General features: G+C 39.6%; 2 protein-coding genes across 7 annotated transcripts; one reads left to right on the top strand and one right to left on the bottom strand.

The window, feature by feature from the left end:
• The first annotated feature begins 41,765 nt into the window (after positions 1–41,765).
• Positions 41,766–234,806, top strand: TBL1X (transducin beta like 1 X-linked). Of its 6 annotated transcripts, none has more exons than XM_048328885.1 (17): positions 42,035–42,118; positions 96,980–97,052; positions 146,648–146,755; positions 180,543–180,650; positions 197,521–197,666; positions 200,438–200,687; positions 207,273–207,405; positions 214,244–214,385; positions 217,253–217,316; positions 217,416–217,513; positions 219,046–219,106; positions 223,506–223,627; positions 225,113–225,187; positions 227,100–227,227; positions 228,369–228,534; positions 229,270–229,371; positions 230,459–234,806. In XM_048328885.1, the coding sequence occupies exons 4-17, from the start codon at positions 180,593–180,595 to the stop codon at positions 230,483–230,485; spliced, it is 1,572 nt and encodes a 523-aa protein (XP_048184842.1). In that variant the 5' UTR covers positions 42,035–42,118; positions 96,980–97,052; positions 146,648–146,755; positions 180,543–180,592; the 3' UTR covers positions 230,486–234,806. The 6 variants fall into 6 exon arrangements, with proteins under 6 accessions (XP_048184870.1, XP_048184842.1, XP_048184834.1 ...); XM_048328877.1 differs by lacking the exon at positions 42,035–42,118 and adding an exon at positions 42,700–42,742; XM_048328905.1 differs by lacking the exons at positions 42,035–42,118; positions 146,648–146,755 and adding an exon at positions 42,700–42,742.
• An 11,812-nt stretch (positions 234,807–246,618) lies between these two features.
• GPR143 (G protein-coupled receptor 143) lies at positions 246,619–259,774 on the bottom strand. The gene is made up of 8 exons (XM_048328946.1): positions 259,368–259,774; positions 257,553–257,662; positions 254,551–254,645; positions 253,129–253,221; positions 252,532–252,641; positions 251,129–251,237; positions 248,770–248,887; positions 246,619–247,301 (listed from the first exon to the last, which is right to left on the bottom strand). The coding sequence occupies exons 1-8, from the start codon at positions 259,609–259,611 to the stop codon at positions 247,002–247,004; spliced, it is 1,179 nt and encodes a 392-aa protein (XP_048184903.1). The 5' UTR covers positions 259,612–259,774; the 3' UTR covers positions 246,619–247,001.
• Positions 259,775–272,599: the final 12,825 nt, after the last annotated feature.

The raw sequence follows: 272,599 nt of genomic DNA on the forward strand, positions 1-272,599 counted from the left end.
ACTGGACACTGTGAATTTTCTGTCTGATCTTGTCTGCCTGTTTCTATGTTCTCTTGAATCCTCTGTTTTTAAATGAGAGAGACTGCTTGGCAATCCACCTATGAGCGAGAACTGCAATGCCTCTGCAGGGAGATAGTGCTCTTCTGGAGTCCTCATTCCTTGTGCTCACAAGGGGTAGATTGCTTTTGTAGGGAAGCACTCTTTAGTTAGTCCAGGTTTGCCTTAGAATTTGTTCACAAGTTGTCAGAACTACAGGCAGCTCAAAACACTAATAAAAGGAGTCTCTGTTACCAAAAAATGAAGAACATTTTGAATTTTTGCAGTACTTCACAGTCTCCTCAGATAGTCACAGTAGAGAGGCACTTGCAGTGGTATAGCTACATTAATTAAACTTTCAGAACAGTATTTCACACTGAGTGTACAATTTTTTCTTCTACGTCTATTCTTCATCTTTTATGGAAAGTAATGCTTTCTCACACTGCACAGACCCTGCAACTAGGAGTGATTTTAGTCATAGAATCATGGAATGGATTGGGTTGGAAGGGACTTAAAAATCCTCTAGTTCCAATGCCCCTGCCATGGGCAGGAACACCTTCCACCAGACCAGGTTGCTCAAAGCCCTATCCAACCTGGCCTTCAGATCATTAATGAGATCATTTCTTAACTCTTAGCTGAGTCAGGACATTTGGTTAGTAGAACTTTTTCCAGATAGTGCTTTTCTTGTCTAAGACAAATTTTGTCCCAGTCCTTAAAGCACCTTGGTTGCTCTACCTCTTAGATAATTTGATTTACTAAGTCTCACACTTTCCTATGTTTTACTTTTTCCCTCTTGCCTTGTTTGAGCCTTTATTCTTTTATATTGTGTTAGTGAAAGCACAGAGCCAAAACCTGACCTGAAGATTAAACAGAGAAACTTCAAAACTTGTTGAGTCTGACTGTGGAAAGTCTCCTGTGCAGGTCTATACTGCAGCAAGGAAATTCTTCAAGGTGTGTTCTGTTTTCACTCTCCTCTAGTGCTGAGTGTTAAACATTTCTTTTTTCTCTTTTATTTTTTTTCCTTTCACTGTGCTGTGTCATTATTGCCAGCTCTGTTTGATCCATGAGGAGAGCAAATTTCCTGCTTCTGCCTACAATGCACTTGAGAACTTTTTCACTAGGGCCGGTAAGAATGCTCTTGCACTAAGGAGGAAAAAGAAAAGCCAGAGTAAGAATGCTATTTGTTTCTACTCAGCCTTTTCATATATAAAATGCATCAAGCCAAAGCTGTACACATACCAAGAGGTGTCACACCAAATTCCTCTCACTGTGTTTCCCCAGAGGCCACAGCTCAGAGTTGAGAGCTATGCAGAACCAAATGCTAAAATTCTGCTGCTGCCCTGTGTGAGCTGGTCTTGCAAACTGGTCCCTCTGAAGCTGGTCCATCTGTGATGGTGATATAAAGGACAGCTTGTATTTTGTCTCTGTTAAGAACTGCTGTTGATTTCCTGCAAAAAAGAGGAGACACTGGCATTGCAGATGTGTTCTTTGATTGCAGGATGTAATTCTTCAGCATTTTGGGGGCTCCTATGAAGTGTATCCGTGATATCTGAACACTCAAATATTGCAGCTGATATCTCGCATGGTGTTCCCTCAGCACAGTTTCATGATTCCTGTGTGTTTGCAGAGATGAGACATCTTCTGGTTTGAACCACTACATTGTGGATGGAAGGTGTAGGTCGACCTCTTTTCACTTTAGGTGTCTACACCTGAGCTAGTCACTGTGACCTTCCTTTAAAGTCAATTAAAGAATAGAACCAGGTCTAGACTGATGTTGATATCTACAGTAGGATGAGATGACTCACACTTTAGAAATTATTTCTCACTGACCATAAAAGAAATCCATACAGCAGCTCCATCATAAATACATGCACTTGGTCACATAAACCTCGCCTACAGTGTTCTGAGTCTATACAACATAGTGTTCACACAGAAACGATTTATAGTTGAGTAAAAGCTTTTTGGTTTCGAGGACTCATAACATCAGGAAGCAAGGAGTGTAAGTCCAGGCAGTTTTGCTTCTGCCATCAAAACCTAGTCTGAGGTATCTCAACTTACCTCTATACCACTGCATTGGGCAGCACCAGCATCCCTTTTATTGCAGGACATGCACAGAAGTAATGCGCCATTTCATGTGTTAAGATATTTTCATTTGTTAACATTTTTGCAAAAACACTAGTTGAACTTCATTTCAGTTGAATTTTCTTGGAAAGTTTCACCTAACAAAACTTCTCCTTTCCCAAAGATGAAATATGAAGCAATCTCTTTATTTTTTTGATATTAAATACGTTTTGACCTCTGTTTCATTGAAAACTGTTGCACTTCTGTGCTGTGAAGTGACTTAAAAATGTTTCATGGACACAGGTGGCTGTGACATCTCTGATTGTTCCAATAAAAATGCTGATCTAGGTGGATCCATAAAAATTCGCAAACCTTCACCATAGAATATGTGTTACAGAGGAGAGTAGCATTAAGTACCTTCCCAAAAATGAATTTTTTTTAGCTGTCAACAGCTACTACCACTACTGTGATGCTTAAAGTTGAAACTAAGAGTATGAGTTGTCTGTTGTGCTTATCAGACCTCTCTGCTTCTGGCAGGTGACTCAGTGGAGGGAGGTGGTGACTTGATTAAATGCAGAGGGTGAGAAACACAGAGAGTTAAGAACAAAGAAAAAGAATGATGTGGGGCAATAAGAAAAGAATTTCTGAAGTGGCATCAGGAACAGAAATAGGCAGATAACAAGAGGAGAGTTAATAGAAGGGTGGGTTGTTGGTTGCACAAACCATATCAAAATGGGGGAGGTGGGGGGGAAGTGAAAAATGAAGGGCAGGTCTATGTAGTAGGCTAAGGCAGGAGGCAGGAAAGAAAAGAAAGCAGGAGTGGCAGGTCCTAAGGAGAAAAGAGAGGGAAGCATCTCAGGTTTCTAGATCCACAGAACTTTGGCATGTGCTGGCCACCAAGCATTTAGGCACAACCCTAACATTTTTATAAGGGGTGATTCAGGTTCTTAATAAGATCTCATCAATTAATACCATTCACCTAAACTTGGTTATCTTAGGCTAACATTGCAATTTCAAGTTATTTGTGACTAAGTAGTTCACATATAAATCACTCAGATTTCATTTTCCTGGAGTGTTACTTGATACAGGAGAATGCAGCCACCAAAAGGCTCATCAGCACACAGAACAAGAGCAAACAGGTTTTATGTGCATATAAAAGCATAGAACTGAGACAAATTCACATATACTGGATGGAAAAGAGGTATAGAAACCTGCAAATGGAAACTGAGATCACATTGAAAGTGTGAAACTAAAGATTATTTTATATATTAAGAAGAAATAGAGGAGCTACAAAAGTTTTATCTTTCATTCTCCTTGTGAAGTTCCAGTGTTGCCCTTCACAAGTCTCACTTGAATATTTCATTCAAGTGAAAGTAAATTCAGCTTTATTTCACCAGACTATGATGTCTTTGAAAACTCTAAGTCTTTCCATATGAAGAGTACATCACCAACAGACCCAAACTCTTAATAATATATTGCATGACTCCAGACAAAGCATCTATCTTTGATCAAAAAAAAAATGTATAATGGCACTCACTAGCTGAGCTCTACTCAAAAATAGAAAACAGCATTTTCTTTCTTATGTGGAAGGTATCTTTTCAGCTTTATACCGGCTAGCGCTTGTATTTCAATGCCTTAGAAAGCCTCGAGCAGCCTTGAGAGGTAGCACGGGCGATCTAGCACTTTAGTAGCTCTAAAATCGGTACCTGAATCAGCTGCAGAGCAAATACCATCAGCAGAAGCAAAGAGGGAGAAATATAGCTCCCTGCTCGCTCAATTCCCTGCAGTTAGAAGCCTTCAAATGAGACAGACGACCAGAGATGTTTACAGGAAGGTAGCTGAGCTGAGAGAGGGCGTTTGCCTCCCCTCGACCATCTTTTATTCGGAGAAGGGGAAAGGGGATGACTGGGGGCGGACCCGGGGTGAGTGGCCAATCAGACACTGCTGAAGAGTCTGAGTTACATTTGGCTTTGCCCGCGCTTGGAACAAAGGAACTCGGAGCACATGTCTTTGGGAGGGGGGATGGGAAGCTCAAAACAGGCAGCAACATTCTTCTAGTGCAGTTTCAATGGATCCTGAATGTTTTCTTGTTCCAATACAGCTTCTTCTGTTTTCTGGAATAAATTCTGAAAAAAAAATAGCAACCTGACCTTTCACCTTTCTCCAGCATTCAAACAAAAACACTACAAAGCTCTCCTCTCACCCAGATGAAAGCTTAGCCACCTACTTTAGCGCCTATATTTCCATTTCCTTCTCCCACCATAAAAGATACCCCTCTTGCCTTCCTCCTTTACACACCTCGCAGCTGAGCTCTAAATGAGCCTTAGATGCATGAGTTCAGTAACATGTTTCTCCTAACCTAAAGGCTTGCTGGGAGAAATGGATTATGTTTCCTAACTGATCATCACTGTGGTACTGTCCGGAGAATTCCCTGTCACTAGAACAAGTTCTACAGAACTGCTCTGATTTTACAGAAATCTGCTTGTAGGAAAACAGTGTATCCACAGCTTGTGCACCACGGTCACAAGTGCAGCCTGCAGACTCTCCTAAGGGGCTTGAACTGTGCAGGGTATATTTTGCAGAAGGGTAGAATACATGACATATCTGGAATCTTGGCAAGGTCTAAAGAAACTGTTTAGAGTCTGGATACAGACTGGTCTTTCCTAATTTAAGAGTAGTCACATGATTGCATGCCCTAGTTAGTAGGGTTGATGCTGAGCAGTCCAAGGTAGTATCTCAATAGTGTTTGAAATGTGTTGCTAGAGAGATGCCAGGAGTATAATTTAGTAGGCCATTTTTCCACTTAAGCTACTATCCATCTTCAGCTCAGTTCGTGTGTGAGTTGACATGCAGAGACTGTTAAGTGTGTCCAGATTTCGGAGTTGAGGATATCAGGCCTTAAAATTAGTGCCTTTCCTCTTGAAAGTACGCAGTGTGGAAATGACCCCAGGAGCATGTAAGCTCGTGGCAGAGCTATAGATCAGGCTGGGGTGGGACATGGCTTTTGGTGCACGCCCTCATGGTGCCCCATGGAGGGGCGGGATGCCTCGGAATGCTCACAAGTCAAGCTGAAACATGGCCTCTTTAAGTGGAGCTGGGGCTGGCGGGTGTCACCTCTTGACCACTCAGCCTCCTGCCTGCCAGGGCCACTAGCTGACATGTCTGTGATGGCAGTGGGGTGTCCAGGCCACCTGGAAGTCCCAGAGCCTGCAGCGTTGCCCCATGGAAAGTGCCCAGGAAATTGAACACAGGAAGAGCCATATACCCTGGCATCTGCAAGGGGAACATCCATTAAGAGGGGGTTGGGAAGGAGGGTTGGTGAGAGGGGAAAATATCTTTATTTCAAAAATGTTTAGTATTGTTGTTTCTTTGTTCACTGCTCCTTCTCAACTGTTTGAGCTCTACTCTTGAAGGGGAATTTATTGCACGAACATGTATTTTAGTCATGATCTGTCTCAGGTTGCCAAGGCGGAGGAGGTAAACTCACAAGTCCTCCATGTTATTCATGGGATAACTCTTAACTAAAATTTCACATCTACCACAAGTATTTGTAAATGGGATCAATGCATGTTCAGCAGGAAAAATGAAAGCATGCCCCCTTTGGTCTGAGTGAGTCCACCTTCAGGAGTAAAACATTTGTCAGGTAAAGGAGTATTACACAAATCAACTGAATTTCATACTAAGTTTAAAGGGGCTGAGGAGGTTGATGTAGGAAGCCTCTGTCTGTCAGTAGGACTCAGAGGGGACCTTTCAGCAGATGAGCTGAGGAAAACCAATGTACAGCAAGATGGACAAGTATTTGTGCTTTAAACTCTTGAATCTTACAGCTTCCCCTGCTTTCCTTGCAAGTTTTCCCTATATCTTAATAATTACAGAGGTGACAAAAGCTTTGCTTAATACCACCTTTGACTGATATATATTAAGGGAAATAAATTCAGTCCCAATTCACCTCTGGTCTGCTGCATGTCTTTATTTATTATTGTGCTGTTTCCAAGCTAATAAGTCTTATAAACTAAATCTGATTTTTTTAAAATAACCCATGAAGCTTAAGATTCAATTGGAAGCTTTTGAAACTTTACAGCATATAACTGGAGCTGATCTTCTCTTCTTTATTCTTCAACCTGCAGGTCAAGCAATTATTACTTTCTGTCTGTTACTCTAATTGTGTGTCAGTCTATTTTAGCTTGCCAACTGTCCTGTTGGTGGATTGAGCTTTTCTATAGTTCTACATAATGCATTTGTAGCTCAAAGAGTAAAGCATTTTAAAATTAAAATGCAGTATTTTCTAAGAAAGCTATTAATAGAAATATCAGTATTTTCCAATTAAATTTAATAAAGCTGTAGTCCTGTCTGATGCTGGTTTCTACCAGTCCAGCTAGACCTAAAATTAAAGACAATGTTCTGTTGGCTTTAAATCAAAGATCCAGAAATTGAATTAATTTTCTCTGTAAACAGGTTCCTAAATTTTTTTTCAAGACCAGAATAAATAATTACCTTTTCATGATTAAATTAAATAAATGTGCTATAAATGTGGTCACTTGCATGAAGATGGGTAATTTAATACATCTGGCAGTCAAAGAAATAGGTTTCCGTGCTGAAGCTGCAAGGACTTTTAGTAGGGGAAGGACTGGATTAACAGGGATAAATTATTTTTATTGTTTTGTAATCTGTTTTTGTTGCCTGATTTACTGGACAACATCTTGGTAAGAAAGTGGTGAGAAGTAACATGGGGAAGGTTGTCTCACCCTCTCTTTTCATGTGATGGCTCCCACCTTTTACCCAGCAGGTCCTTTGTTGTGCTGGGTGGATGCTGTGGTCTGAAACAGAGTAAGTGGCTGTATCTCTGTGTCAAGTGCCTGACAGGCACCAACCTTTCTGTTTTGCACCTCCCAGCCTTCTTCTGTGTGTGTGTGTGTGTGTGTGTGTGTATAGGCACAAGCATCTGTCCTCACCTACCTATACATACGTGTATACAAAACATGCTTATGTACTCTGAATGCGTGTAGGGCTCTGCAAGCAGCATTTCAAATTGCCAGAACAGAACACAGAGATGTTTTGTGACCAGTATTAGAAAAGTAGCCTCTGCTATGAAAAGTAGAGAGGAAAGATTAGCAAAAATTAATGGGTTAGTGGTGACAAAAAAAAGAAGATGATATAATCACTAGGTGGGAATAGAAGGCAACATGGTATTACTTTTCAGCTTGCTCTCATTTATACTGATCTGTAAGTTACACAGTGCCTGGAGCTATGCCAGGACTCTGTAAACACTTTCTGCAAAGCGTATACAAAACATAAAGACATTGCATAACCAATAGGATTTGCACTGAAGGTATGGTGAAGTAAAAATAATAACAACAAGGCTCAAGCATAGCTCAAGATTTTTGCTTGAAGCAAAATCTCTTCAGGATAGTGCATGAAATAAGACATTGAAGAGAAAAATGCCTGTGAAAGAGGAAGCTGGGTAGGAGTAAGGGATGAACACAAGCGTCCACAGCATAGAAATGGAGATAATGAGTAGACAGACAACTGGAATTACATGAAAACACATCCAGCAAATTGTGGTGAAATCCAAACTGACAAAAGGAAAGATTTGTAACCAATCTAGTGGCAAAGACAGAATGGTGCTGGGATGGACCATGGGGCAGAGAACCTTTTTTGCTGTGGGGCTCTGTTGTTTCCCACGTGAGTTACTACACTGAATTAAAGGACTCCCTGGCTTTAGCTAGACAGGTTGACTAAGCCAATTCATGAAGCTTCACTTATTTTTAAGACAAAGGAGAACATAGTGACTGTGGAGTACGAAGTATGTGATAGAGAACTGAACAAAAGGCAGGAATGAAGTTGCTAAAATTAGGAGATAAGTGGGAAATAATTTTAAGTGGTGAAATAGGCAGTGGTCTAAATGGAAGAATAGGGGAGAAGGTTTAAAAAAAAAGTAGTAAGTTCACTGGTGAGGTTTTTATATGTATTGTAATGCATGCAGTGGGACAAAGAAAATAGGAGAAATAAAAATACATAAATCCAGAAAGAATCTGAACATCACATCGCAACTGATAAGATTTGACCAAAGCACACTGAAGACACAAAATGTAGCTGCTAAATGTAAAGGCTAACACTTTCAAACACACATAAGTAGGTGGAAAGGGGGGGAGAGAAATGAACTTGCCTTGTAAAGGGAATTCTGTGAATCTCCATGGTACAAGCTGTATGTTGCTCAGACTGTTTTAAAATGTATTAGCCAGATGCATATGGAATTTCACACTCTTTACATCATCCCTGCTAAATAAAAGGATAAGAAGGCAGACAGATCTCCGTAACAAAAGATTCCCCATCCTAATGAGGCCACTGTATTTGCCCAAAGCTAGTTATCCCATATTCACTAGCCTGTTGGACACAAAGATGCTCATTAATAGGTACAGCCAAAGCACATGGTACTTGATCCACTCCCAGCCACCTGATTTTTCCCCATGGATGATTTCAGCCCAGGTGCAAATTAGAGCTTCCAAAGAACAGTAGAGTCCCAGAAGAGCAGGTGGGCTTTATGTGTCTAGAAGGGCAAAAAAAAGCTGTTAATATAACACATCTGTGTTTCTATCAAGTAGAAGACAATGAGGAAAGCCTTAATCTGTCTTTCAAAGGTAATCAGGATCAAGCCTTGGTAAAAGATCTAAGCAACTCCAGATATTCATGTGCAGAAAGTAAACAGAAAAAGATGATATTTATCTGATAATTTGGAGGAAATTAAGTTTAAGGTACTGATGAGATGTTTTTAGATTTATGCAAATTTTACTTCCACTTGAATCACTGGGAAGGTTTTATTGCCTGAAAGGGGATTTAGAATATTAAAAACCAACAGTTAGATCATGAAGACATAAAAGTCAGAAGTACAACTTTTCAAACATAACATGAAATGTTAATCCTGGGAATACAGGAGATGTTTCTCTGACTTGGGTTTCAAAAAGCTGTTGGAGAACCAATTCTGAAATTGTATTTATCCAAATACTTTATTTTCTAATTTTTCTGTAGTTATCAGTCTCCTCAGAACTGAAGTAAAAGTCTTTTGCTAGAGCTTCCAGGACTGTTCTTAGATCTTTTCATCTGTCAGATCTGAACTGTGCTTTCTGAAACCACATAGCAAGTTTTTCTGGCCTTTTTTTGGCATGCAAGCTCTTTTCAGTACCAGTTCAACAAAACATGAGCTAGATGCTGTTTCCAATATTGTAGTGCAAAACCATCAGCTCAAGTAAGAGCAAGTCTTCTGTAATAGAAGATAAAACTTGAATAGATTTAAAGCACATTTGAAAATATTGCAGCCTTGGATTTTGCCATTGCACTACTTCTTGGGGGCAAGCAAGGACAACCAGTCCCTACTTATTTCTTTTACCTTCTCTGAGTACCATCTAACTGATAGCTACATATTATTATAAAGTCCTTGAAAAAAGGTGAACACTAAGTATTGTTAGAGGAAACAAGTAGCTGTTGTATTTAGTTTTGGCAGAAACACAAATGCATTTTTAATATCTTTTTGTTTCATCTAAACCCATTTAGAGAGCTTTTCCTTTTCTGCCTACACAAAGTGCAGTCTGCATTTCGTGTCATGATAACACAAACTCTACAGAAACTTCACAATTAGTGTACTTTAGCATTGCTGCAAAATCCTTCAGGAGCTGATGGTTCTCTTGCTTTGTGGTGATGGGTGGCTAAGCAACTCAAAACACAAGGGCTCTTAAATCTAAAAATTAAACCTTCAATCAACATAAAACAAAGTTAGTGCCTTAAGATAAAATGTAACCAAACCCTTAACATTTTCCCAGGTTTTTTTCTTGGTTTTCTGATGTAGCAAGGGGCTGCCACCTGGCAGAAGCAGGCTGCAGAGGTTACCGTTCTCACTTCACATTCCAGGTGCACCGACTGCAGAAAGCTCCCTTTGTTCCTTCCTCATATGTGAATAAACAGTAGCAGCTTTTATAGCCCTGACACAGAGTGTGAGCCACAACAAGAGAAAGCATGAAATGCCTGTGTACTCTCAGGCAAAATTATGCCTTGCAAGGAGATACACATCTTAAAAATATACATGTAATTTTAAAACTAAGAAGAGTTTTAAATTAAAAAAATCAAAGTCCCTGTAAACTCAGACTCGCTAGATAAAGGGAAAGAAGTTTACAGATTGGGAAAGAATCTTACAGATTTTGAGAGAAGTTTACAGATTGGGAAAGAAGGAAGACAAGACAGGATTAAAAAATAAAACAATCATTTAATTTTAAAAAAAAATTGTATAGATACACTTTCTGTACTCCTGCACCCTTTAGGATGCTGAGCTTCTCAATTCATATAGTCACCAGCTCCTACCTTGTAGTCTAAACCAATTACCTGCCTTAAAAATGCCAGGCCAAATCCCATGCTCCACGTGCTGGCACTGCACTCCTGGCACCAGTGGCACCGGGCCAGCAACGCCATGAGAAGATCCAGCTGAGCGGCAGCGTCCAAGTGCATCAGCTTGAGGCTGGCACCATGCTCATGCAGCCACACCTCTTCCTCCCAGAGCCAGTGCCCAGGAACAGCACCTTGTTCTGCAAGGAGGGTGTGAATCAGAGACAGGGAAGCAGTAGCCTCAGATTTCTTGTACTCTTTGTCCATCCCCACAAGTTTTTGGGTGCCTACTCTTGTTGTGAATGCTGGATAATGCGAAGTATGTATGTGCAGCGTGCTGAGGTCTATTCATCTCTTACCAAATAATTTCGCCACACCTGTCAACCTACTCTAAAGGAGAGACCAAATTTTACAACACCTTTTGTCTGCTTTCCCTGGTCATTACTAGGTTTTAATAAATTGTATTATTATGTTGAATACTGTAAAAAGGGAAATATAATTAAAAAAAGCATGACATGCCAAAGACTTCACAACTGAGCTTTTCTTTCAGACAGTGCTGCAGGTGCATGTATTCATTGAGTAAGGCAATAGAACTTCTGATGCAAAGTAGAGTGAGAGTGTCACAGGCCTCTTTAAAAATAACTGAGGAATGGCAAATAGACCAAAGGTATCCATGTGACTGGCAGAGCTAAGGACCAGCCAGGACTGTTGCTTCTCCTCCCTCACCAGGAGCCATGACCACTGCAGGTTTCGCAGTCACAATCAGAGCTCAGGAATCTCAAGAGTTCCAGAACTGGTTCATCACAACTTCATAATGAACTCCTCCAAAACCGGAAGGTAGAACCATCATCCACAACCATGGAGTGGTTTTTTAAGTATGGTTCTAATGATGAGTTTTTTCAGCACTGACACCACCCAGTCCTTCCTAAGGAGTTCAGAGTCGTGTACATGAGTGGCACATCTCTGCTGGCTTTCCCTAGTGAACTCCTACGTGAGTTCAACACAGTAGTAGTCATGCACTTGCCCAGAGCCTAAGGCAACCATGCCAAGCATTCTTTTTTTATAAATTTCGGCTTTTTAAAGTGGCACATGTATGCTTCTGATTTTTGTTTCTGAGCCTCAAATATTTTTGCATTCTTCCCTTCTCTTCCCTTCTAATTCCATATACCACCTTGAATATCACTTTGCAGTTACAGAATCATCTAGAGCAGATTATATTTCATCATTGAGATTTTTAAACAAACATTTACCACATTTTCATTTTTAGATTTTGCTTTTCGTTTGAAGTATAAGTGCTAGTAGATTTCTTCAATATTGTTTTCATCAGAAGCCAAAAAAAAAGGGGCAATGCAGAACTCCTACACTGAGAGAAGGGAGGGTGAGTGAGAGCGAGAAATGATGAAGAAAAGAAAATTAGAAAAAGAGTGAATTTACTCTCCAGAGCTTGAAACTGACAAATAGTTTGTAGCAATTTTAATTTCAACCCAATCTGATTCAAATTATATGCTTTTTCATTACATGACTGCTTTGCAATCAAGTGTTTGTCTCTGTACCCCTATGTTTTGTATACATGCTGCAGATGAAGCTTTATTCCAATCTTAGCCATCATTGGATTAAGAGGTGGGGGAAGGAAGAGTGAAGATGCTTACAGTCAGTATGTTTTGATGACTCATTTTACACTGAAAAGCTGCCAGATATGCATCATTTCCACTCGCTGAGAAAAGCTGTTTCAGTCAACTGAAATAGTTTTTGATCTAGGGTGGGGGTCTTCAACCTACAAGCAAATGGAGACCACATGGTAATTATCCACATGTTGATGCCAAAGCCAAAAATGCTGCTGTTTTAAAAAGCAGCACCAAAAGAAGAGAGGCTGTGCAGTTAGAAAGGTAACTTGGGTATCTGGGAAACTGCGGAGCTTTCTGGTTTGGGAGGAATACATGGGTTTTACATAACCTCATTCTTCCCTCTATATTAGAGAGGAAGATTAGATAGTTGTCAGAGATCTGATTACAAAGAATTTCTGAGGTATCTTTATTTCACTACTATTTAAAGAGGTAGAATTGCTAGTGGTTTTATAATGGAAACATTTGCTATTTACAGGCTTTAATTCAATTGCTTAATTGCTGCTTCAGAATGAAAAGGACTGGAACTTGAGCCAAGAGTCATTTTTCCCAAAGAAAATATTTATTGAAAATAAAAGCAAACTTCAGCCATACTATGCAAGCTGTAAATTGAAGCAGATGTGGTAGAAAGAAATCTCAGCCATTTTCTACCTCTTCAGGAATGTCCATTAATAGAGACTTTAAGTTCCTTAGGGAAAACATATTTTCTCCTATTGATTAAGAACGGGTCAGGGAAAAGACAGTGCTGCCTAAGGTACGTACATGCTTAGAGAAATTCAGAAAGAAATCTAAATGGCTGCTGTGCCTAACTTCTTTTGACATGGTGCCTTGCCTATTAAAAACACATACCCAAATACACAGGTAATTTCAGCACGTGATTGCAGTAATATTCTGATGGTCATGAGCTAACAAAAACCCTCATATAAATCAGTTTCTCAGTGCCAGATAATAATTTCCAAGGCACAAATAGTCATTGTCTAAAAAAAGTCTCTTCTGTTCAGATTCCTAGTTTGACAGCTTACATCTGCCTCTACATTTTAGAGATAACAGGAGGAAAAAATAGGTGTATGGAAATCAGACATGTTGTAGAGTTAGAGCTATCATATTTCACAGGGCTACCTCACTAGATGATCCTTTCTTGGCTCACATCTTGTATGACACACATCCAGCCATAAAGGACTTGATTTTGAATTCCTGGCATCCTCAGCTGGCATTGAGCTGAAGAATACAGGTGATTCCAAAGAGGTCATTCATTGCTTCTCTTCTTTGGAGACCTTCATTTTCAAAGACTTATGGAAGGTTTATCTTCAAGCATGGGGAGCAGAGGCAGTGTGTTCACTTAATATTAAATAAGCATTTAACGCACCAATACAAAGTGTTTTCTGATAATATATTAAGGACTACCCTGGACATTTTTGCTATAATAGGTTCAGGGAAAGAACAAACTGACATTTGAAAAGCCTAGTGGGTCATCTAACCCATCCATGGGATATGCAGAATTAATAACTATGAGCCCTTGGATATCATCCTGAAAATAAGCTCAGGAACAATAAATAATTTATTGTTTATTGTATATAATAATATATAAATAATTATTTATATATTATTAATATATAAATAATTATAGTCCATTTGTAGTTGCAAGTCTTTCGTTCTTACAGATACATTTGGAACTGGAGCAGAATTTAATAGTGCAAGAAGCACAATAAGAACAGTGGCAAAAAGCTCCTCCTCAGTGTTGTCTTTGGACACAGTTGTCTACATCTAGTTCTGCATAACTCAGCCAATTCTCCCTCTTGCACATTCAGACATGAAGTTTAAATTCTCAATAGACCACTATAAGCTCTCACTCAAGCTGGTGTAAATCCAGACTAGCTCCTATGATGTCAGAGAATAAAGTTACTCTGAATTTACTGCTGTGTAACTGGGAGTGGATACTGATCTCATCCACTTTACTTTTTCTGTAAATTACTATGCCAAGTCCTGATGGCCTCACGCAGGCAAGAACTCCTGTTTGTCATCAACACAAATTCTAAATGAGCAAACAGTGCTAGGTTGCCCTTTAATCTCTTCTTGGTTTCATAGCTTAGCCACGCACTCCCTGTGTTGGCTGGTCACTCCTTTTGGAGACTGTGGCAACAAGGACTGAGGATGTAGACACTGCATAAAATTATTAAAGTAATTTTCTAGCTGTGTTTCCACCAAAACAGCAGGGTTGCTTGATAGGTCAATGTCTGCTATGTCACCATTCCACACCTCCCCTAAAGAGCTGGGAAATTTTCTGTTTAATATCAGATCTGTCCCCACCTCAAAAGAAAAATCACCCTTCTTTGGCAACCTAAAACTCAATTTCTCCAACAGAGCTTATCTGCAGAAAGCTGACAGACTGCTGAGCTCCAACAAGCAACCTGACCCTTGGCATCAGTAGCATGTCACGTAGCTGCATCCCTCCAAAGCCTTTTTCTCTGGGCAGCAAGCTCTAAACTGCAGTACCTCTGAAATGAAATAACAGACTCCTTGGGCTTATACTCCGAAGTGCTATTATGAGTGTAGGTACTGCAAAATACTTGTTTGATATATTAAAATAATTCTTTTCATGAGAGTTTATGTTGATTTCTTCCACTTCATTGCTATATACAGAAGGATCCCTTTTCATTAGTTTTATAACAATAGCTTTATTACTCCATGGTTTTTATTACCTGTAAAATTGTTGTAAAATGAAAGATGTTTACAGTTTCAAGATACAGGAAATAGACAGGAAATCTTGAAATTAACACAAAGAAATGTTATGAAATCTAGCTAGTTACTGTCTGTAAAACCTGTAGGTTTGCAACAAGAAAGTAGTGCAGGAAAAAAGTGAATCATGAAGGCAAAGCATAGCTAGATTTAATGCATGCAGCATTATAATTATCTGAAAAACACTTGAACCAAGGACATTAACAATTTGCCCCAATAATTTGTTTTTCAGAAGCACTGAAAACAAAATTTAACTTAAAGAAAGAAAAATAAATCTTCCTAAAGATGGGCCTGAAACTCTGGTCAGATTCTCACAACATGCTTAAATTAATCTACTGGCCGTAACACAAACCACTGTGACTAGAGATTTACAGAAACATGGCATAGTTGCTCTTTTTCCTTGCCTAAATTGTGATAATTTGGTGTTGAAAAAATGCCTCTCACTGGGTCTTGAAGCCCATTGCTATGATGATTGATGATTGCAAAATTGTTGATTGCAACATCTTGAATGTTTTATGTTTAGTTTTAAATGTCTCTGAACTAAAGGGCAAAAGAAAGTTTTCTATGATCTCATGCACTCATTACTTAGATCTGTGGCAAGATGGTCCCAGACTCTTACACAAATGAACTTGCACAATGCTGGAGACAGGACAGCCTGGAGAGGAATCCCACGTGTCAGGGTGCACCCAGGCTATCGGAAGCATGTGGCCTTTGTCAATGGCGCTGGCACCAAAACATTTGGGGAGGTGCCATTTCTGTGCAAACATCTGTGATTGTATTAGGATCAAGTGGTGCTCACAGTGTTGCACACAGCAGTTGATTGGCCATGGCTGTGGCCACCCCTGTGCTTTTCCAGCTGTGCCTGGGGGTGTAGATCACAATGCCGGCTGAATTCTGAGCGAGAAAAGCGGCCTCAAAGAGCCCAAAGCCTCACGGTTTGTCACAAGGACAAATGCACTCTCTGGAATGCCTCTGATGCTGTTTAAGTGTTGCTTAATCAAAAAGAAACTATTCCTAAGTTTAAAAAACTTTTGCCATTTTCTCTTTGCCCTTGAAGATTCAGATGGAGATGATTTTGTTCAACTATCTTCATCAATTATGTAGTGAGACAGAGGGAAAATAAGTCTAGGAGGGACTTGCTGAATTATTTCTTTGTCTTCCTACTGAGGAAAACCCTTTCCCACACAGTACGTAGAGGATTGCCCTGCTATTTAAATTGTTTTGCAATGTCAGGCCTAAGCTGGTATCAACAGCAGACAACAACAGCCATCCCAAAACCCCCTTGTGTTTCCTTTACAAACTCCTCACTTCTGGAAGAAGATTTAAGATCTGCAATTCAACTAGAATGTTACTTAACCTATCTAAGTGACTTATGTGGTGTCAGAGGTGCTGCGTTTACAATGGCAGCTTCATAACAATTGAGTTTTGCAAAGCAGAGATAAAAAAGCTGATGCTTGTCTGAAAGTTTTGGATGTTTTTTATTACTTTACATATGAATCTAATAATTTTTTATAAACTCTGGGTGACAGAAGAGACATAGCTGGCTTTTTAATACCAACACTGAAAGAATACACTGCAGGATTATGGTCTAATTTTATTTCTTGACATCCGTTTTATTTAGGGAATGATATATATCTAGCACACTCAGCACCTGCTGTCTTCAGACACAGCAGACATTTATGTCACTTATTTAGGGTTCCCCCTTAGGCTCTGAAGAGCTGTTCTTCCACTTCAGAATCCCCTTCTGCCATCATTCAGTTTTTATCAGATTCTCACCTAAAACTCCTACCACAGCCGGTTGTGCTGGAGAGGTAAAGAAATAAGGAACAGGTTTCTGTTTCATGTTCTAAGGAACATGCTTTCTGTGCTGGTGAGATACCCCAGGGAGCTCTAGCTCTGGAATTCAGGCTCTGCAAATGCATCATTCCTTTCGTTTTGTCACGTTGCTGTTTGTTTGGTGAAATGTTCAAAATTCAGTGGCACCAGCACACCAACTGGCTTTCCTATATTATAATCTTTGTGAAGGTCTTCACAAACTTGCACACAAAGTCTTTGGAAGTCAAGTTCAAAACAAAACAAGGACCATATCTTTTTCCTTTATGGAATTTTAGGAGGAAAATCTTCCAATTTTAAACTGAAAAGTACTTTACACAAAATGTTTCAATTAATAAAGCAGTAGCTATTCCTTGCAACTACAATTTAATAAGAATAGCTTTTGCGAAGGACTTGGGTGATGCTGGTGGATTCATTAAGAGCCACAGGAACTGAGAATGTTTCCTGCTTCTCTGCCATGATGCTGCCAGCTCCCAGCTCCCGGCTCTACAAACTACCTACAGCCACAGCTACGGGTTTGGGTCACAAACTCTTCCTGTGAGCTCGTGCTGCAGACGTGCAGCTTCAGGGCTGAGTGCAGCCAGTGGCCTCAGTTCCTCGTTCTGCTTTAGCGTGGCGCTAGTAAGTGGTACATGCCTGGGCTCAGGGGACAACAGCAGCACGCACGCACACTTCAGGGCACAGATTTCTATCCTGAACCATGGGAATAACACAAAGCAGTGCTGTTGTGACTACAGGCAACTTAAGAACACAATTTCAGGTTCTTCACAAAGTTGCAAATACTGGTAATTGCTTTCAAAATGATTCCTAAAAAAGATATTTCTCTGAAAATGGTATCTTTATCACTACTACTCTACTTGTATAAAAAAAAATGGCTGTGATCTGCATCAGAGAAGTACTAAGGGCAGATCTGCATCAACTCCCTGTGACTGTTCTTCTCAGCAGGCATGTACAGCTGCTGGTCCTCAACTGGCTCAGGGTTCTTCTAGCATATTTTTAGATGAGCAGGATGCATAACTTCAAAAAGAAAACATTTGCCAGACCACACATCATTTCATTTTTGCAGCCCTTGTTTTTAATAAACTATTACTTCTTCCACAACACTGCAATCTTTTCCACAACACCACTTTTCCAAAGCGTTGTCCAAGCCTCCTCTGGGCTCTGCAGCAGCCAGGACTGAAATTCTCACATGATTTATTTTCCCAGGCACCTTTGGTTCTCTTGTGGATATTAAAAGAAAGAGTTTTAAATATACCCATATATAAAAGAAAGTATTTATTGACAATTACAGGAAAGTCCTACTATTTGTATTTCTTACATGTGATTCATGATCTTTATTTTAGTTTGAAGATAATGTAATATATTCTGTGTTTCCTCACACAAGAATATGTCCCTTTTGCCTTTGATTTCCTACTGAATCCATTCTACAGTGGGTTTTCAAACAATGATGATACAAAAACCTGAATTTGATTGGGTTTCTGGGAAGATCTGCCCATCAAAGAATGACTATACTGTGTTACTTCTTTTCTTCTATTCTGTGAGTAGAAGGATACACAAAGCAAAAATGGAAATACAGATTCTGAAAGTACTATACTGGTTCGGCTATTTGAAATGTAAACTTTTATTTTATATATTTTTGTATCTGTAGTTATAGACAGGAAAACTTACTTCTTGTTTCCAACAAAGCATTAAAAATAAATTTAATGTTAAAAACTTTAAAAGAGTGTCAGGTATGGCACTTCAAAGTAAAATTTTTTGTAAGTTTAATGTCCAGAAATAGACTTTTTTTTTCTTTAAATCTTTTCCAGAGTTTATAAAAACCTGTATCCACCATTCATTTCAGGTATGTCTGAAATTTTCAAACACTGCATAAGGAAGCTCCACATAAGTTTGGAGGATACTGCCAACATTTTGTCACCAAAATCTGAATTATCTTACTCGGGAACGTCCTGTAAAGTCTTAATTATGTAAGACTAACTTCTACTCATGGAGGTTATGAGTAACAAAGAAGCACTTCAGTGACTGTACTCAGGTTTGGTGACGGGGGATGTATATATTTTAAGCAATGCTCACAGATGCATAAAAATGTTGGTCACAAAGAACCTCTGGAGGCTGAGCCCTCCCTCCCACTCAGAGCCAGCAAGTTGCTGCCTTACCCATGACTGTGTTTGATGAAGACAATACAGCACTTCCTCTCAGAAAAGACATGAACACCTGAAGTTTCGGCTGGGGTGCTTCTCCGTGTCATGGGCTGAGATCAGCTTCTCTGTGTGAGTTCAACAAGGCACCACAAACCAGGACATGAGATGGTTCCAGTAGGCTGGGCTGGGGGAACAGACTGATTGCAGTGCTCAGCCACTGGCCACAGTCTGTACAGTTGTCAGTTTTATTTCAAAGAAATATTTGTACATTTTTAAGGCCAAGAGACCATTCCATAGAAAGATCAGACTGTCAGCATAGATTCTTACTGTAAGCTGATAGTCCAAGGCAAGATAGATATTTTGGAGAACACACCAAGTTCTTAAGGCTCAACTGCACTTTATTAGGTAGTTTCAGTGGTTAATTAACCTCATTACACAAACTGTGCCTCTAATTTTTATTCTAAATTCTTCTGGCTCTATCTCTTCGACACTGCATTTTGCTAAAAATGTGTTAGCCGAGGCAATTCAACATAAGAATTTCATGTTTATGCCCTGATAGTACCAGATAGCAAGATTGCATTTTATGTGCTTTATCTTATGGTCAAAATCCTATTTAAAGTAGAGATTTGTCTGATTGTGGCTTGTTAGATAAACGTCCCTCTATCAGAAATGTTATCACATAGATCCCCTGCAATTTCAAGAGCACACACATGTGCACGTGCATACAGTCACAAATGCACAAGTATTTGGTTTCTTGGAATGATTTATAACTTTCAAGAAAGATTTTTATCATTTTGCAATTTGCAAATTTCATCTTTTATCATTCGCAAAATACAGACAATCAAACCACAGTAATGGAACAGCCAGCGATCACACAGGAGCACTTTTTAAAAAAAAAGTTATCTTTTATCTTTTCTGGCCCCATGCACAATTATAGAGCAGTTTTCATGGTGTTGACTCAAGTAATTTGCATCTTAGAAGTCAGGTTAATACCCAAATAATTTAAATTAGTATTTTGCTGAAGGAAGGATCAACCAACTTGTCCATTTCTCACTAAACGTGCTCAATGGAGATTTTAATTTCAAAACCAGGAGTTTTAGGTCTATGTGTATCTTACATCTCCCATAAGGAGCAGTTACAATATGGACACAGGGGAGCTGGGTGGCAAATGGGAATGTAATCCACAAGCTGCATCACCAGCAAAGCCTACTCTCTATGTCATTACTGCTAAATCTGCTTCCTTCAACAGTTTCTTCCTTGTATCAAAAATTGTGTGGCCAGCAGGACCAGGTCAGTGATTGTCTGCCCGTACTTGGCACTGGTGAGGCCACACCTCCAGTCCTGTGTCCATTCCTGGGCCCCTCAGGACAAGAAAGACACTGAGGTACTGGAGAGTATCCAGAGAAGGGCAGCAAAACTGGTGAAGGCTCTGGAGCACAAGTCCTGTAAGGAGAAACTGAGGGAGCTGGGGGTGTTCAGCCTGAAGAAGAGGAGGCTCAGAGAAGACCTTACCACTCTCTACAACTGCCTGAAAGGAGGGTGTTGCCAGGTGGGGGTCAGCCTCTTCTCCCTGGTGACCAGTCACTGTATGAGAGGAAATGGCCACATACTGCTCCAGCGGAGATTCAGGCTGGACATCAGGAGGAATTTCTTCACTGAAAGGGTGGTTAAACATTGGAACAGGTTGCCCAGGGAGTTGGAGGAATCACCACCTCTGGAGGTGTTTAAGAAATTACTGGATGTGGCACTGGACCATGAGGACCATGGCCTGGTTAACATGGTGATGATGGGTCAAAGGCTGGATTCCATGACCTTGGGGGTCTTTTCCAGCCTTAACAATTCTATGACTTTATTATTCTATTCAATGATATTTCCCAGACATGAATGAAATATCACATAATCTTCATACCTTTTATTTAGATGCATGCAGATTCTAAGGAATAAGTTGGATATGATAACATACATCTTAATAACATAATAATAATAACAAATGATCCCTTATTGTCTCAACCTTTCTGTAATGATTGCTCTGCTGAAAGGGAAGGTGGCCTGCTAGCTGGGTCATACTTTATAAAAAATTCTCACACACTTCTACAAAAGTTATATTACAAGGGTGAACCCATCCTTAACATATTTCTAAGGAGGGTTTTTTTTAGGAATTTTAACCTAAATTAGAAGTCTAACTCCAAGATTTATTTTAACAGGAGGAAACAAAGACTCCTAACAATGTGGAAAATTTCATCTGCAGTAGTGAGTAAGGTGTTCATGAAACTCTGTGTATTTCCTTAAAGGGTAAAAGACAAACAGATCTTATAGGAAGGTAAAAAAATAGTGGACATAATATGCCTGGTGTTCTGAAGAAAACAGTTGACGGATTGAGTTGAGGTGTGAAAATACACTCTCACACAAAGAAAGCCAAAATATATTCAAACAGTTCTTGCGGTTGGATATTCCTGTAAAAGAGTGTTTTTGTTTGGATGAGTAATGGATTTGTAATAGGATGTTATTGTAGGCTTCATTTGTGTTTAGTTTTAGGCTTCTTTATGGCATAGAGAGTAATGCTTTGATTCTTGCAATTGTGTGATCCTTTGCATTATCTGCTTGTCATGATCATTAGCATAAAATCACCAAGTAGATAAGGACCAAGGCAGTTTAAATAATGCAGAGGTAGTTCTTAGCTAGTCTTGTTTGCTTCTTTGTCTTTTTTTAATCAGCACATGCAGATTTTCTTTCATAAGTTAAAATCAAATCTGAAATTGTGGCTGGACATAAATTTCTCATAATTTCTTGAGATGCAAAACCATGATGGCAGAATGGGGCATCCAGTAGAAAGATGATCCCAGGAGTTAATCATCTTAATTACATTTTATTCTCCTGTTCCATTTCTCAAACTCCACTTTCCGGTGATTAGATTTTATTATGCCTTTATGGAAAGGTCAAAAACCTCACAGCCCCAAATAGCTGCTCAGTGTTTAAATCTCTATCCATGGTAATCTTCTCTTCTAAACTTGTGAATTTAATTCCTTACATATAATGGGACTTGCCTTGTAGTTTTTACTCCATTTTATTGTATTTTTATCTTTTTCTCAAAATTCCATTTTCCTTCTGAAATGTAACTTTTACACTTTGACATAATGTTTTACACTCAGCATTACAAGTATAGGCGCCGACACTTCTCTGCCATGTTTCTTATCTCCAAGATGTTTGCAAATGCCTGTGGGAGATTTGCTTTCTTGTCATTGGAGCTCCTCTGAGCATTCACCTCGAGGCAATTACCACAGATTACTAAATATGCCTCTGTGCGACTGCTTGCCAAGACAGTCTCCCATCCTCAAAGGAGAGCTTGCAATTTTTGCTCCCTGTGTATTATTTTCTATTTAGTTTCATTAAAATACATTGTGTTCATCATGACAACCTAATTAAGCCATTCAGCTCGCACAACACAGGCAACTTTTCTACCTTATTCACTACCCTGGCCAATTTCTCTGTCACCTGCACACATGATTAACACAGATGCAGTGTCAGTGTCTAGAATGATCTTTCATCAGATGGAACCACTCTGTAGTGCAGACTAAAATAGGCCAGCCTTTTTTCCTATGTTCCTAATTTTAACAACTGCATTTTGTATCTATGAGTGACCCAGGCTTCAATCCTTTCCATATTAATTCCCTGTAGTACGAGCTTTTCAAATAAATCATGATGTGGTTCTAAGTTAGTATTGCAAGTTTCAGACAAAACCCAGCCTTCTGGGAAATAAACTTTCCTGTAAATGGTGTGCAGATGGGAACAAATGGGGATTGATGTCATCTTATTCAGGTTCCTCCTTTACTTCCAACTAGAAAGGTCCAAGAGGAGTGTCCTGGCTCAGCAGTGGGTCAAGTGTTTGCCATTTTCATTTCTTCATGCTGAAGAATGTGCCCTGTCTGTAGTGACCAAGCTCAGAATTAATTAGTTCAGAGGGTTGTCTGTACCTCCTTCCTCAATTGTACTGTTCTGGCAGCATTCAAAAACTCATATAGTTCCAGTCATTTACTAGAATTTAGTTTTACATCCTAATTAGATATTGCTTTAAAATGTGGCAAGAAGTATTAGATCTGCACATGTGTTGTATTGTATTATTTGAGCAGTGAAAACTGATAAATACTGCAGCTGCAGAGCCAGGCCTGAGCATGCTAGGTGTTAAACAAATGCAAATAGAAGTAGTAGTCTTCATCCAAGGGATTTATGTAGCCCCAAAACATAGGTATCTGTCCTTTTGCTCCATATATCCTTTCTAGTACTCTCAGCTCTTCATAATATTTCTCATTAGTAATCTTGCACTTTAATGCATCAGGCTCATTACATGTGAAGCTATCCAACAAAATGCAAGAAATCGACCTCACAGAAGATAAACACAAAGGATCTCATCTTCTGTAGTGCAAAACATGCTCTGGCCAATTCTGAAAGCCTCTGAGGTGCTTTGTTGCAGTGTCTACTCAGGACTTTCAGCATCTCTGAAGAAGTCCTTGAACCCTGCCAGGTGGGGTTCAATAAATAGCTAGCTGTATATTAATTAAAGCACCCTGAGAGTGAGAAAGTCTTGGCACAACATGAACATAAAAGAGCCAAGTACTCACCTAAGGTAAATGGCTATGTTCCCATCAAAAACAGTGATGCCAATTTATACCAGTTCAAGATCTATCGATAAATGTTCCTACATCTGTACAGCTGTAGAGATGTATCCACCCTGAGCAGTGCAGTCAGACACAGACATCCAAGGCAGTTTGACTGCAGCAGTAGCAGCAGAGAGCATCCCCCCTGCAGCAGCTGCTGTCTCCAGCTCTGTGAGGGGATCTGCAGGACACCCCACCGTGGCAGCCAGGGACACACCTCTACTGCTTTCAGGTACATCACTGTGATTTCCAAGAGTTTTCAGGCAGACTTGGGTAACAGAGAAATAGAGTTTAAATGGCCACTTGTAATTTTGTTTTCTACATCATATTAAGGGAGCAGAGTTACGCTGTCAATTGAAACAGTCAGAAGGTCTGCCAGCCTTACAGAAACCATCCAGCTGAAGTATCTGAGTGCTGCCTTCTTCTTGGCCCAGCACAGCTATAAAAACTTAATATTCATGGTGGGAGAAAGATCTTAATAAAAATATTTGGCATTAAGTCTTAAACAGCAGTAGCTTTTCCTGAGGTCCTTACTTCCTTAAATGCTGTCAAACCTCATAGATTAATTGGGAAAAAATGTAGTGGAGCAGGCAAGGTTATCTTAAAGCAACATCAGAGAGGGAAATTAGAGATTTATGCTAGCTGTTACCTTCGACTTGGAGGACAAATTAGGTGACCTAAGCTGTTAGAACATTTTTCAGAGGTAACTGTCAAGTGGTCTTTTAAACTACACACCTGTCCTGTTAAATACAGAAATCTTTCATGTTGTGGGTAATATGGCTCAGCAATGTAGCTAACAAAGGGAAACTGATACATTTAAAATTGTGCTGCTTTCTGGCTCTTTTAATGTGTTTTTACACTGACAGCTCTGGCAGTAGAGGGGGTGTGGGTATGGGCCTCAGCATCAGCTGAGTGTGCTTCAAGGGCTAATGAGGCTGGTGGAGAATCCAGGCTTTGGGCTGATGTTCTAGAATAAATGTAGCACAATGGCATGTATAATGTAGTGTAAGGGCTTCAGTGGGTCGGGGAAATATGATCCATGAGTAGTCTGCCCTTCACTTACCTTGTCGAATCGAGCTTCTCCTTCAGCGTGGGCTATAAGCAGCCCTGCTGCCTGTGGCTCTTTGCTAACCCCACGCTGTTTGTGTTTAGTCAGCTGTGAAAAGGGACCGAGAGAATAGTTCCTGCAGTGCAAGGTGTTAATATCAGTCTCCCACACACATCCACTTTGAGACAGAACCAAATTTCCTTTTAAAGGCTCTTCAACTTAAAGGTGAGCAATGTGAATCACTGTTTCACCCAGAGTAGGTGTAATTTCTTTTCACTTGACTTACATGACAGCAACCAAACTCAGATATCACTAATATCTTCTTACTCTTCTTTCTATTCAAGTTTAAAAGTTTTATGAAGGCTTTGCTGTAAGTTTGAAGCAAGAAGCTGATCTATGAAAGCATTTTGCTAGTTTCCCTTCAACTGCTATAGCTAACAAAACCCGAATATAGCTAGAGTTGTTCAAGCAAAATGCATGTCTTTCATCAACATGTCTTGGTTTGGGGAGATGGTTTAAATCTACTGGAAAGAGAACTCTTGCTGTGGTACAAGAAAAAGCCTCCAGCAGAAAGGTTTGTGATTGTAATTTCAGAGGCATGTCTCTTCAGGTACAGCCTAAGTTCTACTAGCCATTAAGGTTTAATGATAAAATTAATACACCCTATAACATCTGTGTTCAAGTTTTATTAGAGGCTGTCAGTGTAAGCAGTAATTTAAGTGCTGTTAAAAAATTAATGTTATTATGTTTCAATAGACAGTTTAAAAAGGAAAAGCACTCATATAGACAGACAAAGGCAAGAGTTTAAAAGGTCAGGGTTTCAACTAATATAAGTACCACTGCTCCATGTACTACAGCAGAGTGATAGCAACAGACACTTGTTGAAAATCTGGCCTTATTTTAAAATTAAAGAATCCATTCAATGGGTATGTCATTAGGTGGGACATCAGGAAGAATTTCTTTACTGAAGGGGTTGTTAAACATTTGAACAGGCTGCCCAGAGAGGTGGCCAAGTCACCATCCCTGAAACTGTTCCGGAAACAACTGGGTGTGGCACTTAGAGCTGTGGTTTAGTTGACAAGGTGGAGATCAGTCAAAGGCTAGACTAGGTCATGTTGTAGTCCTTTCCAACCCAAATGATCTGTGATTCTGTGATCATGAGACTCAAGAGGCAGTGGTGTAAGGGGTGAGGCAACCGACAGATCTTTTTTCTTCCCTCCACTTCCAATCTACCTTAGATCTCACCACTCCCAACAAGAATTACTTTGTTTTTCTTATAACGAAAGAGATTATTTTTTTTCTTCCCTTCCCCCCACCCTGGTAAAACCCTCAAGTAAACAAATCTTTATTGGTTTTATCCTAAAATGCTTGTATGATATCACCTCTTGCTGTAAAGTTCAGTGCTAGCCTTGAGGTACAGGATAGTAAAAACTCTGTTTGACACTACTGGCATTTTAGAGCGGGACAATAATGCATCCTGGTTCCCCTGCTTTAAAACAGATGTCTTTTTGGTAGTAGAGATATACCACAGTCTGTGTCCCTGCTGAAAGCAAATCCCTCAGCAAATGGACCTCTTGTTATGGCCTGTGACAATGTATAGCACTTCCTAATCTGGGGAAGAAAGTAATAAAAAGATGGGTGAATGCCCATCCAATTCTCTGTTTGTTCGAAAAATCTAGATAAGAATGTTTTAAAAGATGAACTCTTAATTGCCACGTTTCTCAATAATTTAAGAAGGTTAAATGCATGATAAAATGTTTAAGAGGATGGATTTTCTTCCGTTTTTTTTTACCTTTAAGCTACCAGGAAGGCTGATTTTCTTATAACTTTGCTCGAGGAGCCATTGGAGACCTCACATGTTCACTTTGAACCTTTTCTGCCCTGAAGAAAGACAGAGAGATAAATTTTCTCCTGAGTATTTTTCAGTAATTGAGTTAAAAGTCAAAATCAAACAGTGCAAAACTCACCTTCCCTCTCATTACTGAGGATTTATTTGCATAGATTTTTCTGCTGTCATAATTCCCTCCTCTTCTCTGTCCAGAAGTCTGGAGACTCGGAGGAGTCACGTAGGAAAGGGTGATAAGAGATGAATTGTCACTACGGCACAAATGCATAGATCCAGAAATAAATATGTCATCTGATCTTTACACTTTCAGCCAAGGAAAAAGAACATAAACCAAACCTTCACCTCCTCCTTTCATAATGCATTATTAGTAACAGTACCTTTTATTCTGTAGGGTTCTTACATGTGCCCTTCATTATTCTGAAAGAATAGCACAAGATTAGCTTGATTCGTCATTTATGTTGTTCCCTGGCCTTAAAAAAATGTTGTCTTTTAATCTACCCCACTGAAAAAAAAAAGTTGAATGAAGTTCTAAATGAAATAGTTGCCATAGCCTCAAGGCAGCAACAATGTAAATGCTAACAAGTTATTCTGGTTTTACAAGTCTGTTCACCTTTATATAGATTCTACCACTTCTGCATCTCATACTGCATGTGTTAATGCTTGGGAAGTTCTTTTGGGCCCTATAAAAAATCCCTTAATACTCTTGAATGTAAACTGAAATACTTTCCTCTAATTCTCTGATGCCTATTTAATAAGCATACTCTTGCTCTGCACATTTATGCAGTGCCCAGTTTTGCCACCCATACACAGTCTCCCATTTCATAACCTTTTTTTTTTCTTAATTCAGTACAATAGCTTGGATTGTGACAATTGCTTACTCAGTTTTAGAGAAAGTTAAAACACAATATCCTTCTGTAAGACCAGCCCACATCTTGAATCCGTATGTTTGAGTGTGTAAGAAAATTGGATCTGATGCCCCCACCATGAACAAATTAAGGCAAGAAAGGGTGACGGTGGTGATAGGAAGAGCAAGGAGCAATCCAGGGTATAACTGTACCTTTTAGAGTGGCTTAATCAATGCAAAACTCAGAGAAAAGATGCTATGTTTCATTATGACCTGATGCATAGTACATTTCCCTCTTTTCCAGTTCAAGTCAGAATATTCTTACTTAGGGCTGACAAATAAATTAACAATCCAGGCCATTTAGTTCACAACCTGTCAGAGTAAGAAACCTCCCAGAAGTAAGAAAAGCTTTCTTTCAGCTGAAGTAAATTTTCATCAAAGCCTCTGGATCCAAACTGGTTCTTACTGAAGTAAAAGCCACAACATCTGCTGCGGTCAGCACCCAAAGGTTTCACCCAGAAGTGAGAACCAGCTGCTTGCCACAGCCAAACCCCTTCATGCCCAACACCAGAGCACCCTGAGGACTTCCGCCAGAGCCACCCAGCTCCAGGCAGGCTTCGGCTGTCCAGAGCATCTATGGCAGTGCTATCAAAATATTCTCAAATTTTTTCAGAGGCTAATTAAGTAACAAGCAGACTACAAATTCTTCTGGTGTGAAGGGCTGCAGAGAACAGCAACACCAGGATCTTCCTGTCAGTCATGGTAGCTGCCTGCAAGCTACCAGGGGATCTAAGCTGTTGCAGCTTGCACACAGGTGAGGACAGGCTGGAAAAGGGACACTTAAAAGTTCAACCAAATGACATATTCGTCCAGGCAGCTGTGGCCATGACCAGATATCTCCACAGGACCCACTTGTTAATGATCTCACACTAGATTTTAGCATGGGAAGAGACAGATTGCAATTAGAAACATTGAACCTGTTCTTGATCTCTCTCCTGCAAAGCAAGAAAGCAGTTCAAGGGTTGCAATGGCTGGAGAGGGAGGAGCTGGCACTGGGAGAGGTGGCTGGACCCAACCAAGGTTTCATAGGCTCAGGAATGAAAAATAACAAGGGAAAGAACAGGTTTCATGTTAACAGAGCAGCTGGACTTAAAGCCTGAAAAATTTCAGGGCTTATTTTTCCTTCTGTTTATACAAAATTTACAATGCTAACACAACTGTATTTTTGTATGTCGTGCCTCTCAGCTCTATTTATAATTTGACCATCATTTTCAATCCTGGCTGATTAATATTAGGCCGTTAAAATCATGCTCAGATGTCTAAAGAAACATTCTCTTTCTTTATTGTTGGAAGTGGTGAACTCTTGCCTTCCCCTATGGCATGTGTAGGATGGTTTTGCCTTTCAGCAGACTCTTAAGGCAAAGTAAAACACTTTCCCATCACATAAGAGTCTCAGAAATAAGGCTCTTGAGGATATCCTGTTGGAATAGAGGTGCTGCTCTTGCCCTGTTTCAGTGCTCCACAAAAATCAGCCTGTTAGCTTGGAATCATGGACTCCCATCAGTTTGGGTGGAAAGGGGATCATCTGCCCCAGCCCTTGCGCAGAATGCGGCCAGTTGCAAAGCTGGGACAATGCTTCCTCCCTCTTCTCCCACCAGGTATTTGCAGGGAGCCACAGGGTCTCTCCTTCTCCAGGCTGAACCAATGCTGTGCCCCCATCCTCTCCTCAGACAGGGTGGGCTCCAGTCCCTGCAATGCACCTGTGGGACCTGCTCCCATCCCATCCACTCTCTCCTGTCCATGGCTTCTGCCGCAGGGGCTTTGTCCAGCCCTGGAACAGCAGCTGCCCACTGGCACATTGACCATCACTCCATTCCTACCCACTTCATCCCACAGCAGCTCAATTTCCTTGCCTGTTCCACATGCAGGGAATAGGAAGTGCCACTAAAATCCAAATCATCTTTGCTGAGGACTAAAAGATCCCATCTACATGAGTGATCTGAGTCTATGCTTCTATAACTTGTTCCCAAATGTTTGCTCATGCCGTCTGCTTCCACAGTGACTGCCTACAGACTCACCACACATACCCTGCTTTCATCTGAGTGATTCACCATCAAAATGTCCTGATCAAGATCATGTTCTAACAATGGTCAGGAAAACATTGTTTTATGCATTTGTCACTTTCTCTGTAAGATAACACCCTCTCCTTAGTTCAGCTGGATCAGAAGGATGAATGAATTATTAATCTGGGAAGCGTTCAGATCTGGGGGAGGGGAGAAGCACTGACATTAATGAATTATCTTATGAATACAATATAAATTATTCAGCAGCTATACATCCTTCTCACAAAGGAAATCAAATATTTTTGGCTCTAGTAGGCTTGCAGATTCCTAAACAGAGAGGGAAAGAAATATAAATCCTAAAACATAAATGCAAACAAAAAATGTAAGTAACAGTGATTTTAAAGACCTCATTGGCAAAGGTTGCCCATGTCACATTTTACTGTAACTGTGATTTTGTCCACCATTTTAGGGGAAAAAAAAGTGTTCCTTTTCTTAAGATAGACACTTGTGCAGCTCCAGTTTTACTTGGGTAAGTTCATTTCATTGTATTTGTTTATTGCCTTTTGTGTGTATGTGTGTGTGTGTGTAATGAAATCTCATGCATTCTATAAAATGCCAACTTTCATTAATTAGAACAAAACACCTTTAAGATTAAAATTGTATTCCTGCCTGTGGTAATTTTACCATGAGGCTAATAAAGCCAGAACTCAACCCTAAAATTTCAGAAACTGGGGGAATGCCTATACACAGAATTTTGAACCCACTGGACTTACTGTTTTCTTTTTCGAGCTCACGCTCTTTCACAGCTGTAAAGGCTTGTAGTTTAAAACAGAAGGGCAGCTTGTGTAAGTTAGGCAAGTGAGGTCTTTCTGACTGAATCGAAGATTTTTTTTCTTTCTTTATAAACCCTAGGGGAAAAAAAAATCCCCAAACATTTCTTCCTACTTTATTTTGTTAGCTACCATATCTCCCACTCATTGGTGTACTTCTGCAAGGAAATTGTTCTGCCAAATGCAAGTGAAGTGTACTGAAAGTACTTAACTGATCTGTTGATGGATCATGTAAGTATTCCCTTTAAAGGGGTACTAACTGTAGAGATGATTATAAGCATTTTAAGGGACTCTCTTTTTATTGACAGCATTGCTCAATATTAGCAACCCATTTTACGAGCAATACAATCATGCAAATGAAATGCTTACATTCACTGCAAAACAAAAAAGTTCGAAATTCAGTTTAGAGTGTGAAAAAACAAATTAGGTATCACCTACAAGATGCCCTTTTCTCTCTCAGTCACTCTTTCATACTCTGGGACCACCTCCAGGCAGAACATCATGCCTGAAACCTGGCCTCAGCTTCATAATAAAGACCTGAAATTTGCTTTGCATGTTATTCTGCAGAAAGAAAACAGGGACAAGCCCTTTGGCTTCTGTAAATGGAGACAGCTACATTGGCTGTAGCAGGCCTCTGCTGCACTGCACTCCTTCTGGAAATGCTTCCTACTGTTTGAAGCATTTCTGATGCAACGGAAAAGGGAGGGGAGAGCCTGGGACATTATTTGGGTACCTTTTCTCTTCGCTGTCTCCCAGAAGTCACTTCGGATTGATCCACCTTAGGAAAAATACATTGCTTTAATTACATTCATTAGTAATGTGATGTTTTAACCTCTTTTATACCATCATAAATTCTTGTACCTTACCCAAACTCTGTTTATTTTATCCCTTGTTTAAGAGAAGGCATACTGCTGCAACTACCTCTACACGATTAAAGTTTCATTTTAAATGATTCTTAATAAGAAAACTAAACCTGCAACCATTCTAGTTCACCATTCTAGTTAGTTCTAGGCAAGGCCCCTGTTTACCTTTGCTTGGGCATACCTTTGAGGGGTGAGTAGGATAGCACTTTATCTGAGAAGGATGTTGTGTTGTTGCATGAGCTCGGCCCTCGATGGCTGGTTGCAAACACCTCCATGGGTGACCTCACGCTGACCTGCAGAGTAGGGCAGGGGTGAGACCTGGGCATACAGTGTTCCACGACAGCAACCCAGGAGACTTGCCCTGTCTTACTCCAGCACACCTACCCAGCTGCAGGATTTGTTCTACCACTTGATCCTCCATGACAGGATCCTTGAGGAAGCACATCCTTCTCTCAGGCAAATGTGTCTGCACACACATGTGCACCAGCTCCCCACAGTCTTCTCCAGGTTCAGAAACAAAATGATGTAGTCAGAGATGCTAAAGTACAGATTGAGTGTGTAGCTACATTTCAAGTTGTTTTGGGTTTGATTAAGTTTTTGTTGTTTTGTTTTAATAATGTAACCTGATGACAGTGTGAGGGGTTTAGTTTTAGAATCATAGAACCAATAGAATCAAAAGGTGGGAAAAGACCTCCAAGGTCATCAAGTCCAACCTTTGACTGATCACCACCTTGTCAGCCAGACCATGGCACTGAGTGCCACGTCCAGTCCTTTCTTGAACACCTCCACAGATGGTGACTCCACCACTTCCCTGGGCAGCCCATTCCAATGATTAACAACTCTTTCTGTGAAGAAATTCTTCCTGATATCCAGCCTGAAAATCCCCTGTCACTGCTTAAGGCCATTTCCTCTTGTCCTGTTGCTAGTTGCCTTTATCTTAGAAATAAGAAGAGGAAATTTCTTCTCTACAATTCTGTCACTACAATGTCTTCCAAGAAAAAACAGAAACCTCAAGATAAAGCTCATTTGCTACTCTCAAAAAGAAAGAAAAGCATCAAGAAATCATTGTTGCTCTGTTCTTAGGTTTGGTAAGCCAGGGACTGAACACAGATTAATCCCAACCTTTGCGTTCTGATTACTACTGAGAAGTAAAGAGTACGTGGCCACAACTGGATGGGTGTTAATAAGGTGTCGCACTAAACAAAGACATCTTGCAATGCATCTGGAACAAATCTGTTCTATTTGAATTGACAGGATGAAGTAAAGGACTGTTGGCACCTTGGTCCTGATTATTTCAGTGGAATCTTTGTGAGGGAAAAGGCTAACGTGAGGTCCAGGGCATTTGGCTTAAAATGAAGCATGTTTGTACATTGTGTCTGTGTGTTTGTTGGCATGTGCAAATACATAACAAAAAAATGCACTTATGGTTGTGAGCCCTCAAACACTACTGAAAAGTAAGTAATTTCATGGGCTCGTTTTGGCTGATAAATCTGGTGACAGCTTTGTTGGTTTACAGCAATTTGTAGACTTAGTAAGAGAAGATAACACCAAAGTTAATCACCCCACCAGAAAGATTCAGGCAATTGGTGCCTCTGCAAGCCATCAGGAAGCTTCCATGGAAGCTCATCCTTACAGAACACAAGCTGGTTATCTTCTCCTGGCACTGGGCAAATGAAAGAGATAGAAAGTAACTATACTCTTTTCAGTGACCACAAATGCTCACATGGCTCTGGCTTGCAGATAAATCTTTCTAGCTGGACTACTCATTATTCTCACAAAAGTAAACACAAACACTGATGAGTGCAAACATAGACTGTTATGGAAATTCTGTGATATCTGAAAATCTTGCAGCTGCTTGTACTCCCCATTAAGTCCAAGTTCATCTGGAGGGACTAGAATTTGTAGAACTGAGAGTCCAAAAGACTTTTTAAAAGCCCCCAAGTCAGTGTTTTCTCTATCTGGACAGTAACAGAGCAATCAGCTTGAAAAATTACAGGGTCTCTCACCTAATCTTGAAGCTGATTCTGTGAACACTTAGTACTGAAATTAGATGTCATTTTAGGTGGTATCTTTTTAACCTGATGGGACCCCTCTCTTGCAAAAATCCTTTGCATATTGGTTTAAGTATTTTTGCTTCAGGGTAATTTCAGTATCCTGCCCCTTTATGTTCTAATAGGGAAGCAAGTGAACAAACATGCAACTATGCCATGGTAAGTATGTAAAGACACTGCTCCTACTCTTACCACAGAGGGATTGATCTAAATTTGTTAACATAGAGACATGGAAAACATTGCAATTAGCATTACACTAGAACTCTAAAAAAAATACTGGTTTTCCACATAACCTTTCTTTCAAAAGCATTTAATTTTTGATAATGTATATATGTTTATATTCAATTCAAAGTTTTTCTTAAAAAAAAAAAAGAAACATAGTAAATTTAATAACTATAAACCCAAGTGTACTTTCAGTTCCACTTCTTTTATATTTATGAAAATTCTGGGCTCACCTTGCATATCTCAGTCATGTTTTCTCCAGTCTTTCATGGCTGACAGAGTTAGAGATTTATTTTAGGTAAGTTAGATAGCATTAAATGGTTAGCAACCTTAAAAATTTTTTTTAGAAACCACCCCAAAACAAGTAAAAGCTTAGGGATGACATGTTAATTCTATTCTATGGGTAAACAAAGAAATATTTTACAGTGAGGAATTTTATGTAAATGATTCAAAATATTGCAAGTTGACTCACAGTTTTGCATCCTTCATTACAAAATTTTAATTTAATTAAAATAAAATATTTCTTGAAAAGTAAAGAACAAAAGATCCTAGTACAGAAAACACAAAGCAATGTAATCAGTTATGTTCTTTTAATATTAGTCAAGAAAAAAGAAATAAAAAAATCCAGCAGCCTACACAGAGCCAATTACACAGAAAAATCATAAGCAACTGCAGCCTGTGAAATATTGCCAGTCACAAATTTACCATGACACAATGCAGAGGAAGCTATAGTTTGAAGCCCAAGCTGTCAAACCTGATTTTGGAAGTCTCAAAATATGTAGTTAAACTTTGTGACATTAGGAAGATATTCAAGGGAGATGGCCAAGAGGCACACAGGAATTGCCTCATTCCTATTATCTCCCCTAACTTGTGTTTCTAATACAAACATTAAAGGAAATGCTGAAGTCAATGAGAAAAAACCCAGCACTGTAGGATTCAGTTAAAAGAAGGAACCGTGGCATATGTGTGATGTGATTTGGGGAGGGAGGGAGGGAGGGAGGGAGGAAGGAAGGAAGGAAGGAAGGAAGGAAGGAAGGAAGGAAGTTAGTTCTCACTTAGATGAAGTTGGAATAGTTGATTGGAGAATAAGGACAGTTGTCCTGGTAAAGAATGAAAGAATAGTTTTGGTTGTAATGAAGGTTTGTACTGATTTATTGAACCTGTGTCTCCCTCACTGCTTAGTCTTCCAAATCACTTTCTGTGTTACCTAGGAACTGCAGTAGTAAAAAAAAAAAAAAAAAAAAAAAAAAAAATTACTCATTAAGGGTGCATTCATCCCTACTGCATAGAGTGTTTTTCCAGTAGTTATAAGGTATTGAAAATTAAGGGTCTTATTATATTCCCAAGGATAAAAGTGGGCAAACCCACTTTTGGTTTCAAGAGGAACAAGACAGAAACAAAACTTGATTTTGTACCTGAATCTCTTAAATATCCAGTTTTTACAAGCAGTTGACCAAAACATGGAATTAAGAAGTATATTTTCAATCTTTAAATATTAATTTTAATTTCATTTTGAATACCATAATACTGTCTTTCAAAAATTTACTAGTACTGTATTTTTAATTTAATCATCAAAAATGAACCAAGTCTCTTCTCCCCCTAGTGCATTTTTATTTGTGTCCATGTAGAGCACTGGACCCAAAGAAGGGAGGCTCTAAACTGTACCAGGTCAACTACAGCCATATGGAAATTAGGACTGAAAGGCAAGCCTGATTCTTTGTAATAGTTTGGTTTACTGCTAGAGCAAAGGGTTTGGTTATCCTTGGTTTCCTCTCTTTCTTGAATAAGGCTCTAGGGAAAACTTCTGGAATATAAGAAAAACCCCATAATTCTAAAACTTCGGAGAAAGTGTTTGTTTTATACAAAGCTATTCCTGTTAAAAATAGAAATACAGTTCACTTCACACACACCTGCAGAAATAAAGCAGGTGCAAATTGGGAAGGCAAAGAAAAACCTTTGTTGTCAGGGTATTAACAACATGTTTCATGAAAATTTGTATCAAATAACCAATATGTAAACATTTAGCCAATCACACTTTGACTTCTCAGAGGTCTGTGCTTGAAGGTTTGCTAGAAAGCACCGTTGTGATAGTTTGCTCTAAGCATATCATGTCATAACGTGGGGCTTAGGACTTCTTGCTGCCTTTTGAAGCTCAGTTGTCATACTTGGTTTAAGATTCCAGTCAAAGGACATCCCCACCACTGGTTAATTTCACTGGTTAATTTCCTTAAAAACCTGCTACTTGCCTGTAACTTTGAGCCATAGATCTCCCTATGTTTGCGTGATAGATTGAGGAGTCCTCTGATAGCTCTTTTCCCTCATGCTCATTCTTCCAGAGGGTTGAGTTACTTCATTGGTAAGTTAAATGGATCACTGCCTTTAAAATAAACCTTTTCCCAATCCTTTTGTCATTATCAGTACTCTTCTCTGTAGTTCCTCCATCATCCTTCTTGAAGTGCAGATAATTGAATGGGACTACTTTAGCAGACATGACACCACTAGTGCTGAGCAGAGATCATTCAGCCTCTGTCCTCCTCCCTGACACATCCATTTCTGTGTACCCAGTATTACAGCATGGCTCTTTTGGCCATGGCACCACATGAGGTTAATTTTCTTCCAGCATTAGCATCACATATATGAGTTTCTTCAGAATCCTTCTCCCCTCTATTCATTCTTCCCCAAAAATGGCAGCTTGCTTCTAGAAATGATACAGCATACCTTGTGTGCTTCAGTAGCCATAGAGATTGTGTAAAGAAAAACTATTTTAGAATTCTTGAACCAAAAATTTTGCATTTGGCAAGGGAAGCAATCCATATGTCTTACATTTTGCAACAGTGAATCATGCTTTAAATCCTGAGTAATCCCAGTGAATTAAGTGGAACGTTTTAAAGTGTAAAATATTATACAATGCAATGTCAATATAAACAGGGAACTGTCGCAGACTGCATCTACACCACTCTCAATCTAAATCAGGAGTGTGCTTCTGAAACTAACCTCCTTACTCTCTCTGTGCTGAGCTCTGGAACATAGACCAGAGCAGTTTCTGAGCACGAGAACTGCTTTCCCTTTGGGTGAAACTAAGCCAACCACTGCACCTCAAGAGCAGGCAGCCTGCAGGACCAGCCTGGGACTAGACATCCCCAGCCCCAGGAGGCACCTGGATGTCAGTGTTGGTGCAGTGCAGACATTTGGTCCTTACATCCCTGTTTCATGCTGCCCACAGACAAGTCTGTGTCTGCATGCACACTCCTCATGAGATGGACTGGGCTCTCCCTGGGGCTTGTCCCAATAAAGTCCCCACTGGGGACCAAAGATCAGTATTAACAAGAATTCTTCAGGAAGATTGGGCCTTCCCCAAGGTAGACTCCTGGTTCCCACCTCACTTTAGCCACTTTGGGAAGTGTGTGAGCTGGGCTGCTCGTGCCACTGGCCCCAGAGGGTAAGATAATCCTCACAGGACCAGGGGAGACATCTGACAGCACTAGCACAATGCTCAGGATTCACACACCTCCAGAAAACCTGAGCAGCTAGGGGTGATGATGCATAGTTAACATCTCTCACATCCATAGCACAACCTCCTGCTAAGTCTGGCTTCTCTGCAGGAGAACTGATCCTGTTCACTCTCTAGGTGCTTCACTCTCTGCAGACAGCTCCTAGGTAGAGCTACTTTCTCTTCTACAATCTTTCATGGGAGGAAAAAGAGTTTTGAAATGATAAACTGTCCCAGACATTAATTCAGCACAGCTGGGACCATGCAACAGTACATGGATGAGGAAAGACAAGAAAAGAGATGATCACCCCTCTCTTCTTTCTATTCCAGACTGGCAGGAGGCCAAACTGTCTCTAAGAGTGAATTAGAGCAACATAAAAAATCTCTGTTCCATCTGAGGATCCTAAGGGACCCATACTGCTAGCTCAGCCCTTCGTGTCAGCCCTCTAAATAGATCAGAGGAGTGTAGATTACATACATCAAAGTTCCTGATTTATTTTACCTTAAGTAACAACAAGTACGTGTTCCACATACTAAAGAGTATCTTCCATAAAGTATGCAGGAGTGTTGCCCTAACTTATGTAGATTTTTGGAAGAATCACCAAATCTGTTCTTATGATCTTATACAAAGAAGCAAAACCACCAGTGTGATGCCTACCTAATACACAGTGTCCCTGAGCAGCAGATGTGCATTGATTCTGTAATGGCACAGGGAAGGAACTATGAATAGTGCATCCCTCTTTGCAACTTCTGAAGCAGAGTAACAGCATCAAAGTTCTTATCAGAAGTTATTAGATTAGATTGAATTCCTGCTAAAGCCTGAGGAATCTAGATCTTCACATCTCAAAATGGTGGATGAAAAATTATCACTAGAAAGTGCAGGTATTACAGGCCACATGAATCAAACTATAGTGAGAAATAAGATAGAAAAAGGATCAGATAGAAAAAGGATGCTTGCTTTGCAAAATCAAAAAATTTTTGACAGTTTTGTCTTCCAGAAACTTTGAAACAAGGTCTTCAACTTTACTTTTTTATTTCTGATAATATCATTTTACTCAAGAGGTCTACTTGCACAAGGGGTCATGAATTAAGCAAAAGCTTTTAGTCTAATCCAAAGATATCAATAAAGTAATATGTGAAGAAAAAAAAACAGTCTCGATTCCTGAAAATATCTTTGTCAATCAGAATTTCCTTCTAAAATTGAAACTCTTGGTATTAACAAGTGGCTAAATGAGAAAACGTTTTCTGATGCTGCGAAGCAGTTGCTCACATGAGTGACTCCATCAGAACACTCACCCAAAGTACATCGAATACTGTAAAGATTCTCACAAAATAGAAGTCAAACCTTGCTGCTACAAAAGTGCTAAATAGTAATAATAATGCACTAAAAGTCTTTACTTTCCCTCCACAAATAGTTTGGCAGGACACCTCATAATAGGAGAGTTAGGGATTTAACATATTTGTAAGTATGACAGAGCAGGGGCCTACCATGTCACATTTCCATGTATAGAATATCTACGTACTGCAACAGGAGAGTGACATAGAGCCCCTCTGCCCCAGTAGTGTGGGATATCTCTTCAAGCTAAAACACCAGTTCAGTTTTCAGTATTGTATCAAAAGTTTGTCTATGCATTTGTCTTAAAAACTTAATTAGCAGATACTCTTTTTTTACAGTCTGTAACAGGAGTAAATAATTAATCTGTATTTCAGGTGCCTTTTTTTTTTTTTTTTTTTTGTGGGAAGATTTAACTAAAGTAATGTAAAAGTAGAAGCAATTATTTATCTTTTAATTATTCACTTTTTCAAGAGAACTTACTTTTATTTAGGGAATGGAAAACATGGGGGGGGGGGAGGGGGGACATAGAAACAGTTACCAATACAATACAAGATGATGAAGCACTAGAAAAATAACAATGGGTTTCATCTTGTAAAATACAAAATATTTTGCCTTATGATCCCATTATCTCCCCAGTAGGCCAACCCTGCTGATCCCTGACTTTGATTGTTTCAGGTTTGGGTTGCCATTTTAATGAGGGTAAGAAACCTCAGCTCTGACTCCTTTCATTTGGAGCTGAGGGCTGTGGCACTGCTGCTGATCACCATTGCAGCTGTCATGAGTTACAAAACTGAAAAAACAAGGCTCTTAAAAAATGGTGATTTCTTTTATACATGGTCACTTTGGGGTCTTCTGTCACACAAAGGCCGAAATTATTGCAATGGCCAGAGTAGTGATTCACTCTTCTATCTTTTACTCTACCGTCACTTTATAGTTGGGGATTTTTTTTGCATTTTAATTGGAAAATTCCCAAGTTTTTATCATGGGTCTGAGCACCTCCTCTTAGCCAAGCATGGCCTGAAAAAAGGGCCTGCCTTGATAGCTCTCATTTGAAGTTCTCGGCAAGCATTACATCAATATTTAACCCCATCTCTCCGGGGGAGGCTGCAGGCTGCCTGGCTTCCCGGCGCGGCCAGGACCGTGGCGGCCCCCGGACACAGCTGTACACAAACAAGGGATTCGGACTGGCCACAGCACCCGTACAGAAAGTGAGGGGCAGGCGGATGCAGCCCTCCAGACCTGCCCTCTCCTGCTTGTCCTGCTCCCTGAAGGACTGACTTAAACTCCACCAAAAATAGACAGCGGGGGCTGCGCCCAGTTAGAAAAGAGGAAAAGTCCCTTCCTCGTATCCGTATGACGTTGCAATTTAATTTCCTTGCCATCACAATGCCTTCAGTTCCCCACCAAGATTTCCTTGCCTACCTCAGTGTCCCTGCCCGCTCAGCAGAGCATGTGGCCGGGCCTGGCCAGGCTGGGACCAGCTGTCCGATGCCTGGCTGGGACACGGTGGCTTTCTCAGCTGGAGGTTGGAACACTGCGGTAGGTCCATGGCCAGGCAGCGTAGGATGAGCGTGTGCTGCTCCTCGGCAGTGAGAACCCCAACACACGGCTGGGAAGGCTGCCAGGACAGACCTGCAGGGTCACCGCTCACCGGAGCCGGCCGCTCAGGGCATCCCGGTGTCCCGGTGCCTCCTCGGCACTCAGCCCTCCTGGCTCCTCCCTGCCGCAGCGCTGGTCTTGCTGAGCCACCTCCTCAGTGTGGGGACAAGGACGGGACCCAACACAGCGGTGACAGCTCCATCGCACTCCCCGGAGCGCACAAGGAGTGGGAACGGTCTCAGCTTCCTTGCTGGGCGACCGCGCCTTGGAAGCTCTGCAAGTCTTGACTTAGGACCATTTTCGGATGAGTTTACCTCATTTGTAAGCCCACAGCACTTTAAAAAAAAAGCAAACAAACGAAAAAGCACAGGAGCTAAAAATTCTGGGCCACCTCGCTATGAATCTGGAGGGTATTTTTTGTTTGTTTACATTGCCGGGTAATAAAAACGTAATGTACGTTTTGAATCTGGAGAAAAATAAGGCGAATGGGAGCTTACTTAGAAGGGGAGCCACGTGTCTCCCTGTCTGTCTGAGAGCTGATGGCCTTGTACTGCAAGTCTCGAGGCTCTGAATATGAAAATGAATCACATCAGCCCACAACGTTCCCCAGTGTTTCGAGAGTTCTGCTTTCAACACACATGTAGCAATGATCTTTGTTGTCCTGACCTGGGTGATGTCATATTTTTCCATAAGAACACTGGGTGACAGCACATTTGTAGGCTTTGGCCTAAATGTATAACGACCATGAAATTCCCTTTAATGTCAAAATAAGACCAAAAGAGAAAAAAGAGCGGAAAGGTCATATGGAAAAAAACCTCCAATAATAAATATGAATTTTGGGGCTGAGCGAGTCTGGCTGTCACCGGGATGAGCCCACCGAGGCAGACACCCCGGCAACATCCCGATAATCTTATTATTTGCATGACATTAGCCATGAGGCCGGGGAGTGGGGAGGGGTGGGGGAGGGGAAAGAGGAAGAAGGCCTCCAAAAGCATCCCGGCGGCCCCGAAAGACCGGCCAGGCCCCTCCCGGTCGTGCCGGGGGTGCGGTCGCAGCCGGGCGGGGGTGGGCGGGCAGCGGCCCCGCCGCGCTGGGCCGGGGGCTGGGCGCGGGGCGGATTGGCGTGCGCAGCTACTCGCGGCGGTGCGGTAGCGGCGCGCGGGGCCCTGCGGAGCGCGGTAATGATGTCAACTTGTTATTTACTTTCCAGCGCCGGGTGACGGCGCAGCGCGAAAGGAGAATCAATCAGCCGCCGTGTGACCCGCCAGGCGCAAAAAATCCGGGAGCCGGGCGGGGGAGGGGAAGCACATGGAGCCGCGTTGCATCATCCGCCCGGGGGTGGGGGGGGACACGGACGGGACACGGGGACACGCGTGGGGCGGGCGCGCTGGAGGCTAAAGAGTCGCAGCGCTGCTGCCCGCGGGTGTCGCGCCCCAGCGAGAAGCAATAAAACCCGTTTGTGCTGATTCACAGCCCACCCGCCCCCCGCGGCGCTGACTGGGCACCGCCGCCCGCCCCGGGCCGGGGCAACGGCGGCGGCGCGGGGAGCGCTCCCGCAGCGCCGCCCGGGCTGTCCCTCATGTCGCTGCGCGCGACGAGCGGCCGCGTCCCGGGCGCCGGAGCGCGCCCCGCGGTGCCCTGCGCGGGCAGCACCGGCCGCAGCCGCCCCAGCGGCCCGAGCGGGGCCGGGTCGGACGCGGGGGCCGAACGTGAGGGGGGGGACAGAGAGCGGCCGCGAGCCCCGCGCGCCCCCCCCGCGCCGGGCCGGCACCAGGGAACGCGGCGCTGCCCGGCGGGCGGGGGAGGGGAGAGCGGGGCTGCCCTCCGTGTGTGTGCCTGGTGTGTCACCGGGTTTCAGTTGCGGGGGGGTGTCAAACACAACATAACCGCAGGCGGGGCGAGGGCCAGCGGCACCCCGGGGCACCCCCGGGGGCGTTGGCGGCGGCGCCTCCTCGAGTTGCGCGTCCCGGCGTGCGGGACCGACCCAGGTGGGGGAGGGCGCGGCCGGTTCGCCCCCCACCCACCCCGGCCCTCCCGGTGCGCCCCCTCCCCCGCCGTCCCCTCCCTCGCTCCCGCCCGGTGGCGGCGGCGGCGGCCCCGGGCGCGGCTGTGGCTCCCCCTCGGCGCTGCTCCCGCCGCCGCCGCGCGCCCGCAGCGGCCCCGCTAGCCCCCCCTCACCGCCATTCCGCCCCAAAACTTTCCGTTTCCCCCTTCCCACTCTCCGGGACTTCCTTGTGCCGCCCGTGCGCGCGGAGGGGGGGGGGGAGGAGGCGTGTGCGGCGGCGGCGGCGGCGAGGGGGGATTCGCAGCCTCCTGGCAGGCTTGCCGGGACCCCGGGGGAAGAGGAGTTGCACCATGCGCGGCAAGTGAGGGAAAGTCTCCGCCAGCAGCAGCGCCGCCGCCCCCCGCAGAAGTTGGGGCTCTCCCCGCCCGCGGGAGCGGGAGCTGTGCCTTTAACGCCCGCTGCGCCGCGAGGTGAGTTCTCGAGGCGGATTATTCATCCCGGGGACCCTGTTGTGGTTTCTTCCCCCCCCCCCCCCCCCGTCTTTTTTTTTTTTTTTTTTTTTTTTTTTAATTTCCCCTTTTCTTACGCTCGTCCTTCCCGGCGCAGCCCCCCGAGCCCAGCCCAGCCCGGGGCCCGCTACCCCCCGGCGCCCCCTCTGCAGCCTGACCCGCCCGGGGGGGAGGGGGTCGCTCAGCCGCCGCTTGTTATGACGAAGTTTTTTGAACCCTGACGTTTTGGGGTCTGTGTGGGGGTTTTGGGGGTGTTTTCCTTGAGCCGAGGTGATGTGTGTGTGTTGGGCTGCCGTGCCCGTGGCGGGTGTTTTGCAGCTGCCCCCGAGCAGAGCGACCCCGGGGCGTGGGGGAGGGGGGCAGTTTCTCCCTACTTCTGAGACAGTATTTTAATGTATGGGGGGGGGGGGGGGGTTATTAAAAAAAAAAATGCTCGGGGAGGGGGGAGAGAAATGCGAGGTATTCACGCTCCAGTGTGGAGTTTGCAGAGCCTGAGTGGGGGAGGGGATCCCATTCATCGCCAGGGCTTGAATCAGCAGCGGGCGGAGGGGCCGGTCGCTCCCCTACATCGAAGTTTACTTCCAAGTAGGTAAACAAGTTCGCCCCTCGCCCCCCACCCCGTGCCCAGTCCCCCGGAGCCGAGCTGCCCCCGGCCCCGCTCCCAGCGCTGCGGCCGCCGGCGGGGCGGGGGTGCGGGGGAGCCCCTCGGGGCCGGAGCTGCGGGGCCGCCGACCTGTTGCACGTCCCGGGCCGGCGTGCCCAGCCCCGGCGCGGCGGGGCCGGGGCGTCCTGCCCCCGGCGCTGTCACCGGGCCGGGCAGGGTCCCCATTTTGTGGTGCGCGTGCAATCTCGGCGGTGGGGCTGATAGATGGGCTCGGTGCGCGGCTGAATATTGGTGTGGTGTGATGTAAAGCGAATGACCCTTGACCTATTTAATGATATGTTGTTGGGTTCTGGGGCAGGCATCCTGCACGGCGCAACAAGGGGCAAAAACACCAAGCCACACCCTAAAAGTTCGGCTCACATATTAATTCCTCAAAGTCGGCGTTTAGAGGGAATAAAGGCTTCCCTTTATGTGTTGCCTTAACATGCCTCTTTGCTGTTCTCCACGAGGATTCGTACGGCGTTTCTCCCTTCCTGACGCACGAGCCTTGGAGTGTGGATGTGGATGTGTGCGATGGGGGAGGGGAGGCGGGCTGTTCGGCGCGGCTCACCCACCGCCTCCTCCAAAAAAAGAAAATATTGCAGCATAATGTTGCAGAAACCTAAAATATTCCATTGAAAAGAGTGGTGATTTGAAGTAAAATGGAGTGTAAAATTAAAATTTCAAGACTAATAGTATGAAAATAAACGTTGTGCCAGAGGGAGATTTGATTGTAGGTAATAAATACAAGGTCTTTACCCTTGACAAATAGGATGTTATATCTTTATTCCTTACCCCATTTATTAGTGGTCTTTTAACCAGGACTGCTCGTGTGGCATGTATAAGGTTTAGCATCATATGCCTTGTGTACCATGTGACTGCACATACTGGGTTTAGGCCTCTCCCTGTCCTGCAGTCAGTGTTCTGTCATGTACAGAGACACTGGGCAGGTTTTAAATTAAATATATTCATTCTGTGATAGCAGATGTTGTTGGCAAAGAGAGACGGATTTGTCCTAGTGTGTGTTTTGGCGTTGTTTTTTTTTGTTTGGCTTTTTTTTCAAACAATTACAGATAATAATTGCAACATCTCAACGACAGCAATAGTAAAACAGGGAAGCTTTCCCACAGAAGATTTGTAAATGGGGTGGGAGGAAAAAGGAAAGCAAGAGGGGGAGGATGCTATCACATTAAAAATGCTTTAAATCTCTCTTGTGCTACATGTAATAATGGTAAAAACAGTGGAGAATTTGAGCAGAGCTGCTGTTGTCATGTCAGTGTTTAACACCTTCAGTGAGCCATGCAACAGCCAGGGGCAGGGCAACCCTGGATGTACAGACTGGGGAATGAGAGGTTGGAAAGCAGTGCCCAGAAAGGGACCTGGGGGTCCTGGTCAATGGAAAGTTGAACATGAGTCAGCAGTGCCCTGGCAGCCAGGAGGGCCAACCGTGTCCTGGGGGGCATCAGGCACAGCAGCACCAGCCGGACAAGGGAGGGGATTGTCCTGCTCTGCTCTGCACTGGGCAGGTGGCCTCACCTCGGGTGCTGGGGGCACTTTTGGACACTGCAATGTAAGAAAGACATTCAGCTGTTACAGGGTGTCCAAAGGAGAACCATGGAGGTGTGAAGGGTCTTGAGAGGAAGCTGTATGAGGAGTGGCTGAGGTCCCTTGGCTTGTTCAGGTTAGAGAAGACTGAGGGGAGACCTTTATTGCAGTCTACGGCTTCCTCACGAGGGGAAGCAGAAGGGCAGGCACTGATCTCTTCTCTCTGGTGACCAGTGACAGGACCTGAGGGAATGTCCTGAAGCTGTGTCTGGGCAGTTTTGGGTTGGATGTTAAGAAAAGACTCTCCACTCAGAGGGTGGTTGAGCACTGGAACAGGCTCCCCAGGGATCACAGTACCAAGGCTGACAGGATTCAAGAAGCATTTGGACAGTGGTCTTGGGCACATGGTGTGATTTTTGGGATGTCCTGTGCAGGGCTACGAGTTGGACTCAATGATCCTTGTGGGCCCCTTCCAACTCAGTATATTCTATGATTTGAAGATTTTTTTTTTTTTTCTCCCCTAAGATGAAAAAGCCTGTCTCAGAAGCAAAGAGGATTAAAAAATTCACATACTTGTAAACACTGGCAACTACACAACTGTCCAGGTCTCTTAGGACATAAAAAAACCCTCTGCAGATAAGTTGTCATATGAATACATCCTCTGCCCTTCCCCCATCCAGTTGAGTAAGATGACTCCCGTGTTCTCTGCTATGTCACTGCTGTGAGTTATGCTACTGCTCTTTTTTAAATGATTGCAGATATTCTCCACAATAAGTAGCTAAAGAGCAAAAATAAGTTAGATCCTTGCTAGGGAAGGGGCACCTGGAATTGTCAGATTTCTGCTCCACCAGTTTGCCCAGTTTTCACTGAATCCTAGAATATGCTGAGTTAGAAGGGACCCACCAGGGTTGAGTCCAACTCCTGATCCTGTGCAGGACAGCCCCAAGAATCCCACCATGTTTTGAACTCTTGTCAGGCTTGGTGCTGTGATCTCTTCCCTGGGGGAGCCTGTTCCAGTGCACAGCACCGTCGGGGTGAAAAACCTTTGCCTGGTATCTAACCTAAACCTCCCCTGATTCAATTTCACGCTATTTTGGTCCTGTCATTGATTGTCGGATGGGCTTTTCTCATTTTTGTGATGACGGGGGCCAGAAGTAGATGTGCTGTTCATTTGATATGTCTAATGTGCCATGGCTCCTGGAAGAGCTTCCTGAATGGAAAGTCCTCCTCTGGCAGCAGCAGCTGTTAAAGGCCTGTCATCCCTTTGCTTGGAATGAGTAGAGAAGAATGTCTCTCAGTGTGGATGAGATCTTATTTCTCAGTAGCTGAGATAAGTCAGCAGTGCAATACGCTTAGGATTTAGCAACGTGCTGAATTTGGTTCATTGTGGAGATGAGGCTGGAAAAGCCATCCCGGGTTTTAGGTTTAGGTTGTTGAGCGATTGCCACAGGTAGCGGGGTTGGTGCGTGCTTCAGTGCCGCTGGCCCTTGCGCTTTGCTGCTGCTAAGAGTCCAGGGTTAGAATTCGTGCTGTATTAAACTGACACTGTTTGTATTTTAGTAGTGCTGAGGGGCCCCCATTCAAATCAGGGCCATTTGGGGAATATTGTAGACAGTGGTTCTCACCCTAAACAGGTTGTAATGTAAGTGAGGGAAACAAAAAGCCAGGCGGGTAAATGCTGGTAAAAACTGACTCAGGGGAGCAGCAGCTGATTGTAGTGCCTTATCTGCTCGACCACGGTGAGATCTCAGCTAGTGGGAGAGAGGAGAGTTGTTAACACCTGGCAGCACGGCTGCTGGTAAATCCGTCCGCTCTGCCCAAAGAGAGGTGGGCGTCATAACGTGATCCATATCCTGGATTCGCTTTACTACTGCTCTTTTAATTCCTAGCATTCTAGATTATGTACACCAGCCTGCCTATAAAGTGATCCAGGTTTTATAACTCTTGGGACAGCTTCTTTTTTTCATAGTCTTCATTATGAGGCAAGATGGAAGTAATTTTGTAAACTCTTTTTTCAGCTGCTAAATTAAAACTCCACTCCCTCTTCCCCTCCCTCATCTTGCCTATTTTTAGTTAGGAGGAAATAGCTGACCTCTTTACAGCAAGAACCCAGACCCCCTGGGTGCCATTTATAGGTTTCTACCAAATGGCCTACTTGGACAAGTTGGTTGAAATTAAACAAAAACATTGGGACTGCAGCTCTACATAGGAATAGCAGCCTTCCTGTCAGTACAAAATCTGTCATTTTAATGATACTGAAACAAGCACACAAATGTGAAAAATGGGGTTTAGGTTATTTTTCTTTTCTTCAGTAGACAATATTTTAAAAGCTTTTTTTTTTTTTTTGTTGCTCTCTGATCATTAATATAATGGAATTGCATTAAGGATGACTGAAAGTATTTTGTTTTACAATTACAGGAAGTCCCCCAAAGTTAGGGCAGTGTAAAAGCTAGAAGCAGTCAAAGAAGGGTGTTCATTAAGAAAACATCATTGTTTCTGACCAGTGTTCTTCATGTGTAGAGATTTTGTCCTAGACACAGATTTATAAATTATAGTTACTAATGTTTAGTAATTCTGTAGAAATACAGAATTGCTTCTGCTAGCTTAACTTAAAGCAAGTTTAACTCCACAATGGGTATGTGACAGTTTTTGAAGGTAAAGGTGCGCAGGCCTTTCATGCTGCTTTTCTTGAGCCACTTTTCCTGTGCATATTTGTATTTATTTAAGTGATACTAAAAATACTGGGCTGTAGCAATAGTTGTTGCATTTCTTCATTTGTTGTTTGAGAAGAGTATATTGCCTCTGTTCTGTTCAGGTCCCAGCCACCAGTCCCTTGCTGTACTTTGGGTTACGAGCATGACTGCAACTTGGGGTTGGGTACATCTGATGGTGTGGCTTCCATCTTTATAATCCTGTTTACTTTATGCAGTTAAAGGGGCGTCATGATGTTTAGCCCCATTTCTTGACCACCTCTATTGGTATTATGGGCAATTAATAGGTGTCTGCTTGTCCTGTTTAAACTAGAGTGCATGTAAAGAGTCATAAGGTTATGTGAAGTTACAATGGAAATTTCTGCCAAGAACCCTGTGGTGTTCATGCAGTACAAAATCATGATGATAGTACTGTAGTATGAAGAAACAATTATTTTAATATTTTAGCTAAGTGCATTGCATAACTACATTTTGGCTTGGATGTTGAATCTTACTCATTTGCTAGGCGAGGTTACACAGCACACTGACCATGTGGACGAACAGTGCCTTGATGCTTAGATGATATGACTTGTGGCCTGTTTCTGAACAGATGAGTAGTACTAATAATGTCTAATAATTATATATATATATATGCTCATCAAAATGCTCTAGTCTAATTAAGTAGTGAGTTTTATTGACCCTTTGCTATTGGAAGGTGAAACAAGGCTTTTTGAAGACCAGTGTTCTCCATTAGTATGTAACAGTTGCTCTATGTATCACACCAGTGCCGTTTGAAATGTGATTGCATTTACTGACCTAAGTTTCATTTAAGCTGCTAATTCTTAGTTACAGTTTAACCTCTTACCACTGAGTAGAGGCATTAGAATACGTTGTTACATAAAATAATACTTTTATTAAATGAAAAAATATAGAGACATTAATTATGATTTTATGGGTGTTTTCCTGTTTAAACACAACTTTCCCATACCTCAGATAAATCACCAATAGAGCAAAAAAGCAACATTTTTCCCTTAGGCATTAAAATTACTTGGAAAATATGTTTTGACATTGTCTTCAAGAAAACAAAGAGGATTTTACTTCGGTGGATAGATTCCCTTTGTCATTCTGCAGCATAATGCATTTGTTGTACTCCTTTTTGAAGGCAGCAAACTTCAATGGATGTGCAGTGGCAAACTTTGGCTTCTGCTGTATTTTGCTGTGTAGCACCATCAGCTCTTCATTAATCCTCTGCCATTGAATGGAGACTCTGCAGAATATTCTCTAGTTCAAGAGAGAAGCTAACTATTTGTGATTTATATTTCTGAATCAAATAGTCATATTACAGAGGCCCTGCTGGAAGGGAGCAGTTGCACTGTTGTGATTAACACGTATACAGCTGTTGTTGTGTTTCATGCTTAGAAGTGTCCACTGCCGAGTTTGTGTTAATTTGAGCACTAACCTGTAGCCTACAGCAAGATAATTGGAAAGATGTTCTTTCAAAAGAATTGACCTTCACAGTGTGCAGTTAATAAAAACATGAGATTTTTATGAAGTGAAGTAAAAATATGGATTTTTTTTTTTTTTTGTAAAGTCATTTGTGTTGGTAACAGAATGAGGAATTGTTATAACAAGATGATGGTTTCAGTGTCATTTAGCAGCTATGAGTTGCTTGTTCACTGTACCACTGGGTTTAGTCTGGTTGCTACTGGCAGAGGATATGTGTGTGTCCAGAGACCCATTAGTATTAAGACTTGTGTTAGCAGATAGTCTCAGCTGGGATTGCAGAACAGGAATCAGTTTCACAAATATTAATTGTTTAAAGTGAACTACACTAATTGCCATGTGTGAATGCATGCATGTGCACGTATATACACGTACATGGATAGCCTTAAGGTAGTCCAAAAAGTAGTTTTGGAGAAAAAAAGGTGTCACCCTGAGGTTGGAGAGTGATGCCAGTGTGCAGTGGCTTGACTTTCACATCCTTCCTGAACTAGGATTTGCTCAGGTCAGCAGCACCTGAGGTGCTGCAGAGCCAGTGAAATGACTGTAGACTGGGCCGGGCTGGATGTCAAGTTTTGGGAGAAGACAGAGGTGCAGCACCCTTTAATTACGTGCTTGTTGAGATGTGGCAAGGTCAGGAGTGCATACTGTGCTTGTACATCTGACTGAGCCTGGTGAGACCAGGAGGCGACAGCTGGGGCTGGATATGCATTTAAACTTCAGAATTATGTTCATTTTTTCATCCTTTTTTTTTTTTTTTTTTTTTTTTTTTTTGACGTTGTTTAGTTTTTTGTTTCTCTTAGAAGTAAAATTTAAACCCTGATCTTGACAGAGAGATTGAGGTAAAATTGCCCTCCTCCATAGCATTCTCCACAGATAGGGTTGAGCTTTGCTGATGAGTTAGGACTGGGAATCCAAGCACAGACCGTGCTGGTTCATACTGTGTGGATTAGTTTCCAAGGATATTTATCTGTTGCTTTTTACAGTCACAGAACAAACTTAACCCTTTTCGTGCCTATTTTACATGCACACGTGAGTTAGACCTCTAGGAATTTAGATATAGAATTGGTTGAAACACATGAAATATTTTCTAAATGTTTCAGAAAGTATTGGTAATGCTGCTAAATAGGTGGACTCAAATCTCTCTCCTTGCAGCTTAACTTTCCTTTTTTTTTTTTTACTTTTTGGCTTTAGTTTTGTCCTTTTTTAATGTGAGAGCTTCTGTAGTTTGTATAGTTTACTTTTTCAGTTGTTGACTTTTAAACTAAAATACTGTAATCTGGGAGGTACAGATAAAAGGCATGCCTGAGGATTATTCTAATGAGAAAAACACCTTCCTTCCTATGCCAATTTTCAAAAAAATGGAAGTGAGGAGCAGAAGCAAGTACATTTTTAGTAACATTGCATGGTGTTCCCAAGACAGATTTTATATCATTCTGTGAAAACTATTCAAGGTTTCTTTATTTTCATTTTGACTACTACTGGGTTTGTTTGGGTTGCTGGTGTTGTAACTCAATAACAATGCTAATTTGCATTTGGAGGAATCTGATTTTGTACTAAAAAACCCAAACACTCTGAGCTCTAATACTTCTGCTAGTATCAATAAGTGTTACATAATCAGTTAATTTAAATGAGCCAATTAGTTTAAAATTAGTGCATGACAGTGTATCATAAAAATTCATCCAGCTTCATTCTCACAGGATTTTAAGTGCTTGGAAAAAAAGAACCCTGAAGCTGAAAGGGTGGCCCAAAACGCAGTGTTAGAGTGGAAGGAAAGAACCTATTTATTACACACAGCTGAAATCTACTAAAGCATTAACATAATGGTTTCCCTCACTACTGATGAATGAAAATTACTTTCCTGGGAGACCACCATCCTGTCTTTACTACCTAGTCTGGTAGTGCTGAGTAGAGGTTAGGTAAAAAGTGGAATGTAGCTTAAGCCCTCCTGGGCAGTTTACAAGGAGGGGGAAGGTGAGTGGGAATGGACTGCCTCGAAAGTGAGGATTCACTGCTTTTAACCTGCTGACCATCAAGTGGACAAAGAAATTCTTTTAGGAATTTTCTGAACTGTGTTTGTTTTTTTTTTCTTGGCTAAGATGTCATGTCTTCAAAACACTTATTCCTGTGTGTTTCTTCAGTATTATAATGGTAGTATGTGTGATATGCAGGTAGTTTATAATACCTTATTTTGTGGTTACAGCAATGGCTTTTTTTGTGTGTCTGGTTTTTCTAATGTTTTACGTATTCGTATGCATATGTGCCTCACTGTGGATTAAATCTTTTATTTTAAATTTTGCTTAGGCTAAACAGTAAATTCTTCATGGTATCTACGATGTTACCAGCAGCATATATTTTCAGTTTAAAAACCACTTGAAACATGGAAGGGTTCTGTGTTCCCTAATGACAACATGTTTCATGCAATTATACATTGTCAGTTTGATCATGTGCGCTGAATGGTGGCTTTGTAGATAAGATTTGTTGTGCACAACAGATGTTTATGTACATGGAGTCCAGCGTGAAAGAAATTTAATTTCCTCTTACTAAAAATAATATCGTGACCTGTATCTTCTACCTATTTAAAAAGTGCTCAGATAATTGCAGTGAATGATTTTGTAGTTGCTTTCTCCTGTATTCATTTTGCCATGAGCTTTTAAAGTACAATATATTTCCCTTTTCTTAATGTAAATTTGAATACATATCTATGAAAAGAAAGAAAAAATCTGTTCCTTTAACAACCTCAGAAGGCAATTGATAGGGCACACCTTTCCACACCTGGGTAGATAATTTACATTCAACTTACAGTGGAATGTTATCTGCCTACCATCCTACAGAACTACTGTGAAGACTTAATTAATGACTGCTTTTGAAGAATTTTAAACAGCAAAACACATTGTCAGTTTATTTTGTTGCTAATTTATTCAAACATGAATGTAAAGCTCTACTTACTAAGGTAAAATCTCATTTTTCCATCAGCTTATCCATTAGGATAGCAAAGTATCAAAAGAAAATTATGAAACAAAAAGTTTTTTGTCCCTTTCAGTGTTCCGTTTAGAGTTAGAAATAATGATTGCTTTAATTTGTTAATCTTCTATTAATCTGTAAGTTAGTTTCCTGGCTAACAGAGTTGGATTTAGGATATTAGTTTGCCTCAGAACAAGCTTTTGTTGCTTTGTCCTTCAAACTTTTTGTAATTGCTTTTAAACCTTTTATTTTAATTACCTCCCCCCACAGCAAAAAACCTATTGGGGTTTGCAGTGGAGTTTAAGAGGTTTCATTTTAATGGCTATTTTGTGTGCTCCATAGTTTTTCTTTTCTGACAGCTCCATGATACCTGGGTAACTCCAGCAAGGACAGAGTTGGTGATACATTTGTGATCTGAGCATTCAACAAATCCTGTTATAGCTATGGCCTGATGTTGCAAAAATGTGTTTGGCTTGTGCAGGAGATTTCTAGGATCAGGCCTTATATGATGGCAGCACAGATTCTTGACTGATTAAGTAAACATTTCTGAGCCTTTTTTATAGCAACAGATGATGTGCATGATTTTAGCTTCAATCCTGACAGGCAGTGTTCCTGTAATGAAGTGGAGATTGTGGTGTCCCTCTCCTTTCCCCTAGCCCACATTAGTAGGTTTTTTTTGTATGGCAAAACTTCCACAGTCTATTTTGAATAATATTCTTATCTGAATCTTCTCCATGTTCTTGGAAGTTTCTGTAGATGACAAATATGAAGTTGAGTTTTAGAGCCTGGTTTCTTCAAAATGTGCAGGAGCTGTGTTGGCTGTGTTGAAATCCACTGAGCTTAATATTTTGCAGTATAAAGTGTAAGACTTGGTTGCAAACACATACATTGAAAAGCGACCAGCACAGGTGGATGGTTGGAAGTGATGAACTTTTTCAGTCAAGTGCCCTTAGTTTTTCAGTCACGTGCCCTTAGTTTTTCAGGCAAGGCCACATCATGAGGTTTAACAAACTCTAGCAGTGGCAGGATGGTCTCATTGCCTGTCTGAATCATGGTTAGTCTCAAAACTGTTCTGCCAAGCGTGACCTACCACATACAGAGCCCAGCACCTTGGAACTGGCACTGGATGCTTGTCTTGTGTAAGGGCTGCAAGCACCATAGCCTCTGTGGAGAGGATATATCAACCTTTTTTATTTTAATTTACTTTATTCTCTGGGGTGGTTGCTGTGTGTTTGACTGCAGTAGGTAAGGAAAATTACACAGAAGGATCATGACATTTATTTTTTTCACCTTAAATATAAATTTTCTGATTTTTTTTGTTTGATGACTCAAATGTCCTACGAATAGTTGTCTTAAATAAATATTTAGCTCCTTATGTGATTAGCACTGTCTTAATTTTTATTTTTGTTGTTGGAAGTACATATGGTACATTCTGGTGTCTCAAGTGGAGCCAATGTCTTGCCAGCCTATTTAACGTGTTAACGTATGTGAGAAAGTGTGCCCTGTGGCCTGAAGCATCATTGATGTATTTGCAGTTGCCTCAGTCTTTTAATTTCTGTTTGTATGCGTTGCATTTGCTTAGATTGAATTTATTATTGATTTCAGCTGTTTGCAAATAGTCTAGTGACAGAGCATTTGCTGGTGTCTCCTTTGAGCCAGCATTTTACCCTCATTAGTCTATGGATGTGTTCTTTTGAATGTTCGCCAAATGCATTCATAAAACCGGTAAAATTAATAGAAGGAAAAGTGGGAGAGCTGTGTGATCTGTTATTTGTAAACAACATTATGAGACTGCCTTTCAGTGTTTGACCATACTTTACTGCATTTATTTTTTTTCCCCAAGTTTTCCCTTTTTTATTCATTTGGGTTTTACGAGCTTCCCGTCATATACAGCCATTTACTCAGCAGTTTTAATTGCCTTTTTTTCTGTGATACATTTTGGTTTGATTTGGTTTTGAAGACTAAAGCTACTAGGTAAATAACAACAGTAATATTTATCGGTTCTGTAATTCTGTAGTTTCAAATCATGGCTTGCAAGCTAGTAGAGTACACAGGATTGTTTTTATAGAGAGCTGTGAGGTTAAAAAAAAAAAGAAGGAAGTCTGTTGTCATTGTTCAGTTTTACTGTGCAAGGTATCTTTATTGCTCCACAAATTTAAAGAGTTTTAAAAAATGGTCTAATTATATTGTAAACTTCTTTAGGATGTGATGATACCTATTTTTATGACTTTACTGCTTTGTGGGTGTATATATCATCATGCAAGTAGTAATCTTGTTTTCACAAAAGGTAATTTATACCAACATTAGATTTTGGCATCAGTTTGGTTACATTGTGCAGATATTTATGAAAATATCCTTTCTCTTATATAGGACTGTGAACTGTATTTTCTCTGATAGAATACAGATCTGGCTGATCCTTAATTGCGCAAAGAATAATCTGTAGAGAAGCATTTGGATTCCCTTAGTTTGTGTTTACCAGGTCTGTCATATAGGAAGCCTGCTCAACTGATTTTTCTTTTCTTTTTTTCAGCGTCTTATGCAGTACTGGTTTTGGTTTTGGACTACAGCTATTTATATGGCATCATCTTATTTCAGTAAATCCAAATTCTTGCATGTTAAAATGTTAAGACTTTTGTTACTTGATGTTACCACATTTGTGTTCTCTCCTTTGCTTGAGAGCAGCACTCCTTGCTAATGTTAGGAGGGCTGAGGTAGAGGAGGTGTGTATGGTGGGAGTGGGGTTGGGAAGTAAAGCAGGCTCTGGCTGTTTACACATTCCAGGGAACCATAGATCTGCTCTCTTTGAGGCCTGAAATATTTTCCTTTTCACTATCAGTCTTGCAGATCTGGGGTATTTGGGCACACTGCCAATAAAAGTAAATAGCAATGTGTTAATCTCTTAGATTGAAATGTAATAAACTGTATTTTACCTTTTTTTGTGTGTGCATAAGAAGAAAAGATTAACTGCACTTTATAATTAGTATATGACATTTCTAGAAATACTGAAAGTTAGGACTCTTGCTATAATTTCTTCAGGAGTTGCCTATAAAAGGATAAAGTATATTTGACTCTTTCCTTCTTGCTAGTTTATTCCAGAGGGAAAGTTACATAATGAAATATTTTTGATAAAAATATTTTTGATAACTAGATTTTCTGTTTTCAGCATGATAACCATTGGCTCAAGGAGCTGAGGATGACTCCCTCTTTCTCATTTCCATGTAATGCGTGTATATACATGCATTTTTTTCATTTATTTTGTGGTAGGCTTAATCTGTCTTGTAGTCTTCAATTGGATCATTCTGGCTTCCAGCACTTACATTTCAGAGTTCTGATGAAATCAGATACAGAAAGCCATCACCTGCATGTCTTGTTTGTTTGTTGTTGGTTTTTTTCCCCAATATTGGAAGTTATTTCCTGCAGCCTGCACTAAAATAGACTGAGCAGGCAAGCAGATGAATAATGATTTCTTCCAGGTTCTGCTGGAAGAAATTCTGTTCTATGTAATGAACAGACCTTCTGTTTATTATTATTTATTATCAATATTTGTATACATGCCATTTCCTTTCCCTGAAGCTTGCTTTCTTGGGCTTTTTAAAGCTGTATGTTATGTATGAAATTATTGTTTTATTCCAAGTGGTGCAGTTATGCCACTTTGTCATTCCAGCAACTTGCTTTGTCACTAGGACTTGACATGGCTTAACTTTTTGTCGTAAACACTTTCTGAACAAAACGTGTTGTCCTCCAGAAATATTACCATATAATTATGACACACACAAAAAAGACAGTCTCACTGTGATAGCAGCTGTTACCTTCCGTCTTAGGACCATTGTAATACATACAGTGCAAAAGGTAATTCAGACCATACAGTTGGGGTTTTTTTCCAAAGGCAGCCAGTTGCTTAAAACTCCCTTGCATAGCTGTGACTGCCATCTGATCTGCATTTAGAGGGATTAAACTGCTTTTGGAAAAGCTGTGGGCTTCTTCAGCTAGACCACCAGCAAATTGGATAAACTTGTAAGGTCTCTCTTGACTATGTTTTTAAGAAAAAGTGCTGCTCTCATCCTGTAGCGACCTGAATATAAAGCCAGAGGTTTTTTGGGGTTGCTGTTAGGCAATATCAGACTGTTGAGTTTAACCTAAATGGAAGTAAACATGAACATTACCTGCACCTCATTATTTCTGTGCTTTTATGACAGACACTCAAGCTTGTTTGTATAGTGGCTATGGCTCATGTTGATTATGTTGTTAATAATTTGTATCTGTAGTGTGTGCACTGGCTGGGTGCTTTAGAAGCCTACGTTTTTGAATATAGATAGCTAAGTAAGTGGCTTGTTTATGAGAAGCCTTGGGTGGGTACAGCTCCAGTTGAAGTCAGAGGAATTGGTGGCTGCTTAGTGCCTGGATAAATGATTTGTGTTAGTACAGGGATGCATCGTAACATTGGCAACAAAAGATCACCTCCATCTTTTTACCCTAAATTAAATAAAGCATTATGTTAAAAAATATTTTAAAGAAAATGATCGTACCAAGTGGCTACTACCGGTCTGTATAGAGATGGGTGGATTTTTTCCCATGTGCATAAGTTTCATGAAAGGGAAGAATTTGACACTGATTCTCAGCAGCAGCTTCTCACATTTGATATTCAGGTGACTGTGCAGGTTGTATATGGTTTATGTAGAGGTTGGAGGGTCTCTGTTGTAAATTAGTACCAAGTTTGTTTACCATATGTGCTTAGTTACATGTAATGTAACATTTGAGGTAGTGAGGAGATGTACTATTACTGTAGTAGTGATTCTGTTTACTATTTGTTACAAATATTTCTGAACTAAAAAACCATGAGAACTTGTCTTGTGGTTGAAATAATAGGAACTGGGAATTTTATTCTTCTTTAAACAAACAGAAACACTAAAAAACAATATGGGGTATAGTGACCTAATGCAAAAAAAAAAAAAAAAAAAGACCCAGATGCTCCTTAAAATTAGATAGATTTACTTATTAATTATATGTATAAATATCTAGAAATTAGCAGTATCAAATGTTGAACTGTACTGTGTAATAATTACATGCAAATTGCATTGGCTTGGAGGTTTCTTTTCTCTGTAGCTTAGTAGTGTCATCAAGCTGTTTGGGAACTTTGTGTAAGGTATTTTTTGGAAGAAGTTTGATGTGAAGAACAGCTGTTCTGTATTGTTCCTGTCCACAGAGGAGTTTAGGACCTCTAACATAGTAGCTTAGACTTCTCATTTTTGTCTCTTTTTGTTTAGGTTGAAAATATTGGCCTGTAAGAAGCATACTGTAGGCTGTTTAAATATTGACCATTAATTTCGAGCCACAGAAACTATGAAATGAAAATTTAGACGTGCTTTTAAAGTTTTGATTTTCATCCTTTGTTGCTAGTAGCAAGTACTTTCACAGCCAAAATCCACATAAAAAATTTGCATTGTTGACCTAGCAAAACAGTTGGGTTAATTGTTCAACACTACAGATACCTAATAGCTTTCCTTAGAATTATTATTTAGTACTTTTTTTTTTGATCCACAAAATTTCTGAGAAATCTTAGTTATGTGTCTGGCTGATGCAGTGAAAAACTGTCAGTCACAGGGGCATGCAGCTCATAATGGAAAGAGCTGTTAATAGTACTTAATTTGTTTCTTCAGCTCTAGTGATTGGAAACATAAGAACACTTCTAGTACATCAGCAAGCTACTGTTTCAAGAGACCTTCATAGGGAAATGATAAGAAGTAAAGGATAGTAACTTAGAGATAAGGAGGACAATCTGGGCCTTGCAGGAGGAACCCTCACCCATCCGGCAGATTTTTGTTGGTCTTATGCAATTACTGTTTCCAAAAGGTTTCTCTCACAATTGGTTTCACAGTTTTTGAACCTGATAATTTCAAAGCCTATTCTCGACTAGCCTGCTTCCTGTGAAAAGTGGTGTTTGGTGAGGTGTTCATGTGTGCCACATCATGCTACTGAGAAATAAATTGTTTTGATCCTGCAACTCTTGCTTCACTTATTACATTTAATGTTCCTTTTGGGGGAGAGGGAGCGAGAGAGAGAGTGAAGGAAACAACAGTGCTGATATGATGTGGTTTATTGGAGAGAGTGGCACGCACGCCAGCTTTCCCCCACGTTCGATCTTCTCCCTGATTCTTATCCATGGTAGGTCTGGTTGAAGCTGGTAGCAAAACAGTAGCTTAAAGAGACTGATCCCTTGGAGGTAAGAATTTACACAGCACCAGTTTCAGCCTTTAATTGAGAATTGGCCTTTCTGAAAGAGAAAATTGGTTCTGCAAGTGTTAATATATTGCTACAAATTGTTCTGTTGATGAATCTTTAAAAAAAAACTCATGAAAGTAAACCAGAACAAAACAAAATTAAAAAACAAAACAAAAATAAACCCCAAAAGAAACCCAACCAACCAACCCCCCCACCCCAAGACCCCCAAACAAACAAAAAACCCAACCAGCAACATCCCTCACCAAAACAAAATTAAGCAAATGACAGACTTGTTAACTGAGCACTTATAGTTTGCCTTAGGACGTAGGTGCTTACATTTTGAATTGATTTTTAATTGTCATCTTGATGTGTGTGGGAGGTAAAGTGAACTTTTAATGAAAAACATTCTCATAAGAACAGTTGGTATTTGTGGTTCTTCTGGTACACTTAGGTGTATGTTTGGGAGTAAGGGAAATGACATATTAGTATTTTCACGTCTTCTAAATCAAAGAGTTGCCTCACTTATCTTAAGCAACGCAGTCTTTAGATTATATCCAGTTGTTTGTCTGCTGCACAGATATACTTAATTTTCCAGTAAAAAAAAGGTTTCTTATTTTAAAAAACTGTAATTTTTTTTATAACATTATAATTGCAAGCACATTAATTAAAATGCTGGTGATAAAAAGGGTATTTGTATAAGGGAGCTGATTATGCCTGATGGTACAAGATCAGAATTAGGCTAAAATTTTGATATTATCTATCATGCTTCCTTGCATATATGCCTTTATTCCAGTTGTTTCTGCAATAGTTTGCAGACTATTTTGCCTGTTGTATGATTGCCAGTACTGCACAGGTTGACACGGATCTAAAAAGGAGCTGTGTTTGTAGCTGAGAAGTGATCTTTTTGCCTGTTACAAATACGTCTTTTTCCTTCTTGAACTTAGTTCAGTGTAGAAGTTAACTTAATAAAGCCATTTCCCCCTTAATATTTAGACTTTCAGTTCTTAAACATTAAAACCAAAGTGCTGTTAGCTGTATTTTGATGAATAGAAGTGTTCAAGGCTGGGGTGAATGGGGCTCTGAGCAACCTGGTCTAGTGGGAAGTGTGTCCCTGCCCATGGCAGGGGGGTTGGTATGAGGTGATCTTTAAGGTCCCTTCCAACCCAAACCATTTTATGATTCTATGAATATGCTGAAGTTGAATTTTAAATAGTTTGACTTCAAACAAACAAACAAACAAAAAAAAAAAACCAGAAAAGGAGACCTCTTACAAATGTGTTTATGTACTTAATATTTCTGTGAAATATGTTTTTATTGTAGGCCAGACGTTTCCTTCATATAGATGTGGCTGTAGGTGTTCAATATTTATGTCTGTGCTTAACTGCATACACAATAATTTTACAGGAATAAACAGCAGCAGTTGTGTGCAGAAAGCTTAGTGTGTGTGTGGTGTGTGTGGTGTGTGTATGTTTAGGACTTGACCTTAATTGCTAGTTTATCATTCCTAAGAATTTCCTGTCTGGAGTTGAAATGTTTTAAAATCCATCTTACTTCTACTTTGTAGATTTAAAAAACAGTACCTGGTAACTAAGAGCTTTCAATGGGCAGTGAACACTACTTGTTGGGCCTTCTGGTTTGTCTTTGTGGTTCATGTTTAATCTTTGGGTACCTCCAGCCACCTCTCAGTGAAGGCTGGGTGGAGGAATGTTTGACTGCTGCCCACAATGCACTTAGAGAAGAACAGGTCTGTGAGGCTTCTATGTAAATAGCACAGCATTTAGTAATGAGAAAGTTAGCAACTCTCTTAATTGCTCATGAGACATACCTGTGTAGAATTGTGCTTTGAAATTTTCTTTCAAGTCATCTCCGTATGTTCAGTCTGAATTTTCTATCCACCAGCAATGCAGACTCATTCTGCAACTAAAAGAAAAAAGTGTACATTTCAAACATTGTCTAGTCATGGTTAGTTCCTCCTGTTAGGATCCTTAGAGAAGTTAATGCTCTCTTTTGAGATGAAGGAGGCCTGTCACCAAAGGAATTTAATAAATTGCAGTGGTATTCAGAGGGCAGAATGAAAAGACAGGCGTGGGGATCGCAGGTGAAGATTTAGTCACATGAAGGAAACAGTTGTAAATATGCAGTCTGGTTCATAATGTAGGAAAAAGGGAACTCATGGAGTTCCCAGGCAGTGTACATGCAGAGTTTGGGTAGTTTATAAATGTTTGAGGTGGTTTTTCCCTCTTGCAAGAAACAGGATTTTTCAAAGGCTTTCTGTATAAGGCAGGCACTGGGCTTCATTTATCCAGCCATTTTGAGAAACAATGTGGATGTCTTTTGTATTGTTGAAGGACATGGTTTGCCATATTCTCCAGAATTGCTGTGAGGTCAGCCTGTGGGGCTGTGTCTGCCATGTGTGCCCAGTGCTGCAGACCAGCATGCTGCCCCAGCAGGATCTGCTCTCGGGCTATCGGTCGGGCATCGCAGGCGCTGCTCGGTGCCATGCCTGGCTCCTTGGGCATGTTGCTGCTCACCATTCTCCCCTGACCCACATAAAGCATCCTCTGGGACAGTGGAACAGGTTTGATGGAGCCTCTGTGCCTCTCCCCGGGGAACATGAGAAAGAGAACTTTGCCACGGGTGTCTATTGTGGCAGAACGCGTTGGCTGGCAGATGCTCTGGGAAGCCAGGAAGGAGGTGAACAGCAGCAGTGTGAGGCAGCAAGGCCGAACTTGCCTGGCACAGCCATATGGCTGTTGAAATACTACTGAATTGCTTCTTGTTGGTGGGCAAGAGGGCTGGGGTCGGAGGAGCTGGGGAAGAGGGATGGACGATAGCCGTTCCTCAGTGCTAGGGGCTGTAGGATGTGCACTCCTCCTCTCCTGCCCACTGGCAAGAGCTGTCCATCATCTGCGGCTATTGTTTGATGCAATTAGTGTTTATTGACCAAGACGACCTTAATAGGTTTCATTTATGTACCTTGGTTTTATTGCAGTTTAGCCCTCTAAATACCCATGAGGCTCCTAAAATAACAAAGATACTATTAATTAGAAGCTAAGGATCGTAAGCTTTAAAGCAGTATGTACTTCCCTCATTTTTAAACACCTGTATGTATTTAAAAATACACTTTCACTAGAAATGTTTTGATAAGTGATAGCTGATTACGATAGAAATCTCTGAAATTTCCTTTTTTTTCTTCCCTTTTTGTCTCTTGCTTATTTGAGACACTGTTGTCACATTCAATGTCATTGTAGTCCTCCAAGGTCACTGTTTTTCCCGTCTAGTCTGTTGGATGTTTTACCCCATAGTGAGGGTATTTTTTAAGTAGTAAGAATAACGTGAAATCATTTTCAAATCCGTAAAAGTAAACATAAGAATTACAACTGATTTAACCTGTGAAGCTATTCTATTCCACTTGTTTGAAATTGAGCAGATTTCACGCTCATGGTATCTCTTAAAATGGAAGGAAACGGAGAGAAAAGAAGTAGCAATAGCTAAATGAAAGGCCTTAGAACTAAAAGCCTAATGTGTAATAGAGTACTTTTAAGCCATTTTGCAGTCAACAACAAAATAAAGCAAGTACGTTTGACTAGAAGCTGAAGTCTTCTACTGTGAAATGGAAATTTATCTGGTATATTGTACTTTTAAAAATATATTGTTTGTTTTTCTGCTAATGAATGCATGCCAGATTATTGTTCACCAGTTACTGTTCTAGTCCAGATCAGAACTGAAGTTGGCAGAACATAAAGGAAATTTCAAGACAGCTAAATATCATCATCCGGAGCTTCATTTACTGTATATTTTTGTAACTTCAAAAGTACGATAGATTGAGGAACAGGCATATTAGTCACCAGCACGATTCACAGTTCAAATAACTTGTTATTTTTATGAATTTGTGCTATTTAAGAATTGATTAAAATCTCAGTATTACTGCCTTGAAAATTAAAAAGCCAGTTGGCTGTTAAGAATACAGCTGCTTAGACTGGAACACCAGTACTTCTCTTTAACTAGGAAGTGCACATAAAGCACCATGCTTTCCCTTGTGAAGTGGCTTGCCTGGCTGTGGTGCTGTGCAGTGTTATGTTACTTAGATGTTTTGCTCTGCTGACAAGGAGAGCCATTTCACTGGATGTTAACTTGCACTGCTTGAATGCAAGAGTATGAAAAGGTTGAGAGGAAAAAGAAACTGAAATAATCAGTTTGTGTACCGTGGGCACATTAACAGCTACAGCTAGAGTGACTTCTGCCTGATTACAGCATTTGCCACCAGAAGCCAGAGTTTGTATGGTAAAAACTAAAAGGTGGCTCAGCCCACAAACTGTGCTTGAGTAGCATGAACTACGTGGGAGCTCAGGCATCTTGAGTACGTCCCCTGTGTGAGCATTAGTGAGGTTTTCCTACGAAACAAAATCTGTAGTTTGCATTCATAAAATCATAGAATATCTGAATATAGAAGTGTGAAGGGGCCCAGAAGGGTCATCAAGTCTAACTCCCTGCTCCTCACAGGGCTGCCTAAAACTAAACTGCAGGATTAAGAGTGTCATCCAAGATGCCTCCTCCAGCAGGCTTGGTGCTGTGACCATTTGCCTGGGGAGCCGGTTCCAGTGCCCAGCTACACTCCAGGTGAAGAAGCTTTTTCCTAATGTGCAGTTTGGAATTGTCTGTCACTCCATTCCTCCCAGAATAGAACACTTGGTTCTGTTAAACATCAGCCACAGTTCCTCAGTGTTAATGTGCTCAAAGATAAGGAATTCCTCCAGGTGTTGTAAGGATTAGGGGCTGAGGGGGTAAAGGAGACCAAAGTCATGCCACTCCCTCGCAAAATGGGAAGAGCTCTTGGGTAGTTTGTGGTTCATTCCATGGCATAGCGCTGACTGGCCAGGCAGCACATGGTGTAATCATCTGGATAGTAGCAGGAGTTTGTGAGGCTCTTCGACAGGCCTGGTCTATGAAAGTGTCAGAACCCAGATTTCTTTCTGCTGCTTATAGAACAATATATTTATTCGTTATGCAAGCTGCAGTCTGATATGAACTTAATTCAAAGCCTGTTGCAAATGCCTATTTGCGGAAGTGGCATGAACTTACTCTTTTTAAAATATGCTTTTGAGTGTAATTGCGAAATGCAGATAAAGTTATAAATCCATCAGCAAACTGACTATTTTAAGGCCATCTAGTCATGTTTCCAGAGATTAGATTTTTACAAATGTGATATTTTTAGATAGATGAAAGTGAGCATATACCGCATGCTGGAGGTATGAAGCAGCTTTGTAAGCTGTAAGTTTAAAACCTTCTGTTTACAATATGATGTTTTTAAATGTAATGGTGTACAGTATTTGTTAAATGGTATATCACTGTAGTGTAGCACAATTCTAAATGTCTGCAGAATCATCATATAAATTTATTGTTTATCAAGCAACTGGAGAATTTATGCTGATAATTAAGACTTCTTACATAGTTAATATCTGTAACACTTGCACAAGGACTTTTTGTTACTATGCTATGTAGAAAAGCATGTATAAATTTCTTTTGAGATAGATACTGGGGTGTAATGTGCAATACATAAAGGCTAACTTATTTTTAGAGCACATTTTCACCCTAACCTACAATAGGAATGTGGATTTTCATTACATTTTAATATTGGTTATTTCTGATTATGGCCCAGCTGACATTTCAAAACATAGCTTATATGTAACAAAATGCCTACCTCTGTCAGTATGTACATTTCTTGAAATTACTTGTGGTACAGTTCTCATCCAGGCTAGTCCTAGGAGGGCAAGCTGCACCTAGGAGTGCATCAAACAGCATCACCAGCCACTCAGAAGAGGTGATTTGCCCCCTGTATTCAGCATTGGTTCAGCTTTACCTTGAGCACTGCGTGCTTCTCTGGGCCCAAAATTTAACAAGGATGCAAAGGAGCTCGAATTTGTCCAGAGGAGGGCAACAAATATGGTGAAAAGGGCTGGAAGGCATGTCCTGAGAGGCGCAGCTGAGGACTTAGGGCTTGTCTCCTTGGAGAGAGGGAGACCAGGAAGCAACCTCATTGCTCTTGACAGCTTACTAAGGAGGGAGAGTGGAGAGGGAGGTGCTGGTCTCTTCTCCCTGGAATCCAGTGAAAGGATGTGTGGGAATGTCTCAGAGCTGCACCAGGCTAAGTTTAGACTGGGCATTAGGAAGCATTAATTTACCAAGGGGGTGGTTAGATGCCGGAACAGGCTTCCTAGAGTGGTGGTCAACACCCCAAGGCTGACATTGCTTTAAGAGGCGTTTGGACAGTGCCCTTACTATACACTTTAACTCTTGGCCAGCCCTGAACTGGTCAGGTGGTTGGGACTAGTGAGAGTTGTAGGTCCCTTCCAACTAAAATCTATTCTATTCTATTCTTTAGCTGCGAAGCTCCTCTTATTTTTGTTACTAGACCTGCAGAGCTTAGTATCTCACAGATCAGGCTGAACATACATCCTGTAACCATGCAAAACAGAAGGAAAAACAAAAAGTACCCAGGCATTCCTTTACATTTGGACTTGATAGAAAGCTTGCTCTGAGTGTGGGTTCTGGTGTTTTGGAACTTCCACTTTGGAGAGTCAAGTAAAAGAATTTGTTACAATCTGTTCTCGATACTGTTTTCCAGGCATAAGAAGCTTATTCTCCAGTAATGGTGTCAGTGTAAAACCAGGGTGATAACCCAGTATCACCTGTGTAGGTGGAGCTATTCTGCTAAAAGTGCTGCCATGTTTTTTTGGGATATTTTTTATAATTTTGTTGTAACCTGTCTAAACCTTAGTCCATTTATCTATCCCCTTGCTGTAACCCAGCAAGTATCAAGTGGTTTTAATCATATTATATTAGATTATAAAACCCTTCTGTGATAATGAGGTGCTTATGCTTAGCAGTGGTTACAGAAAATGTAGTAGATATAAATACGACTTTATGGAAAACAGGGAGAAAGGACTCGTGAAATGGCGGTAGAGTGGACAACCGAGCTGCTATGTATGTTCTGTTTTGGGTATAATTGGCAGAGCATTCTGAAAGCATGCAGATTTTCTATCAGAATTTGCCAATTTTTTATTCTGGAGGAAAGAGATTATACTGGTAACTGGAAGACAGCTCAAGAGAAAAATGGGTTGTTCAGGGTTAAGCTCACCATGTCTGATGATGATTTTTCCTGGACTGACACATCCAGGGTGTGATCAGTGCTTGCTTTTGTTTTCTCATTATGCTCAGATTTAATTACCTGTATTTAGCATGAAATCCCATGAGACTGGAAACCATTTACATTACTTTGCACCATTTTTGAAATGCTACACCCAGAATAAGTCATTTCTCTCCTGCTAGTTGTAGCTGTAAAGAAGTGGTGCTTTGAGGGAGGGGCCTCACTATGTAGTTGGATGGGATGAGGTACATGGATGGAATGGTTAAAACTTGAAAGCCTCCCTTCACCTGCTTTTGCTCTATCCATTCTACTGAGAAATTATTAACAGGTGCTGAAGGCACGAGTGCTGCCTGCCCTGAGCTCTCAATGCACAAAGAAAAAATCAAACATAGTCTTTTTTTTTTTTAAATAAAAGGAAACCATTGGAGTTGGAATTTGTTGTGAGTGAGGACTAATACAATAGTATACTTACTGACTTACTGAATTTTCAGTGACAGTGAAATATAACTGTTAATATCCACATCAACTGTTGTTTTTCAATCTGTTTTTCATGTCCTACCACAGGGAGGACACTAGCAGAATGAGCAGGGATCAAGAAACTATTTTAATCAAACGTTAAAACACTATTGAGAGAGGTATGGCTGGGGCTGCTACGCTCAGAAAGAGATACATACACCCTTCTAAAATAAGTAAGATTATTTTTCCCCTCCTTCTTTGCTTCATATCAGTGCTCATCCCATCCTCCACATCGTGTTTGTTAGCCTGTAGATTTTGAAAAGATAACATTTGCTTTCTCTCCATATCAAGATCTCAATCCCATTTGCGTTGACATTTTAGCTTTATGAGGGAGAATGCATTATGTAAAGTATCCATTAGCCTGCAAAATATTAAATTAAGTGTTGAAAACATGAGTTGTTTGTGGCGAGTGAAGCAGAGCAAGCTATGGAGATGATTTGTACTCGTCAAAATTAGATAAAGTTGTTGGTTTGTTTTTTTTTTTTAGGTTAGACAGAGAATCTAGCCTACCAGTCACTTTCCTTCTTGTCTTTCTACCTTTGTTTAGAAAATTAAATAGGCGGAACAAAGGCCAAGTTCTTAATAACACAGGTGAAAGCATAACTATGATTTGTAGTTGGAAATACTGTGAGTAGCATTTGTGGCCATACATTCCTTTGGCAAGATGTTACTGACATTCTTCTTGAACATATAATTATGTATCATTGCTTAATAAGGAGAGAACTTCTTTGTCAAACATTTCTCTGTACTGTTAAGCTTTCAAACTGCATGTTGTAATAGAATGTTTTGGAAAGTATCAGAAGATTCAACTGCTGCATTTTTTTTCCTGGTGGGAGATAACACTGCTACAGCATTAACTGTAGTCTAAAATGGGTAAAAGTGTAATATGCAGTGGTATATTTGTGCATAAATAGTACAGGAATATAAATGAAATCTGTCTCAACATGCACTCATGATAACATTCTTCCAGTTTGTTTACAAAATGAAAGAATATCTGTCTCTGGTAGAAAGTTCTGTGTTTAAAGCAGTGTCTCACTATCCTTTGAAGTGTTAAATCCTCCTGGGTTTCATTTTTTTTGGCACAAGAGTAGTGGATGTTTAAAAAGCCAACAACATTAGCTTGCACAGGAGCATTCCTGTCTTATTTTTGTTTCTAGGTCTGTTTCCTGTGTTGGGGGAAGGGGGATGAGAGCACAGCTGCTCCCAAAGTTCAAGATGAAGCTGCTTCTTTAGTGTGTTTTAAGCCTTGGTCACAGTTTCTTACTGGAAGTCTTTAAATGAGCTTTAGTCTGATCTTCAATTGCGCTTTTATAGGCATGAAATCTCCCTTCTTTCCCCCTCTCTTCCCTGACCCCCCATCCCCCAGCAACAAAACCCACTCACTAATGAAACAAAACTGATTATCTGCAACATAAATATCGAAGAGGACCCTCAAAAGCAGAGCATTTTGATGTTCCTTGAGTTCAGCATCAGCTTGACAGAGCAATTGATCAATATTTGTTCTGAGAATTTTTTTTCCTTAATTTTTAAAATGTTGATGCAAGCCAACACAAAAGAATGGCTACTTTGGATACCAAAGCTGCTACATTTGAACCTTTATTTCTCAGATAAGCTGAAACATCACAGAGAATAGGAGATGAATTTTCTGCCTGTTTTTTTATGGTACCTCTAGTAATTCACATGGAAAAGTAACAGCTTACTCTTTTTCATTGCCTTATACGTATTTTAAACAAAGTCTGCCATCTGAATTCTGACATACATTCCTTGAGCAGAAACATTTCTAGCTTTTCATAGTTCTACAAACATATTAAAACACCTCTTTCTTCCATTTGTCCAGTTAACATTTTTATTGTCCTGTGTTGCAATCATATGTCTATAAAAGGAACAAACCAAGCCTGCAGTGGGAAGAATGTCATTGTTGCAGTTAGTCTCTTTCATGCAGCGGTAGGATGTTCTTTTGAGGTGCCTTTGCTTATGTAGACTGCTTAGGTGAGAAGGAAAGTCGCATATTGTTGATTGTATATGAGTTTCCTGCTTGAGAGCAGATTGATGGTTGGATAGGAAGGGTGTGTTTTGTTTAAAATTCAGAATAATGTGGAAAAAAAAATTTGTTGTCTCCCAGAGGCATAGAGTCTGGGACAGCAGGTACTTAGATGTAAGTTCAGTTTTCAGCATGGCTGTTTCAGTCTGAAGATAGTTTTATCCAAACAGAGCTGACAGAGAAGTTAATGTTGGACTCTCGCTGTTGATTTACAGAAGTTTTGGCATATTAGGAGGATAGGAGAAACTTGGCTGAGCACCAGTATAGAAGACTAGATAACTGAGGTAGTTACAAGCTCAGATTATGCTCTAGGTAAAATGGTGGAGTAAGTAGTGGAGGGCTTGGTAAATAAAGTACAGAGCATGTTGCTAATGCTTGTCAGCATGAGTTTGTTAAAAATAGGCCCTGTAACACTACTACTACTCTTGCTATATTTTTGAGCTGCTTATATACATTGGGCTGTTGACAAGGAAGTAGTGTGAAAATACATATTTTCCATAAGTTTACTCCGTTGGTGCTGTTTGGCATTTTTGTGAAGAGTCAAGAATGGTGCACAGTGAGAAGGACACACAGTAGGTGAATTAGACCTAAAGGAAGATTTTGGTGGTCCTTGAGTATTTGTGTGTACCAGTGGACTGCCAGTCCTCCACACTTGAACATTTTCTTTTTTATCTGCCCATGTTAAAGTAATCACTTAAAAAGTTTATAGAGTATTCAAAGATCAAGAAAATAATAAAGAATAGAGCAAATGAACGGGTGATTGTCAAACTGGGCAAAACAAGATCTTTGCTTTAGCACAGCAAATATACATGAAGGGACAAAGACATAGAGCTTCTTTTAGAGCAATAGACTCCATCCTGTGTAAAACATCTACGGCAGAAGGGCTGATGTGAGCGCTGGGTATGTAAGCTAGAAAAGTGTGGGAATGGGAAGGGAGATGGTACTCTGGCTCTGGGAGGTCTAGGACTGGATTGTTTTCTCTAGTTCTAGTCATCACAAGTAAAGGAGAAAATAGATGAAGGTTCAAAGAAGAGTTGCAAGATTAAATGGTGGAAAGAAGCCTTGAGTGTAAAGGTTCTTTGAGTTTGAGGTATTGAGCTTAACAAAAAGCTAAAATGTATTCTCTTTGAGCCTTCTTAATGTATAAATCTCTGAACTTCTGTGTTTATTTCTAACTGGGAGAATAATGGAGCCCCTCTATTCTGATTCCAGTTCTGTCATGTCCTGACAGTTTTAAAAGCTTCACAAATTTTATATATAATAAGGGCTTAAGAGTATTCAGTGAAGTAGTTAAATATAATTACCTGATTTTATAGATGGAGAAACTGAAATAAAGTCGCATGCTTTAGTTCTGCCTCTGGATTTTTTATGAAGTACATTTACAAAAATCTCAAGGTAGGGCTATTTTGTAATTGTACTGTCCATTGTAGTGGTTCTGTGAGCTTTCCAAATTCAGGATAATGAAATTTTTTTAAAAGACAATTTACATTTGTTACCTGAGCTCTGATCTTGAGGAATTGTGTTAGTACCTGCAATCCTAAAACTGAAGTTCAGTGGAAACTAAGACAGAAAGTTAGGGGATTTGTTAATTATCTTATAACTGCAAAAAGGAAACAGTAGCATAATGAAAAATAAACTAAGTACTTTATTTATTTAATCCAATGAAACATATGTGTATTAGTTTATGGGCTACTCAGAAAAATCAAACAGGTGAGACTGGTATGAGCTGTAGCACATTCTGGAGAAAGACTGAAGTCAAGAAATGTGTGATAGAGTGAAACATACTGGAAATAGACTCAAGGAAGAGCAAGTAGTCTTGCTCTTCACTTTTGAAAATGCATCAACTCACTTATCATGGAATCAGTATATTACCCTATGTGTATATATATATAAATACACGTGTGTGTGTGTATATACGTTTGTTATTTCTGTGGAAATTAAAATATATTTTTCTGTATTAAGAAGTGCCATATGCTGATGCTGGAGAAAAGTTTTCGTGCCATTTCTTACAATTAAAATATATATTAAAGAAGTAATGCAACCTCTAAATTATTATTGCATATTTTGCATAAATGTTCATTATGCACTGTCTTTTCCTATATTAGTAGCAGGAGGCAAATAGTGAACTAAATAATGAATACAGTACACAATATAGTGTTTTCAAGCAAAGTGCTTATAGTTAAACAAAGCAGTAAAAGCATACAAGCAATACAGAAATGTGGAAAGACTGAAACCGAAGGAATAAGGCATGGAAATAGGATCTGAAAGCAGTTTTCATATTACTGTATAAATAAATATACATATTTATCTAAACAGAGTTCGACTAATCCTTCTCGATTTGAATTTTCTCAAGGATAGCTGCATACTTGCTATCCTATATCAAATGAATTATTTTTCAGGTATAAACTTGTCAGCAGATGTTCCAAGGTTCTAGTCTGCTTCCACCCTCATGATATGATGGGGCGTGGTGCTACAAAACTTGGCTACTCTATGGCTGGGAAGAGTGGTTCAGCTTTAATTAGGTCAGTCTTTTAATGTCAAAAACCGTCAAGCCTTCCACTGTCCCAACAGATCCATCACAAAAAATTGAACCCACAAATCTCGGTGCTGTGTGTGTATACATGAACTCTTGGAACTTCAGTGCTGTGAGAGCTGTAAAACCAGAATTGTTTATGCTACCAACAAACAAGTAACACCAGGTCTTGCCTTCAGCCTGTTCTGAAGCCTTAATAATGACGCAAAAATATTCCAAGTGGATTATGAATGGCGGTAGTCTTGCAAATTATAAGAATATTGAGATTGTTTGTTTATAGAAAGTTTTAGGCAGATGTTCGGAGTCAGTGCTGAAGGGCTCAGCCCTGCAGCCAGACACAGAAACTGTGGCTGATTAAACCTGAACTGACTCAGCTACCATGTCAGAATTGTGCCATTACTCAGAGCCTTTTTAACTCATCGCAGGTGAAACAAGGCTCCATTTTTCTTCTCTAACCATTGTTACTTTAGAGAACAAACCCAAAATATGAATGATACATTAATATTGTTGTCTGATGTGATCAGCAGGGAAGGTTTTCCTCACATGTGTACTCATGTATAGATGGTGGATGTTTGTGTGTGTGTGTTTTTAGGATTTGGCTGAATTTTCCTCTAAACACTGTGTATATTATGCACTTGTCACAACACTCAGTGTTCATTAGTGTTACAGGTAATAGAGGTGGAACATGTAAATACATTTGTAGCCATGGTTGCACAAGTCTGTTCTAAAATGTCATATTCATTTGTGTAATACTTCTGAATTAATATGACTTCTTTTTTTCCACTCAGGAGTATTTTTTTACATCTGAACAATATAAGCAAAAAACCCACAGATTTTTAAATTGAATGTTACCAGAGAGGTTCCTTAGAGTCTGTATCAGTTTTTGAAGGGAAAGGGAGGGAAAGAAAAAAATCCAGAAAGAAATCAGCTTTTTCTCCTTTTTTTTTTTTTTTTTTTTTTTTTTGGTGTACTCAGACCTGCAGAGTTTTGTATGTAAATAATACATTTGGTGGTGTATTTATTTTGAAACAAAACTTCTCACGTGCAGGTGTATTTTAATGTTGGCAGCTATGTTTCTCTCCCACCTCAGTTCAGCACTAGCCTGTCTCAGTCTGCATCCTTCTGGGAGATGCGTGCCTGGGTGAAGGGAGAGTGATGTTCGCAACTCTCTCGTGATTTATAGCAGTATGTGAAGAAAAGGGCAAGACCCAATGTTACTGCGTCATATGTAATTATTGTTGTCCTTCCTCTTGGCATAGTTGCTCTTCCATTTTTACTCTTGGTGTTTTCTGGGTCAGAATTCAGGTGTTAAGTCCAATTCTGCCTCTGTCATCTGGCTGTCCTCACAGATAAAATGAATCTCATTTTTAACCACACTGTTTTCTTGAAGACTCTATCCTAAATTTCAATGTGTTTGGATTAAATTATTTTTACAAGAGCATGTAGTGACAGAACAAGGGGGAACAGGTTCAAATTGGAAGAGAGTAGGTTTAGATTAGATATAAGGAAAAAATTCTTTGCTGTGAGGGTGATGAGGCATGGGAATGAGTGGCCTGGGGAAGTTGTGGTGGATTTCCCATTCCTGGAGATGTTCAAGGCCAGGTTGGATGGAGCTCTGAGCAGCCTGGTCTAGTGGAAGGTGTCCCTCCCCGTGGGAGGGGGTTGGAACAAGATGATCTTCAAGGTCCCCTTCCAACCCAAACCATCCTATGAGCTGGGATGGGGCCAAGGATTGTAATGCCCTGCTCCCAGCCTATATTTTAAAATGCAAGCATGGAATGCTAACCTTTTATGCTGGTTTTTTTTCTTTTATTATTATGAATTGAAATGTAAAGATGATAGATATTTTAAAATTCAGTACTAAAAAGGAGACAACCAAAATGCTTCATTTTCAATCAAGCAGTCTCAGTTATGTTGATTACTTTGCTTGGACCATTTCTGCAATATTAAGCATGTATGATACTAAGTTAAATGAAATTATTAAAAGTATAATATGTTTTTTAACATAAATTTCAACTTGATTTCTATTGTACATCTTTGTAAATATTTCTGTATTTCTTCCATCGCATTTCTGCAGGATATATTCCAAATCTGTTTAGCCTATGTATTTATGGAAAATGTTCTTCCATCAAATTTATTAATCAGATGTACTTACAGTTGTTTTAAAAACAAAATTATTTTTCATTTTATGGATATTTTAATAACTACTTTGCGTTGATACCAGGAGTAATAATAATAAAAGAAATATTCCTGGCAGCAAAAGATACCACACACTATCCATCTTTATACCTTTTCCTAAAACCTATCTGTTGCCATTATGGACTGAGAAGCCATGGAACCTCTTGATATGTTTGAGTGATATAGATCAGTCTTCACAAAAAATATAAAGCTGCCCTGTGATTTCCATTGTTCCACATGTTAAAATGCATTACAGAGAAAAACAGACAGTTTTGTGTTATGTGGCTGGCTTTCACAGAACTGTGGATCTTATTGCTGTGGGTGGCACTTGAAAAAGTCTGGCTTCTGATTTTGTCTCATCTTACACACTCTATTCTCTGTGCCCGGTGGATTGAACAGTGAACCATATGAATTTTGGAAGTGACTTTGGGCCATTCATCCTTGCTGGTTTTGTAGGTGTTGTTCAGTTATCAGTAGTCACTTGGATAATTATTCCTGCTTTTTCACAAATTTGTCAGCTCCTTCTGGCAGGTACTCCTGTTAAAGCACAGAGAGCTAATGTAACAGAACTTGCTAAAAAGTAATATAGTGTGGCAACAGTAAAGCATTTTAAGCTTCCAGTTGCTAATTTTGTGTCTTCTAAGTCCAAAATAAAGTCTCTCCCTTAGTCCAGAATATACCAGTGTTTTCCAACTGAATACAAAGTTATATCCTGTAATGTTTTGGCTGAATCCTCAAGAAGTTGTTTGACTTAAAATCATAAATATCTCTATGATCATACCAACATGTAAAAATTTCATAGTTATGACATGCAAAGCTCATTTTTAAACTTGGAGGTATCATGAAGTGTTGCATAACACAGGCCACCAGAGCCTGGCTATTACAGAAACCTAAAGCTTCCTGTACTCACGATCCATTCATCACAAAATGGGGAATAACGTGCCTTACATTCATCCTTGCATAGCAGCAAAAAGGAGCTGAACTGCAGTGCTTTCAGCACCGTGGCATCCTCTGAGCGCTGAAGAAAACTGTCACTGCAGAACAGGTTTAAAGGCTCATGAAGAACTTGATCTTTCCAGTCTTTTACTGCACGTGGTCATGTGCACTTACTTGGGAGGTCCTTTTGCCATTTTTTTGCAGTCCTTTCACAAATGGATTTTTGAGTGAAGTTGTACTACCATACTAAAAAAGAAATATGCTTATATCAAGTTGTTTTCCATCTATGAATACCGAAATGAGTTGAGTAGAACGCTTAACTCACTAAAGCGTGCATGGACATTAGTATTACCCTCTTGGTGAACTATCAGGTGTTGCTTCTTTGCAGAAGCTTGCAATATTGCCGTAATTCAAGAATAGGCTTCCTATTAATTTTGGCCATTCTTAGAGATGGAGGAAGAACAATAAAGGTGCCTCTCTGATTTAGCTATTATGTCACATTTGTTCACAGACTAAAAGGAGAATAGCTGATCTAAGCTGCTTCAGAAAATGGTGTTCTTAGTCTTTATGTCATAGGAAAAATAAATATCTTCTTTTCTGCTCCACTCTCCTTTCCCCATCTGATCCTTGCTTCCTCAGGCCTGATTGCAGGTGTAGGAGGGTAATTGAAGCCTTGGACTTGTGTTATGCCTCACCTCCATCTTTCACATCTAGAAAGGAGAAGTTGACCTTATTTCATCTCTCCTTGATTGGAAAAAAGGGGACTTGGATAGGCTTTGCCTTAGCAGGAGGAACAGAAATGATCTGAGGGGCGAGAGGTCCATGTGGGTACAGTTAGCAGCCAATCTGGGCTACCGGCAGCTGTAAGGCTGGCAAAACAGATACCTAGTGAGAAATTTGGAGAGTTATAGGGAGCTCTGCTGCCCTTCTGGGTAGCCACAGTACAGCTGCAGCAGGAAGCAAGGTTACTGCACTCTGTAAAATGGCAGCCCTGCAGGTGCTCCGTGTGTTACAGATGTGTGGGAAGAGTTCAGAAATTAAAGAAGTCTAGAAAAAAACTGAGTGAATTCATAAAAAAAAAAGGCTAATTTTTAAGTCAGTTATTTCTGGTCTTTGAATAGTTAGTACTGCAAGGAAAAGATTTGTGCACATGCTTAATGGTGAGCAAATGGTTCAGTGTTTTAACAAACATGATTGTTTTACATACGGTTGGATTGCTCACTGCTGATGAGAATTGTGATTCCCTTTGGTTAAGGTGGAAAAGATACTAGATTTGCTTAGGTGACATCATGCTATTATGATTTGCTCTTTCTACCTTTGGCATGGTCACTTAGTTGTAGTTTTGATTAAGATGGGAACACATCACCACTACGGTGGGGTTTTCAGTTCTGGGCAAATCAAGATAAAAACATGTGATGACTTAGGAAAACCTGGGAAAAAAACAGCTAATACTATTTGTGTCTTGATCTTTGAAAGTCTTTGAAAGTTTTTTTGTTTTCATTTATTTTAAAGAAAAGCCTTTCAGCAGCAGGATACTCAGAACATTTATTGGAAATTTTATACACATTTTCCAAAATACTCTATAGCAGTGCTACCTAAATTTTCTAGGCATTGGTGTTGGCTATTTTGGCCAAATACATTTAAGTTCATATAAGTTGATGACATTTAGAAAATTTGTCAGTCTAATAGAAATACCTCATTGACAAAAAATAAGATCATTTGATAAATCAAATCTTGTTTGTAGTCCAACCTGATCTTACAGAATTTTGAGGGCCCTTCCAGCTTCTCCCAGGTAGTTTTTCATTGCAAAAAATATAATTCCGTGAGAGACCATGTATGGAAAAGTCAGTGGAAAAAGGAAATATTTAGGGCCTAAATTGCAACAATGAAGGCCTGTATAGTGAGGGAAAGGATTTTTGCAGCAGCAAAAATACAGTAGTGGTAATATCCTAATACATGGATAACGTTCACAAGTCACTTAAAAATATTTGTATGAGAATATGTTTTACGACTGCCAGTGCTATTCTGTGATCTTAACAGTTATGCAAATACTAGTGTGAAAAATAAAACCAAAAATTACCACAGATTTTTTTTCACCTGTGTAGAACGAGCAGAACTCGTGTGCTCAGTGGCCCAAGTGCCGTGGAAGTGCAGCGCGTGCCCTCGCAGCGCTGCGGGTAGCGGTGTGTGGAGACACGTGTTGCCAGGGACCTACAGCACCTGCCCTAACGCTCACACAGGGTGAGTTGGCTGTTGGGAAACCCACATGCCTGTTTCTGGAATGGCAGGAACCATGTCCGTGACCTTGGGAGGTACAGGCTTCATTAGAATATTCTGCGTCATGTTTTGTAAATCCTGTTTAAACGTTGGCATGATGTGAGTCTACAAACTTGTATGGCACAATATTACCACAACTAAATGATAAATCGCTATCTTAAAAAAAACGAACACCACAACTTATAACTATCTCTGCTGGATGTGGAGCTGTGTTTTGCTAGGGAGTCCATTTTGAACTTCCCAGTTCCAGTAAAATTTGAGGTGGTAAACCTTCCTCCTATCTCTAGAAAAGATACAAATCACATTTTAATAAAAAAAAATAGGATGATTCACAGAAACTATTTTCCTGCATCTTTTGGAGGCCATTAACTGTTGCTAAGCTCTAGCTATATGCCAGCTATATCAGCTGTTTGACTCCATTTTCCCTTTTTTTGGTGGATAATGTAGCAACAAGATATATTCCAGTGAAAATAGGACCAAAAATCTCATTGAAAATAGCAATGAAGACATTTCACAATTATTACAATGATCGTGATTCTTGCTAAGACCACAAAGGGTTTGGTTTTTTTAACACTCTCCTTCAATAGGAAGGGCTGTATGAGGTCAGGCAGTTTTTGTAACACAATTTGTTTCAGAGCTCTACTCATTCTGTAAAGTTTCTCTCATGCTGTTAACAGAGCAGGTTTGCAGGTGTGGATGAATATATGAACAGTATAAATTTACTCCCTTGCTACTCTAAAACATAATGCCTCTCACTTCCATAGTTAGAAACTTTTTATCCAGGAAAAAATGCTCTATCAACTTCCTGGAAGATAAAACAGAAATAGGCCCAGTTGCAATTCTCTGCTTTGAAGTGAATCCAAGAAGGTTTCTCATACGAGTCACTAGTAGACATCTTAGAAGAATTCAGGAATAATACTTTCGTTGACCAGTTTGGGTTTGGGCTGCTAGCTGGAAGCACTCTCCAGTGTATTTCCTCAGGGTGAGTCATTTTAGTTTGGACAGTCTTCCTGTGCTGCTCCTCAGCTTTCATCTCTATCCTATGCTGTGGGCTTCCCCTGGGAACTGTAGAGTGGTGCTGCAGGTGTCTGCCTACAGCTCTCTGGGTGACCTCACCAGCAGCTCCTTGACTCCCTTGGTAAATCTTTTTCCTCTGCAAAAAGCCATGAGAGGAAATGGTGGGAAAGGTCAGACAGCCTTCCCCCAAAGTCCCAAGGCAAAAGGCTGGGCTGTGTGTCTAATACCTCTCATTAATAATGCTTCAAATCTATTATTTATTTTTCTAGGATCTTTTAAGTAAACTCTAATGTGAATATTTGCTGTACTGTGTTAGTCTGAATTTTGTCAAATATAGAAGTTCTGTATTTTTGCCAAATGTGCTGTGAATACTTAAAATTTGTTTTTCCCCCTCTGCTTTTTTATTGCATTAGGGAGAGTAGGAAGACACAAGTTCATACTTTTCTATAGTGTTTTTAAGTCTCTATTTCTTGTTCTTTGAAGTATGTATCGGAGAGAATGCAAGGTACTTTATTTTTGCTGCAAGCTGTTTTAAGTGACTGGTCAGAGATGTTTTCTGTACACACACAAACACATGTACACATGTACGTGCATGCACACACACACACATAAATATATAAAAGCACCCTAGACCGAACTCTTTAAGGAACTGTTTTTCTTCTGTATTCTCTTTCTGCTTTGCTTTTTAAAATGTAGTAGCTTCAAAGATTTTAGCTGGTTTTCTGCATTCTCATCAAATACAGTATTTGGCTAAGTGTTAAGGTGTCAGCCTGCCCTATTTCCTCTTCACAGAAGCATTCTTCACACCTGCAGCTTTCTTCTGTTCTTGATACCAGAAATACTTGCATCAGTCTTAAACCTTTGCCAAGTCACTGCTGACATGTATTTCTGTAGCTCTTTATTTACAGTGTGGTTCTCTTTCTTGCTACGAAATGTCAGCATCTGTACTGGACAGGTTAATTTATTTGGAGAAGGTCATGACATCACTTAAAGAAAAGCTAGGCCTTCAGCTGAGAAAAAGGTTTAACTTAATCCTTACCTGTTATGATTATGCTGGAAGCAAGCATGTTGTAATGAAAACAGTATGTCAAACTGAATTAAAGATTATCTCTGGTATGGGGAGGAATCTCACCACATAAAAAAATTGGCACATGATTTTTTTTTTTTTCTCTCTTCTGAGACAGAAATAAATATTGCAATAATCAGAAGACTGTTGTTTCAAATAGTAAATTGGGGTAGTTGAGTAGGAGTGCATTAACTCTTTATGTGACACATTGACGTTTCAGTAGATCTGCTAATGCTATTGTAGTTTTTGGCCTTTTAAATATATGATAAATAATACTTACACTTAGTGCTGCTTTACATCACCTGATCATACTGAAATCAGTTTTGTGCAAAGAAACTCATAAATGGGTCTTCCACTTGAAGAGTAGTTGAAGAAACTGTCCAATACAGAGGTGCTTGTTTTGGTCTGGCAAAGCTCATGGACTACATAGTGCTGTCCTAATTAGTCCCTCTGGTGTGCTGGAGTGCTGAGCTTGTAATACCTCCTTGCTTGTAACAAACCCATGGTGTTTAGGAGGAGGTAGAAAATGCTCAATGTATAATCTTTATTTATAATTACATTGGGTATATCAACATAAACATTCAGGTTTTCACTCTTTTTTGCATGCCTTGATGGTTTTCCCCTTTTGTCAAATAGTTGTTAATGAGCCTTTCTTAAATTCCCTTCATCTCCCTTGATCATCAGGCTGTATTGACAGAAACTGGTTTTATCTCAGGCATTATAGGGTGACAATATGAGGTAGTAAACGTGATAGCCACTGCCTTCTAATCCTTATGATGGTTAAGCATATTACAAGAAAAACCACCTTGAATTTCAGTAATTTGTTGGTAACTTCCTTGTTCTTTCACGTTTTGCACTCTTGCTCTCTGAGTCATGGAGGAACAGTTATTTACACTGCATGTGTGAGAGGCAGGGAGGACTGGCTGAGGTGAGCTACTGCCTGTGTAGGCCCAATGGGAAAAGGGGTGCCTGGAGGATGTTCATTGCCATGGTCTTCAGACAATGCAAAAACACCTGTTTGGCAACCCCTGGCAGCAGCAGCTGTCCAAGATTCTCTGACCTTGTTGCTCTCCCAAAAAGGAAAAAAAAGGTGCAACAGGCTCACAAATACTTTCATTAACAATTAATTTCTATATTACTTCTGATTTGCATAGTACTTCTGACACATAAAATATTACCCTTACTTGATAAGGCAGAGGTACCTTATTTTGAGGTGCAGGGAGACTGTATCATCCCTTGTCAGAAATTAAGTTTGTGTTCACAGCAAGTTATGCATTCACTTATTGAATGTTATGTAAGGTCTCCTTTGAACTTGCTATGTGTGATATTTCTCAGGAGCACAACAATAGTGTTACTTTTCAGAATGCACCATCAGACAATGCAAATACTGTCAGTTCTCAAGATCCCAGTTTATAGGAACATAATATTTTCTGAAATATGTTATTGTAGAAATTACGATGAAGTGATGACAAAAATCAGTAAAGCTAGGGGATTTTCAAAGCAGAGACAAGTCTGAAACATCTCTGCTTCGTTCTTCCTGTTGTGCACTGGTACTAGCTTCTGCTCAAACCTTAGTTTAGTGTCAGTTCTAATTCTTCTGAATTTATCTGACAGATTTATCTCTGTCAACCACAGGATTTGTATGCCATCTCATACTGTAGTTTCTGATGCCTGTACTTAACTGATTTGTTTCCTATCTGCCTCGTCCATCTTTTCATTTTTGGCAAACTGGATTTATCTTGTTTTTATGATTAAATGGAAGGAGTTGCTAAGGAATGAGATTTGGATCCTTTATTATATTTTAGCATTGTTCCTTGGAAACCTGATTATATCTTGCAAATTAGAGCAACATTTCAAAGGTAATAAATCCTGCATAGCTTGTTAAATATCTCATTTTTTACTTATAGATTCTTACTGAAGCAGAATAATATTATTTCAAACTTTGCCAAGTGTGAAGTGTTCTGCTGTTGTTCTGTGTTCTCTAGTAACTAAGCATTTGCCATGCTAGGACAGAATTACGTTGTCTCAATGACTTTACATTCAGAGTATGACTTCATAACTGTCAGTTAAATAATGGCTTTTTGCTAATGATATTTAAATATTTATCACTTCTCAAACAGTTGTGATAAAGCAAGGGAAGTACTTTTCTAGGCAAATTCAAATCCATGTGTGTTAAGCCTCTGTTTATCTTCCATTTTCAACTATATGGCTGATACCTGGCTTTTGTTATTTGATGGGCTTTAAAATTCTGGTTTGTGTCTGATGCATTGAAAATGTGCAGCATATACATATATTTTGTTACTGCTGAGAACTGGATTAGAGTTTTGCCAGTCATATTTGCTTTTAAGAGTTTATGGTATAGATCCATTTGCATCTATGAAATTATTTTAATTGGTGTTTCTAACTGAAAAGTGTTCACAGTATGTGTGTGTCTTTTCTCCTCCTATTCTGGCATCTGAATACCTTATAACTTTACTCATGTGAGCAGCTTTCATTCATAAAGAATTCTCTGACAGTCTCTGCTCTGAGATGTTTCTTGACTTTTCTCAATATTTTTCTCTGATGAAAATCTTGTTGCTGCTGGCAATGAGACACTGAAATGGAGACAGTGCAGAGAGCTAATTGACCTAGTATCAGATGCCCCTGGACACAATGCATTTTCAGTCATCTCTAGATGAATACCTTAAAAACAAGTGTGCTGAGTTTTCTCTTCTAAAAAAATTCCCCCGCCTCCCCATTGCAGATTTTGGCTTCTTATCATCAGTAATGATGCAACTGATCATTTTTGGAAGGTAAATATATTATGTGATTGCATCTGACAGGACTTTCAGTGACTGAAAAGGACAGTTTCTTCAGCAAATCAAATGTTCAGTGATGCCTACTTGAAATTTGTGCCTTTGGTGGAAGCTAAAAACAGTGATCAGGAGTAATTGCACCTGTAGGCAAGAAACAGGAAACCAAAGTGATGGACTAAAGGATGTGATTAGGAAGCTAGACCAAAAAAAGGAAGTGTATTTAGGGAGAAAACAGGAGTGAAACTATGAGTAAATAGAGCACTTAAACATTTCCTATAAAGGAAATTCCTGCAATGATGCAGTGCACCCAGGAGTACTTCCAAGCCGTGAGATAGTAGCTGGGTTCATATACCTCCTGACCTGTATTAGATGGGAATTTCACAGGCATCAGCTCTTTCACCTTAATTTCCACAGCAGGGACACCCTGGAGAAAGTGCTGGAGCTTTTGCGAGTGCAGTTGGCCCCCACCATTATGACATATGGACAATCACATTCTGCTGCTTGCTCACAGAAATATGGGAACGCTTAATGTAACCTCTCCCTCTGGAGCTGTAGGGAGATCGTGGTTTCTGGCATGCCTGGGCACAGCAGTTGCTGCTGAGCTGCTGCAGTCCCTCCTCTGGGTTGTTGGTCCAAAGGGGAGCTACTTGTGGTGTAGGAACCAGAATGTGACTCCAGTATAAAACATCCCTGTGCTGGGCCAGCATTAGCAAATGGAAAATTGGCAAAGTTCAAAGAAGCAAGTAAACAAAAAATTATTTTTGGTCCACTGAGGGACCTAAGATAGTTGCTCTCTGTACACAAGCAAGCTTCCATCAGTTACTAAACCCAGATCTGACAGCAGCATTTTTACAACTAAATCAGGACTTCCCAGTGTCATGTAGTGAAACTAAAAATTAAAATTGGGGGACATGCTACTTTTTCACTTGTTGGCCTTCTAAAAAGAAACGTGGTTTTATTACCTTTATTTTTAATGTAAACTTCACTCGTTTGAGTACAGATTTTTCAAATTAGTTGTAGTTCATAATAAGTGTCGTTCTTTCAATTATTGTAAAATGAGTGTGATTGATGTAAGGCATTGTCCTGCCACTGAGGCATACCTAGCTGGAGCAGCAGACATACCATGTGGATAGTCAGAACTCTAGGCAGCAAACTCCTCTTGTGCAGTGTCTTTAAAACTGTAACTCATGGTGGCCTAAGGTTTGCTTTAATTTATAGATGTAGGATATGTTTCTTAGACAGGGCCATGTAGTGAAAGATTGGTACCACCGGGGCTCTCTGCTCTGGCTTCCACGTATTTCCATCCCCACTCCTGGAGAATGCTGGAGCAGGAGAAGGCTACCTTGTCAGTTTGTTAAAGGTGAGTGTTCCTGGACTTTAGCAGGGTCATCTTGCAGGTAGAATAGTTTCCAGCTGCCTACTTTGCCTGAAAAATCTGTCTGTTATATGTTATTTGAACTCAGGATAAGATCGTACTTTGTTTCAGCCCTGAAGGGCTGACCATTTCAGTATCCCTCCTTCACTTCAGGGAATCATGTATATATTCTGTAGGCTCTCACTGTTCTCAAATTGTGTGCTGTTGGTCTATAGATAGTTGCTAATTAGAGAAGTTAGGTGGAGAAACCTCAAGTGTGTGTTTCAGTTTCCAAGATTCCCTGAACCCTTGGCATATACTTCATTTCCAAAACAATTGAGAGCCTGCCCTTAGAATGATGGGATAGCATTATACTGGCTTTGTCAAGGCTTGTACTAGGAAAAGAAAGAAAAAAGGATTAAATTATTAAAAGAGGAAAGCTTATTTCCTCCCCTTCTCTGCTAAGGCTTCTTTTGGGTTATTTTTATGCTAAGGTCGAGAAAATCACTCTTTTACAGACAATATTTACCTGCTTCTTTTTAACCTCTACTGCGTAAGATGGCTAAATACAGGAATGCACATGCAATATTTATGTTGCTGTGAGACAAAGATACGCTCTTAACTTGGCCTGATCTGAAAATAGAAGCTCTTTTGGTCAGAATCACTATTGCTTTTATGAAGTCTATAATGATTATGCTATAGCCTGTAGTGTTAATGATGTTTACAAGTATCTCCCATTTCCCTTTCCATTTGGGATTAAACTGGTTCCATATAAACATATACCATGTCTTGATCAACAATGTCACTGAAATATGTAAAGCAGTGCTCATTTCATGTATAATGTTAAAAATATCACTTCTTTTTCTGTGAGTTGCCTTTCTTGGTAAACTTTTGATTCTTAATTCATGACCATTGTGACTGAATCTGCATTTTCTCTCCAGGTACTTTCCTGAGCTGTACTTCTGTTGTTCTGAAGAGCTGCTAGGTAATGAATGGCAGTTAATTCAGTGTTGTGCAGGGCTCAACCACCTGCTGCCAGAGTAGGTCAGAGGATAAACTGTGGCTCATTGCAAGAGAGTTCGCCTTAGCTGGTAGCCACGGTGAGACCTGAAGTCAGTGGAGTTCTGCAGCAGCTCTGGGGTGGGATTTAGCTGACAAAGGCTTTATGCAGTACTGACAAAAATATGTGGAAAGCTTAAGCATAAGAGATCATGGGGAATTCTCCATTTCTGTTTGCCCAGTAAGATCTTAACCACGATGAAAGCACGTTCTTTGAGGTGAAGAAGATCACCTTGTTATTTCAAAACTGGTTATACTTTCCCATCTTTGGTTTGATTTTTGCAGGCATAGTTAAGAGTCTTGACTTCTGTGTTGCACAGAAGTCAACTCATCCCTTCTTTCCTTCAAACTGCACAGGGTCAACATGACTGTTAGATTGCAAATATTTTGAGAAGGGTTGTTTTGACAATATGCAAAAATACTTGCTGCAAAGAGTAAAATGGCTGAAGATAGAAAAAAATATTTAATTTCCTTGAACTTAAAGAGGAAGACCTTTGATTTAAATTTCTGTCTTACCCTTTTTCTAAGAACTTTCCTTACTTCCTTTGTCTTTGAAAGGAGGGAACTTAAAAGATGAGCATCCAGAGCTGGGAAAAAAAAGTATTAAAAGTAGTGTTCTAAAATATTTAAAAGTTTTGAAAGAAGTAATTTAAATAGAAAAACCATCATCTCATTGGTGACTGCTTTTACTTCAATAAATTTCCCTTCAAAAATTCCAGTGTTCTGTGTATGTTGAAATGAGTGGGTATCCTGCTGTAATTCGGAGTGGAGTCTTTCTGCTCTCTCATATTTGCCTTTCCCAGTCTCAACAGGATGTACCCCAAAACAATACATTGACTCATTTTCTTACTGTCTTTTGCTACTGCAATACACTGACCGTGACTTAGTATTGGATTGGGTGGAATTGACTCAGAGCAGTGTTTGGCTGCTAGTCACTGGTACAGGTGATGTTTCAGGGAAATTTGAAGGCTCTCCTTTTTTATGCTTCCTGTGGGTAAGTATCTTGAGTTATTTACCCACATTTTCAGTGAACTTTATACCTGTAAGAAATGTTTTACTGTTAATTGCATGGAGTCATAGCTCTTTGAGATAAAATGGGTAGTTTTATTGTTATATTGATATTTAGGATAATTGGAATGTGAACTTTCATTAGCATGCTTGGTCATCAGGAAGGCATAGAGGTCTTTAAGTAAGTATTAGTATCTTGCATCCTTTTTCTGTTGCTCTAAGTAGATAACGTAATCTTTCCTGGCCATTTTTTTTGTTTTTTTTTTTAAATAGATATTTGACTCATATGTCAGGTAGCTGCAAACCAAAAACCTAATCCTGCAAACACCAAAGCATGCATGAAATTTTCTCAGATAAGGATTTTTACTGACATGGAGATTGCTGAGGTGAACAGTGGTTCAACTGCATGTAGTAAGAAACCCTTGCGTGGAATCATTGGCTCTTAGAAGTGTGAAGGTGTCTGACAATTAGCTTTAAAATATTTTTTATCTTTATGTAAAGAATTGCTTCAGTGAAAGCACTCCCATGTGCCTTATCAGAAAAAATAAGATTTCTCCAAAGTGTTTCTTTAAAAAGCCTTTCTCAGAAGTCTTACTATGCAGAATACTCCACCTCTTGTATCTAGACCAATTTTCAGAGGCTTTGATGAGGCAGTTTAGTCTGATATGCACCATAGGAGTCTATTAAATAAAATATACATAGATTAAAATTCCTGTGGTACTACCTTTTTTCAAAAAAAAATAATTTCTTCATCAGTAGGTCGGGCAGGAGTAATATAAAATTGAATTGCAATAATGTTTTTTCTTCCACACATATACTTTTTGCTTTTAATGACATTAGCCTGGTTCAATACTCAGCACCATTTGGCTCAGTGACTGTATCAGGTATTTAGGTCCATCCAATGCATATTAGGAGTTACTCAGTTTCTAAGTAATGCAAATATTTCAACAGATCGTTCAACAAAGCTGTAACTTTGTATCTCAACAACTAGCTTCGTGTGCTAAATATGCGGTACTCCGTGGAGAATTCCCTGAACTTCCAGCATATTTCCTTGTACTCAGCAAGTGTTTCTAAGAGCAGTGTGATTCTAAGAGACTGAGTGCTTGGTGTAGAGGTTCAGCATGGTTTGGTTTCAAACTCTGTACGTGGGCAACCTTGCCAGGTGTCATCTGCCATAAACTGGAACCAGTGGTGCCTCCCTGTAATTAGCAGTGTCCCACAAGGTTCAGTGTTGTTTAACTTGTTCATCAATGCCTGGATGAAGGGGAAGATGCCTCCTCGGCAAGTTCAGTGACAACACAAAGCTGTGAGGAGAGGCTGATATCCCCGAGTGCTGTGCAGCCCTTCAGAAGGGCCTCGACAGGCTGGAGAGATGGGCAGAGAAGAACTGCCTGAAATTCAGCAAAGGCAAATGCAGGGTACTGCAGAGGGGAAGAACAACCCTCTGCACCAGTACAGGGTGGGGGCTGATCTGCTGGAAAGCAGCTCTGTGGAGAAGGACCTGGAGGTCCTGGTGGACAATAAGCTGTCTATGAGCCATCAGTGTGTCCCTGTGGCCAGGAAGGCCGATGGGATCCTGGGGAGCATTAGGAAGAGCGTTGCCAGCAGGTCAAGGGAGGTGACCCTGCCCCTCTGCTCAGCCCTGGTGAGGCCACATCAGGAGTGCAGTGTCCAGTTCTGGGCTCCTCAGGACAAGAGAGACGTGGAGCCCCTGGAGCAGGTCCAATGGAGGGCAACAAAAATGATTAAGGGACTGGAGCATCTCTCTTATGAGGAAAACCTGAGAGAGTTGGGCCTATTCGGCCTCTAGGAGAGGCAATTGACAGGGGACCTCATCAATGTCTATCTGTATCTGCAGGGAGGGTGTCAAGAGGACAGAGGCAGGCTCTGCTCTGTGGTGCCAAGCAGTAGAACAAGAGGCAATGGGCAGAAACTGAGGCGCAGGAAGTTCCACCTGAATATTAGAAAGAGCTTCTTTACTGTGTGAGTGACCGCACACTGAAACGTTGGCCAGAGAGCTTGTGGAGTCTCTCTCACAGGAGATATTCAAGAACCATCTGGACACAATCCTGTTGGACGAGATGTCCCTACCAGTGGTCCCTTCCAACCTTACCTATTCTGTGATTAATTTACTTGATAACACCGAATAATTCCACTAGGATGTCAGGAATATCCTAAAAATAAGGGGAGATTTAGTTTATAGTCCACTGCTCAGTGTCTTAAGTGGCCAGCTGGTTACTCTGTATGGAGGACTTCAGTGTCTCTTTGTGGAATGAGTAGTATTTGGAAATCTTAATTGCTCTGCTGCTGCTTTGATGTAAAATACAAGCAAGTAAACTGAAGGAAGTAATTTTGGTCTTGTGTGTTTTGCTTTTGATCTTCTGAATAAATTTAAGTTTACTGTAAATTTATCAAAGTTAGGAAACTCAAACCAAAAGCACTACTGAAGTCATGCCCTTAGCAAACCTGGTAAAATACCACTCATAAAATTTTTGAATGCTCGTCCTGTAGTTTCTTTCTTCCTTTCTATGGCCATTAACAACACTGTATTGTTTCTGGTTTGCAGGTTATTATTCCACCTGACATGTGCATATGCTGAGACCTTATCCTGTGTCAGATGTATACTTTCATATTATACATATATATGCACATTGCGTTCACAAAATACATTCAATCACAAAATACTCTTCAGTATTAGAAATGAGTGTGCTGTAGATAATGACACATTTAAGAGATTAGATTCCCTGAACTTGAAGAGCATTAGGCTTGTTAACGTAGACATAAGCTCTGTGTTGGGCTTATGCTTTATTTTTCTCTTGCTCTGATAGTTTCGATATAAAAATTAAAAAGTAAAGTTGCAAGGTTAGTCAGAAGGAATGAGTGGGACCTAGTGACTAGAAATGGAAGTATTGATGAGAATTTGTCCAAGTGTGTTGTGGTTTGAAAAACCTTTCTTTCATGCTAACATCAAAAACACTGCTCAGATACAGACAATTCAGTATTCTTGAGACATTAATTAAAAGATCAAGCACCGTAAGGCAGCAGTGCACACTTCCTTAATTTAGTCTCATAACTGTGTATCATCCCTGGCCAGTAAGGGTAGTTTACTGTAAATCACTGTGATTCTTGTCCTTCCTAATAACACCATATCACATTGTCAGTTTGAAACACTGCCTGCTCATTTTTACTTGCAAACTGCAGTGCTTCTTTTTTGTACGTATACATAAAGATTTCAGTATCTGTTTGTATACATGCAAACCATATGCCTTATTTGCAAATATATCTTGACAAATGTATTTTCCAGCTAGGAATATGAGTGAATTCTACTGGTGAGACTTTATAAGAGGTACATACATTTGTATTCAAATAGAAGTAAATTTTGAATTCTTCTGGATATTCTGCTAGTTTTCTGCATGAAGATTCCATATTAGAAGTAAAAAGTACATTTCTGTTGTGTGGACACTGAAATTTTGATATAAAATTATAATGTACATAGATCCCAACTGCAAACACCAGGAAATAGTTGTCCTGGTTTTCAGGTTCCTTACTTTTTGTCAGTGTAAGCCAAGCATGCACTCAGTCAAAAGTATGTGTGTTTTATATTCCAGATGTCACAGACCAGGAACCTAACCAGAATTGTGCCTGATATTTATCTGCAGTTTCAGGGAAGCATAATGTTTTCCATCATCAAAGACCAAAGGGCCAGATTGATACATTCCCATCTTGCTAATGAGCACAGAGAACAGAAAACCATCTTTGCAAGCTGGGACAAATTACACTACTGCAGTTTAACAAAATGCTGAGTGGTACTGTAGCTTTGTATGAGATGGGTCATCATCAGCCTTGGGAGAACTGGCTGTAGGATGGATTTTCATCCCTTCCATTGTAAAGTAAAAGACCTACACTTAAGCCAGCATGGACAGGTTTTCCATCCCACTGCTGGGCAGTGAGATAGCTGTGAAGAGTATCTACCTCTTCCTGTATCTGACTCAGCTCAGCTGGCCAGCAGTAACGTGCTGGGTCATGCCAATTCAGTTGTTTCTGGTCCATATCTTCCTTTAGTGATGCATGAAAGTGCTCTGAAAATATAAATACTTATTTTATCTGTGGAAGTGATGTAGTGAGTTGTCTACCGTTTCTCTAAGGTAGTGCTTGAGGCTTTGCACAGCTGCAGTATTTCATTTTATGAACATTGAATTCTACACCATGGGCTATTAGCAGAAGTTATCCTGTCTGCCTTAGCTATTTGTGAGCTTTTTCCAGTACCAGTAGTGGCTTAATCTGTGAAGTTGGATCTAAACAGGAAAAGGTTAAGGTATATATGTGATAATGAGTAAAAAAGAGAAACCAAGTTCAAGTGTAGCTAGGATATTTATTTTCTGACAAGATAGTGTTCTGCTTGACTAGAATGCTTACTTTATTTATAGAAAAAAACTCCCATGTCCTTAGCTCACAGGACAGTTCTGGCTCTGCTAGTTGCTTGGTAGAAAAAGTACTTTTTGGAATGCAACTGCAAAACATTCATGGCATTTCTTGGCAATTAAGAGATCCTGAGCATTAAGGGAAAGTAGTTCTTGTTTTGTCTAGTTCTAATAATGTTCATGTTTTGAGCAAACTTTCCACAAAGACAGATTTTTGTTAGGACTATTTGTAATAATGAAACTAACGCTATGATGTGAGTAGCTACAACGTACTGACCTGTGTAGGAACCACTAAGCTGTTTGGTACCAGTCAGCCCCTTTGTCCATCATGATTCTTTGAATTTGTGATCCTGCATTTTTAGATATTTTGTGCCTTTTTCTTGTGAAACCAGGAGAATATCACTTCCAGTATGATCTAAATTTTTGAACAAAAAGAGCGTTCAAATTATAAACTCAGAATCCTGAAAACATTTTCTGGGAGAATATATCAGTGTTGATGTGAGCTTCTGTAGAAGTGGTTATCACTGAGCAGCTTTTGCTCTGGCAGTTAAGAGCAAGTGTGCATGAGAGGAGGTGGCCTAGCACCTAGCAACTTGTCTGGATGGAATTGCCACAAAAAGGCACTTTCAGTGCTGGCTGAGGACATGGAGACAAAGTGGGTGGAGGTTTGGCCTTTCTGGGTATCTTCTGTGTGGTCCCTCAGCAGGCTGATGTATTACATGGTAGACAAGTGGCCATCTAGAACCATCCATTTAGAAATGACTTGAGTGCAGGCACAGGCATTTGGTGTGGAGTGTCAGGAGTATTTGTTACTGTGCACTGTGTAGTTCATCTGCTTGCTGCTGGAGTTCAGAGGTGTATATTTAGTATTAATAATCTGAAAGTCTCAGTTGCTAATTCAGCTCTGCAAGCCCTCAGTGCCCGTCTCAGACAGGTCACACTTATCTTTATCTCAATATGCAAATATCTAAAATGAGAAGAACATCTGTTAGCATCATAGGAGGTTGTGTAGATGACTCTAATGGTTGTAGCAGTCTGAATTAGGGAAAGTGTTGTGATAATGCCACTAAGATGGCTCTAAGCCACCAGTATGATGCTGCTGTGAAAGAGTCTAATGTGCTTCTGCGATGCATTAGACATGGTATTTTTGTAGAGAGAGAGAGAAATGCTAATAGCATTTTGTAAAGCCTTCCTGAGACCTCATCTGGAATATTGTGTCCGATGATTTTCCTTTGCAGTGAACAGAAAGGTGAACTTAAATTGGAGCAGGTGCAAAGACAGTTTAATAAGCTGCACAGGAGATTTATTCTGGAATGACAGTAGAAAGTTAAGTTATGAGATGAGTCTTTGGATTTGAAGTATAGAGATCTCCAAGGGGTCTGAAGGGAGACTGAAACTGCTTGTTTTGATTATATTTATTTGGCACTAACAACATGCTTCAGTATTTCCAGTGGTTGCTAGTGGATAACACAAGCATGCTTTTTTGCTCTTCTCCCAAACCCTTTAATAACAATTTAATTTTACTTGTCCTCTGTTCTAGGCCCCACCTTCTAACATTCATCATGGAACCAATTACTAGATCTGGGGTCAGGAATGAATGGGTCCCCTCAGGAAAGAGAACATACAATAGATATTCCTTTTTTGTTGTGTTAAACACGCTCCACTTAACTGTGATCATTTAGGAGAAGTTACTACTTAGCAATTATTAAAAACATGCAGCAATTGCAAAAGACATAGAAAATAGCCAGTAGTAAAGCTGTAGTATAATTACAGCCTTTCCTATAGCTATTTTGCCTTTTGTATGGTATTGAGAAGCATTTTATGGGGTTTAGGACACATGGAGCAGATATACAATGGAAACTGCAGAACTGAACATTCATCGTGTAGTTGCCTGCAGTTGCACGTTCATCCTGAAAGAATCATCCCGTGTCTCTGAACTGTGCTGAGGCACAGTGAAATGCTGGGTTGGTGATCCAGAGGAGGTGTAGCGTTCTTTCTGCTATTCAAACTTTACTGTTTGGTGCAGAGAAGTTTCTCAGTCATTTGTCATCTCCTGTAGCCCAGAAGAATTGCTCTCAGTAAGTGATGTCTTGCAGTTCGGTTATCACTCTGCCTTTGCATTTTTGGTGTTTCTGTGAGAAAGTAGACTTCAGAGAAATCAGCATATCATCAGTGACCTCAGTCAGACCTTCCTCCCCCAGGGGGGGAACTACAGAAGCAAAATGAGATGTGAAATTCTTTCAAAAGCTCTACCTTTGGTATTGAATTCAGTAACCAGAATGTGGGCAGGAAGCAGAGGATGATAAAAAGAAGTGCTTCCTTTAGGTTATCTTGTTTTTTCAGAAAGCTGTGCAACCTGAGAGGGGCATAGTGTGTATAACATATTCATGGCATAGCTGCTTCCTGGTAAGTGTGCAATAGGAGGAAGTGTTGTTCTTAAATTAGTAAGTGAAAAAGCGGCTGATAAAGGATGGGCTACAGCTTTCTAGATTTTATTCCAGACAGGATTTAAAGAGAAAGTTTCTTTCAAGTGTTTAATTGGAGGGCCAGATTAAAAAGTAAGCTATAACTTCCTGGTGTTGATAGGCTGAGGCCATATTGTACCACCAAACATTCAGTTGGCTGTGAAAAAGGCTTTATGCTTTAGGTGACTATTGTCATTAAAAAAAAAAAAAAAAGTTCTAGGGAATGGCTGTAATGAAAACCTGGATATTTGTAAAATACCTTGTTAGGCAGTGGTGCACTCTCAAGGAAGAGAACTAGTTAAGAGTACTAGTTAAGTACTGTTCCTGTTTCTGCCAGTAACTTGCCATGTGGTTTTACACATATTTCAAAAGGTGACAGGTAACTTTGAGTAGATCATGAATGTTGTAATTGAGGCCAGTTGAATGTCACTTTTATTTTTTACCATAAAAAGGCAGTAGCTCCCATTCAGGATGAATTCTGTTTCAAAAATGAATTGAGTACAGAAGACTTTACTTTTACTTGGCTTATTAAATGTAATAACAAATCTTCTAAAAATTCTGGCCATAACATTTATATTAAACTGTTAAAATGGATCTGATTTATAATTTACTTTGAAATCAAACACAAAAAAATGTACTAGGGATTATGTTTTAGTGGAAGGGACTTATACTGTGGTAAATTTCTTTCCTGTTCAACACCTAACAGATCATCAGTCTGGGTGGAGAAATGGACTGAAGCCTTTCATGGACAATTGTGTGACAGCAACTGCACTGTTTATATTTAAACATCTCTGTTACTTTCTAGCAATGCCTTTCATGGTGAATTCCTGTAATTAGTGGTTCCTGAAAGTATCAGCACCTCCTCTCTCCCTCAGCTCTCTGAAGTGCGAAACTCAAGAATCAAAGAAGTGTTAACTATATTGGCTTTAGGCTGTATAAACTATAATCCCAGATCACTTGTTTGCTGGAATGTCCCAGGACTTACCTGTGTGACTAGTTAACCACGTTAACTAGCACCAGCCAGACTACAACAACTATAGTGATGATGCTAAAATCCCCTTGTTCTAGTAAGAGAGATGTTTTGACATGAGTTGGAATTCTTTTGGATGAAGGTTGTTAAGCAAAAAACTTTTTATTGCCAAACCTTCCCCACCAGACCCTTCCATGGAAGATTTAAAATAATTCATTGTATGATTCTGTCACCATTACTCTGGTAAATTTTCCATGTCAGGAAACTATTGGATGGTAAGAATCATTATTTTCCTTCCATCTTGCAGGCTTTGGGGAGGCACAGGCACTTTTTATTGTGACAAAGCAGGGAAAGGGTTGATTCTTGTCTTCATACTTGTGATTTTGGGGGGAAAATGATGGACCTTCATTTGTAAATTATTCTCTTGACCTTTCTGGCAAGGACATATGTGTGGGTGAAGTAAGTGTCTTTTTCATGTTGCTGGTGATGAAAACTAGAATATAAACCTTGTGGTACAAGGGGTGCCAGGAACTTGTGGGGAAGGGAAAAAAAACAGAGTACAAAGATTTCCTAAAATAAAAGGAGACAAATACTTACAGTCATTTTATGGCTTTTTGATCAGTTTACCAGTGGGTTTTTTTGTATTTTGGGGGGTTTCATGTGTATATGTGTTGGGTTTTTTTGGTTTTTATTCAATTCAGAATCAATCCACTACTAATAGCTATGTTATTAATTTCCTGTTATCCTAGCTAGCAAACCCATGTGAATATACTGATTAATAGGAGACCTCAGAGTGCCAACTTTTGAGAAATGCCTCGGATCACAAGTGATAATTGGCTTCTGCATGAGTTGTAGTCATTGCATTAGTTAGGTTTTGAAGTCTAGTTCCCAGAGCATGATTCATATTGACTGTCCTCCTTTCTCCATGGGAAGTGACAGTGATGAATTTCCTGGGTAAGGCAATCCTGGGGATGGGAGTCAGGATAACTAAATCTCTTTCTGCCTTCAACACCATCAGGAAATACAAGAAGTGGAAGAACAAGAAGTTGTATGAATTAAATATATTCATGTGACTGTTTGAGACCTCTTCAGAAGAAATATGAATAAATGCCATCTTACATTATCATAACACATACCTTTCAATGTTGAGTGCTTATCAGCAAGATCCTAGTATTTCGAACATTTTTATTTCCCTGTTGCATTTGGGATCAAATAAAGATAATTAGATACCACTTTCAGCATTAAAGTGTACTTAACTCAGTGTGGCTCAACAGAGGAATGAGTGATTTATTTGTAAATACTGTGTTCATTAGTGATATTGCATTTATACTTAATTTTTATATGTTGGACTCACAAAAAGGTTGTTGAAAGGTTGTGGTGTTGTAGTGTACCTAAATATTTTCAATAATTTGCTATTTGAATATAAAAAAGTAACCATTCTATTGGATTTTTGTGGTTAAATCAGGGAGTTATTTTTTCTTTTTAGAGTCAATATTGGATGAATCATTCATCTGTACTCATTAAGTAAAGTATGCTCTTACTAAATGGCCACAGTAGCAGTAATACAGCAGTAACATCGGAGGGATCTGTCCGTAATCCAGGAGTGCAGCACAGGCTGGGCTCTTCCCACCTGAGAAGCAGCTCTATGGAAAGGGATGTGGGCATTCTGGTGGACAGCAAGTTCAGTATGGAAGAACAATGTGCTGCTGTGGCAAGGAAAGCCAGCAGGATGCTGGGCTGCATCAACAAGGGTATCATCAACAGAAAAAAAAGTCATTGTCCCACTCAGTGCTTGCCAGGCCAGACCTGGAGTGCTGTGTTCAGTTTTGGTCCCTGGTGTGCAAAAATGTGTGGACAGGCTGGAGAGGGTCCAGAGAATGGCTGCAAAGATGATCAAAGGTCTGGGAACCTGCCATGTGAGGAAAGGCTGAGAGAATGGAGTTTGTTCAGCCTCGTGAAAAGAAGGCTTAGGGGAAACCTTATCACCGTGTTCCAGTCTTTGAAGGGAGGCTGCAAAGATGTTGGAGACTCCCTTTTTGCAAGGAGTCCCATGGAAAAGATGAGGGGTAGGGGGAACAATCAGCCATTGGAATAATATCCCCAGGGAAGTTGTGGATTCCTCAGCATTGGACTGTTTCAAGATGTGGCTGGACAGTGTGCTGGGCTAGCTTACCTAGACTGTGCTTTTGCCATGGAAGGTTGGACCAGATGATTCATGAGGTCGCTTCCAAGCTGGTATTCTGTGATTCTGTGATTTTATAAAATCACCCTAAATTCAGCCTAAGCGCTCTTAACCCACCTAACACACCAAAGGCAAAGAAGTTTGAGACAGGATAGGAAGATGTCTTTGGTTAGCTCGTACTTTCTGGCAAAAATAGATGAAAGTATGCTACAATCTGATTATATCCTGACCATGGTCAAAAGTAAGGCTGAAATTGCTATTTAAGGAGACTGGTTACACAGGTTGTGTCATATCAGACAAAGATATGTAGAACAAAGATAAGAACACTTATCCTTGGTAAACAGTGCCAATTTAATTAAAAACCCTTCTTCCCTCCCCCACAGTACTTAATATATTTGACTGAATCAAGGGCTGTTTCATCTTCAGAAAAAATGGTTTAAAAAAGTATTAGTAATTTGCTGTTAACTGAGATGTAGATTGAGTTTAGGTTGAGATTTAGACTCTAAGTAACTTTATTTTGGTTCCTTGTAAAATTTTGTGGTTTTAAATTTAAAAGAGCGGATGGTGTTAATCTAACATCAAGACAGAAGTAGCTGCAGTCCACAAAGCCTTCATACAGCTGCCTTGACATCTAAATATATAGGTGTCTGTAGTCAGGTATTTAAATGCCTAAAATTCTACTTCTCCACTGCTGGTTTGGCTTTTCTTCTGCCCCAGTTCTTCTGGGATCCTGAAATTAAGTGTTCCTGCTCATTAGCCCTTGTACAGATCTCTTTAACACCCATCATTAGATGTGAGTTCAGCACAAAGTGTAGCAGCCATGGCTATGGCATGCTAATCACAAAAGCTGTGTAGAAACCAGGACAACACATGGAGTTAGTTGTTGAGAAGAAATTTGGAAATTGCCAGGGCAAGAGCCAAGCACGGGAAGTGAGTGGGAGAGTAAAGAAGTGGGAAAAACATTTGAAGATGAAAAGCGGTATGGAAAACCCAACAGATCTGTGAAGTGTGCAGAAAGCTGAGAGATTAAAAGGAATGCTAGTATAGGAGAGCTGGAAGCTAACAGGACTCTGGTTGCTGGGTGGGAGCAATAGGTCGTATAATGAAGTTGTTGAGAATGAAGTAATCACTGAAAAAGGGGCAGGGAGGCAGAACTGGGATCACAAATAGGAAACTGAGCCTAAAGACAAGAGTGGATGGAGGCAGTGGCACGTGTCCACAGGACTGGCAATAATAGAACTTGGATGAGAAGTGGCCAAGTTTTGAGGGAGACTGAGTGCCTGTATTGAGCAAGATGGAGCTTCTCCGTTCCAAGGGCTACTGTCTTAAAAATTAAACCAAGCTCAGAAAGCTGCCTTGAGTAAAGATCAAGTGCTGCAAAGCTGGGAAGGTGAAGAATTAAGGTTGTCTAAAATATGTTAACTGACCTCCCCTGGGCATTTGCATTATGATACAGTTTTAAAATCTATGATCTCAGAATTGTATGGTCTTTCCAAGTGGAACATATGTTTATGAAGACTGCAGCAAAGTAGGACAAGTCTCTGAAAACATGCTATTATTTTTTGTAGAAACCCTAAGACAGATAGTGAATGGAGCAGTGCACAAGTGAGGGAAGATGTGTCATCTTAATTAGGCAACTAGATGGATATGGCTTCTCCAGTTTAAGGTATTATAGAAACCTAAATACTCTGAAAAATTAGTTTTAGGAACCTGGTTGAACACTGAAGTTTGTAATGGTCCTGATTCAGAAGTTTCTTTCTTGTCTGCAGGATCATATGATGCCCCTCGCAGGGGGCTGTAGTGTGGTCTGTTGTTACCTGACAGGACCAAAGAGGAGCTCTGTCCAAGAACTGGCATTTCTGTCCTCAGAGTGCTGTTGTGGAACAGGGCAGGATAACCTGGAGCAGACAATGTGTAGAGCTGTGCTGTGACCATATGGAATGCAGCCGCTGGGTAGACTTTCACTACTCCTTTCTAGCTACTATGTTCACTGAATGAGGTTGGGGTCTGTGGAAAAAAAATTGTGCATTGTCACCTAATAGAAAGTCAGTCAAACTAGACTTAAACAAGGGTGCCCAATTTACTGCAAATCCTTAAAAAAAAAAAGAAAAAAAAACTTCTGAGGAGCTTACCTTAAAAATTTGTTAGTTTCCACGTCATTGGATGCCTATCTTGTATTAAGATTTTAGGCTTATGTAGGATGTTGATGCTTGTATATAGCCTGTTGACTTCTTTTTCTTTCAAAGGGAGGCTTTTCTATACATTTATTCTGGGAAAATATGTGCAAAAAACCTGTAAAATCTAGGAAGCTTGGTTACAGTCAGTTTTTTAATTTCCGTTGACTTCTGGTGAAGTCTTCTTTGAAAAATTGCACCTTGCCTAATTTTCTAATTATATATTTACTTGCATGATGGAGAAGAAGAAAAATTATTTTCTTTTGATCTGATGTAATTGGGCGCAGTATTTTAGGGGAGCTAATTCAATCTTATCTGATTATATCCTGACCATGGTCAAAAGTAAGGCTGAAATTGCTATTTAAGGAGACTGGTTACAGAGGTTGTGTCATATCAAATACATTGCTTTTCTACTCTGTTACTGTTAGATGAGCTGCTCTAAATTAGATGGTCTAATTCTGGAAAATTTGAATATGTGCAGGTGGACTTTTGTGTCAGCAAAAGCCACACTTATTTAATTGGAGCTCCATATGTCTGCAAAAATTGATTCCATATGGTTGAATGGCACCTTTTGAAAATGTTTCTTTAATTCATACTAGTGCCAGGAGAAAGAACAACTCTATTTTTTGAGCTCCCTAACAAAGTGACAGTGCACCTGTACACGAACCTTCTTTCAGTTTCTAAAGCAGTAATTGAGTATGTAGGATTTGCTTGTCACATGTTAACAGCCCAAATATGTGGCTAACAAAGGCTTAACTGTGTGCTCTCTGCTGGTACTCCTGAAAACAAGTGATGAAATATACCTAAATCATGCAGTCCCACCTTCTATTAGGTTGAATTTACATGAGTTTCCTTACAGAAAAAACTTTAATTGAGGGTCATGGTAAATCTAAAAAGGAAAAAAAAAAATATATATAATGGTCAAATAAGACCCAGTTTTTTACATGAGGAAAACAGCTTTGAGTTTGCTTCTGGTTAACCACATTGATGGGAAATAATCCTGTGAGAAAAGCTGGCGATCTGAGTTTTTAAATTGGGGCCATGAAAGTTGATATAATCAAGAGATGAACTATGAGAAGTAATGTAAATTATTTTTTTCTTTGTATTTTTTATTGTGCACAGGTACCCAAGGATAAAACTGGCCTGAAGGGAAAATCTGGGGGAAACTGGGGACCTTGACTGTTCTTGCACCTGAGTAAGTGCATGCTTAGTGGAAATCAGCTTTACAAAATGTTAAAACTGTGAAATAATTGTAAGCACCTCCATGCCTAGTTGCAGTTGTAACTTGAGACAATACTTTGGCTTTTGAATTGACAGACCAGAAGTAGTAGTGGTACCTACAGGGAGGGAATGTGGTATAGAGCCTTCAGTGCTTTTTGGTAGGTTTTCTTCTTACTGCTACCCTGGAAGTCTCTCTCCATAGAATGAAACATAGCTTATAAGTAGGATTTCTTGGTATTTTCATGTTTTGCCTTTTCAGTTATTTATCTTTAGAATAATTTCTGAGTTTCTTAAAGCTTAACTTGATGTTGCTGGTTTGTAACCATAGTAAGGCACAGAGACTCAGCAGAACTGAAGGTCAGGCCAGGTTAAATATGAGATCATCAGAGGGTGAAGGCTGAGAAGATGACCCTCTTGGAAGGTTGTCTTGGAAAGGATAAATGCTCATTTCATGAGGGTGGTTTTTTTTGAGACAAAAACCATTGTCTTGGTTGGGTTTGCTTCCACTAAAACAGGACAGGGACAGCTTTTCTCAATCAGCTTGGATGGGCCATGTGGTAGACATTCCTTGGCATCTGGAGGCCCCCAGTCCCAAACCCAGCCTACACAGTTTTCTGAGAAGGCAGGAAGACTATTTTCCATTTATTCACATAGCTTTCTTTCCTGGCAATCCAAGCATTATTCTCGTTGCAAAAAGTTATTTTACATGTTGAAAAGGTATGTTGATGCATTACTTATTATTTAATGCATTTTTTAGTCATACATATTCATATATGAAATGTATGTAATATTAATAAGCAGATAAATTTTTTATAGCACGAAACTTCTTTCTACTGGTAACATATTTTTAAAAATGGACAAGTTAATTGAGTTTTCTGAAACAATTGCTAGAGCTGGAGCCTTTCTTCCTGGTGGCATTTCTCATGCTAAAAGAATTATCTTTGGTTTTAGAAAGCTTTACTATCTTTACTATAGCCTTACTGGTATCTACATTAAATTTTGAAAACAATACTTACCAGGTGAAAGTCTCTCAATTTAATCTGGTCTAAACTTGTTACCAATGGTGTTTATTCCAAATCTGTGCCATGGTTTATTCATATTCTTGTACTTAATGCATGAACTTATAAATTGATATCCATCACATCACCGCACAAAAAAATGAATTTAATTTTTCTAGATTATTTACTGTGTTTATCTTTGCAATAGAGTAGTAGACAAAAATGTCTCTCATTGCTTTCAATATTAAAGAGAATTAAATATATAACTTAAAAATATGCCAGGCTTTGTGAGCTATACACACCTAAGACTTTTAATTCTCTCAGAAATACATCATGGCAGCATTTAGCATTATCATTCTTTACAAATAATGCCTGAGACTGTATTATAAGTAATTGGTTGCTTTCCTGTGCATTAGCAGTCCTCATTAAAGTTCTGGTTCCTTGTCTTGCACTCGCTGTGTATGGTTTTAGGAATTAGGTCTCTGGACTAGTGAACAGGTGTAAGGTTTATTAAAGAAGAGAAGTTCGGTGTTCTTAAATGATAGTGGCATGTTTTGAAATCACAGTTGGCTCAAGAGCTCTGTTTTAAATCCAGCAGGGACCTTTGAGAGAGGTTTTTGCCTTGTTTCTTTTAACTTCTATACTAACATGCAGCAAATGTTTTCATTTATTTCCTGTGTTATCAGTCCTACTCTGCATATTTTAGTCTACTGCTTTTGACAGTGATGAAAGGCAGCTATTTCCCAACCTTTAGTATTTTGGGTGCTACATAAGCTCAGCTGTTCATTTTGGGAATATTTTCTTCTCCTGCTTTGTTCCTGTTTCCTCATTTGAAAGGCAGCACTAGAAATTCCACGTACAATCGCAATCTTCTTGGAATTATGATTTAGATTTTGTGCCTGTGTACGTGAGACAGGAGCTTGCCCATACAAAAGAAAGGCAGTCGTTCTGCTGGACTGGAGGACTTGTAGGTTTAGTGACAAAGATGCCGTGCCTTGACAAAGATACCGTGTCAGTGTTATGTTACTTTGTACCTGAAAATCATCCTTAATTGTTGTCTAATAAGGTAGAAGTCAAGAACTAGTGAACTAAGAAATGGGGATAATCCAATTAAATTGTGTAGTCTGTTCCTTCATGAATATAGGATTGATCTCTAGGTGTTTTACCCAGTTTATTATTTGCCAGTTACTGTAGTTACCGCATCACCTACAGATTTTCTCATTCAGACTTGAAATTGTGTGCCCTGGGGCAAGATTTTCTCTGTTAAGCATGAAAATGAACTGGCCTTGGTTTGGAGAGAGCATCCTGTGTGTAGCAGTTCTTGTGCCTGCTGTTCTGGAAAGATCAACGGGTTTTGTGCAAATCTGTATCTGGGCGTGAAGCAAGAGAAATGTATCTGTGATGTAACCCTCCTCCTGCTGCATTTTGTTCTTTTCCAGGGATTGCTAGGTATTAGTCCATACTGTGTTTGGAGGCTGAAGTGAAGCCAACTGGTACTGTTGCTGTAGCCTGTTGATACTGTAGGATGAAGCTCTTCAAGTTCTTTTAGCAGTTAATTTCACAAAGATTGTTCTTATTTTTGTAAATTACAGTGTATGGTTTCTGACAGCTTTTAAAGATGTCATATGCTCTGCTGTTTATAGTGTAGGGGATTTAAAACTCTTTCTCTACAGTATCTCTCTTGCAGAGATCAGTTAAGTTTCTAATTAAAGTTTTATCAACCTAGCATCTATTGAAATCCTAAAAATGTTGATGTTTGTTGAGATAAATACAGGAGGATTTTTAATCCCATGAGAAAATTTTTGTTGAGGATCATTGGGGGTTTTTTATATTTTTGAGAGTGTTTCTTTGTTGTTCACAAAGTGGTGTTTGAATAATGGAAAGCTTTAGTAGCTGAAATTTTTAATGAGAAGGAGCCAAACAAATTTATTTGAACAATTTTATTTATTTAAATAGCTTGTTCTCAGCTAACAAAAATGTAGTTGTAATCCTTCCCCATTCTCTTTTTCTTTGAAAGACTACTTCTTTTGATCAGATTTTAAAATCTTGATGAAATTATATCTCTTTGTTTCACCTGAAGCCTTTCATTGGTGTTTGGAAAGTTGTATATCACTACATTTGAAAGGTACCAAAGTCCTGTGGTTGGCCTCAGCACTAAAATATATAGACACTTCTGCTTTATAAGGCTGTAAACCAGATAATTCATCACTACTGACGATCTGGAAGTAGATGTGGGCTTTTAAAGAACAATGTCTTATATTACAAATTCCTTGGGAGGGGGAGTGCTTGTTTTTAGGGATTCCTGGAGAGTGGAAGCCTATTAGGGTGGTATTGTACTTGTAATAAATCATGTACTTGGCCTAGGTTGGGGTTTTTTCTTTTTTTTTTTTTAAGGTCTAAGACCATTTAAACATTCTGTCATAATCATAATAATAGCTGGTATCCTCTCTGCAAACACAGAAGAGAGGGGACAACATTTTTTTATTTTTGCAGTGTAATATTCTCACTGTCTATGTAAATAAATAATGGTGTGTGGCACGGTTCACATGAACAGCAGTGCAGCTGTATTGCTCCTGCCTGCCCAAATAACAAGAATTGAGAGGGAAAGAGGGGGTGGCAGGGGGATATGGATCGGAGAGGGGCATTGTGGTATGAATAAATTGACACTGTGGTTTAACTGGGCAGGGGGACACTCATTACAGGAGGCTTCATCTGTTTGCTGCTTTCCCATATTTAGAAAGCATCTTTAGTGATCCTTTTTGCAAACAGCTCATGCAGTAACTGGCAAAACAGAAGCAATTAGTGGTGTAATCTCAAAGGGAATCTCAAGCTTCACTTTAAGTGCAATGATTAAATCCACTAAAATGATAACCATTGCTGCCAAGAACTCCTGTAATTGGTCACTAATGTATTTTGTTGTAGCAGTCGATAACTACTGCGTTTCATGCACATAATTAGTAATGCATACACGTTTGGTCAGTAAAATTGAAAATCCTGATAACCGAGGGTGGAAGGGGTGGAAGGAGCACAGAGCTGGAGAACTGAAATACTGCTCTGTTGATAGTACCTAACTAGAGCTGTGTGCTTCAACAAAACAAGTGTCCTACTGTGCTGGAATACAAATGGGCTGTCTGTGGCAGGATATAGCAAAGACATTTGGCAGAGAGGGATTTGAAGGCTTCTGGCATAATGTAATTGAATTGGCCATTTCTTTAAAGATACAGCAAATTGTTTGCTGCAGCATTCATCATCTTAAGGAAGGTCAGACAGCTTGCCAAACATATGATAGTCATAATAAAAAGTAAAACGGTGACGCTTATATTTAAACACAAATCACAGTATCATGTTTGTAAAAGCTGGAGAAATGAATGGGAATATTTTTGGTGGTGCTGAGCATTAGTAATCTAAGTAAGATTGTAGTCCAAGAGGGGGACAGCTTATAGGCAGAGAAAAGACCCACAGGGAAATTCAGCTACTGAGCAACATATGATCCCCCTGATTTCAGAGGGTAGTAGGTGTTTTGGCAGAATAATTGCTGACTCTCTCTTCTGATCACTTAAGGGAAGATAAGCTTGTATGATCCTATTTTTTGCCTTTTAAGAAAACAAAGGGAAAAAATAACAAAGAAGAAGGACTCGAGTCTTTAAAAAGAGACAAAATTTGAACAAAGCGTTGCCGGGGGTTTTTTTGTTAGTCAGTTATGCTGTGACAAAATAAGATGATGCAACAACCTGTAGCATATCTGAAATGTTACATGAAATGCTCTGTATTGGTACGCTGGGAAACCCCTCTTGAGTCACATCCAGAACACTGAACGTAAATTGCCTGGTGACAGGGGCTTTGGGCCATGCAGTGATGCCTCTGCAAATGAGTAGCTGTTAGCTTTTAGGTTCTAACACATTCAGGAGACTGGCATTTTGATTTCTTGCACCACTGCACCACTGATAGGGTTGGAAATGGGAATCAAAATAATTAGATTGGATATATAGATCCCAGCAAACCAGCCAAGAAAGCGGCTGGGTTGGGGAAGGCTGCTCTGAATTCTAAAATGTGCCAGTGCTGTTTTTATGAGAGCGTGAGGATGGAAGGAGTAAACTAGAGTGCAGATGCTCACCATTTATATTCAAAGCATGTAATAAAATAATTGAATGTGTGCTTCCTCTTATTAAAGCCTGTTAAAATCAGTAATAAAGTACATTACTGTTGTATTAAAAAGGGAGCACAAATTTTCAGGTAATATATCTTAGTTGTTTGCTTAGTGTACAGATAAGCAGACTGGGAAGTGGTCTTTTATAGTATCCAAGGCATTCCTCCTTCTGATACAGGACTGTTCCCATCAGTGCATTTTCCATTACTTAGTCCAGCAGTAGCTTTGCAGTATTCCCTCTGGCAGTTTTTTACAGGGCAACAGTTGTTCCCCTCCGAAAAGCCTTTCCTTCTAGTCCCTCAATATTTGTTATGTAAAAAACCCCAGCAAAAACAAACCACCAACCCCCCCCCGCCCACTTTCCATGTACTCCTTGACTTTTCGTAGCTGTTAGAAAATATAATCTTTTCTCTGCTATGCATGCTCTTCCTTTAGATATTTGCAAACTATTACCCCACTATCTCTTTGCCCCACTTTACCATTTTTCATCTGTAAAAAATATATCTCTTTCTTTACTCAAATGTCAGTTCTTCACCTTTCTGCTTTTGAGAAACCCACCATAATTTAATCAGGAAATTCTGGAGTCCAGGTTCTCCTAAATCTGTAGAGAATATATTTTTTATGTTAGCATGATTCCTGATGCTTTTCTTTTTAAAAATTCTACTCTCTAGATTGACTGCCCGTACTACCTCCTTCATTTATGTCTCAGTGCACTCTCTCCCTTCCTTCCCTACCTTCCTTATTACTGATCTGAATTTTTTCATACCAAACATGTTTTATCTTGCATTTTCCCAAGCCACATCTTGCTTTCCATTTGTATTTCTGTTTTTGCTTTTCATTGCATTAAATCCCAAGACCTTGTGTCTGCAACTTCTAATCTATCAAGTCAGTGTTAAGCATCCATCCAAAATAGCCTACTGGTTTGTGTGCACACCTGCCATAAGGAAGGCAGTGGCTGCAGTACTTCCTCTGCTTTGAAGCCAGATGCACAGGGCTGTGTCTCTGGTAATACTATATAATAATAACACATGTGAAGTAGTTGCCTACTTTTGCAGAAGCCTGTCCTGATGCTGTCCCTAAAATACTGACTGAATCCCTAAGCAAATACAGCAGTTACTGGCTCCAGTTGTAGTCACTGGAAAAAGCTACGTTGAGCTGTTTCTGAACTAAATATCAGCATTTTTTCCCTGATTCCCTATTTTGGATCTCCAGGAGGTCTTAGGGTTAGTTTTCTTATTTTCTTATTGTGCTCTTACTCTGATCATTATTTCACATTGCCCTACTCAGTTGTAAAGATAGTGATGAGGAATAGCAAAGTGATATCTTCTTGTTTTAATCTGTGCAAGCCCATAATAGCTAAAGCTCCTTCAGAAGCTGTCATTCATGTATCCTGAAGGTGCACTGTGGCCATACTGTACAGCTTGCATGTAAGTCTCCCATTCAGTGATACAATGTTTTCATTTAAGATTGCAAGACTAACAAATAAAAAAATGTATTTGCTGTCCATATGGAATGGATGATATTTAGCTAGTCCGGGGGTGCAGTGTGGATGAGCAGGACTCATACCAGGAGCTCTAAGAATTTGGATTTACTGCAGAGATAGTTTGGTGATTCTGCAGGAGCTAATCTTTCTAGTAGAAAACATAAAATCCAATTTGTTTTGTTAAAAGAAGACTGAAATTACGAGTTGGCCATCATCTGGTAATAACCATGTGAAGATTTATGATATGAGAAGGCTCTTTTGTTTGGCTGTTATGGAAATAAAAAGATGCACTAGAAATAAGAAAAAGATAGAAGAATTCAAACAGGAAACAGATTTTCTTATTCCCCCGATATTCATAGCCCTTTTAAAGTTGGCAAAACTGTTGAAGTTGAGACAAGGAATTAGCTGAAATTTTTACATCCAGCTCAGATGAATTTCTGAAATACAGATTTTCAGTGTTTGAACTTCACATTTAATGCAAGAATTGCATGTTTGAGTTTCAAAACTTGTGTTTTCGAGGAAACCCAGTAGAGGTAGTAGGTAACTTGTGTTTCTTGTTGGATTCGTGCTTATTAAGGCCTTCAGTTAGGGTCTGGGCTTTCATACATGCAGGTTATTTAGTTCAGACGATGGTCACAAATTTCTGGAGGGCGGTTGCAACACAGTAGTTGCTGTGCAAGAAATAGTTCAGCTCCAAAGGTTAGCTCTTAAAACACACAGCTCACTTACAAGCCCATTAGGGATTGACCTATGTTGAGAGTTTATTTAAGTGCTTGGCGCTGTTCTTTTATATAGGGAGTTTGGAAAAAAAATGTTATTTTGTTTTTTAATAAATTTTTCCTTGACCTTTATCTGCAGCAAAATTGCCTGGCAGTATCATAGCAGGTCTAAATGCTACATTTTATTTATGGCATTAGTTTTATAGAAGAACAAACGGAGTTTGGAGAAAAGAAAAATGAAAGAATCCTTAGCTTTTTTAGATTAATAACTTGTTGAATGTGAATGAATACAAATGCCACTGATTTGTTCAAATTAAATACCTTGGGCAGGTTCCACAATGTCTATTTAAGGGGACTGTAACTCTTGATCCCCATGTTCTGACTACTGCCATTGAGACAAGAGTATAGCAGTGTATTGCACAGGTAACATTTTCTGCACCTTTTAGGGTGTTAACTGCTATTAAATATTTCCTGTTCCAATGTATAAATAACCTTCTATGATATGAATTCTAGATAATGGAAACACCTTACATATTTCAGCACCACAGTACAGCATTTGTTTTATTTAGGACACCTGTATATATATTTAATCTTCTATTGTAGATTCATTAAAATCATATGATATAAAAACATCAGAATGTGTCATACAACTAACTTGAATGTGCTGTAACTCAGGATAAACTGGGCTGTTTTTTCCTTGCCTAGAAGACTTTTTTGTGCTTGTTGTCATCTTATCCTTGGTTATTGGAACTGAGTTTATGCCCTTCTACAGTAATTTTCAGAACTAAGTATGTTCAGTGAATATCTTACCCCTTGCAACTTTTCACTGATAATGCACATTTTATGGGATGATTTCTTTTGCTGTACAACTAATAACTCAGCTTGTTATTCTGTGTTGTCTTGGCTTTTGAAGGCCATCTGAAAAATATGTAAAAGAATATTCAAATTACTTTCCTTTTTCTGATCTCTTAGGCCAACGCTTAGAAACATGGTGAATGGTCACATCTTGTGTGATAGTATATAATTAAGAAAATTTTTAGATTCTTTCTGAACTGGTAGAGCAGTTTAATTTACACACTAACTTAGCTGTAAAGGGATTCATATATTTAGTTATTTTTAAAAATAAGTATTGTGGCTGTGTAGGACTGAATTACACCAAAGTATGTGGAAAATATTTTTCTATATTTGAGAAAAGAAAAAACCCACATTATCTTTATGTGTTTTTAGGGGGGAATATGGTTTGAATCTTGCTTTGTTACGGTAGCAAGTTTTTTAGATTTTCAAAGCATTAATCATTAAATGAATAACACCCTTCTGCCACCCATGTATTGTTTGGGAAAATTAAATTTGTTTAGGAAATGATAAAGTGACAACACTGATATCTTAGCTCCTTATCTTGGGGAAGTGCTCCCCTTATTTTCCTTTTCCATGCCCCTCTCCAAGAACAAAAGCAACGCAAGAATGCAGATGTTGAAAGGCACGAAAATGTGCTTAAAGTATTTTCCTTCTGTCTTGGAACAATGGTTGCTGACAGCAGAAGGCTTGCTTGCTTGTTAAAATTAGATTTGAATCATCAGTGTAATAGTGGTAGGAAATTGTAGGATGGAAAGGTGCCAGGAAGCCTGTCTATATCTGCCCTTTCAGAGCAGGGGGGGCCTGCAATGACTTGAGCTGTCTCCTCAGTTGAGTGAGCTTGCCCTAAATGACAACCACTGCTTTAAGCATCCTTAAAACAAAATTGTCCTTGGGCAGAAGCCATTGAGGGTGGATACCAAGAACAGACACAAGCACAACAGTGCAAGACAGCTGTTACAACTTAGGCTTCTGAAGAGTGTGTTTCTCGTTGGTTCCTTACGTCGCATTTAATTGGGCCCACTTTCATTACCTCCTGCCATTTTCCTGCAGTAGGATTAATAAAATCTGTGTTTTGGGGCTTGGTTTTTTGGATTATATGGTTGTAAAAACACTGGGAAGTTTTCATAAGCTAGTTGTGAGTAAATTAGAGGGTGATGCTTGCTCTGAAGCTGCATCAGAGTCAGCATAATTCTGTCTTGTTCTGTTTCTCTTCAGTTGTTTTAAGGCAGTCCAGTGCCCAGTTACTTCTTTTATGTAGTTATTATCTGTTGGCTTTGCAGTAACCCAATCTATGAAACACAGTGACCTCTCTATGCACCTTAAAACCGTTCACAGAAATGGCTGTAATTCTGCTGATGCAGAATGCAGCTGCCCATTTAAATCTCTTTTTCTTACAGAGGGGATGGTTATGTCTCTGCTGTGTACTGGCTTCTGTTTAATTTCTAGTGCAGTTTTTACACTACTTCCATAAGCAGCTTAGTTCTTGATTTCTTCAGGGAATGCTTTGCGTGACACAACAGTAATTGATATCAGCTGAAGTGCTAAATCTACCAGTCCCCCAATTTAAATTAGTGCCAGTTGGAGATGGGAGTCCGCAAAGCAGGACTGTGCCTGGGAGAGGACTCTGCTTTTGGAAGTTATTTAGTTTGCTCTCATAACAGAGTATGAATTTTCTGACCTTCTGGTTATGAGGTTATTCTTGTCCTGGGGTGGCAAAATAAAATTAAAGTGGTTGTGAAGGGACGATCAAGGAGGAATTTTAGTTTAAGTGTTTAATGATATTTAGTGCATTACTGTTGTCTTCATCAGTGCTATGGATGCAATCAGACATATTTTAAAATAAATCTACATAAATAACTGGGTTATAATAAATTCAGCATTGGTTTATATATTTTTTTATCATTTGTTTACATTTACTCCATTTAACACTGTTGTATGTACATATGTATCCATCTATCTGTATATATCTGGAGTTTTTATATATAATGTTTATTTATTTTGTGGAGAAATAAGCAATTCTACAGCTGGGCTGTATTGTTTATAGGTATTATTTAATTGTTGGCAAATATTTAGAAGGCACGGGACCACCATAGTTTCATGAGACTGCTGTAGCGAATTTGATGGTATGCAAGAGAAAATTGAAAGCATTCCCTGAGCATGAGTGGCCATCTTGACCTGCTTGTGTGTCCAGCGTTTAGACTGCAATCCCTACTCCTGCACATGTACCAACTGGGAGAGCAGTGGGTTATGTGGGAGATTTTGCTGGAAGTTGCTGGTGTAATTGTGATTGAAAAAGTGGATAGGGTTTGATCTACCTTTTTCCTCCCCAGAGTCCTTACAGGATGGTAGAGTGATGTTAGGTAGGCTTCAGGTTGCTCAGATGATGGTGGTTTGTACTTGTTCTTTTCTGTAAAATGAGTCAATTGGTTTTTGTTATGTGTGTCCTGTGGTCCTCTATCGTACTTGTAGACAGTTATTTGCCAGTTTCTCAAGATGGCAACAAGAGCCGTTCCCTTAAATAGCCCAGATACTTGTGTTGTATAGAACTTTTTGTAAGTGTTCTTCATATCTGTCTTGTGTCTATAAAAGCATGTAAATCTAATCTACAATATTAAGGGGTTTATGGCCTTAGTACTTACATTTCAGTTCCATGCAGTGCATTGTGAGATTGTATGTCCTCTTAATCATATTGTTAGCCATTATCATCTTTAAGTATATTCCATGTCCCTTGGGTGTCCACCTACCATCTGTTACTCTATCCCATTAGATTTCCACCCGATTTCACATTTTTTCTCCAGCATACTGTGCTGAAAAAACCCTCCTTATAGTTTCCCTCATTGATCTCCCAGTTTAGTCTTAATTACACAGCTAATCAGATTATGCTAACTCTCTTTATTTCTTACCTCCCTGTGCTTTCCAGTGTGACCAAAAGCATGTACTTCATTTCTGCACACAGGTATTTACATGTGTGCAGGATGACTATACAAGATTCTTCTAAGCAGTGCTTTCTGTTCCACTCACTTTGCATGGAGGGTATAAAGACGCCTAATTCTTCACAACTTCATCAGTTGCTTGGCTTCCACTTCCTCCTGTGGGCCAAGGCAATCCAACTCTTAGCAGTTGACCTGAGCCGATTCAAAAGCAGCGTCCTGCCCTCCTTCCCCTTCTTCTTGAGCTGTGATCCCATTCCAGGGTACTGTCAGCCCTGTGATGCTGCTGCCCTGTGCTGAAAGACGCACGATGAGCTTCCAGCCAGCTCGACAGCCTGTCCCCGACACATGGCAACCATAGGCTCTTAAATAAGCTTAGACTGGCTATTAATACACAGTGCTGAGTCATGCTGAAATGCTTTACTTTTGCTGGGCACCTTTTTAAAGCAAACCATGGCCAGATCAGGTCTGCCTAGGCTGGGCTATACTTCACTGTCCCGAGCTATTGACCAATGAGTGACTCAGCCATTTGTGTGGAGAGGCGAGGAAGGCATCTGTGGAGGATCGCCTCTGCAGGTGTCTGCAGCCACCCTGCTCTGCTTGAGCATCACTGCTTAAACTAAAACCTGGGAAAATACTCTCCAAGCGGAGAAAGCAGCTTTCTGTTTTCTTTAAAACCTGTGAGAAATGTAGTATTCTGGGAAGATGCATGAGAAGTATTTACAAACCTTGTGGCAATTCCAAACAACTTAGAGAGCATGTTTACTGTTAACTGGCATTAACTGACATTCCTGCATGGGGAACCATTGTTTTATAGGGCAGGAAGGGTTCATCCATTCACTGCTCATTTTTTGTATTGCTGGACAAAAGCTTGCCTGATAAAACAGCATGTTTTCATGGCTAATGAGCTCAGCCAGTCCTTGGTTTCTATCCATGTACTACAGGAAATAAACCGTATGGAATATTACTGTGGAATATTTAGGTTCATTTATAAATACAAAGATTCATGTGTACAAATTGGCTTCACTCTTAATTGATTTAGAATACTTGATTAGACAGCACAGCTGAGCCAATGTAACTCTTGCTGCCACTGAGAGGTGGTTCAGCCCTCACTTTTCTCTTCCTGTCCCTTCTAGCCATATGGTGCTTGTCTGACTCCTCAATCCAGTGCCGAACTCCTTCCTTCCTGGAAGAGATTGAGCCATTTTATCTGGTTTGATGGTATGAAACAGGTGTAGGGAACTGTGTGCTTCATTTCTGGAAACAATGTTTCAGCATGAGGGTTGCAGGTCTAGTGAGAAGCCTCCAGTGCCAAGAGGTGTATGAGCTAGATCAGCATGGGTTCATTTCTACTTACTGTTTCGATCAAGAAAATGAGTTGCCTGGTTTTACATATATCTTCTGTGATACATTTTTAGATGTTACCACCTGCACATGATAGAATAGTCTTGTGAAAAAAAAAAAAAAAAGAAAAAAAGAATGGCATTTTTAGCACAGATGGCATGATTGATAGAGCTGTGGTTTTACATACTTTGAATTTCAGTGGAGTGAAGAGACTTTCTGCTCTAAAACTTAAGCTATCCTGCCTTTCAAAATAAAAGATATTAAAAAATGCCTTGGTGCCTGAATACTTGGCAGAAAAATAAGACACATTACTTTACCCAGTAAAAGTCAATGGCCACAGAACAAACACATTCTTCACCAGCTAATCATGTAGAACAGGGCTATGTTTCAGTAGTTTTGATGGCTGATGAGGACATCACACATTTTAAGTACTGATGCTCTACTTGTGTTTATTCTGACTTTTTGTCTTACAAAGCTGGCCAGAATTATCTCTGGTGTGCAGCCGTCCTTTACATTAGGCTCATTGCAAAGCCATGTAGTAATTTCGGGAAACAGTTACAGAGTTTGCAGCATTAGGAATGATGTGTTTGGAACCATTTTGATCTAACAACCTTAGTGAGCATGTATGAAAGTGCAAATGCAAGGTTTTCAAGGGCAAACTTAATGCTTATGCTCGAGAGCTGGAGCAGGTACTGAGGCAAGAAATATCTTGTTAGTGTTGCTGAGTTCAGATGCTGCTGTTTGCCCAGCCTGGGAGCAGCAGCACGTGGTGGTGGGAGCTGCTGATGGCCCTGGGAGGCAGGTGATAGGAAGGGCGAGGTCAAAGCAAGATGGTGCTTCTGTCTGGAAAAAGCGAAGCAGAGGCAGTGTCTTAGGTTTTGACAGCTCAGGTGTGCTTTTCTCACATTTAGCTTTTCTACAGTCTTAATAGCATTTTCATCTGTGTGTCATCTCCTTGGCTGTTCTTCTGTTTTCTGTAGAGAAAGGAAATTTCCTAGATGTAGTGCCAAAAACACATAGTATTGACAGCACTCCTAGTTTTGGTATTCCTGGCCACTGATACCCTGTGACAAAATTGCCTAAAGCTGACCAAAATTATGACCTTAGGTAACGGGATTGTGCTGCTATCTCTTGTGGACCAGCCACTGGAAAGACATGTCTGAGTTGGATGTAATGAATTAAATGTGCCTTTGCACCAGCAGAGCCAAGCCAGCCATGTACGCCAGACCCTGTGTGGGTTGAACTGAGCCTGAGGCTTGGGGACTTTGATGGCTTCAGGGAATCACCTTCTGTTTGTGAAGCCTCCATCCAGATGGAGGGAGCCCAGTGCAGCACAATCAGGCCAGCCAAGCAGAAGCCGTTGGAAGTGGCCAAATGGGGACTTATACCCCACTTCCTGGACTTCCTTTGGGCCTGGCTGAGTGACCTGGCCTGCCTGCTGGGGTCTGGCTAGATAGCCTGCCTTTGTGTTGAAAAGAAGAGCCAGGGCTGAGCAGGCAGCATGAAGAGGGTAGTAGGGGACTTCAGCAGATGGATTTTAGTAGTCTCTGTTGATGTAACTTAAGTGGGAATTTCTTTTTTTTCCATCAGTTTTGAGCACAGCTAAGTCTGAACGCATTTTGCTGAGACTGAAAAAGCATCTCCCAGGATTTCTTGCTGCCCAATTTCAAAACGCTCCTGTAAAATTGGGAGATTCACAAAAATGACAAGAAACTGGATTATAATAGAAGACAGATGTAAACTTAAGTATAGGTGCCATGACTTCTTGCTTTACATCAAGAGCCAGACCTTTCTATTCTTAAGCTATTCTGTTCAATATCCTGATCTGTACACTGTACAGAGTTGAGGTGCTCACTGGTTTTGACAGTCTAGTTCCCAGAAAAGTTATTTGAGGTTACCTACATGTGAGTGAGGTTACTTACAGCCACATTGCCTGTGAAAGTTGTGTCATATAGGTGTGTGCATACAGGTGCACGCGTACCTGTGCCAAATGCAATTAAAATCACTCTTCCATAAGGACCACAAGGTTTGGAGGCTTTTTCCACACAGGGCAGTATCTCAGACACACAGGTTCTGCAAAAGCCAAGCGTTTTCTCACAGTGGCAATTTATTTTTGGAAACACAAAACCATGAGCAAGCAGCACTATTCCGCACATCCGTAAGGTTTTGCACAGATGAAGCTAGGAATATGGATATGTTCACATCCAGGCCTCTCCTTCTTCCCTCCCTCCTTCCCTCCCTTCCTGGCCCCCTCCATGCCTGTTCAGGCTCACAGCAGGAGCGCAGAGATGGCTCTGGTTGTACCTGTTTGTGGGTGATGGGTTGTTTTTCCCCTCGATCGCTGCAGGAAGAGAACAGCAGCTTATCGAGCACTTCAATCTGGTTTGCTGAGTGTAACAGCTTATGAGAAAATGGCTGCCTTGTTTTCCAGCCGTGTCCCGGGGATGGCCATGCAGGAGAAAATGAGGATCCGAGCTTGAAGAATCTCTCAGCAGTTTCCCCTGCCATTTAACATTTATAAATATGCTATGAAGGATCTTTTTTCTTTCCAGGTAGCTGCCTCACATTAGTCCTTGCAGCACAGCGGGAGGAGGAGCGGGAAGGAGCCTTTCCAGACCCTCAGCAGCGCTCCTAGGGAAACGTTCCCAGACAGGGGTACACGCACACATATCTCTCCATATATATGCATATAAATGCACATATATATCTAAGGTGTGACTTTAGGCTTCAAATTTGTCTTCTGAGGTAATCTAATCACTTGCTTTCTAGTGATTATATTAATGAAGTGTTGTTTCCTTAAGTATTTAGTGCTTCTAAAAATTACTTTCTTCATTTTCTCACGGTTTGAGTGACACAGCATTGCATTATGAGCAGACATTATGTGCCGTGAAATAGAAACGCATACAGCCCTTACATTGAAGTAACTCGAGGTCAGAAAGATTTTAATACTAATACAGAAATGATCTGCACAAAACAATTCCCCCTGAATAACCCACTAGAAAATTCTCTGCTGTTCAAGTGTATTGTCCCATTATTAAGTGGGATAATGAAAACAATTTTTAGCAAATTGTTCTAGCTTTTTGCAGCAGTTTGTTTCCTTCAATTCTTCAAATGATGTTTTAATGAATTCATTCTCTCAGTATCCTGTTGAAAAAGGCAGAAGTGGCATAAGGAATTATAAACTCTTAAGAGAGTAAGAAAGCCACTTACTTAGAATATAATGGGAAGTCTTTTAAAAGGAGTGATTAGCTTCTTTGGTATTTGGACCTTTAAGATAAACTACTGTCTCATAAACTCTGGTAGATTTAGCTGTGCTGGTTTAAGATGTGACAATTACCCGTTGTACTCATCTGCTGGGCTTAATCCTTCATCAGCTGCTCAAGAAAATGCAATCCAGCCTGTGAAGCCCTGTGGAAGCAGTGGCCTGAGATCATGTAACCCCTTCTGCCTGGTGGGTCCTGCCTGGGGACTCTCTGGGCTGAAACTGCCAGAGCTCTTCACAGCTAGGCTCTTAATCATCTGCATCTGTTTATGGTAATAAGGGAGAGGAAAAAAAAGTAGGGAAAAAACCCCCAAACAAAAATTCCAATCAGAGCCAGGCACATTGCCTTTAGCTGAGGGCTTTCCTACCAGTTTCCAAGTAGTGTTTCCAAAGTGTTGTTTTCAGGTAGCTGTATATCAGTTTTGTGGAACTGATGTACATAGGTTTCTTATATTTCCTTGAGTAGGCTTTTCCTCTTCTTCCCTGACATCCCTTTAAAATAATAGTGCAATAAGCTTTTTTTTGCAGGACCGGTGTTGCTTTAGAGCGTAATCACAACTTACACAGTCCACATTAGTGCTAAAGGCAAAAGATAGTGTACTCTCTGCATTTTGCAATAAAATCATAGGATGTTAAAGGGTTGGAAGAGACCCTAAAGGTGAGCTAGTCCCAATCCCCACTGCCATGAGCAGGGACAACTCTTGTCCAGCCTGTCCTTGAACACTGCCAGGGTTGGGGCTCCCTTTTTCTCAGTTAAACAAAGCACTGTGAGACCTGTGTTGGAACAGCTCTGTTTCTGTGGCTGCTACGTTGCACATTGGTTGGAAACATGAGAGTGCCCATGTAGCTATTTCCCTCTTCCAGAGGTCAGCTGTGCTGCTTTGGTGTCACTGCAAGCCCACAGAAAACACTTCACACTGCAGCTGTAGCAATATCAAACAAAAGATGTGTTCTTGTGAATCAAACTCTTACTGTCTTCCCTTTGTATTTTCTAGAGCTGTCCAGATAGCCTTTTTTTTGTATTGGTGAAAAAAAGGCTTTTTCAAAGAGCTACACATTCAAAATGTGGGTGTACCAAAGGAATAGGAGAAATACTATTTGTAGGAGATACTACAGTTGCTTCACATTTATTCTTCTGCCGCTTCTCTCATTTCTTTTTTAACAACTGGAGCAGAAGAAACTGAAAATGGAACTGGAAAGACAACTGCAGGTTTTGTTTTTAAAAAGTGTTTGGAAAGAATATCTGTTTCATACTGCTGTGCCAGCATGGAACAAGCAAGGCTCCACTGTAGTGCTTTTTGGAGCAGGCTTGTTACCTGACTTCTTGCTTTCATTATGTCCCTTGTTTTGGATGATCCCACAAGGTCTGTGACAACATGAATGTGGGGAGAGTGCAACAGCCTGATCAGATACTCTAGGAGGTATCTGCTTTAAAACAAAGAACAATAAATTATTGCATTGAAAATGCTGAGCAATGTTTGTTTATTGGCTGTAACAGCACTGCACAGTGGGGGGCTTTGTACAGAAGCCCAAGTTAGCATGGTTAACAAAACAGTGCAGCTTCTTTAGGGCAATTCTTTACCTGGGCCAGTCATACTTTACTAAAGGAAAAATTGTGGAACACAGCATGTCCTGCAGTACTCAAACTACTGTGGGTATGTCCTCTGCATTGTGGCCTGGAAACACGTTCATCCTGTATCTCTGATTTTATTCTTAAATTATAACTTCTGGGGACAAGAACTATCTTGCCTCTTTTTCATTTGGATTTTTCTAAATTTTAATATAATCTTGCCTGTAAGATTCACAATTAGCATTTCTAAGCAGTAGTTTAATACAAATAATGATACTTCATTATTGATCAAGGCTTTGTGTCTCCTGTTAAATCTTGAAAACAGCTGGCTGGATTCGATGCTTGTGAGCTTCTTTATACTGATGTTCGCTGGCTTGTAATTCTGAGGAGAAGAATAAATAATTCACATGAGGCTGGGAGTTTTTGTTTATCTTTTTAAAAAATGTTGCAGCAAAGTGGTTTGAGTGTTAGGCCATATAATGCAATTCCAAATATTTTAAAAATAGAAAACGTATGAGATAATGTTATTGATTCTATCTTGCCAAATAAATATTTCAGTGGACTGATAATGTGGAGCTGCTTTGGAGGGATTTCTGCTGACATTTTTGTTACACAGTGTGATTGCTATGCTGCCGATGTTAGGCACCAAACCTGACCCACTGTAAAATGTTTATAGTTTTGCATTCTCTGTGTTCCAAAAATGGAGCAGCTTTCACAGTCTTTTATTCTCATATAACTTCTCCCTTTCCACGCAATCATACCTAGAAATCAGCAGCTTGCTTTGCTGGGCTGACATGCACGCTACTTTATTTTTCAATTTCATCAGTAATAGGCTTTTCCTTGCTTGTAATGCTGCTCCACTGACACACTGATGTTTATTCCTTATTCACACAAAAAAAAATCAAGTGAAGTCTCTCTACAGACTTCAGTCTTTATGGTGGGGTTATTAAAATTATTAAAATTATTCAGATTAATAGCTTTAATTTTTCAGCACTTTATTTTTTTCTTGAAATAGAGTATACATTTGCAATACTACTCTAGGATGTATGGCGTCTGATATATATCTCCTCTGGCTTCTGTGTTAGCTAGGCTTTGAGGGGATAGTATACTGTGTGCATTCAGACTTCCATAGGTGGGGGAAGAGGAAAACAAAACTCTCTTCAGGACTAGTAAACCCTCTTCTGAAGTATCAGGGCCAGAAAAAATGTCACCAGAGGCCATGTCTGCCAAACCGTGGTTGCTTCTGCCTTTCTACCTGGTGGTATTTGGGAAGACAGTAGGTCTGTGATGGTGAAGCAACGCTTTCTACTTGTATGCTGGGCCAGAAGCAGCTTTCTAATGGACACAGGTCCTCAGATCTGAAGGCCAGACCTGCTTAAACTCTGGCCACCTGACTAAGCTGAAGTGGGTATGTTATTTGCCCTTACCTGTCTGTTTTACTAGTGAGGTACCATCTGTCTCCATCATTTGCTTTGGTGGCAACTACTTTGCGCAACTGATAACTCTCTAAGGCTCTTGAAACCTTTTGGCCCCGGTGGCATATCCACATGTACCTTGTGCTGTTAGCAGCAGATAGCTGAAGGCTTTTTGATTTGTATGGTTGTAGTTTCAGACAGGACTAGGTGTTATGATATTGTTTGTGTACAAGTTCCAAAACCTTCATTTCAAGAGGCAGCATAAATCTAAGTAAAAATAGGTCACTTTTCTTATAATGTAGCTACTCAGGGTACTTTATTGATGCATGCTCTTGGGAAAGGTTTTGTTGGTTGGTACTTCTGTTAGTTCTGAATCCATGAGGAAATAAAACTGAACTGGTTTTTTTCTGGGGCATAGAGTTTTAAACTGAGGACTGTGATGTCCCACCATTAGGAAGGAACACCTAAGAAGGGAGCGCTAAATAGGTGCTTGGTGGTCGAAAGGAATGACAGAAGTCAGAGGCTCCGCAAAAACTTATAAAGTTTATTAGTAAATTATACACCTGGCATAGAAACTGGTCTTCATTAGTCCGTTATCTCCTGGTAAAAGCATGTGGCAGTGAGTAGGGATAAAGGGGTAGGGCACAAGGGAAGAGAGAGACAGAGATGAATTAAAGAGGGGGAGAGAGAAACATGGGATGTAAAGAGGGAATAGAAAGGTCACCAGTCCTAGTTACAGCATTGATCCAGCTGATGGGGGTGGCCAGGATCCCGGGCTGCATGTGTGCCCAGGCTTTGTTGGGTGCCTTTTTAATAATCGGATTCCCCACTCTGGAGATAACTTTCTCATTTTCTATGCAAGTTAGCTATCATGTGCAATCCATTCTTCTGGACCTTTCTGGAAATGTGTCAGAGGGCTTCAGAGGTCTTTGGCAGTCTTGATGCCCCGCTACAGTCCATGCCGCCTTCTCAACCTCATCCCTGTGCTTGCACTGTACTATGTTGTGCTTATCTCTCCCGAAGCCAGATCAAGGACATTTGTCCCAGGAAAAGTGCTGCCCTGCCTCTGTATGGCCCCCTTCTCCAGCCTCATCCTGTTCATTCTCACAGTGTTATTACCAACAATCCTTGGTTGTTATCACCACCAATCCTTGGCTGGCTCCACAGCTATCACGGTCTGAGACATACAATACACGTCAGCCCCTTGTTTTCTACAGGAACATGTGAGCAAATTATTCAGGGCTAAGAAGTTATTTCATGTTGAGGAAAGAGTGCTGAGTTAATTTGTCCTACTTTTTATGTGCTATGAGCTTAGAATATCTGCATAAACACACCTCTCTCTTTTTACAAGTAGTAAGTTACAGAACCTCAGTTACTAAGCCTTAAAATGCAGTTCTGTCTTGGGATCCAACATAGGGAGCCATACTGCTGTTAGTGATAATCACAATTGTACCCATGCACTAAAGGTAAAAACCCTTATGATTTCCCAGTTGTGATAGGGAGCAGGATGAAATACTGTGTCACAGATGTTCTGAGGAAAGCTATCAGCCTGGCTTTCTGATAAAGTTGGCAGTTTAAAAGTTGTTTTTATTGTTAAATTGGACAAATTTGATCTGGAAATAGCAGAACACAGAAAGCAACAGACACAATAATGTCACTAGAATCAGTTTTCACATTAAGACTCACAGACATGGGTTTGGACCTCAGATTCGACAGTGAAAATCTGGAGTAGCTTAATTTGTAATTCATTTGAGTCTCTCCAGACGTACTTTGCTAGAATTGAGTGCAGCCTCAGCCAACCCACTCCAGGCTAAATTGTTCACCTGTTTATTCACCTATGAACGTGTTCATCTACTCACCCACTGACACAGTTTCCTATGAAGCCAAAAGACAGGGGCACATTTTATACAAGCATGGAAATCTTGAAATTCATAACTTTTGACAGTCATGACAAATAAGAGCCGTATCCATTACCAGTCCCCAGAGTTATCTAGTATCCTTTCTTTATGTAATTTCTTACAGCACTTCTTTTTTTTTACATCAGTCTTCTTTTCATTTATTTATTATTCATAGCATTAATAAGAGTTCACTACTTGGCTTTTATTTTCATTGGTGTCTTGCATATTTTAACACACTAACTGTGCTTGCTTTGTTTCATTGCTGTGGATTTTTTCGTGCTTTTTTTCACCTTGTGTTTTCTAGTTTTATCATCTGGAAATATTATTAAAGACATTATATACCTTTTCATCCAAAGACGTGGTGCATCTGTTGACCTTCAGGGTATATTGCCAGGGCCATCTGGTTTTCCAGGGAAGTGGGGGTTGGCAAGGAATGGGGAAGGATTTAAGGCAGAAGGAGATATTAGGTTACTTACTTATTATTTGATTAAGGTTTTGCTTTGTTGAAGGGTAAGACTGATTGGTACTTTGTTACAGTGTTTGTCATTTTATAGTCTTTGTTTTTTCATGTGGTTTTTTGTCATCATCGTTGTTGTTTTGAAGTGCTGCTGGGCTGGGGAAGCTCTTGTGTGCATGTGCTTGTCTTTACTAAAATAAACAAAACAATATGGCCCCAAACTGGTGTGAGGTGTTAACCAAAACTGCTGTTGTGGTCTACTAGTACCAGGATTAAATGGCACCATTTCAGACATTGTTCCCGGCCTGTGCTCATCTCTCAGTTGAAACAAGTGTTAGTGACCAGTGAGGAATTAACAGGACAAAGTACCAACCCCATTTCAACCTGAGAACAACTGTATTTAGAATAAGTTTGGGTTCTCGAAAACCACTTTTCCCCCAGTTTTTCAGAAGGAGCCTAATAGTCTTTTTTCAGTGAATTCACACAAGGTAGATAAGAGATACCATGTAACTTCTACTCTTACATTCCAGAAAAAAGGAGTCTGACATGTGTGTGCAGGTTTTACTGGGGCTGGAGACAGAGCAGGAAAATAAGGAATTTTATCAGCTCTGGGTGTTCCCCATTTCAATATGGCCGCAGCAATTGCTGTTCAGTAGTTTTGATACACCTTTGCTTTATTATCTTTTTCTCTTAGTACCATTAAGCAACCACTGGTTGGCAATATAGAATATAAATTGGTAATTTTTCTTACATTTTGTAAATGTTTGTCATATATCATATTATGAAATACACTGCAGTGCATAAAAAGCTTTGATGTTCATGTGCTAAAAGCTGTTACAATTCAGTTACCCAAAGTCTTATACATGAACTGGAAATATGGTGCATACTTTCTTAGGAGAGGAAAGAAAATTCTTTTATGTAAAGTTACAGAATAAGGTATTCATTTTAACTGAAAATAAGAAACAGCCTGGTTCTAAGAGAAAAGTTTGAGTTCACATGTTAGAAATCATCTTCTCTAAATTAAGAAGGGGCTAATTTCAATTAAAGCAGAATTTCCCACATTAAGTTATTGTGTCTTCGTATGTGTAAGTTCTGAGTGATCTGTTTAAAACCCAGAACAAGGATCCCAGGAGGAGGGGGAATGTGTTTGTGTGTGCGTGTGTCCCAGTGCTTCTCCTCACTGTGTAATCTCCATAACTGACCTGCAGTAAAACAAAATCTCCCCCCCACCCCAAGACCTCCTGCCCATGCACAAGCCTTCTCATAACCTGTAGCAAAACAATTGTCTGGGTTACAATTAGGACAATATGATGGTCTTGTCATATGCTTTTGTATTTAGTAATATCCACAACACTTATTAATTATTCAGTTTATTGTCAGTCTTTATTTCTCCATCTTGACCATGGTATTTTAGGAAGACATATGCCAGTTGAGTTACACACTTACCTTACAAATGCACCAGTATGTATGATGAAGAAAGAGTAGAGGAAATAATGCACCTTTGTAGTGTTTAATCATTTTTGCTTGAATTTGGAGAAGTAGACAAATAGGGGAGGAAAAAACTCCTAACTCCTGTGAGGAAAGAAAAAAGTAAGTAACTTCATTAGGAAAGTCTGCTTAATCCATTGTGATTTGGGGGATATTTCATGTTTAAGTGTATTATCTGAGGTGTCGTTCCAATCTTGCTCTTAGCTTTTTCTCCAATTTTTTTAAAATAAGCGGTAAAGTTGAGAGTAAGGCAAAAGAGCTTATAGAAGCATAGTTAAAAGCTTGCTTTGATGTTTTCCTTGTGACCTAATAAAACCATTGCAGAGGCTTACCTAATAAAGCTCTGATAGGGACCTGATTCCCTGTCCTTTTCTGGTTTGTTTGTTTGGGGTTTTTTATTTTGTTTTTCGGATGAGGATTGGTTAGCTGATCTTAATTTTGAGGAACAGCAGAGGACAAAAAGACTGGCTATTGTCTTTTCCACTGGCCGTGATCAAAAGCCTTTCTCACAAAGTCGCATATGGGTTTTTAGAAATTCTACCCAAGGCTCGTAGCTGCCTGAGTTAGAAGGCTTTCAAGACTGTGTAGCTTTTCTTAGGAAAACATGTAAAAACATGAAACATCTGTCAGAAGAACTTTTTGTTTGGAGAGCTTCATGAAGCACACCTTGGAATTCCTTCCTTGGTGGTAGTGAGTTTGTGTAAATGTGAAATAACCAAGAGTAGTGTAACCTGAATTCAGCAGCTCAGGGGATGTGAAGGTGTTTGAGAGGCTAGGCCTTCAAAGAGATTCATGGTGCCAAAGAACATAAAACTTTTATATAATTACAGGGTTTGCTTTTTTAACAACATACAGTAAAATCAGGCACAGTAAGAACATGAATCATGTTGTGTTCAGGTGAGCAAGCAGTACAAAAAGTTAAAGACTGAAGATTTTATTTTACGTAACTGAAAGCCTATACTCTGGATTAATTTGTTCATATCTTATCCTGAGGATCATATCCCCACTTTCTTTATATTTTAATGCAGAGTTCCTGTCTACTGTTTTTTATTCATGCAGAGGTGCTTACGGAATTGTAAATTAAATTATTTTCTGGATCAGACAGCAATTAGATCATTAATTAAATTCCAAGTGTAGAGCCAAACTATATCCTGCCTCTGTAATGTTGATGGAATTAAAACAGGTGTGGTGACAAAAATTTTTATGTGGAAAATCATGATTACTTTGCATAGCCATAACAGAGTAAGTCTGTTTGACTTTCAAATCCAGAATGAATTTGCAGGATGTGAATCTGGAATAACACTGGTAGGCTAAACAGATCCAGTATCAAGTGACTGGAATCCCTTAACTATAGCCGTTCTTCCCATTCATTTTTGAAGGCATACCTGAAGGAATAAAACATCTCAAAGTTCTGTTTGAATTTAAGAAGTGATTTTTTTCTCATTAGAATAGCATGTTTTCGTTCTCTTACCAAAGCAATATTTTTAATAGAAAACTTTCATCTTTTCTAAAGTTCTGAAGAATGTGAAGTAGCTTGATGGATGTTTATAGGAAACATTTTCCCAATAGAAGAGAAATAATGAAAAGAATGTGCAGATTTACTGTTTGGAAATGTAGTAAGTAAGCAAGGGCATTAACATGGAAATAAATTAAAGAAGATTGAGAAGGACTATGAAAGACTTAAAAAAAAAAAAAAAAAAGAAAAAAAAAATAGATGCTGGAACAGGTCTAGAGAAGCTGTGGATGCCTGATGGCCTGAAACTGTGCAAGGCCCGGTTGGGTAAGGCCTTGAGCAACCTGGTCTAGTGGGAAGTGTCCCTGTCCATGGCAGGGGGTTTGGAACAAGATGGTCTTGAAGGTCGCCTCCAACCCAAGGCATTCTATGATTCTATAGAAAAATAAAATTGTTACATGAATTTGGAGATTTTTCCAAATGTATAAGTTAAGGTAATGTTATCAGTGGTTGCAGGTCTGTGTGACAAACAGAATGAGTGTGAGGTTGACAGTGCTTAAGAATAGCAGTAGTGTAGCAAGAAGGGCTGCAGAGCAAAGGGAGAAAGAGTGTTCAGAATTATTCTGGAGAATAATCACATTAAAAATGGATCAGGATTCTGGTCTTCAGTATGGAAGAGGCAAGTCTGGAGCACAGAGTATCTATTCATAAGTGATATTAAAATCAGTTTTGAATGAGATTCCCTTGTGCATGGAGAATAAGAGAGTCAAGGACAGAGCTCCATGGATTCCCCAAATGAGGTGTAAAATGCAATTAACAGTGAAGAGAAACATCCAAAACAAAAAGTACTTCCATATACTGTAAGAAGAAATGTAAGAAATTAGCAATTTATTTTTCAGTTGAAGCCATACTTCTATGCAACATTCACATTTCAGTCAGTGGTTTCTTTTGGTTTCTTTACTGTAGAATTGAATGCAAAAGTAGAAAAAACAGTATACTAGAGTACTTGAGGAAGTGCTAGATGTTGAGTGAAAAACCCTGCCATCTTCTGATAGACGTTTTACATCTGCAGTTTCTGTGGATTGTAGAAGAAAAACCTGTCATTTTACCATTTATTGAGTGATACACTGGATGGAATTAAATCTGTTGAACAGGAAGAAATTTTGAACAAATCATTATATTTTTATGAAAAGTATTTATATTTATATGAAAAATTACATCAAAGCCCATAGGTAGATGAACTGTATAAACATGGAAGATGAATTCGGATTTTCAGGACAATGCTGCCTAACTCCATTTCTTTGGAAAAAAACCCAATAAAACACACACAAACACATTTACATACATACACGGGGAAGAAAAGTAGAAGACTGTATTTCTAGTCTGGAACATAGGTTCTTTTGGGTGGGATCATCTCACCTAACTTTGTAGGTTACAGAGATGTCAGGTAACAGAGGTGTCTGTCTGCCTTGAAGCCGTCCCTGATGCAGTCTTAGGTGCTCCCAGCACGTGACCTGTCTCCTCGTGGGGCAGAGTGTCTCCCATCAGGTGTATCACACTCCAGAAGTGTCTGTCTCCTGACATGGAGAGGAGCCACCCTTGGGCACATGTCTGTATTGTGCCTGTCACAAAGACCCAGCTATTAGCTTCTGCTGCATTTCACTAACCTAAATAATTACTCCTTTCCGTCCCTCAAATACTTAGTTTAAAATATAGGTGACCTTGCATTCATTGTATATGTATTTTTAATCAGCTATGCCTGCTGGCCAAGGTTTTTATTTGTCATAATTGATATCTGATATTATGATCTTTCTGAAATTAAAATAACTTGCTATAAAGTACTTGCTAAGAGAAGAAAACTAAGGTAAAATTTTTAAAGCAGAGAGAAGACACATAAATAAGAATATGGGCTCACTGTTAAAGATGTGCCAAAGCAAACAGTGCTCGAAGGGTATTGAGTGAGGTCACTAGGGAGGAGCTGAGTAGCTCCAGGCATGTGTATAACTAATTTTTGAAATACTACAAGTGTAACTAACATTATAAATAACCATATGTTTATTAAGTTACTGAAGAAGGAAAATCTGGGAAAAGTTTGTCCAGACATTTATAACTTCTTTAAGGGCAGTTGATTTTTTCCATATGATTTTCATCTCTTGAGACTGCTCATTGTTGAGAGCCGCAGTGAAGGAAAAGAGCAAAGTTATCATCCAAGCTTAAATGCAAAACATGGAAGCATTTGGGATTTAAGCTGATTGTTGGTTGCTTGATATAGCTTTTACTTTATAGCAGAGGTCTATAGCAAATCTTCACCAAAAACTTAGTTTAGCTTTATTTCCTGAAGTCCAAAGTGGTGATTGAATGCCTGAACTGTGAGGGAAGAATATGCCTTCTGCCTATCAAAATGAAGATGAATTGTTCAGTACATATTTTGCAATTCATCCTCATCATAATTTCATATTCAGCCATAATATAATTATACAAAAAAGGAAAACCTTTATATGGTGAGTGTACGAAGAAAGTGAATTTACAAACTGAGAGCAAGGGCAGTTCATAGTGAAAAAAACTGGAATAAAGACAGGTTACTCTGCAGACACTATTGTAAATGTCAAGTAGAGTTTGACAGCTGGTAAGTTGGAGACATAATTAAAAAAACCTTCCATACGTGTACAGACCGCCTTTTAAGAATTGGCATACAGTGAAATGAGGTGAGTAGCATATGGGGGATTAAGGCAGCTGAGTTCTAGTGGAGTCTGGAGGCAAACAAATAGACCTTCAAGACAAAGACAACTATAGTGGTCACACTGGTGTTATGTATTTGTTGACTTGTGGCATAGCAATCTACCCAAATTAAAGTTCATCTCATGCAGTTTTCCATCCCAGATAGAGCCTCTGTAACACAGAAAAGAGGAAGGTGTTAGAGGAAAACTTGTCTAGAGGGACGAAGATTTCTCTTTGACAGACTGGTCTCTGTGGCAGTCTGTTTTGATGGAAGCTCTTTCTACACACAGCTAAATTGTTAGACCTTATGGTCAGTTGGGTTAAATAAAGACATTTAGGGGAGATGCAAATTTAAGCAAGAATTGGTATTTCTGTTAAACATAGTTTCCAAAAATTGCTTTGGAGTTAGACATCTCTTAAAGTCTTCACAGAAAATCAATTACATATTTACTTGTGCACTTTAAATTTTATTTCTGTATATATTTATTTTTGGCTTCAGTTTAGATTACAAATAGAATGACACTTGGCTGTGACCCTACAGAGGGAGAGATTAGTTTGGTAATGCAAACTATACCAGGAACTGAGCTATACATTTATTTCTGTATCTTTGTCTTTAGTCTTTTGCTTGGATTTCTCTGCATGCTTTCTTTATAGTTGAGCTTACTCTATGTTTTAAGACATGCCTTTTAATCAATGTTCTGCTAGTCTAGCAGTACTGCCGGACACAGGGCTTTCACTCCATGCACTTGCTGCATCAGGAGATTATGCTGAATCACAACTCAATATGAATAGCTTAAAAAGAAAATATTTGAATGTTTGGTAGAAAATGAACAGATTTGGTTTTTTTTAATTTAATACGAAATACAAAATCATGACATATAAGTCCTAAATAAAATTGGGACCTACTATCTAATGAATTATTATTTGCATTAATCTAACAAAAATACTAAGTATTGCTGCTGGAGTTTTAGAGAAAGTCATCAGCTCAATTGTGAGAAGACTTAACTGTGTACCTGGATCTGGCCAAGGTAGTAAACCCACATCTGGCTAATGTAGCCTTTCCAGCAGGTGAAAGGCTTTTCTTAATTTCTGTGTATCGATTTAGTGAATAGCTTAAAGATGAGAAACTGCTTGGGAGATGACTAGTCAGGAAAGCCCCTGCTTTCTCCCAATTAGTAATTTCTTTAGAAAACCAAGAAAGAGAGGCTGAGATCTGTTGGTTTTTAAATCTTGAAGGGCATAGGGACCAGAAATACTCAGTTTCTCTATCTATAGATAATTTCTTTTGTATGTATTAAATTGGTTCAAAATGTAGAACTGTATACAGGGTCATGCATGTTTTACATAAACCTTTATTAACTGGTAAAACACTGTTTGAAAAGATCCTATTGTGTTTAAAACATGGATTTTTCCTTTTTTTTTTTTTTCCCCCCATTTTAATTGAAGTTTAATTCCCATTTAAAAAAAATTATGGCCCTGTATGTAAGAGGGGGTCATTCATTATTTTCCAGCTAAGTGGTGTGTAAGAACAGTATGTATAGGTTAGCACACATTATTCCTTAGGTATTATGTGACTCAGCTTCATAGTAAGCAAGTTGCAGTATTGACCTGGTGTAAAGATTGTATTTCATTATAGAGTAATCACTGTGTACTAAGAAACACTGAAAAAAATAACAAAAATATCAGTGTTGTAAATGGCTGTGCAGCTCCAGGGTATTTTGGCCAAGATCCACAAAACATGTAGGGTGTTGGCTGAATCGAAGTGGGCGAGCTCTGGGAGGGGGAGATAAGAGCAGGAAGGCACTGTTTGCACCCTTCAGAAGGGGTGGGTGGCACTGGGCATTCAGCTGAAGCCGTGGCCATCCCTCTGCCGAGGGGTGCCCTGTCCCTCCTGCTGCTGCCTTCCACGACTGGCTCAGCAGCAGGGCTCTGGCACTCCAGCATCGCTTCCCCTGGGAACCAGAGGCTGGCCAGCCTTCCTTGAGGCTAAGCAGTTCCAGGGAAGGGTCTGGAGAAGCTGAAAAAGTCCAGGTTGGTTGGAAGTTGTTTTGCTGTTCTTTCTGTGATTCATGAGTGTGGACTGCGTGGAATATGTTTTCTGGATTGTTTTGAGGGAGGTGCTAACTGAAGCACACTTTCTTAAGCTTGAAGCAAACCTTCGTGTGACAGAAAAAAATTGAAATAAGTAATAAATTAGATCTAAAACATGCAGGTTCTTTTTCCTGTTACTAATAGGATTGGAGGGAAAATACTGTTCTGGCTTTTTGCAAAGTTGGATTTCAGCTAAATGCTTCAGAAAGTACAGTATCAAGAATAATCAGTTACTTTGTAAGCTTTTTCCATTTGAATTGCTGACTATTCCTCATTACTCAGTGTTTTTTACAATGTGCGTGGGTTAAAGTTGAATTAGTGTATTTGATAAATACCAGGTCTTTAAACACAAAATATCGAGGCCGCCCATAGCAGAGGAGTGTAAAGAGTACACGAAGTCTTCCACCTCTATATCAATGGCTTGATAGTGTGTCATCATCACAATTTATTTATTTAACCACCTGAAATTCACCTGTTTGACTTTTGAGGTCATTTCTTGGCCTGGTAGGAAGTTGGAGGTGTTTCTAAATTCAATACTGGCACACTTCATCAGAAAGGAAGAGTTTTTGAAGAGAGTTGGGAACTGTGTCCCCTTTTCTCTGGGAAGATCTGAGCATCAAGTGGGGCAGCACGGGGAAAATCTGCACCTCTTCATGTAAATCTTTCATTTGTTGGTACTCTCAGCCTAAAGTTGATCTTAATAACCTATTGTTTCATTGCAGAGCAAGAAAATAATGAAAAAATATATAACTTGTGGACAGTTTTTAGAGATTTTAGAAAAATTCCTCAAACTGATGGAAACATAAGTCTTCCTAAATATTTTGTACCGAGCAGAACAGAGATAGTATTTATTAAATGCCTTTTGTTTATTTTTTCTGTTTGCCGTCTTCAGGTGAAATTCTCAGAACTGGTACCATGTAGTCAAATTCTCCCTATAAACTGAGTACTTTAAATATGTTGATGCTGAGAGTTTTTTTCAATCCCAAAAACATGTGAAGAAGAGAGTTTAGGAAAGAATGGAAAAAGGGACTGTTGATTGCTGTTATGGTGTAACAAATCTCTGAGATTAATTTGGAATCCCCCACATCTGTATATGTATTTTCTGTTCTCAAGTCTGTGTGCACATTTGATGTAGGGCGTGTAGTAAAATACAGAAAATTAGTCTTCTGTGTGAAAGAGGAGATCTCTCTTCATCTTGTCTTATCCATCCTGCCTTATGCAACAGTTGCCTAAGCCTAATTCCCTTTTATGTGATATTGATTAACAGCCATGCTGAGTCTAGGACTGTCACAAAGACTAAAGAGTGTTTAATTATTTAGCTGTGATAAAGTGGAAGGCAGCACAGCAGCAGCAGCAGCTGTAACATAAGTCATTGGTACTTCATCTCCAAAATATAAGAATTGTTCAGTAATAACACAGCAATTCTGTCTTCCTGGCTTGAAGGAAATTCATAGAAATCTAAAGGCTGAATATTTGGAGAATGTGTGAGTGATGGGCTTGTCTTCAAGATCACTCCATTCTTTGGGTATGTTCTTAGGCACAATGCCAAGTGATTGTACTCTCATGAAAAGAACACCATTTTACCAGAGGCACAATATTCCTAAAGTCATATTTTCAGAAAGGAAGACATGTAAGAACATTTTTCTCATTATTTGTTTATAGGTCTGTCATGTGTACATGTACATGAAGATTTCACATTTGTTGTGAAAATCCCTGGTTCTCACTAATAGCTTCAATGTGCACATTTATTGTGGAAGTACTTACATGTTTGTATGGTTTTGGATTTGGGCTGGGTTCAAAAGAAGGAGTTAATGGAATTGTTTTCATACTTGGAACAAGACACAGAAAAATTAAGTACCCTGTTGTATTCAAGAAAGAGAGCTGAGATAGCTAAAATCACAGGTATTTTGTGCCATAATGTGCCAAGGAAGCCTGCCACAAATTTACAGCATTATTATGCAGTAGTGTTCCACTAAAACATGTGCTGGTGTATCTCAGTACTGGAACCACAAGGAGGTCCCAGAGCTGTAGGCTGTTGGGGCTGGGAGAATACCGCTGTGCCTGTGCTTCATTCATACATTCTTCATTAGATAGCTATTTTTGTCATGGTTAAAGAATAGATACTGGACAAAGAGGATGTTTGACTTGATGTAGCAAGTCTGTTTAATTTTAAATTTGTATTTTAAATAATTTGAAATATTGTATATATTATGCAAAATTGCGTTTTGTGAGAAATACATAATATTTAAAATGTTTAATAAGATGTGTAAAATTGGAACATAAATAACACATCTTCTAATATGAGATTGTGAGTTACATTTTGTCTGAACTGAACTGTAAGAAACATCTTAATAGAATGTGATTTCTTAAATCAGAAAGTAACAGTAGCCATGTTTGGATTTTTGGTAACATGTTGTAGTTCAGCATTGGGAGCAATGGCAGCCTGTCCCAGAGCAGTATGCTTCTGTCTTTGACACACAAGAGCTTGGATGTGATACTATTCATTGCTAATGAACGCAAAAAACACACCAGTGTGCTGATGTTTAAAGGGTTTTGGGCTTATTTCTGTTCATATTCAGTTCTCAATTATGGATGGATTTTTTTCCCTTGTTTGGGGGAAGTAGGGTAGAAAAGACGGGAAAAAGGAATCCAGTAGCTAGTTCTCAGGTTTTAAAATTACTATCTTCATCTTTAAAAATAGTTCCTCCTTACAGATTAAGATTCATTGGAGCAGAATGAAGATGTCAGAAAGAAGCAAGTGCTATGCTTTCTTGTAAAATAGTTTATTGCCCAGTCTTTCCACTTCATTAGTAGATCTTCACATCTTTTATTCTCAGTTGTGTTAATTCTTCAGCAGTTTTAGGAATGTGGATGGAAGGCAGCTCTCTGCACCAGGGTTAAATTGGATCAGTCTGTGTAGTCACAAGGCTGAGTGAAAAGAGTGAGTTTATGGGAAAAATCAATCGTTGGTATGCTGAGTACAAATTAAAGCCAGCTTGCCTCACTGTTTATTTAAGAGATGCACTTTACTGTGACTGGTGGATGGACCAGGAACCTAAATAATGTCATTGTTTTACTCATTAAAGCTGGAGCAGTGAAATAAACAGTGTTCCAGTAGCACTGCCCATGCCTGTGCATGGTCTCTTCAGAGTGAGATGATGTAGTGCTGTTAGAAAAAACAAATTTTTTAAAATTAATTCTTTGTTGCTTTCACAGCTAGACCTTAATTAATTGGTACATGATCAGGATAGTACAGACCGGTTGCTAAATCTCTAGAGTGGCTGATTTTCTGTCCTGCCCTGTGCTGCTGCATCCTTTAATATTTATACATGTCTGCATGGATATTTTTAAACTGATACTGGACCTCCAGTCCAGGGTGTAATTTTGTATTTCACAAGCTTTGTCTGGTTGTAGAACAATGTTTATAAACCTCTACATTTCATTTGTATTGGATAGTATTTTCAGAACAACGGTTAGAAAAAGTTTCTCAATGGTATCATTTATTTGATAACAGTCGCTAAGTGCACAGACGCACTTGGTCCTGTGTATAAATTCCATATTGTAGTAGAAATATGTCTCTCAGTGCTGTGCATTCAGTTTGATTATTATTGCATTTACTGAATGGCTGGGGTTGTTCAGCCTTTGGCCTTGAGCCGTTGGCATGCCTCAGGTGGTAAGCAAATTGCATACAAATGCACTGCTTGTCATGTCTTGCTGCTTAATTTGTTCTTTGGAATAAGTTAGTCTCATAATAGGCAGACACATCACAAAGCAAAAAAGCATTGGACAGAGATGAAATATTGGCTTTGCAAAGCCCTTCCCAATATTGAGTCACTTATCTTTCATGGAAAGTAATAAATATTGAAATTAATGGCATGCTTCTTCTTTACAGAATTTGGAAGAATGTTTTCATCTGTCAGCAGACTCCTAATAAAGTGCCCCTTCACTAGCCCTGTGGTGGGTGTGCATTTTCATCTGATGATAATATTTAAGCACCCTTTTCACAGGAAGGAAGTGAAATGCATTAGTGGAAGAATGCCTGTACCCAAAAAACTGATCGCCCGTTAATTAGGACAGATTCGTCGCCTTTAATGGTAGTGACAATCTAGAGTACATTTTTGGGGTCACAGAGTCAATACAATGATATTTTTATGATGGTTTATTTTTAATGTGGTGTTTCTGAAAAGTCACACTAGTGCCTCCTTTGGAACAAAGAGTTACATAATTCTGAATAGCTCAGCAGCTCACAAAAATAATAAAGGACAAACAACAAGATCATGTAACTTTTAGGTAATGAAAAACTTTGTTCTTCCAGAGTATTCACTGCAGTGCAGAGCATACATTGGAATGCACACAACAGAGAAATTACTCAGATATCGACCATGGTGTATGTTGCTAGAACCTCATAATAGTATTATTTAATGATAGATACCTTGATATGTTGCTCTGCTTGTATCAGTTTTTATTATGTTACAGTGTATCTCACAATTGTTTGGCACATGACATCAGGTTTTAGAAAGAATTGTCATTTTGGATGGTTCAGTATTTATCTGTTGGCTTTTAATCAGACTATGTGCTATTATATCTTGCTACATTCAATAAACCCAAAATGTAATTGTAGGTCTGTGTACCTGGCAATTTCTATGGATGATGGATTCAATCTTATTAGACAGTCACTTTGATTTCTTTGATAAATTTTTAATACTTTATGCCCAGAATGGCAAAGTGTAGTTCTCACTATCTTTTGATGACCAAGCCTGGACCACTAGAACATGCAGTCTAAATAAATAAGGCAGTATCAAGACTCTACAACCCTAGTATAAAATCTTTTCAATTTGGTGATGAACTGGAACATTTTTCCGAGTTCATCATGCTTTTGAGTATTCCTTATATCATAGCATCAAAGCTTGGACAAGTTTTTATCTTGTAAAATGTGAGTCAGGAGGATCTGAACCCAAGAGAGTTTATAGACTAATTTCCTGCCTTAAAATGTGACAAATATAATGGAGTATTTTAGTTGTTCCATTTGCAGTATTCTATCACAAGTCCATCCTGTCTGCATTTTGTACAAACTGTGTATTCAGGCTAGCCTGTGAGAATAAAGAGAAAGGATTTGTCACTTGCAGTCCTCTTTGTTTGAGATTCACAACATGTTTTAAGGACACCCATTGGGTGTATGTGGAGTGGTGGCTTTCATATTTCATATTGTGACCATTAGCAACCACAGATAAATTTAATCATACCACTCAAAGAGTATGGAAAGCTGAACAGAATACTAATAATGTGAGTCATGAATTTTTAATCTCTCAGAGGATGCTCTAAAAAGAAATTGATTAATCACTGTGCTAAAATAGTATAACACCTCGGAATAGACTTTTACTTGGGCGAACATCATAAGATAGTGGTTTAGTGTCAATACTGGATGGCAGTAGTCTCCATAAAGCAGTTCTGGCTCAGTAATGAGTTTGCAGTTATGTTAATTAGTTCAAAATCACTTAGGATTTCTCTTATGTTCATCTTCTGCTTAACTTGGTTCACCTACCCCTGTCTACACACTCAGCACATGAAGCCCTTCCCTGAATTTGATGGAATTTCTGTTAGTTCATTCATCTGTGGCAAGACAACAAAACCTTCTCTGCTCAGTAAGGAAAGTTGGTGTTGAGACATTTCTCCAGATCTTACCACAGTTTTCTACCTAGGGGGCAAAGAGTAGTATTTCACACATCGGTACAAAAGGGTTGTGTGGAGTTTTAGTATGTTACAGCACTAAGACCCATGGCATATCCCTCCAGAAATCCTGGCACTGCAGCCAGCGGGCCCAGAAACACAAGCATGGTTTTGTAGTACAGCCTCTGTCATGAAAGCTGCTCCTTTTCTCAAGTAAATCCTGAAAAACTGTCCATGTATTGATTTTTCTATTTCTCCCTTTTTATTTTACATTTTCACCCTGCAAAAAATGTGCTCTAGGGAAAGTGGTAGCAAACCAATTGGTAATTCTTTATGACAAATTGTGTAGAAGCAGCAGGATGCACTAGATGCTTACTAGAACTACAGTTTAAAAATAAACATCATATGTGAACATAATATTTAAGACTCCAAAACAGGTTAACATAATAAGTGGCACTAAACATATTTAAAGAAGGAAAGGCCAAAAGTAAAATAAATATTGCAGCATCTTAATCAAAATTAGATTTCACAGAGTGTAGTGGGTTAGAACTGTGAAGTCTGAGAGATTGGTTCCATTTGATGTTAATGTTCAGCTCTCATGCACTGGGTTTTCTGCCCTGAAAGAAAAATATGAGTTCTCTAGAATAATCCAGCTTTTCATTCTATTTTGCAGCCTTGTCTAAGCAGATAAATCTGATCATTCCTTAAATGGGAAATTTGCCAGCTGAGAGAAACCTAGAGGGCAACAAATGGGCAGTGATGACAGAGTGTCTTGAATGCTGAGAATGTTGTTTTGATTCCACACTGTTTAAAAATATATTTGTCTAGTGGACGGTAAAATGTTGCACAGATAACACAGGAGATTTCCTAGGCATTACACACATACATACACACATGCACACACAGTATTTGTTTGGATTATTTTTTTTTCTGTAGGCTTAATCCAGATAAATTAAACTACAAAAGCTCTCAAAAAAACCCCCAAAAACTGAGGGGGTGAGGGGAGGCAGGGCACAAAGCAGTGAAATCAAAGCAACTCTGCCTTAAGGCTGCAGAGATTTCCTTATCTTATACTGCTGTTTCTAGGTATTGCAAAACATATGGCTCACCTTTAGGGGCAGTCCCCAAACAGTGGGAGATGTTACATCCCATCTGTGCTGCAGCAACTGGAGGTGCAATAACAAGGTGACTTGAGGACACTAAGATGACTGTGTTTAAACTCATTGCTGGTTTACTGAGGTGGTGTTGGGGGGAAGGTGGTGGGGCACATTTAGTTTGGGTGGGGTTTTTTAGCTACCATGTGGATGTGCCTTACAAGTCTGAACACAGGTTCTGCTGGAGGAAAATTGTTTTGAGGAAACTTGGTAGCCTGAATCAGGACTAAAAATTTCAGGATCCTAAATATTGGGGAAAGCAAAGAAGGGAAGAAAAGCTAAGAGCAAAGGCATTTCTCTGTCTCCCACATTTTATTCTGGCAGCAGCAGCTGAACTGGCTGAATCCTGTCCCCCACTTTTTGAAACTGTTTGGTGTTGCTCCCACGAGATGTAGTTGATCATGTAGTCACTCTCTAACCTGATTCATTCACTATAATCTAGCTTAGTTTGAATGCTTTTTAATGCTAACTCTCTGAACTCTTTAATAAGAATCATTTGGACATGAGCAGTTATTCCACAGATACTGAGGGGCAGCCGTGTTCAGCAGGAATGTAAGGGAAGAGTGATTATGAGGAACAAGGGAATAATGCTACACTAGTGAAGCTTCACTCAGAACAAGAAGCATAATGACAGACTGAAACTGCACACTGCAGTGGATAGAATGGACAATATAGGTAGACTTACCCTGATGAAAATTAACTTCTTAATACCTGTCCCCAAAAATTTCTCAGCCAAGCTTCTAAGCCTTTAAGCTTATGCCTCAGAATTTTCCTAAATAATTTCAAAGGCCAGGGCAACAAATGACTTAACACCTTGCATCTCTCTAAAACACTTTAATGTAAACAAAATCTGTTAACTGTGGTGCAAAAGGTCTCTTAATGATCCTTTTCTTTTTTGCTTCTATCGTTGTTAAAATTACTCTTTTACTTCAATGAGTCTTTTGCTATTAGGTCTTTCTTTTCCTGCTAATGTAATACAAGAAAACCACTTACGATAATGAAGACTGAATATTCATATCCAGCTTTAGGCATCAGCATCCATATACATAAATTGGAATCAAAGTTAAGTGGCATGAACATCCCTGACATGTTCTGTCATGATATAAAAAAAGATCTTTTAAATTTAATATAGCAAATAAAACTAGCTATCTTCTTGTGCAAGTAGTTTTCTCAATTTGCAGAAGGAGAGTTTAGATTGCAACATGAAAAGACTGACGGGTTTCCAGAACTGCAGGCCACTTCCCTTTTGTTTTGAAGTCAAGGGTAATTGTACTTCTGACACCCTGGGAAAAATCACCTTTAATGCTGACTAAAAGTAACATCACATACTGTCTGCATAAGACTCAGTGACATAAAATGTACATGAAGGTGTAGTGCTGTATTGGGGCATGCACGTGTATGTACAAATATAAACAGTCTGCATTGCAATTTGAAATATTGTCCTGATCTGTATGACTTTCAGGTGTTCTTAATTTATTAGTTAGCATTTCAAAAAACAGACTTACTATTCATTGAGCAGACCTAGATGTATTTATTTAATAAAATTAATGAACAGGTAACCATTAAATGCTGCAGGACACTTCACATGGATGGAAGTAATAGAAGCTTTGCCCCCTTTCAACTTTTAAGCTTCCTGTCCTTGCAAGTTTCCAAGAAAGAATGTTTGCAGCAACAGAATCAGTGCCTTCGGACTCTAATGCTGGAATAGCAAAGCTGAGGAAGCTTCAGCAAGAAGGCAGGCAACTTAACTTTGCAGTTTTCTGCATTTCAAAAGTCCTCCCTCCTCAACAAGTTTAAGTAATTAGTTGAATTTTCAGAATTTGGTGTGGCTTTGCATTTGTTTTGTTTTGTTCTGTGATTTGCTTTTATTGTAGTTTTGACACTTGATTCAGGTTTTTTTGTAATGGCTTTGGAAAATACTTTAGGAACTTTACTATATGTGAACATACTCTGAAGTAGAACCATGTACTGACTGAATTGCTTGGGTAACCATTTGCTAATGCTAAGATACTGAGTACGCTTTGTGTGTGTCCCTTCAATTAAGTAGTCTAAAGACTCATTATAAATCTGTGAGCTCCATTAGCTAAATACCTCTTGAAGCAGATAGAAAATTGAAATAAAAGATACCAAAGATGGTTAGATCATAGCATTTATGGTATCAGAATTGCATTAAAGCACAGAATATATCTATATTGAGATATAATCCTTTATTGAATTCATTAAAGGAATTTATCCTAATCCTATTACAGAAATAAGCTTTTCTAACATATATACTGGTCAAAATTGTCATATATGCTATCAAAAGAGGTGAATTTTGTCTCAGTGTAGAGGTGTGGATACCCATTTACTCCTACAAGGCATATAATGATGAGACAGCCACTATCAACCATCTGGTTAATCAGATTAATGAATCAACAGGACCAAAATTTATAGAAGTTACTTCCTATAACATGCAGATGGTAATTTTGAAGGGTTTTTTCCCTGAAATTTTGCTTCTGCTGCTGACTCTTAAAATATTTTATTAAAAAGTTCCAATGTGTTGAAATTACCGGTGTTACTGACCAACTCAAGGAACTGGCTTCCTGAGGCCAAGAAGGCAGCAGTGCTCTTTACCACCAAGTCTGTGTGATGTTCATTGGCAGGTTATTTCATCCATGTGTTTTGAAATGCTCAGGTTTTTCACGGCCTGTATACTGCAGATGATTTCATGTTCCTGCTCATGTTTGTCATTTAGTGTATTTCTTAGCCAGTGTTCTCAGTTGCATTTTTCATATCCAGACAGTATAACCTGTTAATCTGTCCTGCATTTTAATTGGGGGTAGATTAAAATTCACATAGTTAAACTGTAATTTAATTGAAGATAAATAGTTTTTACTCCTGTATCTCTACAATGATTTAGGTAAAAGTAAAATGTAATGTTGAAAGATAGTCTGCAGTGTAACAAAAGCATTCTGTATCTTTAATTATCAGTCTTAGCTTTGTTATAGTTGCTTAACCAGCATAAGCTTTATATGATCAGAAGGAATGCCTCATGTTTGGTATCTTTAAGACCTTGAATCTGTTTGGATTCAATATGCAAGTTTGTGCCCTGGTGTTTTTTATTAAATTCCCTATTTTCTATGTAAATAGCACAACAAGCATATGTAATTTTAGTATGGAGAGATTCTTACTGTAGGATGCTCTGATAATTCAGGACTTTAGAAGGTCTGACACCCAGCTCAAAGCACTGCCAGCTTTGGGGTTAGCTACGGCTATTCTGGGTTCCATCTAGTCAGGATCCAAAAATGGATCTGCACAGAAAACTTCTGCACAGAAGTTGTCTTGCAAGAAAATTCATTATCTTTCTAATGCTGAAGACAGTACTTACTGAATATAAAAATCTAATTTCCAAATGCGTATTACAAATGGTGCTCGTTTTGTAGATCAATGTGTTAGGTCACTTCTGCCATTCTTTTTAAAACAAACATTTATTTGCACTCCTAAAACCCTTTGCATTTTTGCATTTGACTGCTTAACATGCCATGTCCTTCCAAGTGTACACTTCCTACCATACAAAGTATGGAAGTTAGTGGACTGTGGCTCCAGCTGTTTTATTCTTAGATATAAAGCTGCTCTACATTTGCGCCCGATTTACAGGGAGGAGTCTGTACATATAATAACTTTGATAGTGCTTTAAAGAGATACTATTTGCCTCAAGAATTAAAATATTGTTTCAGAGTTAGTACCCAGGAAATTCAGGTTCACTGACAATGTAGCAAGCTTCCTCCTCATAAAGCACTCAAATGAAGGCAATGTTGCATTCTTTGCCTGGCAAAGGTCGTTTCCTAGTTAGGAAATTCAGGACCATAAACTGTTTTATTAGAGATGACTAAAAACAGGAGAAGATTTTTTTGACATTTTTTACTGCAGAATGTTCTTTTGATTAGATCTGATGTTTGTTCTGCTCAGTACCACTGCATTTCAAAGGAGTATGTGTTAACAGGAGTATGAAATTCTGCATTTCATGTGAAAGTGTGTCTGACAAGTGTTGAGGTTCATATGGTTTGGGGCAACCCTTGCTCAGGATACTGTCTGCCCTTTGTGGGAGCAGAAAATACACTAAATGGAGAAGATGAGGCTGGTAAGGAAGAGGTTGTCTTTGAACGACAACAAGTTGACTGGCTGATGTGCAAGCGTCAGTGTCTCTGGGATGAGTTTTCCAGTTTCAGGCCGGAGGGAAAGAGTGGGTGGAGAGTGCATTGAAACTGAGATTTCTGCTCTGGGGTTCACATGAAGAAATCTCAAACAGCTCAGTGTTTAATAACCTGCTCAGTACTTTACAGGGTGGTGTAAAGACCTGTGATTGCATTTTTGAAAATCAAGTAATGTCCAAGTAGCTGCTGTTCTTTGCCCTTGTTCTGAGGTGATTGGTGCTGCTCCCAAGAACTGCTGGCTGTACCTCATCCTGCTGCTGCTGCTTGATTCACCAGCTAAGTCAGTTTACATCATTGTATATATTTTACTTATCTATTTCGTTGTTAAATGTTCAAGTATAGCTTTTGTATTCACTCTTTGAATTCATACTGATGGCCACAAGTTAACTTCATGGTACACTTTTAAGAGAATTTCTGAGTGTTGAGTGTTGGCTTTACTACAAGCATATTGTTTAGGCTTGCGTGGAGTACAAGAAGGCTTTCCTTGTTTTACTGTTTTTCAACATCAATATTTTCTGTGTCCATGATGAGAACATCCAGAGGAAATAAACAGATGAAACAATGCTACTACTCTAGCTGGATCCTGTGATTCCAAGCCAGAATGTGGATTAATGACCACAATGTAATGGATCTAGAAAAAGGGTGCCTTTTAAAACCCCTCTTTCTTACTGGTCATTACCAGCTTTGTCCCTTTTTGTTTCCTGTCCCACAACTCCTTAGAAAGGAAGCATAAGCATATAACATCCTAAAGTAATTTTTTTCATCATTTAAAAGAATTTGATGAGACTTTAGCATTTTTACAATTACTTCATTTCCACAGTGTGACACATTTTGGAAGACCTTGGCTCCCCATAATTTCAGCCTCTGGAGAGGTCTGCTTATTGAAACCTGTCTGGAAATAAAGTCACAGGGATAAAATGGGTTTCATTACAACATTAGAAAATTCTGCCCAAGAAATTAAATAAATGTTTTTTGTACTTTTATGAGATTTCTTTAGCAGTTTGCAAAGTGCATAGTTTGTGGCAGCATTGATGGTCAGTTCATGTCTATTCAATATAATTCAGACAGCTTTAAAATTTCTTTTGTCACCTCTTGTTCAGAAAGATGTACAAGTAAGTAGTATGAAGAAATTTTAGCTTGGCAGCTCTAGTCAGGCCATCTTCAGGGAGGATATGCTGAAAATCATCCTCTTATGCAAACTTCTCTTGAAACTTCTGAATGGCTGGAAAACTTCCAAAAGTCTTTTCAGTGTTTGTGTGTTTCCCTATTATTTTTGGCATTGTATAGTTCCATAATGCATACATCTAATTTTCATTTTCTGCCTGATAGCTCCAGCATTTTATAATTAGTGGGCTAATCAAACAAAAAACATTGGTCAGTACTGGGAGGAGATGAATGAGTTACGTTTGGTTCTCTCCCCACTCTTAACACCGGTTTCTCCTTTGCAAAAATGTACCCAATAAAGTACAAACCAAAATGTGGGCTTGAGAAGTATTATTAGTAGAATGGGTCCATAGCACCAGTGATTCAGTCATCTGTCAGCCTGATAAATGGATTAGTGTAAGAGGTGTTCCAGTGGGGAAATGAAGCCCATAGGGCTTCCAGCTAATTATATTTAAGTTGTTTAGTACTGCTGGGAAGCAGCATCCAGGCAATTACTGAAAGCTTTGATGCAGTGTGCACTATTAGAGTGTGGCTTCAGAAACTCATTACCCTTTTGTGCTTGTATTGGATGGATTCTAGGAAGCTGACATGAAACAGAGAGCAGGAATCAATAACTAGAAAGGCATTTTAGTTAGCTTCTGATCCATTTCCTGATTCAGCAGCTTCTCGCCTAGAGCATTTCATACAATTGCTATAATGTAAGGGGAAAAATGTGGCTTAAATATATTAATTATCCATATATATACATCTTGTTACAGTGATGTGTAGCTGAGGTTCCACCCAAGACAAAGTTTCAAAAGGTCCTTTAGGGACAAGCTGCTCCTCCAATCCCATGTCACATGTCCAAAGCGCCTGCCATCTCTGCTCCTCTGAAGTTGATTGTAGCCTGCCCTTGCAGCATTTATTGATGCCTCCACAACATCAAGGTTATATTACCACAGTGCCCATCGTATCCCACCTTCAAAATCTCTTGGAAACTACAGCTAATCTAAAATGAAACTGATGAGACTGGCTACACATATTAAACCTTGTTTAGGAGAATTGTACTGGCTCTGTCTTTGCCGCGGGCTGCGATTCACATTACTGATACACCTTGAGAAAACTCTACAGATTTTGGGTCATTCAGATGTGGGAAACAGCAAATCCTTTCACTGTAGGGCTCTGCAGTTGTGCACCTCCGTGCGTGCTGAAAGTAATGCAGTATTTGCACAACTGGGAGCCAAAGACTTGGAAGTTCATTTCTTAGGTTAGACTGACAGATCTACTCGGGAAAAGTTACATGAATTAATCAAAATTGTGTGGTTTTCTTTTTAAGCTTGCGCTCACTTTTAAATCTGGTAATGGTGTCTGTTAGGGCAGCGCAGAGAAGGCTGCATTTCTTCCTTCCTGTTTCTTCCTCTGTGCTTATGCCTGAGGTAGAGCTAAATGGACAAATGAGAGGATTACAGTGCAATGCTGAAAGGGATAATTCTTTTCCACCTACTTGCACTATCGCAGAATTAATAATTATACTCCTTTCTTTATGTTTCCATCACAGCAGTCCTAGACATGCTGTGGGTTTTGTTTCATGTTTTATGAAGTTCAGCAGAAATCTCATGAGTTCCTGTCAAGAGAGAAGTTGGGGGGTTTGAGTTTTTTTGAAATCTGGACTTGTTAATTAGAAAAATGGCATTTGGTTTGCCTGAGGGTTGGTAAAATAAATGTTGTGCTAGTTGATACTCCCATATCTTTCTGATAAAAAAGTATTAGAATTGCTGTGTCGTAGGCCACAGCCCCCATGAATCCATCCACATACTGCAAAAAATCTTACAGTAGTAAGCATTTCCAGTCTTAGTACCTGGTTTGGTTACTGACAGCTAAGCTTTTCATAAATCCATTATTATCACTGAAATTTCTGTCCTATTAAATAATGGTAGATAACTCGTGTATCTCATGTCTCTGAAACTATTACACATGGTAGAGAGAATGTCTGCTACACTCAAATACACAGCTGAAGCAGAAAAAAGCTAAAGCTGTTGAAGTGTCTGTGCAGGCAAAGTGCTGACAGTGGTAAATGATTTTGAGAATTGATGCTGTCAGTTCCAGTCTGGCTCTAAGATTGGTTGGATTGAGTCACTGCTTGGGCTGCTACGAGTTAATTTATCTTGGGAGGAGCGTGCATAAAAGGAGTAGCGTAATATAGCCAAGTTAGGAAGGCAGTGCTTCTGAAATTCTAAGTTTCATGATGTCCACTAGCTTTGACAGAGTTAGTTAAGATGAAACATGAGAAGAGTTTCCACCTGCAGTTTTGTTTTCCCTTGAGACACTTGCTTCAGAGGGGCAGCCCAGGCTCTGTGAGTTGCACCTGAGGAAAGGCTTTCAAGTCTTTAGTATTTTAAATTTTTGTGGGAAGACGTGGGTTATTTCTGAGGGTATTTTTGTTGCTTTGGCTTAGATATTACCATGGGGAGGTTTTTTGTACTAGTACTATAATGAAGATTTATTTCAACATTGATTTTCTAATTTTTAACTGACTCCTGACTTTGTTTACTTCAAATCTGGGCATTCATCTATGGTATATTTACAATAAAAATGTCTCATAGCTTCCTTTAGAGGAAGCAGCTGTGGGGCAATAATAAATACATAAGTGTCTAGAGTGGGAATTTTTTATCATAGCAAGCCATTAACTGGTGTTTATTTACTGTATAAGACCTTAGGGAAAATTCATTAATATTCAGAGATTGTGTGGGGTTTTCTGAACAGAGATTGCAGTTCCAGTGCATAGGTACTCATTGGAAACATGATAGAGAAACCCAGCATGTTGTGTTGTGTTTGTTGTGCTGAAAATGATGGTCCTGGTTTCTACTCCATGTGTCTGCAGTGTTATCCATGATCCTTGTACAGATTAATTGCTGGTCATGCCCCAGGGGAGACACTGCTGTGTTTATATTTATACATTATGTTAATCCACAAAGAAACTAAAACCCCGGCACATCAGCAGGAGTTTGGCAAATGTTGGAATGTTGTCTTCACTGATTTGTACACTTTTTAGGAATTGCTTTAGAAGGTGCATTTTAGGTTATTTTTTGCAAAAGGGTGGCATAATTATTGATGTCCTTTTAGAATCTTCTGTATAGTCATGGTATACTTCTGTATAGTATAGTATAGTCTAGTCCACAAGGGGTAGTTAGAAAATATTGAAGCTGTTTATCAGTTTGAAAGAAAGCAAAATACTGTGCACTAGGTATCCTGCATTTCTTTCCCATAAATATAATGAAATCTCTGTTTTTGTAATTCAGTGTCTATTGAAGATGGCCTTTTTAGCATAAACTTTCCTGTGCCTTTAAAAGCCAGAAGGGAGTAGGATAATAAATTAGTTACCCAATTAATGTTATTTTTTTTTCATTATGAAATAGTTAAGAGAAATATGCTGAGACAGGATAGTAATGGCACTGGTTTGGTTTCTCCTCATCTATATTGTTTAGTAAAAAGAAAATTATTTAGCTGAAACTTTGCAGAAGTAGTACTTAAACAGAAATCAGATTGGAAAAATATTTAAGCGGCTAAATGTATTTAAAGGAATTGAGTAGAATTCACTAAAACATGTTCCAGAATGATGTGACTGATTACTCCAAGTTTAAATCAAGAGTAAAACTGTGGTACTATTTAGGTGCCTTTACCCCAGCCACCTGCCCAGCTGGTAATTTCAAGTGCCTCCTATAAATCTGGCCCCCAGTTTCAGTTTCCTGAAGTTGCTCAGGTACCTGTAAAAAGAAATCTACATATGAAGCAGAGGATAAATGCACTGTTTTGTCTGTGGCCAACTAAGGGCAACACCAAATTCAGCCCTCCTTTGAGGAACATCCCATCATTGAGTTCTCAGTGCAAATGGTGCCGTGCAGTTTGTCCCTGACAAAGGACTTGTCCTCTGCCCTGCCCTGGCTGGCACTGCAGGGATGGGGTGGAAAGGCCTTGTTGCTTTTCTTTAGTTAACGTGGCACTGGGGACAGTCACAGGGGGCTGATGACTTACTTCATTCATCAGTTGCCTGCATGGGAAGTGGTGCCAGGGTTTCCCATGGTTTTGCATCACAGAGATTGTGTTCAGTGGAGGAGCTCAGATATAAGGAGATTGATGAATGTATTTGCATAAGTTGACTTTCGTGTTTTCAAACATAGTGCAAATCCAAAGTCAAACCTTGTGTACCAGATTTACAATTAGTAAAAATGAAAGGATTTTTTTAAACTTTTATTTTTGGTTGATATTTAAACTTGGCTACATTTCTTGACAACTTAGCAGCCCAAGGCATAGATTAGCCACAGCACCAATGCTAGCTAAGTTAACCCATTCAATAACTTTCCTATTCTTTGCTAAAGGGGTGAAATTTTTATGCTTGCTCACTGTGACACCAACGTAACATTTCGGCCATTACTTGTTTTTATTTCCTTTTCTTCTTCCATTGTCCTTTTGCAAGAAGCCTGTGTTACTTGTGTGCCCTGAGTGAGACTGCTATTGCAGGGAGGGAGCTGGAAGCAAACTGCTGTGGGGCCACAGCAGCTCCTGGATTTTAACTGGGGTGGGGAACTGCTTGGCTAACCCACTGAAATACCCCAATAAGAAGGTTTTCCTGCCTGGAAAGCTTACTGGCCACAAGGACAGGACTGGCAAGTAGTTAATAACGTGAAGCAGTGTTATTTATTGCTCCATGACAGATTCAGAGAGCATCATTTGTATTGCCTGCCTTCTGACTGATGCCCTAAATGACCCTTGTGAAGTGAGGTCCTGCTACCACTCTCTTGTGACTGAGTCCTTTTGGCTCATGGAGGACAGAGTAAGCTTCCTAAATTGGAAGTCAGAGTATTATTCCAGCAGAATTTAGTCCACCTGTCTCTGGAAGGATGTCTATAGTTGTCTGACTCCACATGGCCTGAACACACACTCCCTCTCTCACTATATGTGTGTATATATGCACATCTATGTCACTAAGTGTTTGCTTGCACCAGCAGCTCAGCATGCACAGTGCTCATTGCCACCCAGTGCTTTAGTTACAAAACCAGACAATTGGTTTTGATCATAATATATTTAATTCATGAGCAGGAAAGAATGACTACATCACCTAATCTCCCTTTCTCTGTATTGCAGACTTTGTTTATCTATATGAAACACAGCAACTTTTGTATGACTACAGGATACCTTGTGTTTTCACAAAAATTCATCTTCTGGGAAAGTTCCACTAAAGCTTGGCATGAACAAATGGAGAATCTCTGCATTCTCCTTCCGATAGTTGCACTAATGGTTAGTCACAGGTGATGAAAAACACGTGCTTTATTTCTCATTTTAATTTCTTGTCAGCTTCCAGATGCTGATTTGTTCTGTGTGAACCCTTTACTAGATTAACAAGCAAGCTGGTATTTAGTATATTGTCCCAGTGAAATACTGAGGTGCTGTAATTAGGTCATCCATCTTTTTTTTTTTTTTGTAATAAACTATACCAGTGGAACTCTCTAGACATTTCATATTAAAGTACTTTCTACACTGTCGTAATCACTTTTGCAGCTGTATTGTGTGATCTCTGGTGATGGATTTTTTTTCAATTTCTTTGTAGATTATGACGGCCTTATCCTATTGTAAGTAATGATAGGTTGCAATGCTAATATTACAAATGAAAGTTTAAAAGAGCATTTTTGTCTTTGCGTACTGTTTATTTCAAAGCTCATATTATTTACTTCTGTATGAAATCAGATTTGAAGAAACTCTTGTTGTTGAGTAAAACATTATTGGTAGGGGCATATGATAGCATATGATTGTTGCAATCATCAATACATGTATGCTCTCACCCAATCATAAGGGTGATAAAACTTCATCGACACTTGTAGGTAATAAAATAATAATAATAATAATAATAATAATAATAATAATAATAATATCTTTTAACCTCTAATACTTCTCTTTCACTTTTTCAGTAGAGAGCTAGTACTTGCCAAAAAGTTGTCTTGCAAGGTAACCAAAGCTGGTCTAACCAAAGGATGTAATTAGCTCTTCCAGCCTGTGTTACCAGTGCTGCCTGCACTGATGCCTCCTGCCTGTGTACCATTGTTGCAAGATGAATAGCCTTTAAGTGATCCTGTCACTGATAGAAACCACCAATGATCTAGTTTATAAGATTTGTAAACAGAACAAATGAAAACATGACCCAACCAGTTTATGAGTATAATTATGACAGAAAGCATTAATAGAATTTCTTCAATAACCCTGATTCATCCACAGTGCTACAGTATGAGTATCTGGTATTCTACAGTGTCCTTTAAACTCCATGAACCTTGCAGAAGCCTTCAGCCCAGATGCACCAGTTAGTTCCCTGGTATTTGACATGAGAGCAGCCTCAGTATGTGTTAGTTACTGTTGCATAGCATAATGCCAGAGTATTGAATAGAGATGATTTTAGTATAATAATACTCTGAACAATTTTCCCATAAGACGTGGGAAATCCTCTAATTGTTGCCTGGAATTTCAGATTGTATATTTACACAGTTGTGCTTCTTGAGTATATTGTATTTTGCATAAACACAACATGCATAGAAAAAATGAGATGGGAGGCATGTTGTCAATGCTGCAACCCTGGCAGCGTTCAAGGCCAGGTTGGATCGGGCTTTGAGCAACCTGGTCTAGTGGGATGTGTCCCTGCCAATGGCAGGCGGTTGGAACGAGAGCATCTTTAAGATCCCTTCCAACCCAAACCAGTCAATGATTCTATAATTAAAAAAAAAAAAAAAAGATGAGATGAGGTGGAGAGATGAGAACAGTCAACTCAGAATGCCATCTGAGAATTAGACAGGTAATTAGATATGTAGCCACATAGATGAAGATTTATATGCATTCAGTAGACTAACTCAGAAAAACTGTGGATGTCCAGCTGATGTATTGCTAATAGTTTGTGATGCTTCAATAGGCAAATGTTGTCCCTTGTGTAGTCGTTCACCTCCAATTAGGATAGATGTAACTCTTTCTGAAGTGAGTAGTTGTATTTGGTTAGGTGGTGTACTTACCTCACAGTGAAGTGAATGAGGACATGCAATAGTACTGCAGACTGAGAATTGGAACTGGAGTTATGAAAGCATTTCCTGATGATGTGTTTAAATATGTTATCTGTTAAATCGATTATTTCTTAAAATGATTCTTAATGTATAGTTGTTGTGGTTTAACTTCAGCTGGTAAGTACCACATGGCCACTTGATCCATCCCCCTACCCAACCCAATGGGATGGGAAGGAGAATTGGAAAAAAGTAAAACCCATATGTTAAGATGAGTTTAATAATGGAAAAAAGTAATTAATAAGTAAAATGTAATAATAATTATAGTATTAATAAAGATGATAATGATTTAAAGGGAGATAAGAAAACAAGAGAGAGAAATAAAACCCAAAAAGGACAAGTGGTGCGCAATACAATTGCTCACCACCTGCTGACTGATGCCCAGCCCATCCCCTAGCGGTCAACAGCCCCTCCCAGCCAGCTCCCCCCAGTTCATATACTGGGCATGACATTGTATGGCATGGATTGGCCAGAGCAGGTCAGCTGTCCTGGCCATGCTCCCACCAGCTTCTTGTGCACCTGCTCACTGAAAAGTCCTGACTCAGCATAAGCACAGCTCGGCAACAACTTAAACATCACTGTGTTATCAACATCACTCTCATACTGAATGCAAAACACAGCACTGTACCAGCTACTAGGAAGAAAATGAACTCTATCCCAGAGAAAACCAGGACAATAGTTTTAAAAGCTGTCAGACATTTGTGTGGAAGAGGATAATTAATTTTAAAAGTCTCCAATGAATATCTCATTTTGCTTTAAATCATTTAATTATTAAATTATGTAGACAAAAATGGAGCATAGGACTTAAGGATTGAAATGGAAGAATAGGAAACTAGTTAATATATGTGGTGCTCAAATGGCAGAGGAAATACAAAATAAGGCTTTACGCATCATGCTTTTTGGCAGGTGTGGAAAAGTCTGCAAATAGGTTTATTATTGCAGAAGAATGCCAGGCTGTCTTTCATGTTCGATTTTCATAAATGCTTGCTTTCAGCCTTGCTCCAAAAACATTCAAGAAGGTAATTTCTTTTGCCTACTTATTTCTTGCACAGAGGTGATGCTCAATCAGTTCCCACTAGAAGCTTTCTGAGAGAGCACTTTGTGTGTCCCACCGTTTTGAGGCAGCGCACTGGCATTTCAGTCCTGTGCTCAGCAGTGGTTCTGGGTGAATTGCTTGCTGCTGTTATACTTGACCAGAGAGGCTGAAAATTGTTGAGCCAAGCTGATGGTATATTAGGATCCTTCCAGCTCCTGAAAAAGTGCATGGCTTTGCAAAGTGCTCAAACGCTGTGTGTCACTGGGGATTGCCCTCACCTCTCTAATTCTTTTGGTGATGGATGTTGGGTTTTTTCCCCTTACAGTTTAGCCAAACTCCTAATCTGGGAACTCAGACCTTGCTGAATGACAAAAGCAGAAGGAGTCAGGTGCTTGTGTTTTGATGAGGTGATGGACTTGAGGACTGGCTTGATGGGTACCTCTGTCTCTCATTGCAGCCCTCTCAGCTGTCAGATGCAGTGATCTCCATGGTAACTCAAACCCCCAGACTCTTGACAGCAGCCTGCGAGGAGCAGCATTCAGCAGCTCAAGGGTCTCACGACCAGGTAAGCCACAAGGAATCGCCAAATAAGAGCTCACCTCCAGCATGCCATTCCCTGTCCTGTCAGGTTTTTCCTTGGTGAAGTCACCCAGGCAGTCAGGTCCTGTGCACATATGTGATGATGGATTTCTACTAGTGTTGTCACTTAAGGCTATAGCAGTCCAGCTCTCTCAAACCGAGGCATTTGACAAAAAGTCTGCATTGTTCAGGGTTGGTTTTTAAGCTGCAGATTGAAGAAGCAAAACTAAGAAGTACTGTGCAATTCTTTAAGTGGCTTTGGTCTTAAGTAATTGCTGTGGCAGGAAATAACCCCAAAACATGTCAGCAGTAAGATCTGTCTTGCCGCTGTACCTACACCACCATCATTACTGCCTGGGCTCTAACTTTAGGCCTGAGCAATCTTATTCTCCTGCAGTGTATCAGAGACCGTTTCTGTGTTCATGTAACGTTCATTGGTTCTCTGCAGCATTTTCAAATTGCTGCTGTGCTCTTTCCACACGAGTTTCTGTGCTAATAGCAGCATATGGGGTGTTCTGGGTAACATCTTAAGAAGGTACAGAATTCTTCCCCTTTTTTGTTGAATTATGGAGAAAGAACAAGATCTTTGCCATTTTGGGAAAACAATGCAGGGACTATATAGCTACTATTCCAGTACCACTGATGCTGTGAACTAAAGTAGTACCTCTGGTCTTATGCGCTTACATGCGTGGGACGTTTATTATTCCCTTTTACTGTCAGGCTTCACCATCATTTGTACCGAGTTGTTTCTATGCCATTAAGATTGTATGTATTTTCCAAGTGTTTTCTGGGTATTACCTGCATTGTTTCTTTCTTGCTTGTTGCATAAGTCCACTTGGCTCTACTTGGTTCTTACTTTTGTATCATTGATGATACTCTTAAATAGTGTTGAGTGAGTACTGGATGATTTTATTGGAGGAATGTAGAACACTTTTTCGATTATTATTTCCTGTTAACAGCTACTTTTTCATATCTATATCTTAATCACATTTGATGATACTGATAATAATTTCTTACTCTGAGTTTTGTGTGGCGGTAAGGTAAATGCCGTTTGAAAGTCTGTGTGTTTCATTTATGGAATAACGTCTGCTGACCGTAGTTTGTAACTTTATCAGATGATTAAATAAAATTCTCTGTTTTATTTAGCAAGTTTCTGTAAAATGGTGTTGACTGGCATTAGTTTTGTTCATGTAATTTCCCAGTGAATTTATCCTTTATCAGTTTGGTGGTTATTTTGCCTGAGATTAGTGATGACATAGAGCTCTATAATTACTGAGATCATACTGCTTACCATCCTCAAGTATTGGCAGAAAATGCTAGCAGTCTTACTGAATTTCTCTGGTGCTCCAAAATGTATTGAAAATTAGCATCATTGAAATGATCCTCTCACAAACACTTTTAAGACTCTTAAGGCACAAATTATTGCAGTGTACTAATTTAAAGTTGTCTTTTAAGATTCATTTTCGTTACTAATGGCCTCCTTATCTCTAAAAATGCTTTTCTTCTACTTAGAAGAAAATATATGTTGATTGTTTGGGGTTTTTTGTGTAGCATGTTTGTATTCCTTTAAAACATGAACCCCAAGCTGGAGATCTTGTGCTGTTTCAATTACCCAGATTTTCCTATTAGAATTAATTTCATTGGGTTTTAAAGTGTAATCTATATTTCAAGCTAATTACACCTTAACCCAGACTGGGAGTATCATTTTTTTGCCACAGGTTGCCTTTTTTTGGACTATTTAATCATTACCTTTGGTCCCTGGTGGCAATGGGGTAGGGAAAGTTCTCCACATTTTTACCCTTGTACTTTCTCCCAAATGCAAAATTTGTCCCTAGTTTACTGGGCTAATGAACTTCCATGCTTGCTATTAACTAAACTGTTTCAAATACCAAAATGACAATTACACTCTGGGCCTGTGCATTCAATATGTATTCTGGCAGTGAAATTTGGGAGTGCCTGATGAGTTACTACTGACTGCGTGGCATTTCTAGCTTACTTCTCTCACATGAACATCCTTCATAGTTCTTTTCATGTTTTACAAGTACATACTTAAGCAGATCATTCAGTTCTCTGATATGGTTTGGTGGTTTGCTTTATCTCAAATTGCCAATAATATATCCTTCTGGGATCCGCTAGCATGTTGCCTGCATGAGTTCAAGATCTTGACATCCTGAATTATCAGTAATTTTGAGAAATAATGGTGCTAGTAGTGTAAAGTACCATCTTCTATATCCTTTGTCTGGCTCTTAGTGGAGATCTCCCCAGCAGTTAGAGTGATAACTATTGATAACTGTTATTGGTATGATAGGTGTGACAATGATAAGAGGTCAGCTTTATCAGGATCGTGTGTGATATGTTGTATGAATGCACATTATAGTCTTTTGACTAAAAAACCTTGTAAAAAGCAAGATGAGACGAAATTAGATGTCAAAAATTGAAAGGCTGGGGAAGTTCAGTTTGAAAAAGTAGGAAAAGTAAGTGTATGCACATGATACCTAGGAAGAAACAGGTCACCTTTTTCTAGTTTTATGTTTCTTGTATGAATTAGTTACTTTGAATTTAAGAACAAGATGGATAGGATGTAGTGGAAGATACTTCAAATGCATCAGCATATCAGCAGATTTCAGTTGTTCAAAGAGCTTGGAATAGGTGCAGTTTAGGAATGTCACAAATGAAATGTGGTAGTGCAAGTTGTGGCTGTTGACAGAAGTGCAGAGGCACAAATTAATATAAGAAAACATTTATTATTTTATTAAAAGTTTCCAGAACAGTATTTTTTCAAAAGTATTCATTTGGTGTGATTGAGAAGAATGTTCCATTATACGTAAGTTAACACTAAGGTATTTTATTTTGAGAAAATACATCTTCTTTTGCATAAGAACACTGCATTTTATACAAAGAAAGTAAGAGAAACTATAATCAAAAAGTTTGCTTGCCAATGCATGATTCTGAAAAGTACCATAATACACCCATGCATACTGTTCCATAACAGCTTTTATGATTTTTTTACGATTACTAGTTTTTAATTATTTGTTTCGGTTTATTTAGAACTTTATAAGTGATATTGCACAGGCATAGGGTGCAGGGACTTTGTATGTTAACAAAAGTTACTGTTGGCACCTGATCCCACCAAATAATTTTATTGGTCAGTTAGATTTATGGGCTAGAAAATTGATCTGCTTTTAAGCAATATTCTTTATAATTCTCAGGTTTAATAATAAACTCTGTATTGATTTTTTTTAACATTGTTTTTCAAGTGTTGTCATCAAATAATATTGCACCTGTGGGTGTACACATGGGCTATTCCCCTTGACTACTCAGCATTCAGTGTTCATAGAGTGGTTATTCTTAAAAGTCTCATGGTATCATATCTGTTCACTGAAAAACAGTGAACTGTTGTAATAATATTTTTTTGAATAAGCATATTTTAGAATAACATGAATAGTCTTTAAATTTGCAGCTGTTTCATGGCTCAAGTAGAGCTTCGTTTATATAATCCCTGGTACTTCTCTTGCTACTTGGTGAATCATGTTTAACTGAACTCTGATTTTATTCATGAAATATTAATTAGTACTTTTTGGGCTATCGACCAAGTCAGAAAAAAGTATATGTAGCTAGGACATGAACTTGTGTATTTTACATTGTGGTGGAGAGATGAAACAACTATTCCAGTCATGGCTAACTTCTGAGAGACTTGCTTTGAGCCTTTCTCTTACACAGTATGGTTTTAAAATACTGACAGTGGAATAAAATTATTGTGCTTTTTTTAAAAAATCTTTTTTCTTTAACACGGCTAAGGTTTCAAGGAAGGTTTTTGATGATGGTAAAGAGGATGCTAGCATTCAAAATGAGGTGGCAAAATGCCTTATCCTTTTTAAACTAAGCTGGTGATTATTTAAGGCATAGCTCAGACCTTGTAGGACTCAACTGTGATAATCCCATACTCTATTTGATTTGTAGAGCACATTATGATACCACATTCACTGTGCCAGTCACTTGAAAGTGCTAATAATACATATGCAAAGTGGGAAAAGGCAATTTTTGTTGTAGTCATTAATAAGTATATATTTAGTTCACCTGGAGTGCCAGCTGAAGTGAAAGGTTCATACCTTCATGAGTAAACACCATGCCACAAGGAGGGGGAAGTGGAGCTCTGCCTTGCCCAAAACTGCTCCTCTGAGTTTGCCCAGCAAAGACTTCACACAGGTCAAGAGTGCTTTTTCATCCACGCAAAGTCTGTTTAACTTGTCTGGGCAGCACTGCAGGAATAAGCCCAGGTCAGTGAATTCGGCTCAGGCTGCAGCACTCTTGGTGTTTCCTTGGACAGGTACCGTGCACACACTGTGTGTAGCACATTCCAGAGACAGTGCCTTCTGCAACCTGTCTGTATCGAAGGACTGTGTATGTGCAGTAAATCAGCTGCTTCCCAAACAGAGCTAGGACAGTTTTCCTCTGAAGACAAATAGGATTTTCCGCTTTTTAAAGGTTGATTCAAACAAAGCTTTTATTTTAAACTGAATTATTTTACCACATTATGGTGTAGAAATGGAATTACTACAGGCAGTCTAGTTAAACATGCTCCTGAATAATCTGAATGTCTCATGTAGCCATCCCACACAGAAACAGGACAGGTAATAGAATTGGTTTTTTAATAAGTTGTTAATTAAGCCTTGGAGATATACAGGATTCTGTATTTCCATTTACATTTTTGTATGACCTTGTTCCTAATTGAACTGCTTTGATTTAATGAAACAGGAATATAACTTATGGATAAACATACTGTTATATAGATAGTACATGCTAAAAATTTGTGCCCAATATACAGCTCAACATCAGTTAATTTCAGAAGAAATTCCATCTTCAAGCAGCCTGTAAACATTTCCTCCTGGTATTTTACTGTCTAGTCTAAATGCCGTAAATGAAAAGAAACAAAATTATTTTTTTTTCTCAAAAGTTTGTGTAATGCAGAGGTCAGAGTTAAGGTGTAGTTCTTTGGTGTCAACTGGAGATATTGCAGGTATAATTAATCAAAATGGATTTGCAAACATGTCGTCACTGATACTATGTTTTTACTTACACAATGAGGTCACAGGTTCACACTTGGCTTTGTAATCAAGGACCTTGGTCCAAGCTTGTTTTTTTTCGCAAAGGTGAGTACAGTGATTAGGAAAATTGTTGTAATGGCATATTTGGAGAGTGAGTGATCACCACAGAAAAAGCTGAGGTGATTTAAGGTATTGCAGATCCCATACCTGAGCTGCAAAAGCAGAGCACTTGAGTCCCTGAACTGTTTTAGTGCAAAGTCCATTCCCAGCCAGCTCCTGCTGAAGTCTCTAAAAACGACCAGGATGTTGTAGCTTTAAAGAATGCAATGAGAGACCAGTCAGTCTTTAGCTCTTGTTCAGCTGTCAGGGACAGTAAACTCCAGGTAAGGAGCAAACAGCTGCAGCACACCTGGTTTTTTACACTGGTGCCACCATTTGTGCAGTATGTCTCAAAATAGTCTTTTATTGACTTGCCCATAGCTTTTGATTAATCTCTGCTGTGTTCAGACCTTCACATGTGAGATGGCTACCCAGAGTTGTATGGTGCTGTATCTCCTCCTAATAAATGGCTCTGGAGGTTGGGTTAATGCAGATGGCACCTACTCAGAAAAAATTGGGGGAACAGGGAAGGCACTCTCCCAAACACCTCTGTTGTAATAGAACAAAGTGGGTTTGCAATTTTTGTTTTATCTGAAATGGTTAACATTTTTGTATTGGTTGCTCTCTGAGCTACAATGTGATTTAGCAAGCATCCCAAATGTCTGTAACATGAATTGTGTTTATCGTCAACCTAAATCAGTTTAAATAAGCTTAGTTCAACTGATGCATGCACAAATTAATTTCTCTTTTATCTAACCAGCTTGCAGTCCTAATAAACAGAATAATCAATCATAGCTGCCTTCATCTATAGCATGATTGTATATCTCTGATCAAGGAAATGTAGAATAATTTCTCTCTAGTTCCTACTTAGTTCCCCCTGTAATCAAGGTTTCTGGCTATAATGATTCACCTTAATCATTTTTACATTCCTTGATAGATGAAAAAAATATTTTTTTTTAGCTTGTATGTTTAAAGGATGATTACATTCAACATTGTAAAACTAATTTTAAAAGTATAAGACATTTTTGTTTCTCTGCAACACAGAAAAAAATGCCAGTCTGATTCAGAGAACTCTGTAAACACGATGGCAATGACACCGTGCTTTGAACAGTTTGTACTGTATACTCATCGTTTTTAGTAATAGCTGGTTTGAGGCCTCTGGCATCTTTCTTACTGATTGAAGTGAGTCCAGGACTCTGCTAGACATTTTCTCTCTTCCTTGAATTATAAAGTGCCAAGCAAAACCTGAGGTTAGCTTTGTGTAAGATGCTAGAAAAAGCCCAAACAATTAAAACTTCCCTTTAGGTCACTGGCCTTCAAATAATTCTTTAACTTTTATGCTGAACTGTTTACACTGTATATCAGGTATCTTTAGTCTTTTAATTTTCTACATATGTAGTATATCACACATTTAGTAATGCATTTGTCTAGATAGACAGTTATGAAAAACTTATAACACGTAAAATATGAACTCAAAACTTATTTACAGTTGCATTTTACAGCTTCTTAGTGTACTTTTGCCACCAAGCAAAGGTACTGTAGCAACCAGTTCTGCCTCTTGCAACTGCAAAATGCATCAAGGAAACCTTATGTTCTCGGTGGTTTATCTCAAAATGTGTGTTTAGAATATGTGCCCTTAAGTGTAGTTGACAATATTAGGAAAACAGCAGCCTGTATGAAGAAATATTCCTACCATAGTAGTTATTGGCAGTTTCTGGACTGCTAGTTCAGAAATACTGTTCCAGACCAAGGTACAGCAAGGAGCTGACTTTGAGATTAATCTTTTCCTCTATATTAAAAATAGAGCATCATTATGCAAAAATTATTTTACTGGCACAAAAGAAAGGTGCAGTGCACCTTTTTGAATAAAGATTGTAATATGGCCTTAAACAACAGTGTGTCTTCTTGCTCCTCACGTGATTCCATTCCATGAACACAGATATTAAATATCTGTGGTCATTTAAGGCTCAGTAATTTGCTTCAAACTTTGACTTCAAATGTAAATTAATCTCATATTTAAAAATAAATTACTTCAGGTTTTGGAACAATAATCTCATTTCGCACTTCTAGTTTCATTACTTTTTTTTGCAAATTCTTTATTTTTTGAGTTAAAAATTCAGCTGTGTTAAAATATGACTAAGTTTAAACTTGGTATCTGAAATGACATGAGGTTTTCACAAAACATTGCCTCAAGCATTTCCAGATAAATTATTTCATTCCAATATTTTATTCATTTCTTTCTTTTAAAGAGCTTTAAATAGCTTTTATGTCAAGCTATTAATCATAGTTGGATGACTCTGTTTTAAACTATTTGAGTTGATAAATCATTGTTCAGTAGTAAACTGGAGATGCTGGTTTTCCTTGTGATGTATGCATGTGTTTGATTTCTCTCTAGATACTGATAGATCTTTGCAAATTATCTGCTTATGAGTAAGCCCAAATCTTCTGAATTTAACCTAATCAGATAATGTTTTGGAAGTCTGTTAATATATACAGTGTTTGCAAGCTCAAAAAGTGAAAATTCTCCCCATAAGTAGGTGTTTAAAATTATGCAAAGATCATTAAAAAAAAAGTAAGGTAACAATTCCTATATTGGTTTTTAAAATAATAACCCTAGGCCGGAGCTGCAAAAGTCAAGGAAGCAAAGCTATTTGTGGTACCATCAATCTGAAAATTGTGCTCCAAGGAATGATATCAGTAGATGCACTTGGGTCAGGGAAGTTAAGTCAAAGAGGAGGAGGGAGTGGTCTGACAACCCTGACTGGGAGGCCTAATCCTGGGAATCCCCTGAATTTCTCTTCTCCAGAGATGTTTGATTAGCTAGTATAGCCAAAACCGAAAAATGAGGGAAAAAAGCCTCTTCTCCCTATTTTTTTCCCCATACACTAACCATCTTTCTCTATATTAACTTTTTTCATCAAAATTGTGTTTTGAGAATTTGCAAAATCCCCTTACACAGAGTTTCCATTTATCTTGTGGGTATTATTTCAATCATTCCCCAAAGTTTTCGTGGTGCCATGCCTCTCAGAGCTCTCTTCTTGCTTTGGTCAGCTGTCCTGTAATCAGTGCATGTTCTTGCCTTTCATACAGCAACTTGGATAAAGAGTATGTCAGTTTTGTTAGAGTCCAGCCTCTTGGAATGTGTTTTCTCTTAAGTCAGGTTTGGTTTAGGATTTCACTGGAGAGTGAGCATTTAGAACTCACTGATAGGTAATGCTCTGCATCATTATATTATGTTTTGTGTTGCTGATATTTTGACATAAGAATATTGGAGACAAATGAGATTGCGTTTGTGTTGATTTAAACCATTGTTGCTATGCAGCAGAAGAATTGTATGTCCCTTTGAAAGAGAGAGCAAAATAAGAGTGGCCTTGTTTTTACAGGGATGGAGGAAATACAGTTTCTGGTACTGTGGCAGGTCTCTTACTCCTGGAGTAGATTTGTTGATGAAATCTTTCAGGTGTATGGCTTTTGCTGTGGCTTTGTCCCAGTTGCTCAGGTTAACTACTAAAGTCAGCCCCAGGGCTTGTTTACATAATTTTAATTATACTTTTCAGTGGCTTTGGAGAGAGTTTACGCAGCAGATTTTATTCATTGTGTGATTTCTTAGTGTTCTAGAAACTTGCATCATTCTCTTTATAAAACTTTTTTTTTGTCTTGGGAAGATACTAGAAGCTTAAAATGAGTGATTTTCCTAAAAGCCTTGCAAATACAGCAGATCTCAGTCTCCCTCCTATGAAGGTGTCACCTCAGAAGGCAGGTGCAGAGCTGTTTACCACAGTCAGACGTGATCTTGCCATTCTAAATTAAATCTACCCGTGATGGTTAGCAGGGAGCTAATCAAATCACTTGCACCATTTGATCTGCTCCCATCGCCTTTCATTATCAAAGCTCATTTAAACTGCTTTAAACTAGAACTGAACTGATGAAACAGATAAATTCATACATCTGTGATCATGTTTTCCTGCTGTTGTATTTTGTATTATCTGAGCCTAAAAACTAGGCATAAAACTGCCTAAAACCAATGACAATTTGTCGTATACTGTACCTTGTCATCTAAACAGTTCTATTAACTTAGCCACTCTTAGTTTGGTTTTGAACAATGCAGAATAGCTTTTCATTACCATGTAGTATTTTTAACCAATATAGCACATAAAAATTAACATTCTGCTCTTAGAATTACCTCATTTCCTTCTGGATAATAGACAATATAGAAGAAGTTGTTGCAGCATTGCTTTAAAAGCACGGTTACTCTTTTCCCATAGTAATCAAACACTCGAAAACAAGAGTCATTTCCTGCGGATGGTGTGTAATCTCACATAATTAATGGGCTTTTCAGCCCAGTATTGGAATAAAACCAACTGATACTGTGTTCCCCCATCCCCAGTTGTATTACACCAGATCAGTACAGTGAATGTCAACTAAACAGACCTGGAAGCAGAAAAGAACTGGGCTATTAGAAGAATTCTTATGAACCTCTTGCTTCCCCTGCACATTTGAAAAGCTGTCCTTTTTAGTTTTGCTTTACTCATCAGTGGCATTCAATTGTCAATAATCCATCCTCACGTTTGAGTTCTGCTGTTGAGTCTGTGCCCTCTGCAATACCTTTGATCTGGCAGCAACGGAAATTAGGTGATTGAAGGTGCAGTAGTCACTGGGACTTGATTCCTGATTAGTTTTGCAGGCATTTTTAATGCTTTTTCATCTAATTAGTAAATCATTACTTAAATTAGGCCCACCAAGCTGAAACAGAGGTAAAAGGATGAGGTCAAGACTTAAAGCAAAAGTTGCTTACTGTATGTAGTAAGATAGGGCTGGATTTTGCAGAAGGCTGGGGCTTGAGAAACGGTTGACAGGGTGCATCTTTTTTCCAAGTGAAATTACTTACCTCTTGGAGCTGGCAGGACAGTAGAAGTATTTCTGAATACATAAAGAATTGGGAGGAAGGGGAGCAATTGCAAAACGGTTTTCCGTGTGCTGTGCTTAATGGTGAACTATTTTTTGAAAGATTTGAGATTAATGTTAAGCCTATTGAAACAAACTATTACTCCCCTCATGTTTAAAGGGTATTTGATTACGTTAAAGGCTAAATTATGGCTTTGAATTTGCATACAGATTTTGGAAAGTAAGAGCATAGCTTCTAGCTCAGGTATCTTTCATATATGAGTATCTGCCCCAAATGCTGGTGCTGGTACACATGGTAACAAGGGGGTGTTTGCTGCATTTTTGACTATTAGCCATAGCCCATGCTGATAAGAGACAGTCAGGTCTAACTCACCTTCCCTGTGAAACAGACAAACGTTTGAATAAATTTTGGTCAGATACAGCTGGTCGTATCTACGGCAACAACACTGCAAAAAGGGGTATTGAAGCAACGTCCCTGCAAATTAAAGCTAATTTCACTTTGACACAATTTCTTATTAGCAGTAACGTGCAAGAAAAAAAACTGCAACAGATTGACCTTTGGTTTCCTAAAGTCAATTTTATTCCCACAGACTATGGGAATAATACAATGAAGAGCAACATAAAATCCCAAGTCCATAATACCATTTGTTCAAATGGCTTTGCAGGCCTTACAGCAAGAAGTGCAAAACCTGGCCAGCAAGGCCGCAGTGCTATATAAATCTGCCCAGCCACAGTTGAGCTCCCCACAGTGGAGTTCTACCCTTCCATAAGTGTCCTGCAGCCTCCTGGGGTCACCTGCACTGTGGTGACAGCTGGGACACCCCAGGCTTCCAGCTTCTGGCTGTCAGGTGTCCACAGGGGTTTCAGCAAGGAACAAATTGCAAGGTGTATGAATACCATTATTGTACTTCATGTATTGGACTTCATGATCTTAAAGGTCTTTTCAAATCTAAATCATTATTTTATTTCACATACTGCTTTTAGCTCCAGCTCTTCTATTACCTACATAACCTGTAAAAATGGAGTATGAATTTTTGTATGTATTTTTTATGCTACAAATATTTTCAGATTTAACCATTCACTCTTTCAATGGTAGCAGTAAAAAGTGACTGGTATCAAAAGTAGGCAGATGACAGTGATCATCATATCTTTTCATTTTTTTTCTCTTTTTTCTTTTGTTTTACTGTCAGTTATCTAATTAGTGCTACTTGGGATAGAGGAAGTCAGGTATTGATTTCAGCAGATACTGTAAATGTTGCCAGGTTTAGTCAAATGTCTTGGAAATAGAAAGCTGCAAAGTTTCAGCCGCCCCAGCATAAAGATAATACCCCCAACCCTAAGGAGCAATAAGGAAGTTTTAAAACATAACAAAGAAATGAGAAAAGGCAAAAATAATTGTGGGATGTGACACAAGAAAGAGCGAGCTTAGAAAGTGGATAAACCAATTTTTTGTGCACTTACATGTAGCCCCCTGCATCCCTCCTCTTCTTCCTTGTAAACTGTGCCTTCCTTAGAGCTGAAAGCAGTGAGGTTCTCTGAGTGCCTCAGGATCACTGTCATGCCCCTGCTTCACTTGAGAGTCATAAAGTCTCACCCTTTACTTTAATAGCTCCAGTGGGTTTAGTCAAGAGCTTTAACTGAAAGTTCTTGGGGAAAGAGGCTTTGGCTTTACATGTCCTGTCAGAGGGACTTGCCATATTGTGCAGCAGTTAAAAAGTTACTGCTAATACCAGCAGTGAAAACAAGGAGAGCAAAAAAGGCAAGACTATGTGTTTCTGCAGTTGCTGGAAAATGGATTATACTTCCAGCACTTTATTCTCGTCTACTAAGACAGTGCTTCTGCTCTTATTTTATTGCTTTTCTGGAAGATGAACAGAGGGAATATGGAGATAAGCAATTGTAAAGGGAATTTTTGGTTGTCTACACACATGCACGGATTAGATTTCCCCTCCCCTGCTTCTTCTGGCTATCTGCCAATTAATAATTTGAATTAGCAGGATCTGGAAGGTTGGGACTGTGACGAAATTCAATCAACCTTGAATTCAAAGTCAAGGCTGGGTTTTTTATTGTGAAGATGAAGTATCTTGAAGAGAACTTTGAAAGTGAAGATACGTGTAGTTTATATCCTTTTATAAGGTTTGCTTTATCATTTTGGGATTTTGTTTCATTTTTTCTGTGTATTTTGTCCAGCTAATTACCACGAAACACTGGTGAGATGGATGAATCCTAAGTGAACTATTATAAAGCACTTTACAGTGAGATCCAAGTAAAAAGATTAAGTTGTATTTCCCACGATTGCAGAGTTGGACTTGAGAATCAAATGTAATCTTTGGGAATCAGTCTTCAGCCTAAACTGCATCCTTTTTTTCATTATTTTGAATTACAAAACATACTTCATTAGGACAATATGAAACAAGCTTGAAATATTTTCTCTTCATTTCAGTGCTCAAATGACAGTCTTATTTACAGTATTCAGTACTGCAGGTGGTTCTTTCTCTAGCACAAAAATGGCTTAGGTTGTACAAAACCAAACATAAGACTTGGTAGAAAAGGACGATATCTCTGGATAAGACTGTTTTTCTCTCCGGGTGCTGGTGGCTTGTTACGAAATTTTGTTATATTCCAGGCTTTTAGAGCAAGATGAATTGTGTAGGACATGAAAACAAATATGTTTCTTTTCAACACATTTTTAAGCTCATATAAATAGACTTTAACAAGTAATTGCACTCTGGATTTACTGTGAATTTCATTTGCTGCCCAACTCAGTCATGTGATCAAACTACATTATTTAAGGTGATAGCTTAAGAGTGATTGTAAAAACCCTAGTGATTTTTTTTTTTCTGAAAAAGGACTTCTCTTTACTTAAGTACAGAAAAATAATTGGGTGTGTATAGCTCTCTTAATATATCCCTGTTTTTTTCTTTAATTATTAGATACAATTTACACCTGCATTGCTGCCTGTGCATCATATTCACACTTGAGCAGAGACATTTTCAGTGGCAGGAGCAGTGCTGTAGTGGACAAAGCCATGGCAGGAGTCCTCAGGGCTGCCAGATGACACTTGCCTGTCATCTTTCACCAACCAGAGCCAGCTTACCTAGAGCTGACTGAAGCTGATAAAACACACCTTTCCAGATGTAAATCCAGGTTACAAAACAAATCTGCAGTTGAACCAGACTTCAGAATCAGACATCCTGATTTTTATCCATTTGGTTTTGTCCGTTGGTGCTGTTTACAGTAAGGTAGCACCTAATGTAGTGCTCAGACTTAGCAGCTGAGGAGTGACACCAGGGGCCCCTGGGGATGCCAGTCCCCAGCCAGAATGGACTGAAGGCTTGGCACAGCCTGCTTCCACACACCAGCATCCTTCCCTGTCCAAAGCTGAGGAGAAGGGCCAAAGTTTTGCTCTGAACTTTGAGTGAGACCCACATCTCCTACCAGGTTGTAAGCCAGGGTGTGCCGAGCGAGTACGTACCTGGGGACTTCATTCTGCCTTCAGTCCTGGTCTCTGTAGCTAAGCCAACCGAACAGGAATGTGTCTGTGGTTCCAGTAATAGTTTACAGGCACAGTTCAGCTATCTAGGAGTAGCATTTTCTCTTTAATATGTTATGGGGCGTTTGTTTTCCTTGATTTTGAGGTCAGAGGGATTAATGCATGACTGTATCAAGTACCAGATATGCTTTTAAAACTGTAGGGTTTTGAACACAGTGAAGGAAAATGTCAATTCTCTGTCAAAATATAGACCAAGGAGTTTAATACTGGAAGATGTAATTTGAACTTCAGACAGAGCAGTTTTCCCATGAGTCCCTAATAGAGACAGAAAACAATGTTCTTTAGTGAATTTTGCAACAGCACTGTACTAAAGTTATAAAGTTGTTCCAAGTAAGAGAAAAAAGGCATGTTGCATCTTTTTTTTTGTGTCCCATGGCTTGATGCGTACTGTCACTTTTTGGTTATGTTTCAAGCTCCATAAAATGTTTCTCATCTTCCATATATAAAAGTATTTGAAACGAGCATGCCATTCATCATCATCATCATCGACAACAAATTCTCTTTAAGTTGTTGTAAGTTGATGTAATGCCCAGAACAGGAGCAGAATATGGAAACCAGTCTAGCAAGTTCCTGGAATAGCTGTTTTACAGAAGTTGCTATTTGCTGCCTAAGTTACAAGTCCAAGTCCCTAGGCGTTTTCTGTCATGTGTCACTGCCCCTCGTTGATGTGTAGTTTGGTTTCAGTTATGGCCTGGAGCTACACAGTAATGAGCCAAACAGGGCAGCTGAAGTGCCAGGGACACCTCAGGTTCTTTCCCAATGTGATATTCTTGGGTGGATAAACTCTTTACTTCTGTACCATGGGCTTCACCTTCTCTTGGTTTCCCAAACTACAGCTGTGTTTTGCTGTACTTTACTGTGGAAGGAGCCTTCAGAGGCTACAAGCATCTTGGTGGTGTCAAAATTGCTTTTATTATATCTACTAACACCATGTATGTCCACTTACAGGAATTGCTGTACAATGTGTAAGTTACCCATTTTGCTAAGCAGCAACCTATATCAATAGCTGGTTATCCTCAAAAAGGAATATAATTCATGTTTTTTATTGGCTTATCTAGAGGTACTTGATTGTAATGTTTCAGTCAGGTAGTTTTAATAATGCTGAGGTCAAATATTTGAGTGTGGACTTTTTTCTCACTACTTCCAGGACTATGTGAAGACAGCCTCAAGGGAATTTTTTGGAAGAGTTTATTCAGATGCTGACTGTCAATAGTATCTCCAATATAATTTCAGAAATGAGTGATAATGGCTGAGTGTTTGCTGTCAAAATAGAGCTGGGGTCAAAAGTACTGTTCGACTCCTGAATGCAAATGCCTTGTCACATTTCCCTTTGGAAGCAGCAGATAACTAGATTGAACTGAAACTGGAGACAGTGTGTTTTTTATGACACAAATTGAACTCCTGCCAATGACAAATTTCAAGGTACATTGTGAAAATGAAATGATGCAGTGCTAGCTGAAGTGCATGACATAGCTATGAATAGATGTACCCATGTGTACGACACAGCTCCTACCTTTCTTTACTTGGAGAAAACAGTTTCACATGCACCAAGGTCGACAGAGTGGTTGTATCCTGCGAAGCTCATGTCATGCATGAAAGTACATAAAGACCATCTGGGAGCGATAAAAATAGCCTGTCCTGACTGGATGATTTGTGTGGTGGCCAAGGACTGATACACTCATTCAGGAAACAGCAAAACAATGTCAAACTTGTTGGGAAATAACCAGGCTTATTTTCATCCTTGGGAATGGCCTGGTATCTCATGGAATGAAATCCACAAGGAGACTTTCAACCACACAGTTTCTGAATACCCTGTAGGAGTCTGTGTGAACTGGTTTGGTGCAGGAAGTGGAAATGTTAAGATTATTCTTAATATTTAAGATTTCAGGTTTGGTATATCTGAAAAAGACTAAGAGAAATAGTAGAGTATAACTCATATCTAATTTTTTTTTTTTTTTCACTTTTAAAAGGGTTTTTTTAAAGTTTTTAGATGAGGTTATGTCAATTTATCAGACAGAAAAAAGCTGACCACGTGCTGGCCAGCCTTATTCAGCTATCTCCAAATGGTTTATGTAATGATCTTGTGTGAAGGTGGTTTATAAAGCAGGACTGAATTTTTTTAATTGAGCTACAGGAAGGCAGGACATACAACTTAAATCTGGGCAACATTGGTCAGGGTTTTTTTTTTCAGCTCAATCTAGAAAGAATGATTCTGAAACCACAGACATATCTATAAACAATGAAACTCAATTTCAGCCTTTCTATGCAGCAGAAGAAATAGAGATATTAATGATGACTGGTTTCTTTACAAGTGTTTAATGTGTCATGGGTGTCACAATAGCAGCTTCTGAGCACAGTTCAAGTGAGGTTATCGTACCTAAATGACTTCTGTAGAAGCCCTCAACCTGAACACTGTAACCTGTGACAAGTCTGTCTCTGGTTTTTATTGTTAATGGATATGAAAGATAAAGCTGTGTTCTCCAGCCACATCAGGCAGTCCAGGCACTATTTTAAATGCTGTTAGGAAGCCTGGGAGACACTATTAAGAGAATAGCTGTAATCCACCTCCCTGGTCTGGTTTAACACTGAGCATCTAATTATTGCCATACATTTCTGACCTCAAAACTGCCATTTTATCTTGAAGACTAATACATTGTCTGAATGACCTGGATGCTATTCTGTTAAATAGATTGTGAGTCCTCCAATGGCTTGTTCTGTCACTTGTGTTACCTACCAGCAGAATGGTGTGTACAGACGGAATTCTGCTGTGCCCCATTATTTGAGCAAAACCTACCTACACCTGTGTTTTCCTTCACACTTTTGGCTAAACTTGGATCAAGATTGGAGATTTGAAAGAGCCATGTCATTGTGTCCCCAGTGCCTGCACTAGCAAATTTTGTTTACTTATGCCAGACTCAGCCAAAATTTAATCTGATCTTTGAGAAATAGGAACAGCTGGAGACTTCAGAGGGAGTTTGATTTCTGAATTAACACAAGATTTGGATGTGCTCACAGCTCTTTGGTCTCCTGTTTGGTTCTTTTTTTATTAAAATTGTATAAAGAGGAATGAAGCACTTCTTTTGAATGTGGAAGAATATACAGGATATACTCACTACCATGAGAAACTTGGATTTTTTCTATTTTTCAAGAGGTATAAGAGGATTTAGTATGGAAGAATCTGTTCTTTCTTCGTACAAGGATACTTTGATGTTCTATCTGAATGAAGGCAAAATCTTCAGAATAGTGTTTTCATATTTAATATTAGTTATGTTTCAGATCTTGTCTTGCGAATACTTACACAGTAGTTTTTCATTCTTCTCTGTGTAATCCCTTACTTCTGAAAGTGACATGAGTGAGTATTCTGCTTATACCTAAAGAATATGGATGATTTCTTGAATGACAAAAATGTCATTTTATGTAAGAGGTATAGTTACAGGCAGCAGTTCCACTGGTGAAAAAAAGGTAACATATTTATTCCACTTGCTGAATACAAGTCTTCGTTCATGTGTGATCTTGGGGGGGAAGGGGAAATCGAAGCTGGGTTTTTTCCCAGGTTTTTTGAGCTCCATTGAGTGGTTTCAAGTGAGAGAATGTAGTGTGGGTGTTCCAGGACTTGTGAAATCTTCAGAATACCGACTTGAAGCAGAAGCAATTGTGCAACTTTCCTGTTTTATAACCTCACCTGTAATCAAAGTAAATGGTGTTTCCTAAATACCATTAGAGGGTGCAATTAAACAGCAGGAATTAAGTAGGAAAGCATTTCTTTGCTCTCAGAATGGAGCCTCTCTTCAGCTGGCATTCTCATCCACCACTGTTTCACTGGGCTGCATCCCACAGCCTGGCAGCCTCTTCCTTCTTGGCTGCGCCTGCATCCTTGCCCTGTCATTGAAGTTCTTCCATGTCCCCAGGATGCACATCCATGTGCTCAGTCCTGCCCATCAGCTCTCTCACCATGCAATTTGCCATCAATCTCCTGAATTTAAGCCCCACAGTTCAAGCTTGCCTCAGACCTTGCCCCATGTGCAAGTTCACAATGTCTCGTCTCAGGTGCAGCTGGTTGGTTCCAGGGAGCAGCTCAGGGAATGGGTTTTGCCTTTGCAGGAGAGAAAGTGACTCCAGCAACAGGTGGCAGGAGAGGCCATACTGGTTTTGTAGCCTTTGCAACTTTAATTTTAACATTCCCACTGTAAGGTACTTGATGATGTGTTATGTCTCTGTGGTAATTTGTGTTATATGGTTCTGTGTCCTATGGATTAGTGAATGTAGGCATCAAGGGTAAATGGTTTACCCCTCCAGCTTCACTTCAGAGGCATTTTAGCAACTGGCTTTTAAATAACTTCATATAAGCACAAAATTTAAATAAAGGTGTCTTTATAAGCAAAAAGGATCCTTGTAAAATATTAAATAAAAGTTATAACTTCACTTTAGATAAGCCAATTGCCCCAATTTAGAAATTAACCTGCTGCAACAGAGTATTTGCTTAGAAAAGTGATTATAAGAGTTGAGACATGATATTGTTCTCTGACTGGTTAGCTCACATGAATTAATTTTAAGCATTTCATTTGATAATAATAGATATCCATTGCATCCTAGTGACTTTATGCGTTTTACAGAATATTTTGCAAATTTAATAATATGAAGAACTGGACCATACTTAGTGATGAAGTAACAACAACACTGTGCATGCATTCGTAGTGCTATTGGATTCATAATAACTCATTTTAAGTCAGTGATTTGTTTGTTATTTACTTCTACCTCCATGCTCAAAGAATTCATTTAACTTTGACAGGCTTTTCTTTCCTGCACTTCTCCTTTATTTTTATAGTAAAAAGTATGCAACTCAGCCAAGAGGTCAGGCATCTGAAGATGACTGAGCACTTGAACCATCACTATGAGCATGTCAGCCACCATCTGCACGAATTAAGAGGTGCTTTGTGGAAGTTCAGTAGAGAGGATGGATGCAGCTCTGCTGATTGCTGCTGCTGTAACCGAGACAGAACCAGGATGAGCTGAAAGCTCAGTTAAAGCAGGATTGAGGGGGCAAGTGAGCAGCTGACACATGGGTGAATGTTTCTGATCTTTTTTCAATACGTTGTGTCAGAAGCATTAAGAGCCGTTCTTACACACTGGCATTATTAGGCAGGTGAGCCTAGAAAGGCTGTTGTTAGTTTTGCTTTTTGAGGAACAGTAGAAATTATTTTGTTCTTGTTACTAACAGTTGAAATGATCAGAGAGGCTTGAGATGTGAATTTGTGAAACACGCTTTATATTTATATTCACATTATGTCACAAATGCAGTGTGGTCCTTCACTTTGAAAGGGAATGGATGTGGTGCCTTATGACCATAATGGTTCGACTGTTGATGACACATCCTGAGAGCCTCTGTGTAACACCAGAACCTACATAGAAACATTTAAGACATATTTGTTAATATTTTAAGAGTTCTTTGAAAATACAGAACAATAAAAAGTCACTAATGATGACACTGTTAACTCCTGAGGTGGGAGATTAATCTCTTAATGTGAAAATTGGCATTTGAGTGTGCATAAAACTATACTTTTCTTAGACTATGGTTATCATTACTGATTTTATACAAATACCCCCTATTGTTTTATTTTATTTTGCTACATTTTATATTGTAACCCTTCCAAAAGGAATGTAAATTTTATTACTAATTATAAGCAGTTTTCTTTGTCAGTGAGATGTGCCTAAATTATTACCCCTGCCCTCCCCCAAAAATATCTTAAGTTGCTTGATCTGGGTTTTTTATAAGTGCTGTATCGGAGTGTCCATGTCAGGTTTTAAAATAAGAAAGCTGAGAGTTTAATTTTAAAACAGATATGCTATAATTCTCTTACTAGCTAACTCACATAAAGTAAAACAATTTAAAGCTGTTTGTTTAACAGGTCTCCATTGCATTTTAATAACTACATGTCTTACAGGGTATTTTGCAGTTTCAGTAATCATGGAAGGCTTGTGCATAGGTTAGGGCTTAAAGTGTCAGCGGCTAAAAAGGAAAATTTCTTTAGGAAGTATCTGTGGTAGTATTTTCCTTTTTTCTTTTTTCCAGTATTTTTTCCTTTTCCTGAAGAGAACAAAAAGCTATTACCCAATCAGGTAACAGTGATGTATTAGTATGAAATGTAGAATAGGTGAAAACTTCTCTGTTTTTAAGATTGCTTTCACAAGGTTTTTGATTGGAAGGAGGATCATCTTCATCAGCGTTTGGTGCAGTCCTCTGGACCTAAGGAATTGTAAACATTCATAAACATCAGGTTAAATTTTGAGGCATCATTAAAAGAAGAGAAAGAAATAAATTCTTGCATCATTGTGAGTCTTATGGTTTTCTTTGCAGGCATTAGGGTTTAGAATATCCCTTTTCTCAAGCTCCTGGTCAGCACTACAGGTTGGTAGTCAGTAAAAACTTAAGTGATAGCTCTTTGCTGATGGATTTTATTTGAGGGCCTTTTTCTAGTTTATAGTACCAAAATATTGCTCACTGACAGCAGAGCCATGTTAAAAGTGGCATTGGCAAGGACAAGTTTTGTTTCTTTTCTGTCTTTGAATGCACTCCCTGAGAATAAGTATGCATTGAACAGTGTTTGTGTGCATTTCTTATGGTTGAAGGACTTGACTAAATATTAGCAGTTTATTAAGAGCTAAAAATTTCAGCAATTTTCAAATTAAATTTGATCCAAGTAAAATATAGGTCCTTATAAGCAAACAGCTATGCTATTAAAGTCTGTGCTTAACTGAGAAAAAACAAATGGGAGAGGGGAAAAAAATCTTACTCTGTTTTTTAAATTATACTTTTCAATTTTTAAAAAAATAATTCCCTAAACTAGCTAAGTCTTATAAACAAGTGCTTAGGAGGAAAATCCTTGACTCATAAAAATAATAAAAGTAAGATCTAAATAAATAGAGCTACAGGGCATTAAAGATCATCCAGTCTAGATCTGCAGGAATAAATGACTGATAAAAATTAGCTTGAAGAGCAGCAGAGAAATTTAAAAATCATATTTCGATTATAATATTTTTTCCTCTGAAATACTTGTTGGGAAGAAAGAATTCTCTGCTATCTGGAGTGAGATGAGACACCTGAGACTACCATCTCAGCTGTCCACAAGCCTGTAGCCATGATGCCCTTCCCAGTCCTTGTCCCATCCCTCACCCTTTCCTGTGCATCAGCCTGTGTCTGCTTTCCCTTGTGTAAAAAGACTCTGATCCCTTGTCAGAGATAGGAGCCTTTGTCAGAGACAGCACTGCCTTCCTGAGTAGGAAGCAAAGTTAATACAAGGAAAATATTTTGATAATTGAATTACAGCCTCTAACAAACCTGTGCAACGCGTATACAAGTAGTATTTTCAGAAGGCTTTATTTTAGTCAAATTTTCACAGATTTTCAGTGTGACAACAAAGGCTCTTTGCCATGAGAGCAGCCTCTCTGCCAGACGTCAAGTCCCTGCAAATACAGAGGCACTGGAGATTCTCATTGAAACACTGAAACTGTATAAATATTGGCAAAATTGGGTTTTCCCCCCCTTCACTCTGAAACGACGGAACTATTTTGGCTTATGCCTCCCAGAAAAAAAAAAAACTTGCCTGAGGCAGACTCACTGTGGAGCTTTACAGTCCAAATAGTTAAAATGGAGTCAAATTATAAATTATAATACAAGCTTATAATATGTCATGCTTAAATATAGATGTTGATGTCTGCTCCTTGCATAATACTACAAAGGCCCTTGAGTTTCTGTAGAAATAAGAAGAGACCAATTTTATCTTCTCTTAATAAGGAAATGTAAAACATATGAAAAAAAGAGTGCTGAAGAGTGGAAAAAAATGAAAGAAAATTTATCTTTGGACAAATGCTCATTCTTGAATTAATTTTTCATTGATGCTGAAAAATATTGAAATGTGTATGGTTCATGATTCAGCAACCAGATACTTGCAATAAACACGTGGTTTATTAATTAAGAGCAGTAACAGATCCTTGCTGCTTTTCCCATTCCTTGCAAGTCTCTCATTTTTTGCTCCATAGTGGTTTTGTTTCAGCAACCTGTAACCAGGTGTAAAGTGTGCTCTTCTGGGAGCTGGAAAATGCAAGTTTGAACCTGCTAATTCTTAAGTGAATACTTTAATCTTCAGTCTCTTAAATCTGTTTTACCACTTCCACATTTCTCCTTTTTTTTTTTTTTTTTCAAATAAAAATTCTGAGTCAATTCTCCACAGCCAAAAATACAAATTGGAGCCTGGATTTGGAGCGGAAATTTGAAGCAATGAATCCCAGTCTCAGACAAGTGTCTAATCCACGTCTACAGGAAAACACATAAATCTTTGAAACAGGCACATAACTCTCCCCATTCCTTGCAGAGGGAATTTCATAGCTAACTAGTCTTTGAGAATTATGTTCCAGGAGCTGGATGACTGAAATACCCACTTGGTTACAGTATCCTTAGAAGATCTAATAGGCATGACAGTATGGAGTGTTACCCTATCTACCTTCCTGCATGTCTTTTCCAAATAAAATTTCTTTTTCCAAATAAAATTAGTAAAGAGGACAATGAGTAAGGTTGTTCCAGTTTGGAAAAATTGCTTCCCTTGAATTCATGCTGGTACTGGTGGTCATTTTAAAGCCATATGGAGGTTTTGCCTCTTTATAATCCTGGTGTCATTTCTTTTTGTCTGAACTAGAAGAAACAAATAATCTGGGCAGTGTGAGTGGGAGTGCAGCCAGGTGATCAAGGGAAGGGATTGTCCCTGTCTGTGTGACTCTCATCAGACCACATTCAGATACTGTGTCTGATTTTGTCACCTGACACAGGAAAGATGTGGACAAGCTGGAAGGTGCTTGGGAGGACCCAAGGCAGTGGGGCTGGAGCACTCGCAGTGTGAGGAGGGAGTGGGGGAGAAGGGCAGCCTGGAGAAGGGATGGCTTTGGAGGCACCTGGCAGCCTCTGAGCACCCACAGGAAGTCCTTGAGGAGATGGAGCCGGGCCCGTCACAGTGGCGCAGGCTGGGAGGGCAAGAGACAAGAAGTACAAGTTGCAACAGGTTTAGACTGGGTTTAAGGAGAAGCTTTTTCTGAGGTGTTCCCATGGGGAGTGAGGTCCCCCCAAGATTCTTTGCCATCCCTGTCTGAGGAGAGTTTCAAACTCTGAAGGCTGCAAGCCATGAGCAGCCTGATCTGGCCTCAGAGCTGGCCCTTCTTTGAGCAGGGGGTAGGACTAGAGACCTCCTGAGATCCCCTCCAGCCTGTGACCTTCAAGCCTGTAGGTACCCAAAATCCTACTGGTGTTCAGCAGCTTTCATAGTATTTCTGTAATAGCAAGCCTATGATTGACATCAACTTCAACCCTTCTGATCACCCCTAGCTTCCCTAGAGTCCTTCTTAGAGGGAAGGTCAAAAATGTAGAATCATTTTATTCTCTGATAAAGTGATTCTTGTCTAGAGATTAAAACCTTTAAAAGCTTCTCAAACTCTGTATGTATGGGTTTAAGGCTTCAGTTCTCTGTATCTTGATTTTTTTTAAAGCAGGGGAGTGCTTTTTTTATTTAATCTGAGCTAACTAATAGCTGTGTCCTAATATATTAAAATCCTTCCTGAGAAGTATTTAACTGAATTTTTTTTTTGAAAACCTTAGATTATGTCATGTCTGTCTCTGACTCCCCAAGGATTTTTTAGTTCATCTTAGTTTCTAGGCTGTTTAGCTTTTTCAAAAAATAGGTTAAAAAGCTTTCCTCTTAGCATTGCCTTTTAATCTATAGACTTTGCTATTTATATTAGGGCTGTGTAGGACTTCATGTTGCTGCCACCAGAAATGTGATTCTCTGTCTTTTTGTGTTGTTCATTCTTCACCCACGGAAAGCCAGGAAAGTCTGAAATGGTGAAGAAACCGCCTCACCCCTCTTGGCCAATTACAGCATGTAAAGGAGGGAGGATGGATGAAAAGGCAGATAATATGTATGATAGTGTTGTACAACTTGGATTGCATTACTGGATACGCTGTGTGTGAATTTTTCTTTGCTATTTAAATCCTGGATATAGAACGTCGAGAGGAAAAGTTGAAAGAAAGATAAATCAGTATCTGAAGTTGGCGGTTGAGGTAGTTTTTATAAGACAGAAATTTCTCACCCTTAATTCTTTCTATTGATTTTTAATGCAAAGTTTCTCTATAAAATATTTGGCAGTGTGAATGCAGAAGAATAACCTAGAAATAAGCTTTTACTTTAGTGGTTGCTTAGAAGTTTCTGCAGGCATTCTTCAAAAGCAAATTATTTCCCTCCATCCTTCTTCCTTCCCTCTACACCTTCCAACAAGGAAAGTAGTCCTATACCTTTTGTAAAATGGAGACATTTAATAACCCTTCTCTAGAGCTCAAACCAATATAAGGCAGATAGTTATGTTAAAAAAAAAAAGATGAACACACACGTACAAAAAACCACTGCAACAGATTTCCACTAAGATCTAAATACACAGCAGTGAAATACCCTGAATTTATGTATATATTTTTCTGTTGTGTTGCACCACCCTATGTAATCTTTGTCCTTACAGCTTTTAACATTGACGTTCTCTTAGGATTATTCAAGGGAAAACATGAAGTATTTATAGCCATAGTTAAAATCTTTATAAATAGTTTATAATAGGAACTGCTATAATAAAAGTTTGAAATAGTTTCCATTATAGTTCTTTGTTTTTATATATTCTAAAATTTACAAAATACTTGTTTTGGGGGCTGAAATTTTCCATGCTGTGAGTCTGAAAAGTATTTTTCTTCATTAATTTGGAGTATAATCCTTTCACCTATTTTGGAATTACAGACACGTGGGGAAAGTTCTTTTTCCCTTTGTACAGTAATAGTAATAAAAATAAAGAAAATCTTCAGATACATTTTTAACAATACTACAGGGGAAACAAGTGAAGGTTGAAATGTGTGGGAAGATCTACTCCCTTTACTTGCTGAGGGGGAAAAAAACATTGAAAATGATGGAAAAATAACATCAAACTGTTTCCAGTAACATCTGCTAAGCTTATTAGCAGAAACTAATAAAAACACACCCCCTTAATGACATTGCTGCACATTCCCTTTGCCTGAGGCCATCCAGACATGAACTAGCTGAGCTGCTGCAGCTCCCTGCTGCTCTCTAGACCTTTGTGGCTGTCACTCGCTCGGCACATCTCAGATTGTGAGGTGTCAGAGATGAGACCATCTCCACCTCCCACATGTGATGGACAATGCTGGTCCATCTCCTGTCCACTGCTTCTAGGAACCTGCAGCTGTGTGGGGCCAGCCTGCATGGGTAGAAGACTGTAAGTTGGTTAGCCTAGCACAGATTTGTGCTGGTTTATCTCAAGTAGAGCTTTGCCAAGCCCGAGAGTAGACTTTATCACGCAGGTTACCAGTGTTGTCATGAGACAGTACCAGAATGGTCTTCACTCTTTAGTTTTTCTCCAACTGTACTTGTGTCAAGCTGTCCTGAAAGATACTAAACCAGGTTGAAATTGATACGTGCATGGAGTTGAAACAGGTTTTACTGGATGTCTGGGTCCTATGGGAGGGATGTAGCACACAAACCGGCAGGTATGTGGACAAACAGGCCCTCCTGCATGGCGGTGGTGCTGTGTCTGTGCTGCCAGTTGCCTGGAGAGCTTTGGGGGTGCCCCACAGCTCTGGGACAAAGGGACAAGATACAGGACCAAGTCTCAAAGCCCTTTGCGCTCACTCCTCTGCCTGCCATTTCCATGGTCTGGTGGTGCTCAGGCGACCTGTCTGTAGCATGTTGGGTACTGGAAGTACCAACAACTGTACTGGGCACTGACACTACTGCAGCCAGTAAGGTGGTAGTGGTCTGGCTTTTATAACAAGGATTTACCCTCAGGGTGGTGTAGGAAACAGTTTGTGTAAGGAACATGGTAAAAAACCACACATGGATGTTTTATCCTAACCTCGCTCTTCAAAAATAAGGTGCACAATCAAGACACAACCCAGTTCTGCAGTTAAGCACTCAGATGTGTTTGGAAAAATCAGGATTTTGGCCCCAGCTACCAGTTTTGCCATTTTTGGCAGCAAAGATAAAAATCAGAAATGATCAAAAAAGCCTTGTTCAGATATTCTGTCTTTTGGACAAGGCCTTCAGACTGTCTCTCATTTGTCCTTCCAGGCCCATCGCTCTTGTGTTCCTTGCCCTGCAATTGCCACATTTAAAATGAGTGCCATGGCTGGTAATCCCCACTGCCCATATAGCAGACGGCTCTGAGCCTTTTGGAAGTTTCTGGAAGCTCCTTTTGTGTCCCAGCCACACAATGTCACCTCAAAGCCAGTGTTTTCTCTACTAGACCATGGCCTGTCTCATCACGGTGCCTGCCTGTGCCTGTTCTTACAGACCAGCTCAGGACTCAAGATACTTCACATTTATTTTAGCGTATACTTACTATTAAGTATCAACTGAAAAAGAAACTACACTTTATTCTAGATTTTTGGGGGGAATGTTCATTCTAAAAGTTCTGCTGTGTTATTTTACTTGCATATGAATCAGGTACAACCAGTTCTGGTGGGAACTCATGTCATCACATTCATTTCACCTTGAAACTCTGAAGGTGAAGTACAGATGAAAAATTTAAATGCTAATGTTTTGTTTTGTCGAGGTTCAAATCCAGGTATATTAAGTGAAAAGTTAAATTTTAGGTAGTATTAATACATTTGCCCTCTTGCCAAAATTAAAGAAAATCGAATATCACTAGAGCAATTGTGCCATCTTTTTAAAGTTGCAATCTTCCTTAACATTTTTCAGCACATAGCATTACTTGTAAGATTTAAAGCACATTTTTGTTGCATGACGTGCATGGAAACGCACGTGCACACAGACAGTCAGTTACTGCACCATCAGACAATCATGTATTTTGGCCTAATTGGTTTGAAATGAGTGGTCACATACCATTGTCCTTTGGTTTGTCCTAATTGCCATTTTGTGCTCATGTAAGGAAGAAAATCCTTGGTTCTGTTTGGTGGCAGCATTCCCAATTGACTTCAGTTGTTCCAAGAGTGATGAGGTATCTTGGTTCTCAAACTAAATCCAATCGTGTTTTGATTTCTCAAGCCTCTGTAATTCCTTCCTTTTTTATTTTAAAACAATTATTTTCATTTCATTTGTAAGCTCTAGGTCTACTGTCAATCGTTGCTTTCCCATTAGTCTATTTTTGGCTTTCCAGAGCTTTCCATATAATATATTAGTGTAAACAATATTTCTGTTTATTAAAAAAATCGAAGGTGCCTCTTCTTAGAATGAACCTGTAAAAGAGGTATAGCACAATTGCACTAATTATGAAGAGCAGTTGTGGGGTTTTTTCCTTTTTTTGCCCCTAGCAAAGAGACAAAAAAGGAAAAATCAATACTGGAAAACCCGTTTCATTCTGCAGCAAAGGCAGTTGGAAAAGATCCACTTGAACTCTTAGAGTGAAATGCTGAAAGCTGATGTAATTAAGTAAACCAGCTGAGAACTGAACCACCTGATCAAACTAAGGGATTATAAGTATGAAAGATCTGATGCACAGTTCAGAATCTTTTGATAGAGGAAGTGAAGTTTGCTGGGAATTTGGTGATTAAAGGCTTGTCTTTTGTTGATGATTAGTTATTTTGCTCAGGGAATTGTTGATTAATTGAAAAATGTTTGAATAGCACTTACGAATTGTTGGAATATCTCTCGTTGCCCTTTCTTTAAATAAATTGATGTGGGTTTGGTTCCAAATGGCTCTTCAGTTTGAAAGGTAATTTATAATTTAATGAAAAGTAGTATTCATGCAGAAATGAAATTTTCTGCAATAATGTCCACCAGAGTGTTTAACTGGCCAAATTATTTTTTATAAATATCTTTGTGATACTTTTTTTTCCTTGATTTTATTTTTTGATAGTTTACTGGATGATGTGTTATTTTGTTAACGTTTTTTCCAAGACTGGACAACCATTTTGATAATCCATTGCAGATTTTTAAAATAATAAATACAGTAGGAACAGTTATGATTTAAAGATTCAGTTTTTCAAAGGCACCTCTTTATAGATATTGCATGGTAAACCAACCTTCTGTCTGAATAACGTTTTGATTTTATTTAAATGAAAACCTCATTTTTGCGAGGTTTGTCCGTACGGCATTTGATTCATCAAGAGTGACCTTTTGAAGGCAGAATTGCAGGTTAATTGATCACTACCACATGTGTATAGGTGGTATTCCTCCTTTTTCTCTGATTGGCACCAGATTTGGAACACTGATATGGTTGAGCTCACTAGCTAATAGTATGAGATACCCTAATGTGTCAGGATCCAAGCTAGGCTTTTATTATATCCATGCCATTTTTTCTGAAGTTCTCAGGTACAGATGCAGTTGTTGCAACTTTTCATTGGAGTGTGGTCTTACAGGCAGCAGTGAGAATGGGAATGAGCTGTGGCTCCCCAGGTTTGTTTAGGTTTAGTGTGGTCTTTTAAAAATCAGCAGAAGGTCTCTGTAAATAAATAGACTTAAAAACAAAATAAGAGCCAGGCTTAACATTTGGCAGTGCAGGATTTCTGACAAGCCAATTACTTTGTTCCTGAGGTCCCTGTCCTTACTGATGTGCTCTAAACATGGGTGACAGACGTCTAAGTGAGACAGTGCATACTGTACAACTCAATAACCATTCCTAAAGGAGATCATTCTGTTCTGGGGAGTCTCAGCTTTTGTTTTCCCCAAAACAACAAATTTGCTACTGCTCTTGTAAAGAAAGCTTCAAAATATTGACAGTATAAATGATGCAAAGACATCTGTAAGCATCTGTAACAAGTGTAGAACAGTAGATCTGAGATATTTGAATTGCCTCATTTTTGTCACTACGTGGTTTGGGTGACATGTGGTAATCATTTACACAGTGAAGATAATTAACATACTTGTATCCTCATTAAGAAAGGCCAGGGAAATACGGTGCAGCTCTTACTGTGAGCACATCTTTATTTGCTTTCTTAAGTGCAAGATCTCTAGAAGGGCCAACTGTTTAGATTTAGTTTTTTTGAAGCAAGGTGTCTTGATCAAGCCTTACAAGGAGGAGTCAGGAAGTCATGCTTGCACAAGCTGCATTTTGAACAGGGCTCACTGTTAATTTGGTCACTGACATGAGTGGAGTTTGGAAAGAACCATTCTTCCCTGTTTCATACATTGTAATCAGGAGTGTGATGGTCTCAATTCCCGTGTAAGGATACTTGTAAAAAAAAGATGTTCTACTGTTTAGTTTCATGAAATGGCAGGAGAGACTGTGAGGGGAGAAGAAGCAGAGTGTGCTCTTTTCCTCTCCCAGAAGTCTGGTTTGGCATTTTGAGAAAGCAGCATACTGGAGTTTCTCCACAAGAAGAGGCAGCTGTGATAAAAGCCAAGACTGAGGAATGCTTTGCTGAGGGCCAAGCAGAGCTTGTTAGCCTTTGGGGAAGAGCTGCTGGCTACTGACTCTGTTCTGGCTCTATGGTAAGACACATCTGAGAAATACAGAAGTGTAGGGCTCATTGAAAGTTTCTGATGAAAGTATTTTTCAACAGAAAACACAGAGATTGCCTAAATGACTCATTTTGTGAGAAGTGGCTTCTGGCTTTGGGAAATGTTTTTCATTAAACTACAGAGCATATACAAAACAGTAACACATTGATTTGGCTGTGCTGTCACGGTGCCTTCCTAGAGTCTGTTTTAGTAATTATGTTCACATTCTCTTCTCTGAGATGGGGAGACCATATTGGGTCCTGAGAGATGCACTTTGGTGCATAGATCCATCTTGGGTGAGAAACTGGGAGCACAAGTGTGTGTACTCTGGTTCCCATGCAGCAGGGCATCAAGTCAACACTAAATGTTAGAACTTTCTGGAATGTTTTCATTTTTATGGAACCTCTGCTTTTTGCCTTTTTTTCCCCAAAGCAAATACACAATTTCTCTACATACCTCCCTATCATTTTAATGACAATGTTGTTGTTGTCATTAAGATTTCAGTTGTGAAAAGACATTTTGGCCTCTGCAGGAAATAAATGAAAATTTGTGTGTTTCAGCTGGGGTTTGGAGGCAAGGGGGGTTGTGAGGGGAGAAGGGGACAGTGTTTATTTTACCATAATGACCACAAAAAAACCCTCCCCAAAAGTTGACAGCTGCTCAGCACTCAGTTAATGCAGACTGGAACTTGCAGAATTTTTCAAGGTTTAAGATGAGGGTCAGACCAGCCATCTGATAAATTTCTGTCAGCAGGGCTGGATGCACAAATGGGAAGTGCCTGAGTTCCTATTTAGGTTTCAGGTTTAGGTTTTAGTTTGGGTGTTTTCCCTAAGTGTCTGACCTGTTTCCACCTTCCGAGGGGAAGATTGACTGGTAATTCCCAGTCTCTATGGATGGCATGCTGCTTCAAGTAGCAAATGTAAACTAATTTCCTGAAATAACTTCGGCCGTCCCCTGCCCTGGGGTTGGCCTGGAGGGCAAGACACAGCCCTGGAGGACCCTGTGAGCATGATTTAGAAAAGAGGCGGAGGAGCTGTCTTTAGATGTTATTTCAAAATTGAAAAGGTTATTTTTCCTTGATTCTTCAGCCAGATCTCCCTTATTTATGGCAGCAGTGCTAAAATATGCCTGGCAAAGGAAGAGCAACCCTTGAGTAAGGGGATGATGGATGTAAATAAACTATTCTTAGCTGACCTGGCTATCACTGTGCTAAACCATGGCTATACATGAGGCTGCCTTCTCTAGAGCCACTTGCATGGCCCATTAGCAGGATTCCCAGTGCTGCAGGAAGGTTTAACTTGAGAACAGTGGTTTGTTGGTGCACAGAGCCAAATCAGGTCGTGTGGTTACTCCAGGAAGCAGGCTATCCTGGCTGCCCAGAGCACAGGGAAGCATGCTGCAGTTTTAGCTTCACTGGAGGCAGCTCAACGCCAGGTGAACCACTTGATTCAGCAAAAGACAAGCAGCCCTAGAAGCACAATTGTGGTATTTGAGATAATGTCCCAGATTTTTGCCCCTATATGGGAAGCATTTCTGCAAACCTATCCTGGTAGAACTAAGAGCTGAGTGTTTGTTTAAAGTAATTAAATTTTGCATGATCTTGACAACCCATCCATCCACTGATGGAGTTTGTATGTTTTGCATCCATTATACTTTGGGAAGTCTTAATCAGCTCAGGTCACATGTTTGGGCACTCTTAAATATCTACAGGATCACAACCCAAATTCTTAAAGCAAGGTTGAAGTGAATAGAACTTCCCATTATGTGTAATTGGGTGCAGGAAAAAGTGTTTCAAGTAAAGAAAGTTCAAACATGTTTGAATGCTTTTTGTTAGTCCTCTTGACATTTTGAAGAATTAAGATGTTATTTCTTATAAAAAACTATTAATCTAGGTAATACCACTTGTCAGTAACAAAAGGAGACCATCAATTAGCAGAAATAAATCTATCACAGTGGTAACTGAAAGTTTCTGTGATTTCCTACAGAAGTTTACATTTCTACAATTAAAAAATGTATTGAGGGGGAGGCTAGTTGTTTGTTCCTTATGAATCAATCTTGGAGATACACAAAACATTAGGATGTTCCTCTTCTCCCCACCATGTCTTTTTTATCTACTTTATTTGAACTGTTTATTTGCAGAGAAGAAGGGAATCAGAAAGAGCATTAATGAAATTGAGCATGGTCAGCCAAATTTCTAATGAATAGATTTCTCTGGGTAAAAGCCAAAATCTGTGTCTTGCTTTGGACTGGTAAAAGCTTTACAGTTGTGTATCTGATTGCTACACTGGCATCTGTGGGAGGGAAGAAACCTTAAATGTATTAGTGGAGATCATCTGGTTATTTGTGGCATGGTAACAATATGTGTATAAAGATATGATCTGACACATATGTCAAAGTAATTCCTTTTGACTGACTTCAGGGAAAATGCATTGTAAATCCAACTATTACTTGGTGTGTTTTGGATTCTGATACAAAGGTAGCTGCTATAGAGTGGTTTTTTTCTGGAGCTGGGAGACAATTTATTTTGCAATCATGCTCATTTTCTCTGATTTTAATTAATTTAAGAAAAGTCATCTTTAGAAAAATAAACAAAACCCAGCATTCTTCCTTTCCCTTTCCCAAAGTAAACCTCTGTATGTGGGAAATACCATGTTAATGTCTTAAATTGGCAGTATGCACCCAGAAATGGCATTTGTAATTTTTTTTTTTTTTTAAACAAAGTTCATCTTACCACAGAGTACGTCATTGCTGAAGCTGAATTTTTGTAAGAGGTTTCATCTTTACCGACTTTCCTACCACCAAACTCTGAAACAGCTATTTATAAAACGCTTTTAAAAGTGGGGGGGGGTTTTTCAACCCACAGCTATCAAATCTCTTGATTTATTACTATCATGGCCATAGCAATGATACAGATACATTTTAAGCACTTGGAGAAGAAAATGGCCTTAACTGTTGCCGTGAATGTCTGTCTTGTTCTTAATTGTACAGTGATGATTATGCAAAAAGGTCACAGGGGGTTATTAATTATTCAGGTACAAGTCTGTTTATCTGGAAGAAGTGTGTATAAAGTTATACTGGAAGTGGTGCTTTCACTGCCTGCAGTTGCCAGCCTTGGCAACTTAAGTCCTTACCACTATCAGTGCTTCCAGTCTCCTCATCATGTGCCGGAGATGTTTGAGCCCATTTTACAGATGAGGTATTGAGGAGAAAAGAGAATGAGTGGCTTCCCAGGGCAATACGTGGCATGTGTGACGGGAATGGATGTTGGGTACAGCTGATGCTGTCCTCAGCCAGAATCTTAGCAGAAAGTGTTCATCCTTTCCAAAGGAGATGAAATTTTCCTTACAGAGACTGAATGATTTTCAGTACTTTGTTTCTTCCTGTTTTCCATGAAATGCAAACTGTAACAATTAAGACTCAAGTATTTGAGGAAGATGTCTGCCAAATTAGCAAGCTATGGTTTCATATGGAAAACCAGCATCCGAGCTATTGATGAAATACAGCGTGGGATAATAAAAGGCTTACCAGGGTTCGAAAGACCTCTATTTACATAAATATGCAAAGACATCTGTTACAGTCATGAGTGACCTGCTGGTTTAGACCATCAGCAGGGGAAACATCGTAGATCAGCATCACCTGCAGTAGCAGGTGCTACTTTAGGCAGCAGGAATTACTGAAGAGGTTTTCGATGAACAAAGACAACCTTTCCTCTTGCCAAGAAGAGACATGTGGGAAATCAAAACACCCGGCACACGCCTACGGTCTTTCATTTGTAGTGCGCGGTGAGAGCCCAGTGTGTGCCTCTGCGGCCAAAGCTGTACGTGATCACTTATAGGTATGGTGTGGCTGACACAGCTGCAAAGTTTATGTCTGAGAAGTACTTCGGTCTTTTAAAACCACACTACTTAAGTCAGATTCCCAAACAGAAATGAATCATCAAGATTTAATGGAAAACGTTCAAAACAAATTTATCATCTAAACCCAGTGTTTTTATTGCCAGAGTATATGCCCAAAATAGTAATGTAAAACCGTCATCCTAAAGGTTGCGATTACTTAAATGAAAAATTGGAGTGTAATTCTTGCTCACCATTAATCAACAGAGACATTATAACATTACAGCTTTATATAATGCAAGGATATTTGTCTTCCTTGTTGGCTCAAGGTATATGGTGTTCTCTCTCTTTCTCTTCCCCTCTGCCCCATTCATTGTGTAACATGGTTTTCTGAGGAAAGAATCTGTCTTTAGTGGATGAACGACTGGACAAAAAACTGGATTACAAATTCAGGGCTGCAAAAACCTTATAATTTGGTGTGTTATACGTGACTGTAATTGCCATCAGTTCTGAGAAGAAAATGCTCACACAGTAAAGAGAAGTCTCCAAAGAACCTGTAGTAAAGCCACGCAAGTACAAGAGTTGACATTAGAAAAGTCTTCCAATATTTAAAATGTTCCCTCTGACTCTCATATATGTTAAATACTGTTCCTGTGTTGTAAGAGAAGGTGCAGTACAGCCTGCATACTTGATTCACAATTTTTAATGGATGCCTCACACTGGGATGTTACAGCTCTAATAACTGTATGACATCTTTAAATACCTTAACAATTCCCACCTCTGTTTTGATAACACATTTCATAGTAAATTAAGGTAAAACAAACCTGTTCTTTTCTCTCCCTTTGAACAGAGCGTGGATCACACTTCTCGTAAACCTCATCATATTGAGGTTGGGCTAAGATGAGCATAACCAGTGACGAAGTGAATTTCTTGGTGTATCGCTATCTCCAGGAATCGGGTAAATTCCTTGTCATCATAACTTCTTCATAACTTCTGGTCATAAATGAAATGGGAAAATTGCCTTTTTGCATGATATTGCTCTAGCAATGTTGCCTTGAGTGTTTCAGACTGATATACTCAGACTGAATACCCATGTTTCTTTGAAATCATGGTCTAGAACATAATAAAAGTGCAAACATGCACAGGTACAAAATAAACATTGCAGTTAAGCAAAACAAGGAGGTAAATAACATTATGTTAACAAATGTTTTGGTAGTTATATCGTGTCTACCAAAGTCATTTTTGGCAGCAGAGGCAAAAAGCATGTGTATGTTGTATCTTTTTTCTGCTTAGCTACTTGAAATTGTTTACATTGGGTTTATGTTGGCTATAAACAGAAATTTGGGTGCAAGTTTCTGATGTTTTAGACCACTTTTAGGGTTGCTATGTATGTAAACTGATCTGAACAGTGTCAGCATGGCTCTGTCTCAGTAGCACTTCCACCTCTATCTGTTTTCAAATTGGAAAATACCATGGGGCTTTAAAATGTTTTTAAAAAATGAAATTGAAGCTTACATTTTGGGTTTGTTTCCATAATCTTCTTTCCACTCTTTGACTGCAAGAAGTAGAAAATCTCTTAGCTAATGGAAAATGTTCTGTTACTGTAGAGATGATAGGGGAGCTGAGAAACATTGACAAAGGATTTATAACCAACATTACAACCCTTTGTTGGTAAAAGTAGAATTTGCTAAAAATATTTCATGTTTCACATACTGAAACAAACAAACAAACAAATCTGTGGAAAATAGATGTTATCCTGTCAGAAGACTTGAAGCCAGTTTTAGAATAAACCCTCAAGACCTGAGGGATGTCTTGTACAAAGAATCAAAATTCCAGCAGGTAGAAGATATGGCCTTAGCCTGCTTCTGTTGGTCACAGTAACTAGTATTCATTAGATACATTATTTTGAGTTGTTTCTTCTACTTTCAAGACTACTTCAGTCCCAGGAAACCAAATACCTATGCGAAGAATCTCCACTGAAGTTAAGGTTAATCATCCTTTTTAGGGTTTGGTCTTTTAAAACAGTTCTTTGAGAGTCCACTTGTGGCCTGTGTTAGATCTTGTCTCACACTCTATTCTAATGGAGCTTATAAAAAGTTGTCTAGATCTGTGCAAACAGATGAAAGAAAAACAGGAACTAACAAAACTAAAACTTCATCCAGACAAAGTTTATTTTTAAAAATAAGCCATTGTGTACCGGACTGGAAAGAGCTTTTAGACATTAGAGCAGTGCACCAATGGATGTAATCAAAGCATAAAGAATCCTGAAATTACTTTGTGTTATGTTTGGGTTGTAGAAGATTCTACATAACAGTGTATTAATACAGTTGCTTTTCCTGATGTGAAAAAAGAAACCAGCCTTTTAAATTCCTTTTGATACATCAGGAGGTGAGTTAGTGTTGTGTAGCCAAATGTCAGGAAAAAGCTACTGTAGGTAACATCTCCCACAAGCAAGCAATCACTTTTGCCATTTTACAGAGAACTTTACATGCAAATGTGTATGTTAATGGCAAGTTGTACTGCTCTTACCTTCTTATCTAGAGGGTCAAAAGGTTTTCTTATTTAATCCACACATACTGAAGGCATTCATAGAAACATTGTATTTCCACTGTTCTGTTGTATTTTACACATATAAGAGAGAGGAAGTTGAGGTTAAATATTTGAAGAAATATTCAAATATGCTTCAAACTGGTATGGACGTAGTAGATATACCTGGCAGTTTGTTAGGAATTCCATTCAGCAAACAAGAGCTATAACCAGTGATGAATTCACTGAACTGCTACAAGAGCTTCTTACGTTTAATTTTTTCCTACTGTCATTGTTTTTTCCAAGGAGATTTTTATATCTGTATTTTCAGATGAAGTAAGACAATAAGATGGAAACTGTTATACAGCCTTTTGCCTTTCCGCCTGCTACTATAAATGATGTAAGATGTGACAGCAGACAAAAGATATTTAATCCATAGCTTCAGAAATAATGTGTGCCAGATTTAAAGGGCTAGTGTTTAAATACAGTCTGAGTTCAAACCCCCCTGCAGTTTAAGGAGTTTGCAAAAAACAGGGATTTTACATTGATTATTTGTTAACATTAGCTGAACCCAAAGCTTCTAAAAATTTTCATAGACACAACTATGAATGTGGCTTACAAGACCATATAGAAGTTCACTTCTTTTTTTTCAGGTATCTGTCCTTTAATCTTATCATGGAAAACTTCAAGACTTTCCCATAAAATGTAGGCAAATGGTGGGAGGAAGAGAGAAATAGCAAAGGAGATACATATGGCAGAATAAGTATATAAAAAGCAAAATGTCCCTGTAATATTTCATCTATTTTGCATCTGCGAGGTACATAAACGCTTGAGATTCTTTGAAGCATTGTAGCAAAGATGCTGAAGGGGGCTATACACTTCATTATGAGAATACTGGCACGTGATTCTAGTTGTTCATCTCTTGTATATATTTCCTCAATTTTCTGTCAGACCAGAAACCTTGCACAAGAGAGTATTAATAGAGTTGAACTGTCTAAGCCATTATTGTTGCTTTTTAACAAATCTTGGCATACTAAAGGGAGTTTCAGTGAACTGGAAAAAGCAAATGTTGTGTCAGAATTTTTAAAGGTTAAACAAGATGATCCAGGTAACAGTAGATCAAGGGCAGTCATTGGAAGGCTGAGACTAAGTATCTCCAACAAAGATTAAGAGATGACATCATGCCAAATGCCAGCCAGCAAGTTTTTATGGGTAATAGATCTTGTCAAACATACTTGATGCTGCTTTTTCCGAGATCAGAAATGAAGTTGACAGAGATAGCTGTGCTGACATTAATACACTTAGACTACTTTATGACATTTATTTAGTCTTGTTGACACTGTGTTTAAAATGAAGTAACAGTGAGTAAAATCTGTGTAATCCAGAATTACCAAATGGATTAAAAATGGGATAACAGAAACATCTTGAAAAGCAATTATAGTTGGGGCTAATTCATCTCAAGGGTTACTTCTAGTGGGAACTCACAGGAATCTGTTCTTGGCACAATGCTGCTCAAGTGCTTTATCGGTTACCTGGAAGGAAATATAAAATGATTACCAAGTACATCTGCAGATGGAATGAAATGGTAAGTTGTGGCATTTGGGGAGTTATACTGACTGATCGTGGGTTTAACAGAAACAAATACAGCCAGGAAGACTGCTTTGAGCTGCCTGCTGCTGGAGGAGCAGGCTGGAGAAGATGCTTGGTCCAGGCACAATGCAGTCAAATCCCTCCTGTACAACACAGGACTTGGACAAGTTAAGGCTCTAAATGTTTAGCTGTATTAAAGTAAGCTTGTAAATAGTTGCCTCTTCACATAGGTGACTGTCTCAGCGCTTATCTATGCCCAGAAAATCAAAGCAGTCCATCATAATGTCCATTTATGCTCTATGGCTTCATGCCATGGGAACTCCACTACTAAGGTCACTAGGTGTTGTCGCTTCCACAGTAAGACCATGAATGCCCCCTTCTTGAGATACAAAGAGAACACGTGTTTATTTTCAGTTCAAGGTTATCTCTTCTATCCAAAGTCAGGTCTTGCAATGTCTAGTTTTCGCCTTTTTTTATTATGAACTTTTTAAGTGCACAATTTAAAGTGATCATTCTTAAAAGTGCTGAGGTCTATCAAGCATTGTTTATCTCAGGAGTCAAACTTCTTAAAGTCAGGTTATATTTATGTGTAGGTGTCTTGATACAAAGTCTACCTTTAAATTAAATGTTGGCCCCAGTTACTAAAATCAGGCTTAGGTACATCTATACTGAGTGTACAGCCAGTGTGGAGACAGGAGCACTCAAAATACTCCTGTGGTGGACGCAGTTATATCAACAAAGCAGGTACATTGATGAAAGTGAAAGAAGCTATACCAAGTAGCCACAGTTCTGGTATCCAAATTATGTTTATTAATTATAACTAATAGTATATAATATATAATATTAATATAATATTGATATAATAATATTAATTGTATTAACTTGTACCTCTTCAAGCACCTGAGAAGCATACTTTTGCTAGCAGCCATCTTCATTGCTGATATAGACCTTCTGTTGGGTTTCTTCAGTTTCTGAGAAAAAATATAGAATTCATAATATAGAGTTTTCCTATTCTGTTTTTTCCAAAAGAAAAACAGACAATTATTTGTCTTTTGGAATGAAGGTCAAAGCAGTACAGTGCAATGAGGAGTAATAAGGATCCAAAGGAAATTTCTAAGAGTTGAGGGAGGACGGCAAAACCAAGGGAAATCAAATCTCTCTCATACTTTTCAATCTAAAATGTGTTGCCATCTGTTGTGAGTGACAAATCCTATCATCAGTCCAAATTCTGCAATAAATTTCCTTCCCTACCCAGCCCAATATTATCGATTTAGTTATTAAAGCTTTTTCAAATTGGGTATTTTGGATGCATTAATCATTTATCAGTGTTCCTTTCTAGCATTTATATGCATGTTGCAGTCTAGAATTCTTGTCTGAAAATCAGTTCCCCAGTTGCCTGTGGCTTACACTCTTCTCTAGTAGAACATTTATTGTAATGAATGTCTTGCAATGACTGGTTAGCGTTAAGATTGTGTGAGTTTCCATTTTCACTCAAATTTTTACTTTTTGGTTTGAATTTTTCCATGTTTTATGACACATACTTGATAACTGTTCCCCAGTGTATAATCTGCACCATGTACAATCTGTACCACGTCTAAGACAATAAAAACAGTAGCTAGATGTTTTTGCTAAAAAGATGTCAATGACATTTTTAGATGCTGACTTGGGACAATTTACCATTTTACTTTAGAATTTTCATTTGTTTTCTTCCCAACCATAAAAATGAAGACAGCTAATAAAAAAGGTTTTTCCCTTCTGTAAATTCAGGGTTATACCAGCACATTGGTCTGCCTGGTTCATAGTTTTTCCTTGTTCTCCTAGAAAAAAAGATTTTCTCTCAGGTTTTAAGCATATATTCAAGGGCATAGAGCAAAGGGTTTCTGTGAATCACAAAATCCATTGTAGTTAAGCGTGTGCAAATATGGGGCTTTCCTGTTAACCACATCCAAGGCATTTTGCTGTCATTTTGCCTTTGGAAATTATGAGAGAATCCAAAATGTTGATATTACAATGTTTCTGTGATTTCATCCTTGTGATGAAACTAAATACTAATAGTTGGAATAGTACTAAATTACAATTTTTTCCCAATGACATCTGCAATTTTTTGAAAAGAAAGTAACAAAGTTTGAAGGAAACTACTTTTTTATAGAATAATTCTCTTCTTCAACAAAGAAATTTTACAGAAAATGTAAATATCACAGTTTGCTTGTGTAAGTTCTCAGGCAGTAGGGAATGACTGAAGATCAGTATTCTGTTCTTTTGAATTGGTTCCTGATCAACAGTCTTTACTTACATAAGCCTGTGTAATTTTTCTCTGAAGTCCATACTTTGCCTGCATGAGGTATGTTTAGAGTATTTTTTGAACAACTGTGTATGGCACAGAGTCCCTGAGTCATAGACGAGAGACGTGCACGTTGAAAATAATTCAGATTAAGCAAAGCATGAAAGATTGGCATATATAGGTCAGCTAAATTTGCTTCAAAGCTGCTTCCTTTGTGTAGGAAGACTGCTTCTAGGTAGAAGGAGAATGTACAGTGCATGTTTTTTTCTTAAATTATTAAAATCTATACCTTGAGGAGTAATTTATTAGAAGAATTAATCACTTGGTCAATAAAAGCACTTGTCCAGTGTGACAGTAAAAGTAATAATGTGCACTGAATGGCAGAGTCAGTGGATAATGATTTTTCTTTTGCCTTTTTTTATGTTTTCTTGCAATTTGGCTCATTAGGATCATAGGAGAGCTCAGTCTGGATGGTAGATGAGATGACAGAATCAGAGAATAGTTCAGGTTGGCAGGGGCCTTTGGAGATCAACTAATCCCTCTCCCCTGCTCACAGCAGGGTCAGCTGTAGTAGGTTGCCCAGCGCTGTGTCTGGTTGGGATTTGAGTATCTCCCAAGGATCGAGAGACTCCACAACCTCACTGGACAGCCAGTTCCAATACTTATATCACCCCCGCAGTAAAAAATGGTTTATTTTGTTTCAGTGGAATTTCATGTGGTTCAGTTTGTGTGCATTGCCTCCTGTCACTGGGCACCACTGGAAAAGGTGTCCATCCTCTTTGCACCTCCCTCAGGTATTTTTGCACATGGATAAGGTCCTCTGTGAGCCTTCTCTTCTCCAGGCTGAGCAGTCCCAGCTCTCTCAGCCTCTCCTTGTATGGCAGATGCTCCAGTCTATTGATTATCTTTGTGGTCTTTCACTGGTCTCTCTCCAGTATATCCCTGTCTCTCTTGTACTGGGGAGCCCAGACTTGGATGCAGTGCTCCAGGCCTGTCTCACCAGTGCTGAGTAGAGGGCAAGGATCCCCTCCACTGACCTTCTGGCAGTGCTTTTTGTAGTACAGCTCAGGATGCTCTTGGCTTTTCTTGCTGCAAGGGCACACTGCTGGCTCATGTTCATGTAGTCCAACCTTCTGCTCAATGCTGGAGAGCCTCAAAGATCCTTTAAACAACCTGTACTTAAAGGTCTGCAGGGCAGTCACTGCAATGTTCCCAAGGCTCTGTACATAGATGTGTTCTAAAGGCAGGGATGATGGAGACCTTTTGTTTGCTGAGGGAAAAGTGCACCCTTGAAATGACAGCCTGCCAGCCAAAGATAAAACAAACATTTTAGTGTTGTTTCAGTGACAAATCTGTGGCTGCATTATTTGTCTCTACATTCATGTTACCACAGCCCCTTGGGCCTCATGTGTCCAGCCTGCAGCACAGAGTGACTGTAGCTCACAGACCAACCTCAGCTGCACCCGCATAAAGACACTTCTGACCTTCTTTTTGCACAGGTACTTCTGTGCTGGTGTAACTGGGTGCTGACCAGGTATTACTGAATAAATAAAGTGATACATTTTTCAAGGGCATACATAAAAACAGAGTGTTTATATCTGGCCCTAAAGTTTCTGTCCCTCACTTTTCCTGTTTGAAAGCAAAGTTATACTATGAACAGTACCTCAAAGCAGATGTTGAAAGTTTATAGTCCTAAAATGTGTTGAAATCCTCTGAGTAAAGAGTATTACGTGGGTGCTGGGACATATTTAACATTCTTTTTCAATTATTTCAGAGTACTGTTTATGAATTTATGGGTGAATATATATCTCTAAATGCAGGATGAATGAGATGCTAACTGTATTTTTCAGGAACTGGTGTTAAGACTGAAGGCAGGGGTTCTTTCACCTTTTCAGTTGTACAATAGTAAGGCTTTAGAGCAAAACAAACTCTACTTTTAATTCTCATGGTTTAGCACAGACCTGATTTGTGGGCATGCAGTCCTATTTATATGATGCATTATCCTTTTTAGGGCCAGCCTACTCAATTAAAATAAAATAACTTAAGGTTTTGATCCAAATCTGTTGATTTATGGGAAGTTGGCTATAGAATCAGCCAAGAACCATAGGACCAAAAGTCACAAGAGTTTTCATTAATTATTTTAGATCAATAAGGCCACAGTGTTGTTCTAGGAGTGCAATACGTGTTAAAGTGACTGTTGGATAAGAAGACTTAAGAAATTTGACCCAAAAAATGGTTTAAATCAAAGTGTTTCATAAAAGTCACCTCAGAATGAATGTAGCTATGTAACATGAAGCCATCTGTAACTCCACATACTGCATGTAATATAGTATATATGTAATGCCTCCAGCATAATTTTTTTGTAGTAAAATGGTGTATTATCAAAAGGGTATATAAGGGATTTTAATAAACCATGACTCCTTTTTTTTATATCTCCTCTACTTTCCTATATTTCTTCTAAACTGGGAAGGTAGTGACTGTATGATTCCAGAAACAGTGGGACTGACTCTGAATTGACATTATAGTTCATTGTTTGAGAATGGATTATGCTGAAAAGACAAATTGATTTCTAAAATAAGAACTGTATTATTATGCATAGTTTCTGTCTCTCCTAGTAAAGATTTATTCTCTTTGTAAACAATAAATACATTTTAAGAAAATCAGGGTCAGCATTAGAAGGCAGCAAGCCTTGTTGGGCTGCAGTTCCCAAAGCATTTTTGTTTAAAATTAACAAAGCTACAGATCTTGGGAAGGATGAAGCTGAGCACTTGTGCAAGTCAAAACCAAACTGGACACTTTTTTGGTAGAGCATTGAGTACATACTAGCTGTATTTGATGGTTGGCTTCACAAAATCCAACTTCTGTGATGGTTAGGAAAAAGTATTTTTACAGGTAAAGAGGTTATTGGTTTTGTCCTACTTTGTTCTGGTAAATTTTTAAAAGAATGTTAGAGACTGTATGAGACCCATTTTTATGGTTTTATATGCACAGAATTATGACTTTTGTGACCAGATATCTCTTTACATACAAATGTATAAACCATCGTTTCAAATGTTTTGTGGTGCAGTTCAAGAGGTCCGTTTGAAAATTTCTTTCTATTTACCCTGTTTCATAATTGGTGCAGAATTTTTACGTTCGTGTGAAGGAAAGAAATACACTGAGTATTTTGGGGGTTTGCCATTTGCAAAAGCCTGCTTACTTCATATTTCCTTCTAGGTCTCTTCACAGTTTTCTAAACATGGCTGTTTCAATTTTTCTTTGGCCTGAAAGTTGCCATACAGTGTTGGACCTTGGAGACAGAGCAAACACAGTGATTTTTAAGTTACACAAACATAAACAATTACACCTTTACAAATTTATTCCATGGCACACATTTTGGTTCTGATCACTTCACATCCTGTTTTTTAAAGCTTGCATGAATACAGTATTTTTAGGCTATTAAGAAAATAGCATATTGGGTAGAAGACAGGTGTCTAAAGGTCAAAATGGCTTTGCTGGTAAAACCAGTGCAGTGCTACACATTTCTCACTTTACTGCTTTTCAGTCTGAGTCTCCAGGCCCGGTGGAGCTTTGCAAGTTTTACTAATAACCTCTATGCTGAGAATGTTCTGCCTGCAGAGCAGTGAAACTTACAGACCACCCCTCCTCACACCCATCCTGTGTTAGGGCTCCATTTGTAGTTATCACCCACAGTAACCATCCTGGTGTTAGGTTCCTGAATGTCCACTGAGTGTCACCTGTGGTGTTCTACTTGCCACCACTTTGAGGTGCATGTTAGAACAGAGAGAAGAACATAGCTTAAGGAAAGTCTATACAACTGTGAGAGCCTCTTCTATAAACATGATCCTTAAAATGATGCACGTCTCTCTCTTTGGATGTTTGGTTGCACAGACAGGGCTAAAAGATAACACCATCCCATTAATTTAGAAGAAAAATATTATTTTCGTCCTTGTGGCCTTTGTAAGCTGTTTCAAACTTTGCTCATAGTTGCAGTAAATTGCTGGATCTGTATTGATATTTATTTGCAATTGTCATTCTCATTTACACAGAGTGAGTGAAAAAGAGGATTATTTCAGACCTTGTTTTCAAGAGATTTTTATAAGTTCCTCTTTCCATTGCTTGTGCTGTTTTCTGTCTATATCGTATTTCTCTTTTTGTTAATTTGCAGCCCTCAGAAAGGCTTAAACAGTGAGTGCCAAGTACCACTCGTCAAAAGATCATTTCCAAGTTGTATTAATCTTTTCCAACATATTTTCCTGCATGAAAAAGAAAAAAAAATACCTGCCAAAAACATTCTTTGGCACATAATAAAATAATTTTGGGTAGCAGACATTTACTCTGAATTCTTGGCAGAAGGTGAACAGGTCCAATATCCTAGAAAAAAAGGGTGTAACATTTAATATTAGTGAATAATCACTTCTACAAAACTTTAGGTAACTAGACATACTGTAATTTTACCTACAGCTAGGAATCCTTTTTTTATACTTGCCAGTGACTGTGAAAGAGCTTGTAATACAGGACACGTTTCCCAGGGTTCTGGAAATAATTTTAATCGTTTAGCAATCCTAATCTTGAAACAAATGTGCAAGCCCTATTGTTCAGCTGATTTTTCTAAAAATATACTTTAACTGCAGTTCTCTATTTTAAATTGCTAATGTGTGTCCTTGTTAAGCCCTTTATGTAATTGCAAAGGTAAGTCTTCAAAATAAGCAGGCACTGCCAAAACCAGAGGGGCCCTCTAGGATGTATTACTGAGAAACAGAAACCTCAACTAAGAGAAGAATCTCAGTCTGCTGTGAACAACAAACAAGATCTGGTGTAGGATTCTTGTCCACCGTTATTTTTTGTAACTGTTAGTAGGATCTTATCAGTGGCTTAAGGCACCAGACACTTACTGTGACCAAACATATTTCAAAGAAACTGGTTGTTCTTTTTGTGAAGCCTCTGCATATAATTTTTACAGATACATAATTCAGTTTAGACAAAAATCTGAGCAGAAGCAAGGATGGGGATCTGTGTTACATTCTCAGCTCTCACTCAATGCATCATATAGAAGAGAAAATGCTAGGCTAAGATGGCAGCAGCAGTGAAGTATGGTGAAGAGCGTCATTGTATCCTCTTGGACAAGAAATTACATCACTTGCCTCAAGAACTAGATTAGCATGTGCTAGACCCCAAATTAAGAAAATACAGTTGTTCTAACTAAAGTTGTTTGCTTCTGGTTTTGCATACATAAATTGCATTCAAATCTGCCCTTAGGGATACATGTACCTTGCTTCTCTATATTGATAAATCTAGACCTACAAAAGTCTTCATTTGACATTAACTGTGTTGTTTGTACATCATTCGTTTTTGGAGGAAATTATTGTGTTCATGGTAGTATTTCATGGGGGGGGGGGGGGGGGTGTGGACTTTGTTTTAACTGCTGTGATGGGGCTCTAATTTATTTCAGAACACCACATTGCACCACTCTGCCCTCCTTGCCTTCCTGCTTACATGGCACTCCCAGGACCCAAACGTCAAACTCGGGATGAATGTTTTTCCACTGCTTGCATTTGGTTTCTTTGGCAAGCAGTTGTCTGGGCAGCTTTGGAGTTACTTGGGTTTGGTAACATGGTAAAGCAGCTGATGGGGTTGTGTGTGAACGTCTGCTCCTCCAGCACATGATTTTCTTTTGACTCATAATATGGTGGAATGTTTCTGCTTGATGTCTCTGAATCTCCCAGGAATTTTGCCCATATACCCATTTATGGTCATAAAGATGACTTTCCTTTGCCCCTCGCAACATTTTTTTTTTTTTTTTTTTTTTTGCCATGCAGCCTGTATAGCTGTAGTCAGCTCTAACATGACTTCCATTCTTGCATGAATTGTTCTTTGGTCAAAGTCTCAGCACTAGTGCCAGGTACAAGACTTACCTTAAAGAAAACAGGCACTTGGGCAGCCAGAAAACTTGAGATTGCTGGTGGATCCCATTATAGCAGCTGCAGGTTGATTCTGCTGAGCCAGAAGTTTTAAAAATTTTAAAGCCTTCCTCATTTTTGTCTCCTCTACTTGCCAAATACTTTGAAGGGGAACACTGTGTTACTTCAGAGGTGAGGATTAGAGGAGCTCATATTGGAAATTTCCACAAAGAAAGACAACACAATGTCCGAGAAATCAATTAAACAAGAAGTGCTGGTTATTTCCATGTGGAGATGGTTAAATTTTTAGAGAAAAAAAAGGGGTTGTCAAATAGTTTATGCCTTTTGTTTTTCTTCTCTCTTTTTTTAAAGTAATAACATACTAATCTAGTGATTTCCAGAAATTGAACTTAAGATCTCTGTATTTGCAAATCTCAGTCTGCACTGCTTGAATTAAAGAAATAGGAAAATTTATTGAAGGAAATGACACAGCTCTCCAAATGAAATCTCACTATTTTCCAGAAGAGAAGGCCACACAGGGCATTAGTTATACAAAGATTTGTAGGAATGGCTTGTTACTTGTACTCAGTCTTGGGATAGAGGCTTCATCAAGATACCCAAGGTGTGTGTAAAAGGCAACTTGATGTTCATAATTCTTTATTCTCTGCTTCGTTCTACAGTAGTAAATGTTTCAGCGAAGGATCCTATAGTGTAATTGAACCAAGTAATTTGCAAATAACTGAAAAACACGTGGGTTTTAAAAATTATTTGAACAGCAAGCTATTTAGATTAACTAGAGAAAATTAAGTCCACGTAGCTCACAAACAGAAAACTTTGTTCAACAGATCACTTAACTATGGCTCATCAGGGCATCCCCAAGGTAACTCCCAAGTAACCAGCAAAGACTGAAACAGTTCAAAAGTTGTTGCTTCCACAGACCCCTCTTTGTCATTCCCCTCACCCGTACAAACACAGAAGTAGGTACTGTAGCTGCTACAACTCAAGGTTTCAGTTTTCCAAAAACATGCTTTTTGTGGTGCTAAAGAGATTGGGAAATGAGCACTTGGTGGATGTCAATTTTATCTGGAGCTGTGAGTGCCCGATGAGCCAGCCTGGGGAATACTCAACATCACCCCAGTTGCGAGCCTAAAAGGAGGAATGCTTTGCTCCCAGAGGATGTGAGACACATCTCTGGAGAAGAAAAGTCATTCGCAGGCTATGTGGCTGCCCAGTTGCCTTTGCTATACCTAGATTTGACAGGCATTGCTGATGTGAGCCAGGTATATCGCAAACAATTAAAACTATGTAGCCTGCAGATCAAACAAGCATGCAACAAGCATCCTTGTGTTCATTAAATAAAACGTAGTCATTTTATGATCAATGACAAATCTAGCTTCAAAGGGAAGCCATTTTTAACTGAAAAAGGAGCAGCCAAGGGAAAAACCCTCCATCATCTCCATTTTTGCAGTTATAGCAAAACCTATCAGTGAAATTTTGCAAAACGCAGTCCTACATATGCATTTTTTGGCACTGCCTAGGGCAAGAATTCCCAAATGGCTTTGTATGTACCACTGAGAGTATATACAGACACCTCAGTGTGGGAAAAGATACAGCACAGAACCGGGACCTGTTACCACTGTCAGTACAAAAAAAAGTGTGGGAATCTCTCAATTAGGAATTTCAGTCAGTTTTCAAGTCTATTTTTGACTTGGCATAACAATTTTTTAGGTATGGGGGGTCATTTAAGTAGTTGTTTTCTGCATTCATTATTTCCTCTCTGCTTTTATGCTCTGTAAGATGTTTCAAGTCCAACTATTCCACAGTTAAGTCACCTCCATTCATACCAAGATCATCCCAAGATGTGCACTGTTCATTTGGGTTTATTTTTCATACATGATAATGTATTTACAGATTATGCATAGCTTGATGGTTTCTGTTTTCCCATCTTTTTTGAGGCAGAAGAAACCTGGAAGCCATTCTCTCAAGTCTGCTGAAAGATGCCATTTAGGGCACTGGTCATGTCACAGCAAAAGCGACTGGTTCACTGCTATGAAACCTGTTCAGTGTGTTTTGTGTTCATGCTTTTAACCTTAAAAGCTCATAGTCTCACTGCATATGTCTTCAAAGGGTTTATTGCACTAAGATTTTGTCTACTGGTGCTATTTGAATAGAAATTACTGTTTTATGGAGTGATTATTGCAGTCACCAGAGTGACAGAATTTATGAGAAAGAATGCATACGGACACGGATTTGCAACTTTCATTCATTTCACTGCTGCCACGGCATTTTCAGTTTGTGTCTGCTGTAATTTCACATCATCCCTACCACATCCTTTCTTCAGATCCCCACTTGCAGAGCACCTTCTGTCTGCTCATGCTCCCCAACTGCCTTGACAGACTGGAAGTGGGGGTGGTGCTTGTGTCTTGGCTTTGCATCCCCAGTGTAATTTCATGATCTTAGATGGAGGGCCAAGTTAAGAAGCTAACGTTTTTCAAAAATTGCCTTTGTTTAATAGAAATCACCTTTTTGTAATACTGAACTATAGAGCTGCAACTTTGCTGTGTAATTCAGTGTACTTGAATGCAGAGCCCTGAAGAGAACTGATGACATCTGGTAACTGTAAAAATAAAGCTCAGGTGATTCTTCAGTGTTATCAGAAACCTGATGTAGGTACAGCTTCATTGAGGATTTTGTTGACTGTGTGAGGTACTTCTAAAACCAGTCCACTTTCATATGAGCCTTATATAACTGTGGTAATACAAGAAATCAGGAGGGAATCAGCTATCTGTTGGAGGACTGGTTGGCATGTTTCTGTTGTTTTTCTTTTAACTACAGTTGTATGGGAGGACTTTTTCAAGAGGGGTGAGGAGCACCATGTCCAGCAGCACCCATTCAAACAGTTTTGCTCCATTGATTTTTGCTATCCGATCTTGTCAAATAAAATCTTAGGAAAGTTTCTCACAACTGCTGGAGGTGTGTGAGTGAGATTGTTCCTCAGTAACAGTGTACCAGGAGTTTTGTGTTTCCTCATCTAACTGGTAATGTTTCGTAATAGTTTCTCAGCATAGAGAGAAACAGAAAGATAACAAGTTTCTTTGCAAAAACACAAGTTTTGCACTGAGAAGTTTCTTCTTTCACATGCTATGAGGTGAGATGTTTTGCTCTCTGGGGATCAGGACTGAACAAAGAGGTTTAGCTGTGTGCACAATCATCTGTGTCCTGGCAAAGATGGGGCTTGAGATATGCCAGAAGCCAACTAAAAAGTCTGCAAGATACAAAATGGAATAATGAGGTGTAAAACATCATACTTAAAATTATGCCTGCCCCAGATCCACAGTCATGGTTTTCCACTTTTTTATTTTTTCCATCCATGTTAGTTGGTTGCCATTTTTATGCCATCCACCTGTTGTTTTAATCAGAGACCATGTTACAATTTTCTGAGCTGTTGACCTGCAAACCAGCTGCTGGGTTTTTTAGCAGTCACCTTTAGTGCTCTTGGACAACAGCTTAATTTTCTCATTCTTATGTACATTTGCCAATTTATTTGTCATGCATTTTTAAGTCGTTCTGTTTTAAGAAAGATTTGTTGCCACTGTTGATTAATTCAAATACACAAAAATATAAATTAAGAGGGATCTGATCCGCTAATTCTGGTTAGTTGTATGCCATGCATTTATAGATACACATAGAGACTTCAGTGTTCGGTGATCAGGCCCTAGATCTCTCAGGTGCAGGCTGTGTATGCTCAGTGCTTGATTTCTTCCTCGTTGTGATGCCCAGTAATGGGCTTAGATGTCCTACAAAACTAATAACAAGGGAAAAACACTGCCCTGCAGATCTTACAGTCTTATTTTGCAGCAGGAGGTCCAGCAGCTCATAAACTAGACCAGGACATAAAGAGCAGTACAAAGTAAGAATTGGACATGGGATTACATAAATGATACTGCAGTTTTTCACTTTGGGTTTATATCTGTGCTATTTTTATGCCTTGTAATCCTATGGAATTCTGTTCATAGGTGGACCTGCCATTTCCTAAGAAGTGTCCAAAGCATCCCAAGCATCCCCCAAAACTGGGAGAGTGCCAGGAAGGAAAATTAGGGTTGGGAAGGGAGAGGATGGAGGCTGTTACCAGGAAAAGAGAAAAGTAGCAGCAAAATAAAATGTGTAGGGGGAAGGGGAGAATCGGAGAAATACATACTTTGGTTTCAAATGTGGGAGGCATTCTGTTTCTCAGCTTGTTTTTGCTAGCTATCTATGTTAATAATTGAGCTAGCTGGAAAAATATCTTGAAAAGAGAGAAAGAAAGCAGTACTGTAGAGTGAGCCCAAAATCACATCCCCAGCCTGCACACAATTGGACATTGCAGTGATATGGGGGAAATCCCTTAACGGACAAAACTATAAATGAAACTAGTGTTGACAAGGGGAAGAGGCACAGCTATATTTAACTGAAGTATTTTCATTTGAAAGCTGCTTTCTTTTTCTTTTTGGGGGGGGTTTGTTGTTTGCTTTTTTTCTTGTCTAGTTGGTGGAGACTGTGAGGGCTCTTCCTGTTTGAGACAGTGCATGGGTGGTTTCTCCAAGGCTTTTAATGTTAGATTAATGCTCTGGAGACAGTGTGATGATAAATGGATTCCTACAGTTATATCTACATCCTGTTCCCCCTCCCCCCCTCCCGCAGCTGCCCCTCCATACAGTCGCTCTGCAGCGCCTGCCTCCATACCCAGCAACAGTTCTGAGCAGCTTCAGCCACAATTTAAGGCAGCACTCTTTAAAGTTTGTCTGCTGAAATTCTTTACTTTTCAGTGCTGTCACCTTCACTGCCACTTACTTAGACAATAACAAAAATGAAAGAGGGAAGAGAAAGACTTTTGGCTGAAGTACGGGCCACCTCACTGGCTTGTCATCTGCTGTGTGGCAGATCCCAATTAATTACTTTTGCTATTGCTATTCACATACAGAAAATAGGTTTACAGGAATGGCCTTCTTGTAGTTTCACATTTTAACGGCAGTGCTCTGCCCATCATATTGTACTAAGCAATAAATGAGCAGAGGATTTGAAATCTCTTCCCTAGTATGAGGGAATGGCTCCCCTGTGTCAGCTGCATCTACACCTTGATTTTGTACAACTTGCATGCTGCTAGGGATTTAAGTGCACAGCTTCAGCAAACACCCAACACTGAAATTCAGCAAGGGAAATGGAGATTTGAGGCACTTTTTTTTAGCTGGACCTGCCCTTGTGGCGATTGCTGGTGTCTACGTGTTTTGGGGGGTTTTGTTTCAGTTAGTGCAGTTATTTTTCTCTGCATGTGTTTCCATTTCTATATGGCTTCCCCTATATGTGCAGGGGAGGGGGATGGGTGGTCAGGGTGGCTCTGGTTGACCCCCCTGGCTCCGAGCAGCCAGCCCACATCGTTCTGCTTACACGGCAGCATCTCCCAGATATCAGGACAGAATTATTTTTAGACCGTGAAGGTGTATCTGACTGGTGCATTTAGATTTCATGTCATGGCTTCCTTTTCCTGCTCTCAGGTTTCTCCCACTCGGCCTTTACCTTCGGTATCGAGAGCCACATCAGCCAGTCCAATATCAACGGAACACTAGTGCCACCTGCCGCACTCATCTCCATCCTCCAGAAGGGGCTCCAGTATGTGGAGGCTGAGATCAGCATCAATGAAGTAAGTACCACCCCTGCCACTGCCGCGCGCTGGGATGTGCCGAGCAGCACACCCCAGCAGCCCCGACACGAGCCACTCCCCAGTTTCTCCTCATCTGGGTTAATTTTATTCCTCGTACTTTGCCCCATCCCAGCAGAGAGCCAGAAAGCTGTGAGAGAGAGAGACACATTTCAGTTTTTTAGCTGTGGCATTGAGGCATTCTCTGCGCTGCTTAGATGGATATTAGTGGTGTTTCTGCTACCCCAGCCAACAAATCCAGGGTTCGCAGGTTCTTGCAGCAAACAAGAAAAGGTGCCAGTGTTTACAGTCTTGCGTTTTCAAGGTTATAGCAGAATTTGGCAGGAAAAACCTGAAGCATAGGTTAAAGCTTCACTCCCTGACACTTCCTAGCAGGCAGCACTGAGAACACGCAAGCCATGAGAAGCCTGATCAAAAATCCGCAAAGGTCACTGGAGAGTGATTTCAGTGACTTTGGCTCAGATCATATGAGATGAGGCATGAGGCATGGTGAAACAGGTGCGTGTAAATTCTGACTGTGGCTGGGGTGCAGGTTTTCTGTAGGGATTGTATGAGCAGCCACAAACTGCCTCTGTTCTCCTTGAACTGCCAGGGGAAACAAAGAAGGGATGTGGGAAAAGCCAGGGGTTTTGCCCTGCCATCCTTAAAGACATGGTGCTTTGAGAGGGAGTGAAGCATGACAGATAAGCAAGTACTGCATTACAAGATTTTTATGATAGATATTTGTGATTGACAAACATCTGTAATAAATATTAATACAAAGAAGCTATTGCTTTTTCCTATATACCTGAATGTAGCATGTGAACAGCATGGGTGAGAACAAAGGAGTATAAAATAGAGAAAAGCCGTTTGCAATGTGTAGTTTGGAAACTGATTTTATTCAAACATTCTGTATGGTTTTTCTTCTTATGCCTCGATACTGTATGTAAGATTTGTGTATGTGTTATTTTCTAACTGGGGCAATGACATTTGACATTCACGCCAAGCTGCACTTTGATGCAGTTGTAATAACAAACCAGTGTTAGGAAGCTGTCTCAATTTGCTGTTACTTAACATTTTGCCTCATGCCTGAAATTGGAGCTACCCAATTAGAAACTTCCAGCTCTGAACAGCACCTATAGCGGGTCAGGTTGTAGGGGCCTGCTCTTACCCAGCTTCAAGACTTTCCCTAAAATGAGAGAATAATCTGAAAATATGCCTGTTGTCACCAGTAAGATTTATGTTGCTCTCATCATGGTTTGATTCAGGTTGAACAGAGCCCTGAGCAACCTGGTCTAGTGGAAGGTGTCTTTGCTCGCGACAGGGACCTTGGAACTGTATGACCTTTAAGCTCCTTTCCAACCCAAGCCATTCAATGATTCTGTTCAAATACGTACTGTTAAATATGTTACAGCAAAGCAAAGGCCATTCTTGCTACATCTGAATCCCAGTAAGCGCTACATAAATGCTTCTCTGTGTGTTTCTTTTCTACGTGTATTACTTAAGAGTGGCAAGTAATCAGTAAGACTATAAACTAGTGTGTATAAAATTATTGTTTCTGATCTGTTGAAAGGCAGTCATGTAAATAGTCCAGTGAGCACATTTACATATGAAAATGTAAGATGTCAGGATCTGTTGGCAAACATTTTGTTTATTGTGCAGCAAGAATTTGAGTCAAGATTCAAATAAATTTTGGCAGAGACGTAAAAAAACGTTGAGGAGAAAGAGAGATTATGTTTTCTTCTCTAATGACTGTCTCCCTCCTTTTTCTTCCCCATGAGGAAACAAGTATGTATTATCTTAATATTATAATTATAAGGGGTAATTCAACAACTAGTTAAGCAGAAACATACCAGTCAGGCAAGCAACTATTTTTCTTTATTAATTGTTCTTACCTGTTTAAGATTATATTGTTTACCATCTACATTATCTATCCATTTCCAGTTCTTACTTGCTCTTTCTCAAGAACAAAGCTTTCACCACTGGATCATTATTATTTCAAAGAATTGAAGGGAGTTTGCAGAAGATTGGCAAAAAGGCACTTTATAAAGACTACTAAAATCTTTCCCCTATATTTAAGATAATAAGAAAGTGAAAGCGAAGAAAAGCTAAGTCAGTATAGTCTGTATTAAGTCTTAAACAGCGCTTAAAAGTTTACTCAATTGGTCATGGAAGCTGAAGCCTAATTTGCAGAAACCAAAATGAAAGTCATAACTCTTATGAATAAAAGTAGTGGAATAAAAGAAAAATAATGGTAAGGCTGTCTTGTATGATCAGCTACAACTGGTGGTGCTGGGCTGAAAAACACTGTGTAAGAAACCACTGAATTTGTGCATGCATCATGTTTTGGCTGAGGTTCATTATGCATCATCCGCTTCTGTTCCATTCCTATGTTCCTGCAAATGTAGGAAAACAAACAGTTTAACCAAAGTCTGTTTGCGTTTGTCATGGTTTTAGCCATGACTCTCTTTTTTCAAACAGAAAACAAAGTGAAACTTTCTGACACAGCTTAACTTCTTTTGCATCTATAAAGCATTTTATATGGTTAAACTTTCTGTAAAATTCCAATAAATTACTTTTCCAGTGATCAGATTCCTGAGTGGACCATGAGTACCACTGTCACAGATCTGAGAGAGAGGCAGTCCATAGTCCTGTGGCACTATTCATTAAGTCAAAGTGTAGTATCTTCACACAGCCTCGTTTTGTGACTCTTTGCCAACCTGAGAGGCAAAATCCTAAACTTGGGGTTTCCCTTCTGCTTGTTTTCCCTGCAGGATGGTACAGTATTTGATGGCAGGCCAATAGAGTCCCTGTCTCTGATAGACGCGGTGATGCCTGATGTCGTTCAGACCCGACAGCAAGCGTTCAGAGAGAAGCTAGCGCAGCAACAAGCCAGCGCTGCAGCAGCGGCAGCAGCCACGGCAGCCACAGCGGGAGCTACGACAACTGCTGTTTCCCAGCAGAACACACCAAAGAACGGAGAAGCCACTGTGAATGGAGAGGAGAATGGGGCACATGCAATAAGTAAGCCAACATGCAGCTGCCCTGCCACTGCTGGGCAGTTTGTGTTTCAGTAGTATTCTTGTACTTAGTTGCAAGGTGGGTGCAAAGTGTGTTTTCTGCTAGGTAGTAGAGCTAAGGGCATTCCAGGAGGGTGCGGCATTTCTAGAAGGGCTGCTGAGTAAAACTGATATTTCACATCACAGTGCTGTGTTTTACCTGTCTCTGAGAATCTGAAAACTTCAGATATCTTCAGAATTTCAAGTTGAAGACAGGTTCAAAAAGTGGAGCTATATGCTCTCTCCTTGGAGCAGGCTTACCAGACTTTTATTATCAGCCTTCTAGATGCTTTTAGATATTGGATAAAAACTGGGCTGTAGCCAAAGCTTGTCATTTTGGCCAGGCTAGGAGATGGGTTGAGAGTCTGGGACCTTGTCTTGGTTTGAAAGACAGGTGTCTGCCAAGGGAGGCAGGAACCTCCTTTGAAACAGAGAATATGACCCCCTTCCCTCTGAATTATTATAACTTTGAAATTAAGGGGCTTTCAGGCAAAGATATGGGAAAAGGAGTAACAGTGCTTTACTAGTATGCATATGGATAACAAGGCAAACAAACAACAATAATAGCAGCAGCAAGAACAAACAGAACCAGAACCCAGTGCCAGCCTTCTCTCGACTGTTGGGCCCTTTCCCCGTCAGTGCACTTCCGCTCACAGCCGGCAGGGGCGCTGGTGGCTCCTGGCCGGGCAGGTGCAATGGCTCCCCCGCGGCTGCAGGGGGCGCTGTGGCGAGAGCGCGACCACCTCTCCACGTGGTGATGGCGGCTCAGCCGGCAGAAGGGATGGAGAAGGGGCTTGCTTTACAAGCCCACAGGAGCAGTCAGTCCCAGTGGCCCTCTGGAGAGCGAAATGAGCTGTAACAGGAACCTCGGAAGCAGCAAGGGTAGGAGAAGACAGCAGCACAGAGCCTTGCAGTGGTGGTGAATTCTCCCCGCAGTGGCCGCAGCCTGTTTTCCCTCCAATGCTAACAAGCAAGAGAGACCTAGGAGCTGTGCCCACCCCTTCCCCCAGCCCAAACCTTGAGGTATCTCTGCCCCTCCAAGAGAAACCCCTCAGCTAAGAAAGCAGCCAGCCACACCCTTCCCCTGAACCACGGCAACTACTTTTGTCTCTCTTAAATACTGGTTGTTATTGTCACTTAGCAACATATGGGAGAAAACTCCCTGAGAGAAAGAAAACAGAAGAAGCAATCCTAACCTCCAACAGATCTACAAGCCCTGTCTGTGTAATTGTTGTGTGACCAGTGCATAGCCTTGTGTGATCAGTGCATAGCCTAGTAGCTGTCTTGTGATCATCCATAGCCTTGGCATGGTCCTTGGCCCAGTGGTCCTTGGAACAGCTTCTGTTCATGTATGGTGTGGCCAAGCACCAGCGTATCCATAGTCTTATTGTCATGGTCATTAGCCCAGTTTGGACTCTACCAACTGTCCATTCCCGAACAGCATTGCTGAGCACATGTGCCAAGGACCATTCCCAGCAAACAGCTTAGATGCAGCCAACCTGTCTTGAAGGCACAGAGGAAAATTGTTCCTTGGCCTTTTACTTAATAGCACATACTTAGTCATACAGTCCACTGCAAGTATCCAATTGAGGGTCCTACCTTCCTGAGATTTCCTTAGTCTTTGGGAATAGTTGGTTCTCAAGAGCACTGAATTCACCTTTGTTCATGGTGACTTAAGGGAGACTGCGCTCATGTATTAGTCTTCCAAAGCCAAACATATCCAGCATGGAGTGGGACCTACCTCCTTGGGTAACTAGATTCTGATGACTGTGCTAACACTGTGGGACAGAGGGGATTACCAGTTCTGGTTTCTGTGTGCAAGGTCCATTGCCTACTGGCTGACTTCTGAAACCAGCCCTTACTGCCCAGTTGTCTTCCAAGAAAATTCTAGAGGAACATGCATGGCACATTTTGTAGGCAGTCTTAAGAGCTCTTTGGCTTGGAAAAGGTGAGGACTATAGTTAGGTAACAGATTTTATTAGTTCTGCAGTGTAGATGCCTTTATCAGTCTCCACCTTCTCTTTGATCTGAATAGATTCCTCTATGGGTCAGTGAGAAAAATGCTTTCAAAACCAGGCTTTCCTTCAGAGAATTCCAGTTAGACGAGTTAGTTCCTCCAGTAAAAATGCAATTATTTAAATAACATTTTTTATTTGAGAAAGCAAACGCAAAAAAGATCTGAACATTTTAAAAATATTGATCTGTTCTTAGACTATGGGTTGCTTATGTTTGACTTTCAACTAACCCTCTGCTTTGAAACTGAACTAATTTCATATGTGAAGGGGTACAAACAAATTAAAGTACTGGTAAATGTATCAAATGCTGGAATTTTGTTTGTTGACAGGTCTTCAGCTGACGTGAAAATTTTAGGGGAATGTTTCGCTGTCTCAGGGCCAGAAAAAACCAAATTCTTAAGGTGGAAAACTGATCATCAGTTCATCACTAAAAGAGAACCTCTCACACTTATTCCCTTCTGATCCAAAAGAATATATGTACTATTGTATTAACAAAAGGAAGGCCTTAAAGATCAGTTCATGTTTATAGCCACACTGTAAGCCTTGATGTCTCAAATCTGACATTTTCTAATTAAAAAAATAATAATTCTCATAGCTATTTTTAACAGCAGGATTTTCACAAAGAGTTACAGACCTTTTCTTGGAATGTTGAGAAGGACTTTTCCTGGGAGAAAAAAAAATCATGGGAGACCTACTGAGTAGAAAAGACTGCTGATATGAAAGCTGCAAGAAACTTCCCAAACCCTAATTTTTACCACTGTTATATTCCATAGACCTGGCATATATTGGGACAGATTTAAATAATGTGCTAGTCCTTAGTCATAACCTGGAAGTCACCCAAATATCAGCCTGTCATAAAAAGGCAGGATGAGTGGAGCAGGAAAAAGAGATGTCTCTAAGAAATCAACTAGTTTGCATTTATTCTGGTATGGAGTTCTCCCTGACACTCTTAAGTCTTTCCAAAAAGGTTTTAAAATACTTAGTATAATATGATATATTTTTGTATGTGGCATTACCAATATAATATGATAGATTTAAGAAAGAGAGGAGACAGAAAACAATAACAGCAGTTTGAGGTGCAGATACAAATACTAAATTAAAAAAGTCACTGCCTTGTCTTGTTGCATCCCAAGTAATGTTCTCAGTTTTAAGTCACTTTAAGTGTTACAGGAAAAAATAAAAGTCAGCATGTAGAAATGGAGCCAAACTTTGGATTGTTTTCCAACTCAGATATTTTTAGTGTCATTTGTTTCATTATATTTGCAAGGATTGGCTTGAGTTTAAGAAAAATAAAGCTCTGGAAAGAGGACCAAGCCCTGTTCCTTTATTAAAACTACAGCTATAAAGAACAACTTCAGTGAAAGGCCTCTCAAAGATGTAAGTAAAAAACAAAACCAAAAGGTATTTCCTGAGTAAAGACAGGGTTAGCACTCATAAGATCTTAAAACTATGGTTTTTTCCTTTGGAGGAAATAGTTAATATTACTCACCAATGTGTTAGAATTTTTATTTTTACATTAAAAGAAAACCCTCAATTGTAATACTTTGGGATAATATGACTTCTAATTTCCAGTCATTTGGGATTTTTAATACATTTGAGGAAAAGAATTATAATATAATGTAGACTATAACCAAGGATCCCCTGGCCTTTAGAAAGTGTTTTGTGTTAACATTTGGACAGAGTCCTTCCCTGTGTGACCCAAAGACTTAAGTTTTTCACCTGAGGCTCAGCTGCACTTGGTAGAAATGCCTTCTCTTTCAGAGAACCCCCCAGGGCAATTCTGTGCAAAAAGATCTTAACTGAAGAAAACGTTCTGCTTGGAAGGTACTTTAAAACAAAAGAAGCCTGTTCTTGATGGTTACTGCATCTCACTTACCTATTTATTCTCATTCCCCATGCACACATTGTAGCTGCATCCATAGGAAAGCCAAATTCTCAGGTGAGACCAGGGCTCCCAAGAGCTCGTGCTGCATAAGGAACTTGTCGCTCTTATGAGGGTGCCGGTTTGTGCTCAGGGGTTTCTGCAGTTTTTTGTTGTTACCATAATCATATCAGTCATATATTGCTAGTGTCTATCTGAATCTGGTAAGAGCCTGAGGCAGTATCACAGAGGCATGAACTGTCCTGTTTGTTCAGTGGGGCGTTTTAAGTTTTGTGCTGAACAGTAACACTCTAAATATGAATGTTCCTGACTACTGATGCAAATAGGAAGAAAACACATAAAATGTGAACATTTGCAAATTATTTATGAAAGACTTCTCATCCTTCCCTCTCTTTTCTCCTGAACCAACAAAGCTGTACTGTAAAAATCATTACTGGAAGATACAATACAAAATAATTCTGCAGGTATTTCATTTCTCCCAGAGGCCAGTTGGTCTTGCATGTACTAATGCAGGTATCAGCTAATCAAGGTTCCTTTTTCACAGCATGACTATTCGTGGGGGGTTTTTCAGAGCAATTAATAACATTCAAAGTGTGTGTCTAGGTTTCTCCATGTGGACATGTACAAACAAAAAATATTCCTGAGTATCAGATGGCTTTGCTCTGATAGCACTTCTTGACTCTGGGCCTTGGAGTAATGCTGCTTCCCAGCTGTCGTTTGGTTTTAATCGAGAGCGAAAAGCAGCCCTGCCTTTAGAGGCAGGCAGGTAACAGCAGGATCTGATGTCGTAAGAGTAGCATCTCATTTAAATTTTTCAAATTAAGGTGCTTGAAATATCTTCTTGATTTACCCCCAGCTTCTCGCTCACACTGTGAACAGGACACAGATGAATGCATAGCCATTGTCATGCTGCTGTTTTTCTCATTAAAATATGCTTAAGCATAGTGAATCTGTGCTGTCCTGAGAAATAGAGGATTGTGAGTTCTAGGCTTTTATTTTCTGGTGAGTTTTAATAGTGCTTCACTCTGCAATGCCTGACTGCTCGGAATATCAAAGATCCCAGCTGCTGGTGTCAGGCTAAATCTTGAGTACTGGTACATCTCAACAGTATTAATTTTAGCAGTGATACACATAGGGAATTATCAAGGACAATGCTTAACACAGGGACCCAGCATAGGTACAGATTTTACAAATAGGCATTTCTAATGTTTATGCAACAAGTCCATAGGTAATAAGTGTAGTCAAAAATACAGATCTTTTTAATTAGAAATAAGCTGTGAAACTACTGTTAGTTGTTTTCTGATTTTAATACTTGATTCTAAGTAACTCATGTAGATTCCATTCCGTCTGTGGCATAGATGTGGCACAGACATAGTTTTAGGGTGCTAACCAAGTACGCAGTGAGAAGTGCTACTTGTGTGACTCAGCAGAAGTTAGGCAGAGCCAAACCAGGTATGTGAAAGCCCAGGTTAGGGTAGAAATCTGTAGATCTTCCTCCCGATGGCAGTTGTGCAATGTCACAGTCTGTTTCACCAGTTGATGGGCAATAGCTTAGCAAAGCTGGAGTATCAGGACAGATGGCTGATTTTAAATGCCATAAACATGCAGCAATAAGGGAGCATAATTATTCTACTTGTGAACCTATGGATCTCCATATGTGATTAAAGAATGACTAACTGAAAGACTTAACCCAGAAAGAGAACTTGCATTTTGATCAGTCAGAGCAGATCAGCTGGCCAAGGCATTGGTTAGGTAACAGGAGGCTGCCAGCTACTTGCTCTTGGATGTGCTTTCTGCAAAATGGGCCACACTTGTGTGTGTAGCATCTGCTGTCTGCTGTTTCAGTGTGTCACCTGTCCTTGGTTGGTGTCTTGTTTGCAGAGGATAATAATCTTGTGTTGCTGCCAGGAAGTGTAGCTAGAGCTTAATGAGGAAGATTTATACAGAAGCAGGGGAAGTCTGGAGTAAAAACATGGATCATGATGCAAGTTGGAATGAATTGTTGTTACTAAGAGAAATCCATCATTTTAAATTCGCTTTTTTTTGCTCAAGGCAGTAAAAGAACTTTATACAAACAAAGTTATTTAGATTGCAGTCTAAAGAACTACAGAGTTACAGCATGGAGATTAAGTATATCTATGACTCATTTAGTACCTTTGTGTGTATTTATGATATCCTTGAGAAGATGATCACTCACCATTTCTCTGATGTGCTCCAGGAATGAAGCCCCTACTCAGTATATTTTTTTTGTCTGTGAGTAGCATAGATATTACTTACAGGAGACTGTGTAAGAAAATATAAGTACTTTATGTTATTTTTTAAAATTATTTTAATAAATCTGTAAGTAATTTTTAATTAAACCAGCTTCAAAAGAAAAACTACACTGAAATGAATGCTGAGTATTTGGGGGAAGAAAAGCTTTGTAGATTTATACAAAATATTTTGGAAAGCTCTACATTTTGAGGAAATGACATAAATTTGAATCACCAGAGAAAAACAAATAGAGTAATATTGTCAGTGACACAACACAGAATATATTAATAATTATGGTGTATATGCTGCTGTAAGCTTTAGGCTTTGGATAGCTAGCAGGTTTTTAAAGCACACCTAACTGCATCTTGTAAACTATTTATTCTGATATATCTCCTTACAGATAATCATTCAAAGCCAATGGAAATTGACGGGGATGTTGAAATTCCTCCTAACAAAGCAACAGTCCTTCGGGGCCATGAATCAGAGGTGTTCATCTGTGCCTGGAACCCTGTCAGTGACCTGCTAGCATCTGGGTAAGACAGTGACTGAAACCAGCTGCTGCAATTAGAGAAGATTTAGAGATGCAAGAACTTGCAGGTGCATTTGGGACGTGAATGAGTATTCTCTGGGCTGTTTTATCAGCACGCAGCAGTGGGTTTTTTTCAGCAGTACCGTACCTGTATAACAGCCAAGTAATATAAGGTGATGCCGAATATGAAGGATTTGTACACTGAAGATGTAAATTCTGTGGTCCTGAATACACAAAAATTTTTAGAAATATTTTTAAAATAATTTGGATTATTCTCAGAATATTTGAAGTTCATGTAATCTACTGCTCTTAGTTATTGGTTCACACTGGGGTCTCAGAAAGTCATTGGTATCTGCCAGGTTTTTTCAAAAGTATGGAGATGAGGGGGCTTCAGACTGGACGAAAGTTTGTTCAGTGAGCTGAACAGTACACAGTGGTTTAAGGGAATGTTGTGCTTTAGTGGCACTGGAGTCCAGTTTATCCTCTGCAGGATTGCTCTGCAATGACCACCACAGCATCCTAAGTGGGATGATCAGGAGACTGACTTACAAAAGCACTTTTGATCCAAACAAAAGCACAATTATAAATGTACTCTGAGAGCTGTATGCAAGCACTGGTGGAATCTGTGTTCATGCTTAAACTTTAACATGAAGACTAAATTTAAGAAGTCTTAACTGGCAACATAGAGTAAACTGATCTAAGTTAGAGGAGGTAAATCACTCAGAGTTACTTAGCAGTATTAGAATATTTTCCTCACAAGGAAGAGGAGAGTCCTTATTTTATTTCTAGCTTTTTTGCACGATTATCAGAATAGTCTTCTAACCTTTGTTCACTTAGTACATGAAAACAAGGAATTACAGTATAAATAGGAAAGAAAAATAAAATAAATTCCATGTTGGATGAACAGCAGAGATCTACAAGAGAGTGAAGATAGAAATTTTAAAAAAATAATTTCAGACAACAAAATGGGCTTTTAGAAACCAGAATCCTGCTGAATATGCTTTGTTTCTGGAATGTCCAGGTCCAATAGTACTTTTAGCATCTGTAGTACTAAGTATCTCCATTTATCAATTTTAAGCAAGTCAGTGCTTACCATAGTGGACTGCTTCCCTAGAATCCATGGTGCACAGTACTAGTGTGCATAGTTTAAGTGGTGGAGCATTTAATAAACCAGAATATGTGCTGCAGTGTGCATTTAACTTTGCCTTGGGGTGCTAAGCACTGGTAGATGGATCCCTGGACAGTGGTGTCTTACACGGCTTCAGGTAAACCTGGAGGATGATAATCAGACCCATTAGTCAGATATCCGAGCCAGAGGAATACCCTCTCACTAGCCATTCAATTAAGCTTTACCCTTCAGTGTGATAGGTCTTTCTTAATGAGCTTTGCTAGTGACCATGGAAGCACATAAGTACACATGTAGTTACAAAGTACAGTCATGTGCTTTAGTCACACTAATAGCAGTGCAATGACAATGCAAATAATTTAGATCTATGTGCATCTTGGTCAGATTTTAGCCTGCTTGTAAGAAACAAGGTAGGGATGCAGTTGGAATTCGAATAACACAGCAGCCAGTGCATGGCAAAGCTTAGTGCCTGAAATGGCAGAGAATGCACAGAAGAAAGTGAAACTGAAGGAAGAGAGCTGACTGAATAATTATGCCACTGTACAAAGAAGCCTTTGAGATGTCTGGTATAATAACAGTGCAAGCTTTTATCTACAGGTAAACTCCATGTTTCAGCGCCAGTTAAACAAGAGAGAGAAATTCCCCGAGATCTACAGTATGCTGCAGTTCTGTTCGCCCTTTACAAAGTAATGATTGAAAAAACAAGACTGCAGTTAGTCTGATGCATGAATGTCAAATTGTTACATTCTATAACAGCCATATTGTGCTGCCCAGTTAGTACTTTCCTTTGGGTTTACCATCTGCTTGATTGTACCCATCTTAAAAAATACGTTTCAAAACCTAGATATTAAATAGAGGAAATAAGAACATATTTGTTTTGTTTATAAAGTGACTAATCAAATCTCAATTCATGACAAAGTATTTTCTTCAAGCTTTGTTATACAGGCAATAAATTTTTCTAACAACCAGCAGCAGCAGTTTAGACAGCAACCTGATATAATCGTCAAAGAACTAAAACAATAATGCAGGTTCAGAACCTAATCTGAAGCAAGCTGTTTAAAAGAAATGTAGAATTAATTATCCAAAACTAGAGCATTGGTTTCCAGATTTAGTGACTATCCCACTGAGAGAAAGGGTTTTTGATATTTAATGTCACATCTACTCAGTTGCTGCTTTTCTAGTGTGTGAAGACTAGCATGGTAATACATACTCTCTGGGCTTTGCAAAGACCTATTTCAAAATATAACAGAGAGACAGGAATTTCTCTGATCAAATAGCTAGAAAAATATATTCTGCATCTGCTCTTCTTCCTCCACCACACACATAACCCTTAAAGCTGAGGATGGGAGAGACTAGAAATACCAGTAAAGGCTATCAAAGGCCTGACTATCACCAGATGCCTGTGAGAAGAATGCTTAGATGTTATGAACAGAAGCATTATAATAGTACAGTGAAGTGCATGCATACAGCCATGTAAGATGGTTATTGTAAGATACACTTCATGAAGGAACTCAACATTCCAAAGCAAATAATTGCATAGAGTGTTTTGGACAGGTGAAAAAATACCGAAAAAAGAGGTGCTCTGTTAAATCTGAAGATTTGGCCATTCCCAGCCATAAGCCCAAAGACTGGTTTGTACCACTAGTTATCTTTCAATATCTAAGTTTTAATTTCATGACACACTTAAATTGTTGCAGATGGTTATGTTCCCTGGGTAGTGCAGAAGCCCATTACAGCTGCATCCACATTAGTAAACTAACCATGCCTGGGAATATTCCTAGGCACTGAGGCCAGCTGGCGCAGAATGGCTGGTGTCTGTGCTAGCACACTGCCCTGGCTGCCAAACAGACTGCACATTGGGAATCATCTCTGGACATTGTAACCACCAAGCCATGCCCAGGAGTTATTCAGAGAGAACATCAGAGCCCCGAGCAAGAGTGCTAATTAAAACAAGCCAAACTCTGGCCAGGGAATAACCTGTCAGTTTGCTTGCACAGGTCATTGTGGTCCGATGACACAGTGTTCTGAACGTGCTTGACTTTCCCAGTGTGGAAGTGGATGGACTGTGAATGTCAAGGCTGCTAGAGCCTTGAACTCCAAAACCTTTTCCAGTTGAATTTAGGATGTTTCTGTCATCATGTTCCACTGCTGCTTCCAACACTGTGTTCTTTTCTATGACATCCAGCCATGCCCTTCAAGTAATTCACATAGCTGTGAAGCAGAAGGACCTGGCCTCAGTCCCAAAATCAGCAGTGGGTTTCTTTGCTTATCAGCTAATTTATGCCAGCCTCTCTCACACAGAGAGGCTGTGACTTGTCTCTTCCAAACCACTCCATGCGCCTTTTGCTCTCCCTAGTCAGCAAAGTAATTATCCATAAAAGCTGCTGTCCAAGATCTTTCAGTTCTGGATGTGTCTCTCAGAAGCAAGAAAAGATGTTTCTAGGCCATCTGCTGTTATTGTTTCTGCATATATACAGTACTTCAGGTTACTGTACTCCTCATATCTGTGGTTTAGGATCCACTGTAAATTACCTTTCAGAATAATCCTTTTGAATTGCCAGGTTGAGGGTGTTGATTTCAGACACCACCCCTCTATGTCAGTGCCAGATATTAATTCTGCTAACTCTAGGTGTTTATTCGTTAGCAGGGGACTACTGGGACTGGTTTCCTCAGTGCATCAAATCCATTATTGCAAAGTGATTAGCTATTAGGGGAGGTCAACTTGAGTAACCTGTAACAGGGAGCAATGTTGTAGAATCAGTGGGGCAGAGATGTTAATCAGGACACCTATGAGGCACTTCCCTCTACTGACTGCCTAGGAAGAGTAAGCACTTAGTTTGAGAGACCTGCTTTATTAAGGAAAGGTTAGTTGTCATAAAAAATATGAGGAATTTCCTTCCCTTAATGCTTTTAATAATATCTCTTAAAATAAAATAATAGAGACTCTGACCTGTTGGAGCCAGAAGTAGTAAATACACGTTAGTGATACTGCATCTCCAAAGAGCAGCGATTTTAAGACTTGCAGGTGAAGATTAGAAATATCAAGGTTCAACAACCATCTTGCAAAATTCTTTACCCAACTGCAGCACTTTCAGCCTCTGTGCTGCCAGTTACAGAATGGTGATTTTATATGTCACAAATTAAATTCCACAAATATTTGTCCACCTTGATTATCCTGGGGCAGGAGAGCATGAAATAAAATCCTTTCAGAACTAGCCTTCCTAAAATTTGGCAGTACTCTACCACAGTGCAGAGGAGTATTCCTATTACTCAAGTATTCATGACTTGCATGTTGGAATGAGCTGCTTTATCATGTAGATAGAAATGCTTCTGTGGGCTAAGGAGATTAAATATCTTTCTGAATTGTGCTTGAACTGTGGTCCTCTAATAAGGCAGGGTTCACTGAATCATTCAACAGAAATCAGAATACTTTCCAGAGCAGAGAATACTCTTTTTTTTTTTCCCCAGCAGCAAAAGGGAAGACACACAAATACCCTTGCTGCACACTGGTAGGCTTATAAAGCCTCTCTGCAGGGACACATAATAGCTTATGTAGCCTTAGGAAGAAGAAAAGGGAAAAACAAAATTAAAATACTGGAAAATAAGATTGCCTAGGCCTTGCCAGAAAACTGACTAAATAAAACTGTTGAAAAACAAAACATAACCCTTTTAGAACTAGCAAGTAGGAGATTGTATTTGATAGCCAAGTGACTGAGTACATTATTCACGGGGTCCAATAACAAACTGGATTATTGCAATGAGGGCAGGACTGTCCTGGAGTCTTACATAGCAGAGAAGACAGCTCTGAAGGAATTTCCTACTTAGCATCTGACCCAATGAAGCAGTTCTTTAAAGACTTGTTTCCATTATTGTTAATTATCACAGTTAAAAATGTTCCTTAACTTCTGAGCCTCATCATTAACTTCATTAATTTTCTAGCCAACATATGCAAAATTGTCAGTTTTCCAGACCTCTGAAGAAGTAAGGATGTATATTACAGTCACAGCTGTGTAGTGGCAAAAATTACCCTGATCTGAATTATTTCTTAATTACTAATGTGAAAGATATGTCTCAAAAGTTAAAGAATGGCTGTACAGGAGTACCTGGGTTCAAAACCTTGGCCAGCCATCACATCTCAGCTTGGCACAAAAGGTTCACAGGAGATGGGGCACATTCCTCAGGCATGCCATGACCCAGAAGAGCTCAGAGCTACTTATACAGGCAGAGAGATATTTGCTTTTACAGTTGAATTATTTGTGTAAAATTAGGCTAAATTATTGGTAAAATAATACACAGAGATCAATGGAGTTCGATAATTGCTTGGTCAATATTTGCACTTGAAGACATGTCAAGTGTTGAAAATTTGCCTGGTATTCTTAGTATAAATAATTAAATTGTTTCACTAGTGCCAGAAGAAAAGTTAATACTCTCTTGTGATGGATTTCTTTTTCAGTAAAACATGGCTTATCAAAGCGAAAATAGATCTCAGGATTTTAGGCTTTGAAGAAAGACTTTTTCTCCTTGATAGTGTATAGGAAAGAAAGTTTTGGTTATTACTTAAAAAAAAAGGAAAAGCTAACACATCAGGTATTTCAACAATGAAATTTCATCTGGACTGTATGAATTCTTGCAAGTGTAAGAGAGATGCTAACTCTGACCCAAGTTTCTACTTACTGCATGTAAATGAAAATTGCTTTCTGGACAAAACAAGCAATCCAGGGTTCTTTGTTTTGGTTGGTGTTGTTGTTTTAAAAAATGGAGGAGAGGAAGTGAGAAAAAAATTCCAGTAAACTTTTAAAGTGTAATATCTTCCACTCCATCGCAAATTGATTTCTGAACCTCAGAGATGTTTTTCAGTAGAATAAAGATTTATGCAAAGTCAAAATAAATACATTATTTACAGGTAGGTAATGATAAACTCTTCCTCCTCAAAACTTTTTCTAAGCAAATCAAGGTTTCAGCCTGCATTAGAAACAGCTCTCTAGAAAATAATAAGTCTATAAAATACATCAAAATCCTGATGCTGCCTCTGTCTTGCTCCATTATGTCAGTACTTATTTTGCCACTTTTTCAGACGGCATGATGTAAGCAGGCAAGCTACAGACAGTTACTGTAAGTTGCCCCAGACTATCTCAGTTATGGTAATGCCAGTTTTAGGTATGTAGTGCAAAATGTAGACGGCGAGTGTATGTATTTTAAGTAAAACTACTCTGAAGAAACCAATTTATTGTGACAGGTATAATTTACATATGTGTTAGCATTTTTTAAAAAATACAGAGAGCACAGAAAGAGTTGGAAAGAAAAAATTACTTTTTAAAGGTTTTTAATGCCCTGGTCTGTTCAGTGGATTTAGGGAAATGTGGTTGGATGTACTCTGGGCAGTGCACAGGAGAAACAACAAAATTCTCAGGAGGTTCAAAGCAACTTTTACTTGAGAAATTTGGAACATTTCAGTAGAATAGGGCCCTCCCCCAGGTGAGCTTTTGCTAATTTCAGCACCGAAGTCACACACCTGCGTTTTACACAGAGCCAGAACGTTCCCAGCGGCCCCATGCAGTCAGATGCTCCCTTTACACTACAGGCCAGCGGCTCTTGTTCCTCCGGTCTCCTGCAAGGCTGTAATGTTGTCTCAATGAAAACAGAAATACAGGCTTTTACACTGTTTGCTGGGTCATCATGAGGAGATTTCAACTTACTTGCATAATTGCTTTTATAGATCTGGAGACTCAACGGCCAGGATATGGAATCTCAATGAAAACAGCAACAGCGGTTCCACTCAACTAGTTTTGAGGCACTGTATAAGAGAAGGAGGGCATGATGTCCCCAGCAATAAGGATGTGACTTCATTGGACTGGAATGTAAGCTAACTTCTAAGACTGTGTATGGTTTTTAACTGTTTATATTTAATTCCAAGGCAATTACAGCTGCTGCTCCATATCTTTCATATCTGAGGTGACCAGAAGCTCTGTCCTAACCTACTGACCTCTTGTTTCAAATACTCATAATAGGCTGAACTTTCCCCTACATGCTGTAATTTTCCAGGACTGGTGCCATCTTCAAGCTTAACAATGATATATTTATATCTCTGTTTTAGGAGCATGGCTAAAAATAAACTTTGCCAGCTTTAAGAACAAAGATTAAACAAGCAGTCTATGTAATAATGAAGCCTCATTAATAATGTATTTGCATCTCATAGTTACTTTATTTTGGCACATAAGGAGATAAAAGCACCAGTGAAGCTTTTTCTGAGGTTGAACTCTCAAGATCCTCTCTCATTTGAATTATGCTGTGCACAGCAAAACGTGTTCACATTATTTTCTTTATCTTGGTCGGAGCATATGTAGTTATTCTGTTGTTACCTATCCACCTTCTGGATGAAACTGTCTTGCCTGATCCCTTTTTTACTTACATCCTGCAAAACCTCCTAGCTTAGATAATATGCTCCTTCACAGAGAAGACTGAAGTGACCAGAGAGGACAGGTATTGTTGAGAATTCCCAGTGTCTGGGCAGTGTCTTTGGGCAGCTCTAAGGCTGCTTCATGTCGCATTTTTGCCAGAAGAACTTACAAGACCCTGCAGGAACCTTAATTACTTTGAGATAATTTTCATTCTGTCTGTTTTGCTGATATTAGTACAGACAGAGTGATCACATTAGTCTTGTTTTCATAGGAAAACAGATTAATTAAGTACCAGAAGGGATTTTCAGCAGTTCTGTACAGTCTCAGTTGCTGGCCAGAGACCAGGATTGGATTAATCTTTACTGCAGTTATGTCCTTCAGGTGAGCTAGCTGCTTCACAAAGTAAAAGATAAGGCCACTGCACAAGTCAGCTTTCCCCTCTGTATTTTATAGTTGCACAATGGAAGAAATTGGTGAATAATACAGAAAGTAGAGGTAGGTTAAGGAAGCAAATAAAACTCAAGATTATGTTCATTACTTGTTTCCTGTGGTTATCAGAGTGAAGAAAAACAGTTGGGAAAAAAATGAATCAAGGAGCAAGAAAAGTAACTGAAAGAGGAAGACATTAAATGAGAGCAGAACAGTTAGGAGACAAGTTATCCAAAATATAGGGCATCCTCTAGTATTTCTTGTAATAGTTCCTTACCTTCCAGACTTCATTGGTACTTCACTTGCATTGTGCTAGTACTTAAGGTAAGGAAATGTCCCTAATTCAAATACTTCAAGGGCTTCCAGCTTACTTAGAGTTTCCCAAAGAATGTGAATTGCCACCAACAAATTTGGATAAACTGTACATCTAAGTTCCTGAGCTTTTCTTTCTCTCTTTTTGCCCTTTATCACCTTTCTTCTCATGACTGGTCCAGATAAGTGTATATCACAGTGAGCTTGACTTAGGTTACGATATTCCCCCCCCTCCATTATTATATATTTGAGTTAAATCTATAACTGCTCCAAGTCAATGTTTTTGGAGGGTTGGAGTAGGCATATGTTTTAAAGGATTATTTCATGCCTTTTCCTAGTTTTCTATTCATCAAGCTAGAAATGCCGTCTGCCTTTATTGTTTATTTAGAACCACAATATTAATTTTATTTCCCTGTGAAATTTTCACACTGGTGGTATTAAATTACTTCTTCTCTGGTTTATGTGACTTACAATAAGAAAGGTTATTTCTAGAGGTCATATTCAGATCATGCCCTTTGATACTAGGGGTAGGATTTATCTCCTGTAGCTTTAACCATCCTAAGCTAGTCCTCGAGACTCACCTTAAGTCATCAGAAACAGAGACACATCCCTTTGTGTTGGGTTGGGCATAATCTAAAGCAAATGAGATAATGAATTACACTTCAGAGTTGTAGTTGTATGATGCTGTTAGTTATGTAGGGAGACCAGATAGCACTCTTAAACTAAGTCCCAACTTCTGCATGTCTGGAGATAAATGGGATGAATCTCACTCTTACTTCAGGTTCTGAAATGTTGAAAGACTAAATACCCTGCTTCAACAGTGTCCATCACACCAGACTGCACAGTCAAGTTCTGTTTTAATTATTCTCATTCTGGCCCAATCACACCAGCATCACTGGCTGCACAGGACATATCCTTCTGTGAAAGGTTCCTTCCAGAATACATGTAATTTGCTGATTAGATTAGTGGGCTTTTTTTCCTGCTAAGTGGGTCCCATGAATCCAAATTTTCTCAGGCTGTCCATCATGGTACTGTGCCTGTGAGCACATGTGGGAGTCTGTGTTCAGACAAGTAGAAAGCAATTCCTTGGTGGCAGATAACATTCAAGGTGTTAACCCTGAGTGTAGGTGGCTTAGAGCCTTCTTTCAAGTAGAGGTGCCTGAATTTCACTGAACTGGGATTTAGTCTGGGTTTAGGTCATCTGTTGATGTTTTATAGGTCCTCTATGTCTAAAAAGTAGTATCTGTTTGTTATCTGGAAGAAGCCCATAGAACTTGTTATAGCTTGTTTTCTTTTTCTAATCTCTTTGATTAAATGGCTCATATCTGATGGTATAGCCCAATATTTCACTGTATGTTAGAGGGTTTTATTTTCTCTGGGCTGTCTGCAGTAATAACCTTTAGTTATTAGTAATAACCTTTAGTTAGTTAGATTTAAACCTTTAGTTTAAATCATAGCATAATCTGTCTCAGTGAGTGGACTCAGAATTCCCATAAATCACAATTAGCAAATCTTAGAAAGAAAAAGATTGGTTGAAACATATTTTATCTCATATCAACCTTTGCCATTTATATATGTTCCAACAGAGTGATGGAACACTATTGGCTACAGGCTCATATGATGGTTTTGCAAGAATATGGACAGAAGATGGTAAGTCAAACATTTATTGTTATTAAGCACCAAACAGCAGTGAACTGAATTTGACTATTTTGTAAAGAAATTGTAATAATAACCTGTTCTTTATTCCAGGTAACCTTGCAAGCACCTTAGGTCAACATAAAGGTCCAATATTTGCCCTGAAATGGAACAAAAAGGGGAATTATATTTTAAGTGCTGGTGTTGATAAAGTGAGTTTTAAAAATACATTATTCTAACATAAAAGTGTGCTGATGAGTGAGCTTGTGCTGCTAAATTCCTTAAGATTATTTTCTTCTTCAGGCATTTTGTAGAGTTTACATTTCTTTAATATATTTTAGTGCATGTTGATTACATTTTTGAGGCTGTATAAATGTATACTGTTCTCATGGAAAATACTTAACTTTTTAAAAAATTGTGTAAAATTGCATCTTAGGTGTGTCTCTGTTAAGGAAGGAACTGCTTCCAGTACTTACATTTGTAGTTTGATCAGCTAACTATTTACAGGAAGAAAGTGATCTTAAAGATACCGCACCTTTTAGCTCATCTAAGTGTTGAAACTTTTATTTGAATAAAATATATATGGCTTCCTCTTGAAATATGCAAAAAAATTATAGTTCTGGACTGAAAATCAAGCAAAACAGTTAGTTTTGCAAAATAGTTACAGCTGAGTGCACATTAGAGATTAAAATGAACAGATGACTGATGATGATGAGCACAAAGCCATTAAAACTGAAACTGGAAAGTACACAGCATTCATCTTGCCTAACTTTCAGTGTCTGAAAATTAGATGCATATGTCATCCTTGGCCTCCTTTATAAAAATTCAGAGAGAAAAATGGCACTTCCAAAGGATAGGCTGCATGGCCTGTGTTCCAGTGAGATGCACTGACAGGGCTTCTCTCCAGCGGCTGGCAGGGGGAGTCTAGCTGAGGTTTGTACGTTTGTAGGCTCAGGGAATCCCTATATTTTCATATCCTTGTGAAAATGGAAACTTATTCGCTTTAATACTGGCTTAAATTCAGCTACACTGCTCTCCCAATGGTAGTTCCATTACGCTGGGAAACTTACATTCTCAATAAAAGCAGCGTTTCTTTAGGTGATCCATTATCAGCAAGATGATGCATCCTTAATTTATTTTCTGGAAGTATATATTGCCAATAAATTGACAATTCACTCAGAAGGTGGTATTGAGCTCTACAGGGGACGTGCTCACATGTGCTGTGAGTATGGATTAAACCTGTAGTAAGCCAATTACACTTGAGTCCGTACCACCTCAGTGGCAAGAAGTATTGTGTAGTCTGCTGATAGAAAAACATTTCACTTGTTGGTTTAATTGTTAGAAATGGGGTTCAGGATCATTTTGAAGTAGAATTCAACTTGCATCTTTTGAAGGGGGAAAAAGTGTTCTTTAAAGATGGGAACTGAAACAGCTTTTTCAATATGCGTATTAAAAATGTGTGGTGTTGTCTTCTAGTGCTATTCAGAGAGGATATGCCCATCCTTCATAGTTATATTGCTTCTTCTGTGGGCATGATACTTCTTTATCTACACCTAGATTATTATTCCGTAATATCTGGAAGTGATTCCTGGTTTTCCCGCTTTTGAGAACACAAGGCTCTCTGTAGTCAATAATTTTATCAGTTCATCATTTGGAATTGCTACTTAGTGAGGGTGCTCTTTGGGTTTTTTTCTCTGAGGTGAACAGTCACTAATCTTTTTTTCCACCCTTTCTTTGGATGCAGACAACAATAATTTGGGATGCTCACACAGGAGAAGCTAAACAGCAATTTCCTTTCCATTCAGGTACTTTTTGCATAACTCTTGTTAGGAAAATGAAATGTAGTTTTTAATTCTGTCAATGTACTTTATCCATATCTGCCAGAGAAAAGTTTCAATCAAGTTTTTTTGTGCTTTGACTATCCTGAGTATCATGGCTGGTGGGTTTATTCTCACATCAGAAAGACGCAGTTCTGTGAGAATCAGCTTTGAAAGTCAAACTGTTTTTAGGAGAGGATTTGTACACCAGCCATGTGTACCTAACTGAACGGTCCTGTTGTTATCTATGTGCTTGAATAGTACCAGGTGGTGATTCATGAAGAGAACTTTCAGTGGAGGTGTCTGGGATCTTTTCCATTCTCTGCTCCTGTTTCAATGAAGCTGATTTGAAGCAGAAGCAGGCAGATCTCTCATGCACCTTGCATTCACCACTGCACTCATGAAGGTCCTCAGAATTTCTTAGCTTTTACTTTTAACTTGAAATTCTTCAATATTTGCTTTCTCTGATTATTGGAAATCATTTGCCAGCCTTGAGTTTCAAAACCTTGCTGCACCAAAACCCTGCTTGGATGGTTACTTGTAGATCTGTTTCAAGAAGACAGGAGATGTCACAGATACTAAATAATCTTGAGTAACAGACAGTCATTGACATAATCTGAAATTCACCTGAGACCAGACTTGTAAGATGATGCCTGAATTCATGATCCGTAGTGGCTGAGTTGCCATAGTGAAGAATTTTAAGGGGTATAGTCAAACTGAGTTTAAAACCATGAGAACATTCTGGATTTTGGTGCTAGAGGTGTTCATCTTCGTAGTTCACTGTAACTAATCCATTGTTAAATACAGCAGATTTTCACAAGGTGCTGAATGATGTTTAAAAACACATCTTTTGATACTAATTTTAAAACATTATTTTGCACATGCTTTTAAACTCAATTTCTAGTTGTTCTTATTCTCACATTTACACAGATATTAATAACATGCAATAGCAATCTAAATGGTTATTCAACAGCAGACAAAAAGTATGTCCATGGACACAGCAAATCCATACTCTGCATTTTTATCACTCATCTCCTCATTTATTAATGCAGCTGTCAGTTTAGAGGAGTTGGTGTCTGCTGACAGATTTTCTCACTGTGGCATTTATTTATCTACCGTAACTGTTCCGTAACAGCAAACTTTACACATAGAGTGATTCAGTTAATGAGACTCTTAATCCTTGGATCCCTAACTAGTAATCTAGTTGTGGATTCAGAACTTGGTTGCTCCTTCAGAATCATATTCACTGACATGTAAGCTGTCTTAGCAGTGATGTGCATCAACAACAAGTCACTCCGTTCCCCTTTTAGCAAGTTGAAAACTCAGCTATATCTACCAATGCAAAATGTCCATGTACATTAAAAGATTATTTTAAAAATTCTTTTTAATTATTTTAAAAATTCTTACTGCACACACTGTCTTTGGACTGTGAGACACAACTGAAGCTTAGATATGGAGAAGCTCATCTTTTTAATTTTTTTTCACTATTTCAAATATGTTTTCATAGCAAAGTAAAGCAGTTAAAGGAAATACTATTATTAAGGAAATTGCTGACAGGAGAAAGCATATATCCTACAAAACCTTCTTAAAATCAGCCAGACTCTCTACTCACTTTGTCCTTGCAAGTCTAAAGCCACAAAGACCTCACCTTTGGGTCACCAGAACAAACTGAGAACAAATTCATTTCCATGTGTGGAATCTGAAAACCTTGTCTACACAAGGATTAAAGGTGGCGTTTTAACAATTAAAAGTCTTGTCCAGTCAGGGTACACTTCCTTTAACACATACTTCTTTGAAGTCTGGAGGTAGTTGGTCTGGGAATAACATAAGGTTTTTTTACTCTCTACTTCTTTACAACAACTGGTTTAGTTTACACCATGTGGACTAAACTGTCATCTTAAAATACATAAGGAAGACTCCTTTGTTTGGGTGTTGAAGGCCTCCATGTCATTGGTGTTCCCATGTAATTTTTAAGGTTTTTTGGTCAAAATATGTAAGTTTGCAGATAAGTAGCTTCTAGGATTTCATTATTTTTTGCAAAACTATGAATCATCATAGGGCATTTGATCAAAATACATATTCACAAAACTTATTTCTTTAAAAAGGAGCTAAATAGTCCAATTTTGACATCTACTGATAGATACGGACTGATGTCTGCACATGCAGGAACAAATTGTTTAATTGATACCAAAAGAGGTATTTGTCTAACCCCAATTTTAGCCATCTAGTTGTGTAGTGACAGGACAAGGGATGAATTGATTAAAACTGAAAGACAAAAGGTTTAGATTAGATATCATTAATAAATTTTTTACTGTGAGGGTGGTGAGGCACTGGAAGAGACTGCCCAGAGAAGCCCAGCTCTGAGTGATCTGGTCTAGTAAAAGGTGTCCCTGTCCACGGCAGGGGGGCTGGAACTAGGTGATCCTTAGGGTCCCTTCCAACCTAAACCATTCTATGATTCTGTGATCCAAGTGCTCTGAATCACACCTAAATTTGTTCTGAAAAAGCTTAAATTAACAGATAATTATTGTAACACTTTTATTGTTGGTTTTTATTTTAGCTGCATTTTTTAAGGATTTGTTGCTGCTTTTATTATGATATATTATGATATTCTAATTGGTTTTATGCAATTGGCTAGTGTCCTGTGGTTTTGGAAATACTTTGGCAATTTTATTATTTACATCAAGAACCATGTTTGGTTGAATTTTTCGGACCACTTTATGCAGTTACTTATCCAGTAAACATATGGTTGAGTCCACCAGTAAATGAATCAGTGTTAATTATCAGCACTTTATGATTCAAATTATGCTGCAGTGTAAATCCATAGCTTTAGGTGCCAATAGCTCTCTGAAAATGAGTTTTTGACTCATACATATCATACTAGATACTAGCCCTGAAGGCATATTGCTATTAATGATGATAGACTTTTGTTTGCTTTGAAATAGTAATACAAAGCTTGCATCATAAAAAGAAAGACAAACAGGCAGTTAAAGAAAGATCTTTTATTGTTTCCTGATCCTCATTCACGTTCATTGGAAAATTCAAAAGTAGTCTGCCTTCCTCACACAAATTTCCTTTATATTTCTGCAAGGCAGTAATTCCTTACCTGTCATACAGAATTATTGATCTTTCTCATTAATACTGAAAAAAACTCTAGTCTGTGAAACAATGTTAGCCCTCCATTCTCATTTAGAGAGCTACCTGATGATTCAGAGGGTGATATGGATCTATTTTGTTTTGCAGTTCATAAAAATTATAATAGGAAAAACATATCTAAATGTAACAGGCTTGTCAGAACAGGTATCTTTTCACTTCTGTATTACCAAAGTATCTTTCTGAACATGTTTGAGTAAGGAATTTCTTGGTTTCATTTTAATGATAAATTTGCATTGTATCTTTGCCAGGAAGCGACTCAACTTTGTTTCCTATATGCTGGTCTCATTCTGGCACACTTGCTTTTAACAAGAGTGTGCTGAGAATGAAGATTTCTATATTTTAGCGAGTCTTATGTCATCCTCTGGAGGGCAGCTAAACTCTATCCTGAGGGAAAAAGCCCAAGCAGCAGTCATAGAAACACAAGCAAGCTGTTTGTCAGGAGCTCCCTCCTGCTCCTTCTTGTACTCTGCAGTCATGTGCTGGAAAAGTGGTTTGGGGATTTTTTGCCATTCTTTTTGCAAAGTGTGTGTGTGTTGCACACAGGCACTATTTACATGCTCATGTGTTCTCTGCACACAGAGTTTTGTTAGTTCAGTGCTAGTTAATGCCAAACCCTCTACAGAAACTCTTCCACTCATTTCAGATGAGGATGATCAATGTACCTGCCTAAAATCAGTCCCCAAGCAAATTAAACTGCATTTTAATATTATCAATCCACGTGCCTGCACAGAATGATAGGTTTGTATCAGTGGTTGCATAAAGCTCTGGTGCCAAGGGACACAGCCACCTGCTCCTCCACCTTGCCGTGTGTTGTGTCTGGCATTCACAGGAATATCCTTGTCTAACCTAGATGAAATTATCCACATTTTTTCTGGGTTAGTTTTCTTTCAGTTTCTTCACTGAACTGGCTTACAGAGGGATGAATTTTGGACATAGCCCATGATATGTGTAGCTGGGAGCAGAGAGGGTGGAGGTAGTGTTTCACCCTGCTTATGTAACTTAACCCAAAAGATTCTCATAAGTAGATGCCATGCAAAGCATCCAGATTATCCATTGGAATAGAAAAAATAATTTGTGCCCTTCAGACAGTCCCTAAAACTGGCAACAGGTGACAGACCAAGAACTAGCCTGTAGTTTGTTTCATCCAGATAGGTGATAGGAGGAAGATTATTTGGGATAACTGTTTCTTTGTCACGATCCCTGATGTTCCTTCTGTTGTTTGTATTCACAGCTCCTGCTCTGGATGTAGACTGGCAGAACAACACTACTTTTGCCTCCTGCAGTACTGACATGTGCATTCATGTATGCAGACTTGGCTGTGATCGTCCCGTTAAAACCTTTCAAGGACACACAGTAAGTTTAACAAGTCCAAAATGTTAGTGATAAAGTCACAGCAATGTGTTGTAATGATGGCAGATGATGTGTTTGCAGGGTATGTTCTAGCAGCAAAGGTGTTACACCCTGTTGTTTCCCTAAAAACATATTCCTTGGGAGTGATTCACTGCCTGTGAGAAAGGATAAATGTTGTAAATCACTGTGGGAGGCAAAACCTCTGACTTAAACAGTGAGTGTGTTTCTATGTAGCATGAGCTGCAGACTAAAGGCACATTCATAAATAAGATTCTGTTTTTTGCTGGCTTAATTTCCTTTACTAAATGAGAGTTGTGAATAAGGAGAGAACAGTTTGCTTCCAGCCATTGTTCCGTTTTAGAATCAATTTAGACATAGATTTAGAATCTAATAAGATATATTTAAGATGCATTTCCCTGCTCTTTTCTTGGTGGTATTTAATGACTGTCAAAGGTTACTTTTTTTATGTTTCATTTGTGAGAAAATCTGCTATCATATACTGACCCATAATTTAGATGTTAGCTCCCAGAACTTGCTATCTCCTCGTTGAAGAAACACTGTGGATTTGGAGACTTTTATCTTAGTCTGTGGTTAAACTGATATTTCATGACAGGTTGTACGTTCCTAACAACAGACTGGTGCTTTTTATGATTATATGAAACGCACCATTTTGTACATGATCCAAATTTTCACTTCAAATATATCTATACTTGCTTTTAATTATTACTATAACATGTGAAATATATAAAGCAAAATTTAAATATTTTTAGGATTGTTTTCACTGAGACCCTGAGCCAATTTATATTTTTAAGACAACAGTCTTTCCCTTTTTATGAAGTGCTTTTTTTCTCCTTATCTATAACCCTGGAAAAGCATGGCAAACTTACTCATTACCAAGGGGATACACTAGGCTTAGTTAAGTACAAAGTGCTAGAAAGACTGATAGAGAGAGCATCCTAAACTGTTTAATTTTCCATCATGGAATTCATTTACACATAAACCTCTCTTTAGAGAGACCAGCATTGTTGTAGAGCTATGATATGAAGAATTACCAAGTCCACAAAACTTTACATCCCACCAGGATCAGTATTTTCTGTTGAAAATTCATCTCTCTGAGTCTACAGAACATTAATTAAAGAAATGCCTCCATTTTAAAAAGAAGCTAATGCTGTATCAGCAATCTGTCTGGTTTAAGGGTTTATTTAAATCCTAGGATATGAAGAGAGGATAGGAGAAACTTTGTGCCAGAACACACATCAGAAGATTGTTTGTGTGGATTTTCACAAGCACAGGATGGTTCCACTCCAAAATGCCACTTAAAAAGCGTGTTGGGGTGGCAGCACTGCTTTTGTTCACCTCTAAAAGCACCCAGCACTGTAATTTGTGGATGAACTTGTTCCATGCACAAACCTTGAGTGCCCTCTGTTGAGGGCCCAGTACAATGCAGTAACTGGAATATTTGCTTAATAAAATCACTCTTGATTTCAGAACGAAGTGAATGCAATCAAATGGGACCCATCTGGCATGCTACTAGCATCTTGCTCTGATGACATGACATTAAAGGTAAAATAATTTCCATTCCTGCTGTTCAAAAAGTAAGGACAAAAAATTATGTCTCTTTTTCAGTCTTTTCCAGAATGATAGTACTGTATCTCTTCAAACTCTGCATGAGCAGTAGTTTCCATTTTGTCCCATATTTCCTAAACCAAATCTGAAAGATTGAACACAGGGAAGCAAACCCTGGGGAAATTGAGGCATCCTATCCAAATAAGTGTTACATGACTGATATGCCACTGTCACAGAAAAGTCATCATTTACATATAGATAATATAGAATTTCAGCAGCCCAAAAGCCTTTCTCATTTTACTTTTCCAGCCACATCAAATCAAGGCTATGTCTGTGTAGCAGTAGCTGTATGTTGTTACAGCAAAGCCATCCTGCTGGATTGTTGGTTTATGCTGGTTCCTCGAAGAAAGTAAATATCCCAGGAAATACTTGGTTTTGTGGATAGAATTGTACCAGTAATAATTTCCTAGCACTGTGATTGTGTTAATTAAGATTCAGATCTCTTTGCACTGCTGATTGACACAGCTGAAGCGTGGGACATTTCTAGCATGACACTGAGACAGCAGCGGAATTTGCAGATAGGAGTTAAGTGAATGTCAGCGTTATGAATATTTCCTCTTCATAGACTGCCTTCTGCTCTGACTCTGCCACATACCCACTGCGCTTTTCATCATTCTGGATTCCAGATGTGCTCTTGCAGACTAGTGACAGAGCTGGAAATTTACAGAAAACAGGGCCAAAAGGGAGCACCTTGTCTGTCACACTGCCACAAAGCAGTATTGCGTAACTATTCTTGCTCTGCTTAAACATCCTGACCCAGTGGTAGCACATCTTTTTGGTGCCCAGTTGCAGGCTGTGTTTTAAAAACCACCATGGCTCAGTTCAAATTCCTGACCACTGAATTTGGCACAAGGGATAGTGGTTTGCTATCCCTGGCCTCATGTGTTTATAAAAACCTTCAGTGATGGAGACTTCAAGTGCTCCAAATTAAGGCAATTATTCTTCTTCCTTTTCCTTTATAAATCATTCCTCTCCAACTTCTTTTTCTTCTCTATTTTTGGAATTCATGATCTTTTCCTGTAACTTCTTGGAACATGCTGCCTGTCAGCCATAGAACATGGCTGAGCTTTTTGTAGCATTTCCAAAAGCAGTCTCAGGTACACTGATGGGAATTCAGCATAAGAGCACATAATTCCTCTCATGGTGCAGACTTACAACAACTGAGTTAAATCGTTACTACATTTTTGGTATCTCTCTGAAACTGACTGACTAAATTTGAGTTATTTTCCCTGCTGTGAATTCCTTCATCTTATTTTTTCAGTTAGCTGAAGAAAAGGGGTACTAAATTACCTGTCATCTATATTGTGCCTACTCTTCATCTCACACTGAAGTATTTGGTCATGTAACACTGCAGAAACAGCTGACTGTCTTCCACCTTCTGTACTGTTAAAAACATGAGGAAGACAAATGGAGTTCAGGAGGAAATGGAAAATTTTACTAGCATAAGAGAAAATTGCTGTGTTCTAAGTAGCCCTGCGAAGGCCAAGGCTGTAATTTTCTTCTCATTCTTTAAAATGACTGCTGTTGCAATGTGTGAATAAAATTCAAGTTAAACTTCTTCAAATAGATTAACTTACACTTCTGTATGAAAATATTTACTGGCTCTGGGAGGTACAGAAATTCTTTAGTTCTTATCTATTGAATAAATGCTATTAAATATGTAACTTTTTCCCCTATTGGAGTTATTTTAATATATGTGCCAAATTGCTGCATTAATAAATTATGTGTATTCAGGTGAGTCGAGATCTCAAATAAACAAATGGTAAGAATAACACAGAACTGAAATAACGCAGCTGAGAAGAGATTAATAATGTTGCTGTTTTCCCCCTTCATTATTTCTCTGACTTAGATTTGGAGTATGAAGCAAGATACCTGTGTACATGATCTTCAGGCTCACAGCAAAGAGATTTATACTATCAAATGGAGCCCTACAGGACCAGGCACCAGCAACCCAAACTCCAACATCATGTTAGCAAGGTAAAAAATACACCTCTTTTTCTTGCCTGCCAAGAAGAAGGATCATCTTTCTGACATGTAACCCTACTATCACTTTGCCATCAGTCTTCCTGCAGACAATTCCACTAAAAAGTATCTGTGTATGTAACTCAGGGGGATGGATACAAAGGGAAAGGATTCATATTTGAAAAAGGAAAGGGAAAAAAGAAAGAAAATTGAATCATGTGATATTTAACTTTTCAGCTGCTTTGACAAAATGGTTTTAAATTTGGCATTGCACTTTCACATCCAGCATCAGGGTGTTAGGAGAGAAAATCCTGAGGCTGGTGGCACCCCTTCAGGCAGTAATGGTTTCTAACTGGGGTCGTGCAACTCACCTGGGCAGATACAGATGATTTTTGTAGCCTTCTTAGCTAACAGAGAAAAGTTTGGATAGTCTTTAAAATTCCACTTGAAAATCTGTGCAAAATTCTTCTTTGAGCTTAGGAAATATATTTACTTGTAGAGTTTCAGTTGATGGTAGTACTGTGAGATTATCTGATCAGCTCATGGGGTGTGCAGTTTGGGGAGGAGTTGTACTGAAACTGGTTTATTTTACTCCTTAGTCTGGGAGTGGACATGGAAGAACTGCACTTTCTTGGAGTTATTCTTTTAATATTTTTTTAATGCAAATTATTTCCTTTGCCTTTCTCTAAGCCCACAGTTTGGGATTTAAATGGAATGCAGCAAAAAGCATCACTGAAACAAAGTGAAAAGAATCAGTTCTAGAGAATTACAAAATGCTAATTCATTAAACAATGTGAATCCACCATGAATAAGCTCTCTCTGAAACCATTTATCCTATTAATGACAATATTTACTTGACCTTCCTGAATAACCAGAGGTAGAATCTCAAAAGGGCTTGGCCTTCTTAGGGCTACATTCAGCACATCCAGATAGGCCCTAAGGGTCTTCATACAAGAATTCAGTTCTACAGCTGTAGTTCTTAAGATAAAAAACATAAGGGCTGTGGTATATATTAGCTTTTCTGTTTGAAACATTATGTGTTGCTTAGCCAAGGGAAAAAAATCCTGTGGTATTCTCTTATAAAATTTACAGTATCACACTGCAAATTGATTAACACCCAAATTACAACATTCTTGTGTTTGAATGCTTCTTGCAGTGCTTCGTTTGATTCCACTGTTCGGCTGTGGGACGTTGACCGAGGAGTCTGCATCCATACATTAACAAAGCATCAAGAGCCTGTCTACAGTGTAGCTTTTAGTCCTGATGGAAAATATCTAGCCAGTGGGTCCTTTGACAAATGTGTCCATATATGGAATACTCAGGTACTGTTTTGCCTCATGTGAAGCACATCTGGTTTAAATGACACATTAATAGCAAAAGCTTAAGTGGAAAATGTATGTACCTAGGTCATGCATGACCTGCCTGCCAGGGTGAACCTGATTGTATTGGCTGGCACAAATCCATGGCAGGTGAGTCACTCAGGTGCAGTGAGGTGACCACCCAGAACAGTTCTGCTCGGTCTGCTTTGTATGCTAAAACACGTACCGTGCATGAAAATAGGTACATTGCTTTGGGTCATCAGCTTTTAAAGCAAAGGTGTGGATTGATTCTTCTAAGTTAGGGATACTTTTATTTAGTTACAAAGTGAGTTCAGCTGTGAGTCTGATGCTCCTGGCTTAGACTTTGTGAAGAGGAGATACAGGGGACTGGTGATATTCTGGAGAAAAGTGGAACATCATAGTGCCACAGATGTAGTTCTGGATACTGATGCCTCCTGAATTAGCAGTAAACTTTAAAGAGGAGCACATCAGCCTGATTCCCCAGGCCTTTACTGTTACAAAGTTGACAAAAACAGATGTCTTGAGCGTCCTATTGTTTCTGGAGGAGCCTGTTACTCTTCATTATCAAAGACCTGTTTCCTAACCAGTTTCCATCACTGTATGGAGATGGCCATAGCTGGGTGACCTGAATAGCTCCCCCTTTTAATGTAGTGCCACATGACAGAAAAAGAAGGGGAACTTCTGTATCCAACGTCTGCGTGCTGTTTTGCTTTGTAGAGCGGAACTCTAGTACATAGCTACAGAGGCACCGGGGGCATCTTTGAAGTCTGCTGGAATGCTAGAGGAGACAAAGTGGGAGCAAGCGCATCAGATGGATCGGTAAGGATCATCAAACACTGCAAAGGTTGGGTGGAGATTTCTTTTCAGGGGAGCATCAACAAAAAACAGGATGCTGTATTTGCCTCTTGGGGACAGAGCCAAAGGCAGAGGCAGCTCAAGACATAAATAAGTAGCTCTGTGTAGTGTCTTAAAAACGCTCCTGCTTTGAAAGGTTTTGAATACTAGGAGGTGGTATTCCTGTTGGAAATGAAGAATGCTTGTGGAACAGGTGAATACTGCTGAAGATGAGAATGACTTTTAAATACATATTTGACAAGAACAACAGTGGTGGTGTTTCTATCATTATCTGTCAATTTTTAATGAAGATCAGATCATAGCAGTCAATTCTGTAACAAAGTTATCCTGGGGCTGAGTTTGATTCCACAGAAGAATATTCCTATTCCCTTAAATAGGGATAGCTAAAGGAGGAATTTTTCAGCATGATGCCCAAAGATTTTGTCATGTGGTAAGGGAGAAATACTGCTGTGGAGATACTGATTATTCCTTACTATTTTTTTGCTGTTAATGTTACTTCTAAAAAAATTCAATTGTAGCATGATCATCTTGTGAAGGACACACACGGCTGGCTGACATAACTACTTTGGAGCAGTATTTTTCAACTCTCAACAAAGAGAACACCTATGACATGATTCAGTTGTTTGAGCTTAGTTGTGCCATCTCAGATGGTGCCATGCCTGGCTGGCAACAGCTGCTCCAAATGGGCACATGTCCACTGTCATGCCTGCCAAGCCTGCATCTGTTTTGGATATATTTCAGAAGTGGAAGTGGATGTGATATTCAGGCAACTGAATAGATCCCATAATCTTATGGGATGTACCACCAAAATGTTTGTTTGTAAACCAATGAAAGCCCAGCTAAATGTTAAATCTATGGGTTTCACTTGGGCTTTCTCCCATTTCAGTTTGTTCCTTTACTTGTGTGCCTGTAAACCAGTACTTGAGACAGGCTGATTTGAAGCTGGGGAGTGTAACATCCAGCTGGCTGGCCCCCTGTGCACAAGGTGTATGAATGGGATTTCCACACCACCTTCACAAACTGTTCTTAATGCGGGGTCTTCTCTCTGCAGGTTTGTGTTCTAGATCTGCGGAAGTAAAAGTGAAATGTTTTAGAAGAAATTTCAAATGGACCAGCAGTGAATGTGTGGGGAGAAGCACTCTTCAAAACTATTCTTAACAGCTCCAGAACTGTACAAACTTGAACGAAGTTAGAGTGTACCATGAAACCAACTCTCCCTGGCCACAGGTGACTTGTATTTTGTCCGTAACCTTCATCAAGGAGTAAAAACGCAGTCACTTCAGAGGGGGAGGGAATGGTTTCCACCTGGAACATTCAGCCTTGGAAGCATGAAGCCACCAGCTAGGCATTGCACTGTTTGGTTTGCATCTGAGAACTTACTCTGATGGCTGGGGAAAAAAAAGCTGTGCCAAAAAAAATTAATAAAAAGGAAAAAAAAAAAAAAGGAAAAAAAAAAGAAAAATGCTGTGATAAACCAAAAGGGAAAAAAATCCTCCTCCATGCGGTGTTGTATTTTTTCCTTCCAATTTGGACACTACAGTTGCTCTCCCAAAGGACGTTCAAAGACCAGTTTGTACTGATGAAATGCTCAACTTTGTAATCACAACACTTTCTATTTTCTAGACTACTTTTTTTGTTCAGTGGTTTTTCTATCAGCTGGAATATTACAGCCTGGAGGATCCCAGGCTTAGGGTGAAACTTTTGTTTTGCTTTTATTTCTCCCTTCCACTCCCAACTTTTCCTTCCTTTTTTTTCTCCTCTTTCTTTTTGCCCCCTTTTTTTTTTTCTCTTTTCCCTGTATGCCCATAGTAGATGCAGCCAGGTGGACATGACAATGAAAATTTTTGACAGACTGCTTCTCCTCTCTTCTATATCTTCCTTTTCGTTTCTTTCTCTCACTTTAAAAGAAAAAAAAATCCTCCATGCTTCAGATCTTAGCGTCTCAAGGGCACTTTCAGCAAATTGTGTAATAAGTGCTTTATATAAGAATGCAGTGCTGGGGAAGATTTTTACAGGAGAAAGATGACTTTTAACAGAAAGAACCCAGTGTATTTTTGGAAAAAAAATATTTTTTATGTTAAACAGTTTTAAAAGCCTAAAATGGCCACAAAATAGACCAGTTGTGTAATTCAAGCAAAAAGAATGACACAGAGTCCAGGGAACATGAAAGGCGCAGTATCCTTTTTCTCTCCTCTCTCAGAAAGTGCTGTAAGAAAAAATGGTGTTTGATACAAAAAATACCAGTCCTTTACTAAGGTCCTTTTCCAGCAGCCAGCTATTTACATAGTCTCATTTCTTTTTTTTTTTGGCTGTTTGATGATGTAAACTTATTCAAAGAGATTCAGAAGCCTGAGACTATGAATATAGCATTCATTTTCTCTAGTCCATATTTTTGTTTGTTTTCAGTAACCAGGAGAAAATGCTTGTGTATCTGCTTTCCTCTAAAGATAATTCAGATTTTGACAGAACACAGGTTTGGCCACCTGTGGCCTTGCTGAGCAGTGCTGTCTTCCACTATTCATTATTCCAGTAAGTCACTGGGGTTTTACCACTGACTTAATGAGACCAGTTGAACTGAAATATGTTGACTGCCACTGTCACTGTTGAAGAATGGACTCTTGCCAAGCTCCTGTCCATCCATGGACCACACACACCAAGAAGGCGGCTGTGCCATTGCGGCGGGTGGTGCTGCTGTCACCCTCAGCCATGCATGTGCTGCATCCTGCAAGGAAAGCTCTGGGTCTGCACTTGGAGGCTCACTGTCTGCCTCCAAGACAGGTTTAGCCTCGAGGGTGTCCTCAGTGTGGTGCTTAGGAGCCAACCTTGAATTCATTAGGTGATGACATCATAAAGGATATATAAGTTCTATCTCAACATGTAAACCACTATAAAGTTGCAGGGGGTGAAATGACCAGAATGACCATGGAGAGTTGCCAAGCACCACCTATCCACTTTGGACAAGATTTCCTTACTGCAACCCTGACACCTGCACAGATGCCAACTGAAGACTGCATTACTCTAATTAAGGAAATGGTGAATGCAAAGAAGGACATATAGGCAGAGTTTACTGGAAGTGCTGTAAACTATAAGGCAGCCTTGGGGTGGTGTCAGACATTACTTAGATCCTCAGAACTGGCCAGGTCACACAGGTGTCTTCTCTAGCCCACAGCCTAGGCTAGGATCTGTAGGAGAGAGAAAACAGGCCACAGACCTCTTAACAGATCTAGAACCTTCCTGCCCAAAGTCTCTGTAACATGGCATCTTACCCTTGGTTTGACCACAGCTGCTGAAGGTTTGATTTGATCTGAGCAAATCCAGAGCCCTCAGGCTGAACTGGTGGTGTGAGACCTGCTGAGCCCCAGGGCATCATCATGGAATCTGAAGACTATCTTTTATTGGGAGTTTTCTTCTCGTTATGCTTGCATCTGTAGGGGATCTTAGTCCTGCCAGTGAAACTAGCCACTGCCAGCTTCAGCTGCATTTCTTAAAGATATACCTTTGGAAAGGAGAAAAGAATGGAAAGAAGTAATTGCTAAAAGTATTACTTAGTCCTGAGGTGAAAACAGTTATGTGGGATTTTGGTTATTAGTGATAGTTAGGCTTGTTTGTAATTTATCTCAAATAATTGAATGCCAGGCAATATCAAGGATTATTTTTGGTGTTAGATGCTTTTATGCATTGGTTTTAGTTTTCTGCACCAAGAGCATGGCTGTAGATCACCATGTGGCAGTTTTGCACTCTTGTATAGATAACCACATGTACCTGCCAATTTAAAGTCACTACTTTTTAAAAGAAGAGAGGACTTGCTCAACGAGAGTCTTGAATACAAAGGCGTAATGTGGTTTTATAAAGCACGGTTTGGACAATAATTTGATTGCAGTCACTGCATGTAAACAGTTAAATTCCTACGCTGCTTTTTGGTGGCATTTCTGAGAATAACAAGCAGAAGTTGCTGGTCTGTGGGAGAGCAGCACTGATGGGGCTCTGGCCTTGCCTCTGTCCCTTGAGTGACACCTGAATAGGCCAGACCTCAGGATTTGAAGAGATTAATTTGCTCAATGCTGCATGACTGGCTGGCTCCACAGCCTGTGTTTCATAGTTGTTCCCAGGATAGCTACTGTAGATAACAGGGCAGTGTCCGTGACGCCTGTTCCTTTTCCTTTTTTTTCCATTTTTTTAATTTGTCAGAACAGCACTTTCTCTCTGCTTTCCTACATGGAGGTAAGAAGCCAAGAGAAACAACATTTGAATATCAGTTGGTTTGCAAAGCTCATGTGTGAGAGAGGCTGCTGCTCCAGAAAATTTTTTATATGGACCACCTGAGTTACAAGCAATGTATGTGAGGAGCTAAGAAAATTCACTTTTCTTCCCCTCCACAGCTAAAATGAGAGCTATTAAGGAAGACAGAAGGTATAGTTGCAAAGGTTAATCTTAGCCTTAGGATGTGGTTTCTTCGGGACATGGACAGTGGGGGGAGAGGCTTTTCGAGGCTGTAGTTCAAGGTGGATGTCTCAGCCTAGATCTGCAGCACTGTGCTCCTAGGAACTTTCCCTCCCCTCCAGCAGCAGCGCATTCCCGAGCTGGCGGAGCCTCTCCACGACTCCCCTGCAGCAGAACTGCGCAAAGCAACAGCCCAGGGGACTTCCTAAGATTTCTTCTTAGAATTTTGTTTATAGTTCTTTGTAACAGAAGAGAAATGGAAAAACCTAAGTGACCAAACAGGATTGAGAAACGACCCAGAGACTTGCTGGATTTTTATTATTGCTGGCTGTCTGGAACTGGCCTGGAAGTGAAAAAAACCCAGTTTCTGAAAAACCACTATACTCTGTGGGTTAGAAGGATACTGAATCTTTTATGTAGAAAACACTGGGTCCCTTATGGGGCAATAAAGGGCCTGACTTACAGGGTTATACACACATTAACCCCATGCTACATCTTAGAAATTTCCTTTTAATTTGTTTAAAAAAAAAAAAAGAAAAAAATAGCTAATTTTAGAGCCAAGTGAAGTGCACTTTGTCAAATGTAAGGGTCTGCTTTGTTTTTGGGTTTCTTTTTCTTTTTCCCTTTTTAATTTTTCCTCCTTTTTTTTTCCTCTTACTGCCTTTTTAAAAGATGTGGTTCTTTGTCAATTGCAGAAATGTTCTTTCAGCCACTCACTGAAATTCTGAATTCTGGCTTCTGCAGTTTTTATTGTCTGTGTCAGACTTGCAGCCAGACTTGGTTCTCATTTAAGCATTTCCCAGGTTCTGTTGAAACAACATCAACCCTTATTTTGTTTCTCCCCCACCCACACTTTCTTCAAATTCACCTTGTGTATTGTAGCTCATTTGTTTTAAGGAGAGAATCAACAGATCATATTCAGTGTCTTGAATAAATTGCTATATTTTGATATTAGAGAATTCTGTGCGTGTTGTTCCTTATTCTTTCCTGGCTGCTTTGCATCCTGCGCATGAGTTGGGGTTGAGTGACTAAAGTTGTGATGCGGTGGCACTGGCCTGTGGGTATTTAAAGACCTTGACCATGGGCTCGTAGGATTTCGCAATATACAGGGCATGGAGGCTTTAGCCTCTAATTTTCTTTACTTTATTACAGATTACCACACACACCACACAACTCACCATTAGCAAGTACACCTATAAGAAAGCAAATATATATATATATATATATATATATATATATATATATATAGCTATTACAAAGTAGTATCTGCAGCAATGATACAGCAACAATAAATTTATAGCAGCAATCAGTTGTACCAGCACCCAATAGTAGTAGCAATTAATGGATAGTTACGTGTGTGTGCATATATATATATATATATGTTACAGGTTACAACTAAGTTGTTAGTACTGAAGCAAACTTGGCAGTAATATAACAGCAGACACATTTAGGACAGGTTAATTACATGTACAGATTAGACACCAAGCTTTTTAGCTCTCAGAAGGGGCCCAGCCAGCCCAGAGATAGGAGGGTAAGACAGTCCCAGACTTGGGCTCCGTGAGGGAACAGTAGAGCAACAGGTTGTATCTTTCAGATACAATCCATGTCACAGAGTCTGGAGTCACCAAGGCTTCCCCAACAATAGTCCAGGGTCTTACAGACCTGTGTAGGAAAGGGGCAAGGATGTGCAGTGCCGGAAGAGAAAGAGAAGCTGATTTGGATAGAAAGCAATTTCTCTGTTGTAGATACATAAGAGGGTACAGGACACCACCACTTCAAGCAGCCAATGGATGCAGTTACTTCCTATTTTTCACCTGGGACATCCAACAGATTATGATTTCTATCCTATTTTGGGACTGGTCCTGCTCTTGCAGTTGAAACAGCCAGTGGAAGTTATCAATACATTCTTTCTCAGGATGTTATCCCCGTTTTCCAGACTATTCTTTGAGCTTTTCAGATGATGTTACTATTACAGTTCCTTGGGCTTGCACTTTCTAAGGGTATCTCAGCATGTCCCTGGTACCCAGATGCACTTCAGAGATGCTGGCTGTTCTTCTCAAGAATGCTTCTGGTCCCCAGGCTCACAGCTCCCAGGCTAGCTGGCAATTTCTCTCTCAGAATTTTGGCAGACTTCTCCTGTTTGAGTACTTTGTCCCTTTTAACCAGGTCACCTTTATGGCTGCTCACATCACATGCTTACTGTTTGATTTTATTTCCTGCCATGCTGTATTTATTGTAAATTTATACAGCTGGTAAGGAACCAATTTGTGTAAGATTGGGTTGAAGTACTTTTTAAAAAGTCTCCTTCAAAAAAATTTCCTGAAAAGGAAGTTTCTCCGTATAAAATAAATTGGACTCTAGTTCTGATCAAGGTGAATTGTTAATTTTTCTTTAAGCTAGCCAGGCTGAAATTCAGCCTTGCTTGAGCAGTTGGAAGCTTCTGAAGAATTTCAGAATATTCCACTCCTGTGAAGTTGTCACAGTCGTCCCCTCTGTCAGGAGCTCCCATGGGCTCCTCTCTCTGCTTAGGTCTCAAGACACTGACCTCAAAGGATACAAGGGGAGGGGATTGCTTAGCTTTAACAGGCTGAATGTTGTGTAGATTTTGGTTGGGTTTTATTCCACAAAGTGGTTTCCATGGTACTTGGGGAGATTCAACATGAAATGGGGTTTTTGCTTTGTGACCATATAAGAGGCTGAACCATTGACCTGAACTAAGGCTGATGGTCCAAAGCCTTCAAAAGGAATTGGTGCTCCGAACAAACACAGTCCTGTGTCACTTCATGTAGTTCTGAGGTGTTTGAGGACCCAGAGCATTAAGCTAAGATTAATATGTAACATTTGGAAAGACAGAGAGGCTAGAAAAACTGGTGGGCTGATGATGAGCATCTCACATCATCATATATTCAAAAAAGAGAATGCAGTGCACTTTCATGACACTTGTGTCAGTTCATGTTCTGACATTTGCACAGCATTAATGTCTTCATAACAACTTCTCAAAATAAAGAATGTGAGAGCTAAGGAGACAGCCACAGTGGGGCTGGAGCAGTATAGCACTACTTCATGAGTAGTGCTATAAAAAAGCTCTCACTTTACTTTCTTCTTAAATAAATGCTACGTGATGGTCCTATTTTTAGTCCTGTTATTTTCAGGCATGTTTTCAGACAACATATGACTGTCAAACTAAAACTGTAGTTTAGTTTTCCTGCATTTTTCCTATATATATTTACTTAGCCTGAAAATTACATGACAACTAACACTGGAAGCATTGAGCAGTCCTAAACACTTGCTTCTCTCTTCTGTCAGTGTGCAATACAATTAAGGGTACTCTTAGAGCTATTCTGGGAAGATCTAGTATTGCAGCACCTCATTCAAAACTACTCCTTTCCCTGCCTTCATTCTGTGTATCATTTCCGGCCAAGGGTGAGATCAGCACTGACCATTAAGAAGCCATGCAATTTCATATCGAAGCTCTGTAGTATAAAAAGTAATTTTTAAAGCTTTGAAGTCTTTCAAGTGAAGAAATTACTCACTTGGCAAGGAATTTATCATCATTGCTGACTCCTTTCCCAATAGGAAGGAAGATCTTTGTTTCCTTAGAGATAGGTTTTTTTCCATTTCCTTTTGAATATATTCACAAAACCAAAAGAATACAAAACCTAATAGCTGCAGGAAAGCAGCTATATCCTCTTTTATGGCTGCAAGGTCTAACATCTTTTACCTTCAAAGAAGAAGCCTTGGCTTCACCACATAATTCATTAGTCATTATTTCAATACAAGAGATCAAAAAAAGATTCTGTTCATCACTTTCCTAATTCTTCCTATTAAATAGTGGGACAAAGTTGACATCCTTGTCCTTCTCTAGAGTAATTCATCACAGCCAAATGCACAGCAGACAAAAATGGAAAAGCACTGCCATTCTGCTGTTCCAAAACTGAGAATTACCTCTCTAGGCTTCTGAAAATCCATGGTGTCAAGTAAGCATTGCATTCCTACACGTTGTGTTGCAGTTCCTGAAAATTTCTGAAGGGAAAGAGAGAAATGTCAGACCCTTAGGAGGGCTTTAGAGACTTCCTGCAATCCTTACAGCCATGGTGTCCTGCCAGCTGGACTAAAAAAGTTGTCGAGTGCCTGCAGAGAGTACTGTCAGTGAGGGCACTGTGGGAAGGTGACTGAGAGAAAAAAGGTAGCGGTGCAGAAGTCATACAGAAAAATACAGTTGCTACTCCCTGGATGGAGTGTGGTGAGTGTATCCGACCTCCCACACACAACACAATCGGGACTAAATGGAGGATGGAGCAGAGTGGAGACCACAGCCAGGTTCTGTCCAAACCTTTGCAGAAGAGGGAACTCGGTGGTACTTCCCAGCTGAAAAGCTGCCTAGCACCCGAGAAACAAGGGAGATAAAGGAAGAAGCTCTTGAATGAGCACCCATGGCAAAATCCCTCTCCTTGGACTGATACACGTCCCCATCCCAAGGTTATCTTACGTACTGTACTGAGATACCCACCTCCAAGGCACGACCACCCTTCAGTGAGTAAGGAGTGTGGCTGAAGTCACTCAAGTTCCATCTAAATATAAAGAAATAGTACAAAAGTAAGTTAAGAATGGGAAGATGTCAGGGAAGTCTCCAGAGTAACTTCTGGGGTCAGTTGACGGGGTGAACCTGTCTTCTCCCCCACAGGGACACCTGTTGGGCAAGATCCGTATTCCATGTGCACAGAATGATTTTCTCAAGTTATGTTTTGTTAGGACTGAAGCTTGTCACTGTGTTGCTTTGAATTACATGTTGCTTTGAATATGGTTTTTTCAGTCAGATACTATCACAGCAATCCTTGAACCTTGACCTGTCACAATTTCATTAATAAAGAGTTATTCTGTAACCTGTTCACGTGAGTCCTTCAAGGGCATTGACAGAGTAATCAAACATCAGGGTTTGAGGAAATCTCCCCTTTTCACATGACAGGCAACCTAGGCTCCCAAGAATAAGAGATCTGATGGGAAAAGCTCTCAGCATGGTGTTTCCTTCCTTGAAGCCCTGGACAGTGGCTGCTTGTCAGCTTCTTTCCCAGAGGCTGGTTTGGGGAGAATCATGAGAAATTCGTGTGCAATGAAATGACCGTGTCTAATCATTCACCCACTCACCTTACTCCACAGAGGACAAGAAAGGCACAGAGCCTGTGCTTCAGTCAGCCCACACAGACATCCTTTTTATTTTTTATATCCCCATTAAAGGTCCAGGTCTCATGACTTGATCAAAGAATACATATCAAAGAAATTTTTAAAAATGTAACCTTTCTAATCCACCAACATTTACAATGGCATCCTGATTTAGGTCTGCTTCAGTATAGAGACATTGATGAAGACTGTGGTAAGAGCTATAAAAATCTTCTCACATACAAGCAACATAAGTTTTTAGGAGAAAATCCTAGATCTCCTATATAGAGTGGTAAAAAATGTGTTGGTACAAAATAATTTTTAAAAAGTGCTCTGGACTCTGTACCAGAGTCTGCAAAAGATTAATAAATTCAGATGCAAATTTGGAAGCTGAAGGTGTTGGTGTGGGAAAGACCAGCACTTCTCATCACTGTACAAGTTCCACCAGCCCCCTTGAGACCGGGGGAGCTGATAGATTAACTGCATACTTCACTGAAGACCCCTTACCAATAAAAACCCCAGCATTCCTGTCTGTGCAAACCAGCACATTTCTGCCTGGATTTTGGTTTCTGCAGTGACAGAGAAGCAAGCAGGTGGGGAGAGAGGAGCTAATCTGTGCACAGCTCTAAGCTGAGAACTTTTCCCACATCTTTTATCACCAAACCTTACAAAACTTTTACTTTAGAAACAACCACCAGCAGCCTGATGTGTTTCTTGAGCCAAATCTATTCCAGAAGGAACCGAACAGCAGCACCTCTAGCAGAAAGGAAGAAGTTTAATTTTATTACATATTGCCACTTGACCACTCCTTCCCATGTCTGAACCACAAAAGGGTTGGTGCTCATTCCTCCTTTGCTGGAATGATAAGCTGAACAGCTCCCAAAATGAAATTGAGAGAATGAAAACCATCGTGCTTCCTCCTCTACTATTTTGGCCTAATTCATTAGTGTTTTCTTTCTCCTTGCTATACCCTGCATGCTTTGGGCTGGGGGAGATACTGTTGCCCAGCAAGTCCTGTGTATCTGGACTTTTTTCTAAGATGGAAAGTGTCATGTTGGACTTGCTTCTCTCAAACAAATATTCTACAGTGGCCTCTTGGAGCCCCATGTAGTAAATTATTTCTTTTGTTAGTTGAAATAAAACAAAACCAACCAAACACCCCAACTGTCTCTGGGAAATAGCCCTGAAAAAAAAAAAATTGAGAAGGCAAAGCAATGGCAATTTTATGAGAAAATGTTGCTGGAATTTTTGATGGTATTGTGAACTGAAATTGTGAGCAGTGAACTGAATGTTAAAATTTTATTTTTATGAAAATTTACGTTTTCTTAGAATATTTGTTCATCACTTCGGGTAGCATCTTCTGGGGTGCTTGTTGTTTTTTAATAAAAGGCAATGACACTTGGAGGAGAAAAACAGAAAGAGTTCTAAAACAAAACCAATTAATTTATTGTTTATCCATCAGCAGAAACTATGTTTCTATGAATCTAAAACCTAGTGAGTGCTTGTATGTGTGTGTTGTGATGTATGTGTGCACTGACATCTGAATTTTTGTGTAATTGTACTTGAATATTTATCAGTTCCTTTCACAAGTGTCTGCAGAAGCAAGGCAAGAGGCCACCCCACAATTTCATAGGTATGATCACAATCTCATCTGGAATAAAGGGAATCCATTAAGTGACTATCTACAGTATGATATCTTCATAAAATAAATGAAAATGGTACATACCATTTTTGTCTCCCAGTAATGTACCAATAAAACTAACATTTGAAGATGTTGCAATGAAAAAAACCAAACAACCACATTTTTTTAAAGATTTTACAGACCTGAAGCCAAAGGGCTGATGCTCAGACAGCTCTGCTGACATGAGCTGATGCCAGGGGCAGGCAGTACCCAGACCATCTTTCACAGCCCCAGCGGGAGCCCTGAGCACAGGGCTACAGCTCCCTGGGCTTCCCCTGTGAAAATACTGCCGAACTGGAGCGGGGGGTATCCTACCACCAAGGCCAGTATTGCTTGCATTTCTCCCTTCTTTTGGCCCAGTGAAGAATGCATTCTGTGAGCACAGTGGAGGGGCAGCGGCAGCAGCAGCTCAGGCACCATCAGCAGCTCCCACTACCCCATTCCCTGTGAGACTATAAAGGCATCTGGAAGAGAGGAGCAATTCTCCTTGTGGAGCCTTGTGGCTGCCTCTGTGTCTTCAGCTCACCCATTCATGCCTTTCACAGGTTTCCAGTTATTCAACGTTGGCCTCATTTCCAGTGAAGCCATGGAACAGAGCCCAGCAAACAAGGGGAAAAGGCATCTATTACACTTGAAGATACTTATTTGGAAGTCTGTTGTCTTTGGCAAAATGTATTTTGCTAAGGTAGACATGATTATTTTCATTTTAAATTCAGATATTAAATTGAAGGAATCTAGGTATATCAGCTTTCAGCTATAAAACCCCTGGGAACTAAGGAAAAAGCTGCCTTATCTAACCTCCCCTGTATTGTCCTGGGTGTAATTGCATTCCTAGGGGATGGCTGACTGCCTGACATGGGGCATTAGCAGAGCTGAGTTGTTATTCAGAGCACTTAGTGCGGCTGGGGGAATGCTTCTGATCAAGCCTGGTGCCTTGAGGAAAGGGCTGGTGAGAAGAATGCTGCGCTCCCTGTCACATGGTGCCACATGACCAGGGCAGGGTGGAAGGACGTTCCATTGCCACATAAAATGTGATGCTCAGTCGAGTGCTTTTGCCTAAGGAGGGACTTGCGTTGTTGCTTTTTTTTTTTTTTTCTCTTTTTCCAGGAAACTTACTCAAGATCTGCTGTAGCAGGCAAACCAGGAGCAGATGCTACCATGTGGCTACAGCTGCGATGAATGGCTGCCAGTGTTTTCATGTTGTCCTGAGCCTGGGTGCCCTCTGAGGGGGGAGGATGCTGCAAGGACACCCCAGCCAGCACAGCTGGTTCCTCACACTGCACAAAACCAACCCCACTGTGTTGTTTTAAACCCATGTCTTTAAAAAGTGCCTTTTTCAATAAGCACAGTAACACCCACGGTGTGTTTGGTCCTACACATTTTCAGGACTTTCCAGGAGGCTCACAGAGTGAGTGGGTACCTCTGTGGAGCCAGCTGGAGGGCAAGGATCCAAGGCCTGCTTTTACCCTCTAAGTGCCTCTCAGATATGGAAAAGCTGGTGAAAAACTAGGATAAGAAAAGACTTTATCAACAAATCTTGTCTTTATTAACAACCTTTTTGTTCTCCCACTCACCAGAGGGAGGAACACATCTCATTCCCTCATGGCTCTTCTCCAGTCCTTAAGACCCAATTTCCTATGCACAGAAGTGAGGGCAGAGGCTGCCTGAGTCTCATCCCAACGCAATACCAGGGCACAAAGAGACCCACGGTGCCCTTGGTACTGCCATGAGCCACAGGACAGAGCCCCAGGCAATAGTGAGCCACCACCTTGCCAGCCTTCTCAGCTCCAGGCACTGGCTTTGCAAGGACACAAATGTCCCCTATGGAGGACCTGGAAAGCTTCAAAAGCTTTTTGCTGCCCCAAAATGTGATGAAAGCCAGCAACCAAGAGATGAAGGAGCAGGAGAAAGTCTTCCAATCACTTTCATCACTGGATGGTTTCCCTATAGCTGCATGCTCAAATTTTCTCAGCCTTTTGAAAACTTTATCTACAAAACCCCATGTAACTTTAGTGCCCTGAATGATTAAGGGTTTGCTTAGAAAGGTGCAGTGGGAGAACCAACTTTCCATACAGCTCACAGCATATCCTAGGGACTATTAACCAGGAAAACGGATTCAGCCTGCATCCTTGAACTTGACTGTGCTCCCTACTTTTCTTTCAGTAAGATTGCATCTTCTTCAGTTGCCAGTTTCTACGTCCACACATGTGCATGTCTGTTCCTTAAAGACTTACTGACCCAGACATCATCTGACCTGTCTTATGTCAACTACCATGTGGTTTAGTGATCTTCCTCTGGGATTACTGTAAATCTGAGACTCCATAAAAATTTTAAAAATCTTTGGAGATCGAATAACTTTTCATCATGGATACACAGAGGCAAATACTGAAGTATAAATCAAGTATGGTGATCCAGGGGATGGGGGGACCACATTTAGCATTTCACTTTCTAGCTCCATGTATTTGGTCTACCAGAAGAAGGGCTTAATGAGAGATGTAGTTAGGATTTTGTTATTCAGACATATGATGCACCTCATAAATGCAGAGCTGTGGTATGCAAGAAATCTGCCTATGCACGTTGTTTATTATTTTATTAGGGCTCACATTTCAGCTTTGCAATTAGCCTGAACATCTGGCCAAATAAAATAGTAATTAAATGTATGAGGCTGGCAGGTCAAATATAGTTCCATATGTCCTCTTCCACTAACAGAGAACAACCAGGAGTCTTTAAGAAAGTATTGCAGGATATGAGAAGGCACTTTTCCCAGAAGTTTTCATTTTATCTTTGAGTGCTTAAAAATAAGTTTTAGTGAATACAGAGAGCACTTACTGTGTGTGGTTGGATTTGATAAGCTGGCTGGGAGGCTGGGAGGAAAGTGTTTAATAGAGACAATACCACCCTGTAGGTATAGATATCCTCTTTATGTGATTCCACTACACTAACTATATTTCAGTGCACGGATTCAACTACCTTTTTATTTTAATTTACATTTTTTCCTTCTGATAAATTCAAGAAGGCTTTGTTGTGCTCTAATACACCCAAAATACAAGAAGCTATAGTTGACAACTGCTTTGCTCTTGAAACAACACTACATATATTTTATTAGACAGTATCTGATCCAGTTTTATTTCTGTTTACTTCTCCTCTGAGTCACACTTTGCTGTTCCGGAGAACCAGCTGCCCTCCTGCTCAAGACGGGAAGAGCTGTGTGACGGTGGAAGTGAGTCCCTCCTGCAGACAGTGTGAGATGGAGACCACAGACTCTGACTACACCTATGGACTTCTGCACTGACAAGAGCTCTCCCTTGTTGAATCAAGCCTTGTTTGAAACACATCTTAAAAAACAAATATGCAGGACAGAGACAAGCACTTCCCACATTCACTGGGGTAGCCCTCGTGAGAACTAAGCAGATACAAATCATCATCAGAATGAAAGCAAGGATGTTTCTCTGTGTGCTGATAAGCACAAGGGTCTCTCAGCAGTGGGTGGCACACTTAAGAAGGCAGTGGTCAGGTTGGTGTCACAGCTGTGCTGTCCAGGATGTGGTGTCTGTAGTTTGCCCTTGCTGAGCCTTGGAAGACACCATTTCCCTCAAAATTAAGCCGGCTGTGGTGGCCGGTGGCTGCCCTTTCATGTGCATGCAGCAAGCACAGGGAGGGGGACAGTCAGGAGATGGACCTCAAATGCATAGTCCTGGTGGGAAGGGAGGGGCATCTGCTGCAATCCTTGAAGAAGGCAACGCTTTGCTGATTTGTTGAATAGTGAAGCAAGACCTAGGTTTGTGTAAGGTGAAATCAAATTTGGTCATGGTTACACACGAGCAGAATCAACTATCATCCAATTTTAAGCTGTGAAGGAATGCCTCCTGTACATCCACTGGAGGCTGGGAACAGCAGGTAAGGAAAGTCTCCTCACACATACTTTTATAAGTCAAAAACCACTGTCAGTTTGCTCTGCAATGCTCCATATCAATTTCTAGGTGCATCAAAATCAGGTCAGTTTTCTTTCTTAGGCTCCAGTTGAGTCCTCATTTTACATGATGACATCCCACCAGACTACTAATACACAGACACACCATACTCACCCCAACAACAACCTTGAGGGAGCAAGAAAAGGAGCAGAGCAAAGCCTGGCCCCTGCAGAAGGCGTCCCAGAATGGGAGGGCTCCAGTGCCAGCAGCCACCTGGCACTGCTCAGGGGCTGCTCACAGCTTTGGGGGCCAGGACTGGGCCACCCCACTTGTCCCTGTCCCACACATGTGCCCTGGAGCAGTGACGGGAGGGAGGGATAAGTCATTCAGTCATCTCACAGGGCCTCTTGCTACAGCCTCTCACGTCCCAAGTGCTTTCGTGCCACATAATTATTCCTGTGAAGCCAGAGACTGTTTATTTTGGTTTTAGGTTTTGCAGCTGGGCCCAGACCACAGCATGTGAAAAGGTTTACTAACAATTCCGCCTCCACCTTTTTCCTGCTCTTTTGACCCCAGCTGTGACAACTATTGCACTGAAAAGTGGTCTCTGTTTCAAAAGGCTCAGTATAATCTGCTCATAAGTCTGTGTGCTGTCTCTTCATACTTTGGAAGGTAACAAATAACTGTGATGAAAAGAAAGGGTCTGGTGATCCGCCAGTAGTTCTGACACCAAGAGCAGCAATGAAAAGCCATAAAGCCACAAAGGTTTCCACAGGGCACAATGTAAAAGATTTGCTACAAACCAGCCACAGCTCTGTAATTATCTTCCTAAATAGTTGTCCAATCATTGTTTAACACCTTTGTATCAAACAATTAGCTCGAGAAGCCCATTTATTTAAATTAACTAATCAATGTTTTCCAGTATTGTTTCTGCTGATCTTGAATGTCTAACCACCCCAGGACTTCCCTGAGTAACCCAGGAACTCAAGCTTCATGTTATTATTGCATTAACCTTTCAGCTGTCTTTATTATTATTATTATTATCATTGTTGTTGTTATTATTAATAAATAATAATAATAAAAATTAAAATATTATCATAATAATACTGATTTTTTTAAAAAATTTTTTTACAATAGCTGAAACTGAATTGTGTTGGAAAAGAAAAGTAGGAACAGCCAAGAAAGTTCAGCCAAAGTGGATGTGAGCAGGATTTAAAGCCCAGCCCTGGTCACATGCTGAAGAAAGAGAGGGTGATTACTTGGGCTCAAGGGGCTTCCACCATGCCATTGGTCAAACTGTGCTGTAAACAGCTTCCAGCACAAGCAGACAAATCATATCACTTCTACTTTTGATATGAAGTCAAAAGCTTAGGGTAGACATGGTCATCCTTTTTTCTTAACTTTCAGCAGGTCTGGGCAATTGTTTGGATGTAGGTACCTGGGGCACTGCACAAAAAGAGGGGTGTATCTGAGAAGAGAGGGCAAATAGATTTAATGTCTCTTCATTCAGCCCATGAAGGTATAAAATAGAGTACCCCTCAGAGAATGGATTATTGATTCTACTTGTTCTGTTTTACGATGAACACTCGGAGCATCAAAGTGTTTTATGCAAATGTCATTTCTTAATGCACCTGCCCCAGCAGTCACAGTCCTGTTAGGGAAGTACACATAAGGGTCAAACTGAATCCATACTAAAAGATAGTTTGACGGTTTATTTTTTCTTGAATCTGAACTGGAATCATTGTTCTGAAGTGTTTGTGGAGCCTGTGCTCGGCTCCATTTTTTAAAATAAAGCCTTTCAGCTCCCTAAATAAAACCACACCAAAAATTCACATAAACAAGCTGAAAGAAGACTATGTCAGTGAAAGTCTACACAAACAGGAAATATTTGTGCTTAAGTCAGAGTTTGTTGTCACTCATGCTTTACCAGACTGGCAAGGCTGGAAATGGTGCCTCAGAAATCCTAGAGCTGTAATTCTGGGTGAGGAATTTTATGCTGAGCAAGACAAGCAAGGCAACACATTTAAAAACCCAACATATTAATAGTCCATTTATTTAAACAAAAGACTCTTCTACCATAAGGAAGTTACAAGAGAGATTAAAACAAAATGAATGAAAATTAATCATAAGTAAGAAATATCTTTGCAGAGATATACTCCTGCTGAAAAAGGTTCAAGCCTTTATACCTGTTCATGTGTCTCCTAGAAGGCGAATGAAGACATAAACCATATCTCTCACACACTCTCTCACACAGTCTCACAAGTTACAGGAAATAACATCAAGCCATTGAGCACAAACCTTATTCCAGAGTATGCAGTGATTCACACATTGACGTGGCTTTGTGAGTATTGACAATGTGAAAAGTTAGATCCAGGAAAAGTTAGATCCAGCTCTGCACATGAAAACTACCAGCCCTGGTAGATGGGAGAGCTTCTGGTTAATCTCTCATCACTGCTGGTGTTAGCTTCAGACAACATGGTTATGGCCTCATCAGTCTGCTGGCTGTCAGTTGTCAAGATCTTCTTGGAATCATGGATGTTGCTTTGGTAGTTCACTGGTGAGGGATAGGCATTTTCCCCCACAGTTGATGAGGACATAGATTCCCAGGGTATTTCTCTTTTTCGCCATTTCAGGTCCACTCTCCATCCTGTCCAGCCATAGAAAGCTAACGTGAAGAGAAAGCCCTGCATGGGATTAAGAACCCCCTAGGAAAGAGAAGTGCAGCAGGAGTTACACCAGCAAGGAAGTCTTCATCCTCAACTCCAGTAAAATGCTTTGCATGTTTTAAAAACTTTCCTTTCACTGAATGATTGCTGACTTAAAAATAAGCTACTTGCACACAAATAAAAAATGTGTGTTGTGGCCATCACAGACATAAACAGATAAGAGAAAAATACCATGACCTGTTTTCCAAAATGCTGAGGCCATAACAGTAAGCAGTAAGCACCAAATGATTTTCTAGCATGAAGTTTAGCTAGTCAACCCCTTGGTGTGTTTTTAACTTTCCCCACAAGCTCTAGACTTTCTTTATTCACAAAAGCACATATATTTTTCATTACAAGCCAAGTCAAATATATGAGAGGAGACACTAGCATAGACAGTCAAGCTTTTAAAAATAGCAGGAATTGATCTGTCTGGAATTGCTTTGATTCTTGAACCAGTGAAAATGTCCATCAAAGTGGGATGGAAAAACGGGGAGAGGCACTGAAAAAGAAAATCCCAAGTGATCACCAAAAAATTTGTTTCTGTTCCCAGTGCCATGAGATGCTTAACAAATTAATGGCTTTAGCTGCTTCCATTTTTCTCATAGGAAAAGAAGGAAATTATTTTTATAACTAATTAAAATCATAGGTCAGTCCCCAGACTTGACCTCTTGCTCTCCAGGTGAGGAAGAGCAAGGTCCCTGTCACATGAATGTGTTCACTCGTTGTCAGAGGAGAAGGAGGTGGTATCACATCACTTGCATCGCTTAATCTTTCAATACCAAACTGCTCAAATGCTTAATTACACAAAGCATGCTCAGGCCTTACACCTATTGAACAGCTCCAGAATAAATTCTCTTGGAAAATGAATCTGCACTGTCACCTCTGAAAAATCCCTTGTCAAATATTCTTATAGGAGAAAAGAGGGTACAGTAAGAGACCAGCATCTCACAGCTATTTTTGGTGTCTTGTGTGAATGATTTTTTACCTATTTGTTCCCAAATAATGATCCAAATGTCATGACATAAGATGCAATAATTCTTTTAATAAAAAAACCCCACCCTAGTTGCAAACAGAGAATTTCCATGAAATCCTCATTTAATTGGGAAACCTTCAGGAACTGTGTGCTAAAACTTTGCAGCTTGCATTACGGCAGAGTTTAGCAAGGTTAGGCTAGAAATCACTGTAGTTATTTGTTCTGGATCTTAAAATGGGTAGCGATCTCTCACACAGAGAATGCATACTCCAGTAAATGGGGGAAAAATTTGGCCTCTAGGACATTTTTGGCAAAGTTTACATGTGAAAAGCACTCTCATCGACTGCTCGTTCATTTCTCTTACTTTCTGCTTTTCTTCCTTGATTTTCAGAGTGTTTATATCCCTCAAATCATAAACCACACACTATCCTGGGGCTGTTCCACCAGTCTTACAACAGTGATTTCTAAGACTAAACAATGTCACAGCTGACCCACCATTATAATCCAGGTGATCAGTGCAGCACTTCTGAGGTTTTTCAGGGGCATTTCATTGATATCTGGCTGCATTTCGAGATAGAACAAAAGGGTCTCATTGATGATATTGGATGACCAGCTATGGGAGGAGCAAAGAAGAAAAGGACAGTTACATATGTATGTGCATGTAAAATACGCTTTACCTTCAAATTATAGAAATTAAAATCATTATAAGGACAGTAAGATTTTTGTAATCATGGAATCATTAAGGTTAGAAAAGACCTCTAAGATGATTGAGCCCAACATGCTTGGATTTCTTGTTAAATCTCAATCTGAAGGGACCAGGAGGTCTCTAAGATCATGATCAGGGACCAGACACTCACCTACTCGCCCAGGCCTAGACAATATAAATCAATATGAAAAAAAGAAAAAAAAATTTGAAAATTTTAACTTGCTGCAGAACAGTAAATTGCAGAATAAAACTGAGAAGGAAGTGTGATCTAAAATGGGAACATCATGCATGCTGATTTCTTTTGCTCGTGCCTTAGAAGAGTTGTGCTCACAGACAAGGAACCCAAACACATGCACTTTTAAAAGGCTGCAGGATTTCCAGCTGGAGTTAAAATTTCAGGGTTAGAGTAAAGACTTCCAAAATGTCCATTAGAAAACACTATAAAGCAATGAGAAAGTTGACTTTTAAATCCTTGAAAATGCTAACAATTATTTTGAATAAAGGTAATATCTGTTTCCAAATAAGGATGAGCATAATCAAGCCTGATTTGGTAAAAGAAATTATGTTCTACACTAAATAGAGATTATAGCAAATGGCTGTAAGTTCTAAACAGGGAGACGAGCATTTCTTTACAGTTGCACTGCAGCTTCAGAAAGTAAACCATCAGCATCTATGTCATACTTTCTAAGAGGTTTTATATATGTCCTTTGCACAATTATATTTTTATCACAATGTAAAACCTCCTGCTCTCCCCTCTCAAATCTGTAGGCATCTCTTCTATCCTGTGTTGCCCCAACCTGTTGTCTTTGACTAAAGCATTCCATATTTGACTTCTGGGATGGAAGGCAATCTTCCCTATGCTTCTGAGATGAGACTGCCTCAGTCTTTCCCTCCAGCAACCTTTGAGAAAGTTTTTACATTCCAAAGCTTATGTTTTATTAGAGCGAAATCCTAAACCAGAGCTGTGATTTTATTTTTTATTAGGAAAGCCCAGAATGAGACAGAATGGAAATAAACAAATGTCCCCACAACGTCCATGGGAAATTGGCCTTTCCTTTCACTCTTGTTACCAGATAATCGAGCTGGCCACCATTCCTTAGGTTGCAATGCACTTCTGTGGTGCCTCTGGGCTTTCTTTCCACAGCCCTGAGAGCTTGGCTGCATCTCTGTTCCTTATTATTTCAGAAATTTCCAGGAAGCCATGATGGAGGATCCTGCTGTCCCTCACTCCCTTCTATGCTGGCTACCCCAACCTTCACATTGGAAACTTCACTTCCAAGCCAAGAAGACTGCTATCCTCCCCAAAAGACAATAATTTCCTCTCAGAGCACTCCAGCAGACAGCAGCCAAGAGAAGATAAAAGAGGCAGCCTTTGTCCCTGCTCAACCTTTTAAAGCAATGGAACATGCATTAATACACCTGTGTATAAAAAAGTTAAGTAGATGTAGAGACTGCTAAGTTTGGCCCACTCATTTCACTGCTACAGGACCATTTCTTGTTGTCCCACTCCACTCCTCCCTACCACTTTTCTGTCCTATGCCAAAGTACTATTTTCATGGAGGAAGACAGAATATTAAAAAAAAAAAGATTAAGTAATAAAAAATTTCACACACAATCGTGCAGAGTTTTCTTTTCTGTCATTTCCTTTATTTTCAGTCAATATCCATGGTTTTTTCAGACACTTGAGAACTGCAGAGCACAGAGGTGGCTGCATTGTACGATCATAGTCAGAGCCATGAAGCCAGACTCAGAAGCACATTTATTGTAGGTTTTCAGTGATGTGTTTGGTGACAAGAGGCTCTGAGATATGCTGATTACAGAAAGCCATCTATCAGCCCACAGAGCTGGGAGCCTGCTGTACCAGACAGCTTCAGTCTATGCCCAACCTACTGGGAATTTTTTGCTATTGTTTCTTGTTGCTTTTGCTTTTCTGTTGGTTAAACATTTAATCATTTCCTCACAGCCTCGTGATGTTACAGGAGTGATTCAACTCCTCTGTGAACTAGTTTAGAACTGCTTCTTCCTTAGATACCTTCCCTTCCAAGCATAAAGACAAACAAATGAAGCAACCTATCAGTCTTCACTCTTGTCCCTGACTCTCTCCCTCTGGGAAAAAGGCAGTTTAAAACAAAATAATGCACCTCTTACCAAATAACAAACACCAGCATAATTTTGAAGAAGCGCATCTGGATCTCTGTCCCCAGACGTCTTTCATTCTCTGTGTAAATCCCCTGTCTCCCTTTCAGTAAGGAGGCAACTGAAAAGTATACAATTATGTTCATTAATATATGCACATCTTGTTAGCTTAGACACAAAAATCCAGAAGATAGAGGCCTGAAAGAGGGAGCTAAGGAATGGATGGATTTGTCTCCAGCAGCTGTTCAGAGCTGGAAGGACCATTTTCAAGGAATCTCACATATAGCCTAATACTAACGGAAAATAATTACACACAGCTGCATTCCTAAAATAAAAGATATCCCACTAGGTGGGGTTTTTTTCTCTCAATCCCACTGACAATATTAAATAGTATGGTCGACATATTCCTATTTTATAACAAAAGGTAGAGTGTACCTTCTATATAATGTGTGATATAATTATATACTTATCATGTGATGTTTAAATAGAATACCTTCTATCCTATTATGCACGTTGTTTTTCATTGTGTCCCCGATACAGCATTAGCTACACATCTGTAACTCAAAGATGTAATGTCAGCAAAAAAAACTTATGCCACATGCTGTTCAGATATCACAAGGAAAATACAAATGCACAAACAAATATACAACAAACAACTTTTTATGGGGACAGTTTTTAAAAAGAACAACTGCTTCTTTGAAAATGATTATGACTGAGGGACAGAGGATGGATGGTATAAAGACTGAACTGAGAATACCAGATTTTCTCCAGCTGTTTTATATAATCAATGTGTAGATAAATTCAGGTACTGCAAACATCTAGCACTGATCATATTACATGCAAAGAATGCATTGAATCTGTGGCTTTTTTTCAGTCTCATTTCTTCCAAGCCCTGGATAATAAATTAAACTGGAACCTCAAGATCCCATCTGAGTTGTGTACAATTCCCATTTGTTTCATAATCTCAGAATCAGAAGACACAAAATTCTGATCACATTTTATTGCTTTTTTTGCTCTAGGGCTGCTGAGAAGTTAAATCAACTCTCAGATCTCACCAACGAGAATAAATTACATTCCAAATTCAAGGTTGGTACCAAAACTACAGTAGAGTTAAGCATCAACTGTACATCGCTCAAATTCTTTAAATCAAGTAACATGGAAACACCTTTGCCAATCTGCAGTAGAGGTTAATAACAGAATAGCTTGAGTGTGTAATCAGAGTGTGTCTCTAGGGAAAATTCCCCATGAAAATGGTGTCTTCATTTCAGTAGGCAACTGCTTCCCACCCTTTGCTGTATCTTTGTGATTTAACAAGGAGCTGTCCCACATCACTGAGTACAAAGTCACGACTTTCTACACTATTACTATGTTGCTAAATAACACAGACTGATGGATGCTGGCCATTAGGAACATACCTGCTGATACTGTCCTCCTAAACAGGATTGGGTTGGCCACAAGCACTAGCAAGAGTGGGACATAGGTCGTGATGTAATGTGGGATTGCATGTTCCAAGCCATTTTCACAGCTGAAAAGAAATCATTAAAAGATTATGCAATATTTTTCCCCACAGCTGACAGTTCTGGCTATTCTATCTATGTCACCTTTAACTTTAAAAAAAAAAAAAAAAAGGAATGAAGCAAACAGATGCAAAACTTTTAATTCATCGACCTTTACCACCAGTTCACATGGGACACAGAGTTGATTTTTAACATGCACTGTCTGTGTATTTTTCTCAAATTGAAAGGAAAGCTAAAACCAGGAGCAGGAGAAGGGTGGCTCATAGCAGAAGCTGTATCACAGCATGCCCAAGTGCCTGTATTGCCTGGCATATTTCTTCAGGGCCCCCTGAAGCCCAGGCAGGTATTTTGAGCATACTCACTGACTCAGTGGGACATCCTTGGCAAAGATCAAAATGCTCAGCTTTTGAATTTCTGTCTCTAAAGCTGACCAAAAGACATTCAAATGACCAGAGAGTGCCACGATTTCACAGTCTGTTCCCAGAGCCTGCTTACCTGGAGAGAGAAGGGTAGTAAAGCAGAGCAATCCCTTCCACGCAGAGCATCACTGCGAGGCCCCATGTCATCATGTGGTACAGCACAATCGTACTGCAGGCATCAAACACCACAGGCACGATTAAAGATATCGAACCTTACACTTCCCACATTGCAATGTAAAAATAGGACCCTCACTGAAAAAGAGCTTTACAGATAGGAAATGGTGCAGAACAACACTGGCAGTACATTAAACTAAGGAAAGCTGGTGGGTGGTGGCCGTCCTTCAGAAAAAGAATGAGCCAAAGCAGTCATTCAGCCTTGCACATAGAAGTCCGGTCCCCTCCACCCCATAAGGTGAAGAGGACAAGACTTCTTCCCTACTCTTAAGAAGGAACCCCTGCATCTTTATTTTCTCTTGCAGAGAGCAAATTAGCAGATTAAAATTTAAGAATGGAGCTTTTGTGATTTGAAGAAAATTATGTTTAACTTTCAGAGCTGGATACTGCTCCTGTCTTAGGGAGATTCAGACCTGTGTTTGTAGAAAGTCTTTTGGTGTTTACTCTGATCTTAGAATCAAGCCCAAATACTCATGAGTTTTTTGGTCAACAGGGGTGGGGGAAGGAGGCAGGTCCCAGCTGTTTGACTAGAACTATGGGACTTTACAAAATCAGGTTTATCCTCAACAGTCTAAAGTTAACTCAAAAAGCCCCATTTTGGTTACACCTGCAGAAGAACCATATCCTTAGTACCTGACTGCTCTCTATCATCTGGGAACAGAGTCGCGTAATTGCACATTTAGCAGCAGCAACTGAAGGTTATTTTGCTCTTCTAACAAACAACTTAGAGACATATTATATTTTCTGTCTGGCATTAAAGTATGGTACTTTCCAAAAGGTTTAAGTTCTTTCGTCACAGGCATTGCAGAAAAATATATAGTAAATACATATTTTTTTCTGAGGGACTTTGGAAGTGTGATCGGAAGGGCAATAATGACCACCCTCACTGAGAAATGGATAAAAAAAATCAGAGAAAAAGAAAAAAAAATGGAATTAACTATACGAAATTAACTGTATGAAATTCAGCACTTTACCCCTCTGAATTTTTCATTTTCAGGATAACACTATTTTTTTTGCTGCAAGAATCAATTTCGGATACAGAGCAGGGACAAAAATAGTCATCTCATTGACATAAAGTTTATAGACCACAATTTGCTCCATATTTATCCAAAGGTTGAATGGATTCAGTTACATTTAAATTCAAGTTGGACATAAATCAGTATCTGAGCATTGCCCTGGCTATTTAAGCACTTAGAACACCATTCACCCCTATGGTACGAACATCAGATGGTTGTACAAGCCTCACTTATACCCTTAGACAGCTGCAGACAGAGACATACAGTGTTGGAGGGGAAAAACAAATTCAGAGCTTTAACTCTGGTACCTCAGTCCAGCTGATCTTCTCACCACCAAGTAAGAATCAACAGCATAGCAAAACAACCACCAGAAGCCAGCGCTATATAACAGCTGGATCCACATCTAGAGGGGAAAGAAGTGCCAAATGTCACAGCTGCTTCTCCAGTACCACTGGGGCAGGGAAGGGACTCTAACCTTTGGCCTGGTGATTTGTTCTTTAAATGTGTGTATTTTCCAGATGAGATTATGAAGTATGAAATCTTACTCAAAATCACAGGAACAGCATTGTTGTAGCCTATGGGTCAAGTCATAGGTAAGCTGAACAGCATTTGCTTTCACAGCTTATTTTCTGATTTAGAAAACCTGTCATTTACCTCTCCATTCCTAACCTGAATGTTGTAAGCCCACAGAAATTTATAGCAAGGATGTTTTAATTTTAGGTTAAAATTTCAGTTTTTTCTCAGTAGCTGAGGCACAAAAATATAACTGATGTTAGTCATAACCACAGTGTGCCTATGCATTTGTGGGTTCTGCATGTGATGGGTATTTTCTTCAAGCACAAGATGGTTATTAAGAATAAAAGACCATTAATGAGAAAATCACTCACTCTCTGGAAAAATATCCCTACTGAACTCCCTGGCTGATTTCTTCAACAAAAATCCAAAGGAAACAGGTTCAAGTCAAGCTAAATATCACAGCATTCTTGAGCTGACCCTATGCATTTTTCCCACGAGCTTATATAAGATAAGTGACCTTACTTTGCCACTGTATATAAATTCCACATTTCTTCCCCATAGGAGCTGGCTGTTTATAATAGTCTGGGACTGTTTTAATATTCATGTTATCTTCCCTCCAAGCCGTCTTTCAGTTCTTATCTGAATATCCTTTACCAGGGCTCCATAGTAGCATCATTTTACATCTGGAAATCAGCATACTTGTTACTGAGCCAAATGTCAGTGAATAGAGATCTAGCACTCCTTCCTCCAAAAGGCAAATCAAGCTGAGAAATATTTCCTTTCACCATGGGTGTAGACCCTACCTCTAGTAATTTGTGGCATGAATTATTCAGTATTTAATTCAAACGCCATGACATTTTTCTAGTGCACAGGAGGCAGAAAAATAAAATCCCAGTCTTCCTTCTAATGCACTTTACCCATAGCACTCAGCACATAACTTCATCATCATATTTACATATTTGCTGCAGTTGAAAAATGCACAATTTACTACCCATACACACACACACATACAAAAATAATCTGCAGAGTCTTTCCAGAAAATCCAACACAGACAAGACTGTCTCCAAAAATAATATAAATCAGATGCACTTAAACCCTAAAGCTTCATATGATATCTTAGTTTTTAGCAAAATGACACATCTTGCTACAGTGCCTGAAAGGGAAACCCCCTGCAAACCATTGAAAGGAGATGTCTAAAAGCCTCACTATTTGGAGTTTGTATAGGTTTGTGGTTAAGAGAAATAAAACAATAGTACTAAAAGAAAAATAAAATAGAATCGGAAACATTTTATTAACTCACATGAGATTACGTTAGGGAAAATGAGTGAAAGAAGGGTTAGTTTTCATTCCAATACAGTTAAATCTAAATATAAAATTACTTAAATTACAGTATTTTCCTGGAGCCTAAGTAAGGGAAAATAAAAATTGTGGTAGACCACTATGCTCCTCACCATCTAACCTGAAATTCAAATGAAAAACAGTCTGCATATAGTACCCTGTCATGCTTAAAAATACTTTTTTATATTTTATGGGCCAGAGAGGGAAACATGAGGAGGAACAGGTTTTGAATAGGACATTCTTGCTGCAAGATATTGAGGTTTCTGGTTTTTCCTCAAAGAAAAAAACAACATTTGTATCTAATAAGCAAAACTTAAACACATGTGATAGAATTGAGAATTGATAGATGTATACAATTTATATTTGTGTCCCTGGCACAACATTATCATGTTTGAAACTGCCATTATATAGGCATATAAAACACAGTGAGTTCAATCTGGCACATATTGTTTTATTTTAAAACTAGTGGAGCTGTATAATTTTCTATTCATGCAACCTACCCCCTTCTACATTGTGAATTTTGAATTGCAAAGTTAATATTGCTATTGCTCATGCATTATTTCATTGGGGACCCTACATTCCTATTGCATGTGGGTAAAGCGATGATCTGTCTTACTTGTCATTCTCAATGTTTTGGTAAAATTTGTGACCTTTATTCTTGTACAGTAAGCTCAAATTATATGTCTCAGTATTTTGATTGTAAAATTTGGAACTGAGTTTCAATCTGTACTTTTGGAATGCATTTACATTTTCTTATTCTTGTGTTTTAATCCAGAAGACACTTAATTAGACTTGGCCTGATGCAGTCATTGAGTGCCCAGCTATCTGAGCTGAAATCCTGCATGGCAGGGACAGACCTTCTGCCAGCACATTTGTGGCTTTGAGTATATTTATCCTGTTGTCCCTCTGTGTCTAAAACACACACTCTCATCCACAAAAGCTAATTTGAGCTACTCAAGTTGCTGGTTTCAGGAGGTCCCTGCTGCCACCACACAGGCTGCAGTTTCTGACAGAGACGATAACCTTGCGCTGCCAGTGCGACAGAGCCACTGGGGCACTTGTGGTGCTGTGCCAGCACAAACCCAAACAATGGTTCACAGCCCTTTGGGGTTGCTTATACGCTTATGGCTCCACACCTCTGACTTTGGTGTATTCCACCCCCTGGCACTCCTGTGACGAGTGAATACCACAGAACTCCCGGGATCAGTCTGACCTGCGTTGCCCTACATCCTTACACACACCATATGGCACCATCACCACCCTGCCCGCCCTGACCCAGGCTCTCAGAGGGAGGCATGAACGCACTTGCAGGGGTGTGGCAGAGGCTGAAACCATCATATCCAGGCTCTGACTCATAGTCACATTGCCCTTTGGACTCAGTTTTCCTTTCAGACTCCCCATGCGGAGGGACCCTTAATTGGGAGCAGAAGAAAAGGGGGATGATCTCTGTACCTACCGCACTCCCCACACAGAAAGTGGAAGGCCACACGTCAGTCCTGTTTGACACAGAAATGTCAGCTATGAAGCCTGGGAAGCCCAGCCATACACTTGACCTGAAGATCATACCTGAAGAAAAAAAATGTATTAGTGCTTTGAATCTGCTGGTGTGATTTGAGTCACATGCTTTTCCCTAGCCACATATTTCACATCGCAGCCCAGATTTTGTGTGTCTACAGGAAAGCAATGGCTGCAGAGGAGCACAGCAGGGGCAACTGTGCTATTTAAATGTCAGTGTAATCACTCAGAGACAGTAGCTCCAAGAGTCGGAAGCTGCTGGGACTTAAAATGTTACATAGATTAGAATCTCACTTACTTAGAGATGCTGTCACATGCTTCCCTAACATAAACTGGGTAGCATTTAACAGATTGACACAGAACACTAAATAACTATTTACCGGCATATATTCATACACTGATATTCACTTCTCTATAAAAGCCCTCCTTGCAGAAGAGTTATTTTTCACTTTTCTCTGCCTTCATTTTACAAGCAGCTCTTTTCCTTCTGTCACAGGACTGGACAAAGCAGTGCTTCTGATTTACGTAAGAACAATACCTTTTTTAAAAATAAACTTAGAGTTTTTTAGTGAGGTTTTCTGGGTTTGCTTGAAATAAAGCACCAACAGGAAACAACAAAATGACCATGTTTCCCACCAAGAATGAACTGTTTTCCACCCATCGAAGTGAGTCTAATGCAAAACCAACAATGGATAACTAGTTTGAGTTTGCCAGTGAAAGAGGAAAGGAGAAAAATAACTTTATCTATTGTTGTCTTCACCTGACTGAAAGGACATTTTCCAGGTGTATGCACATACATATTTTCCATATCTCTTTCTTTATTTCCCCCTATAATCTTTGGTTTAGTATTGGTACTTATTAGGTACTGTGAGAGAACCTGGCTGGGTATGAAAGGGGAAAAGACCTGAAACACAGACACACAGATACACAGATACACACACAGCTCCCAGGAGTGAGACAAAACAGCACTATTTCTACTACCTAATGTGAGGGGGGGAAATGCTACCATAGAAACAAATGTGTCCTGTATTTTCATAGCACGTCATGATAATTTATACCCAGTTTGGCAGTAAGTGACTGAGGGGAAAAATGACCAAATGACTGATGGGACTAGCTCAATACTAGTTTCATTTTGACTCGTGCATTCTGTTTTAGTCTCTGCTGGTTTATTCCTCCAGACTATCAGCCAGGGTCTGGGCAGCAGGTTGTCCTTGATAAGGTAGCTTTACTCACATTTCAAAAGCCTGTGTCCAGCACGATCTGTGTGCAGCTGCAAGTCAAACTCATTTGCTGTCAATATGATGTGCCCAAGAGAAGCAGCTGGCACATGAGCAAGAGGCACACTTGGTCCAAAAGGATTTAAGAAGATAGAGGATAGTGGTTTTCAAATGCATTCCTATGGACTGGCTAAATGTTTAATGTCAGATTTAGTTTCCAGTGTGCTGCATCACCTCCACTTTGTGCCTCACTCTGAGAACCAGTTGCCATTCTAGATTTTAACTGGTTTTAAAGCAGAGATTTTGGTGTAGATTTGCCAAGAGCTTTCACTTCCACATTATGATTATTAAACAAGAACTTTCTCCCCAAAGACTCATAATTTCCTGATCATACTTAGTCCAAATCTTCCTGTGAACACATACAGCATGCTTCCCTCAGAAATCTCTACTGTCCACTCACCAGCTTCATTTGTCTGTAGTACCTCAGAGCAAAAAGAACCTGTTACAGCAATGGCAAGGGACATCAAGCTGGCACTTACCTAAGCCTCCAAGGATGTCACAAATGGAGATAAGGAGAAGGATGGTAGAGGAGGAGGAGGCTTTGGGCATCTTCCGTGGGCTCTGTCCCTTCTTCGGCAGGAGCTGTAGGATGGTCAGTAGCAGACTGATGGAGGCACTGCCAATGCAGACTCCGCAGAAGACTTCAGGCTGGAAGTTCATCACTAGCTGTGTAGCTGCATCCCGGTTTGGGCAGCAGTAGGTTTCTAACCTTGGAGAAGCCATGAAATGTTCGACTGGTGGAGGGGGCCCACAAGCAGAAGAAAATGCTGTTGCTTCCCCAAGACAGCATTCACTTTTTCTTCATCCTCCCCATTAGTCCTCGGTGGTGAGAATCACGCGATTGATGGATCATGTGCTGCTGCTGCTGCTGGAAGTAAATCCCCTAGAGCTGCCTTTCTCAGCCTCTCCTAGCAAGGAGATCAGATCCAAACAAGAAAACACAGTGTAATCTGAAACATGCCCAGTGCTTGCTCAGAGCCATTGGCAACAGTTCACTCACATATTTCTGCTTGCACAGTATGTGATACAGGAAGACTTAAACTCATCAGAGCATTGAAGATGGTTTAAAATAAATAAGGATGCAGATACCGAAGTAGAACCATTACATTTTAATTGTGTTTCTCTTTAGCCCCATCCCACACAGCACCCTTTAATTACTGCAAATTAATTGAAAAGATGAGTCCAGACACAAGCAGTTCCAGTCTTTAGAGGGAGAAGCAGGGATATAAATCCACACCCTAATCCAAATCTCAGTTTTAGTGATCCACCCCTGTAAATAAAATTAGAAACATGATACCCTATCACTGAAGAAAGAGATTACATTTGGGAAGAAAATATTAACCTTATCCTATTTAAATTGCAAGCACAAAAAAATCCCCTCTTTAGTCAGTACTGTCTGCATTGGATCAGCTTGACAGTGAAAATTACAGGACTTAGGATTTCTCAGCAATATATTTCTCTCTTTTTTTTTTTTCTTTTTTCTTGAATTTGGTAAGGATTTAATATGAAAACAGGAACTTAACCTGCAATATTTATCTTTGCCTTATAAACTAGACAATAGCTTTTAAGACAGGGGTCCTGTTAGATACAGCAGCAAATAAATAAAATCATAAACACAAAAAGTAATTCTCCCCTTTAAAAAGTCTCAAACTCCCTGTGTCAGCCCTCAGTCTTCCAGAAAACTTGTTTATAGGGACATATTCAGGAAATACAGGGGGCAACATTGCCAAAAGACCCAAAGTCATGGGTTTAACCATGTTAAATAACATAGTCATGGATTTTATAATTAGTCCCTACAAGAACAAATGACATAATCTTTTTCCCTCCCCCTGCAAAGGTGTAGCTTATTTTTTTTAAATAAGTGAATTTTAAAAAATTCTACTGATGGCTAGTGAATGACAGTGGGATGTTCTGTGTGCAGTGTTTATGAACACAGTGTGCTTTCCCTCAGTAGAGAAAACAGCTGCAGTCCTGGGTGAAATGGTACCTGCTCTATTCACTAACCAAGACACCCCATACACTTGATCCCAGCAAAAGAACGAACTCCACCAAACTCGTCACCCTGATGATGGGGGCTGTGCAGCCTCCTGGTGCTGGACAGTGGTGGCAGGGCTGGGGTGGCAGGGCTGGGGTGGCAGCTGGAGCCCAAGCTGCCAGGCCTGACATGCGTCCGCCCCTCCTGCTGCCACGGGACTGCCCAGACCACATCACTCGAAGAGCAGGATGTCAGCCTGCAAAGCCAGACTCCTTCACATGAATGTCCATACATCAACAAGGTGTTTGAACTCCTGCTGCAGTCAACTGAGGTCTTAGGCAGCCAAGCTTATGGTCTAGACTTTGTCTAGAGAGCTGTTCAGATCTTCTGAAAATAAATGCACAGAGTGAGCTGAGGAGGCTCTGGTGGACCATAATAGGAACTTAGGCATACATGTCATCAAAGACTCTGAAACACAGGCAGCTGAGCTGAATGTTTTGCCAAGCGTTTTTCCTGCTTTCCAGCATAAAGAGATTTCCCTGTTTCTTGGATGAGGGTGGGTGAGTGACCTGGATGTTGCAATCCTACAGTTTGTTGCCACCATGTATATAAAAACATACTGGGGACAGCAAGGTTGCAAAATTAGATTGCTCTGCTCCAGAAATACAAACTCATGCTGAGGTTGTCAATACAAGGCTCTGTCATCAGTACAAGTCTGGGACTTCTCAGACTTTATTCCACTTCTGCTAGAGCAGTGGTGCATGGAGTTGCCACATTTCTGTCAAGATACTGCATTGAAACCTACCTATCTACTAATGAACTAAGGAATTACAATCCACAGAGACAGATTATTATTAGTTAAAATTAAGCCACTGTAAGCCACATATACACTTCAAAGATATATAAATGAAAAAAAGGATGTTTGCTCTGATCTGAAGGAAGAGTTATATCACTTGGCTTATAATTAGAAGACAAAAACTTTAAAATGTTAGACAAAACCTGTTGAAGAGAAGCCTTTCATTCCCACTATCAGTTTCTAAAATTGGTCCACTCACTATTTCTGTTGCCATTTTCTTTCTTTCAAAAGTTTGAAAAGCATGTCAAGTCATTATCCTGATTGTTTGCTCTGGCTTACAGATCGGAATGTTTTGTGTACTTTGCTTTTTCTGCTTATCGTTTGTTTTCATTGATCTTGACTGTGATCCTCTGGTTTGCCTGTGTGGATTTACCATTTTATTATTATAACTTCTCTCTCCCTTTTTTCCAGCCACTTTGGAACTACCTTCATTCCTCAATTGCACTTTTATACTCTGGAGATTCATTTTTAAATTTGTCCCTTCTTTTCTCACCACAGTTTTGCCAGCTGTGCAGCCTCCTTTTATTACTTTACTCCTCTGAGTGGAGCATTGTTTTTTAACCTCTTCGTCTGGGTTCCTTCCCTCCTGTAATCTCTCAGGATTTGATTCTACAATTACTTACAGAGGGAGTACGTGTTTTTTATTGGAAGCAAAGTACATGACCTGTAGCATACCTAAGAAAAAAGAAAATTAAGTCACCCATGAATGAACTGACAGAATTAGAGGTGTCTAAAATGTGCCAACATTTGAGGCTGAGTGGGAGATGCACCTGCCAAGCTAATGAGCCACCCAGCACCTCAGCTGGTAAGAGCTAGCTAGTCTCTGGTTCTCATTGCTGGGCTCAAAGTATAGAGAGTTAGAACAGTCAAAGAAATTCAAAGCTGGTTTGGCAGTCTTAAACTCAAGATTAATTTGGCTTCTTGTGATTATAAAAATAAGAGGATAAAATCTGGGGACAAAGGCAAAGGAAACAGAAAAGTAGTGAAAGAAATAATTTTGTCTTGATAAGGACCTTTATTTAGTATTCTGTAAAACTTGCATCATTCTACAGGTCCTAATTCCCTTCTCTCTGAAATTATTGACACAATTCCCACTTCTGCCACTGTACGAAAAAGACTGACATGGTATGTCTCATTTCTGCACTAAGGCAGGATCTCAACAAAGCTTAGAGACAACCATTAGCACACATATAAGAAACACTAAAAAAACCCTCCTGGCATTGCAAATAGCAATCAATCACACTCACAGCATAAGTACAACATTGCACAACACTGAAAATTCCAGTCATAATTTTGGACATTGGCAACAGTGTGCTCAAGGATGAGAACAATACTGTGCTCCTTTGGAAACAGCCGTGTGCTCCATACTTTTAGAAATACCTACTCACTCTCTCCTTGGACCCAGAATACAATGTTTCATCCCAGTCTGTGATCATCTTTAAGATGAAACACTGGCTTCGCTGCTTCTAAGGGAAAGCAACAGGTTTACAAAAATATGACAGGCATGCATTTCTGTTGTTAAGGAGTGTGTGTATGGCTTATGCTTGAGTGTGCAGCTGCACATACTTTAATCACTGTTTTAATTAAGTCTGGGAATACAGCACTGGTTTACAAAGGACAAGGAAATTTGTGGATGTAGAGACAGAGGATAGTTTGGTTTTGTTTATGTGTACAGCTCAACGCATCGCTGCCTGAATTTACAGGTCCCACTGAAGATCTTAGCTACCTCACAAATGTAAAAGCTATACTTTGTAAAAGTTCATGATCTCATAGTCTTTTACACATAATCTGACATTACATTTCCCAAAATGAAGAAAGCTAGGTCTGTCTTCAAGCTCAATGGATGCAGCTATTATCTCCCCAACAGATCCTGCAATATGTTCCTTAAAACCGTGGCATACAAATGGTCTATATACTTTAACACCATTCTTTATTTTATCTATCCAGACCTCCTGCAACTAGATTTAATTTGGAAGCAACTGTGAGACGTCCTTCCCACAATTAGCAGTACTAGTTTTTAAAGGTGATTTTAAACCTTTAACTTAACACATAACTGAAATGAATGGAGAAATTCACATACCATTCTTGCTATTTCTAGTTTTCTGTAACATTAGGGATATTGGAACAGTAATGATATTCAAAGTGTAACGTCTGTCATGATTACAACAGCTACAGACTCCATTAAAAAGTACTGAAAGAAAAGCAGACGTATCGCTTCCCTTCCCTCAGTGTTTTAAATATAATTATAGAATTGTAAAATATTAATTTACTTTTAAGGACGGTGAAGATTAATTTAAAAGGCCGAGGATAAATGTGTCTCATTTGCATAAAAGTAATAATATTTGAGTTCTTTTTGTTTTCTCTAAGAACAAAAACATAAATACATGAAATAAATGTGCATTTGAACAGCTCAATAACTGTATGTATTTGACTGATGCAATCAAGTTACTATATACCTTTACCTTACACGGCTTTCATGAAGAAACATACACAAATTAGTTTTTGCAACTGTGCCTGTAATGCATTTAAAATAGTAAACAAGATTTATACAGATGAAGTATAAAATAACTGAGTAGAAAAATGTATCCATAAAACTGAAGAAAATTATTTTTGCTTAGAGATTAGAAGAAAAAAATTGCCGATTCTCTATGCCACTGCTGAGACTATTACAGTCTTTGAACTTGCATTAAGACAGATTTTTGTGGCCAGCCACATTTCTGGACAAATTCCACCCTTAGTCATTGTCATCATTACATTATTTCACAGAAGAAAAGGATACCACAGTTTCAGCACACAGGTACTAGAGAGACCTTGTCCCACACATACGCAGACTATGAGACACAGTTTGAATAGGAACTGATTCATTAAAAAAACTGTGAAAAGAAAGAATATTATCTCTCACACACTGTGATACTGAAAATTGGATAGTACTGTTTGTAGGCATGTACCCCAAGCTACAAAAGTTGAATGTTTATCCTGTCCTCACTGTCTTCCAAAGGAATCCTAGGCCCCACTACTTCTGCATTCTAAAGGTTACATTAGTTGGTTTCCTCTGGAGAAATTAGGAAGGACACTTTGATATCCTTGTTACAATTGCTAAATGGTGGGATCTTGTTAGATTACATCTTCTACCGCCCAGGAGTTATATTTTCAAAGCCCATTAGCACTAAAAACTTACCTCATAAAACCTGTGTTCTCAGACCAGTCTATGTAGCCTCATCAAAATACATTTCAGCACTAACTTCACTGCTCTTACAGTGCAAGAACTCTCCAAGGCTCTATTAATTAAATTGATAAAAATGTCCATGTACCATGGCCAATTCGATGGTCTTGTTGGATGCTGTAAACAAGTGTAACTGTAGGGAATTCTGACAAAATGTACAGTCCAGGTCCAGACACAGACACCAGCCGATGTTCCCCTGTGAGATCCCCTGAGCATCACAGGGGTTTTTTAACCCTGCAGTGGTTGCATGGCCATCAGTCAGCCCTGCAGCATCTTGGGAATGGGTGAAGGAGAGTTGCAACCTTCTATTCCACAAATTGTCTTGTAGTTTCTGAAATGAGCAGATAGCTAAAAACCATAGCTTAGCTGGCTCAGGGAATCCAGAGGAAATGCAGTAATAACAGCAGAAACATTATAGTGCAGAAAGGATTTGTGATCCACTCTTTTGACTTTTCTACTCTTCAGGAATAAAAAACATAGCTTCATTGTCAGAGGTGGACTTCACAGCCCAGGGTGGAAAAAGTAATGAGCATCCAATGTATATTGGATACATCCAATGTATACACTGGATATACCTTTTAGGTGAGCAATAAGGCTACACTATACATTCATATTACAGCTTGGCTACATCAGCTACTCATATTAGTCAACTTCCTGGGAGCACAACTCCAAGAAGTTGGTTGGTTCTAAAACTGCTTCAGAAAAGCAGTGTTCTGAAAGTAATCCTCTGTGTACCTTTAATACTCCACAAATTCAGACCTTCAAAAGAAATTAAATTTCGGAGTTGTGACAGGATCTGTGTTAACACAGAAGATAGGCAACGACCCCCCCATCCCAAAGCTGTTTCCTCAGGATTTTATTAACAATGCTCCACTGGCATGAGTCTGCTTCACACAAAATTCAGGCTAAGGAACCAGTACCTGCCACAGTCTCATCCTTTCTAAGCCAAACACAAGCCAGGGAAAGCTAATCTGAAGATTGCACTTTTCCTCATGTGTATGACTCGGAAGGATTCCCTCAAATATGCTATCAACTGCTAACAGTTCTGTTACCAGAACTGAGAGGAGACCACACCTATACCTTTAGCATAAAGGGGCATAGCAGTCTGTGGGGAGGTGGCATGCACAGAAAGAACTTCTGCCCTCTGGACTCCTGAGCATGCCCAAACCAGCCTTACATCATCCTTAATATCACTACATTCATGCAATATCCTGCATCTGCCACTGCTGAACCACAGCTTCTTGAGCATACCTGATGCTTTAGGGAAAACTCCTACGGCACTGCAACAAAAAAGAGAACATGTACTTTCATGCCTTATGCATGCTTAGATGGACTCTCACAAGGCTCTACATCCTATGACCTTCACCTGGACATGGTTCATGTTCTGTGTAACCAAGCTGAGAGTAGAAAGGTCAGTTGTAATGCAGAAACTGTGCCTGTTTATAGAAAGCACTGAGAGATTTATTTATACATGGCTGATAGGCTGAAAAAGCTCTGTTTGGGGCTAGCTAGCAAATGAAGACAAAGTCCAAGTGAAAAATACCATATTACAAGGCTTTTGTCTGCTCTCATGCATATTCTGGCCTCTTGCTATTTATCTTCCCTTTTAAAAGCCTTCACAGCATTCTCTGCACTAAGAGCATTTGAAGCCCTCCCTTTGCACTTTCCCTGACCATCCTGACTCTAGTGACCATCTTCATCAAGTACAGAATTCAGATATAACATGCTGTGATATCCGAGTTTAAATGCATTAAAGACCCTTGTTAGCCTCTGAGACTACCCTTCTTGTATTTAAAATAGGTCAGTGTTTTATTGCACGTAAGAGTAAGTGGCACAGCACAGTTTGTACAGAGAATGTATTCATGTAATGTGTTACTAAAGAAGAAGGACAATGAAAAGCATTCCCTAATGTACCATGATCAGAAACACAGCAGCAAGAATAAATATTACAAATGCTGCTTCACTGAAATGATGAAACTTCATGAAGCAAAAAAAATTTCCCAGGTTAATGAAGCTGCAATGCACATACATATGATCAAATACAGCTATATAGTGTATATAGTATGTGCATATATATATATATATATATGTATATATATGCATATACTGCTGGACACTCTTCCACAACCAAAAAAGCATGGCTTCATCCATAGGGCCTCATAGTAATGGTCACTGGCCCATATTATGCCCCAAACTGTGTCCAAGTGCTGCCTAGTCAGCCTGCTGACAATGAAACAGTATGGACTGTCGTGTACCGGTATTTCAACCTCTGTGCTCTCACTCTGCTATTTGGTTTCCCTGTAAAGTGGTAGTTACAGATGTTGTCGTACGATTTGATAAAGGGCCCTAATGTAGGAACTGGAAAAGGAAGAGATATACAGATACCAGAAGGACTATGGCCCAAGGCAGGACTTAATATGTACGTGAACATGACTACAAGCTGAAAACTACATCTCCAGGGAAAACGGGTCACCTATTTGCCTCCTCTTGCTAGGTGTATGCTGGCTTCTGACTCTGCAACCAAACGAGGAGTTGTCCTTTTCTCTGATTTTCAATCTTGTTATCATGCAAAATTGTGAAAATCATAAATCCTTAAGCAGGCTATGGATTATAGGAGTCTGTGTTGGACTAATCTCCTTTTTCTTGTCTACAGGTCTAACACTCAAGATTTGAGTGAAGAATATTATTCTTAGCAAATCATCATATTTTTTTCTCTTGGTCACTCATAGCCTCAGTTTGTTCCAGAGTGCATGCTGTCACCCTCAGAAAATTGCTCCGAGGTACAAAGCATATGTGCTGTGAGAATAAGTGAGAACTGAACAAAGTTTGAATCAAAATCATTATGGAAAACAGAAATATCAGAGTATCATATGAACTGCTATTCTTTCACAAATTTCAGCATTATAAAAAGATAGATCTAGATAAAGAACACAGATTTTATTTTAATCGTAAAGAAATGAAGAGTTCAACATGTATTTGAGTTATATATATCTGGAAGGTTGAGAACTTCTAAGGCTTTCTCCAGCACTAATTATGTGCTGATGAAGCCTTACTTGCAATACATGCAATACAGGAGAAACAAGACACCCTTGAGAAAGGTTTTTAAGGTGCCAAAATCATAGACATCCTGCTGGAGCTTTACAACATGGTATTTTTCATTCTGGGAAACTGGGTAATTTGTTGGAACCAAAGTGTTTTGCAGAAGAGTGTGATTATGCTGAATCCATCAGAAGCAGAATGGCAGGTTTCCAAAGGAAAGCCTCCTGGTTCCCAGATATGCCAGGATGTCTGTCTGTTGGGCTGCTACCCAACCTGTTTCTCCAGGTTCTCAGGACTTTCAGACTCCACAATAGACTGCCAGCAGCTTGACAGACCTTGAACTACTTGATCAAAAAATCCATCCACTTCTGTTGCAGGAACTTCTTATCACTATTTCAGTTGGTTTGGTCTTTGTGATGATAATTTTCAAAGACATTAGAGCTGGAAAAAGGAAAGAGCTGGAAGGCACTGTGCAACTAGAAAGCTACAGTCTAGTCACTATTACTGAAACGTGGTGGTATGAATTGCATGACTGGAGGGCTGCCATCAGTGGCTATAAACTGTTCAGAAGGGACAGGCAAGGAAGAAGTAGTAGACATTATTTACAGAAACTATTTGCAGTGAGGCTGGTGAGGTACTGGAACAGGTTGCCCAGAGAAGCTGTGGATGCCCCATCATTGGAGGTGTTCAAGGCCAGGTTAGATGGGGCTTTAAGCAACCTGGTCTAGTGAAAAATGTCCCTGCCCACAGGACATTGGATTAAATAATCTTTTAAGGTGCCTTCCAACCCTTCCAACCATTCTATGATCCTGTATTTCCCTCAGAATATGTGCCATGGATCATCTTTTCTCTTTCGGCATCTGAAGTTACCTTGTCAATGAACTATGCTTGCTCCAGGGCATCAACCTTTGATTTTGTATGGCTGAGGCAGAGGCACTTTGTCTCTTCACCAACCTGTCAATGTTTGGTGGTTAGCTCCCAGAAGGGCTGGTAACAAAGTGGGAGGTTGTAAAGGCTTATCTCACCTCAGTTCTTTACTCTGTAGCTATGAGTCAGGAGCCACAACATCTCTCAAATTTCTCGGCTTCTGGGGAAAAAAAAGGCCTGCTGACATTGCAATGTCCAGCACAATGAATGGCCTCAGGACTGAGAGTAAACCAGCCTATTCTAGAGCCATCCTGCAGGTATCCTGTGCAAGCCACTGCAAGGTGCCGTGCCTTAAGGAAAAGATGTGGGATATGTGGTGTATAACCACAGAGGTGAAACAGGCTGTGCCTTAACATCATACTGTGCCTGTTCAAATAAAATCCTGCCATAAAGTCATTTACTCACAGTTTTCGTAATCTCAATGACTAAACAGGGAACAGATATGCAATATGTGCAACAGAAAGAATGAAGGTTGAATAAATTCTGTAGAACAAAATTTCACTTGAAATTGTTAATTAAGCTTCAAGTACCGAGGTAGGACGACAGATGAAGTACTGTGGAAGGAGCCTGGTTTACTGCAGAAGGCTTTTGTTTCACAGGGCAGAGACACACAATCTAGGTATAGTGAGAACCACCTCTTAATATAGGTCTGATTGCTCCCTTTGCAGAGCAGAAGGCGCTAGGGTAACTTTTGTGTAATACTGTGAAGTATCTTTGATACATGTATCTTTGGCACATGTATCTTTGGGACACAATTTTACACAAAGGGATCCCTTTCATACCTTGCTGGTAATAGCAGCATCATTCTCTGTCCTCAGTGTGAAAAGGTCTGTTACTTCCTTTGATATATTTATTGCACCCTGATGTATCTTGCGTGTCTACCTTCTATTGGTAACTTCTGTGCGCTCAGAAAACATTTGACAAGGGAGAAAGCTGAGGATTTGGTCACCGAGGCTTGTGTTAGACAAATACAGTTATCATTGGTTCTCTTATCACACAAATGAAAAGCAATATTTTAGAATCCATTCAATAAACCCTTTGTTCTTTATGACTATTTGAAACTTATGAAGGCTGGCAGAAGCTGCAGAAATTCAAGTAATAAGATTATCACAATATTTTAAGAAGAGCACAAGTACAAGTCTCCAGCTGAGTTCTAAACAAGCTTCAGATTCCACAGAGAGGAAGGATATAAAAGAAATGAAGATAAATTTGACCAATATGACAAAAAATAATTCCTTTAATGCTTTGGCTGATCAAACTTTTATGTATGAAGAACTTTACTTTGTGGTCTCTTAGTAACATTGATAACATCAAAGGATGAAAGGCAAAAAAAGTTGTCATTCAAGATAAGGAAATCTGATTTCTGAACTGTCAGCCACAAGCTGAGGATCTGCTTGACGACTGTGCCAGACTGTCAGGCACTAAGTAAGCATTAGCTAGAAACTTCTTCTTTACTGAGGTCTCTCAGCAGTGTGACAGCTTACAGATGTTCCTTTAGGCAACTGCTTTCCCAAGAGCTACATGTCCACATCTTCCACTGATGTAATTACAGTAGCAGAGTTTGATAGTTTTCAATGGCTGTCAGTTTCTGGCTCTAGATTTTCCAGTTTTAAAATGTGTGCTCATATTTCTTCATCATGCTTCCTGAATTTCTACGACCAATTCTAAAAGCCAGAACAGTAATGTAAGTCTTGAATTTCTTATGGACAACAAAATGTTCAAGAAGAAGAATGAATGTTTGGCAGTTGAAAAGGGAGGGATATAAACAGAGAAGGCGTTTTTGGAAGCAGAATTTGCTCTTCTCATTAGTGATGTAAGCTATTTTATTTTCTCAATTTCAGTGTGCATACTTGGGGATACACTAAAGTTTAAATCATTATTCTGGATCTTCCTTTCATTATCATACTTAGAGAAAACAAATTGCAAACACTGCAGCTCCTTAAAACTTCCAGCTATATGTTACTGAGTATACATTGCTGTGAAGACAATCTGATACGTGTTAGACAAACATAACTGAAGGCTTTGTCTCAGATTCCAAGAAAAGGAGACAGGGCATGGAGAAAACTACTTGTATTTCTGCTTGCCTATATGACAGAAAATAATTACAGAAGAAATCTGACTGAGGATCTGCAAGTCATTAGAGGCCTTAACTAACTTGATGCAATACCTAGGTTTGGTGTAAGGTTTGTACTTTGCAGGATTTTAATAGTAGGATGTATAAGTTTGAGTACCTCCTCCACTGTTCCTTCTGTCCCTTAATCACAAGGAACAACAATCACCCTAATCATATATTTTTCTTGTTTCTAGATGTCCTCCAATCTGCTGCTGGGATTGATGACTCAGATGTTCTCAATCCTGAACCCAAAGTTTTCCTTAGGTATTGAAGAAACATCCTGTAGCTAATCCTGGAAGTATTGTAGAAAAAAAAAAGTTTAGTTCAAGGCAGGAAGGTTTTATGAGAAATAAGCCAACTGAAACAGGAGTTAGAGGAACAGACTACATAAGCAGAATGGCCTAATGGGCACTTTTAGAAAGCAAAATATGTGACCTGTCACATCAATATACAAAACCTTAAAACCCCACTGTATATACCAGGCACCTCCATGAGACAGCTTGTCACATGAAAGAGTACCTTGAGGTTCACTAGTCTTTCAGAAATTAAAATAGAGGTTTCCGTACGTCTTAGACCAAGCAGTACTTTGCCTGCTTGGCAGTGAAATGCCAAGGATTGTGTGCTTGCACACGGGTACTCCAGGCCAAGTCTGGTCCTGATTTAAGACACTGGAACCTCCTATAAAATGATTCAATTAAACTGAGAGAATTGCAAAAAAAAATAAGTATTTCACTCCCAGCCTCACCACTAACACAATGAAGGTTTCAAGCAAACAGAAACCCTGCATTTATTTCCCATCCATAAGATTTGCCTTCAAATTAGCACTTCTAGTCCTGCCTCACACTCTGCCCTCAAATTTTTTTTCACAATCTGGGACTCCAAATCTCTTCTCTATTGGGTTTCTTTGCTGAGGGCTTCACCTGTGTTTACCACCGCTTCCTGCCAGCGCCCAGCCCGTCCCGTCCGAGGGCAGGGCCGGCCCGGGCGGTGCGGCGGGGCTGCCGCTAGAGGGGCTGGGCGGGAGAGGGCGGCCCGGCGCCCGCGGGCCCCTCCCGCCCCACAGGTGGTGGAGGCAGCGCGGGCCGGGGGGAGCGCCGCTAGGGGCTGGCGGAAAGCGCCTCCTTTCCGCCTTCCCCCGGCTCCCGCCGCAGCTGCCCCCTGCCCTGCCCTCTGCATGGCCCGCTTCCCCCTCCCCGAACAGCGCGGCGAGACGGGAAGAGCCGGCCCCCTCTGCGCTCGCCACTTCGGCCCCCCGCCGCCTGGCACGGCGAAGGCGGGGCGTCCCTGCCCGGGGGACGGCCACCGCCGCCGGCTGCCCTTTTAGCCCGCCCTCCACCTGCTCGCCGCTTTTGTTTGGGAAGGGGGGTGGAGGGGAGGCGCGGGCGTCCCTCCGTGTGGTGGGGCGGGGGTGGCACGGTCCCGGCCCCGAGGTGACTCGGGGCTCACGGACCTTCTCGCCGCTGCCTTTGTCTGGCGGCCGGCCCGGGGCTGCTCCCCTCTCCCCCCTCCTCCTCGGCCGGGGGATCGCGCTGCGGGGCTACCGCTCTTTGGGAGGGGCGAGCGGCTGCCCCGCTGGTG

Source organism: Corvus hawaiiensis, chromosome 2 (assembly GCF_020740725.1).
Source record: "Corvus hawaiiensis isolate bCorHaw1 chromosome 2, bCorHaw1.pri.cur, whole genome shotgun sequence".
NCBI classification, from domain to species: domain Eukaryota; kingdom Metazoa; phylum Chordata; class Aves; order Passeriformes; family Corvidae; genus Corvus; species Corvus hawaiiensis.

Bases quoted from the DNA above. Each gene is read 5' to 3' on its own strand.
- GPR143 (XM_048328946.1), bottom strand. From the start codon at position 259,611: ATGGCTTCTCCAAGGTTAGAAACCTACTGCTGCCCAAACCGGGATGCA. The intron at 253,222-254,550 runs GTACCAGAGTTA...TGATGCCTGCAG, and splicing joins AGAAGATCAGCTGGACTGAG to TACGATTGTGCTGTACCACA. The intron at 251,238-252,531 runs GTATGTTCCTAA...TATACTTTTCAG, and splicing joins TAGGAGGACAGTATCAGCAG to TTGCCTCCTTACTGAAAGGG.
- TBL1X (XM_048328885.1), top strand. From the start codon at position 180,593: ATGAGCATAACCAGTGACGAAGTGAATTTCTTGGTGTATCGCTATCTC. The intron at 225,188-227,099 runs GTAAAATAATTT...TCTCTGACTTAG, and splicing joins CTGATGACATGACATTAAAG to ATTTGGAGTATGAAGCAAGA. The intron at 229,372-230,458 runs GTAAGGATCATC...TTCTCTCTGCAG, and splicing joins CAAGCGCATCAGATGGATCG to GTTTGTGTTCTAGATCTGCG.